We start from the raw sequence: 283119 nt of genomic DNA, 5'->3' as shown, positions 1-283119 counted from the left end.
GGGCTGAATAGCCAATGAGCTGGAGGAATCCACCTTTCCCCGCCCCCGAGAGCTGGGATTATAGAGGTATGCTGCTGGGTTTGGCTTTTCACGTGAGTGATGGTCCTCATGCTTGCATGGCAAACACATCACCGACTGAGCCATCCCCCCAGCTCTGCCTCTTTTCTGTCATTCCCATGCCCACTGCTCTTCCCAGCTGTTTGAACCAGGTGTCTTGGTGCCACATCCTGCTGGGCAATCTGCAGTCACTTACTGGGTAGGCTCTACAGAGGAAAAGCTTAAATACCTGACCACAAAGGACAGATGAGGGGCCAAACCTCTTCAGAAGACAAGGGCCACCTGCCACACTAGGCAGCCTTCCCGGAGCAGCTGAAGGGGGCTGCTCATTACAACACTTTTTGGTCTGAAACAGTATTCTCAATGGGTTATAACCTATTGGTGGGCTCTGAAGTTAGTTTAGTACTTTAAAGCTGATATGTGAGTGAGCACTTGTGTGTGTGTGTGTGTGTGTGTGTGTGTGTGTGTGTGTGTGTGTGTGTATTAGGAAGGCACTTTATGCGATAAAGGTCAGCATTCTTGGTAGCATTTTTGTATATTCACATACACACAGATATATGAGTTTGTGTAGTGAGGTGAGTCATAAAACACATTTCTGTTGATTTTTCAGCCTTTACTTTTATTGTGAAATATATTAAATTCCCAGCAGTACACATATGATTGATGTATTATGGAGACTAAGAAAGCAGAAACTTAGGTCCCCATCATTTCAGTTCAGAATCAGAATACAGTCGGTACCCTGGACTCTAGCTATGGATTCTCTTCCCCTTTCTCTTCTAATTCTGGTGTTTAAAAAAGATTTATTGAGTTTTATTTTATTAGCATGAGTGATTTGCCTGCATGTCTGCAAGCTTGATGTGTGTGCCTGGTGTCCATGATACCCAAAAGAGAGTACTAGATTCCCTGGAACTGGAGTGACGGGCAGCTGTAAGTGTCATGCAGGCACTGGGAACTGAACCCAGGTCCTTTGCAAGAGCAACTCTTAAGTGGTTAAGAGTGCTCTTAACCACTAAGCCATCTCCCCAGATCCCTGGCTTAGTTAGAGTTACTATTGCTGTGAAGAGATGCCATGACCACAGCAATGTTTATAAAGGAAAAACATTTGATTAAGTGGCTTACAGTTTCAGAGGTTTAGTCCATTATCATCATGGTTGGGCATAGTGGTGTGCAGGCAGACATGGTGTTAGAGAAGGAGCTGAGAGTACATCTTGATTCACAGGCAACAGGAAATGGTCTGAGTGTCACACTGAGTGAAGCTTGAGCAAAGGAACCTGAAAGCCCATCCCCACAGTGACACACTTCCTCCAACAAGGCCACACCTGCTCCAACAAAGCCACAACTCATTATAATGTCACTCCCTATGAGCTTATGGGGGCCAATTAAATTCAAACCACCAAACTCACCTGATGGGGAAAGTCCTTCTGTGTATATGTTTGTTTTTTTGGTTGTTAAATAAAGTACTGTTGGCCAATAGGGAAGCAAGATAGGTGAGACTAGGAGTCAAGGAGGATTCTGGGAAATGTGGTAAAGAGAAGTCTTGTGATCCAGGCAGGAAGTAACATAGCAGGCAGACTCAGAATATAAGCAGGGACAAGCAGGAATTGCTCTCTTCCTCTTCCTCCTCCTCTCTTCTCTGTGGAGTTGCCATGTGAGCCTGAGAAGACAGGACACTTGTCACTGGCATCCTCAATAAGATAAGTCTTATAAGATATATAGATTAATAATTATGGTTGATAATTAAGACTGAGCTAGCAAATAAGAAATCCTAGTCATTGGCCAGCAGCATTGTACCTAATATAAGTCTCTGTATGTTTTTTTGAATGCCCACATGGTTGCGGGGCTCTGGCGGCTTGGTGGAAAGAGTTATTGTTACACCCACCATCCATATTTTTATGATTATAGCCCCATTATCTCTCTAATCGTATTGCCTGTGTATATACAGCAGGGAAGGTGGAATGTTTCCCAAACTTGAATTCTTTATAACTTAGTCTGAGATACTCACAAAGAGATCACTTATACTCAGCACTCTGTGTGTGTGTGTGTGTGTGTGTGTGTGTGTGTGTGTGTGTGTGGCTTATCCCCTTCCTGTAACTACTCAGTGATCCATTAATGACAGGCAAGAGTTTTCTTTGTTCCAGGCTGGGGTTGACAACCAGTACTGCTCTGTTTCCTTGGCATGGCTGGTGTTTCTCGGTACACACACATGAGAGAGCTTCTCCAGGGTTAGCCCTTGCATGGACATGGTAATGCAGAAGAGCCTAATGTTTTGATCCACTTTCCTCCACAAAGCTTGCAATTTGGTAAAAATGTATGCAACAATTTGTCTTAACTGTTAATTTGGATTTAAAATTGACCTAGAAGACACACCTCTGCTTGTGCTTGGGAGGACATTTCCAGAGAGGATTGACAGAAGGGGAAAGATTCACCCTCAGACTGAGTCACAGCTCCCAACCTGCAGACCAGGAATAAAGGGGTCTAAGGAAAACACTGTGTGCTGCTTCTCTTGCTTCTTCCTGAGTGAGTCACTGCTTCTGTCACTGCTGTCGCCATTTCCCCTGACATCGGACTCCAGATTCTTTGGCCTTCCACATGGGCTGAATGTCCACAGCTCCTAGGAGGGCTCCAGAGCTCCAGCAGTGGAATGGGAGGCACCCAGCTTTGAGGACTGAGCAGATTCTGGGGTCTCAGCCTCTCAGTGTGCAGATGGCTCCTGTTGCATGTTCCAACCCTACTGTGTGACCCAACATAAGAGATTCCCTGTCATAACATATTCAGTCTATCAGTTCTGTTCCTCTAGATCACCTGCCTAATGCAATGCATTGCTTATAAAGACTTGTTTAAAAAATAAGGTAGAGGATAAGAGACCACGTCTGCTCTCTGCATTGGATCTATGTGTGAAGAGAGTTGGAGCAGAAGGAAGGATCCTAGCAATTTCCACTTGGAGAATAGCTGTTACCCATCATGCACCAAACTTAGAACATTACAGTCTTAGAATGTTTAAAAGCCTTAAGTGCCCTTGGAATAACCAATATACTTAGATTAGTAATTTACTAGCAAGACCCTCGATGTCTGTAGCATTGCTGCAGGCAAAGACTCGAAGTGGTTAGCAGAGTTAATTAGTCAAAATTAAGGTCATTTATAAAGCCAGTGGACCAAATACAGTCCCAGGAAGCACTGACCATCAAAGACAGAGAAAATGCTTCATCTGAGGAAACAGGATAAGCCTCCACTTACCAGATGGTGTTCATCCCTAGGGGACTTACAGGCACCATCCCCACGAGCACTGTAGTCTCTGAGAGCCACTGTCACTTTGATATGCTGAGTCTCTTACCTCAACTGGAAACAGGGGCAACAAGTTTCCCCTTTTCTCCATCATAAGGCTCTGAGAGAAATGCTTAGTATATATCAGCTGACTGTGCACTAATCTGACACACAGATGTATTTGTTTTTTGTTTTGTGTTCAGAGTCTGGATGTCAGGACCACCACCATGCAGTACCCACTCTTCTCTGCACAAAGACAGTGAAGATGAAAGATTATAAGAGGGAAATGATCCAACATACCTAAGCAGCTTATGTGATCTGTTTACTGTTCATCAGCAGCCCCCAGGATAAATGGTTTATCTCCATTTAACACATAAGGGCCTCATGGGTGGGAGAGATTAGGAGACAAAAATCACACAGCTAGAAATAAATTCCATGTTCAAACGCATGTGAAACCTATCATGGTGTATCTCCCGGGAGGACAAGAACTTGATGAAAACAGAACTCCATAAGATCATCAAGAATTAAGAGCTGGCCTCCCTGGCCAGGTGCTGATGGAGCCATTGAGCCTGCTCTGAACAGTACTTACAGGACTCTTGCTGGCCAGGCTGCCTTCTTAGAGAGAAACTGCTCTCAAGGCTGTAGATCTTGCCCACTGCCATGGGAGGCTGAGTAGATACTAAGGGCACTTTGACCATCTTGCACCCCTGCTCCAGGAGGCGCCCTAAGCCTCAGGCAGTTTCTTGACATGCGTCTCAAATTAGCATGCCCACTCTTTTTCAGGACAGACTTTCTTAACCAACCACCTCCAAGTAGTGAGATGTGTCTCTGACTGTTTAAAAAACGCCCCCAGGAGTTGCCATGGTAACCTCTGTCCATAGGTGGTAAGATCAAATGCTTAAGAGAGACTTCCAAATTGCTGTGGTCACTTGTAGCCACCGGCTCTACTCAGTTTTTGCTTGATGTCCTTATCTTCAGGAACCATGAGGGAAACTCAAAGGTGACAAGGACATCAGAAGCGTGTCCCCAGCCTCAGGAGCAGGTTTAGAGCATCTTCCTCTGGCTCTGCTTATTTTTCTCTGTCCTTCCATCTTCTGGGCTCAAGGTCAGACACATAAAAGCAGATTTACTTTTTCACAGAAAAGCATTGATGTGCAAGCTAGTGGCAACATAGCTGGCTCAACAAAGCTAGATTTTTTTTAAAAAGATAGAGACATTTGAAGGCTTGAAAGCAGCAATTTGGTTCTGATAAAAGGTTAAAAGAATTTCAAGAAAACTTGGTGGCTGGTTTCCTTGTTTTCCCTAGGAGCAGCACAGAAGTACCAACAACCAAAAGATTTGAATTAAATAATGTGATGTAAGAATGGCCTAAAGTTACATTAACTCCTCAAGTCAATACCTTGGAAGTGTTTGGCCAGGACCATGGTCCATCTCTAAGAGACAAATGGCAAGGCTTGTGTTGGGAGATGTGCTAGCTTGGGTGTGTGTGCTCTCTGGGGGTTGTGACTGTGAACAGAAAATACCTGTGAATTCTGCTGCAGCTCTGTGATTTTCCAGTGCCTCTGTCTGGACTCCCTGATCATGCGGTTTGCTCATGGGCTATAGCCAGTTTGGGAAGGGACATGTTTGAAAGGCAAGGAATCCTTATGGGGGCCTGGGAAGGAAAAGATACCCCCCACCCCTGGAGTCTGGTAAAAGCCTCTTGGAGGCTGAACATCAAGACTCCCAACACAATTAACATTTGCTAAGTCCTTGCTGGCTTCCCAGCTATAAACCTACAGTTTTCTGGGAATCTCACCAAAACCCCTTTGCTGTAAATGGGCATGTTCCCAATGCTTGTGCCATTCCATTAGCTCCAGGGCTTATCTTGTGAGACCCTGAGTCCACCCAAGACATCTTTAGAACCATTTTATAACTTGATTTCATTTTTTAAAGGAGACAAGGGAGGGGGAAGGTTCTTAGCCCAGTGAGATGTAACTGAGAGTCACAACAGGTCTATCTGGTGACAGCTAAGACACTTGAGATTCTCAGCTTATTAGTAGTGCTCAACCACACCTGGGGAGGGGGCGATGTGCTTTCCTCTTTCCAGGGAACTTTTACTTCTATTTTAAAAACAGTCTACCTCTGATTCATTCTTCCTCATTCTGAAGTTCCGTTCTCCATGGAAGAACCCAGATTTACCTGAGTCAAGGTCCCAAAGTATTCACAGAACCCCTTGGGCTGCTGTGGGTGACAACGTGGATGTGGGCTTCTCTCCTTGCTCCTGCTGACAGGAGGGTTCTAGAACAGTCCATTAGCCTCCTTTGTCTGTTCTGTCCAGACACGACAACCTGAAGGATGCAGACTAGCACCAAGGAAAGCACCAGCCCAGGAGGCCCCTTCCTCGGCTCTGGAAACATTCAGAAGATAGACATCTGGGTATCAGTCTCCTGGGAGTGTCGTAACGAAACATCACACACTGGAAGATCCAGAGGAATAAAACATAACTCTGAAGTATAGAAGTTCAAAGCCTGTCTCAATACTGGTAGCTCATTTGGAAAGCTTTGAGGAGTGCCCTTCCCATGGGTGTCTCCTAGTGTCTGCCCTGGTGGCTCCTGGCTTTGTGTGTAGATACGCCCCTCACTCTCTCCATTTCACAGGGTGGTCTTCACTGTGGGTTTCTGTCTTCTCTTCTCAGAAGGATGTCATTCAGAGTGGACTAGGGGCCACCCAGATACAGAATGACTTCATCTCGATTACAGTGTAAAGATCCCATTTACAGATTAAGGCAGGCAGGGAAGGAGGGGTTGGGCTCTAGATGTTTGTAGAAGATATCCCAGGTGACTGGGGTCAGGCTCAAGTAGTCAGGGTCTGTTGATGCGTGGAGATTTCTGGTTTTGCTTTCTTCCTTTTGTCTCAATATACTCCTGAAAGAGATCCTGACTCACAGATTTGGATGCAAGTAATTTATTTTTGACATAATCCCCAGAGATACTGGGAAGTTAGTGGAGAAAGAGAAAAGAAGAGAAAGAAGCTGGGCAGGTGGGTAGCCATGAACTGTGGACAGTTAGTCCCTCATCTCACTGGGGCTTCTGGGAGCCCATGCAGAATGGATCTTAGAGTCCTCACCTGGACAGGTCTGTGTGCTTCTCCTGTGCTAGCTGAGGGCGGCCCACATTTGCAACCTGCACCAGGAGGCTGAGCTGAGCCACAAGTGAAGAGAAGACAGCAGAAATTTTCTGCCCAAGAGCATTGCCAGGGCTGCCATGGACCAACAGCATCTGCTACAACTTCAGACAAATGAAACTTGCTTTCTTTCTGTTGAGAATAAGGGGAATATATCATGAATCATCTTGATTCCTTTTCTACATTGCCGGATAATTGTTTGATCAATTTTGAGAGAAAAGACATTTTACTCCAAAATAATTTTCTTCTAGGATTGCCTAGCTATATGGCACCATAAATATTTTAAATGGATCATTATATTATTTGAGCTTTAAGTAGCTTTGTCCCCGTGCCTTAATCTTTTTCCTTTCTCTGGTTTGGTTCTCAGTCTTATGCCTAACCCTCCCCCATCCACATCATCCTGGAAATTCCTGTTCACTCTTTCAGATCAAAGTGCATCTTCCCATAGACTCTGAGCTTCTCTTAGGCACAAAACTGTGGCACATGGTCTTGAACTTCACATGTGTGATGAGTAAATAAGAACATGAAGGGATGAATTGGATCATGGCAGTGGTAATCCAACGACAGGCCTGTGAGATTTGTTATGCTTCCAACTGTGTCATAAAACATAAACACCTTGTTAGGGTGTCAGTAAAATGGCCCTGGTGTGACCAATTCTCTTCCTGTAGTATGATTGTTCTTGGAGATGCCACCTGTCACACTTTCCCTGGGCCTGTCACTATTCTGTTCATGTCTTCTGTTTGACTTCAAGTTAGCTCAATGCCTCCTCCCAAAGAGTCAATTTAACACCCATCATCTCTCCCTTCCTCCCTCCCTTTCTTACTTTAAAAAATGTATGACTTGGTAGCTGCCAGGCAGGTTGACAAGGGGAGAGAGAGATATAACCACAAATAAGATGCAGCGGCTGCTGGCCCTCCAATCCACAAAGTGAACAGCTGCTGACCACCATGTGCCCCCCCTGCCATGGTACTCGGCTTAGGGACAGGTGGCCAAGCACCTGTGGGCTGAACCCCCAGAAACCACGAGCCAAAACAAGTTACCCCACTCTATGCTATTTCTGTGAGGTATTTTGGACATAATAAAAATCGGTTAACACAAGGCCCAGAAGATTGTCACAGCCAGCAAGCAATGGAATCAGGCTTTGAACCAAGCCATCTTGACTTGCTATGGGGTGTAAATTTGAAATAGGATGAAATCTCCAACTGAAATGTCCATGTCAAGATGAAATATGCTAAGGAACAGCAGAACAAGATGTTGCACACCATGGGGCGTGACCTTCCCATCGGGACTAAGGGCAGCTTCCTCTGGATCTCCACTCTATCACTTCCAGAAATATAGCATCCAGGTCAAGAAATGGTGAGTCAAGGATTGGCAGGGACAATAGGGGGAGGGCAAACTCAGCCACACTCGTGCCTATGTGACTTTCCCCATGTCCTCTTTTTATGGAAAATGTTAAGAGTTGAGACCAACATTTACGACTCGGGAGATTTCTCTTAAGACACAAATGGCTACCTTCCCTTGCCTAGCACACTGGGCCTGCATTCCTCAACCACTCCCACTCTGGGTGGCAGCAAGACTCTAGCACTCATAGGAACATCCTGGTCCACAGAAGCAACTGTGGCCCCGACCAGTGCCAGACCCATGTCCTCAGCACATAGGTGAGGCACCCGAGGTGTTTGTTGAAGAAGGAGCGAATCGTATTCAGAGCTGAGTTACACGCTGAAGAATGGAGGGCAGAATTGGCATTTTAAAAATTCATCGTAGTCTAGTGATGAAACTCTGTGTTTACAGAGGCCGGTGCCTCTAAGGGCAGCCGGCTTTGAGCAAACATCATTCTGGAATGCTCACAGTAGAGACCCCGGTGGCGGGCGGCAGATGATTGGAACTGCCACCTCCACCGGTAAAAGGAAGAGGCGCAGAGGGAAAGCAGCCCTTCCCTGTAGGGCTCAGAGCAGACGATGTGACATGATGTGAATCAAGAACACGCTGGGCGGCGCACAGGCAGCGTGGCCCGTGACTGTGAGCGTCTCCGTCTGCTCACACACTCAGTTCTTCCTCTTCCACACAAGCAGCGATGGAGACGGAGAAGGCTGACCTCCGGAGACCCAGGAGAACAGATGTCCCCTTGGTCACTCTCTGCACAACACCTCCCTCTTGAGCTGGCCTCTGGAGAACAGGCCTTTAGAGCTCTGGCTGATTCATCTACAGTTTGCCTAGCCGCTGGGTGGATGCTGAGACCACCTTCCTTGTCAATTGGCTTTATGTTTCCTGTGCTCGCTTAGCTGCCTCTTCCCTACTGAACGGTCCTCTCCTTGAGAGGTCAAAGCATGTTTGTTAAGGGCAGCCTTGTTCACCTGGAGTGACTTTAGCCAGAATCGCATTCCTGTTTCTGCATCATCCATACTGATTTCTTCTCTACATTTCAATAACAGTTTATCTAAGTCAAGCTGACATTAACAGAGGACCCAGTGCCTTTCCTCCCTCAGATCTGCCTATCCGTCCATCAGCCTATGCATGCCTCGCCATCTTTCCCATCCTGGAAAGCTGCCTAACATGCTCTGCCCTTTGCAGTCTGCTGCAGTGGTCCAGCTCTGCAGTAATGGGTTGGACAGGTGTGAGGTAACCGGGGGCTGAGCATCTAAAGCATGTTCTTTATCCAGTTTCTACCAATAGCCAAACTTGTCATTTTAATTTCTACCTTCCGGATTCCCAAATCTACCCCTCCATTGGTTTTTATGCTTAAAGAATAGACACTAGAGTCGGGTTCATTTCTTCCCTGGGATCCTCCCAGGGTCTCTGTTTCTAGGCCCATGATTAACACAGAGCTTGGTATACAGAAGGTGCTCTCACTGGGGATGATGAATTAGTCCAAGTCTATGGTGGGAAACTCCTCCATCCTTCCCTGTTAGAGGCAAAATGCAAAGCCCCATCCTTAGCCCTGTGGGTAAAGGCACTTTCTAGGTGCGAATAGAATGGGTATTGAGCTTGAGGAGAAAATGTCTCCCATAGACTCTGTGTCTGAATCTTGCCCCGCAGCTAGGGAGGTTCTAGGACCTACAGAAGGGAGGCAGTCCCACTGGAGCAGCTTGCTCACACTCCCACCACCATGCCTTCCCTGCCGTGATGGACCCCCTGAAACTCTCAATCAATACAAACCAGTTCCCTCTCCCTTAGTGACTTGGTCAGGTATTTTTCCAGGGGATGATAACCCATGTTTGATAGGCTAAGGATCTCTTAACTTTAATAAGGTTATCTATGAAATGAAATTATTCTAGCTTGCAATGTCCATGGGCAAAGAAGCTTTATATTGGAGGGATAAAAACAATGTGATTTTTATGGAGTTTAATTCTTATTTCAGGATTGGAAATAACTTTGTGGGATTAAAATTTTTTAGTGTGTGTGTGCGTGTGTATGCAAACATACATGCCATAGCTTGTGTGTGGAGGTCAGAAGACAACTTGTGGGAGTTGGTTCTGTCCTCCTATCATGAGGGACCCAGGGAAGCATCAGGCTGGGTGACAAGTACCTTTACTGGAGCCATCTCACCAGTCCCAACTTTATATTTTTGTTTGATGAGATGCCAGGCAGTGAATACTAGACACGGGGCTGGACTTGCAAGGCTCCCCTTTGAACAAGAGTGTTGGGAAAGAGAAACGAAGGGAGTCCTGGCTGTAGGGAGATGAGAAGCCCCACAGCAGATGTCAGCTGATGGTCGGATCTCAGCTATAATTTTTTTTCTGCCCACAGAGAGACGATAATTGGGGCTGTACACTTATACAACTTATTACAAGCTCCAGGGAATGATAAAGTAAAAAGATGGTTTTTGAAAGCATAAAGATGAAATTAATAAGGGAAACACAATCAATATCTGAAGACATCTGCCCGTGGGGCAGAGGAGCAGAAAGTGAAATTTTCCCAAAGAAAGTGAGAAGCAAATACTGAGAAATTAACAATCAGTTGATAAAATAAGTGTCCTATAGCTGTGTCTCTCTGATGTCATGGTACTGAGGCAGGATAAAGTTCTCAACTTCAAATTTGCAGGCCACATGAAGGATATTTTCTTCCCTCACCAGGCATCCCCCACCCCATGCTGTGAACTGACATAGAAGAAGGTTACTGGTGAGGTGGGCAGAGTGGGAGCTCAGCTGGCATCAGAGCTGCCACAGCCAGGAATTAGGGGCAGCAGGTCTGCTCACTGGATAAAACCCTACAAAGACAGGGGTCCCATAGAATATTCACAGGCTCCTTTGGGATACATCTGTCTCTATCATTGCTACTCACTATGCTTGCAGGAAAGGCTGCTACCCACTAGACGCCCAGCTGTGAACACAGGCTTGCTCCTTGCCCAGCTCTGATGGGAGGCAATTGACTGTTTTCTTAGCCTCTTCTGGCTAAGAAATTGTTGTGCAAATTATGTGAACACTATGTATTACAACATATAAATGTCTAAATATTGTTTTGCTGTGGGTCTGGAAATGTCACCCTTCACCACCTGTCAAAGACTTTGGGAGGAAGAATTTGTGATATTCCAGTCAAGGTAGCTGCATAAACTGTTCCCCAGAGTTCCTGCTGCTCCAGGAGGCAAGACTCCTAAGATGGCCACAGGCAGCCCTGATGTGGAAATGATGGCGTGATATAAAAGCCACACTCACAATGTAATTGGTCTGATTTCTGTTCCAGGCACAAGTTAATCCTCCCCTCAACATTTGAGGTAGATCTTTTATTCTCCATTTGCACACGGGGAAACTGAGGTATGGAGAGGCAATTTGGTTTGGTTTATATCACGTAGTCAGTAAATTTCATCACATCCAACCCTGCAAGTGTGTGTCTGTCTAGCCTTTGCTCTCTGTGCCTTCCTTCCCTGACTCCACTTCATTCTTGCCAGGTGGAGAGAAGAGTCCAGCAGACCAGAGGAGGAGCCCATGCAAGGTCAAAGGCCCTTGGGGTGACCTTCCTGGGTCACATGCTTTTACCAGTGCTGTGACATTGACAAGGGGCAGAAACACTCTGCTTTCAAGTCTGAGCCTCTAAAGTGAAGACAGGGATGGTGCCGTTGTGCAGGCTTGCCAGGGGTAAGTGAGTAATTCTGGGACACGCTTCCACACACGCCTGGCGTGTATTAAGTGTTCGATTGGTACTGGCTCCACTGATCACTGTGGGATTCATTGCTCAATCAGAGACTTCTTGAAAAGGGATAGAGAAGAAGACCAGGAGGGAGATGGAGGAAACAGAATGTGGTCATTAGCACTGGGCAATCCTCTGATCCACTGTCTTCTCTGAGACACACAGGGGCAGTTACTTGACTCTGCTAAAAGAAATAAATAGTCCTGTGGTCACTGAACTGAACAGCCAATTATGACAGTCTGCCTGTGATCGCCAAGCAAAGGATGCTGGGGAGAGAGCTGGTTGGGTAAAACAAGAAGGAACATTCACCACTTCCAAAGACGACATTTACAATGAGCATCAGAAACCACCTTGTCTTAGGCGAACACCACCACATCTCTGGAGCTTTGGAGCTTCTGTTCCCAGTATCCAAGGCCAAACCTCAAATGCCTTAGAAGGACCCAGGGTTGACTGTGACCCCGAGGACTCTGTGCGAGGTACTAATGAAGTATGGAGATGATCACCATGTTCAGAAGCCTGGGGCCTCCGCTGCGAATTGGTGGTTAAATCTCTCTCCTCTTCAATCTTCTTCATCTCCTTGAACCCCCCTCCCCAAATCACTCCCCTTTGGGCATGCTTTCAGTTTTTACTTCCTATATGTCTTAGTTTGTTTCTGCTGCTGTAACAAGATGCCATATGCTGGGTAATCTCTAGGCTATAAGAATTTCTAGGCTCTGAGCTGGAGGTAGAAGCTGGTGCAGACCCAGTCTCTGGTCAGAGCTCATTCCCAGTGGGTCCTTCTGTGTGTTCTCTCATGGCACAGGGGACCAGCAGGCCACCTCTGTAAGGCTTTATCACTATTCATGGCACTCCCACCCTCATGAACTAGTCACCTACCGTAGGCCTCACCTCCGAAGTCATCACACTGGGGATTAGATTTCAACTGAGAGATTCTAGAGAGACATGTACTTTCAGACCATGGCACCCATAAATCTGGGGGTCCTTGAAGTTAATTCACCCCCTTTCCATGCTCATCTGCAATGTGTCAGAGGTTGGATATTCACAGAAATTAGCTGTCACTAAGCATTCCCATCGTCTGACTAGGGGGTGGGGAGGTTCTTCTTAAGCCAAGAGGTCATGGACATGGTATCAGATATGTCCCTTGTGGTGCATCTTACACTCCAGTGGCAAGTACCTGTGCCTCTGGTCTCTGCTGACTGGACCAAGGAAGTGACCAGACCAAATTCACATAGATTACACAGAGAAGGTCTGTGGGTCCAGTTCTGTTACTCAGAAATCCTAATTTAGAGATGCTGGCAAGTAACCCAGTTAGTAAAATTCTTGCTTACCATTCATGAAGCAACAAGTTCAATCTCCTGAACTGCATAAAACCAGACAGAGTGGTGCAGGCCTGTAATCCCAGAACTTGTAGAGGGTAGAGGCCTCAACTCCATGGTGAATTTGAGGACAGACTGGGTTATAGGAGACCTTTGTCTTAAAAGAAAATCCTCAGGGGCTAATTGAATTACCTTCTGACAACCGTGATACAGCTGCAAGGCTATGCTGTAAGCAGTGGTGGGGACTGTCAACTGGGCTGCAGAAGCCTTAGCCACAGAAACTCTTACAAAAGAAAGTACTTAATATTGGGGCTTGGTTATAGTTCCAGAGGGTGAGTTCATTCTCACCATGGCAGGGGGTGGGATGCAGGAAGACACAGCGCTGGAGAAGTAGCTGAGAGTTCTACATTGGGATCCAATGCAACAGGAAGAGAATGGCCACTGGGTCTGGCTTGGGCTTTTGAAACCTCAAAGCCCATCCCCAGTCATGCACTTCCTCCAACAAGGCCACACCTCCTAATCTTTTCCAAATGGTGCCACTACCTGGCGACTAAGCATTCAAATATAGAAGAGCCATTCTTACTCAAACTTTCACATGGCCTGGTGAAAAGAAGGAGATGTGAGTTGTGCAGCCATGACTGAGCAGAGCTGCTTCAGCCGCAGTGCAGATCACCCTGTCCCCACTCATGGTGAGTTCCAGGGAACTTGTCCTGATTATAGGTCTCCATGGTTCCAGTGCTGAGGTGACAGAGCGGGCTGAGCCAGTCTGCTTTCCCTCAGCTGAGAAGCCAGCCCTCATCTCCTTTACAGCACAGAGAAAGCATTCCTGCTGCCAGGAAACTCCGGGGATGAGGAAGACGTCAACCCACTTTAGATTCTTCTACTGTCTCCAGGGCCTCTTCTCTAAGACACCTTCCAAGTGCAGAGTCTTAAATGTCCCATCGCTGCTCCCAAATAACCACACAAAGGCTTTTTATTAATTATAAATGCTTGGTTGATAGCTTAGGTTTGTTGTGCCCAAATTCTGAATCCCCAAATCACCAAGAGGCCCATTTCCATGCAAAAGCAATGAGTCTTTTATTGCAGTTGTTTAACGAGCTGACCACATGTTAGCCTGGGCCTTTCATCCATCCACCATGGCAGATGGCTAGGAAAGACACTGCGAAGTCACAGCACAGAGATCTTGTAGGGCAGTGTAAGGGGAGTGTCTAGGGGTACACACAGGCTCAGGATTGGTGTGCCTCTAGGCTTGTAGGGCTTGCCCTGTGTTGATTGGTCAACTGGTTGTTATGGCCCATAGGCCCTCCCAGGGCAATTGCTATGCTCTGAGCGTCATTGCTGTGCACTTGTCCGTAAAGCACACCCAGAGCCGTAAAGCATAGCACCACCAGCTAACTTCTGATTGGTTCCTTGCCACGAGGCAGGCATCCAACCTCCTAGTGACCAAGGCAAGGTCAGGCAAACGTGTGTAGGCTGTTATGGCTGCCGAAATGGGCAGCTGGTCCCTTCAGGTTTATTATTAACTATCGCTTACAACTTAAATTAGCCTGTATTTCTTATCTATGCTCTACCTCATAGTGGCACTGTTTTTTGTTTGTTTGTTTGTTTGTTTGTTTTGTTTTGTTTTTTAAGCAGGGCATATTCATCTTCTGCTTCCTCTGCATCTGGCTGGCAACTCCTGTAACTCCACCTTTCTTCTTCCCAGTGTCCTCTTGGCTTGACTCCTTGCCTAATATCTTCATGCCTAGCTATTGTCGAGTAAGCCTTTTATTAAACCATCAGAATGTGCCTTGGCAAAGACAAATCTTCACAGCATACAAAATGATTATTCCATAACACTTAACAGCAAAGCAAGTCAACTTGGTGTGGTTCTGAACCTGAGGCAAGTCTGAGCAATGGAACCATGATCCTGGTAATGGACAGGACTACCCTTGGGTGGGGAGATGAGAAGCTATATTACTGGGAACAGTCTCTAAAGCAGTCCCTGGCCTTTTGAGTCTTTTTATTTTGACGTAGGATTTATTTGGCACACTTCTTGCTTAGGCTGGCCTTGAACTCATCCTGTAGTCCAGGCAGGACTTGATCTTATAATCTTCCTGACTCAGCCCCTTGAGTATGTAGAAATAGAGGCCTGAGCCATGAAGATAGCTCATGAAATGGTTTCTTTTTCTTTCTTTTCTTTTTAAGCATGTGATTTACTTATTCAACATACACTTACAAGATCACCATTATGGCAATATATTTTTTAGCATATATAATACCTGTGCCACATATTACACACATTCCCCAATGTGTGTAGACTCTAGTGTGTACTGCTGGCTCAACAGATAACTTTTAGAGGTGTAATATCACCCTATATTATATATAGGATATATGCTAGAGTACATTGTCTATACCATTTAGCATGTAGCATCTAGCAGCAGTGCCTGGCATGTAGTAAGCTCTCAGTGAAGGCTCAGCAGTGGATGAGGAGTTTCTGGCAGTGAGTCAGCTTATTTAACTCATCACAGCTCAGGCTGAAGAGGGTCCAGTTTAGGGTAGAGGCTCCGGTGGCTGGCACTAGTGTAGTTAGTTCATAAGGCAGAAGAGACGCTTTTGAGGGCAAGACCAGGATCCCCCTCCTTCTCGTACTGAGCCTGGAATCAGCTCCCACCCCAGGGCCTGGGCTGGGAGCTTTTTGAGAGAACAATGGTGACAATGAGCCTTTAGAAAAACATTTAAAATTGTGTGTAAGGGCTGATGATGTAGTTTGGCGGTAGAGTACTTGCCTAGAGAGATCAAAGCCTTGGATTCAATTCCCTCCAAGATGAAGGAGCAGGGACACCCTCGGGAAGCAATGAGAAACGTTCCAGCTCACCTGTGTGAGGGGAGGCTTTCAAGTTTCCCCACCCTGAGGCACCTCGGGGTGCAGTCTTCCCTAGGGTCCGGTCCCGCTAGTTTTTCCCGGGCTGACAAATTCCTATTCTCCTGCCTTTCCTCCTCTGTAAAACATTACCAAATGGATTGGATTTAAATTCTAGGTAATAAAAACATAGAGTAAGGCAAAATAAATGGGACTGCTTTAAGTAATGTGCTCCGTCATCTCATAAAAGCGTCTGAAATTGATTACCTCAGAGCGCATGGTGTAGACTCCAGAAGACTGTCTGGTGTGGGGACCCTGGCAGACCCCCAACTGGAGCCGGGCTGCAGTTGCTGCAGTCATAACTCTTCCTCAAGCCTTGTGCTTGGAGTGCGGGGCTTTGCATGATGAGTTCTCCTTCCTCTACCAGGGCATTTTCTGAAAATCAAAACTGCATTATTAAAGTAAGTCCAGACTGCTCTGTCCAGATTCATTGCAGCAGATATCTTGGTTGCAAAAAATTCAATGTTTGCTTTTTCAATGATACTGGTTTTCCAAAACCCAGGAGTCACCCAATGTTGAGAAAGACCTGTTTTGCACAAGTCTGGCAGCGCTTTTGTTGAGCTGATTGGACGAAGGTCTAGTAGACAATGATTCTGAGCCCTTGTCCTAGTACTGAGAGGAAAACAGTGACACTGCTATATTGCAGAGCACTCCCAAGAGGGGGTCAATTTTTTTCCATCCTGTTCTAGAATCTTCCCTTATCTGTCTTTTCCTGTTCTCTGGTGGCTGATCCAGGCTTAGGGATAGACTGAACAATGGAACCAGAAGGTGGTTCTACAAAGTGGAAGGACCACATGAATCACTTGAAAGTGAGAGCCTGGGGGGGCTAGGCCTGGGAGCCATCATGGCCTATGGGAACCATCATAGCCTATGGGAGGCATTTTAAGTCTGTTGTGAGACAGCCACAGAAGGTAGCAGGTCCAATGAAGGAGGCTGAATGATGTGTCTTCCTGGGCTGATTCAGACTTTGTGATGGCTAATTTTATCAAGTTGGTGAGTGTTACAATTAATATGCAGACAAATTTCTGGGCATGGATTATTTGAATGGAGATAGGCAGGCCCATCCTAAATGTGGGCAGCACCATTCCCTAGGCTGAGGTTCCAGACAGAATAAAAAGAAGAAAGGGAGCTGAATACAAGCATCTATCATCACTGTGGACACGTGTGATCCACCAGCCACTTGCTCCCTCTCCTCCTGTAGCAAAGCTTCTCTACCAGGACTGTTACCATCCAAGCAAACAAAAGCCTGGCCCTGCCCCTTGGGGACCTGGTAGGCATGGCAGGAAGTACCTTGGCTCTGTACACAGGTGTGAAGTTGGCTTTAAGAGGCAGACTCTGCTCACTTCCCCTCTCCACCATTTCTCTGAGGAGGCAGACAGATATCTTTCTTTCTGTCTCTGTCTCTGTCTCTGTCTCTCCTCTCTCTCTCCCTTCCCTTCCCCAATAAAATGTCCTTCCCAGGTAAGTTCCTCCTGATGGCATATTTGTTTTCATGAGGCTGGGATCCTTCCAGAAAGGCTTGAACGCCCAACTCCGTCTTGCTCTTGTTTTTATTTCTCTCATTCCTCCCCTTCCTCTCTTCCCCCTCCCGTCTTCCATCTCTCCCTTTTGCCCCTTCTTTCTTCACTCCCTGTACCCTTTTGCTCCTTTCTCTCCTTTTCCCTCCCACATCAACTAGGTGTCTACCAAATGCCACTCTGCTGAGGTCAAGTGGTCGGAAATGAACAAGGTCCAGTTTATCACGAGAGTTCTTGACCAGGTCCACGCAGCTAGCCAACCTCTCCCCAGCATTTACATATAAAAGAATCTCAGGCCCACCCAGGCCCACCACACTAGAATTCTCAAGGGCACAGACTAAGAAAGGGGTCTTGAAAAATCTTCTCTGTGACTTTGTTATGCTACAACTACCCTGAGGGAGGACAATAGTCAGATACTCCGAGGTAAGTGCTGGGAAAGAGGTAATAACAAGAAGCTGTGTTGCAGGAAGAAGCCATGAATGGGAATACAGTTGTTGAAGAGGTTTGGTGGTCAGGGGAAATGCCATAGGGTTAGACTGGGCTTTAAATGATGAATGGGAGTCTTACTGAGTTTTAAGGGCAGATGAAAGCCCAAAAGACAGGAGAGGTCATTAGACAGATCTGTAGGTCACTTCAGGGACTCTCTCCAGTTTGGCACAGCTGGGATAACATACGCAAATAAGGAGAGCATTCAGGTGTGACGAGGGTGGCAGCTAGGGGCCAAGTGGTGCCAGTGTTAGCCGTCTGCCAACTTGTTTGTATTTTTGCCTGAAATCCGTGGCAAAACCTTGAGAGTTATAAGGAGGACATAATAGAATCGCATTTGTATTTGAGATGAGTAAACCCATGGTGGTGCTATGAGACCAAGGCAAGGAAGACCAACAAGGGCGTTCTTGCTGTCATGTAGAACCCAGGATCAGCACCATGGTAATCTAAACATGAGATCAAGATGGCTCTGTGAGTTACACAGGCAGAATTCACCAGTCAGTTTCCAAACATGTCCATCGGTTCCTGTGCAGGCAGAGTGGGCAGTACTTCTCCTGCCATGCCATAACCTACCACTTTAACTTTATTGTACAGGATGGCATAAGGCCATTGTCATGACGTACTTTGAGCATATCCCTCCTCATACCCTTCTCGCCCCCTTTCTATGAGTCTTTTTTATTCCTCAGTTTCACTTCTACTCTGTCATCTTTAATATACGATTTGTGTGTCTATAAAGTCTAGAACCCACAAACGAGAGGAGGTGTGAGATTTGCATATCTGAGACTGACTTCTCATAATGTGATTATTTTACCTGACACCAAGCAATTCAAAGGAAGAAAGGTCTGCTTTGGGGCACAGGTCTAGGGGAACGTTCTGTCATTGTTGTAATCCAGGCACACCTTGCACGTGCGCGCCTCCCCCCAGGAACCTGGCAGAATGCCCACCCCTGTGCATATGGCAGGCAGTACCCTGGCTCTGTACACAGGTGGAAAGGTCCCTTTAAGAGGCAAACCCTGCCTACTTCTGCTCTCTTTCTGCCATTTCTCTGAGGAGACATCTCTCTCTCTCTCTCTCTCTCTCTCTCTCTCTCTCTCTCTCTCTCTCCTCTCTTCCCCCAATAAACTTCCCACATAAGTTATGTCTGCAGGTCTCTGCCTGTTTCTCCCTTGCCGTTTGTCCCTCACCCACCATGGGACTCTTCCAAGGCCACTTTGTCATATCATAACAGACAGTACAGACAGTACTCCTATCATGCCATAGAGTCACTAACCACACACTCTTGGCATGGAAGAGTGGTTTTTTGTTTTGTTTTGTTTTTTGTTTGTTTGTTTGTTTTTGTTTGTTTTAGGCTCAATGAGCCTTGGCTGCTTGTGGAGCCTGAGTCTTAAAGACGGGGAATGGAATGGGCCACACCCAGCCAGCTGCCACCCTATGACCCTATGCCCTTCTTCTCATGCCCAAAGGTCCACCATTAAACTGACAGGTGAGAGCAATGCAGCAACAGGCACCTCTTCATGCAAAAGATGTTCTCCAGGAATCACGAGCGTCTGTTTCCTGATTAAATACACGATGGACGGTCTGGAGACGACAGTCTCATGACACATCCTCCATTACATACTCGCTACCCAAACTGCAGAGCTGACCCAGACAACATAAGAAAAACGGAGACTCCCCTTCCCCTCCACCGCCCCCCACCCCCGGTCAGAACCGTCTGCCCTGTTGCTAAGTATAATTATTAAATAGCTCGGATATATCTTAAAGTCAAATGCTTACCTAGAGCTCAGAAGTGCACTTGAGTGGTTGACCAAACACACGCAGCCTAAGAAGCAAGCAGGTATAAAAAGCACAGGTTAGAAACATATGTGAATGAGGTCAAACAATGTCAGGAAAAGACTGGAAGGGCAAAGCAGGTTTGAGAACCAAGTGGTAAGCAGAGTGGTGGGTTCCATGCTGTGGTTGAATTTTACTAATGAGTGTTCTAAAGAACAAGAGACAGTGGTATTCATGACTCACACTGGGCTTAGCATTTGATATATTATTTATGTTCTAAAGATTTACTTTGTTTTTAATTACGTATACACGTGTATGTCTTTGTGTGGCTATATGTATGTGTGAATGCAGGTGCCCACAGACTCCAAAAGATGGCGCTGGATACTCTGGTACTTGAGTTCCAGATGGCGGTGAGCCCCACAATGTGGGTGCTGAGAACCAACAGCCGGGTCTTCTGGAACAGCAGGAAGCACTTGATACGACTGAGCCAGCTCTACAATCTCCTGTGTCTGTTGGTTTGTATTCAGTTTGGTTACTGTTAACTTTTCTTTTAACTTTGGGGAAAAGAAGTAATGAAACTGGACTGAACACTGCCTGGAGACTTAAATTAAGCTAATCAGCTTAAGTGTGATCTTTCCATGGCTAAACAGTGATGGCAGCATTAGAGGTCAGATAAAGTCATGAAACCCTGGAGGAGCTAGTAACAGTTTAGCAGTTTAATTCCCTTTACCAAAGATACATTCAGAAATGGCTTTCATGATGATTGGGCCCCATGCCTGTTAGGCTGTGAAATGCAGAGCATCGCTAAATGAGTTGTGTAAAACGCAAACCTCCCAGCTGTGTGGGTTGGCGGTGGAGGTCCCAGTTGGATTCCTGCCTGAGCTCATTACCATTCCAGTTCAACATGGGCACTGATTTTTGGTTGTTTTTTTCCTTCCCCAAATGGCTGCATGTTGTTCTTAAGTAGCTTCTCTGATTATCTTCTGAGCATTGTGATGGCCTCTCCAAACGGGAACAGCTGTGCAAGGCAAACACATAAGCAGAAAGTATGGTAATTTGGGGGAGGGGGTAAATTAGGCCAGTTTCATATGTTCTTATGGCTATAAAACAGCACATCCAAGTTTCAGCAAATTGTCCTATGCTATCTGGAAGGCAGGAGGGGTGAGAAACGCTAAGGTCACGTGTTCATAGAAGGTTGGATGAAGCATGGGGACCTGTGAGGTGAGGGAAAGTAGACCTAGAGAAAATAAAGACGGAGAGGTTGGCAAGCAAAGGAAGGAGATTGTGTATGTGTGAGTGTCCCCTACCTAAAAGGAGTCCAGGAGACGGCAACATTGCTGTAGTCCCTTCTCTGATAACCTTATAATTCAGCAGAGAGATTTCACAGTGTGGTGGTAGCACAAATCACTAGCCACCGTCATCATTAATGATGACAGTGTAAACCTGTGGCAGCACCCATTGCCAGTCATGGCTTTACTAAAGGGAGAGGAATAAGGACATTGCTTCTATCATTTATCATTATTTTTATGACTTTTTAACAGTGTTTTGTTTCCCCCAACATAATAGTTGCATGGATTCTTTGGGATTTCACATCATACACCCCTATCACGTTTGCTTCCCCGTCCTCCCCTGCCCACCCTCCACAGCCCCTGTACCCACCCCAGCAGAAAAACTGGGGAGGGAGTCCCTCCCTCCCTCACCCCTGTTGGAAGCCATCTATTGTGGAGAAGTACACTTCTGCATTCTGTCACAGTTTTTAAGAGTTCTCCTAACGGCTTCCTGTTGAAGTTGTTACTATTTTGGGAGGGGTGGGGACAGAGGTAGCAGCTGTCACAGACATCTTCCATGCCGCTCTTTCCCAACTGTGCTTCTGCAGGCATTGGCATCCCTGCCAAAGTAGCTCATTTGCTTTTTACCATCTGAGGAAGCATGGATCACGGGCTTCCATGCATCAGTTCAGACCACGGACAGAGCACCCAACTGCTATAGGGCCACTGACCCAGACAAAGCCCTCACAGCACATCAGGCTGTGAGATCGTGGATATCAACATGGCTTCAGGCTGCAGCATAGACCACAGACATTCACGTGGCCTTTGGTGGCAATGTGGGCCACAGACATCAACTCAGACCCAGCCTCAGTAAGACCACAGACCCACACATGGCCCTCTGTGGCAGCACAGACTTGGACATCACCATATTCTTAGGTGTCAAGGCAGGCATCACAGGTCTGGATATCACCAGGGACCCAGGTGGAAGTGCAGGCTACCCACATTAATGTGGCCCCCAGCAGGAGCATTGCCCACAGACATTAACATGGCTTCAGGCTGCAGCACAGACCACGGACATTCGTGTGGCCTTTGGTGGTAGCACAACCACAGACATCAACTCAGACCCCAGCTGTAGCAGGACCCAGGACCCAGACGTGACCCTCGGTGGTAGCAACGAGGACCCAGATACCACCACAGTCTCTGTTGTCAGCACAGGCCACTCACATCAGTAGGGTCCCCGGGAGCAGCACAGCCCACGGACATTAGCATGGATTCAGGCCACAGCACATCAGGCATGAACATGCCCTTAGGTGACATGATCCTCAGACATCAACCTGGGCCCTGGCCACATCAGGACCACTGACCCCACACATGGCCCTCAGCCTCATCATGGGACAGGATGATCCTTCAAGGAGTTCTAATCTAGAAATCTAGAAAGTGAACCATTCCTCATTTCAAGCCTCTGTCAGTGCTCAGGTCTAGGGTGATCCCATAGCCCGGCAGCTTGTTCAGGGGCTGAGTCTGCATCTGCTTAAGCTACACACCTTCCTATGCACCCCACTGGACAACAACATGACCCACCACCGACCTCAGTGCTCTATCACACCTGTCAGCTCACCATTCTGCCTCTCCATAGCACACACACACTGCTCCCATCACTCCATCACCTGTTCCCTCCCCACAGTGGCACCTGCCAGGGCCCACAGGGTGTTTCTGCCTGACCAGTTTCTGCCATGTCCCACCACAACTGAGAGTGTACCTTAAAAATTATTTTTTACTTACGTGTGTGTCTGTCTGTGTGTATCTGTGTATAAGTATGTTCACATGGGTGAGGGTACCTACAGAAGCCAGATGGGAAGTAGGGGATCCCCTGGAGCTGGAGTTTTAGGTGGTTGTGAGCTGCCTTACAATGAGTTTTGGAAACAAAACTCAGGTCCTCTGCAAGAGAAGCAAACATTCTTAACTGCTGAGCTGTCTCTATCTGTCCACCCAGTCCCACATCATTAAATTAAAAGAAAATAGAATGTGGTCCCTTCTTTTGTTAAAAAAAGTGCATTACGTACTTGACATTTATGACTAAAAGAACGAAAAGTGGGCTGGGGGTGTTTATTTGGCTTTAAGATGGAGGCTTAGGTCATGTTTAGGCAAGAGGCAAAAAGAGAACAGAGACAGACCTGCCTTCCATGCCTGCCCCAGCAGTCTGACACTTGATGTTTCCTCTAAGAGGCCCACCACCCCTCTAGTGAAAACAGCATTTTCACATACCAATAGTTTGATGACTTCTCTGTTGCTGTGATAACATACCTTGACAAAACCAAAATATGGGAGAAAGGGCTCATTTTGGCTCACAATTCAAGAGAACAGTCATCATGGAAGTCAGGACAGTTGGAGCTTGAAAATCTGGCTGGGCAGGATGTGTCCCTATCAGGAAGTGAAACAGGAAGTCAGGCTGGGCTATAAAACCTTAATGTCCACCCTGTAGTGGCTTACTTCCTCTAGCAAGACTCCACCTCCTAAAGGTTCTACAACCTTTCCAAATAGAGCTACCAACTAGAGACCAAGCATTCTGGTGTGGGAGCCTGTGTATGTGGGTGTGGGTGTGGGGGTTGCACATTCAGATACAACCATCCAAAACAAAGATGTGAACCCCAACCTAGATCGCTGATATGATTTGAATCTGAAATGTGGTTCTATTTGAAGGCTGTAAAGCATTAACAGGTGGGAACAGAGTATGAGAAGTGGACCTTTAAAGATTAGCCTCATCTTTGGTTCCAGCCATTGGAATCACATCCCGTTCAACGTGGTGCAAACTACTCTTTCCCCTCATCTGTTGCCATGGGAACACCTTCAGCTGAACATTCCTGTCACCACAGGTTGAGACTCTCTCTCTGACATACCTTCCCTGCCAGCTAGGCTGAAATTACCCTGACACCAGGAGCTAAGATAAAGCCTTCTTCTCTCAAATTGCTTCTGCCATATATTTTGCCATGACAGATAAGAAATTGTGGTAGTTTGAGGCCGGGCATTGGTAGTGCATGTCTTTAATCCCAGCACTCGGGAGGCAGAGGTAGGCAGATCTCTGTGAGTTCGAGGCCAGCCTGGTCTCCAGAGCAAGTGCCAGGATAGGCTCCAAAGATACACAAAGAAGCCCTGTCTCAAAAAAAACCAAAATAAGAAAAAAAAAGAAAAAAACAAAGAAATTGTGGTAGTTTGAATGAAATTCCCTTCCATAAGCTCATAGGGAGTGGCACTATTAGGAGGTGTGGCTTTGTTGGAGGAAGTATGTCACTGTGGCAGGCTTTGAGGTCATCTATACTCAAACTACACCTATGTCAGTTCACTTCCTGTTGCCTGTGGATCAAGATGTAGGACTCTCTCAGCTTCTTCTCCAGCACCATGTCTGGCTGCACGCCACCATGTCTGCCATGATGATAACAGACTAAACCTCTGAACTGTAAGCCACCCCAATTAAATGTTTTCCTTTATAAGAGTTATTGTGGTCATGGTGTCTCTTCACAGCAATAGAAACCCTAACTAAAACAGTATTACTATGATCTACTTATGTGAGAAAATAGGTACTATATTGTCACAAAAACATGAAATCTAAACTGATATGAAGACAATTTCTCAACATATCCTCCTGGAATTGAATTGTACTCTAAGATAACACTCTGGAGGCCCCATCAGCAACAGCTAATGGAGATGGTATTCATTTATTCTTACTTTAAAATTCTTCATGTACCCCAACTCTACCCCACCTATCCCAAAGATGTCCCAATGGGGGTCATAGTGTCTTCTTCCCCAGAGGGTCTCTGGTGGGTTACTCTTCATTGACTTAGAATAGAGACCTCAGAAAAGGCAAGAAAAGTTTTTGGACCCCAGAAGTAGCCATCCATATCTTCATTCAATTATTGAGGATGTACTCTGCATTTAGCAAGCCTCACAATGCTAGGAGACAAAGGGACATCATTTATGGGCCCCTGAAGAGCTTAAATCTGTAATACTTGGGGTTTTCACTAAATAAGTGGGCAAAGATTTTATGGACTTAAATTCTAGCAGGAGATACAGAGTGAACTGCTTACGTAATAAATATGTAGTGTAGAATGTAGTATAGGCCCAAAGTGATAAACAGGATAGAGGAAAGTTGTGCAGGTGAATGAGATTGAGGGTGGCACAAGGGGAGATTTGGGTTGCAGGAGTTGAATAGACTGGGGTAGTGGTAGACCTCATTGAGAAAGTATCATCTCGTTCTGAAGTTATCTCATTTGACTGGTCCATATTCAGTGACACGGCCACGATTTCCATCTCCAATTGTAATAATCATACAGGTCCCTGGGGGATGTTGTTAAACTGAGGTCCTGATGCAGGTAGTCTCTGAGGCCCTGTATTTGTAATAAGCTCCCAGGGGATGCAGAAGCCACTGGTTGTCACACAGTTGGACTGGTGAGGCTCGATGGAGCTGTGGTCACACCTGGTTGCTTCCATCTCCATCCTTTAAACAACCATCCTGTGTGTTCGAGGAAGCTCTCCATAAATATGCTGCCTACATGAACCGAGAAAAGCCACATAATGTAGAAGATGTCAAATAATGCTAATGAATAGCTGGGCTATGATGATTGACTGACTTAATGGGTCCCATTCAGAAGCAGGGCCTCATCACAATTACGTCCGTTTGCACTTTACTGTAATAACATTTAAACCATACAGAATTAATTTAGTCTTAAATAGGGATGTCATTAGTGTCCCTGAAAGATTTCTTGTCCTGGAATTTTTAATGAATTCATCATGAATTTGAATTTGTTCTATCTATAGCCCCAGGGCTGGTCCCATGCTTAGAAAATGACCCATCTAGTCTAATTTGATGGGTGCCCGGAATGGGCCATCTGCTCAAAAAATAATTCTTACTCTGATTCCAGAAAAATTCACCATCAGAGTTTAACTTAACAAATCAACAAATAATTTGATGGATAATTAAAGTCAGTAAATATTTACAAAATACTTACGACTTGCCAAGAACTGTAGATTGCAGAAAGATGGATGGCACTGTTTCTGCCTGCAAGGACCTTCAACAGACTGTGAAGATTAAAAATACATACTCGGAGAAGCGTAGGTGACATGAAGCTTCCTCCGTGGCTTTTCTGCAATCTCGAGGCAGTTTCACTGGGGAGGGAATATAACAATGTCCCCCATGTTTGCAGGCCTTTGGAGTTTGGCAGGGGCTGTTGCTCAGTGTGCCCCTTCTGATGAGCTCTCTCCCTCTGAACCTGTATCCTTATCTAGGAGACTATTAATATCCCCCTGCTCTGCCTCCTCTCCGTGTAGCCCCGAGACCGAAGGAAATAACATCGCAAAAGCACGGCAGACACCGTATCATGCTTACAGCAGACAGCAGACTTAAGACAAGGGCAAACTCCCACTTCCTTGAGTGGAATATGCTGAAAGTGTCACTCTTCCAGCATCAGATGTGAGGGGGTATATGACAAATGGCACCGTGGCCCTCTCTTCTCGGCATTCTGCATGTCACCCAGACATGTAAATACTTGCAAACTGTTCAGGCAGGACAAAGGTCAGGGCAAGACTCCAGGGGACTTGCTGAAAACAAGCAAGAGGGTCGGGGATTCTCCGGGACAGGGACACTGGAGTCTGGAGGGAGAGGTAGGTCGTTTGCAGAGGGGAAAACGTCACGGTCACAGAGAAGCTGAAGGGAATGGAGGAGAGGAGAGCAGGTGAAGCAGGAGAGCTGACAGGGATTTTTGTCGTTCCTTCCTTACGGGGATGATTACAACCAAGGCCACCAGCTGTGAGGAGGTGGAAATAGAGATGCCATAGGAGCCATTGAATAAGGTTGAAGGATGCCTGCGGGAGGGTCAAAAGCACTAGACACAAGGCTCTCAGCCCTGGGAGATCAGTGCCTTTGTTTGCTGTCTCAGTGACAAGAATCGGTCCTAACCACCCCGCCCCCCAGCTTTCTAGGCAAGCTCTACCTCTGAGCTATATCTTCCCAGCCCTCTTGATGGGGAATGTCCTTCTGTATATATGTTTCTCTTATTGGTTAATGAATAAAACACTGATTTGTCCATAGCCAGGCAGGAAGATAGGCAGGGCTACCAGACCAGGGGAAGGCTGGGGAGAGAGAGCAGAGACAGCAGGGAAGAGATGCCATGCTGCCGAAGGAGTAACATGCTGTATTATGGGTAAGCCACAATCTCGTGGCAATATCCAAATTAATAGAAATGGGTTGATAATTAAGACAGAGATAGGCAATAAGAAGTCTGAGCCATCAACTGAACATTTTATACTTAATATAAGTCTTTGTGTGTTTATTTGAGGCAAAGCAGCTATGGGACCAGGCAGGACAGAAACTTCCATCTACACCCTCTTTTGACTTCTCTGATTTTAAGACAGAATCTAAGTTTCCTGGGCTAGCCTTGAATTTCACTCTGTAGCACAGGAAAGCCTTCTTGATCTTTTGCTCTTCCCACCTCAGCCTTCCAAGTAGCTGGGATTACCATCCACCAAACTGCTAGCAAACCAGTGCCACCAGCAGAAGAGAAACTAGGAAGAAAAGAAGTACCATTCTTCCAGGGTTCACCCAGAGCCACAGGCAGGGCACCTAGGCCTGGAGCCAATCACGTTCCGTGTCCTTGTGTCTCACATGACAGTGTTGCAAGGAAAAAGAGGCCAGAGCTAGTAGCTGGAAGGTGTTCTCATGAGGAGGCAGGAAAGGTCCTGGCCCTTTTGAATACAGACAGTACCAGCAAAGGAGGCCCCTCATCTTGCCAGGAGTGCCAAGGCCACCTACCTGGGCTCTGCACCTGAGTGGGGCCAGGTCATGTGATCATGTGAGCACACTTCTTGCTTTGCTCCCTTCCTCCCCAGGGCCTGGGAACACACCAGGAAAGTAGAGTTTGTTTTCTCAAAAAACAAACAAACAAACAAACAAACAACAACAACAACAAAAACAGTCTCCTCACACTGCTGATTGGGTTTCCCAGGTCCCTTGGATTCCTTGTCATTTCCATTCATTTTTCTGCTTTGAGTGTGGGGCTTCTTATTGTATTCTCTGCCTAAAAGCATGTGATATTGTGCTGTGCCTTTAAAGCTAACCCTAAAGCAAGCCTTCCTGGACTTGCCGTCCTTGGTTGACCACTCTTTCTCCTCCACCCTTCTATTAAACTTCTTGAAAGACAATCTTTGGGGCTGGAGAGATGGCTTTGTGGTTAAGAGCCCTTGCTGTTATTGCAGAGTTCAGTTCCCAGCACCCACATTGGGCAGTTCACAGGCTCTGTAACTCTAGTTCCAGGGGATCTGGTATCCTCTTCTGGCCCCTGCCCTGGTATGGTGAACATACATACACTCAGATGCACACACAGGTACCCATAGAAAAGTCTTATTTCCTGTTTCTCCTTTCTCACCACCAGCTCATTCCATTTTAAAAGCAACGTTGAGTCTATAATGGTAGATGATGTCTGTGACCCCAGCATCCCTGTCAGGGTGGAAGATGCCTGTGACTCCAGCAAGCCTGTCAGGGTGGTGGGATGCATGTGGCCCCAGAATCGGAGAGGCTGAGGCAGGAAGACCAAGGGTTCCAAACCAGCGTGAGTTACATATTGAGATTCCATGTCAAAAAGATAAAAAATAACATTTAAAAGTTTGTTTCCTTGATTATAAGCTTGATTCATAATTGCTACAGAAATTTGGAGAACACAGAGAAATATTTTTAAGTAATGCATAAGCCCACAGTAAAGACATAACTACTAACTGCTCACATTTTAGCAGGCATTCCTCTGAATCTCCTTATCTATGGGGTTGGATGAATAGATGGCAGGTAGATGGATACAGGTATAGATAGACATACAAGCAGCTAGGGTCATTCTAATTTTTGATTTAACAAGTTTAACTCACTCTGAATATAGTTCATAGCTCCAATTTGATTTAAAATAATATTGGAATCCCAGGGGTTTAAATGTTCTCCAAAATGTTAATGGTTAAGTCAAATTTCATGTTTGAGAACTGTATTTAACATTGACGTAGGTTCCCCCCACACACAATTATAGTGTTATAAACAGCTTTCTGTCAAAATCTTTGTCTATACGACAACCTAGAAATGACATCTTGGGCTAAGGTCTGTGCATTTTGAAAGCTCTTGATATGTGGTGACACTAGTCTATTCAGTTGTCTCTGGGTATCCTTGGAAGTGTGGTCGGGAGGGGGGCTGTCTCAGTTGGTAGAATGTTGCTTGCCTGCCAAGTTTCATAAACAGGGCATGGTGGTATATACCTGATGGGGAATGTACTTCTGTGTATGTTCATCTTATTGATTGTTGAATAAAGTACTGTTTGGTCAATGAGGCAGCAAGTTAGATGGGACTAGGAGTCAAAGAGGATTCTGGGAAATGTAGTAAAGAAATGGTGATCCAGGCAGGAAGTGACATAGCAGGGAGACTCATATTTAAGGAAGGACAAGCAGGAAGATTTATGATAATTAAGACTGAACTAACAGATGAGAATCCTAGTCATTGGCCAAGCAGCATTTGTACATAATAGAAGTCTCTGTATAGTATTTGGGGCCCTAACTCGGTGGGCAGAACTCGGGTGGCTGGCATAAAGCGCACATGTGGCTGTGGGGCTCGGGTGGCTTTTGGCAGAAAGATTTATCATAACATATACCCATAATCCCAATACTCAGAGGTGAAGTTTGGAGGATCAGAAGTTCAAGATCATCCTTAGATACACAGGGAGTTTGGAGCCAGTCTGGAATACAGGAGACCCTGTTTCATTAATTAATTAACTTAAAAAGTTTAAAAAGATACGCTTGAGAGGTTGGTCCCAGGACCCTCCAATCCCAAAACCCATAGATTCTCAAGTGTCCTGTGTAAAAGGACATTGTGATGGCTAACCTTAGCGATCATCTTGATCGTATGTGAAATCAACTAACATTGTGTAACCAATGTAATAAACTCCCTTTGTAATATATATCATCCTATCCATTCTGTTCTTTTAGAACCCTGATTGGCACAGACAGCATTTGATATAACGTAGGCAAATTTCCCACACTTAAAATCACCAGTAGATTACATGCACCACCTACCACAATGCAATGCTAAGTAAATAGTTATTACAATGAATTGTTTAGCAAATCATGGCAAGAAAAAAGGTCTGTACTTGTCCATTCCATACCCAATTTATTATCAAATATTGTGGTTGAGTTCAGAAATGTGGGAGCCACACAAGCAGAGATCCAGCTGCGTCTGTGAGCCATGTTTTAAGACATACTCTACCAACACTGGCTTCCACCTCCCTCATCACTTTTCAGCCTAGCTCTGCTCTTTTTAACTCTGCCCAAATCAAAATCTCTTCTCTCACCATCTCTAATCTCCCAGTTCTTAATCCCAACATCCCCGGTCAGTGCCCTCTTTGTCTCTGCAGTGTGAGTTAGCCATATCATCCCTTACTCCTCCTTTGGCATTCTGGTTCTTCACCTCTCTGCTTCCTCCATGAACTCTTATCATTTCTCTCCCACGCTGTCTCATCACTGACTCCCTGGGTCCTTGTTCTTTACTGAATATGTAAGTGGGTCATGAAGAAGAAAGACCACTGTGAGTGGTGCCACCTCTGGGCAGTAAACCTGGACCATTTACAAAAGCAAGCTGAGAAAGCCATGGGGAGCAAACCAGGATGCAGGGTGTCTTCATGGTCTTTGCTTTAATTCCTGCCTCCAGGTTCCTGCCCTGACTTCCCTCAGCAATGAGTTGTGACCTGGAAGTTACAGATGAATGAATCTTTTCCTCCCCTGTTTTGGTTTTGGTTAGTATTTCATCATAGCAACAGAGAGCAAACTACACTAATCACCTAGGAAAATGGTGACCTACACTGGAAAGAGACAGAGAAACACACAGAGAGAAGGATATGGACACACACACAGAGAGAGAGAGAGAGAGAGAGAGACAGAGACAGAGACAGAGACACAGAGAGAAAGGAAGGATTAATTATTAATTTGAAGGGGGTCCACTTTGGAGGCTGATATGGACTTGGCCAAGGAACAAAGAGACAATGGACACACCTTCCTGATCCTGTCTTAGAGGTCATCTTGGTAAGATGCCCTTGTAGCCACACCCTGGGCCTGGGCCTGCCCACCAACTCTCTCAGGGCTGAGTCACTTTCTCTGGCCTAAATCCTTCTAGATTTCCTGTCTCTGCAACAAAGGGGGAAAGGTCACAGGCAATTCCTTCCCGGGGCATGACTAGTGGCCTTACCTTCTTGTTCCAATCCCAGAGTTGGTGAAATTCTGGTCCAGGATCAGGTCTCATTTTCCTCTGTTCAGTTGCAATAGAAGCACAAATAACAAAACGGCATGCCCCATGCCTGGCAAGTCCCTGAGTCCATGGCAGGCTCCTATTAGAACATTAGAACAGTGCATCAATGTCATCTGGAGCCAGAGAGGCCAGGCTCCTCTGCTCTGCCTGTCCCCCTGCCCCATCACCCCCAGCAGTTTTTACACCAAAAGACACAATTGTTTAGAAATCATCACTGTCATCCTGAGAACATCCAACAGCCTTCAACATCTTAATGGAAAGACAATTATCGGCATGATCACAGTTCAAGACCTCAGCTCCCTTATGGGATGTCAACTCCTTGATGTTTATCATGGGTCTGCAGAAACAGCAGAGACATACCATTTGAGAGCTACTGATTGTGCTGTGGTCTCTCTGTGAGGACTGAGGAACTAGAGTGAGTCATTCATCAGGTGAAGTGTGGTTGTTTATTTTTATTGGGAAGACTATATATTTGGAAGGACCTCGAGGTTCTTGGAGTCACTCCTTTGTAGACATGAGAACTATATATCTATTTTTGTAGGCATTTATGCTTCAGTCGTTCCGGCCCACAGACAGTTATGGATGCTGGATGAACCCTGACCTCAGCAAACAAGGTGCCTGCCCTCACATCTACTTACCAGGGATAAAATGCACAAGAGGGAAAATGTAAAGGGTGTGCGTGCATGTCTGTGTGTGTTTGCGTGCTCACGTACGTGTGTACAGGAGAGGACTTTGGGTGTCCTGCTAGAGTTCTCCTCTTAATCCTTTGAGTCAGTCTCTCAATGGACTTGAAACTAGGCTGGTGGTCAGCAAACCCAGTGAACACTGATAGACTCTGCCTCCCACAGCAGAGACTGAGGTTGTAGGCATAAATCCACACCCAGATGTTTGCATGAGTTCCAGAGATCCAGATTCAGGCCCCAAGTGTAAAATGCTATAAAAATAGATTTAATGTACTATTAGCCTGTGCTTAAATGTTACACAATTATAAACTATTAACCATTTGCAGCTAGATGTTGTGGTTCACTCCTGTAATCCAAGTCCAGGAGAACCATCCTTGGCTACATAGTGAGCTCCAGGCTAGCCTGGGTGGTAGAATGAAACTGTCTTGAAATATTAAAAATAAATTATTATTTGTGCCACTCAAAGGTAGAAATACACAAAAGCATTTTATAAGTAACTTGATTTGTTCCATTCCAATATTTTCTAATCTGAGTAGAATTATGCCAGGAATGTGCCAAGATTCCAAATTTTAGCGTGCCTTCAATACACATATCATATTTTCATTAATACCTGTTCTAGGTTGTCATCTTTGTTTATCTTCTTGCTTCCTGCTGAAGATGAAAGCATTGCACTCTCATAAATACTGACTTCTTTACTAGCTTTTTAGAATGATATATTTTATTAATTCTGAGAGAATTTCATATGTCATACAATGCATTGTGATCACATTTACCCTCACTACTCCTCTTTAACTCTTTACGGATTCACCACTCCCCTCACCACCTGCTCCAAACTTCTTGTATCTTCTTTCTTTCTTCCCTTATTTATATAATTGTCCTAGTCCAGTTTGTGTTGCCCATGTACTCATGGCGTGGGGCCATCAACTGGAGAATGGCCAACCTACTAAGAGCCTTAGAGGAAACTGACACTTCTCCCAGAGGTTGTTAACTGTCAATAGCTCCTCATGTAGAGGAGGGGACGCATGAGCTCCCTCATCCCCCATGCTGTAACGTTGATGGCTTGGTCTTGTGCAGGTTTTGTACAGACAACCACTGCTGAGAGTTCATGAGTGCAGAGGTCCTGTTATGTCCAGAAGACGCCGTTTCACTCCTGGTCTCCCTAATCCTTGGCTTTTACAATCTTCTTCCCCTCTTTCAAGATATTCTCTGAGTCTTGTGAGAAGGGAATGCAATATAGATGTCCCATTCATGACTGAGCACTTTCCAGATACCTATTCTCTGTACTCTGATCAGTGGTGAGCTTCTGCACACAGTGAGGTCTGAGAGCTACACTAATCTGTAGGTATAGAGGTATGAATTTAGAGGGCTGTTTGATACTATGTCTATTCAGAAAAAAAGAAGAGCGTATCAGCTCCCCAACCATGAGTTCTCAGCCAGATTTACAGTAGTAAGCATACATTTCTTCATGTTAGGCAGGTCTTAGATCTAATCAGAAAGTAGTTTGTTACTTCCAAACCATTTGTACCACTATTGCACCCATGAGCATCTCTTGCCATGCTAGTCTTTATTGGAGCTTGTAAGGTTCATAGCTGGGTACGACTGCTCATAATCCTTTCACCCCAACAGCCTGAACAACACCCTCTAATACTATGGAAGCCTGGCCAATAGGGAGGAAGCTTCCTGGTCAGAACCTATTTGATTTCTCCAAATCTTGTGACCAAATTGTGTAGTATCATCAGCAATAGGGTCTTGCTGTCAAGTTCTGATAGGCAAACAATAGAATGACAATAGCTTGTGCAATAGTAAGTTTTAAAGGCTGTGGATGACAGATGAAGCAGTGAGAAGAATGCTTTGAGATGTTAATTAAGAGGTTACTTAAAGTAGATTGGATGGCTTGTTGGAGCAGTAAGAATCATGCCAGAGTTATAGGAATGCACCAGGCTCATAGGCAGCCTCCTAACCCAAGGTACAACTGCTATCTCCAGACGAGATACCAGAGCCTGTTGGAAAAGAAGACAGAGTCTTCTACTTTGGAAGGGCCTGGGGAGGGCAGGAGGGTGAAGTACATTAAGCTTTTGCCAAATCCTCTGTCACTCAGGGGTACAACCAGAAAATAACCATCTGGAACCCTCTGTCACTTCTGGTGCCCAACATGGGTAGATATGAATTCAGTTAGCCACTCAACCCAGAAAGTGTGCAAGGATATGAAACAGAAGCAGACCACCCCCAGGAGTCCCATGTAAATAACTAGACAAAAAGAAAATGGCTGAGAAGAGGCAGCTTGGCACTCTGGAGTCTGGGTTCTAGCTGTGGCAGTGGACAGCACACTCATGTCTGGAGTTGTGGAAAGCCTGGGTGCTTTTCTAATGAGTACCTTGGCTTTGTTTTGTCTTGAGTTTATGTTGGTTGCTCTGTTGGCTTTTAAATGAGTTTCTTTGAAGATAAGGATGTGAGTTCTCCTTCCGTATTAATAAAATTGTCCCCTATGGGTTGCCCTTCCGTCACTCATTAAGATTGACTTCATGGGTCACACTTTTCTGGAGGAAACTAAAAAGAGGGTCCCAGTAAGCAGAGCTTTCAGTGGAAGGCTCAAAGGTTACTGGCCATAGAAGCACTTAAGCTTATGCCAGCTTGATGGTACATTCCTTTAATCTCAGTACTTGGGAGGCAGAGGTAGGTAAATCACTCAGTTTGAGGCCAGTTTGGTCCAGGATGGTCAGGGCTACAGAGATACCCTGTCTTGAAAAACCCCAAACAAAAAGCAAAAACAAACAGAAGAAAAATCCATGCTCTAGGGGAGTTTGGACTTCAGAAGACACCATCACCCTCTGATGCCTGTGAGGTGGAGACAACATACCCAAATTGGTAGTCCTGACTTTAGCTAAGTGGCCAGTCACATGCTAAAATAGTGCCTCACTCAGGTATTAACAATGTGCTTGGGCTGGATTGCTTATGGGTGGAGCAGTTCCAGACTCTCCACTCCCCCAGTGCTTCAACGGCAGCTTTTCATTTACCTCTCCAGTACACAGACCTCCAAAGACAGGCGTGCACCAGGCTCATTGGATACATTAGTGAAAAAGAGACACACCCCCTCCAGGAGCTTCTGGATAGCAAAGGGTTCTGACTCCAAAGAACTGTACATATGCCATGTGCTCCATCAGGGAACACAGCTGAAAAACAACTGTTCTAGGGACTCCAGATCCTATATAGGCCCAACTACCTGGATTTTCTCCTTTGGCTTTGTTCCAAATTCCAAACCCCTCTCCCTAATCTCTCATGTCACATCTGCGACTGCAATGGTTGTTGCCACCTGTACCTCAGGGATGGAGAAGTGGGTAAAGTGATGTCATATACCTGGACCCAAGCTGTCCATCAATTTAATTCTCCAACTACATATGAAATAGAATTAGCTCATCAGAGGGTCTGAACTCTCCATTTAATTTTTCTATATAAGTTTAAAAACCAAGCAGTAGAAAATATTTCTCATCTCACAGAACCTTGTTTTGTTCAGAACATATTTTACTCCATCTGCTGATGGAGTCCAGCTTAGTATTGGGACTGAGGTGTGCTGAGTGGACAGATGTTGCGTTTCAAATGAAATGCCACGAGGAATGTAAAAACAGATCATTCCTTGCTTTTTCCATTGCTTGTAGGGTGATATGATAATATTTTGAATATGTTTGGTTAAATATATTATTAAACTCTATTAGCAAAATTAAGTTCACCTTTTTAATATGGTGCCAGAAAATGTAAAATTGTAACTGTGGTTCTAATTGCACTCCTACTGAACAGCACTGTTTTCAGGCCTGCCCGTGATGGGAGTCAGTGACCTTCCAGAATCTTCATCACTCAGAAAAGGCCAGTTTGTGTCCGTGAGATGGCTCAGCAAGTAAAAATGTGTGTGTGTGTGTGTGTGTGTGTGTGTGTGTGGTGTGTGTGTGTGTGTGTGTGTGTGTGTGTGTGTGTGTGTGTGTGTGTGTGTGTGTGTGCCACTCAAATCTGACAACCTGAGTTCAATCTCCTGAACCATACATACTGTGGAGTGTTCACACCTTCTCTCTCTCTCTCTCTCTCTCTCTCTCTCTCTCTCTCTCTCTCTCTCTCTCTCTCTCTCATCATTATCATCATCATAACAGAAAGGTAAGGGCTCCATTTCTTACCGCCTTCTCCTGTCTTCCCCAAACCCCATGCTTACAGACTTGCTGGGTGCTTTTGAGCCTTGCCAGTGGCTGGCCAAGTCATACAGTGTTCTCAGAAATCAATGGATTAGGTGGCTGGAGAGATGGCTCAGAGATTAAGAACACTGACTGCTCTTCCAGAGGTCCTGAGTCCAATTCTCAGCAACCACATGGTGGCTCACAACCATCTGTAATGAGATCTGGTGCCCTCTTCTGGCATGTAGATATACATGCTGGAGGAAACTGTAGACATAATAAATAAATACATCTTTAAAAAGAAAAAGAGGGGGGCTGGAGAGATGGCTCAGAGGTTAAGAGCACTGGCTGCTCTTCCAGAGGTCCTGAGTTCAATTCCCAGCAACCACATGATGGCTCACAACCATCTGTAATGAAATCTGGTGCCCTCTTCTGACCTGCAGGGATACATGCAGACAGAACACTGTATACATAATAAATAAATAAATCTTAAAAAAAAAAAGAGGTGCTACAGGAAGATACCATGCAAAACACAGCTTCTAAGGACTTGTCACCTACAAATAGATCCTGTCTCCTACCTTTCCTCACCTCCCTATAATGCTATCATATTAGGAATCCATCAAAGGACTGATCTGTTGATTAGGCTGACCTCCCAAGACCTAAATATCCTGGAATAGCTCACAGTAGTCCCAGAGATGTGGAGCATTAATGTCCTAAATACTTGTCAATGCAGTCACACTGGCAGGATAAGCTCCTTCTGGGATGGCTGACCAGTGCCTCATTTTCTGGACTTGGACCCGAAGGTTGTTCCAACCTGATAGAACGAGAATAGAGTATGCAATGGGATTATTCCTCTGGAAAGTCAAACAGTGGGAGTTAAGGGTCCCCTTCTAGGGGACTGGCCTCACATATCCCATTCTTACTAAGTTGGCCTGCCATGTCATGGAGCTACTGGAGCCTGGGCCTGTGGTTAGCATCTCAGAGCTCTGGGGTCCTACATGATGGTCACTCAGGAAATAGTACAGAAGGAAAAACTGGAAAAGGGAGGGGAAGCTGATTAGCCATCTACCTCTGGGTTATGTTACTGATTTGTTACATGTTTTCTGAACTCAAGGCCATACTCAGGGTCATATTCTAACTAATGCCTTCAGCTGTGAACCTTCAAGCCTGGTGGCAAAGAATAAGATCTGAGACAGGGACACCTTTCAGCATCTTTCACGTCGCAAAGAGTCTTCAAACTTCTCTTTTACATGAGGAAGTCTCTACCAAAAGACATTTACGATCCCAAAAGACCCATTTAGTGGCTGGAGATTATCTAGTGCAGATAAATGTCTAAATGGGGTTAAATCAGAAAAGCAGACAAGCCAGGGACATGTGCATGACATATTAATTTCCAGCCTGCTTCTGCTCCTCATTGAGCCTATGAGGTTTGTGACATGCTTGTGTTACATCTGTCACCTGGCTGCAATTTACAGTGTTGCCTGGAATCCTGCTTTGGGTTGACTGGGGCAGAAAGAGATTCATGATGACAGCCTTTGTGACTGTGGACATCTCTAGCCCACTGATGATGTTATTGGTGTGAAAATGAATTGGAAGGAAAACAAAAAACAAAGAATATCTCTTTTCTGGGATGAAGAGAAACGCCAACAGTTGGAGTATGGAAGGCAAAACATTGCTGCCAATGTAGAGACTGTCACAGGCCTGACCCTGTGACATTTCAGCATTCTGACCATCTACCCCCTCCAGAGCTGGAGGGACGGTGCCTGAATGCAGAGCGGTCAAGCCTATCTAACCTCCAGCCCTGGGTGACCAGGCTAACTAGTGTGCTCGCAAGAGAGGCTACATGTCCGGTGGACAAGTGGAGATAAGAATGGCCACCTTATATCCTCACCCCTTAATAGGATGGGTGTTCATGGTCTTGTGTCTCCCTCCTAGAGACCACAGCTGTCACTCCTATTGACCCCCACTTTTACCAAACGCCAGACACAAGTCTCAACACGGCTACCTGGACTGTGAGTGTGCTCATGGTCACATCCTGTCCCAAAGCTCTATAGGAGCTGGGACTTGACACTCCAAGCCAAGACCCTGCCCCATTCTGTACCTGTTGCCTGGGTTGTTGTTGTTGTTGTTTTAATGTGGAGAAAACACCAGATCTGAATGTTGAAGAAGCCCAAGACCTCTGAGGTGGGAAGAGTCTCTTTCCTGTTTCCAGAAAGACAAGAGAAGCTTTTAGAAAAAGAAAGTCAGGGAGGGCCTGTGTGGTGTGCTGGCCAGCATCCTGCCAGAAGTACCAGGACAGAGCTTTTACAGGGTCCGATGGTGTTCATGCTTCCCGGCCTTGGCTGATGAGCCTACAGCAGCTCAGTAGAAAGTGAGCAGGCTGTGAGTGAGCTAGAGCATTACAGTCACAGCCAACAGACAGCAGAGACAGGAGGAAGCCCCTGGCCCCGCACTGCCTCCTGCCTGCTTCATTCTGCCTCTCATCACTGTGCTATGCCACCTAGATCTGCTTCCTCTTCCAGTTTCAGGTGGGGGGAGCAAGGGCGCGTTCACGGGGTTCCATGGATTGAACTGTATGTGTTTTATTAATTGCTTTCATCTTAGCAAAACCTCGTTTCTAGATGCTGACCTGTACAGAGCTAGGGTGATGTGGTTTGAATACTGAGAGCTCTCCAAGGTTCTCATGCTGAAACCTTGGTTCCTAGGGTGGTGCTATGGGGGGGGGTTCAACCTCAAAGAGATGGGGTGACTAGGAGTTCTCCCAGTCATTGGGGACAAGACTTCAAAGGGAAATATGGTCTCCCAGGCATGTTCTCCTTGCCCCAGGCTCTCTTTGTTTCTTTTCATTTTCTCTCTTTTCTTTCCTCTCCCCTCTTGACTTTTTCTTCTTTCTCCTCCCCTCCCTTTCTTTTCTCCCCTCCCCCTCTTCTCTCCTCTCCTCTCCTCTTCTCTTCTCCTCTCCTTTCCTCTCTTTTCTTTTTTTCTAACTGCAGCCCTTGTAGATATCATGCCTTTGAGCTTCCGAAGCTATGAGCAACATAAGCCTTTTTTCTCCTTACAAGGTAATTGCGTCAAGCATTTTACCATAGTAACACTAGTCAACTCATAAAAGTAACTTGTTCCCGGTCACAGAGTGCGAGGTAAGAAGGGGACCCACACATGGACAGTCTGCAGACAAAGTAAACTTTCTTAAACTTGTTCTATGGTCTAAGTTCTAACCTGTGACCCTGGAGCCAGAGCATTAGGAATTTGCTAGACACAGAAACTCCTGAGCCACATCTGGTGGTGTACACCTGGAATTCCAACGCAGGAGGCTCAGGATTCAAGGTCATCCTCCAGTGCTTAGCAAGTTCAAAGTTGTCCTGGGCTACATGAGACCTGGCCACAAAACAAAACAACAATCACAACAAAATGGCTTTAACCCCAGCAGTCAAGAGGCAGAGGTAGGTGGATCTCCTCAAGTTCCAGGTCAGCCTGGTCTACAAAGCAAGTTTCAGGCCAGTCTGGTCTACAAAGTGAGTTCCAGGACAGCCAGGACTGTTAAACAGCAAAACCCCATCTTGGAAAACAAACAAACAAACAAAAAACCCCTAGCCATAGAGATTCTGGGGGTTGGGATATCAGTGTGTTTTCAAGTCCTCTGGGGTCTGAGTCCACTGAGGTTTGGGAAGCACGACCTGCGTGATTTCCAGTAAACCTGGGGTCTCATTTCCTTACCTGTCTATAGGAAATTGACTACAGCTGATAGCATCTTGTTTGGGAGGGAGGGTATTGGAAGGAAATTGATGGAGAATATTGATGTGGAGATGAAGCCAGGCTGGATGGGAACACGGGGGCCTCCTGGTTCCTCCTTCCAGTTAGAGAAGAGAACCACAGGCGCCAGGGAAAACTCGGCCTCAAACTGGCCTCTTCCCTGCCCCTTGCCTTTGACCTGCTTATGCAAAATGCGTTCTTAAAGCTTCTATTAGATCTCTGGCTCCAAGGCAGGGCCTCAGCCATTAATAATGCAGGCCTGCACAAAATGCCTGGGTGCTTATCTTACTTTTATTCTGCTTTTTTTCATACACACACACACACACACACACACACACACACACACACACACACACACACACGTCTCATACTTGAATTAGCCTTTCATTTTCCAGGTCTATTTCTGGAACGGTTTAAGCCAAACGAGTACTTCTCAGAGCCGCTCTGTGAGTCAGCACAGGCTGTGCCCTGCACAATTCAGGAGGACACTCATAGGCACAGCCTTACCTGGCTCCTGGAGTTGTGTGACACTGTGACCCTGATGCTGGTGGGTGTTCCTGCCTCTCAGGACCTGACTCCTGCTGGCAGTTTCCCTGTCTTCCTTCCAAGTTGGCATCACTTCATCCAGATCATTCATTCATTCGTTCATTCCAAGGCTGACCTACTTCATATTTTGCCCAGGTCATAGGGCTGCCTGTTCTCCCTTCCTGTTCTCCTTTCTCCAAGGAGCCTTCAGGGTACACAATCCTATACTTTCCTGCTTGGAGATCCAAGGACACTAGGTTTTCAAGGTTGGGAGCAGAGTCCCCTGTGAGCTGTCCCACCCTTAACTGCCCTAAACTCCCTCAAGTGAGTGAGGAAAGGGAGAGCCTTCTGGATGAAGCCCATATAGTCACTAAATGGGTTCTCATGAGAAGCCAAAGCCTTGTGTCTTTGTTTAAACAGTTGAATTTGAGAATAGCCTGGAAGGGGCACTTCTGGCTCTAGACAGGAGGTGGAGGGGGCACCCAATGACCTTTGCTGACTGTGTCAGCACACTGTGAACCTAGTGGGGGGCTGAATAGGTGGGAGGAAGCAACCCGATGGGCTGAAAGCCACACCCTAAAAACTGTCTCCCTAACAGAAGACTCCATGCTTCCTGCTCACAGTACCTTTCGGTCTTTAATTCTTGCGTATGTACAGCTGGTGACATTCTGATTGCCATTGGAATGAGATCAAAATCCCCACCTTGAATGAAATTCAGCTTTCATCCTGTACCCCAAACTCTACAGCCCATGCTTGGTCATGATGGGGAGGTCCTTCTGTGAATATATTTGTCTTATTGGTTGATAAATAAAGTACTGTTGGTCAATAGGGAAGCAAGTTAGGTGGGACAAGGAGTCGAGGAGGATTCTGGGAAATGTAGTAAAGAGAAGTCTTGTGATCCATCCAGGAAGTGACATAGCAGGCATACACAGAATATAAACAGGGACAAGCAGGAAATCGCTCTCTTCCTCCTACTCTCTTCTCTGTGGAGGTGCCATGTGATCCCAGCAAGAGAAGACACCTGCCACCAGCGTCCCTGATAAGTCTTTATAAAATACATAGATTAATAGTTATGGTTGATAATTAAGACTTAAGTAGCAAGTAAGAAATCCTAGTCATTGGCCAGAAGCATTGTAACTAATATAAGTCTTTGTGTGTTATTTGGGGCCCTAACAGAGCAGGAGGAACTCAGGTGGTTGGCAGAAAGACTTATCCTTACATGGTCAAGAGTCCGATTCATGAGCCTAGTACAGGCTGTTTGTTTCCAGTTCTTAGGGACAGGTTCCTCCCCTCATTGAATCCTCTAAGACAGGGTCATTGAGCCCAAAAAGCACTTTCAGAGAACACACCTCCCGTGGCTACCCCTCCCTCCCTGAGAGGAAAAGCATCCACTACAGCACTGTGTTCTATGTTTGGCTGTTCTAAGCCACTAAGATTCAACACACACACACACACACACACACACACACACACACACACACACACACACACACACACCACTGTTACCCCCCACCCTCCTTTGAAGTAAGAAGCTTAAGATTTTAAAGAAATGAGGCACTAGGCTCATTGGGTAGTGAGTCCCCAACTATGAGGGGCTCAGAATCCTCTAGAGTGCTTAGGGAAACATGAATGTGTTCTTAGAGTTTCAGATTGCAGAGGTATGGGATAGGACCAAGGGTTAGTCTTTCCTCCAAAGCCCCAAGTCATACTGACTAAATGTATGGGTCCAGGCCACACTGAAACTGTCAAAACTACTACAATAGAAAGCTTGCAAAAACTGGCCTTTGCTCCAGACTGCAGCTGTGAATGCCCACCCCTCTCCTTACTCCCATGGCCTGGAGTGGGATAGCTGCATTAGTTGGTGGACTGTGTGTTCCTGCCATGTGGGTTATGCAATGTAAAAATAATGATGATAACTGCATCTGCCCTGAGGGACTTCCTGTGACTGGCCAGCTTTTCTAGGAAGCACCAGACAGTGCATTTTCTTGGCTCTGAGGGCCTGAACTATCTCCATAGCAGCCACTCAATGGCGCCACCTTAGGAAAGCGGCCATGGTCCTGGGAAGTGCAGGGCTGGCCATGCTCCAGGGGCAAAAATAGACACAAAGCAGGATTTAGACCTTGACAGGGGGTTGCCAACTCCTGATTTAGCAGAGACTAGAAATGTCTGTGAAAGTCAGCTTGCTACTAAGAGCTGTCTGGAGAGTGGAGTGGCCACTGCCCAGGCTGTGTGGTGTCAACACAATGCCTGGCTCTCAGCTCAAAGAGAGTAAGAGGGATTTTCAGTCTAGAGCCAAATATGTGTGACCATGGCCCAAGAACAGAGCCTCAGGTTAACTCAAATCCCATGGTCCAACATGGTGATAGCTTTGTGGAGACATCAGGTAGGGGGGTTACCCCAGAGTGGGCTAACCTCTGCTATAGGTCATAGACACTATCAGATGACATATTTAGCCTTTAGGCTGGCAGAATCCAGGGGTCTGTTAATACATTCTAAAAGGACTGCATGAGACTGTAGGGCTCACACTGCAGCATGAACACTTTGGGGTGGGGAAATAGATGAGTGACTGGATGAAGGAAGAAATGGACATTGCAGAAGAGGTAGCATCCTCTGGCCAGATCCCGCACTCAGCCAGCATTGCATTTCAGTCGCATTTCACTCTGCAACTCAGGAAGAGCCAACGTTTAGTGGGCACCCAGAGTGATTCATTTTATGAGCTTCTTTGACTGGGACATGGGGCAAAGGACAAAACATTTAACCCTTCTGGGTGTTTCTCTGAAGGTGGTTTTCTGAGAGTTTAGCATTTAAATTGATACACTGAGTGAAGCAGAGGGAGGCTCCTGAGTGGGTGGGCCTTGTATTATCAGTTGAAGGCCTAAATAGAATACTGACCCTCACTGGAGTCCAAGGGAATGTCACTTGCCCTTGGGCCTTGAGCTGAGATAGCAGAGGTTTTCTTTGCCTTCAAACATGGAGAGCCTAATTCATAAACCAAATGTTTATGTGTTTCATAGAACGAGGAAACGAGGCAAGCTCCTACTTCAGCTTAAGAGTTGGTGTCCAGGCAAGATCCCCCTGGAAATGACTGCTAGGTTGGAACTTAAGAGGCATGGTGTAAGGTACATGAATTATCTTAGGCAAAGGGAGAGCACAGACTTCAGGGGCATGTCTCTGAATAAGGGGCTCAGCCTGCGTGGGGTGATGGTTAGCTAGGGAAAGTGCCCGCAGTATGATGAAGGGGCTACATTTTGAGTTATGAGGAGACAAGGTAAGGAAGGTGGGACACTGTGGGGGACCGAATATCTTTGTTATGGAATATTTTGGGTCCCAGGCTCTGGCTGCCATTGATGCCAGGAAGCTCCCGGTCACCATTGTATTGTTAATTAACACTAGGCTGTTACAGTTTACCATAGCCTCAGGGTAATATGCCGCTTATTTGTATCTGTACGTGCCTAAGCATCTGAATAGGCCCTCACCTGGGCAGAGGGAGATCAGAGGTATGATTAACTTGGGAGGACAGAAAGTGAGGAGTCAAGAGGCTCGCTGCTCTGGCATCGAGGAAATAAAGAGAGGAATGGTTGCCTCGTGGTGTTGTCAGGGTGGTTAAGAAATGCCAGAAAAGATGGCTAATAAAGAAATGACTCTAGTTCCACAACATGGAACTGAGAGCTCTCTAAAGATGACAAGATGCCTGTGTTTGATCTTTATCGCCGTTGGGTTGCTGGGAGCTTCCAGGTCCACACACCCCCACTCAGGCCGGACCTCATGGCTGTCGTGGGTTAAAGCTGAGACAAGCCGGGCCACGACAGGGCACCAGCCTGGGCCTCAGAGAAGACCATGCAGGGGCTTAGACAGTTAGTGGGAGAAGCACATGTGGACTTAGAGAGATAAATCGCACTACTTCCAAATGCACAGCTACAGGAGAAGTCAGGGAGCAAAGACCTCCATCTTGTACGTGTGTACATGTGTGCACACCTGTTGTGTGCACAGGCCAGGGAGCAGCAGCCTATGTCTTCCTGGATCACTCTCCACTATACCTTCTGTGTAAGAATCACTCACTTAATATGGAGCTCACCCGTTTGGCTAGGCTGGCTTGTGATAGAGGCCCAGGGAAGATCCTATCTCAGCTTCCTTGGATCTGAACTGGGGTCTCTGTGCATGATAGCAAGAACTTTACCAACTGAGCCATCCCTTAGCCCTAGGACCTTTTCTCACTCTCCCAGGCCTGGCTCTCATTCCCATCACCATCCCCCCATACCTTTCCTCCCACACTCCACCAAACACAGTCCTGACACCTTAAAGTTCAGGGGTAATACATTCACTCACTCCCCAACCCAGCACACAGCGGTGAGCTAGGCGGGTGATACTGATGAGCTGATGCTATTCACAGGGGTGAAAGGGATGCAGGAAGGAGTCACATAGGAATTAAAGGACACTCTGTACGAGTGGGAATTCTCTGCCAAGACTTGACACCTGGGACTCATTCTCAATGATGCTTGATGCCTCTCTCCAGGTTGCCCTTCATTGTTGGAGTTTCCTGTCCCGACCACTCTCAAATAATCACTTAGAGGCTTAATTGCAAATGCTCGCCCGATAGCTCAGGCTTGTCACTACATAACTCTTACATTTGAATTCACCCATATTTCTTACCTATGCTTTGCCTTGTGGCTCATGGTTTGTTACCTCATTTTCTACATATCCTGCTTCCTTGGCGGCTGGCTGGCATCTCCTCTGACTCCACCCTTCCTGCTCCCAGAGTTCTCTATGTCTGGCTGTGTGCCTATACTTCCTACCTGGCTGCCAGCCTGTCAGCTTTTTATTCTCCTACGAGAGTATACAGATTCACAGTGTACCAAAGGATTACTCCATAGCACTTCATCTTCTTGGACAAGTAGTTTCTGTTTACTTGCAGAAGGTCCAAAGACCTTCTCAAATTTTGTGCTCTCTTTGTGCCAATAAATCCCACTGTGTCAGTCAGCATAACTCCCAAAGACCTTTGAGTCTGGCAACTCTGCTTCCATCTGCATTTGGTTGCTTACTCATGAAGCAATCAGAGAACAGAATAAAGACCCTGATGTGCATGTGTGTATGTAGAGACATGCTCTGGGCAAGGGGCGAAGGCTGTGTTGTGTGTATTCATGTGATGCACGTGTGCATATGTATCCATAAGTATATGTTTATGTTTGTGACTATGTGTGTAGGTGCATGTATACATATAAATATGTGTATGTGTATATGTATATGAGTTCTTGAATGTGTGTGTGTGTGTGTGTGTGTGTGTGTGTGTGTGTGTGTGTGTGTGTCTGTCTGTCTGTCTGTCTGTCTGTCTGTCTGTCTCCTACCCACTTGGTGTCTTTCTTTCAGGGAAGAAGCTGTGCACAGGCAGGCACAGTTGTAAGATAATGAAAGAGGGAAGTACAAAGCACGGGGAAGCATTTCCACAGGTTCCGTTATAGACAGTGTGTGAGTCTGTGAGCAGCAACAGGCTGCAATTCGAGCTCATGAGCAGGACCTTTGCTGTAGAAACACGAACATCTTGTGAGAACTCTTTTCCATCAGAAAGTTTCGTACAGCCTGGGCTACATAACAAGTTCTAGGCAAGCCTGGGTACATATAGAGATGTCTCAAAATGAAGAAATAACATTTTTCAGTAGTATAATCTACATATGTATATAATTTAAAAACCAACATAAAGTCTCAACTGAAATTAAGGACAAATGGTTCATATAAAATGCTGTGTCAACGTGTTCACTCATAGCTGCACTGGAAGACACGATGAATGAGAGAATGCGCCCTTGGCGGGGTTGCAAATGTGACAGCCATGTGTTATGCTGGCAACTCAAACAGCAGTGTGGCCAGCAGTGCTAAGAATTTCTAAAACCTCGGGAATATTTCAGACAAAATAAATTGCAGACCATTCCTTGATTTCCAGAACTGTGATCTTAAAGTTTATGAAAAACAAAAAAGGAAAAAAACTTTGTGTTTATATAAAACAGAATACGGTTGAGATTTAGTTAATTAATGGCCAAAGATATGGTTTGAAGGTTAAAAGCACTCTCTGCTCTTGCAGAGGACCAAGTTTGGTTCCTAGCACCCACATCAGAAGGCTCACAACCACCTGCAACTCTGGCTCTAATACCCTCTTCTGGCCTTTGTAAGTACCTGCACACACACACACACACACACACACACACACACACACACACACACACATACACACACACACACACACACACACATCCATACATATAATAAAATTTTTAAAATTTCTAAAACAATTTAGTTAATTATGACCAATTTTCCACCTTCCATTTGGTCTGTTAGGACATTCAAAATGATACAGGTTGTGGGCTAATTCTACTGTGACTTCTAGAGCTGCCAACATTTCCTCATGCCCAATCCATGCCAAAGCAGTAGCCCCTCCCCTGATTCATATGTTCCCATATGAATCTCCTAAAGTTCCAAATGGTTCCCTGGGGGCGATAGAAGACTCCCAGGCCCAGGCCCTACCCCACAACCAAATAGAGAACTACCACACAATGATGTCTAATGGGAACCATGTGGCTTGTAGTTCAGTTGATAGAGTGCATACCTTATATTCATGGAGCTTCCACCACTGCACACAACAATGAGTTGTGGCATGCACAAGTGTATAGTCCCAGCACAACAGAGACCCTGCTTCAAAAAACAAAGTCTGAGAGGCACAAATGCAACTTAAAATACTCCAGGCACTACACTGCAGAAGTAAAATGAAGCCATTAAAAGTGACTTTAATAACATCTCTTATATAACCCAGTTTGCTAAAAATGGTATCATTTCACCACCATAATAAATATCAAATTGTTAGGGATTTTTACACTTCTTATCCAAGTAAGTCCTTGAAATCCATGGTGCTGTGTCTGCCTATGCATTTCAGCTCAGGGGAGCCACACTGTGTGCTATCTGCCACAGGAGGCTGGTATCTGACTTTCACATTGGATTGCATGGTTCTCCAGCATCTCAAGTCCCCTTCTTTGGCACAAAGACATTGTTTTGAACTCTTTGTCCTAGAATTTTTTTTAAACTTAGAAAACATTGAGTAAGGCTTCTAGCCTGGCGTGTGGGCCTAGCAATGCAGGTGATGCACTGTTCAGAGGAGCTACAAGGGTGAGAGCTGGACCGTGTCACACCATCCAGCTCTCATGGAGAACCAAAAGTCGCAATTAACACACGGCTGAGAACAGGCTGCAAACTGAAGCCCCCTTGGAAATGATGGAAACAGATGTTCTGAAGATGGTGACCTCTCATCATTAATCTCAGAATATAAATGCCTGTTAATTTCCCCCTTTTTATTGCGGAGCTCCATATAGCAGCATATTCAATGTCAATGGGAATATCCTTGGGGGATACTCAATATATCAAATCTGAAGGTCACAGGAAGTCAGGACACCGAGAGGAAGGGAGGGGGAACAAGAGAGCAGGGTGAGGGGGCACCTTGGGGCCCAGGGAGCAGCTGCTTTTGCCTCTGGTTGTGGTTGAGGTCTGAAAAAGCACCAGCCTGCGGCACAGACAAAATAAGAACTCTGAGGAGGGAATCAAGAGCCTGAGGAAGATGGACAGTGGGATTTCCAGGAACATGACTCGCTCTGCACATCTCATGACCTAACAACACTGGCCATCACACACTAGCCACCAGAGGGCATGCCATGGAGACTTCAGTCGGGCAAGCAGGTTCAGTTTCTTTGCACAGTGCTGGACAAACTGTGGGGACTTCATAAACTCAATTTTCTTCCCATTTATGACCTACTCCCACAGACTTGATTGAGAGAATTTATAGTGACTGGTGACTTCAGGGACTTCCCAGAACTATCTGGGAAACGGAGAATGTAGTCCACCAGGGGAAGAATCAAGGTGACTTTCTACACAGAGCGGAGGCTCCAGAAAAGCACCATGGCTTAAGATTGCCCGCTCCTCATATGCCCACGCGTCAGTGTCATCGATGACAAATATGAGCAACCGAGGGAAGGAGATGAGCAAACACAGAGGTGACTCTGTGGATTCTCTGTTGTCACCCTAGCATGACTGCAGAGGACAGCAGCAGCAGTAGCACATGCTGGCTGGGCCCTGGGGGAGAGGTGCACCTGCTACCACTTGTTACCTCAGACACCCAAGGACATGTACTCACCCCTTCTCTTTGAACATTTGCTGAAACCCTGGCTGAGGACCATCTTCATGCAAAACCATGATTTATAGTCGGTACTCCTATAGAAGAGAGCTCAGTTTCCTTCACAAAGGGAGCTCTCATGGGCTTTTAACTTTCCTTCTTTACAAAGGAAATAAAATGTCCTCAGCAACCTGCAGGGGCTCAAACAAAGCTTTGGAGAATGCCCCAGTCCTCCTGCTGTCACTTTTATCCTTGTCTCCTGGCCTACTCCCTGGAAAGGACAATAAGGAGAAGAAAGACCCTCACCCAGAGACCCAGTGTAGACTCACTCTACCTGGGAGCTGCTCCCCAGTGGGGTGGGGCTGCTGCTTATAAAGTAGGAAGCTGCCCTCAACACATGAGCCTTGGGTTACCTTTCTTGACTTTGCTAATATAGATGACATCATTTTACCAAACTGGAGCCAAGAGACTAGCAGCGACCCCGCCAAAAAAATTATGGTCTTGCTTTTGATATTTGTGTCAATTTTATAGCCACACCTAGCCTAGAAAGGGGCGGTGAGACCAGCATCTCTCAGGATGTGTAGAAAATAATCCATGTCCCTCAATCATCAAATAGTAATTCCCCTGTTGCTTTGTTAGCCTCATGGGACTTGTGGCCTTCTTGGGGAGGGTGACTGGATTTCATTAGAATGGGTAAAGTGTGCTGAGAATCCTGAAGACTCTTCCAAGCCTGCATGTGGTACAGAGTCAAGCACACCTAAGGGCATTGCTGGGTATTCTGTATGATCTGGAAAAAGATCTATGATAGACATACTTTGAGTTCTGAATGAGTGAGTTTACTAACTATATAAGAAGCAAAAGTAAAAATAAAAATTAACAAGAGATAGGTAGATGAGGATGATGATAGATAGATAAATAGATGATAGATAGATAGATAGATAGATAGATAGATAGATAGATAGACCAACAGACATATAGCAATGCATCATCACATTGGGCACTCAAAACAGCCAGTAGACACCCACAGGGGACGTCCACACCCTTAAGGCCTCCAGCTGCAGTTCCCAGTAGACAGAGCCCCAATGCAGAGCTGAGTGTCAACTAAGGAGAAAGGTTCTCAAGAAAAAAAAAAAACAAATAACAGAGACAACATTAAATCAGGGGTTCACAGCACCCAGCAGAAATGGCGGGAAATTGAGGCAGTCAGCTGGAATTCCCAACAGAGTTGTTGCTCCACAGAGACACCTCCGGAGGCTGAACTTGCAGCCTCTTGTTCTCACACAGGCTCTTTTATGGAGAAGCAACAGTAACATCTGTTGGAAACCGTTACCTTTCATCTGTTCTCAAGGGCACAGTGCTTTCACTCTTAGACTGTCTTGTTCTTTTTCCTCCTTGTCACAGATTTGTCTCATGACAATGGGCCTTGAGGGCACTTTGAGACAACATGCCTGAAGCTGGAATGTCCAGGGAAACCCCACTTTCAATCCCAGCTCCTCCGTGAACTCAGATGGCCCACAGCAGCTTACCAATATAATGCTCATTAACGCCCAGTAGCTCCTGAACACTGCGGGAGTTCCTGGACCCAATGTGACAGAACTTTCCAGGTTATAAAAGCAGGGATACTGCTTCCTCAGAAATCCACCTAAAGCAGCACAAAGGCCATGGATGGTCTAGCCCCTCTTCTCCCCAGTTTCCCAAAGTGAACTTGAGCCCCTCCTGCACTGCTCACTTGTACTTGACCACCTCAGGGGCACACAGCAGCTGTATTTGTACTCAAAACAATATGGCAGCCATTGTGGGCTGTGATGTACCACGTGTGACTCGTCAGCTGACTGGGGCTGCCCTGCTTTTCCTGGACAGAAGTCATGGGTCAGCAGAGAGGTTTTCCCTCTACTGGTGTTTGATGGCTTTTATCTCTCAGCATTGGACAGCAGGAAGAGATGGCACTGGCAGGCGGTGTCCTCTGGCATTCTAACTGTTCTGCAAACCAGGCCCAGGAAGTCAAGATTCCAGAGCCCTCAGCAGAAGCTTGACATTGCAACTTGCAGGTGAACCTTGAGGTATCAGGGATTCCTCAGACCTTGACAGTGGCCAATAATACAACTTGTGGACATAAAGTGTCTGAGACTTTTTATCCTAAAGGTTGCTCGGTTTGCCATCCTCTTTATTCTCCATTCTCCTTGTTCTTACCCTGGTCACTGTCTCCCCTTTCAGCTGCCTCTTGTGATGACCGCTAGTGCAGGTTCTTTTATTAAGCAGTTTGGGGCACCTTTGCTCTGCGCTCCTCCTGCTAAAGGCCTCCAGTCTGGTGGTTCTGCCTCTTTCGGAGCTGTCCATGGTGCTGGTCACGCTGCTGCTTTTGCAGCTCAGCCTGTGATTGGTTAGTTCTGCTTCATCCTCAGTTGCCAAGCAACCATTCCAGTGCTTCTGTGGCTCTGCCGCCTGCGCCACCATCACGGCCATTCTACATCTTCTGCACAGACCCAGTCTCTGACTCATCTTTCTTCAAGTTCCCAGCTTAGCCTGACCTAGTAAGGGCAGGCAAGAAAAGACCACAGAAGAGAACCTAATGTCACCTTACCAAGAAGGGCAGGACAGAAGGTTGTCTCTCAGCCTCCTCACTCGGTGAGCGTATACAAGAGGAGAAGGGATGGGTGACTGACCCAATCATGTAATGAAGGCTTCTGCTTGTACCAGCCATGACAGTGTCTCTTTTAGATCTGCTGTATTGGTCCCCGCCCCTACTAGGCCACCAGGGGAAGTGTTTCCTCCTGTGACTCAGATGGAAAGGTCATCTAGAGTTGACTTATGATCTCAAACACGTGCTCTGACATGTTACAAACATGTTTTCAGGGTGGCTATGTACCCTTGGGGGGCAAACAAGATACTTTCATAGTTTTCTCAGGGCTTCTGTGGGGTGTCCAGCTGATGCTGGTATCCAGATAGTCTGTTCTTGGTCATCCTCTGCTCAAGCAGCCAGAACAGAGGGGATTCAACATCCACCAATCCAGTCCAGTTATCCCATCGCTCCACACTATCACCTGTTTACAGGAAAATGGACAAGAGGAGGAATGCTTACAATAAAAACTTAAAGAATTTATCACTAACATTCACAGTGATTAAGAGTGCTTTCACTGCCAGGCAGTGGTGGCACATGCTTTTAATCCCAGCAGTTGGGAGGCAGAGGCAGGCAAAGCTCTGTAAGTTCCAGGACAGTCAGGTCTACAAAGTGAATTCCAGGACAGCCAAAGCTACACACAGAGAAATCCCATCTTTAAAAGGGGCTTTCATAGCCTAATTCATGTGCTCAGGACCCTAAGGAGAGGTGAGTCTCCTGTCAAGTTTCTCCCAAATACCCCTCTTCCGGCTGATTGAAAAATAGATCTTCCCTAGCTTGTAACGAAGTGATATGAGGTAGAGGTAGAGGTAGGAAGAACACAGTTCAAGGTCATCCTTAGCTACACAGTGAGCTCAAGATCAGTTTGGGCCACATGAGGCTTCGTCTCAAAAACCACACAAGCAGGGCTGGCAAGATGGCTTAGTGGGTAAAGCACTTGATTCAGAAGCCTGACAGCTCGGGGAGTTCAATCCTAGACCCCACGTGAAGGTAGAAGGAAAGAACTGTCTCCACACAGCTGTCCTTTGACCCCCACAAACACCATGTGCAAGCATTCCTTCCCAACACATACACGTCACACGCATGCACACACACGCCAGAGAGAGAGAGAAAGAGTAACCCGCCAACACAGCCGAGACCTCACCCACAGACCCCCTTGTGCTTCACCGGTTGCTCATTCTCACACGGAAGCGAAACATGTCAGAAATGTCACAAATTCGCTAATGGGACAGAAAACTGGAATAAGATAAGCAGACAGGGGTAGTGATTCCAGAAGGCTTCTTGGCTGCCACACAGCTTGAAGAATGAGGATTAACAGGGGAAGGGTGCCAAGTAAGGGTGGTGTGTAGAAAAATAGAGAGAGGCAGAGGAAAGCAGTTAGGAACATGGGAGGGTGGGCTGCAGGAGGGAAGTCTGTCCAGGAAAAAGAGACAGGGAGACCAGAGCACAGGACCTCATGTACCGTGAGGGGAAGTCTTGGAGAGGAGAAAATGCCACAGTCAGAAGCGTAAATAAAAAAACCTCACATGGGCAGTGGGTGTGCTGTCGGGAGAACCAGGGACCAGGAATAACGATGGCTTTTGGAAAGCAGAGGTGGGGTCTGGCAGGCATTGATGTCTTCCCATCTTCATCTCACCCATGCTTTCTCATCTTAATCCCTTGAGACAGGGTCGCTCACTGAGCTGGAAGCTTGCCATATTGGCTAGGCTGCCTGGCCAGGAGCTCCCAGGATCCACCTGGGTATGATGACCAGATGTGATGGCTGTTGTTGGTTGTCAACTTGACTATAACTGGAATTAACTAAAAACCCAAGCTGCTAAGAACACCTGTGGGGAAGTTTTACTTAAGTGGACCTTCTGAGGTGGGAGGAGCACCTTTATCTGGGCCACACCTTCTGATGGCAGCCTATATAAGGGCAATGGAGGAAGAGGCTTCTGCTCTTTGCCTCCTCGCCCTCGCTCTTCAGCAAGTCCATACCTTCATGGCATTTGAGTCTACTTCTTGCAGATTCTGGCACAGACTGAAGGTCAGCCAAGACATCCAGCTTCATGGATTGTACATCAGTTGGCTTCTTGGACTTCCTGTTGGGAGACAGTCACTGTTGGATGAGCTGGACCACAGCCTGTAAGCCACTGTAATAAATCCCATATATAACATGTGTAGAGCTTCTGAGGCACGTAGGTATGTTCCTCTCACTTGGCTCTCAGTGTCTTGTATTTCTTCTTAATCAATAAACTTTCAACTGTGTTTCATTCTCCCTGGCCCTGGAACTCTTTTCTGTGGCATCAGGTCAAAACTCTGAATATCCTCTGGTGGAAACCCCCTCGAACTCTGAGAACCGCTCAGGCTGCAAAGCTCCAAGTCCCTGGAACATGACGGCACTTCCTGGACTGGTGGTAAGATGGGACTCTTTAGGGAGCCTGGGTCTTACTTTCACCAGCATTTGGGGAGCCACACAAAGCCAATGGCTCTCCCTCGAGCCAGAGAGGGCTGATATCCAGTGGCTGCAGAGGGATATTTTAGGCTGTGGGTTTTCCTGATTTTCAGCCTAAAAGGAAGTTGGCCAGACTTTTTCCTGGCTCTCCACTGCTTTGCTCACTCCACTTTATTCTTTCAGTTTCCACTTGAAAAAGTCAGGAGTCTAAACATATAAGGTTTCCACACAGAAATATCTGACATTTAGAAATAAATACAATGAAGATGGAAGGCTGCCTCTCCTATCTAGTCAGTCCAGGCTAGGATGACAAAATGTTGTCATTTGGGCAGTGTAAGCAATAGATGTCTATCCCTCATGATTCTAGAAGCTGGAAATCCAGGACAATGCATCGGCATTGTCAGCGTCTGGGGAAGGCTCTGCCCATGTCCTCACGTGGCCTTTCCTGGTGGATACACAGTGGGAGGCAGGGCTGCTTCATTTCCTTCTGAGCCCTGCTCCCATTCATGAGAATTCCTATTTATCTCCAACCCCCATCACTTTGGGGATGAGAGATGGGAAAATTTGCAGCTCTGATTCTGACATGTTGCCTAGTTGCAGCAGAGCTGGGAGATGGGCTGGCCTGGTCATGTGGAGACTAGCTGCCTCAGCTCCGCAGCCCAAACCGTTTCCCCGACTGCCCACTCAAGAGCAGAGGTTTCACTTGTCTTCCCTGAACTGAGGCAGCCTCCAGAGGGAGAGCGAGTGACTTTATGATTCCATAAACTAGACAAGAGCTGGAGAAGAAGGGAAATGCCCAAGTCATGGTTGTTCTGGAAGAGAAGGAGATGATTTGTCACCCAGGGGAAAGAGGAAAACTGAAGGGTGCCCTGTCCCCTCTCATCTGTGATGACAAGATCATTCCTGGGTCATTTCCTGTCAGGAGTCCCATTTGATAAATGAAACCCTGATGAACTCTGTAACACAGGGCTAAAAATAACAGAGGAGATCCAAGAGAGCCCATGATTTTTCTCTGTGGGAGACTGAAGAAGGGAGGCCCTGGGACGGGGAGGGGTGTGACAGTGCAGGCTCACATGCTAAAGGCTGTCTTTTCCTCGTGATGGATTCAATCATGGACAGGTGCAGTCATCAGGCTGGGACCTCCTCAGTGGATTAATTCGCTGATGAATTCCTAATGTGACATCATTATAGGCAGACGCTGAGAGGCAGAACCTGGTTGGAGGAAACAGGCCTCTGGGAGAGTACCTTTCAGAAGTATCTTGTGCCTGGTTCCATCTTGTGACTCTTTGATTCCCAGCTGCTGTGATGTAAGCAGACTCCTCTCCCACAATTCTGCCACCACAAATGTTTTGTTTCAAAACAGGATAACTAAGCAGGAGAGCTTAGCCAATAGCATAGGCTATTTTTAGCTAGCTCTTATAACTTAAATGAATCCATTTCTACTAATCTATGTGTCTACCTTGTTTATTTATGGACTTCCCATGACTCCCTAGACTCTGCCCTTCTTCCCAGCATTCTCTCTGCCTTGGCCAGTCAGCATTTTATTAACAATGAGAGCAACATGTTTTCAGTGTACAGAAGGATTATTCCACAGCACAGTGGGGCTGGACACAGGGTTGGTGATATGTGTAAAAAGAGTGTTGTGGGCTGGAGAGATGGCTCAGGGGTTAAGAGCACTGCCCGTTCTACCAGAGGTCCTGAGTTCAATTCCCAGCCACCACAAGGTGGCTCCCAACCATCTGTAATGAGATCTGGTGCCCTCTTCTGGACTGCAGGGATACATGCAGGCAGAATACTGTGCACATAATAAATTAAATAAATAAATAAATAAATAAATAAATAAATAATTTTAAGAGTGCTGTATATATCCTGCACATGCTGTAAAATGCAGAACGTAAGGCCGACCTGAGGGTCTAGATATAGATTCTCTGGTCGTTGAACATATCCAGGTGAACATCTAAGATGTGCTGTCAAGCTTACAGTTTGTGGTTGGATTAATCCATATATAAATTCCCCCTGCCGCTTTGAGATGATCCTCACTGAAAATAGAAAAACAAAACAAAACAAAACAAACAAACAAAAATTATCCCTAAGCCAGAGGAGGAAGCTGCATAGAAGAAAAGATATCACCGAAGAAACAAAAACTTAAGGCATGGGAAAAAATCCAGGATAAAATAAATGAAATTAAAAGTAAAAACAGAAAAAAAAGTAAAAACAGTGACAAAAAAATGGACACTCAGACAAAAGTATAAACCTTTTTTTTTTAAAACAAGATCTATTTTATTATTTATGTATATATGAGTGTGCTTGTGAGTGCAGTGCACACGGGGGCCAGAAGAAGGCATCAGATGCGCCAGAGCTGGAGTTCATCAGTGTTAGGATAGGAACTTGGTTCCTCTGGAGAGCAGCTGTTGAAGGCAAGGCCAAGCCAGGACTTTCCCTGAGGCTCTGATGTATATAGAAGGAACACAGCTCCTTGTCTAGACCCAGAAATATGGTTGGCAAGGCCACTAATGGCCTGGGGGTGGGGTATTGAGGGAGCTATGGCTCTGGATCCTGAGAACCCCAGGCTTCTCCACTGAAGGGATATGATTGTCAGTCCCAGGACCACTGTGTGCTGGATCTGTGATTTACCGTGTTTCTTTGCGCTGTTGCTTGTTTAGCTTCCTGCTGACTTCTGTCCATCGTGGGATAACTCTGTGGACTCTGTCCCATTTTCCCTGGCAAACTGTATATAAGATGCTGCGTTTAATAAACTTGAGTGGCATAAGACAGCTTGTGCAAGGCCTCCTGACCCCAGCTTTCTCATCTTCTTTATTTTTTCATCCCCTGGTACTTTCAGGAACCTGTCACTGAAGAATGACCTGCTGGTTCAGGTCAAGCATCAAGTGCTCTTAACCACTGAGCCTTCTCTCTAGCCCAGAAATACAAACCTTTTAACCACAGAAGACGTATCTGAGAGAACACATAAATCAGGAGCCACAGTAAAAGAGTGAGGTGGAATATATGAACCATAATCACTAAAAATAAGTGCGCTTACCTACCCTATAAAACTAAATAGCACCTCAGATTGTCTAGTCAAGCAAAAAATAAGCTCCATTCCAAACATCTTATAAAACAAAGCAATTTGGATATGTTCTAAAAATTTCAAACCATTTTTAGTAATACGGGCATGCCAGATTGATATATTATTCTATGTTTGTGTTGCTATCTCAAGAAGAGGAAAGTATGCGGTTCTGATGCTACTGGGAAACAGAATTTGTGTGTTTGTGTGTGTATGCATGACAATGTGTGTGAACACACATGTGGAAGCCAGAGGTACTGTCAGGTCTTGTCAATCTCTCTCCACCTTATTTTTTTTTTCTTTGGTTTTTCGAGACAGGGTTTCTCGTAGCTTTAGAGCCTATCCTGGCACTCGCTCTGTAGACCAGGCTGGCCTCGAACTCACAGAGATCTGCCTGCCTCTGCCTCCCAAGTGCTGGGATTAAAGGAGTGAGCCACTAACGCCTGGCTCCACCTTATTTTTTGAGACACGTTTCTCACTGAACCCGGAGCTCACTGATTGGCTAGATCTCCTCTTAGCAAGCCCCAGGGATCCTTCTGTTACCATCTCCCCAGCACTGGGATTGAAGGACACACTGCAACTCCCAGCTTTATATTATGGGTGCTGGGGCTTGAACTCAGGTCATCAGGCTTGCATAGCAAACACCTTACAGACTGAATCATCTCCCCAGAGGTGAGAAGCAGAATTTTTAATGTACGAGAGAGAAGATGTGAGACTGGAGAGAATAACTGAAAATTTTGTGGTTCTGAATTGACGTGTGCTTGTCTTGATATGAACTCTTAGCATTTTATCTCTATGGGGAAATAAAATATATATAATTTTTGTTCTGTTCATTTAAAGGGCCTAGAATCAAAATTGTTATCTCTAAATATCATTTCCCACTGTGATGGTTTAGATTAGCATGGTCCCCATAGGCTCATACATTTGAATGTTTGGTCTCCAGTTTACCGACCTGTTTGGAAAGGATTAGGAGGCGAGCCCTTGTTGGTGTGTCACTGTGGGTGAAATTGGAGTTTTCATAGGCCTATGCCATTCCCACTTGGCCAGATACAAACACTTAGCTACTGCTCCAGCATTATGCATGACCACCTGCTGCCATGCTCCCTGCCATGATGAGCATGGACTCTATCCCCTGGAAACCATGAGCCCCAATAAATGTTTTCTCTTTATAAGAGTTGCCTAGGTCATGGTGTCTCCTCAGAACAAGATACCCACTGAAAGCAATAAGGAGTTTTGGAAAGATGGCTGAGTAGGTCCTGGGGAAGAGGTGCATATAAGATTCTCAAACATTTTAAAAGATAGGAAGCTGTTTTGTTTTTGTTTTAATGATGAGTTGTATCAAAGATACAAAAAAGCTTAGAAGTAAGTCTGAAAAGATTCCAGTCAGGTGAGACTTTTACTAAGTTTTCTAATTTTGTTATATTATAACCTCAATTCCTCAGAGAGACCCCTGCTTCCTTCAAATCCAAACCTCTGTTCTTTTAAACAGCCTCAGCTGTCTTCATAGTGCTTACTAACCAAAAGAAACACCCATGAGTCTCTAATTGACTTGTTTTCTGTCTGTTGACACAGACTTTAAGTTGTTCATGGAAAGGGAGCTCATCTTCATCACTTTATACTCAGCATCTGGAATACCATTCAGTGCATATGGACATGAGGTATTGCTGGGAAAAGAAGAATCTCAGTGACACAAAAACAAAGCCGAAGGAATTTGTCAGGTGATTTCTTTCTGTAGAAAGGCTATGCCGGAGCCAAAACCAGGCCAGCACACTTGACCCAGACCCATCTTCTGTCCCTGAAGTAGGTAGTGACCACATCTTTCGTCACCGGTGGATGCTGAGGTGGACTATCTAGCTCTCAAGTAGGAGTTTTAACTAAGTGCATCTACTTAGGTGCCTGGCCCAGCCCCAGGGAGGGGATGGGGAAGTGAGTTACTTCCTTGACTTGAGGAAGCACAGATTCATGAGGTGAAATCCCCAAATGCATGATGTGTGTTCAGAGATACTACTAAGTCAAAAGTGGCAAAGTCACAACCATTTACTTTTCACTTTCTGCACTCCTGAAGTAGAGCATTTACTGTCAATGGATACCACAGAGCGTTCTGGCCAGACTCCTTCCCATTCCATATCTCCTCAAGTTCCCATAAGAGAGACGTTTCCAGCTTTTATCTTGCCACATGGCAAGGGAATGAGAAGAGGCAGGGGGGATCCTGTGCCTAAGAAGCAATGGATCCTCTACCTAGCATCATTTCCCTCACCTCTAGAAGGACTCCCACAGTCCCTCTGGAGAACACGGACATGGAGATGATGCTTTAAACCCTAAACTAATGGCAGGAGATTGCTCAGCAGGAAAAGACATCTGATGACTGGAGTCCAGTGCTTGGAAGCCACATGGGTGGAAGGAGAGAGCTGACTTCAACAACTTCCCCTCTCCTCTGACTCCCACACACATGCCATGGAACACTTGCCATTACATATGCATGAATGCTCAATAAGATACTAAAATCTTTAAAAAATAAAAACCGTAAACTGTTGAAAATAGTTCATGGTGAAGATTGTAAAGAGAGACTCCACTCCTTACTTACGTGCAGTAAGGAGAGAGACTGCAGTAGGGGCAAGGGGCTGACCATAGATCTGCACGTACTTTGAAGGCCCTGCAGAAGGGCTTTTTTTTTTTTTTATAGGATGAAAAGGACCAACCAGTGTGGGGACTGAGCCAACAGGTAATGGGATGGGGCAGTTGAGCAAAGGATTTACCCTGCAGTTCTGCTAGTTCTGCTAGTTCTCAGGGGAGACTGTTCCAGAAAGGGATGCTCTAGGTTGTTCTGCTTATGGGTGAGTTAAGATCAAGGGTGTGGGGGAAGTCTGAAGTTTAGTCAAGGTAAGTCAGTGGCTGTTTAGTTTGATTGGTCAGTAGGGACTGTGGAACCCACTAATTGGGGGTGCACAGGGCTGAGGCTGCTCCACCCCCTTGGGTTCCCACACAAGCTCTCACTCTGTTTAATGGACTAGAACTCAAGCTTGACCAGACAGAAGCCACCAACTAACCTCTATCTAGGGATGCTCTGATGCATTTAACCAATCATATGTTCCCCAGTTGCTATGAGGTATTTTAGGAACCCGTTGTTAAGAGTCTTTAAAATCAATTATGACTTGCACTCAGCAGGTTTATTTAGATTCTCAGTATTTAAGCTGTTCCCACAGTGAAAATACCAAAAAGGCTTACTCAACATTGTGCACCAACAGCAGGGTAAAAGCATTTTCAGAATTGAAGTGACTTCAAGTTTATGTGTTCAAAACACATTCAGGATCAAGAAAATGCCTCCTACCCACCCTTCATATCATAAGCAAACATTTCCTCTTCCCACGTAGAAAGGCAAAGAGGAAAGAATGAAGCCTCCACACAGATGGGTTTCAGAGTGTGGGTACACAAGAAAGGAAAGTGGTGTTAATGGCCAGAAATTATCAGTCTCCCACAAATAGAAGCCTTTGTCCTTCCTGTCCACAGCAATGAAAAGAACTGGAGACATGTTTCCCAAAGAGATGAAAATTCACTCTTCATTTTCAAGCAACACATTGAAATTTCTGCATGTGTAGCCTAGATGAGTCAATAGAAACCTGTACATATTTGTTCCATTTTAAATTCACAAGGGAAAAGAAACAGCAAAATAGTCCTGGAACACACTGTATAACTAGTGTAACCTGAAGTTTCTAGAAGAAACCACACTTGTGTTAAGGATTCTACTAGGCTGACTAATAAGTGTCATGACTGTGGTCTAAGGCTATCCCACACCCAATGCATCTGACCTGAACGTGGAAGCTAAGCAGAGTTGGTACTGGTTAGGACCTGGATGGGAAAACTTCGGATTGTAGAGCATAGGGTTATCCAGATCCTTAGCCCTTAGTGGCATTCCACACCCACATCGTCTGACCTAACAGTCTTTTATTAGGTAGCTGGCCTACAAGTCATTGAGTGTGGACACTCCACCTTGGACCACATCTCTCATGTCTCTGGTAACACATTACTTTTAAGGACAAGAAAGTCCCACAAATGCCCTCCTTGAAATACCGTATGAAAGGAGGGAAGACATCATAATTGACTTGCCCTAAGATTTAAAGTACCAAGCAAGTGGAGGAGGGCAGGGCTTTTAAGAGAAGACCACTTCCTCTTGCTAAACTGTCTATTGTTTCATAGAGTTATTTGATTTTTTGAATTTTTTTTTTTGTCTTTTCTGCAAGTGTTACAGCTCTGGAGGGAAAGGTATCCTGACTTGCTGGGAAGTCAGGCTATACCTGAAGCTGGGGTACAGTGGGGGATGGTCTCCCCGCAGGATGTAGCAATCTTGCTCCTTTCAGAGAAAGAGAGAGAGAGAGAGAGAGAGAGAGAGAGAGAGAGAGAGAGAGAGAGAGAGAGAGAGAGAGAGAGCTGTTAACAGCTGAGCTCTGCTGTTCCCCTAAGGGAACATCCTAGCAGAGCTAACTGCTGCTGTCTCTTCTTCAGCCACCCTCCAACTCCCCTAAGGGAATGTCCTAGCAGAGCTATCCATTTCTTCTTTTGCTCCAGCCCAAGATGTTACTTCTGCTTGACTCTTCTAAAGGGTAAACCCCTGCCGAAAGGTAGCAATCTCCTCCGACTCTGGCAACAATTTGTCACTTTTTTCTGCTCAGCTTCCCTAAGGGAATTTCTCAGCAAAGGTTATTATAGTGATATATTATGATTTATTAAAGCTTGCCTAAGGATTCAGAAAGCAAAGTCAGCCACGAGCCACACAAGCCAGGCACACACCTTTAATCTCTGCAGCCAGAAGCTAGGAGGTGGTGGTACACACCTTTCATACTAGGACTCAGGATTAAGAGGTAGATGGATCTCTTGGAGTTCTTGGCCACCCAGGGATATACAAGATTGAGTAAGTCTAAAAGAGTAACAGATCACACACGCCTTTAATCCCAGCACTCGAGGGGTATAAAAGATAGAAGCAGGGTCTTCAGGATTCAGTAGAAGACATTCATTCTCCAGCCATGCTGAGGAGAGAGGTTACAGTATGAGGTTTGGTGAGAGCTCATGGAGACAGGATCGGCTCATTCAGCCTAAGGCAGAGTAAGAAGCTAGTGGCCAGCTGCTTTTCTGATATTCAGCTTGAAGTGTGAACCCCAATATCAATCTCTGGGTCTGTTATTAATTAGTGTCAGGTTGTTATTTTCTGCTCAGCACCCCCCAAGGGAATCTCAGCAAAGATACTTCTGCTCCATGCTGGCAAAAGAAGATCTTCACCCAAAACTCTTAAGAAAGAGATTTATTTGGGAAGGAGGAGTCTAGGAGAGTGGCTGACTCTGTCATGGTGGGAAAAGACATCTGACAACTGAACAGACTGAGGGGCTTATGTAGGGCTTCTTATGGGTAGAGTTTTCTAGGGAGATTTTTCTGTCTAGGGATTGGTTTTCCTGCCCAGAAATTGGTTGGTTTGGTTGATCAGGGGCAGAGTTGGCTCTGGTTTCAGGACCAAACTGTGTTTCTTTTACCGGCTCTGGTTCTAGGGCCAAAGTGTGTTTCTTTGGATCTGGTTTCAGGGTCAGGGTGTGTTACTTAAGTTCTCGGTTCAGGGCTGAAGTGTTTCTTTCACTGGCTTTGGGTTTAGGGCCAGGGCACTAGATTTTATGCTCAGGGATTAGTTGGTTTTCCTGCTCATGGATTGGCTGGTTTTATGTTCAGTTGATCATGGGGGGATTTGGCTCTGGTTTCAGGGCCAAACTGTGTTTTGGTTGTATTTTCAAGGCCAGGGTATATTACTTTCACTGGCTGTTTCCATGGCCGAAGTGTGTTACTTTGGCTCTGGTTTAAGGGTCAGGGCAGGTTTCTTTGGCTGGCCATTTTACCCTACATGCTCTATTAGGTAGTTTTTGATTAGAAGAATGAGGTCTGAGTCATACCCCTGCCCTGGTGACATTCTAAATTGTTCAAAAGATTGTAAGATTGAAAACATAATATTGTCCCTTCACAAGTTAGTTAAAATGGACCTGTCAATGACTTAGGCAGGAAACCACCCTTTAGGAATGCTGTCTGGTTTGGAAACTTCAAAAAACATGACACACTGAAAACAGGCTAAGCTGGTAGGAGGAATAATTATCCCCTTACTGAGGTACCCTTGAAGTGCCTCCCTTGATGTGGCTGTTTAGAGATCCTCTTGGCTAAGCCTGTCCCCTTCTTGCAGTCAACCAGAAAACTCTTTTTCTTTTTCCTCTTTCTGCCTCACCTGTTGGATACTGACCAGTCCTTAACTTGCTTGCCCAGACACTCGGGGCATTATCACTGCCCTGAAGGCTGGCCCCTAACCTAAGTCAGCAGCTCACAGGCTTGCCAAGCCTGCCTGCTTTCCTGAACGCAAAACTCAGAGAGCATGACTCTCCTCTGTCTCCCTACTCTGGCAGCTGCTGGATGGAGTCTCTATCTTTCTTGTGCTGCTGATTTTCTCTCAAACCCTAACAAAATTGTCTTCGAGTCTCCTTTTGAGTGAGTTCATTTTAAAAGTCTTTTGTCTTTGAAACTAACTGGCAAAAATGACCCTGCTTTCCCTGGGAGCACTTTCAACTATCAAGTAAAACCTTCGCAAGGGATTAGCTAAGTGGTAATTGACTTCTACCAACCCTAAAGCTAACAATACCATCCGAGACTCCCCGTTAGTGTTACCTTCCTACCTGGCGTTACCGCCAATGTATCTAGTGCCTTGTTTTGAAATTTCCTTTGGCTCTGTGTCTATAAAACCTCCAAGCGTTTTACTTTCTCAGTGGAACCTGAGCATCAGACAAGTGAGTACAAAAGCCAGAAGCCCCGACTCTTCTGACGTCGTGGAGAGCAAGATAAGAGAGACTATAATAGAGGGAGACATTATAGGTTTAAAGAGAAATCAGGTACTAGGGAAATGTCTGGAGAGCTACAAAGATGACACCAACTAACAATCTAAGCAACAGGAGAGGCTACCTTAAATGCCCTCTCCTGATAATGAGATTGATGACTAACTTATATGCCATCCTAGAGCCTTCATCCAGCAGCTGGTAGCAGTAGAAGCAGACACCTGTAAGACCCTCGGAAAGCTGAGGCTTCCAGAATCTTAGCCCAGGACCGCGGCCACCCCAATCACAGAATGGAGGCGAAAGCTTGATGCAAATTGCATGAGGCTTTATTGTAATTTAACGAGCTAACCTCATGTTAGCTCGGGTCTTTCACGCACCCGCCATGGCGGATGGCCAGAAAAGATGGCTCCTAGGGCCTCCCAAGGATCTTATAGGACAGCGTAAGGGGAGTGTCTAGGGGTATGCACAGGCTCACGATTGGTGTGCCTCCAGGATTGGAGGGCTTGCCCTGTGTTGATTGGTTAACTGGTTGTTATGGCCCATAGGCCCTCCCAGGGTGGTTGCTATGCTCTCTACGTCATTGCTGTGCGCTTGTCCGTAAAGCACACCCAGAGCCATAAAGCATAGTGCCACCAGCTAACTTCTGATTGGCTCCTTGTCATGAGACAGGCATCTGACTTTCTAGTGTCTGTGACAAGGTCATAGAAGCACGTGTTCGGCCGTTATGGCTGCCAAAAGGAAAGCTGGTTCCTTCACACCCACAACTAAACCTTGAACTTAACTGGAATCCAGTTGCAGAGAAGAACTGATGAGCAAAGGGGTCCAGACCAGGCTGGTGAAACCCACAAAAACAGCTGACCTGAACAAGGGAGAGCTCTTGGTTTCCAGACTGATAGCTGGGATACCAGCATGGGACTGATCCAGACCCCCTGAGGATACCTCGGAAATCTATGGGGCCCCTTGTAGTGGATCAGTACTTATCCCTAGCATAGGAATGGACTTTGGGAGCCCATCCCACATGGAGGAATACTTCCTGAGCCTAGACACAAGGGGGTGGGCCTAGGCCCTATCCCAAAGGATATGATTGACTCTGAAGACCACCTTTGGAAGGCCTCACTCACCCTGGAGAGCAGAAAGGGTATGGGATAGGTAGGGTGTTAGTTGGGGGGGGGCAGGGGAGGAGGGGGAGGGAGAGGGAACTGGGATTGACATGTAAAATAATCTTTCTAATTCAAATAAAAATATTTAAAAATAATAATAAAAAAAGACAGCAATTGTGGTTCATGTTGTTTCTGACATAGTTTGCTATGGCAACAATGCTTTGCACTGACATTAGTTAACAGTATCCATGAAATACTTGACCAGCTAAGGTCTGGGTTATCATCTCTCCACAAAGCCCATGAGAGCCAATACAGGATAAATTGAATGTTCCCTTCCTCTCTCTCTCTCCACCCTTGCCACTGTCTGCTTCCGAGAGATGAATGTTTTAATTTATGCTGCACCTATGGAGTCCTGATGGGAAATAAAAGCTAGTATCTACTTAAAAATTGTAATGTAAGAAGACTCTGTTCCAAATGAACCAGTCAAAGAGCTTTGGGAGATCTCTGTATTAACATCTCATGTGTGCCCACTAGAAATGCCATCATGCTATTTCACTATTATTTGTTAACCTTTTACACTTCAAAAATAACTAAAAGGCTCCTTGGTCAAGTGGGTAAGTTTAAGAGAAAACCTGGCTATGTTTGCCCTTTAGGGGAATTCACATTGTCTGTGAACAATCAGATTCAAGGTTGAAGCCATTTAGCATTGTCATTAGCACAGTATGAAGATTAATTAGGCAATAATCTCTTTACCAGCTGCCCAGAGGTGGATGACAGGTTTGCTACTTTAAGCTACATCTTTGCATTTAAGCTCTATCTGTGATGGGGAAGGTTCTAGACAGTTGGCTGACTGTGGCAGCAATTTTGACAAAGCTGATTACTGCTTCAAATGGCTCTTGATGACTTGTGACAGTTGAAATTCTTCATAAGGACTGCACAGGACACAGCAGTATCTGGCTCCTCCAATCTCTGTCACATAAGCTAGCCCAGACAAATCACGTGGTGTGGAACTTCCCATTACCCACTGAAAGTATATAAAAGCCAGATATTCTTTCCTTTGTTTTAATGCAGTGGTTCTCAATCTTCCTGATGCTGCAATACAGTTCCTCATGTTGTGGTGACCCTCAACCATAAAATCATTTTCCTTATGACTTCAAAACTATAATTTTGCCCCTATTATGAACTATAGTGTAAATATCTGTTTTTTCCAAAGGTCTTTGGGAGGCATAGCCCACAGGTTGAGAACCTCCATTTTAGAGGCTTTCTCTGAAGGCTCTCTTTGCCCCTCCCGCATCGCCTTGCCCCTGACAGGTCTTTCATTACTGCTATTTTAAGCTAAGCCTCTCCAGGCTTCAGGGAAAGCCTGCTTATTCTGTCATACAAATGTATCGTGTTTCATGTTGCACCGGCTCCTTTCCCATCTCAAGGCCCAGTCACAGGCTTGAGCCCCTTCTCCCTAATGAGGCTAATTCAGAAGGGTGATTATGTGTCTGTGTCTTTTCAGGAGCCCACTCATCACAGTTCTCTTTTTCTCTACACAATAGCTCTTATCTACACACCAAAATGGAATCCAAAATTGAAAGCAAACCAGACTTCAGCTCACTCAAGTGGCTCACACAAGCGGCCACCTGGGCAACTGAACTGCCATAGGGGCAGTCCAAACAAGGTGCTGTCTCCAACTTGAACCAGCAAATTCCTTTGCTGTGCTCAGAAGTTGCTTGTCTTGGGCAATTTTCCCTCAACCCCTTCTTGTGGGGTTCTCAGCTATTTCCCCACAGGAGCTGCTCAATTCATGACTTGCTGATTGGTCAAACCGATGCTTTGATGGTTCAAATTTTGAGGTTTGGGATATTGCTCATTTTGTAGAATGCTTGTTTAGCACACTGGAAGCCCTAGGCTCAATTCCCCCAGCACATACCTTTGATCTCAACACTTGGGAGATAGAGGCAGGAGTGGAAGGCCATCCTCAACTACCTATCTAGTTTGAGGTCAGCTTGGGATACAGCAGACCCTGTTTCTAAAAACAAGCAAACAAAACCAAGCAAAGTTGATATTTTAACAATAGTTTGGAAAATAAGCACCTAGTGTCTAAATATAGAAACATGTTACGGCAGATGACAGATATATAATGTACTGCTAAAGATGTGCTATTCTAAAAAAAAGTGTGGGGAGAGACCTAGGATGAACAAAGTCATCTTGCAGAATTGACTTTTGATGGAGCTGAAGAACAAGTATAAACAGGGAAAGGAGGTTTGGGAGAATTGTGAGCAGGAGACGGTCAGTGTTCAAGGTAGAGGAAGCAGTGGCTGGCACTCACACAAAACCTGCTGCTGTACTGTCGTCACTGCACCTTTGTGGCCATGGCAACGCTGAGAATGTTCAGGGCAAACAGACGGTCAGACCCCGAGTCAGGAAGATACAGACAGTGCAAGAAGAATGAGAGCATGACGGGAAGGGGATGTGGGGGAAAGGCCCATTTAGGAGCAGGGCAAGACTGTGAGACTGGACAGTGTCCAATGGAAAATATGAAGCATCCACAGACATTTTAACTAGAAGGGAAAGTCCTGGGAGCCTAAAACACTACAGCCAAAGTCCCTTTCTCTGGAGGTAAGTGATGCTCTGAGGGACAGTTTGCACAGTGTTCCTGTGGCAATACTGAGAATAGAGGAAGATGATAGGACTGAGACTTGCCCAGGTATCACATAGCAGCCAGTGGCTATGGAACGGTCCACAGGAAATGACATCAGGAGCAGGTATTGTCAAACACACTCAGTTGAGTCTACATCCAAAACATGGGTATTTAGAGAAAACAAGTAGCCACAGTAATGCATTATTAACTGTAAAACAGAAATCCATGAGTTCATACTGGTAAGAATGAAGAAACAAACGGGTAAGGAGAGCTGCTAAAGGACAGAATTCTGGCAAAAGTGGGAACTAGAAACCAGCACTTAGCAACCATCACAGCAATAAATATGAAATACACAATTAATATTAGCATAGTTTCCTTTTATGTCTATATATCCTTTCATCTCCAGTTAGTTTCAAACATTTGTTCTCCCCTGTCTTATAAGTAACATGGAGTTACTTTTCTGCCTTTATTAATTGCTGTCTTTAACTGGAATACTTAAATTATTATGCAATGTAACTTATGGATATACTTGTTCTAGTTTATTAGAAAATTTTGTTTTCAGACACGGTGTCTTGGAACTTGCTATGTAGACCAAGTTGGCCTAGAACTCACAGAGATTAGCCTGCTTCCTGAGTGCTGGGAATAAAGGTGTGCACCACCATGCCTAGCTACCCATGCCTTAGACTCATCCTACCTGGCCACGATCCCATTTCTCTTCTGCTTGCCTTTTAGAACATGCTCGAGTATCTCTTATCACTCCATTATCCCACGCTGTGCTTCCCAGCTTCACAGTCCACATGCCGTAAGACCAGTTATCTTTACAGCAGTGTTTTGTCCTATTTCAATAACACCAGGCCTAAATTTAGTAACACTTATTCTAAAAGCCTTGCTGCGGTAAATTCACAGTATCACTTGCCGTAACGGACAATCACTCAAACATTAATAAGGTTACAGCAAGGGCTTTGGGGAAAATGTCCACATTCTGTTCCAGATAGCAGCACAGAGCTAGCTATATGTAACTATTTTATGTCAAACAAGAAGGCAAAAATTCAGTTCCGGTTTCAAGTGTTGACCACACTCACATGAGGCTACTACATCAGGCAGCACACATACTACCATGGTAGAAAATCCCAGAACAGCACTGTTTCAGATCTCCTCTCTAAGTATCACTCCCCATCCTGGTGCTGAGCAATACATGATATCTCAGCCATATACCAAAGGAAGCCATTCTAGTCCAGACAGCACACTCCAGTCTCTCTAGTCCTTCAGCCCAAATGCTTCTTCCCGTCTGTGCCCTGCTGGCGTTCCAGGTAGCTGTGAGTCCCATATGTGGGTGCTGAGAGGAACAAGTAGTTTATAAAGGCTTGAGCCATCTCTCCAACCCCATCTACCTTTAAAATAAGCAGCACGGGTTCTGAGGTTCTAAAGCATCATCTCAATGGTCAATGTATACCAATTGCTTCACTTGACTGGACAGTAAGGAACAAAGTGGGATGTTCTGCAGACCTAATGTTTCGTATACAAGGACAAGTCAAAAGTTCCTAATGTGGCTGAGGTAGGAATGGGGATCTTCTGTGTTTGGTGGCCAGGATGGGGATCTTCTGTGTTCAGTGGCCAGGATGGGGATCTTCTGTGTTCAGTGGCCAGGATGGGGATCTTCTGTGTTCGGTGGCCAGGATGGGGATCTTCTGTGTTCAGTGGCCAGGATGGGGAACTTCTAAGTTCAGTGGCCAGGATGGGAATCTTTTGTGTTTGGTGGCCTCAATGGTATCATCTGGATTCAGTGGCCAGGCCTCTCAGCATGTTACTACTTAGGCATACTTACCAATTTTGTCAAATAAAAATTTGTGTCACTCCTCAATGGTGTGGATAGGTGCCCCATTGGAACAGCTGGTTTAGTTATTGAACCACACAGCTGTCACTTATCTTCACTGCAGATACACTTCTGTCCTTTCTAACTAGCAGCTGGACTTGGGAATCAGCTTTTAGGAGCTTTAAGTACAATGGCCTAGACTACTTGGACTAGAAACTGTTTTCCATGATTTTAGGTCCAGAACTTGAGAGACCCAACCAGACTTGGGCAGTTATCAGTTTAACACTGAGTTTGGAAACAAGATTTAATAGTGTTCTCCAACTGGGAATGTAAGGCTATGGAAATGGTTATCTCATGCAAAGTAGATTGTTCTAAAGCTTTCCTCCACAGGCTAAAAGAAAGACCGGAAGATTCAGCCCTATAGTTTCCGTGCGTGCGTGCGTGCGTGCGTGTGCGTGTGTGTGTGTGTGTGTGTGTGTGTGTGTGTGTGTGTGTGTGTCCACATTCGAGCGTGCACACACATGTCTATGTATAAGAGAGGGAGGGAAGGAGGGAGGGAGGGAGGGAGGAAGGGAGGGAGGGAGTCTTTGTAGCCCTGGCTGTCCTGAAACTTGCTATGTAGACCAGGCTGGCCTCGACCTCACAGAAACCCATGCCTTTGCCTCCCAAGCAATAGGTTTAAAGGCATGCACCATGACACCTAACATAAATAGGTAATTTTACATATTCTCAGCATTAGTGGACAGATGAAAAGTCCTAATTTTTGTCATGTTTTATAATTCTGGTAGCTATTAGTTCTAGGACTTGAAAAGTCTATTTTTAACTTTAAATCTTGATCCCAGAAAACAATGTTACCCACTGCAATCAGGAAGTGGCTTCCTGCTAGTGCTCACTCTGAGGTCATAACTTTCTGTTTTTTGGGTTTGTTTGTTTTTAAGAGCATTTAGAAAGAGAAAATGACAGCAAGAAATTTGCTTATTTTCTCCATGTTCTTCTGGTGATTTTTCTTGGAAACATTTTCAAAGCTATTTGAAAATGAGATTATTTCCTGTGCTAGGTAGATATCCTATATAACAAGTGTCTCTTGAGATTGAAACTCAAAAGTAATAGAATTGATGCTATGAAGGATTAACCAATATATCTGCTCAGGACATATTAAGTCACACAAAGTAGAATTTGACTAAGGGAGCTAAATTTCCCAAAGACAGCCCAAAGATAAGTATGCTAGTCAGCCTGTGAAAGACAAGCAAAATTTAGGATGCTAGGAGGTAAACGTTTGTTCATCAGGATGGACCAGCCATCAAACCCTTCTCCAAAGAACATGCTTCTAACAGGCAGTCCAAGGAGACAGTGTGGGGTCACAATGTTAAGTCCTGGCCTTCCATAGGAAATCATAATTCTGCCAGATGGGCAAGAAGACCCTGGGTAACAATTATTCAAAAGAACAACACTGGTGCACTTAATAATTCTGGCAATATCTTTGCTGTGTAAAACTCACAGTCTCCTGTCCCTGTTCAATCTGTGCAAAGTGTAACCTGGGCCCAGGACCTGAGATTTAAGGATGAATGTGAATAAAATACACAAGCCTAAGGTATGTACAGGCTAGCAAAACCTTCTATTCCAGGCTGACTCTTACCTGGGCTCCAGCTTTAGTAAAAAGCTCTTCCTTTACCTCAAGGTGTGCAGAGTGACTTCTCACTGGGAACCGTGTTATTCCTAGAACACCCCAGTGTCCTTATGCAATCTTCAGAAAAGGGAATATGAAACCAGAGACAGTCAACACAGGCTCATAGTTTTAACAAAACCCCATGAAAAGCCATGACCAAACTATAACATTTCTTTTATTATCACCTCAGTATCACTGTCTGCCCAAAGTCTTTAACTTGCAGTCCACTCCAAGTCTTCTTAAGAATCTACTTCATGAGTTAAAGATATACAGGGAACAAAATAGTTTCGAATTTTAAAAAAAGTAAATTTTACATAGCAAGGAGGGACGGAGGCAGCTCAGCATGTGAGGTGGTGGTCAGCCCTTCATCCTCAGATGACAGCTTGCTTCCAGAAGTTCAGAGCTGGATGGGAAGCACACGCTCCACTCCCCTCACACACATGCAGCTGTCCAATGCTGAGTACAAAGTAGGAAAACACAGGAAACATGGGACTATAATGCTGGTGGTACATGCTTCTAGGTGTCTGGAGTCTGATTAATAAAGAGCCAGGGAAATCTACAACAAGGAAAGGGAACGTACATTTATTAAAAATAAAATAGCACAGTCTCTGATAATGAACAATTAAACCCCACTCAAAAGTCCAAAGACTTCCAATATACAATGTAGCAATGTACATGGGTAAAAAAATCCCATGGAGTCATTTATTTTAGAATTTTCAAAAGCAGAAACGAACCCCCCCCTCAGGCTTCCTCATGGTGGAGACTGCCTTCAGGTGCACACCTTAGCCCTGCACTCCCTCAGGGTTCTGTACATGGCGCTGCAGCATGTGCAGCGGCTCCCATCACCGCTGCCCTCTGGACTAGTCAGTTCTGTGTGATGATCCAGAATAAAAACCAGCGCTTTTATCTCATACAAAGTATTCACAGGCTAGAGGAACAGGGATGAGTTGGTTTCCTAAAATCTTCAATTTTAATGAAGACACAGATGAAATTACTAAATCTAGATGCTTTCACATTATTTTGGCTGAATGTCCAGTACTGTATAAAAATTAATGTAAAATTTTAAATGAACCAAAACTGATGTCTCGGAAGTTCAAAGTTCTTCACTCCTGGTGTGGCTGATGAATCTTCTGTCTCTGTATTAGCAATGCTTTCAAACCGAAGAACTTCAAGAAAGATTCTGCACTGTTGAAGACAGAACCAAAAGGCCGCCCAAACTTTTGCCTAGGATACACACAGCTCCTGCTGGATACTGGATGGTGCTAGTTTACTGTCTTCAGTCTTTTCTTGTCCAGGGGCTTGACAAGTGGTCTTCTTCTTAAATAACCGAAGACTCAGCCGAAGTAGCTCATTGTCTACCATTGGAGTGTTTGTGTATGCCTGCTTCACAGTTCCCTATTTGGAGAAAAGAAAAGCAACAAGCTGTACATCACTGGGCCACAGTGGGAAAGACGGGCAGGGTAGCTCCACCCCAACCCCAATGTTAGCTGAGCACTGACTCTGAACTCTGCTGATGTTAAAGCAAAATTAGCACTCTGTTTAAGACCAAGCAAGCAAGCTTCAGAGGGTACCCTATCTAGCTCTTACTAGAGTGGGGCTCCTCAACAGTTCCCAACAAGTAATTAACTGCATTTACTCCACCATTTCTAATGAGAAAACAAACACTGGAGTGAAGCAGAGGCAGTGTGCTCCGAGCCTCTGCTTCTCCCAAGGGATCCCTACTGAGCAGCTCTAGTATTCAATCTTGCTATGGCCTGACAAAGTGAAAATTCAGAAAGAAGAATCACGACTTCTCCCTCATTTTTCCTTCACAAGCCAAACATTCTTCGCTCCTTACTGGTCTCATAGCACTTAGACCATAGTACTGAACACATTTTTTAGAAGATGGTTTGTCATCACTATGCTAAGGAGCTACTGCCTAATACAGAAATGTGTGTCTGTTCCTGTAGCCTAAAGGTACACTGGATGGGGCAATTAGTGTCAAGCAGTTTGTTCTGCAACCCTAACTACATATAATGAAAAGGGCATTACACTATTACTCTTATTTTCTAGGACCCCAAATACAAATGACTGTGGATGGTTTCTGAACCACATTTGCATTCTTTCAAAAAGTATTTCATTTCCTAAGATAAGGTGGAGTAAAAGTAACTTTTTATGTGTATTTCTATAAGGTTTACTACAGATTCATGCAAACACGACAACAGTCAGGGTAGACAGGGTCTTTACTTAATGGGGCATTCACACCATACTCTCAACCCTAATGCTGACAATCACTGATGTCTCCCATATTTACAGAAACACAGGCCAGGTCTAACCTACTAATGTTAGTTCCTCTCTCCAGTATAACACCTTTAAGGTTCATGCATGCTGTCCAGGTGCCAATAGTCTGGTTATGCTTTGTTGATAATAACTATCTACTGTCAGGGTTGTGTTACTAAAGTTCACCTACTGGCTAATGAAGCACACTGGAGGTGGTTTTCAGTTTGGAGGGAGTGTGGTCAAGTTTTAATAGGTTAGTTCTTTTTGGTAACTAATATAGGTAATTAATAAGATTTCACTGCAGTCTTAATTTACATTCCATTCATGTGCTTAATGCTATCCACGCTGGCATAATGTCTGTTTAAATATTTCACCATTTTGAAAAACTGAGTTGTCTTCTTATTAATTCTAAAGGGTATCTTCATATATTTAGGATATTTAAGAAGTGTATTCTGTAAGTACTGTCTCCCACTATTTGTCTTTTCATTTTCTTCTAGTCTCTTAACTTATAATGAGGATGATTAGTTCATAATAAAAAATAATTTTAAAAATCAAAACTATTTTATACTCTCCCCTGCCCCTTCTTAACTGGTCACATCTGTGCCTATCTACTTGTGAAATTTGCTCACTTCCATTTAACTGAAATGATACTCTTTCACCAATACATTATTTTAAATATGTCTCACAGCAAGTGTTGAATGAGTAGGTAAAGTCTCCCATTTATTTTTTAAGTGGTTTTGTTTTGTGTAAAAGTGATATGACCAGACTCCATGTAAATTCTAGAATCAGCTTGTTCATCTCCACAAAGAGATCTTGGCTGAATTTTTATTAGAATTCTGCTGAATCTGCAGACCAGCCTTGGGGAGAACAATAATCTTAACTATCATTTGATATAATCATGTATTTTTCTTTTTAGTCTGATATGTAGATCACACTGAGTTATTTAAAAAAAAAACAAAAAAACAAACTAGTCAGTAACTCATTCCCAAGGTAACCCATATTTGATGGTGGTACAGGGTTCATTTCATAATATTACTGGATTGACTTCCCAGCATTTTTGAGTATCTTAAATGACCATTTTCATGAGAGAGGATGAACAGCAGTTTTCTTGCTGTGCCTGCAATGCTGGAGCTGTGACATAAGCACCTGCTTCTTCAGCTTTTTGGAAACACTGTGTGGAATCAATGTTTGTTTTGTAGTTAATTTTTAAAAAAGTTATTTAGCAGATTTGCAAGTGTGACTGGTCTCGATCTAAAAATCCTGAGCAGAATCCACAAGCCTGGACTTCCAGGCCCTGCTAGTGCTGCTGTCTTCATCACTGAGAAATCTAATACTCATAATTCTTTCTGCAGATGGGTTAATTAAGACATTTATGAGTAATTAAAACTTCACAATGTGTCCTACAGTCTGCTAATTATGTGCACTCTCTATTACAAATATAAGTCTCTTAAGTAATTCTCCATGAGATTTTTAGGGGGTGTTTGAGTTGCTATAGTTTTTGAGGGACACAATGGTATATCAACCAACAAGTACCATAAAAATATTTTTTATACAAAGTGGGTAATATCCTGAAGTTACTGGCACTCCTTATTGGAACTAGCTTCAACATGACACAAGTGATCATTTACAACTAAATAAGGATGATGGTGACTGTTGTTAGTGCCCAGCTGCAAAAAGGACTCACTACATACATGTTTAGGGATGGGGGGTGGTAATACTCTCAAGAGAAATGCTGAGTTGAGAAAGGCTGCCAGGAGAGATGGCCACCTAGGCAGAAGAATGAGGAAATATTAAGTACATGCAAAACAGAAATTACAAAGGAGAATGATTAACTTTGTCAAAAGTCATTTTGAACCAGTCATGAGGAAGACGACAGACAGACAGACTGGAAGGCAAACACACAGAGGGGGGAGGGGAGAAGAGACAGAGAGAGGTAGATGGACAGACAGGAGGTGGGAGAGACAGACAGAGGTGTGGAGGAAACAGGAACACACATATTCTCTCTCTCGCTCCAGAAGAGAGTGCTGGATCCCCTGGAGCTGGAGTTCTATAGGTGGCTATGAGCCACTGACATGGGTCCTAGGAAGTGGACTCTGGTCCACTGGAAAGCAGCAAGTGCTCTTAACTGCTGAGCCATCTCTCCAGCTCCACAGATCTGACTTTCTACACTGTCTCCCACTCCTCACATATATGTCCATTCTAGTCTCCAGAGAAGACTTCATATATTTTCAGTTTATAGACTTAATCCTCCCAAATCTGCCTGTTTTTCTTTATAGCAATGTTAAAAAAAGAAAATTCAATGTTTTCCTGCCCACCAACTCCTGGAAAATTTTAGCAAGTTAATGCTTTTCTAACTTTACAGAACCAATTTTTTTTTTTTTGTCATACTGCCATGTCCACCACACCCAACTATAGACCCAGTTCCCCAACTTTAAAAAGCCTAAGTCTCTATATACTCTGATAAGTCTGCCTATCCCAAGAAGCTTTTATCACACTAAGACATTTCACACAACGAATACACTTTTTATGCATAAGGTTTGGAATGACAATTATCATTCACAAAAACCACATATTAATACTACTGAGGGTGAAATGTAAAATCTTCCTTTACGTGTCTGGCAGACTAGGAAAGCAAGTTCACAAAAACAGTTAAGATGAAAAATGTACTATTCCTTCCACCTACTGCGTGGTACCTTTTCGTTCTTCACAAGCTGCTTCCGGATTGCAGAATCCCGTCTGAAACATAATGCTTTACAACATGGTCCCAGGTCACTAAGAAGACTCGCTCGTTCTTCTTTTCGCAGTAAAGCAGCCATGTTGAGAGCCCCTAGTTCATGTTCGAAAAGGCTATCTGCATCTTTCAATCAAAACAAGCAGCGTTAAGTCTCCCTTAAAGAGGGAAGTGTCAGTACTGACTTTACTGAATACTCCAAGAATCTCCGACTTACTGAAGTTAGCAACCTTAGGCTAGCAGCAATGGTTCCCTCGTGAAGGACCTTCAGCAGGTAGTTACATTGCTAGTCTTACATGAAAGCAATAGTGTGATGCTATTTTAAATTTAAGATGTATCAAAAGCAGACTTCACAGGGAGAATGAGGCCACTGGTTCTTGGCTTGAAAGAAAGGTCAAATGGGAACACTCTCTTGTATTGTTTAGGCCTGAGCCAACAACCTCTATGCATTCTTACACATGAACTCATCTGTTAAAAAGCATTTTCTCATTTCCACAGGAGTTCATCCCAGTGGCTGTGCTTATGCTCTGCATCGAGTTAAAGCTTCATCCCTCAAAAATATTTGATAGAGGAAGTTCATTTTATTACTTTCCCAACTTTTTTTCAAGAAAATTAAGCCTTTCTTGAATCTAAGAACCAATATAACTCCTTAAACTAGTTCCTAGAGCTCAGGTTCTACTAGACAACCAAATGGAATCTTTCCCGAGAGCACACACATAGTTATACAGGTAAAGCAAAATGAAGTTACCTTTGGGCTTTTCTAGAAGTCGCTGACACGTTTCTTTCACTTTAGTGAACAGCTCAGACCCTGCCAACTTTTTAGAAATTCCAACTCGCAGTAGAACAGCTCCAGGTGTGAACTTTAAGAGTGCGGCCCCAGGCTCTCTTGGTTCTTTTGGATGCTTTGGCATAAGTCCAGACCAATCCACATCTATCACATCTAATGGATCTGTAAAAGTTAAAGAAGTAAAGACCAGGACTTTATTTTACACCAAGAAGCTGCAGTCCTGAGGCTGTCGAGATGACTCAGCAGGTAAATGTGGCTAAAGTCAAAGCTGTTACCCTTAGTCTGATTCCTGGAACCCACATGGAGGAACTGACTCTCAAGAGCTGTCGCTCTGAGTCCCACCCCCAGGAAATAAAATGAATGAATGTAAAAGAGTCATACAGTGGATATTCACACACAGCAAATAATCTATTGAAAATGATGTGACAAATTGTACCTATAAGTTAGGAAATAAGGACAAATGAAGTATATTTTACATACTCAGTCCAATCAAAATAACTCCATGTGATAAAACAACAACAAAATAAACAAGTGTGGCAGCAAAGGCCTATAACTCCAGGACTTGGGGAGGTAGAGGCAGGAAAATCAGAAGTTCAAGACCATCCTCAGTTACATAGGGGGTTTGAAGTCAGCCTGAGCTACATGACATCCTGTCTCAAAAGTTAAAATTAAAAAAAAAAAAGAATAAAGAAAAAATCAAATAAGAAGTTGCACAATGAGCCCCTGACTGAGGCAGATGGCTCCTTGAGTGTCAGGGTGCTGCTTCACAGCACTCTCAAGTGAGCCAGGCAATACACAGACCATAGTAAGGACAAAGTCACAGAATGCATACATTTCAGAAAAGGAACTTTATCAACTGTGTTCAAACAGACAAACTATCTCTACTTTGAAAGTTGGCTCAGGCCACCACACTCGTGAAATCCTGTACCACATACCTGCCGTGTTGGACACTGGCAAGCAGCTGGCATTTGGTGAGGTTCTGGGTGAGTTAATAAGAATCTTAAGCTCTGGAAAAGAAATGTTCCAATTCTGCTTTTCCCCAGGTCATGTTTTCACAGGCAGTGTCAATTAAAGAATACTGAAGCATGCATTACAGTATTCTTTCTTTAATGGCTTCCCTTAATTAAGACCTGAAGGGAGGAGTCTAGGTGCCCCTCACCACTTCTTAGAGCATGGAAGAGAGCAAAGGACATGTTCACCCCACACTCCAGGTGTTCTGTGAGCTCTGAAATGTATTAATTACCTGGCATCTTCTCCTCTTCCTGAGGGTCCTCTCTCTTTTCTGCATCCCCGGCCAGAATTTCATCTAGTTCATCATCACTGATGGGCTCGTATCCTTCCCCAGCACCAGATCCTAATGAATGTGCATCATCTAACTTGGACTCATCATCTCCTGCTAAACAGACAAATTAAGTTCATGTAAAAAGAAAAAATACTAAAGGGCAGCAATAGTGAAACTGAAAGGCAGAGACTACTGGGCACAATAAAAGAATGTAAAAAAATCAATTTTTTTAAACCAGAAAACTACACTTCTTTGCCAAGCACTTGATAATTTTAACCTGAAAAGTAAAACTTAACTAGTGATATTTTTAATATTAAAAATACAGTAGCAACATCCAAACACACTATAAGTTCACATTTAAAGTATCAGATTTAATGTTGAGTATGTACACTATATTAACTGACAGTTTCATACATGTATATGCTGAATTTTTGCCATTTTCACCCTTGCTTCCCACCCCCACTTCCCTTTCTGTTGGAGCCCTTTTGAACAAGTTCCCTACCTATTTCATGTCCTCTTTTTGTGTGTCAATTTTCAATGATAACTCTTGAACATTCAGAAAAGTCTAGCTTCAAAAAGTTACAGTATTTTTTTAACCTAAATAAACTCATTTTAAAAATGAGCAATTCACAACAATGAGTGGAGAAAAAAATGAAAAAACAAAAACAAAAAACAAAACTTACAAACCTATTTCAAGCTGCATTTTAAGCTCAAATCTTAAGTCTATGATATTTAGCTCATAATGCAAACTCTCTAACAGTGAGGCACAAATGTGAAAGTGTTGTTAATTTCTCCTACCTCTCAATCCCACTTCTCTACCTCGGTGCTTTCATTTCCTTACTAAATGAAATTTTTGGAAGAATGCGGTAATAATACACTAGAAAGTAAGTGCTTTTGTTGGCATCAGTAGTATAAATTCTATTTTGCTATTTTATTGATTTTTCCCCTCAACTATTCCTAGGCTAAGCTTTTATTTCCTGCTGAGCAAGTTGTTAACCTGGTCCCCAAACTATAAATATGCTTAATTATTTCTAAGCTACATATTTTATGGATCTATAACCCTTGTTTTCAAACTGTAACAACAGGCTCATGGGTATGCATATGAAGCATAAAAAGTATAAGGCTATGAAATATTTCTAGCCACTCTAATAGTTTTTTCTACTTTTCAGAAGAAAATCCCTTTTTGTACTCTATTATTCTCAGTCATAACACCACACTGATGGTTTATGACACCACTGAACACCACCTTGATGGGCTTGCATACAATGAGAATGCTTTCTTCTTTGGCTATGCTGAGCAATGAAGCTGCTACTGATAAGAGAAGTGTAACCCAGGGTTTTACACCTTCTTGGCCAGTTACATTTTTATGCAGTGTAACTTGGTTGGTCATCAGAGCTGATTTTATATTTTTTTCAGTTTGGAAATCTTGACTAGATTAACCCATTTGGTCACCCTAATTCTGGGCACCCAACAACTGTTTTGTTTCTTAAATCAATGGCCCCCAGACTGCTACTGACCCAACTGGTCTCTGAGCCCCTGGTATATGGTGAAAGCCTTCTGAAGACTCGGTGTTCTGACCTCCACCGAAGCCTCCATTGATGGTGATACTCAGCATGTGCCCTGTGGCACAGGCCATAGGCCTGTGCTGGTCTCGGTACTGCTCTCGGCTGAGTACTCCACAGAAGCACTGGTGGGGTCTCACACATGTGCATCATGGAAAAAGCCCATGCCAGCATGGGTAACAACTTAGGAAAGCTGCATCATTGTGGCCCCTGTACAAATCTTCCACAGGACAGTCTCCTCCCACAGCAACAGTGTACTGATTATTCTTGACTATAAAATTCTATACTTTCCCAATATCCCCACCAACTCATCTCTAATGCAGCAACTCTAATATTATCATACAAACATATTCCTAAAACTAAATGTACATAATAGAGTTTAAGTTTTCAAGTTTATGTAACTCACTTTTTTTCTACCCTTAGTGAAATATTTACATGGTACAGCAAGTGATTCACTTCTAAATATTTATATCATATTATCTGTGGTCACAATAAAGAAATGATATATTTAGGATGAAGACAGTGACTCCAGTTCTAAAGGGCCTATTATAATGATTAGTTCAATTATATTCAGTTACACCCCAAAGTTGTACTTCCATTAGAACCATAACTTGTGACCTGATGCTACTGATACTCAAAATTGAGATGAAAATGTAATGTGATGAAAGCTGAGATAGATGTTTTTGCTAAATGAGCAAACAGGCATACTGGGAGTTAGACTTAACAACAACCTTTCTACAAACAACAACAACAACAAAAAAACCCCAAACAAAACAAAACAGGGATTTGAAAAGAAAGGTTAAGTCAGAAAAATAATGTAAATTCTGACTGTGAAACTGGGGAGTCCCAGGGAGACAGAATTTCCAAAGAATTCTCAGAGAAGCCACCTGTTAACCTATACAGAATCCACCCAGGAATACCATGTGGAGTTGCACACAGGCAGAGTTTCGGCAACCCAGTATGTCCTGATACAGTTCTGATGACAAAGGAGGATATGGGAAGGAAGACATTGGAAAGACATTCTATACAGAGCAAGGGTGCTTACACAGACACACACACAGCACAGCAAAAACTCAAAGAGCAGTTGTTTGTAGAGAAAACTCCAGAAAGAAAGTAATGCATTAAGGTTTTGATTTGAGTAAGAAGGAGATGATAACAGGGAAAAGGAAGGATGAAGAAAGGGGAGAGAATGGAAACAACTGTGTCAGTTTCTCTATGGCCTGGGGATGAGTACATAAACAACATTTTATTGTTTCTGAATTGCTGCATGACAACATTTAGCCTATAGTAAAATCCACTGATTTAAAAGGAAAACAAAAGTGACTGTTTACATTTCTTGGCTATCTGATTAGATAGCTCAATAACACCTGGTTTATACATCCACCCCTACATACCATTTGACTTAACGACATTTCCACCTTAGCTTTCTTCTCACTACATTTCACTTCAATTTGAGTATAACAAGAAATCGTGAGTCATGGTTTTAAAGGAGGTTTAGACTTTCCCCATAACTAAATTGGATTTAATTGAATTGTAACAAACTGAACTGATTGTAATCACTTTCTTTTTACTGAAATCACTATTCCTACTACTTAAAAGAGTCAGTTTGTCTGGCACAATGGAATGAAAGGAAGAGAAGAGAGGACTCAAGGCTGGCTCTGACTGGGCCAAATGGCTGATAAGGCCCTATGTTCTTACTGGAAGATAGGGAGCACCATCAGGCTTCTATAGTCAATCCACCATCAAGTAGTTTTAGGGGTGGTGTTACAACATGTTCATTTTCAACTGTCTTAGCAAACAGGGACCACTAAAAGCTATTTAATTCCTCACTTCAATTTTTGTCACAAGTTGAGACAAGGCTGACCTTGAACCTGATTCTCCTGCCTCAGCCTCCCTGAAGACAGGATTATAGACAGGTGTGAGTCATCACGCTCAGCTGATTTTTTTTTCTTTTACATGTAAGAAAAAGATGTTATTAAAAGCTACAGGTAATGCACCTAAGGGAGCTAGCTATCAGTTCAACTTTTAGGCAGCAACAGAAGTGACTGTTCTATCTTTTAATGTTTTGCTCCCTACCTTTTACTTCAATCATCACTGAAATGAATACACTTCTACTCTCACAGACATTCCTTACTCGTCCACTTCCACTGGAACAGAATGGAGTCAATTCATCTATTTATTCATAAGAAAACACGGTCCTGCAGGGACCTGGGAAAGGAAACGGTCAATACAAGACAGACAGCGATGCTCTCACCTTCCAGACTCTCTGTTCTCTCAGCTTTGCTCACATCTTCAAATCCCTGCACAGACCCCAGGTCTCTATCCACTCTTTCTTTGTCCATGGCTATTGAGTCCCGGGAACTGCCATCCAGGTCTCTTTCGTGCTCACTCTCCAGTTTGGCTTCACTGCGTTTCACAGATTCTGACTGAGAAGTCTCAAAAGTTCTATCTCGGTCTCTGTCCCTGTCCACAGGGTCGGCAGTTAGTCTCTCTCTCTCTCTGTCCAAGTCTCTCCTTTTGTCTCGTTCTCTGTCTCGTTCCCGAAGTCGATCTCGGTCTCTGGTTCGTGGCCACTCTTTATCCGGTTCCCGGTCCCATTCCCTCTGCCTCGGGTCTCTCCGGTCCCTCTCCCGGTCATGCTCATACCTATCTCGCTCTTGAAGTCTGTCTCGACTGTCAAATGACCCAGACCGTGAATGGACCTGCCGATCCGACTCAGGGGAGCTTCTTCTTGAGCTGTGGCTTCTGGAATCCTGACGATCTAAAGTAAGTGTGCATATGAAAGTTAACACAAAAAAACAGAAACAGAATGCTTCATTTTACAGTCCCTTACAATTTATAACTTCCCTATTTTCTATATTTTAATGTTGTTTATATACTTTATTTCTAGATTCTGTAACCCCACTCACCCAAGGTCTCAATTAAAGTACTAATTAAGTTCCACAAGCATCCTTGTTTATTCCCACTATAGACCAAAGAATCAAAGCACAAATACAGAAGACCAGGCATTAGTACCGCTGATTGCTCTAGTCTTTGATCTTGTCCCTATCTTATTTTCTATGGTCAAAAGGTAGCTCTGGCTGCAGGAGGTAAGCTCAATCTGTAAAACCCATCACGAAGATCCTGTCGTGACTAGCACTCCACTGCACATGCTTCTTCACAGTGGTGCTGTTACAGGGGCAACACAAAATTTTAATGAAATGATTACGCTCTTGTTTTGTTTTGAACTTGCATGCAATTTCAGGCAGCATGTAAAATAACCAGCTTGGCACTGCTTTAGGGTTAGGATTTGGATGCAATATACCACCACAGAAAACACTAACTGGATCACAATTCAACTTTACTACCTGAAGAAGTACTTCGACTGGGCTCTCCACGCTTTAACTGATCAATCCTAGATTTTCTTTCTCCTGTGATTTCAAGGCTTTTTGTTTTTTCTCTGTCTCTAGAGCCACTATGCAGCACTCTCTTTCTACTACCCTGGTCGTCCCCACTTCGATGGGCAGAATCATTAGATGGGGAGCGTAGGCGACCAGAGGTGTGGCTGCGGTGACTTCGATTGCTCCCAAGGCTGCTGCTCCTCTTTTGATCCACCAGCTTGCGATGTGGTGTATCTTCTAGGGTCACATGAGATGCCTCGACTTTCTCCACTCGTGTCCTGTGGCATTTTCTATGTGAGTCTTCAGGGGCATTGGCATTGGAGGAGGTAGCAGAGCTGGAAATGCTGGCAGAGGCGGTAGCAGCAGTGGCTGAGGAGGAGGAGGAAGTGGAGGAGGAGGAGGAGGAGGCAAGAGCAGTGGTTGCAGTATTGGCAGCAGCCACAGGAGGCGGAGGAGGGAGAAGAGAAGACAGAGGGGAAGGGGTGCTGCCAGGAGTGGCAGTGGCTACAGTATGCTCAGGGTCCATGCCCTCTGTGCGGTCGGGCACATCCTCATCCGACCAGTCACTAAAGGCTGTATCTTCTTTCTTCAATGGATCCTCGAGCATGCCATCCTTATCGGTGGAAATGTCAATCAGTTCCTCCTTGACGGCCAGAGGGGGCGTGCGTGGACCTCTCTTCTTCTTGCTCTGAGGGGCCACCTCTTCATCAGAGACATCAGAATCACCTTTGGATCTTTTACGCTTTTTCTCAATGTTTTTCTTCTTCTGCCCTTTTTTTGGTGAAAACACTTGAGCATCTTCAGATGTCTCCAGGTTGCCCCTTTCTAGTCCATCATCCTCCTTTTTTTTCTTAATAGGTTTCTTCGGAGCCTTCGCTTTTTTCTTTTCATCATGAGCTCGATCAGACCCATCTCGGTCTCTGTCTCGGTCTTCAGGCTGGCGGTGGCTAATCAGGTCTTGCGTGCGAGCTCTTGAGCTATCCATGTTTTCGGCTTGCTCTCTTTGCCTATCGCCAGAAGAAATCCTCTCTTTGAGTTCTTGCTCTTCATAGCGCCTTGAACTCTCTTTTCTTTCTGATTTACGATCCTCCTCTTTCCATCTACTCTGCCTGTCTTCTGAGAGGTGAGATGGGCTGAGAGAACGAGAGTCTTGTGGTCGTACAACCTGGCTCAAGAGTCTATGTTTTTCATCTATACAAAAAAATAAAAGCAGTCACATCTCCATTAGGTCAGTAAACAGAACATCACATTTAAACTATAAACTCCCTTTCATTTCAAAACCTTCAAAAAAGCCATAAAAATAAAACCGTATCTCTAACAACCCAAAGTAGAAGATAGTGGCCTTGTGTAAAACAGGTTCCTGACACACTTTACTCACACCAGGAAACATGTAGCAGCATAGGAAAGGGGTAATTTCAAGAGTCTGACTCATCAGTTGCAATTAATGTCAAAGGATGGGCTCACAGCTACAATGAGCATGCACAGACAGAAAACAGACTACTCACTTTTGTCATCCCCACTGTGGTAGGTGTCACTGTCAGGAGAATGCTCCCGCCGGCGCTTGGGGGACTGCCGGGGGCTGGGACTCCCTTCGTTTCTATAGCGTTTCCTAAATTTGGACAAATACACATTATAAAGTTCTACATGGAAGTCTGCTCTTTACCGGCATTTCTTCACTCAAGTAGAAGTACAACCTCAGGAAAGCATCTGTCAGAGCTGTACACACAAAGGGCGTGTTAGGCTTTTAAAATTTCTTTACTTCATTTGCTAAAACGTAAAATTGAGTTAAAATCCACAGGGACATTTTTCTCATCACACATATGAAACACTCAAGGGAAACTTGCCAGATCTAAATACTACAAGCTGGTAACAGACAAGCAGGAAAATCAACACAATAATGTAGTCTATAATAAAACTTGTCAAATTTACATACCTCATGCTGAGAAGAGGGATAAGAAAAATCTAGAATTATTTTGGGAGTTAAAAAAGCTGTGAGTTTGACTTATAGCCACTTAACTTTCATGTAACCTAAGTAAGTTCCTTGAGGTCCCTAAATCTTAGTTCTTTCATTTGAAATTGGGAGAAAAAGCAAAAGCCCTTCTCATGAGACTACAATGAGTTAAATTAGTTATAAAAGTCCAATACCATATGGGCACACTGTAGGTACACTATAAAATTCCCTTTATTTTCATATAACTAAATACTTGCTTAATGACAAGTCAAGAGATAATTAATGTACTTACTGTATTTGATTTTGTAACTAAACTTTGAGTTTAGGAACTTCAACACCTTGGGTAAATTATCCTAGTGTTTTCTTATATGCTCATAAATTCTTAACTTTCTTCCATTACATTCTAACTTGTTAAGAGTGAATACTTAGATACTAGGGTCAAAAGCTGAGAAAGAAGAACACCTCCTTACACAGATTAGTGAACATGTGAAACGGGTGGGGGTGGGGGAGGCCCTCAGGAATAGTATGACTACTCACAGGACCCAACTCAGGCAATTCACTGTGCAAAGCTTTTTCTACTGGGAGTTGGCCTATTTCCCTAATGTTTAAATCTGGGTTGGCTCAGACTACATTATACACAAGAAGATGGAATATAAGTCATACTAGATGAATATGGAGAAGACTCAAGGGCTTTGGAGTTTCATCCTGGACTACTGCAGGCTAAAGGGCCATGTGGAGAAGGAAGCCACTGGGATTGCTAGACCTGCTAGACTTTGGGCCTCCAGGTCTCGCTGAACTTTCAAGTCAACTGCAGATGCATCAGCAGCAGTGCTGAGTGACACCAGCAGATCACACAGCCCACCTACAGAACCAAGTACCTGCTCACTTGGTACTTGTTAACACAAGCAAGGGGTAGCTGATGTGTTAGGATACAGCAGGATTTACAACACAAGGAAAACCATCTAAATTACTTTTAAGAAAACCTGAAATTAGAATAATAAAACAAAAACTATGGTAGGTAGGTAATTCAGCAAACCTACATAAAATAATGATGGCTTTTTGTTTACGTTCTAGACAAGTTCAGCACATTGAAATGAGAGAGCAATGAAAAAACAAAGTGATTAGTCTCATTTAACTATTTTTAGTTACAGGTAGCATCATTTCTAACGTTCTACATTCAATATTTGGGTTGGTTAGATATGAAAAAAATTAGAAAAAATTGCTACTGTAAGACAGTAGTCACATGAAAAGATAGTAATCAAAGCATGAAACGTAAGGAAGATAAAGACCTAAAATTTTTAATCTTAGGAGACAGAATTCAAGAAAAATGTACATTTGCCTACAATGTCTGGTTTGCATTCATTATTCTTAATGTGGAGAGAGGGATAGAGAACAGAAATAGACATATGTGGAAAAATATAGCCCTGAAATCCATAGAGCTCAGAACTACTTAAACACCAAATAAATTCAAGTATGCGCAGTGACTTTGCAGTACAGCAAGTGGAGCAGGAAGCACGGGCAGACCACGGGACTCTACTGACACCGAAGGTCCCGCCCTCCTTACTTGGACTTCCTCTCCTCGTGGCTGTCTCTGAGGTTCCGGTCCTCTCGGATGTCCTCGCGCTTCTCCCTGCGGTCATCGCGTCCCTTGTCTTTTTCTTCCCATTCTCTTTGTCGTTCCCGTTCTTTCTCTCTTTCTCTTGCCCGTTCTCGTTCCCGCTCTCGTTCTCGTTCTCTCTCTCGCTCCCGTTCCCGTTCTCTTTCTCTCTCTCTCTCTTCTCTCTCCCGCTCCCGTTCTTTTTCCCTCTCCCGCTCCCTCTCTCTTTCTCGCTCTCGATCGTGGTCACGATCCCTCTGATCTCTCTCTCGTTCTCGCTCCCTCTCCCTCTCTTTTTCTCTCTCTCTCTCCCGCTCTCTAGCTCGCTCTCTTTCTAGTTCTCGTTCTCTTTCTTTTTCTCGCTCCCGATCTCGTTCCCGCTCTCTCTCTCGCTCCCGTTCTCGCTCTCGGTCCCTGTCTCTGTCTCTAACCCGTTCGTCTCTTCTCTCATCCACTCTGTCTACTCTTCTCTCCTCTCTTCTTTCATCGCGCTCAAGCTCCTCACTCCTTCCCTGATGTCGAATAGGTGAGCTTGGTCTTTGATCTACAATAAAAATCAAGTTTGTCAGTGATTGACTTGTCAGATAACCTATAGGTAAGTCTTAAATTTTATGAGTACAGAGTGCCATGTCACAGTAGCATCAAATTATAGATCAGGTACTGAACTTGTAATTTTATAAACTGAACCTCTGAACACATTTCCTCAGATTTGCACTTGCCCTCTAGCGACCCTGCTTTCTGCTTCCCACCAACTCCCCCCCCCCCAACCTGTACTGATCCAACTTTGACTTTACTCCATGCTCCCTGCCCTATCTGCAGCCTACTACTTCACCCCCACTTTCTGCCATCTCTACCCTTCACCACGTATCTTCTCTGTCCCCGAGCAGGACCTGAGAACACCGGTGGCAAATGATAGGGGCAGCAGAAGGTGCAGAACATAGGAGCTGAAAGGAAAATAAATTTCCCTTGTAAGTCACGGACACCTTTAATTTCAGCCCCAAATATACACACACCAAAATACAGGTATCATGTGAGAAAATAAAGAACTAACCGATGTTTAAAACTTGTCGTTGCAATATTTATTTCTAATAAGCTAGAATTAAGGGTACTGATGCCTCCAAACCTCAAAATAATCAAATTTACAATATTCCATATTATTGATGTATTAAAAATGACTGACTCGTTGCCTCTTATGTATTTCTCCCTCCTTGCCCCAGGTCCAGTCTTCACACAAACCCCATAAACAGAGAAACTGAATACACGATGCTCAAATGCCTAGTCTGGGGCATGGCTCCAAAGAGACAGCCACTTTTAACAGCAAATATGGTGATGTGATCCAGGATACTGTAATCTAAAGGACTGCTCTCATATAATTATGTCTACTGGCTGGCTAATCAATAAATCATGCTACAGTATGTTCAACAGGCTAGCATGTCTATTAAGCAGATAATTTTAGAATACAGAAATGTGAATTCGCCTTATCCCTGACTGCAAGAAATTAAAAAATAAATAAGCAAGTAAATAAATAAATAAGGTTTGTCTACATTTACTCCTTAAGAGTTTCTGGGTTCCTTTCAAAAGTTCATAAACTTTTTAAGTTCAAACACAATGAAATACTACTCGGTCTTTACTGTTCTTTCTGTAGAAACTCAGCAACTTTGATGTGGAAGTGATTCTGGTACCTTTGCCAGAGTTAATCAGAAATATCAAAACCAAAAGTCTGCTTTTCTCACTCCTTTTTACTTCTGCTGAAATTCATTACAACTTTAAGAGGATCTACTGTATCACAACTTTTTTTCCAGCAGACCCGTGTTTAGGGGGAATTTCTAGTTTGGTGAATATAACCAAAATCACCATTATGAAATAACCCGAAAAACAACAACAAAACACCCAATATGGCAATTCCCCAGCAGTTCCTATCTGTGACCTCTGATGCAGCAACACTGGAGTGTCCAGTCACTTTCCTGGCAGATGAAACCTTTACGATCCCAGCCAAAACTTCCCATCTGAGAAAATTACAAGTGCCACAGTACCCTGCCAAATTGTCACCCTTCTATTCTCTCCCCTAAAGTATATTTTTCAAAGATGTGCTTCTTCACGTGTTTCCCAATCCCATTCTACACAGGCACACTCATTTATTCTAACACTTCCTTCTTTTCCGGCCCCATCTCTACAGTTGCTATATTAATGGGGACCGTGTTGGATCAGATGATGACATCATCAACAGTCTAAGTGGCCGTATCTTTGCCTTCAGTTCCCCGATCAGAGGCACCATATGCTTCTCATGAACACCCAGACCCATATGCTTAAAGGCAGTAACAAGCAATGGAATCAGACCATTCCATTCTGGCCTAGTGGTTGTGTATGGTGTACTACAGTCCCCTTTTAGTCTTTTCCTCCAGTTGCTCTGCTACCAATTACAGGAGCCCACACTGCAGCCCCATAACTTAATACCCTGACAATACCCTTTACTTAAGGGAGCTTTCTTGACATTCTACAGACTGTTACTTTGCCTAACAGAACTTTACATAGTCCTGGTGACCACCCCATCTCAGCTGTCTGTGTGTATTGCACTCAGACTGTGAAAGTGAGAAAAAGATATGCCTGGGCATACGCCCACCCTCAGCCTCTCTCGTTCTTCCTCCTGCTCACCATACTATAGCCATACCAGCTTTCTTTCATACACCCGGGCATGGCAAATTAGTATTTCCCATCTCAGGGAATTTGTACCTACTCTTTATTTTCAATAGAATCTGTTCATCATTTTGCAAAACTAGGTGCTTCTCTTGCCTTTACACCTCTGCCTAAATATCTTTCCTTGATGTTTAATAGAGGGTCTCACAGACTCTGTTCTACATCCAATTCTTATGTACTTCCTAATAACCCTGCTTTAAACCTGATCATCTAAACCCTGTTTTAAAGAACATCTCATAGAGCATCAGGAAATTTCTATAAGATGCACAACAGAAGTTAGCCGCAGCAAGTGTAGATTCTCAGGACAGGATAGGAACATCATGTCCTTCTGGATGATCCTCAGCCCTATCATCACCATACCACCCCTTTTCTCAATTACCCACCCCTTCCTTCCATTCTTCCCCCCTTTTGCTGATCTCTGAAACTCTTTGTAAAATTACTGACAACAGCTAATTATTGAGTAGTCAGAACCTTTGGCTACAGGGGTTTAACTGATAATGATACATAATAATCTACATTCTTTACAGAGCGACCTACCACATGCAATAAGGCAACCCAGCTCTTCAGATCTGTTTACTAGGTGCTGGTAGCTAGTTACATAATCATTCTTGTACCACACAAATATTATACGAATAACTTCAAATATGTTATCAAATATAGATTCTGAACCATATTTCTGTTAACAGTGACTTGATACCAATTTGATGAACAATCCCCCCAGCTGTTGAGTGCTAAAGGCTACCTCGCCCTTTGACCAACCTCGTTCTCGGTTGTCCCGACGGTCTCTTTCTCCATGCCTTCTCTCAAAGGAAGAATCCCTGACTTGATCTCGGGTGTCTCTCTCAGGATATCTGTCTCTCTCAGGGTAGCTGCTGCGAGTTTCCCAGCTGTCATGGTAGTTGCTGCTGCTGCTGTGGCTATCCATTTGGGAACTTCTTGTGCCTCGACTTCCTACACAAAGGATGTTCAGAAATATTTAACAGACACATTTTAATGCAACAAGTTTATCTGTCACAATCTTTCCTTAAAGCAGTATAAAGTTTTAAATTTTTCTTAAATTCTAAACTATTATAAACACTGTTGAAGAAACCAAAACAACAACAACAACAACAAACCCTATGTGGGCCAGAGAACCCAAGCTACCTAAGGACTGACTACACCACAGTAAGCTAAGCCATAGTTTGTCCTATCTGTAAGAAGTCATCTGATAGGAACATAAAGCTATAAGACTGACTTAAACTAATGCCCCAAACAGTAAAACAAAACAAAAACCCCTTTTTCATACTTAATATAGATGCAGCAGAAAAAACTGAAAATATGGGGATATATATTATTACTTTAACTGTTTATGGTGAAAATATTCTAATATAGAACAAAGGTAATCTGACAACATTAAGTGGTATCTGAAATTTATTAAAAGATATTGGAAGTAGGGATATAGGAAGTAGTTGAACAATCCTACCTACAATCCCAGCACCTGAGAGGACAAGGCAGGAGGAACAGGAGATCAAAGCCAGGCTACAGTGAGACCCACGTCTCAAAACAAAACAAAATCCAACAAAGAAAGATGTGAAAAAAAATAAGTGTTCATTCTTCATAGTAATGTAACTCTTAACAGTCACCAAACTGGAAGGTATCTGACTTTCTCTGAGCAGCGAAGGGTTAAACAAACAATATAAATCTACCATACAATCACACTTGGCCAGAAGAAAAGAGTGGCAACAAATTGGGTGTACCCCAGGAAGACTGTGCTAGGTGAAGAAAAAAGCCAGTGTCGACAAAATGCATACAGCATGACTTCATTATAAAGCATTCACGAAACAAGAGATTTGTTAGAGGTTACCAGGAGTCCAGCATGGGTAATGAATGGGTGTGGTTACAAAGGAGCAACACATGGAACTCTGTCAGAGGGATAATGTCTAACCTGCTTAGAAGGCAGTATGACTGACCACTCACATGACAGTATGTGCACACTCGCACATGCACACAGGCTTTGTGGCTGTGTTAGTTTCTTCTTTTGATGCTGTGTTAAGACGTGAACACTGGTAAAGCCAGTGCACAGAAGCTTCCCTTTCATTTCAGTGTAATATCCTATGAATCCTTGATTTCTTCAAAATAGATTTTTGATATTTATTTATTCAGGTTTTTCCAGGCAGAGTTTCTCTGTATAGCCCTAGCAGTTCTGGAACTTGCTCTGTAGGCCAGGCTGGTCTCAAACTTAAAAGATCCACCTGCTTCTGGCCTCCCAAGTGCTGGGATAAAAGGTGTGCAGTACTACTGCCCAGATGTGATTTAAATTTAAATATGCATAAAATCTTCAAGGGAAAAGTATAAATTGACATGCTAAATATATTTTACATAAAAGTTCAACAGCTTTTCATGAAGTTGCAAAGTTTTCTAATATTTATACAAAACAAGTAAAGGATGAAGAAAAGCCTAGAGGCTATGCATACTAGTACATGTCTATACTTCCAATACTGCAGACAGAGGGGCAAGGAGGATCTCAAGTTCAAGGCCAGCCTAGGCTATGCATCAAGACAAAAACAAACAAACCGAAAATTAAAACAACAGCCAAGACAATCATAAAGAAGCCAAAAGACCTTCACACTTAAATGTGAGTCTATCCAACAGGGCTAGAGCAGCAAGCCAGTAGGAGGCACAAGAGAGATGGGAGTTTGCAGTGCTTGGGAAGAGATTAGAGGAACAAACTGATTAAATCTCAGTACTTTAAGACAGTCAAAAATATTTTACTATTATTTGCTGGGCATTGGTGGTGCACACCTTTAATCCCAGCACTTGGGCAGAGGCAGGTAGATCTCTATGAGTTTGAGTCCAGCCCAGTTTAAAGAGCAAATTCCAGCATAGGCTCCGAAGCTATAGAGAAACCCTGTGTCAAAACAAAAACTAAAACTAAAACAAAAACAAAACAAAAATATTTTGATATCAATTTTGAAAATATACCATTTTAACTCTATTTGAATGATCACTTGATCACATAAACACTAGTTTATTAGAATTGACCTTCTTGTGATTCTGTTGTATTTGTATCAATTTTCATAGTATTCTACATTAGCAGGTAGAGTGGGCTTGACTCACCCAACTCCACTTAAGTTAGTAATTAGGTTTTTTCCACTCAAGTTAGTAATTCCAATATGGAATTCAAATGTAACACAAGAAATAAAAACCCCAGAGACTGGTATGGGGTTCAAGATTAAAGGTGAAAATCAGAAAAGCAAAGCAGCCAGCCACTAGTTCTTATCTCTGCCTCTGCTCAGACCAAAGGGGCTATCCTCAAACTGCTCCCGACTTCACTGCTCCCCAGATTCACTCAGACTGTTATGCTCTCCTTAATGTGGCTAGAGACTCTCAGACTGAATGCCAGCTCTGAACCCTGCTCCTGTCTTATATACCTTCCTAGTGCTCGGATTAAAGGTGTGTGATCCCAGGTGCTGAGATCACCTTTGTGTGAGCTGTTTCTTTTAGGGCTCGATCAATTTTTTTGTAGTCAGTGTGGCCTTGAACTAACAGAGATTCATCTACCTCTTAATCCTGAGTCCTGGGGCTAAAGGTGTGTGTCACCACTGCCTGATTTCTATAGCTTGAGGCTGGCTTTGGTTTCTGAATCCCTCAGGCAAGCTTTAATAAATCATAAATAATATATCACAACATTCAACTGACTGCAAATTACTCTCAGAAAACACTAACAATAAATATACATACTAAGGCATTTAGAAAAGCAATCTTAGATATTTAATGCTTTCTAAATGAATATTTCAAGATACAATTCATTAACATGCCAAAAACCTTACCCTTTTCAGGCAATTCTGGACCTCTCCCCCTACTTCTGCCCATCCGGTCATTTCTAATTTCACTTCGAGACTCATTTCTAGAATCATTCCTTAGCTCAACTCGAGAACTCTCCTCTCTCAAGTGGTTTCTGCCATAACTGCGGGCTTCTTCCTGGTATAGATCATCCTTCCGGTGACCATCCCGAACATCGCGTGCATCGCGGACATCACGAGCATCCCGAGCATCGCGAACATCGCGTGCTTCCCGAGCATCCCGCGCTTCCCGAACTTCCCGAACATCCCGGACATCTCGAACATCCCGGACATCCCGGACATCACGGACATCACGGACATCTCGGACATCCCGGACATCTCGGACATCCCGAACATCCCGGACATCCCGGACATCCCGGACATCCCGAGCCTCACGGACATCCCGAGCCTCACGGTCTCTGTAGTCATGCACATCCCGAGCTGACCGGGAATCTCTGGGATCACGGCTCTCCTTGGCATCTCTGCCGTAGTCCCTTAACTCTCTGGAGTCCCGGATGTCTCTGGAGTCTCTCAGTTCCCTGCGGTCTCTAGTATCTCTCCGGTCTCGGCTGTCTCGAGGTTCTCTGTCATCCCTGTGGTCGTGCTCAGACTCTCGGTCTTCTCTGGTGTCCTTTTCTCTATCCCTTTTGCCTCGAGTTTCTGTAACAGTTTGGGAAACAACTCTAATTCTGTTTACTGTTTCAGGGAATTAGATAATACATTTCACACACAGCTTTTAAGATTTCATTACAAGAAGAGATTTGTGTTTTAAACAGAAAAAGAGAGAATAAGGGTAAATGTCAAAATTAAACCAGATGTGGTGACACATGCCTGTAATCTTGGTGATGGGTAGGTTAAAGACAAGAGGATCCCTGGGGCTGTCTAGACTACTCGGTGAGAGAGGGTCTCAAAAATAAGATGGAGGGTAATAAGGGAGATACCCACAGACATGCACTCTGGCCTCCATGTGCACACATGTATACGCACACACAGGTGAAGATGTGTGCATGCAGACAGCACAATACACAAAGCACACAAACAGATGACGGGTATTACTCTACACAGCATCCAGCCTGAACTGGTAGAGCACATTAGCCTAAATTTAAATTTCAGGGATCCAGAAAGAAAACTTTTTTTACCAGCTGCTGGGGAATCAAGCTTAGGACTGGCACATAGGAAGAGCTCTTACCCCTGGCTATACTCCCAACCCTTCTTCATTATGACCTATATCTAGAAATTCCAGGACTTAACTACACTGACCTTCTGGGAGCTTCCCCAGCCTCCCTCCTTTATCACACCTTCCCAGAGCTACTAAACTTGGATCAGTTATCTGCTACTTTCCTTCCTTTGACCTTGCTTGGGGTTATCTGTCTTGTCTGTCAGCTCTGTGGTGCTGAGGACTAAACCTTTGATCTCACAAATAGTAGGTAAGAGTTCTACCACTGAACCAAGTCCCCAGCTCACTTTTCTCCTTGTTTAAAAAAACAAACAAACACCATTATGTAGAAAGTGACACATTAACACTCAGATGGCCAAAGGTACTCATTAAACCAGCCTAGGAGGCACCAGCTTACATACCCCTAAGTGCCTTATTTACACATCTGTGCCGCCTAAGCACTGGCTACTGACCCAGTCTGCATGTTATAGAAGGCTCAACACAACAAACCCACCTCTATTCCTTATGTGATGATGAATATGGGGTGCAATTTTAAAATAAATTATAAGAGCTCTTTGAAAAACAAAAGGCTCAAATACAGAGTATACCTTCCCTCCTGTCATGACGCCGATCATGTGACTGTGAAGTCCGTTCATGATCATGCCTCCCTTTCTCTCGCATCGGAGAACGATGTCTTGGAGGACTCTGCTTTCTCTGAGGAGACGACAGACAATGTGCTGGATAAGGAGAGGCGGAACGTCGTAAAGAAGGAGTTAAAGTCCGCTGGTAGGATGGGGAAGGAGTTCTTTTCCGACGAGGAGAAGGAGAATGTCTCTGAATGGACGACCCTGACTGTGAGGAGGATGAATGATGTCTAGAAGACAGAGGAGAATGGTGCTGTCCTGGGGAGGAAGACCTAGGAGTAAAAACAAGAAATCTGTTTAAAGTTTTCAACTCTGGCCAGGAAAGTCCTCAAAAATAAGACGGGATATAAAGTTAAAGCTGGAAGTATAGGTAATGACCCAGGATAAATTTTAAATCACAATGATAAAAAATTACAAGGGCATTGCCTTTTAAAGATATAAGTGATTTACAAGTCAAGTGGAAACAAAAGCTCTAGAAGAAATCTTGGAGATGAACCTATAACCGTCACTTTACTTAACCAAAATTACTCCCAACTATGTTCTAAATATTTGTCCTTATACCCTCAAGTGTAACAGACAGAGCCACGGTCTATAATGACAGAAGACCACAACCAATCAAAATGAGAGTTGTGGAGCCCAGGCCCAACAAATACATTAACAACACAACTCCTGTACCTAAGGCTCAAGGATCAGTGCAGAAGGAGTGAAAAAAATTTAAAAGCCAGAAGATCAGGGAGTTTGCTGTGAGACTGTACCCCCTAGAAATGTTGGAAGTTATGCCCATAAAGTCTCACCAACATGACTGTCTAAATATGAGATGAACAAGGATGACACCAAGAGACATGCTAACATGGACAGGGGTGTAGTGGCATCTTGTCAGCATAACAAAGGACATCCCCTATCACAGGAGTAAGCTCATGAAGCCTCAAACCTAACAAAGAACTACAGGCAACTAACAAATACTTGAAGCAGGAGAAACAGTCTTCCCTAAGAACACATCATCTAATTCCATCTAATTCCAAATGATCAGCCCTGAAAATACATACACAAGTAACATTATACAGACTAAGAAGGTTGTATTGCATGTACACACACAAGCATCAAAGAAAAAGAGGCTATGAATTTGAAAGAGCAGGGAAAAGTACATGGGAGGGTTTGGAGAATGAAAATAGGGAGAAATGATGTAATTATATTATGATCCCCAAAATACTATATATATATATATATATATATATATATATATAATATATATATTGACTGCCGCTGAACCTCAGTTCTTAATTTCTTTCTTAGTTATACTTAAAATTGATTTAAGACATCCTCCCAGACTTGGGATTAAATTCTGACAACATGGCTAAATGCACCAAGAAGTTCGACATCGTTAGGAAATGTGGGACCCGCTGCGGTGCCTCCCTCCAGAAAATGGTAAAGAAAACTGAAATCAACCAGCACCCCAAGTCCACTTGCTCTTTTTGTGGCAAGCCCAAGATGAAGAGATGAGTTGTTGGTATCTGGCACTGTGTTCCTACATGAAAACAGTGGCTGATGGAGCCACTGCGTCACAGTCAGGTCTGCCATCAGAAGACTGAAGGAATAGAAAGACCGGTAGAAGTACTATGATTTGAGACATGCCTAGTCTGCAATAAACTGTTTAAATTACATTTAAACAACGATTCAAGAGTATCATCATATTCTTTGATGACTGGCTCAAAGAACATACACACAAAAGCCCCAGTCAATCCACAGACTCTTTTAAAAATACCATGTAGTTCATTTTTATTAGATCTTGATGCCTAAAAGGAAAACTAGAGTTAAACCTAAACTAATCAAAATAAAACATTAAAGCCAGAATACTAATCTATCACCAAATAATGGTTTATCATCTTAACCATATTTTCTTCTCATATATTATTTATGTTTCAGAAAGGTGTTGACTTAAAAGATTCTTACATTTTTCTCTCTTCTACTGCTTTAAAAATCCAATCAACAGCCAGGCATGGTAGCCCTTACCTTTAATTTCAGCACTCAGGAAGCAGAGACAGGTGAGTCTGTGTGAATTCAAGATCAACTGTGGATAAAGAGTGAGTTCCAGGACAGTCAGAGCTATATAATAGAGAAATACTCTTTCTCTCACTCTTAAAAAAAGTCAATGACCAAGAATAGTTAAAACAAAAAGGACTGCAGATCATGACAGGAAGTGGCAGCTATGTTAAGAGCCTGACTGAACCCTAATCTCCACAAGTATTGTTTATATAAAAGGTGTGCACTAAGTAATGAAGCTGGCTTGCTCTAAAATATAGTAGAAATACATAATCATTCCCACTGAAAATAGGAGGTAAGAACTACCCAATTCTATAGCATAATCCAAATAGCAAATCCAAAGTTTCTGTCACTCTGGTAGAAAAATGGAGTGTTTACATTTTTTTTTTGAACATTTTGGCTTAGTTTTAAGAAATATGCCTTCATTTAGTCCTGACTTAAATCTAATGAAGTGTATTATGGATATATACTTGCCAGAGACCAAGTGACTTGTTTAGGATTTTGTATCAAAGCAGAGCCAAGTAAAATGTTTGCCTTGATTGTGCAACTTCAAACTTTTGATTCCATTAAAACTCAAAAAGAGTGGCCACTCTTGAGAAACCCACATCTGTCACTGAAAATGAGAGCTGCATCCTTTCCTTGTGCCTTCCTTTCCTTTAGTTTCTGTTTTAAACTACTTCTTTAGAGGGGAGGGATGCATAAGAAGGCCAGAGCAGGGTGGTGAATAACTTCCTCTATCAATCCCTGCCTTATTGCCTTAAGCAGGGTCTCTCACTGAGCCAGAAGGTCAGGACATCAGCTAGGCTGGCTGACCAGCTAGCTCTCAGGACCCATCTGTTTCCACCACACAATGGTAGGGCTACAGACATGTGTGGCCATGCTTAGCTTCTTGTTGGCACGTGAGAATTGAACTCAATTCTTCTGCTTGCAGGCCACCAAGCCATCTCCCTACTTCCTTAAAATCTTTACAGATTCTAACTGTCTGAGAGAGAAAGAAGAAGGAAGAAGGAAAGAGATGAGATCCTTATAAAGAATTACACTTTTTCAAGGGAAGCATTAAATTTAAAAATGAATTCATCTGAAAACTGATCAAGAATGAATGTGGCTCTCATCAAAGCTGTATTTCACAAATCTTATAAACAAGGAAGTCCTTCTGTGTATGTTTGTCTTATTGGTTGATAAATAAAGCACTGTTGGCCTATAGGAAAGCAAGATAGGTGGGGTTGGGAGTTTCGGGGAATGTAGGAAAGACAGGAAGTCGCCACGTGATCCCCGGGAAGACAGGACGCATAAGGCTGGCGTCCTCGATAAGGTAAGTCCTTATAAGGTATATAGATTAATGATTATGGTTGATACTTAAGACAGAGCAAGCATATAAGAAATCCTAGTCATTGGCCAGCAGCATTGTAACTAACATAAGACTCTGTGTTAGTTGGGGCCCTAATGTGGTGATGGAACTCAGGCGGTTGCAAAGAGTTTATCGTTACAAGGAAGAAAACCAATACATATACAAAAATCTTCAACACACTTCTAGCAAAGTAATTTGAACAGCATATTAAAGGTACATATACACCATGACCATTTGGATTGAATGCAAGGGTGGTGGAACATTTTGAAAAATGACTAACGAAATATACCACATTAATTAAAAGAAGGAAATAATCACTCAAGCATACTAATTTATAAAAACAACTGTCAAAATTCAACAGCATTTAATACTAGTCAGTAGAGCTGAGCAGGGTAGCACATGCCTTTAATCCCAGAACTCAGGAGACAGAGTTGAAGGCCTCTGTAAATTCCAGGCCACCCTATCTACATAGCAAGTTCCAAGCCAGCAAGAGTTACACAGTGTGACCCTGTTTGAAATGATAATAATCAATAAGTCATTTATGAAAAGCCCACAGTTAAGATGCCACTTAATAAAGGCAGAAACTTTTCCTCTCAGACAAGAACCACAGCAAGGATGCTCTTTCTATTCAACACAGTTTGCAAAACCTTAGGCAGAGCAATTAGGCCGGAAAAATAAATATCTTCAAAATGGGAAAGAAAAAGAGGAAAAATATTTGTAGGCAACAGTATCTTCCATGTAGGAAACCTAGATTCTACAAGAACAAAATCCTTAGAAAGAATGAGTTCGATAAAGTTACAGGAGAAATAACAGAAAATGTCAGCTATATTTCTACACATTACAATGAACAAACTAAAAAGGAAATTAAAAAATATATTTACAGTGCATCAAAATAATATACTTAGGAGTATCTAAGCAAGGTGGCAAAAGGCTGCTAAAAGAAAACTAAGAAAAATCAGAAACAAGCAGGAAACAATTGTGTGTATGGAATAGATTTTTTATTTTTATTTTCATAATTATAATTAGACCAATTTTAAATTAGAAACAAGCTTCTTTTACATGTCAATCCTAGTTCCCCCTCCCTCCCTCCCTCCCTCCCTCCCTCCCTCCCTCCTCCCTCCCTCCCTCCCTCCTTCCAACCCCTTTCTGCTTCCCCAGGGAGGGTGAGGCCTTCCATGGGGGATCTTCAAAGTCTGTCATATCATTTGGAGCAAGGCCTAGGCACTCCCCCGTGTATCTAGGCTGAGAGAGCATCCCTCTTTGTGGAATGGGCTCCCAAAGTCATTCGTATACTAGGAATAAATACTGATCCACTACAAGAGGCCCCATAGATTGGCCAGACCTCCAAACTGACATCCTCTTTCAGGGGGACGGGGAGGTCTGGAACAGTCCTATGCTGGTATCCCAGCTATCAGTCTGAACAAGCAACCCCTTGTTCAGGTTAGATGTTTCTGTGGGTATTCCTAGATTGGTCTTGACCCCTTTGCTCATCACTCCTCCCTCTCTGCAACTGGATTCCAGAGTTCAGCTCAGTGTTTAGCTGTGGGTGTCTGCTTCTGCTTCCATCAGCCACTGAATGATTTTAAGCTACCCACACTATGAAAGTAATCTACAACCAATGCCTTTCATAATGACAATACCTTTTTTATTTTTACAAAAGAAAAACTTTTTTATCCTAAACGTTGTATGGAAACCTAGGGAAGCTCAAATAGCCAAAATAATTTTTGAAAAGATTGAAGCTGGAGGTTTCACTCTTTCAGAATTCAAAACATAGTACAGAGACATATTTAAAAAGCACAACGTTGTATTTATAATGACCATCCTAATGAATTTGAATGTTATCTCATACACATGCATTTGCATGTGGGAGCACATACAAAACCATGCAGTCGAATGACCCTCCACAAAGATGTCCGAGTTAGTCAGAGGGGAAAGAACAAATTCAACAAATGTGATGGCAAACTAAATCTCCACATGACCTTTCAAATGCACACATCAAAACAATATAACCCTCAAAAGAAAACAGTATAAAACTTTTTATGTACTGGACTTGGCAGGGATTTCCTGAAGAGATATTTATAGGCCCATTGTTAAAACAGTACTATTTAAAAACAACCAAAAGGTGAAAGCTAACATTTTCCACAAAGGAATGAATAAACAAAGTATGATTTGCGCCATATGAAATATTATTCAGCCTTATGAAGAAAATTCTGCCATGTGCTACAATGTGGATGAGCTCTTCAGACATTATACTAAATGAAATTCTTGTCAAATATTGCATGATTCCAGTTCTGAGGAACTGAAAACCATTAAATTCACAGAAACACTAGAATGGTGTGTGGGAGAGTACGTTGTGACGAATGCAGTTTCAGATGTACAGAATGACATTCTGGAGATCTGTCTCACACTGCCATCCATATATGCAACTGTATATATCTAATATGGTTATCATTTTCAACTTTCACTGAAAGTAAATACACTAAAATAATTTAATGTTAAATCATAACTCATGACTCATTGTAAAAACTACTAAATGTAATATACATGATTGAAAACAATAATAATTTTAAAAGCCATCCACCTATGCCCCACAGCTTCTGTACAGTCAGGAGTCTTGTTTCACATAAATATTGACTACACAACACTACTTACCTTGGCTTGTCTCTTTTTTCTCTTTGCCTTTCAAAATCCCGTCCTCTGTCCTTTCCATCTCTTGGTTTTTCATCTATCCTGTCTTTCACTTTGTACTTTTCTTTATATTTTTTTCCCAGAATAATATCTTCTAGTATAGGAGGAGGTGGACTAGGAGTACGTGGTCCTTTCTTTTTACTTTGGTTGCTTTTTGAAGTCCTGAAAGTACACAGAGCTATAGTTAGAGGTCTCAGTATTTCTGGAACACCATCTGGGTGATTTTAAAAGCAGCAACATTCTTTTCAATTACTTGCCTTTTTACCATGCTGTATAGTAATAACCAATATCCAGGGAAAAAGTGAGAAGGAGCAAAGAATTTACTTACTGTTTATATTTTAAAACAATGCTTGTTAGTTATATCATTCCAAACAGTTTCTAAGAGAAGTTAAGGACAGTGGAAGAGTTTCAGGAAAAGACAACATTATAAGAGCAACTGCTAAAGTTGCATTTTTTATAGCTCCTATAGAAATGTAGATGAAAAAGATAAGCATCACTAGTTGTGGTGATGCATGCCTGTACCTGGGTGCCATGGTGATGCATGCCTGCAACCCCAGCACTTGGGTGACTAAGGAAAGACTGCTATGAACTCAAGGCCACCCTGTGCTTCACAGAATACTGAGGTCAGTCATGACTATAGAGCAAGACCCTGTCTCAAAACACTCTTCCTATAAGAAACCAAATACAAAAGGAAAAACACTACACCAACAAAACTATTATAAAAACCTTTAACACACTTCAGTACTTCTGTGAATTTTCTTTTTTACAGCTAGTCATTTAAATCAGATATCCATGTACAAAAAATGGAGCTCAACTTTTATCTTGTATCATATACAGAAATTAATTCAAATTGTATCAAAGAATGAAACATACAATCCAAAATTTAAAATTCCTAGAAGAAAACATGAAGGATAAACACTTTACTTGGCAATGATTTCTTGGCCGTATGTCTGCATTGCAGAAAAGCAACAGATGTGACTATAGCAAGCAACCTCCAGTTGCTTCTACCAGAATCTCAAATTTGTTTCTGAGTTGAATATTTTTAAGTCACAACCATTCTACTAATTTCATATTTAACAATCTCAGGGCACATGAAAATCTTTTCTCCCAAAAATGTCTTTACATGGATTTTTTCCAGTTATATATTAAAAAAAAAGCCTGTCAATGCAATATTCTTATGAATGTATCTAAATTTACTACTGTTTTCTGTGTGGACACTTTTGAATACGCCATCTGCTCTTAGTGTCCAATATTGACTTAGGATTTTAAGGAGCCCTTTGTCTTATACTTCTAGTGAGGTTTTACTGGAACTTATTTTATATTACCTTGAGCTTTCTGCAGTCCAAGATTCACTGAATATATTATTATAATGGAAAGCATAGTTCTCAGAATTGCTGGTAAGATTTTTAAGAAAATTAAAAGCATAAAAGCATTTGACTCGTGGTTTAGCCTTTAGAAAATTGGGTTCTCTTAATCCATATCCCTCTGTTATTAGTGTAGAGAGGAACAGCTGCTTACATAAAGAGATTGTTAAAATCTGACCACTGAATCTTTGCATCCTTGTCTTCCACCAACAACCATAATAGCCATACACTTCAATACATTATTTATGAGATTATAGAAATCCTTTGTGTACAATATGGTAATAAATATCTCTATTTTTAAACTTTTGCCCACTTTAAAGAGTAACTAGAAAATACTTGTCATTCATGCTAAGATTTTTAAAGATGAATATATGGGGGAATACTCAAAATTTATTTCCACATTACTCCACATAATAGGGACAAGCTGGATGTTTACCAATGTTCCTCCTGGCCCAGAACTGAACTGTACTCTCTATAGTACAGTTCTCTGAAATGACACTTCAAGGATTTCCATATACCAGGCTACTGTACACCACAGAACTAAATAAGTACAACATCCAGTTATTTCCCTTATACATTGCATTCTCTCAATTTCTTTGAAAGTCCAAGAAAATTTCAACACGGTCAGTGGGTGCATGTTTGCCCACATGTGTCACCCCTGTGAAGGCTGCCCACCTCCTTTGCAACGGGGTCCCTCATTTGCCTGTAGCTCACTGATTAGGCTAGACTGGCTGGCCAGTTAGCTCCAGGGATCCTTCCTATCCCTGACTCCACAGTCAGGGACTTACAAGTGCACACCACTACGCCTGTCTTCTTCTGTGGGTTCTGGAGATCAAACTCAAGTCTTCATGCTTGCAGGCCAGCACTTCAGTAACTGGGCCATCTCTCCAGCCCAGAAACATGCATTTTGGTTCTATATGCCCGAGAAACTGCTGTTGTGTTAAATCATCAACATCTTAGGATTTAGCTATTACCAGAACCAGAAATGTCATGAAAAACTGAATAAAATAAGGGCAGCACTAATGTGTATGTGTGGAGTGCATGTGTATATGAAATTACTATAGAAGAGGTCATGGAATTGGGAGAGGATGGTTGGGAGAGGATGGGAGGACACAGAAATTGGAGAGGGGAGAAGGAGATGTGGTATAAATACAGTATACTCACGTATGAATTTCTCAAATTTAAAATTAATAAAGTTAGAATTTCTTCATATTACCTTTAAAAACACAGGGTTGGAAAACAAAATTCTATTATACTGCATTATTTTCCAAATGAAGGGACTGAGCTCAGCAAGACCTTTTACCATTTTAAAGTCTACTGGTTATTCTTTTAACAACATTAAATCAATATACTTTCTACCCATGGCATAGAGCCCACTGTCTACTTTTACCATTTTTACATCACTCTGTAACTATTTTTAAACAACTTTAAACACATTTCATATTTCTCTTTATAAAAATATCTATACAGAAAACTTCTCTTAGGTTAAAAAAGCAAATGATCAAAACAAAGAATGCATTTGATTCTAAATCACATTGTAATGCACATCTCCAGGTATTATCATACTAGACCTTAGAATGAGCATCAAAGAAAGAAGTCAGCTTTCAGAGAAAAGTATGACTTAGTTTGCCAGTAATTACATCTGTCCATTATGCTAAACTAAAAATACCAACAACTCTGCCTGTCATTCAGTTGATTTACTAGCATTGACTGAAATAGCCTATTCCATTTTAACAGAAAGTCCAATCCTTGAGTTTAAGATGTCTTCCAACAGTGATAGCAATGGAATTAAAAGTTACCAACAGGTTACAGATGCAGCTCAGAGATACAATGATTACATAGCACATCCAAGGCCCTCCAATTAATTGTTAGCAGCACACACACATGCACATATACACAGTGACCATCTGACAGAGTCAAGGCAATGTAATACTACACAAAGGCTGACAAGGTAACTCAGCAGGTAAAAGTACTTGCTGCATAAGCATAATGAACTGAGTTTGATCCCAGGGACCCATGTGATGGGAGAAGACAAATGACTACCAAAAGTCGAAAGCGGTCCTCTGACCACCAAATGCTTGGTGTGCTGTGGTATGAGCATGCCCACTCTCCCAAACACAATAATAATAAAAATTAAACACTATACTTGTGCAGGGTGTGTTGCTATACATCCATGTGACCCCGACTATCTCAATTAAAAAAAATCTATACTTAATTTAGTATTTTCCTTCTAATTTCATAATGTATTGTTTTACAGGACCTTCTGCTCTATATTTTAAAGGTACATCTTAAGGGCAACAACATACTGGAATATAGGAAATATAGTACTTATATCAATGTGATGAAATTCAAATCAGTAAATCAAAGGATGAGTTAATAATAAACAGTAAAAGATTATTAAAACAGGATAAAATCAACCCTTTATATCTAAATAGCTATTAAAATTTCTATGAGGAGAATAAACTTCAAAGAATACATAAACAGAAAGGTAAGAAAATAAAGGCTGCTTGGGTGATATAATCTGTTGGACAAATGGATAAACTGAGGGTAAGCTGTGTAACTAACAGTCAAGGGAAGAAGAGCAAGTCAGGATGGCTCATACCCCTTCACAGTATCACTCATCCCCAGGAACAAAGAGAGGATCCAAGAGCACTTGTTACAAAGCCAAAACTCCAAGCAAAGGAGGAGCAGTGAGAAAATGGAATAATGAACCATCAAGAGAAAACTTTCAAGAAGCTTAAATTTAACAAAGGTTGTAAAACACATATGCCATAGATGAAATATAATGCAAACATCAAATAAGATGAAAAGGAATCTATATAAATTCTGGTAGGGTAAAGAAATTATGTAGAGGAAGGAAAAATGGGGAGACCTAACAGAAAATTTAGAATTTGAGCTAAAGCCTGCAGGATTAAGTACTGATTACTAGGCAGACAGGATAAATTAAATAAAAATACTGACAACGCAAAAAAAGGTCAAAGCATAAATGTCATTCTTAAGGAACTTGAGTTTCATTTTGAGAAGAGAAAACCAGTTTTCAACAGCATAAAATTTAATTGGAATTGTTCTTTTAAGATTTCTCTTACAGCATCTACAAAGCAGGTGGTTTGAGGTATCTGAGTGAAAATATGTATGCCCTGTTCAGAGGTGGGCACCACATTACATAGGCAAATAAAGTCTGAGTTATAGTCTGAAAGGAGATAAAATGAGCTTTATTGTGGGTTCAGCTAAACAGAATTTGCAAATAGTCAATATCAGGGCATGATTTTAGTTAAAAAAATTAGTATATGTATCTTAATTCAAACTTATATAGCAGAGGGATATTTACATGTCTCCTGTCTTGTTCTCAGTCCTTAATATAACTATATTTCATTATTACTACTTTTCTTTCTTTAGCTGACTGCTATATCAGATAATATAGATACATCTATATTATCTAACTAATTATACATCTAACTAATGCACATACCACTGAGTGCATACTTTAAAACTTCTAATCTTCTGACATGTAAACAAACGAGAAGAACACTACTTGCATATAATTTATAAGGCTTAAAAACTGAAAGCAAAAATGTTAAACAGAAAGATAAATAACATGTACTACAAATAGTAAAAGCTAAAAAATGTTTAAAAAAAGCAATCTGAACAATACAAAGAAAGTTGCAGGATATATTTGTGTTCCAATTCAATACACAAAAATAGTACTTACTCTGCAAAATGATACATAGTGGTTAAAGCATAAAAAACATAGGCATACATACATATCACACACACAAAATCCCAGAGTTAGGAAGCTCTAGTATATGGATGTGACATGGATATTTATTTCAGGGTCTCTACAACCCTAAGAAGAAAAGGAGTGAGACTAATGCATCAGAATCACCTTCTACAACCAGGTTAAGCAGTTTTGTTGGCAACACTGCAGAACCATCCTATTCTCCAGTACTGCTATCACCCTACTGACCTTTGCTGGTCCAACAGTGGGGAAGCCACCACAGCAGCCTTCCGCTCTTTCTTGCCAGCTGAAGATGCCTTGGGGCTTGACTTCCGCTTTGGCGATTTACTGGACTTTCTCAGAGAAGGCGATGGAGACAATTTTGATCTAACCACTTCTGGGGAAACCTGTCAACGTAATTTAGTAAGTCAGTTCAGAAGTTTATGGAACAAAAACCAAAAAACAAACAAACAATAAAAACACATATTTTAAAGTAGTCAAGGCTAAAAAAAAATAAAAGTAATATCTGAGTAAAAATTAAAAACCAGAGCAGTCCCATCCATTGATGTGAGTCCAGCTCCAGAATCCATGCTTTTAACTTATATCTTAGCTAAATAGCCCTAACACATACAGATAGCAAGAAAAGACACTTTAAAGTTAAAATTTCTCAAATTTTCCTCAGGAAAACCAGATATTATTCCCAAATGAATTCTATTTCCATATTTTAGAAAAGTGGGCAGGGCCATCTAGAAACAGTATGGGCCAGACATGTATAGAACTCACTTTGTATCAGGCTGATAGGTACAGGCAGTGGACTGTCAGTTTGGTTCAACAGCAAATACATTTCTAACTTAAAAAGTCATGTAAAGATTGAATGATTCATCTTTTATGGTGTAGCTGATATGTCTGATATGTGGGGAGCTGAACAATTTATCACTGTGTTAGTGTAAGTTAAGCTACAGCATGGAGCTCATCTATGCTCAATATCCATGTCTATGTTAATAACACATTCACTTCAATACACATACCTCCTTTTGAATGATAATTTCTTCCCTCTTATCCATATTTTCCTGTTCCAACTTCATTAATTCTCTCTGTATTTTCTGACGCTTCATTTCCAATGACAACTCATGAACATAATCATAATTAATATCTCCATTGTCAGAATCTTCAAAATACAAATTCCATAATTTATTAGACACTATTATAATTACGTGTAGGAAATTAAGACTTTTCAGTTAACTTTTATAGAACATTTAACAGTGTACTCTTTCATTAGAATAATACTTCTATGAAGAACTTAATTCCTTCTGAAAATCTAATACTAAGGTTTCTATATTTTCTGAAAGTGACTTACGGTTATCAGATGCTTGGGATTTTGTTACAAGAGATTTTTAACAGCTAGAATTCAAGCTGGGATCTAGCAGTGGTATTTGTACTGTTTATGGCCATGGCCCTGAGCCCCAGCATTGAAAAAATGGATAAAAGAAAACAAAAGTCACAATTAAAGTACTCAGCCTCCCCCTCTGGCCCCCACCAAAGTCTTCCATAATTCATACATGATAAGAGGACCTCTGCCCTTGCTAGACTCTTTTACTAAGGTAAGGTTAAGCCAGGTGTTTGGAACATTAATTCTCCATTTATGTCCTTTTATTGTGAGACAACTGATTTGTATCTAACACTATTGTGTGCTAATTTTGTTTAGTTTTTCTGTGTAAGAGCACTGGCTATCCTGGAACTTGCTTTGTAGACCAGGCTAGCCTTGAATTTACAGAGAGATCCTCTGCCTCCCAAATGCTGCGATTAAAGGTCAGCCACCATGCCTGGCCCAGTCCCTGTGTGCTAATTTTTAAGTTCTAGCATTTTCATTTCAGCTGACTTAAATTATTTCTTTATATAAGAACCGACCATTCATGCAAAAGATTTGGTCTTTCCTGTCCAGTCTTTTCTGACGAAAAGGATGAGAACTGTTTTTGTTTGTTTTTAAAAAGAGGAGAGGAGGGAGAGAGAGTCTATTACAAAGACTTCTATTGCAATATTATACAGCAGTTCTCAGAAGTTACTGGCACTCAGCCCCTCACCCAGGAAACCTGGAAGAAGGAATCCATTGACTTCCAGGCTAACCCTTGACCATATTTGGCTTGGCTACAAGCCAATGTGCTTCTCTATACCTTTAGCACTTTAGAACATTTGTCACCCAGAGGGAAATAAATAAAATGAAGAATTAAAAAAAAAATCACTAAACGCAGACCTACTTGATTACTTTAAACACAAGAAATTAAATACCATTTCTGCGCATAGTTCAAATGCATTACAATACCAACTGTCCATCCTAGCCTGGTGTGGGGCTAGTAAATGTATGTTCATTACCTGAGTGACTAATTACACAGCATATGTATGCAGTATAATTCTAAGTCAGTGGGAAAATACTGTGTATGATAGCAATAGTATATTTAACACAGCAGAAAAAGTTAAAATATGCCACTATAATAAAGGAAGGTTGACATTATTTAAATAGATTCTTATTAATTAATGGAAAAGAAGATTGAGGACATGGATAAAATAATCCACACAAACAAAAAGACATAAATGACATGTAAATAAGTCTTCTATGTGTTACTGAACATTTTAATTCCAACACTGTTTGGTAAGACACAGTAGGCATCTAGTGGTAGGATGTAAGTTAGTATATCTAGCCCATACAATGATTTACTAATATGGGTACAAGTCTTAAGAACACTCATATTCTTTAGTACATCAAAAATTGTTTCTATTTATTATCTCAAAATAGGTCTTAAAAACTATAAGAAGGATTAAAGACTAAATTTCAGATTTCCTTTTGTTTTTAAGACACATTTTCACTTAAAGTCTTCAGCAAATCTGAGTACAAAGCAAAATATGAAATTCCTTTTGGACCCCTCAATGGCCATCCTCATACTGTCACCATTGCTGACAGCTTAATGTTATGTACATAAAATTCTCTTTGCAGCAACGGAACTGCCAGGCATACTGGCTCACACCTCTCAATCCAGCACTGGGAAGACTGAGGTGGAAGTGTTATGAGTTTGAGGCCAGGTTGTACCACACAAGATTTTGTATCAAAATGAAGAAAAGAACAAAACCCCTAATAGAACTACAAACATTGCCATATACACAAGATCTCTCCATGTCACACACACAACTCAACTATCTTCATTTTATTATCTGCAAAGCATTTCATAAGCTAAGTACACTATGGCTTACAAGCTCAGTTTCCTCCTAAGGAATGCCATGTCTTGTTGCTGTACACAGGGCTACAACAGTAATTGCTTTGATTCAGGAATGCAAGTATTTCTCTATGAAGTTTCTCAAACTAGGTTTGCTAGAATCAACATGATTTGTTTTTACTATGGGCAAAATGGACTCACAAACAACTTTACCAATGGAAACTACCACTTAAAAACATTAGTATTTTTCATTTCTGTGAAACTGGTAGGTAGACAATTCTGCCTTTGCTTTTATGAGCCTTACCCTGCAGTAAAAGCTAAACACTTATTAACCATTTCTAGTCCTCAGGCATTATCCATTTAAAATTTCATTGAGTTTTCTTAAGTGGAGCTATCTTCCTTAATATCTGTGACAGTTCATTATGTGTTTATGTATCTTTATCAATGCTTACATATGTCAAATATTTTCTTCTGGTACAACATTTACTTTTAATTTCTTCATTTAGTTCTAAAACCACTTTTAATTTTTATGTATTGAAGTCTTTTGTGGCTTTGGGGTTTTACAGTTTTATTTTAGGATAATGAATCTCTCTCCAAGATTACCAAAAGTACTTTCATGTATTTTCCTCTCCTTTAATGATATGTTTGTTTGTTTTTTATGTTGCTCTACATGATGAGTAAATAAGGGAAGAATTAGAAAACAAGAAGGAAAAACACAACCATCATGGGGTAGGGAACAAGGCAGCAGGCAGGCATGGTGCTGGAGCAGTGGCTGAGAGCTTACATCCTTATCCACAAGGTGGAGGGAGAGAAAGTTAATTGAGAATGGCCTTGGGCTTTTGAAATCTCAAAGCCCACACCCAGTGATACCTCCTCCAACAAGGCCACATCTTCTAATCCTTCCCAAGTAGTTCCACCAACTGGAGACCAAGCATTCAAATATATGAGCGTATGGGTAATTCTCATTCAATACCCTTTTCCATACTCCCAGGAGAGAGCACATATAAATATATGCAGTAAATTGATGAGAAAGGAAGAAATCAGATTCAATGGAATATATTGACTTTATATAGTAATAGGAAGACCTCTTACATAGAATGAAAGAGAAATAAATTCTTCAATATATTAAATAATTTGTCAACTAGCAACAGAGTATTTTACCTTTCCAGTTATTTTATAGAAGAGGTATTATAAAATGTCAATGAATTAATCACAAACAAGATACCTATATGTTTTTCGAAACAACTTTTTAATAGACAGCACTGGTGATTTCAACAGTAAGTACTGATTTTTCTAATCACGGAAGGGTATTACAGTACTTTCTTATCTTAGTCTACTTTTCTATCTTAGTCAATACAGCATTCTGAAATATAGTCATAAGTAGTTTAGTCTTGCAAATTCTTGGTCCCTGTCACAGGACTCCACTCAGCCACTGTAACTCAAAAGCAGTGTGTAACCAAATGGGCAGGGCCTATGCACTGATGCAAGCTTCCCTGCAGTCACAGGCAACAGTCTACATATTGTAGTGTCTAGCACTGGTCTGCTTTCAGCTTACACTGCAAAGGTACTGAAGTTCTTAAAGCCAAAACTCTTATGTGAAGATATAAGTCATATTAAAATGAATCCAGCAAATGTTGATTCCTTGGTTAGAGTGCTCACTCACCAGAACATGAAAGAGGTGGAGAAGACAGATTTTTATGGTGCTTATTTGGCAAGACAATGAGTCAAAGATGACTTTTCTAATTTTCATAAATAAATATCAGGATTCAATTATTATGTAACTCCACTTACTTCTGAAAATTTAAATCCATCAATTTCTTGAAAATAACTATCTATCTGATTTAAATTATATTATGTAAAAATTTAGAGTAGATTTAAACTTTTAAAACTTATTATTGTGGAATTTTAAAGTTTACAAATAGAAGAAAATCCCAATGGATACAATAAAGTTCTGGAAGTGGAAGAGAAAGAATGAGCAAGTTGAAGTAGGTAGTATTTTTTGCCCCTGAACTACTACTAAATACCTGTTTCTGCCTGATAACTCAGTTCTAATCAACAGGACAATCTGAAGCAATGTAAAGATCACAGCTGAAAGGTATCTTAAAGCCCACAACAGGCCAGTGAATAATGAAGATTCTATAAGCCAAGCAAAGACTTTCAGACTCACCATCTCTGTTAGTCTCCCATTCTACATTTTCTTCTTCACTTTCTGGAGTTCTCTCCTTAACAATTTTTATGTCTTCCTTGTCTCTATGTCTCCCTCTTGAGGATTCTTTCTAAAAAGGACATAGGTACACACTCAGGTTACCACATGTTTAAGATGCTATCAGGTCATTACTGAGTACACAGCACTTCATTTCACTCAGCTTTGCTTCTGGGGGAGGAGGGTTTCTAAGTGTCATTATCTGCAAACTCTAGTGCGGCCACATGAAGAGAATTTATTTACTAAATAACAGCAATATGATAAATGTAAAAAGTATCTCAGACATTTTAAAAATGCAAAGAAACCCAATACCTTGATATTCTGCTCCATACTAAGCTTCTATGTGAAAGTCCACAGGCAAAAACCAGTTTAAAATGGATAAAATACAATGGAAAGATTAGCTAAGTAACCACATATAAAATCCAACCTTAAAAGACTAAACCATTGAGCAGACTCTTAAAATAACCATCTAAAACAAATGCCCTATATTACTACTTTCCTATATACCAAATGATGCATTCAAATTCATTTTAATAATTTTATAAAAGCTTTTTTAAAGGGCTTTTAAAACTTATTTTGGTTAAAGTAAATGATAACATAATTAATGTACTAACCCTTAGTAAAGATAAGGGGCAAATCTGATGGAAAATATCTAAATAATTTCAAGTAAGGGATATTAATAACCAAGAATACAGTCCATTAAAGAAATAATTCATTAAATGGCCTTCATTAAAATAAAAAAGTGTCATACTAGGGAACATACAGTCAAGAGAATGAGAAGGAAATATAGAAAGAACACTTAAAGAGTCAACAACACAAAAACCTATTAAAAGAAAAGTGTATCAACAAAATGAAGACATCCACATGACAGAGAAGTATATGAAAAGATGTTTAACATGGAAGGTCCCTGTGGAATTTACAGGGAATAAAAAAAGTTCATACTTTTCATTTCTGAAAAGACAAAATTCCATATAATGACACTACTAAATTCCAGTATGCTGTGGCAGCAGGAATCATTCACTATCAGTGGGCATGCAAGATGAAAATCTGGAGGACTGTTTGGCAACGGCAGGTTTTTTTGGGAGGAGGTCTATTTTCTCCCTGCTGTGTGTGTGTGTGTGTGTGTGTGTGTGTGTGTGTGTGTGTGTGTGTGTGTGTGTTTTATTGAGGACTGTATTGGGTAGCACATAGGCTCGGCTAGGCAAGTGCTATGCCACAACAGAGATATCCACCCTATTCTTTTGTTTTCTTAAAGAGGGTCTCACTAAGTTACCTAGACAGGACCTGAACTTGCCACCCTCCTGCCTTAGCCTTCCCAAGAAGTTTGTGTTAAAATCCTATGTTGTCAGGCTGGGCTAAACTACTTTCTTCCACAACCATCACCAAGAGCGCTTCCTTCCTTTCTTTTCTTTTAATTCTTTTCCACACAAATCCAGCATCAACCCTCCCTGGTACTTAACCAAAACTGTGTCCACATAAAAATCAGCACAAAATGTCTACAGAGGACTATTTATAATTCCCAAAACTGTGAGACAATCAGTATACCTCCACTAGACAAATGACTAGACTATGGACATCAGTAATGATGGTTCACAGATAGTCACAGCTGTCGCTCTGGTGGGATACTGACAGTAAAGGCCACACAGCTCAAGTGAGACACAGCACTCAGGTAGTATCTGTACTTCCTATTCAGTTTTGCTGTGCACCTAAACTGCTCTAAAAAAACATTAAGTTTTGAAAAGAAAAATGAAAATTATTATACTTGCTATCATAAACAAAATGTTATTGCAGGCTGGGCATCCCTAATTCAAAACTCCAAAATCTGAAATGCTCCGAATCTGAGCCTGTAATCACTAGCACAGGCCATGAGGGAACCTACAACTGTCTTCACAAAGGTTTCACTAAAAACATAAGTGTACAAAACCCAGCAAAATTACCTTCAAGTTTCATGTACACATTACATGAAATACAAATAAATTTCATATTGAGACAAAGCTGTCATCCCCCAAGATGGCTCATTATGTATAAGCAACTATCCTAAAATCTGGGGAGGGAAACCTAATATTTGAGACACTTCTGGTCCCCAGCACTTTCAGAAAAATCATATTCAACTTTTATTCCTAAAATGTGGAGACTGAGAAAAAGAGAAGATACTGACAAGGGGTAGGGGTGATGGAAGAGGAAGAGATGTGTATAGAGTTCACAGAAAAATCACATTTAAGGTGCATAAGGATGCCTAAACTTCACAAGCGAAATATAAAAACTAACCCAACACACCATCAGCTCCCCTATCTTGCTAGAGAAACAACTATGGCAATACACACCAAAGAAGCAAAGGAAAACAAATAGGTTCCGCACACACAAGCAACAACACAAGACTGCCTAGCCTCATTGGCCTTTACCCTCTGGCACAGACACAGTAAAAAACATAACAAGTACACAGTCATTTACAAATCTACAGCAGGAGCAACACTGAAATAACCTAAATCCCAATGCACAGAAGACATGGTCTAGTCAAACAATGAAACACCACGCAACTAGGAAAAAGCCTAAGAAATCTCTCCATATATCGCTATGGAGTAATGACCTGTAAGAAAAAGCTTAAAAAATCATGTGAAATATAAGGTCACCCTTTAAGTATGAAAAACATTATACAAATTTATGTGCATATACATGTGTCTACAACATATGCACTTAACATATGTTTTTAACATATGTAAATACACAAATGCACATATATACAGACAAAAGCAGAAGGAAAAATAAATGTGGTCTATGAGGAACAAGGCAGAACAATCAAAAGATGGAAGCCATACATTTTTAATGTAAATTGTTTTGAAATCACATTTTGTATATTTACAAAATCAAAAAGAAATCCCAATACTTAAATTAAAATGACACAGATTAATTAATGCATGTATTAATTTGGTGTTTAAAATACAGTAACTAGATAAATCCCTATCAATGAAATTTAACAGATATATTCCAAATAAGGTATATCCTAAGAACTGTTACAAAGAACTTCAACTCTCCCATTTCTATGAAAAAGTCTAGAGAAAAAAAACAGAACACTGAAGTTTATTCTGGCTCACAGTTCGAAGGTACAACTCACAATGGCAAGGAAGGAACAGAGATCCGACCAGAGACCAGAAACGGAGAGCAGACAGGAAGCAGGGATGGGCTTGAATCCACTAGGCCCACCCTCAGTGACCCACTTCCTCCCGTGAAGCGCTACTGCCCAGCTCCCCATCCGGGGCGTGTCCAACTTGCCGGATACAGGTACAACACAAAATCATAGTAAACATATCCGAGAGTAGTGCCGCATGCTCGTAATGGCAGCGCTGCATAGGCTGAGACAGGCTGAGGAAGAGTTCAAGGTAGCCTGGCCTATTCAAGAACAGGCTTCGCCCCCACCCGCATCATAAACTTAATTAAAACATTGTAAAAGTTTGTTTTTTTTTTTGTTAGTTTGCCTGCTTGTTGTTTGTTTTTTAATTCAATTGCCTGGCTCTGGAATGAACTTTGTAAATGTTCAAGTGAGCTTGCAATGTCAAAAGGCCAAACACCCTACAATCCAAAACTGCTCCCAGCTGAGGACCAAGTTTCCAAACAAATGAGCCTGTACAGTACATTTTACATACAACTGTAACACCTTGCTAGTAATAATATTATCTAAATATAATATAAAATATGTAATAATGTAAGGAGGGACTAGAATTTTGTGCACAAGAAAGCAATATAATTGTAAAAGCCCTGAAACCCCAAATGTGAATGACTAGAACTTGTCTGTTTTTAACAGAAAATACATACACACTTCCTGATCATGTTTAGTGAATGGAGACCTTAAAAACCATGACTAATCTAACAGTATTAAGCCTCTAAGTACATGTATGCAATGTGCTGACACATTAACGAAAACAAAGATTACTGAGGAGGGAGGTGTCAACAACAAGGAGAGCCACACACTGGGAAAACACATTTGCAATACAATACACATATTTCACAAAGGTCTGGTATCCAGAATCTAAGAATTACAAATGTGTACTAATTTGTGAAGAAAATACACCACAAAAACAAAGGGCTAATAAAAGGGGTGTGTGTGTGTGTGTGTGTGTATGTGAGAGAGAGAGAAACAAATAGCGCCCCCCAACAAAATTAAAAGATGTACAACGTCATTAACCTTCAATAAATCTAAGCACTACATGCCACCTGCAAAGCTAAAAATGAAAAGGTTCAACAATGCCATATGGTGGAAAGAACAGAAACAGAAACTCACCAACTTACTTGGAGATGAAAATGTAACAACTACTCTGAAAATCTATTCAGCCTTTTCTATGAAGCTACACTGTGTGTATGGCCCAGCAACTCTACAGCTAGGTACTTAGTCAAAGAAAACATGTCCATGTGAAGACTTAGACCCTCGTTCCTCAGCTCTGTTTAAATAACTGAAACCTGGAAACCACAAAGCCATTTACTGTTACATGAACAAATTCTGCTGTATCACAGACTACTAAGCAAGAAGAGGAACAAAATATGGACACAACAATATGGTTTAAGTAGCTATTACACTGAAAGAATAGAGACATACACACACACACACACACACACACACACACACACACACACACACACACACACACACACATATATATATATATATATATAATATATATATATATATATATCAGGATTCCAATCAAAGGACAGGAACACTTCAAGACTGGGCTTAGGATGGGGAATGGAGACATATTTTGAGCTGACAGAAATATTTTGTTTCTTGATTGCAGTGTGACACCCTGTTAAGAATAATATGTACATGTATCAAAAATCAGACTGTATATTTAGAATGGGTACATTTTATTGTTTGCAAATTGTATCTCTACAAAGTAAGCTTAAAAAAAAGACTTCTGTGTCCAATATAAAGATGGACCACAAGCTAAGGATTCTGAACATGTGGACTTAGAAAAGTTAACGATAATGGTGGCAAACTGAAGTTGAAGATATCAGGAAGAAGTCAGAGTTAGCTCAACATACAGACAGGTGGTCACCAGAAATATATATAGTACTAGTTAACATAACACATATTTCTGTAGCCTGTTAGCTGAGACATCCTAACAACACTCAGAGTTTAGCTTCTGATACCATTTTATAGTAACAGGAACCAGGCCACATGCACACTTGCCCTTTCTTGCTATGCACTGGTAGAGGTGTATGAGTGTGTGTGTGTGTGTGTGTGTGTGTGTGTGTGTGTGTGTGTGTGAGAGAGAGAGAGAGAGAGAGAGAGAGAGAGAGAGTAAATGTGTGTGTGTCTGTGTGAGACAAGTTAACTCTTGGTATCCAGCCTTCAAGTGAGAGAAAGCCCAAGCTATCCACATGAAGAGATGTGAAAAACTGAGGCTCCCAAATGCCTAATGTCAACTTTGAGACATGTAAATAGACAGCCTTCAAAGGATTTCAAGCCACATTCTTTCAGTCCTCTGCTAAGGTTCATACACCAGGAAGACAAGATGTCCATTCTTGACCTTTCTGAATCTGGACAGCATTCCCTAGTACAGCAAATGCTTGATACTATGTAACCATGTGAGATTTCTTATGAAAGGAAACTATGTATGATGAAAACAATGTCATAATTATCCCTGTACTGTTTGCTATAAAATTTCTACCAAGTAATATGTTTATATCTCTGCTTACACTCTTGCTCCTAGCCTCCTCTTCTGTCTTATCATTTTCAGTAAGCAGTTATTTGATCAATTTACCCCACAGCAATCAGCTTCCTGTTACTTTAGTCCCTTTCCATTCTATTTTGCACGTGCATTGTTTCACTCTCTCTAAAGCCTTCTTACTTGCACTTGCCCACTTGGATTTTATACAGCTTGTGGCATGTGGGAAAGCAAGGTCACAAGGCTTACTGGGGGATATGGCCCATAACTGTTAACCTTCTACCTTAAAGCTTTCCACTGCAAGAGTCCTTCTTACTGCAGCAGCTATGGGACCATCCCCTCCCTTCTCAAGCCAGGTCACTCCTACCTGAGTCAGAAATATAAAGATGTAGATAGAAGAGGAACAGAATACATGGCGGCTAGGGGGAGGAGGGAAGGAAGACAGTTAAGGAGAAGACGGTAAAACAAAATTAGTAGTGAAGAGTGCATTCTCGAAGAAAGCTCTCCCAGACACAATGCACTCCATGTTAGGACAGAACATGGCAATTAAGAGTGGGAAAAGATGTAGGGTATTATGTGTGTGATGTCAGAATGATGCACCTAGAATAGGCTAGATGGTGGCCAATCATCTTGAGCTCTACGCCCACAGTGAAATCTGAGAGAGTAATTGAAATAATAGCCAAATTAAACTGACCCATGAAAATATCAAGTCTAAAGCAGATTCTCTAGCTCAAGATAAGTAATCACATTAAGAACAGAGAATTAAAGCAACTGACAGCTTTGGAGAGTGGAAAGGAAATATCACTTTAAATTTCAGAAGAAAAATCTCTGAACTGTTCATTGCAGGAACTTGAAATGGTCATATAAATGATGGAATTAATAAACATGGTGGCATTTGAGGAGTTGAGGCTAAAGCAGGACTATAAGTTTGAGGTCACTGTGATTTACAGTATCAGAGTCCATCTCAAAACAAAAGCAACTAAGAAACCCCACAAAATAAAACAAGCCTCAAATGGCGAATTTTGTATTTTACCACAATAAAAAATAAAGAAAAAACAATCAACATGTTGAAGAAAAGCTAAACCACTGCTTTTGTTCATCTGTCCCGAGGAACAGGTCTATGTAAACAAAGGGAACACCCAGAGAGGGTCTCTAAACTCTAACATACTTTCCTATTGTGATGAAGTAGTTAACCTACTCTGAAATGTGGCTACACAGCTTCTCTTAAGGGACAGCTCCCAGGGCACATTTATACCTTTAACATTAACAAATCTTTGACTAATCTCATTGACTATAGTCAGGGGTCAGTTCTGCTCGCAGTGATAACTTATTTGCTGTGTTCAAATTCTGTAAAAAGCATGCCTCTATTAGAAAACAGAACACAATTAAATTAGTGTATTTGAAAGGTTCTATGGATTCATTAAAGTATGAACTTCAGGTCAACTGCATTACATTCAGTTCAGATCAAGAAGGCGCCCTCTCTAACAGAAACATGCAAGCGCCCAGGCAACCTTGCAATTCTTCACTGCTGTATCAGGGAAAGAAAAATAAAACAGGTAAAATAAAAATATTAACATATTTCATTTAACTCAATTCATCCAAACCTGTCATTTCAATAGGTAATCCAGTAGAAACTGAGATTTATTTACCTTTCATACTGAGTATCTGAAACTCAGTACACATTTTATACTTACAGTACATTTCAATTGAGACAAGGTCACCGGTACCTACTCAACCCTCATCTTATGTACCAATGCTATAGCAGGACACAGCATCAAGCTCCCCGAGCACAGCAGTAGTCCTTTAAAACTCCCCACAGTTAACTGCATCATTCCCCCACCCTCCTTCTTGTCTTCTCACCCGTAAGCCTATCCTACCCCATGCCATGCTCTCTGGTTATTTACTTTATCCACTGTATACTTTGCTTGCATCTCTGACACCCTATCACATACTATGGAATTACACTTTGTTTATTTATGAAGTTGTCTCCCCACAAAATCTGTATAATGTAATGCAGAAACTTTATAATTTAGACTTAGTGAAGTAAATATCAGTGGCAAAGGAGTCAATCTGTTACACCCTGAAAAAATCACATGCCTATCTCATGTGTTATCCATATGATGCTGCCCTTCGTTAAAACCAATCTGATCTCTGACAGGAAGCCACTACATGAAGATCAGTACCACATGCTGAATATATCAGAGATGAAACAATCTGTTCATCTGTGCAAAACACCCAAATGAGCACAAACCTGAAATTCTACCAAATCAAAAGTTTACTTAAACAGTGAATTCTCCCAAGCCTGACCACTCTTGAAATATTTAATTCATCCCTTAGGTAAATATGAAGCTTGATGCCTTTGAGGACATCCTCATCTGTGGAAAGCAAGAATCAAGCTTTATTTGTTTTTTGGTTAAGGTTTACTCATTTTATGTGAATAAGTGTTTTGCCTGGATGTATATCTGTACATCACTTGCATGCCTGGTGTTCTCACAGGCCAGAAGAGGGCACCCAACCCCTTGAGACTGGAGTTATAAACAGTAGTGAGCATCATGAGGGTGCTGGGAATTGTAGTGAGGTACTCTGGAAGAGGAGCCAGTACTTTCAGCGGCCAAACCATCTCTCCCACTCCACACTTTAAATTTCTTAACAGCCAAGTTTGCTATCTAAAAGCGTATAAGCCTTTTTATCAATATATATACATATGTGTGTGTATTTATCTATATCTCTATCTATCCATCTACATATATATATATATGGATATGTGTTAAGAAAATCAATGCTCACATTCAATTTCTGATAAGAGACTAAAGTCAATTTAGAGAACAGAAAAGCCATTTTAGCCATTATATTATTATATTAGTAAGAGTTAGTATAAAATGGCCAATCCTACCCCTTTATCATAACATACCAACAAAACCAATTCCTAATTAATAGATGAGGAAACTAGTAGAGTTTAGCTAACACTACCTAGAGGTACTGTATTCACACTGTAATCCTTGTGCCTGTCCTCATACTAATTACAGTCCATCTAGCCAATGCATGTCATGTGAAGTCATAAGAGCTGACTTAAGTTTTAAGGACTCAGATGCACATATGCAGGCGTACATGGACACACACATAACCGCAGACACACATACACAGAGGAGGAGGTTGTTCAGAATTCATTTCTTTAATATTTTAGGATATTTTATTCTTGATATTATTTACATTTTATATGAAATATATACAACAGTCATAAATCTTCACGACCCTGTATAATCAAAGTTTGTCAAATGACTCCCAAAGAGAAAGCAACATTAAACAAACAAAACAGGTAAGCTGAATTTCACAAAAATCAAAAACTTTTGATTTTTAAAAACATGATCAAGAATTTGAAGACAAGGGGCGAGGGAGATGTTTTATACAGTGCTTGGTGGATAAGCATAAAAACATGAGTTCTGATCTCTAGCAGCCAAGAAAACACTGGGCACAGAAACAGGTGGATCCCAGGGGCTCAGTGGCCAGCCAGTCAAGCTAAAATCATGAGCTCTGGGTTCAGTGAGAAACCATGTCTCAAAAACAGGGTGTAGAAATGCCATGCAGCACTAAGTGGACTCAGAGTTATGATAAAGACCACATGAGGTTGGGAAGGAAAGGTTATGTGGAAAGAGGGGTAGATATAGAAGAGGAAGTGGTGGAAGAGATCTGATTAAAACATAAATGTGTGAAAGAACGTCTTCAACAATGTTTCAAACTGTTTCTGTTTGTTGTTTTTTAAATATAGTGGAGAATGACAGAGGAAGAAACCCAATTTCAATCTCGGCTTCCACACATGCCCTCATGAGCAAGTACACAGTTATGTGTACACACACACACACACACACACACACACACACACACACACACACACACACACACACACACACACACACACACACACACACACACACACACACACACACACACACACACACTGACAGCTGTGTCTGACACTGACAGCCTATGTAGTTAGTACCAGCTGCTAGAGAGGCTCAGGCAAGAAGATCACCATAGCCAAGGAGCCTGGTGTAAGCACAGGCTAGATGACATAATAAGATACTGCCCCAATTTAAAGGGGAAAAAAAAAGGTAATTACAATGCACAGAATGGTAGAAAATTTGTTTTAGGCACCTTAAAAATGAAAGCAAACATACGAATTGTATGCTAATTCTGGTAAGTTTTCTTAAACTTCAACTTATTTCAGAATAAAAATAGCTAAAGAAATAAAAAAAAATTTAGGATCAGTGATCTTATTTCTTGCTATTTTTAACTTAAAAAGAAATTACCCAGATTTGTATTAAACCCTGGTAAAGCAAAATAATTCACCCTAGAAATTTGATGGTATATAAATATAATTATTTCACATTATTACTAACTAGAAAAACAGGGAAACTAGAAACTTCAAAGAATATATTTTACCTGTACTCAGAATATAAAGAACTCTTACAACTCAATAAAGACAGTCCAATTTTAAAAATGGGCAGAGTATCTCCAAATATCATGAACACAATGCTTAACATCCTTAACTATTAGGGAGACACAAAGTAAAAGCACAATTACATTAGGAGATGGGAAAACCAGAGCCTTCATATCCTACTGTCTAGAAATAAAAAGGATGCAACCTCTACATGACAGTCTAGCATAGCAGTTCTCAATCTGAGGGTTGATCCTATTATTTACATTACAACTCTAACAGTAGCAAAATTACAGTTATGAAGGAGCAACAAAATAATTGAATGGTTGTGGGGGTCAGCACAGCACGAGGAACTGTGTTAAAGGACCACAGCATTAGGAAGGCTGAGAAAGCCTTTTTCACACTGGCTGCTAATACTGACTCTCAATGTGACAAGACCTGGAATCACCTGGAGACAAGTCTCTGGGCTTTCTGTGAGGGAGTTTCTAAGCTGGCCAGCTGAAGTGGGTGGGGAACTCCATCCTATGGACTGGGGTCCTGAACGGAATGACAAGAAAGGGGGCGTAGCACAGCACTCACTGTTCTCTGCTTGCTGGCTGTGGATGCAAATAGCCTGTGTGCCTCCATACGCCCCTGCCACAATGCACACTGCACCCTCAAACTCTGAGCCAAAATAAACCCTTCCTTAAGTTGTTTCTGTCAGTTATTTTGTCTCACAAACACGAAAGTAACAACAGACCACATATTCAGCAATTCTGTTCCACAGGATTAAGTTAAGAAAAATGAACTCACATGCTAACCAAAAACTTGTGCATGATATGTTCTCACTCACATTCCCAGGGGGAAGGGAGTAGAAAGAGCCCAAATATCCATCAATGATAAGTGAAGAAACAATATATGGAATATCAATACACTGGAATATTGTTTGACAAAACAGACAAGAGAGTGATGCATCTTATAACTTTCCCTAAATGTTAAAAACTAGGTGAAAGAAACTAGTCACAAGAGGTGACACATTCTATAAAGCACAAAGGGTGATTGGTCAGTTTACAAAATAAGAAGTGATTCCATGACTGCCCAGGGCTCATGGTCGGTGGACAACAGGAGTGACAGAGGATATGAAGTTTCCTTACAGAGGGATGAAAACTGACCACAGGAATAGCTACACAATTGTATATATCCTTAAAAACTAAGGCAGCTACTTGAACTCTGAAACTGTATACTGCATTTAGGTACTCATTAGTTCCAGGAGTGTACAAAACCTTGTAAGTTCAGCCTGAACTCTGCTGGTCAATCCTGTTCCTTTTAAGTACACAGAAGAACGAACACTTTTCCCTGCCCCCTAAATTACATTTATTCTGAGACCAGCCTGGTCTATACAGCAAGTTCCAGGACAGCCAGAACTATAGAGAGAAACCCTGTCTGGAAAAAATAAATAAAACAAAACAAACCCCCCAAATTTGCATTTATTCACACAAGACATTGTAATATTTAATTATAGATTTACCATATATTTAGCATACCACTTAATATTTAAAAGGAAAACTGTCGACTAAATGACTATGGGAATTTAAGTGGGTTTGTAAATTTCACGCCTACCCTAACAGGTGAGGAGGACTCCTCTGTGTTCCGTTTCTGGGACTCAGTGTCCACATCCTGACGCTTATTCTTCATTCTTTCTCTGAGGTCACCTGTAGGTCTTTCCGGTGACCTTTGATACAAAACAATAAATATGATGTTTTATAAGAATAATATAAATAACTTCATAAATGCTAATGTAACTTAGCAGCTTGAGCTACTTCCTGTTCACCACATAAATATAGCAGTCACATTATAGATGAAGGATAATAGAGAAATGTTAAGTTATAAAGTAGCAAAATTATTCCAGAGGCAATAGCATTCCCATCCACATATATATGTAGTTGGATATATTACCAACTAAGAAAATATTTCATGAACCTAAAAATGAAAAACAACAGTCATCAAGATGGCTCAGTGGGTAAAAGTGATTGTCATTCAGGCCTGAAGGAACAGACTCCCAAATACTGTCCTCTGACCTTCACATTAAACTATGGTGTGCTCTCACGAACAAACTAACAAGAACACACACACACACACACACACACACACACACACACACACACACACACACTTAAAAAAAATCTCCAATGGCTAACTTTCAGTTTTCTACTAATGCTGTAGGCAAAGCAATCAGCGTGCACACACAATTTCAGGACTAGGTAAATTCTGTTTATCAATTAAATTATTTCTGTAAGAAATATTGTATCTATTGTTGTTAAGAGTATTACAAAAATCATCATAAAGGAACAAAAGGAATACTAAAAAGATCTTTGTTATACAAATTTAGTTTAGCCAAGATTCTATCAAAGGCAAAATTATGTTCTGTTTACCCACATATAAACACACTTAAAATTATTTGTTTGCTTTATGTGTTATGTGTGTTTTGTCTGCAAGTATATCTGTACACCATGTGTGTGCCTGGTGCCTGGATCCCCTGAGACAGAGCTACAGATGGTTGGTAGGTACCATGTGGGTGATGGGAACTAAACCCAGGACTTCTAGAAAAGCAGCCAGGGCTCTTAACCACTGACCTATAATTCCAGCCTCTAAACACATTTATATTAACACACTGGACTAACAGGTTTGGCAAGCAGATTCTACAACAAAGCTTGCAGAAGATACAAATTTAAAAGGCCTTTAAAAAATTACAATCAAACCTTATTTCAATTTTATTGCATTAAGAATGAATGGTCTAACTTTACTAAAAGTAAATCCTCACACCTCCAAGTTCTGCTTAAGCAAATATTTAATACAAAATTGGGGCTGTATAAAATAGGGAACATTTTAGGGGCTGCTCATCCCAGACTCAGTCTCCACACAGGTGTGCACTGATTTGAATATACATTTTGAAAAAAAATCTTTTATCAAGGCATGCAAACATGTACAGTTTAAAGCTAACATTTTATTAATCTTAAAAGTAACAAACAAGGGGCTGGAGAGATGGCTCAGAAGTTAAGAGCACTGACTGCTCTTCCAGAGGTCCTGAGTTCAATTCCCAGCAACCACGTGGTGGCTCACAACCATCCGTTATGAGATCTGGTGCCCTCTTCTGGTGTGCAGATATACATGGAAGCAGAATGTTGTATACATAATAAATAAATAAAATCTTTTTAAAAAAGTAACAAATAAAAGATCTTGCTAATCTATGATTGTTAAGAATAACCCAAAACAGAAAATCTAACCAAATATATGATTCAATTTCAGATTTTTACACTAAATTGCAAGAGTTGATTTTTAATACTATAGAAAATGTTTGAATTCTCAGTTTACCTTCTGTAATTGCTGCTGTAACCTTTCCCACGAGGTGAAGGGCCATGTATGAACCTACAAGTGTTTCCATAGAGGCAGCTGCCAGTCTTCAGCCAGTTACGGCACTGTGTCTAGGAGGCAGATATTACTACGTGAATGTCTGAAGAAAAGATGCTACCAGGAAAAATCAAATCAGAGCAACCCAAATGCCAGCTAAGCACATGCTACTCCAATAATAATAATAATAATAATAATAATAATAATAATGATGATGATGATGATGATGCCATAATGGAAGGATAAACCACAGGAAAGTATGGGGGGTATTACTGGTAGGGTCAAAACACATTGTCTATATAGAACAAACAAAAACATTCCACAACAATGAGAAGTTTGTAAACCTTAACCCCTTTCATTTCTAAGTAAAATTTGCTAAACCAAACCCAAGTCAAAACAACCCATTTTCCTTTATAATAGCACTTAGTATTTCAATAACGGTATTTTAGGCCCAGCATTGATGGCACATGCCTTTAATTTCAGCACTGGGGAGAAAGAGGCAGGCAGATCTCTGTGAGTTCAAGGCCAGCCTGGTCTACAGAGTGAGTTCCAGGACAGGCTCCAAAACAATACAGAGAAACCCTGTCTTGAAACTAACCCCCCACCCCAAAAATAGTATTTTAAATGTTTCCCCAGTGCACAGGATCAAGGGTCAGACACCTTCGTATAGGTTAGATAAGGGCTTTGCCAGTGAGTCACACTATTAGTCCCTTCCAATAAGCTCCCTGTATCCACAGTAGTGACAACTCACCTCTGCAGTGCTGCCAGTGCTGGGTCCAAGCCTCTCAAATACACTAGGTCTTCTGGATGTACTCTCAGATATAGTCTTGGTGTTTTCCACTGTGACCTTCCTCCTAATTTTTGACATTTTGAACTACTTTAACCAAAAAAGAGAGAGTTAAAACTATAAAATCTTGCAATTTTACATACCTGAGTCTAAAACTTACAACCAGACAAAGCTATGGATAACACTCTAAACTTAACGAGTGTTTTCTTGAGGCCAGAGCATGGACAGAAGGGTACAAAAAAGGACAGCAGTGAATATGTTGCCTGCTATAGCACAGCCTGCTAAGTCTAACAATTCTGGAATCTGTGGGCTGGGTCTGTATCTCCTCTGTACTGGACACTGTACAATTGTTACTTTGTGAATTACAAAAACTGTTGTAAAATTTGGTACTCTATCCTTTAGGGGAACATTGCTAGCCTAACAATCGGTTAACTAAAAACATATGTAAGTCAAAGAATGTGGGAAATAAAATCAGATGAAATCTGAACTGCAAGTAGAAACAGCTGTTCATACTATGTAAGCGGCCTCAGAAGTACTGCTTCAAATGAGTATGGAAATGTCTGGGTGTGGTGCTGCATGTCAGTAATCCCATCCTCGGGAAGCTGAGGCAGGAGGATGTCCGGAAGAAAATCAAAAGTAAAACAAACAAACAACAGTATGGAAAAAAAGTGGCTGCTATTTAAATATTCTTTGCTGCGGAGGTCACAGAAAGGCAGTTTGATCAAGAATGTTAATTTTTCAGTAATACCAAAAACAAAACTCTTCATGCAACACACACCATGAAAGACAAAGGTGCTAAAAGTAAGGGTCCGTATTAACAATAAGAAAGAAAAATTGCAAAAGTCTATAAAAAGCTAAACAAAGCATTAAGAACTAATACTATAATAGGAAAGCTAATCTAATTATTTAATTGAAAATAAAAATTCAGATGATAGCACGTTAGGAAACAAATTCCAGATCAAGTAATAACTGATACTGATCTACTAAAAGAAGAAAACTGTCTCATGAACAAAAGCAAAAAAAAAACAAAACAAACAAACAAACAAAAACTAAACTACACGACACTTTACATCACCTAAGCATGAGCAGAAATCTTGTCAAATCATTAGAGCCATGACAACTAAAAAAAAGTAAGTTCATGCCGGGTGTTGGTGGCGCATGCCTTTAATCCCTGCACTCGGGAGGCAGAGGCAGGTGGATCTCTGTGAGTTCGAGACCAGCCTGGTCTACAAGAGCTAGTTCCAGGACAGCCTCCAAAGCCACAGAGAAACCCTGTCTCAAAAAACAAAACAAACAAACAAACAAAAAAAAAGTGAGTTCTACATGGTATACAACTAGTCTCTCTCTCTCTCTCTCTCTCTCTCTCTCTCTCTCTCTCTCTCTCTCTCCTCTCTCTCCTCTCTGGGTGGGGTGGGTGTGGGGGAGTGGGTATGTGTGTGTGTGGGTGTGTGTGTGTGAGCCTCAAATTCAATATACAGTAGAGGACAACATTTACCTTCTAATCCTCCTGCCTCTGTTCTGCCATCTCCAATGTACCACCATGCCTGCCTGGTTCCTATGCAGTGCCCAGAGACTGAATACAGGGCTCCCCTACATTCTCTACTAACTGAACTACATCCCTAGCAACTTGAACCAGTCTTTATAAAAATCACAGGTTTTCTTTAAAATAGTTTCAAATAAAGATATATTACTGGACATGAAATCACATCAGCACCAGCTGGGTATGTGACAGGGCATGCCTGCCATCCTAGCACTCAAAGGCTAAGGCAAGAGCACTGCTTTGAGTTCAAGGCGACCCTGAAATAAATAGTAAAATATTGTTTTGAAAACAACAACAAAAAAGGAAAAATATCCCAGAATAGAAAAATCAAAGCCAAAAATTCAGTAGTGATTATAAAAATATTCCATTTAACTAGTTCATTCAGGTCATATTCTGACAAAAATTCAAAAAGTGAGAACAAAGTTTGGCAAGTGAAAAAAGATGGCAAATCAAGAGGAAACCATAAAATGATACATCAAGGGTGGAATTAACTGGGAAGTTTATATTAACTCCTTAACATAAAATGTAACCATTCTTTTACTACAACAGAAGTTGGGAAGAAACTCGGAAGTGGTAAGATGCTTTACAACAGTGTAGAATACCACATAGGTGAGCAAAGTCAATTGTATCAGACATTCTCCAAGAAAAGAGAACAAATGAGCCAAACATATATTAGCATCAACATATTGTGTATCTTTAATTTTTCTTGAATTCATTCTCAGCCCAAGAATAAATATGCAAAGCCATATTGTGTATCCAGTTGATCACAGAAAGGAAAAGAAAAGAACAGAAAACTTAGAAAAGTGGTGCAGAAAAAGATCTAGGAAACAAGAGCTTTGATTAACTGAGAAAAACACCCAGAAATATACAATTTCTATCTATGTAGAAGGTAATAAGAAGTAAATGTATGTTAGCCAGGTGTGGTGGCTCACACCTTTAACTCTAGCACTTGGGAAGGCAGAAGTAGGTGGATCCGAGTCCAGCTGGTCTACAGAGTGAGTTCTGGAACAGCCAGGGTTATACAGAGAAACCCTGACTTGAGAAACTGGAGTGGGGTGGGGGAGAGATGGATGGAAAAGTCTGAAGATAAGAATGCATCTTAAAGTGCTATTATATTATTATTAATCAATATATGAATACACATTATGATCCTCAACCATTAAGAAAACTGGACAGATTCTGAGTTCCCTGATGAACTTGCTATTCAGAACCTAAAGAATGCAAATCTTTTTCCTCTTAAGTAGATGGCCCCACCCTACAATACTACCTCCAGAAAACTCACATTTTCCCCTCCATCATCACTATCAGTGCAACGGTCCTGTCCCCAACATTCTTACCCTCAATGTGACTCTACTTTCAATACCCCTTTCTGCCAAAGAAATAGTAACATTCCACCAATACAAGAAGGTATTTGTGATGGCTATTCTTGGTTGTCAACTGGATTACTCTGGAATTAACTAAACCTAGGAGGCTTAGTACATCTGTGATGGTCTTTTCTTGATTGGATTATATGAGGTTGGAAAACCCGTCCTAAATCCAGATGTTTTGAAGCGGGAAGATCCACCTTACATGTGGACCACAAATTCTGTTGGCAGTTATACAAAGGACAAGAAGAAAGTGCTTGTTCTTTTCCTGCTTGCTCTCACTATTACTGCTACTACTAAGTAGTAACAGATCCTACTTCTTCAGGATTCAGACGTATACTGAAGACCATCTGAGACATCCAGCCTTGTGGTCTGAACTGGATTCTCAGACTTTCTGCTGGGAGACAGCCATTGTTGGTTAAGCTGGATACAGCCTGTGAACCACTCTAATAAATCACACACACACACACACACACACACACACACACGCACGCACGCACGCACGCACGCACGCACGCACGCACGCACACCACACACACACCACACACACACACACACACACACTCACACACACACACACACACACACACACACACACACACACACACACACACACACACACACACACCACACACACACACACACACACACACACACACACACACTCACACACACACACACACACGCACGCACGCACGCACGCACGCACGCACGCACACACACACACACACACACACACACAAACACACACGAGATACACATACATATACAATATATATTCATTCTATCAGTTGTTCGTCTAGAGCAGTGGTTCACAAGTTGTGGGTAGCGGCCCTCACAGGGGTCACCTATCAGATATTTATGTTATGATTCATAATAGTAGCAAAATTATAGTTATGAAGTAGCAATGAAATAATTGAATGGGTGGGGGTCACCACACATGAGAAAATGCCATCTCCTTTCTTGGTCTTTTAACGGATCCCAATATTCCTTTGCTCTACTACTTCTTTACATGATGTCACCTCCATTTAGTTCAGCTACTCTCCTCCCCTGACCTGTTGCTGGAATGAATGGCTTCACAGCTTCTCTACAATCCTAGATCCCATTGGAACGTTACATCAAATGAAGTTAAGAACTACAGATCCCAATTTATAAGACACATTCCAGTCTGGGACTCTAACCAGTAAAAAGCTGCTCCCCATACAAACAGAAATTAATTGCTTTTACAGAGAGCATAAAGAATGACTCAAGATTCATCATTCACCTGTAGGGCTTGTCAGTTAAAAGAACATGTCGCTTTTGCAGAGAACCATGGTTCAACTCCCAGCACACACATGGTAGCTCACAACCACCCATAACTCCAGTTCCACAGGATCTAACACCCTCTTCTGGCCTCCTAAGTAACCAGGCACACAGGAAGTGCACATACACACATCTGGACAAAACACTCCTATACGTAAATCAAAAAATAAAATAAACAAATTTTAAAAAAAGATTCACCTACAGGGTAATTTCCAGGATTTTATTTCCAGCAACTACTTAGCCTTCCAAATGAAGAAGGAAATACAACGAAGTAAAATATGTGTTCTCCCTTTGCCTCAGAATCCTACAATGCCATATTTTGTCCTACAATAACACTGTATTTTCATAACAAGTCTACATTACAGAGAGAACTAAAACATGAGACACGAAAAGTAAAAACCAAAATTAAAGATATCTGTCTGGAATGAATTTTCCTGCATCAGCTTCTCAGTTTCTGGTAATACAGGCACATGTTACCATATGGTTCTGGAATGAACACCTCTGATCATCTGCTAAGGTTTGAATGAGTGCCCCCCACCCACCCTCCAAAAGGCTGTCAATAAAGGCTTGATCCTCAGGGTGGTAGAAGCAGGAGATGCTGTGGACCTTCTAAGGGGTAAGGCATACTAGGAAATCCTTGCATCATGAGGCAAAGGAATGCTTTCAAAGGGATTGTAGAACCAGTCTGTCCATCTCTCCTTATAACTTCACTTCCTGGCTTGTACCACCCACCCAAGAGGCCCAAAGCAATGAATTCAACCCTGGACATAAGTCTCTAAAACAATAGGTTGAAATTGGCTTTCCTTTCTTCATAATATCCTACATCAGGAATTGCATCACAGTAACACAGATGATTAATACATTGTCCACCTAAGAACTCCTGCTAGCAGTCCACAGTACAACATTGTCCTCAACACAAGAAGGCACACAGTTATGATTCTGCATGAATAAATACTTTGTTTGCACAGAAAATAATATACCTTAAAATCTCATTTGTCAGAAAATACTTCATCTACAATATATCAGAAAAACATTTCTTTTTCATATTAAACCATGTAACTCAAAACCATGTAATCAACTGATGTGAAGGCTCAAAAACTTCAAAGACAGATGAATACCACAAAGGAGTAGAGTACAGATTTGATTAAAGGACAAAACTATTAATGAGATAGCTATGAATGCTTCAAGGTGGGGGAGAAATATTAGACACAAAGAACCAGAATTGTAGATGCCAATGTCTTTCCAATCAGAGACTATAAACCAGTAACTTATTAGTAAACTGACTCTTGTCTGAAGATGTCCCTTCATTTGGTATTCAAATTATTCTTTGGTTTAAGCTGTCATCACCTATCTCAACGTGTCTTTCTCAAATACAAGAGTAACCAAAGCCAAATGACCACACAGTTATTATTTTCCTTTACCTATTCTCCTTTGGAATGCAATAAGTATAGCTCTCATGATCTCCTTTCAATTAATTTCAATTTCAAAAAATAAATAAATAAAATTCTGGGGCATTAAGCTGAGCCCCAGAGAAATTTATCTCAAATATGAGAACTGTTCCCCTTCTTCAGGAACAATGTGCCCCAAGTTCCACACCATAAACACAGCTGAGAAAGAAGGATCTGAGAGCCGGCTCTTCTTGAATTAGTAATTACTTCCAAGGCCTGGTAAAATGCTGACAGTAAAACATGCTAATTGCGACTCCCCCTAACCTAAATATTTGAGACCAGGCATATTTTGGACTCAAATTTTGGAAAGTTAAATATCTCGAGGATGTGATCTAAGTTTAAGCTCAAAATTCATATGTAACACTAATGACTGAATAAAATGTATTGGCATATGTTGTTTTTCAGACTTTTTTATTTGAATTAGAAACAAGATTGTTTTACATGACAATCCCAGTTCCCTTCTCCCTCCTGTCCTCCCCTACAACCCCCCCCCAACTAAAACCCTACCTATCACATATGCTTTCTTCTATTCTTCCCATGACTCATCCTTTCTGCTCCTCATGACCTCTGTATCCCTCCTCTTCTTCCCTTCTCATTCTCGTAGCTCCCTCCCACCTCTTCCTGTGCTCTCAATTTGCTCAGGGGATTTGACCCTTTCCCCTTCTCCAGGGGAACATGTATGTCTCTCTTAGGGTCCTCCTTGTTTACTAGCTTCTTTGGCAGTGTGGATTGTAGGCTGGTAATCCTTTACTCTATGTCTAAAATCCACATATGAGTGAGCACATATCATGTGTGTCATTTTGTGATTGGGTTACCTCACTCAGAATGGTTTCTTCTAGTTCCATCCATCTGCCTGCAAATTTCAAGATTCCATTGTTTTTTTCCCGCTGAGTAGTACTCCATTGTGTAAATGTACCACATTTTCTCTATCCATTCTTTGGTTGAGGGGCATCTAGGCTGCTTCCAGTTTCGGCTATTACAAATAGTGCTGCTATGAACATTGTTGAACAGATGTCTGTTGTATGAAAGTGCTTCTTTTGGGTATATGCCTAAGAGTGGAATTGCTGGATCTTGTGGTAGACTCATTCCCATTTTCTTGAGGAGTCGCCATACTGATTTCCAAAGAGGCTGTACAAATTGGCACTCCCACCAGCAGTGGAGAAGTGTTCCCCTTTCTCCACATCCTCTCCAGCATAAACTGTCATTGGTGTTTTTGATTTTGGCCATTCTGACAGGAGTAAGATGGTATCTCAGAGTTGTTTTGATTTGCATTTCCCTGATGGCTAAGGATGTTGAACACTTTCTTATGTGTCTTTCAGCCCTCTATTGGGAATCATCTATTTAGTTCTGTACCCCACTTTTTAATTGGATTGTTTGGTGTTTTGGAGACTAGCTTCTTGAGGTATTCAAAATATACTTGAGTATATTTTGGAGATCAGTCCTCTGTCAGATGTGGGGTTGGTGAATATCTTTTCCCAGTCTGTGGGCTGCCGTTTTGTCTTATTGTGTCCTTTGCCTTACAGAAACTTCGCAGTTTCAGGAGGTCCCATTTATTAATTGTTGACCTCCGTGTCTGTGCTACTGAAGCGGTCTCCTGTACCAATTAATTCAAGGGTATTTCCCACTTTGTCTTCTAATAGGGTTAGTGTGGCTGGGTTTATGTTGAGATCTTTGATCCATTTTGACTTAAGTTTTGTGCATGGTGATAGGCTTGGGTCTATCTGTGGTCTTCTACATGTTTGCATCCAGTTATGCCAGCACCATTTGTTGAAGATGACCTCTTTGTTCCTGTGTAAATTTGGATTGTTTGTCAAAAGTCAGGAGTTTGTAGGTGTGTGGGTTAATAGCAGGGTTTTCAACTCTATTCCACTGGTCTACCTGTCTATTTTTGTGCCAATACCAAACTGTTTTCAGAACTATAGCTCTGTAATAGAGCTTGAAGTCTGGCATGGTGATGCCTCCAGAAGTTCCTTTATTGTACAGGGTTGTTTTGGCTACCCTGGGTCTTTTGTTTCTCCATATAAAGTTGAGAATTGTTCTTTCAAGGTCTGGGAAGCATTGTGTTGGGATTTTGATGGGGATTGCATTGAATCTGTAGATTGCTTTTGGCAAGATTGCCATTTTTACTATGTTGAACCTACCTATCAAAGAGCATGGGAGATCTTTTCATTTTCTGGTATCTTCTTTAATTTCTTTCTTTAGAAACTCAAAATTCTTACGGTACAGGTCTTTCACTTTTTTGGTTAGTGTTACCCTAAGGCATTTTATGTTGTTTGTGGCAATTGTAAAGGGTGATGTTTCTCTGGTTTTTTTCGCCACCAATGTGTCATCGGTATATAGTAGGGCTACTGATTTTTTTTTTTTTTGAGTTAATCTTGTATCCTGCCACTTTGCTGAAGGTGTTTATCAGCTGTAGGAGTTCCCTGGTAGAGTTTTTCTGGTCACATATGTAGACTATCACATTATCTGCAAATAGTGAGAGTTTGACTTCTTCCTTTCCAATTTGTATTCCCTTGATCTCCTTTTGTTATTGCTCTAGCTAGAACTTCAAGGACAATTTTGAAGAGGTATGGAGACAGTGGACATCCTTTTCTTGTCCCTGATTTTAGAGGAATTGCATTGAGTTTCACTCCATTTAATTTGATGTTGGCTGTCGGCTTGCTGTATATTGCTTTTATTATGATGAGGTAGGTTCTTGTTATCCCTGATGTCTCCAAGACTTTTATCATGAAGGGGTGTTGGATTTTGTCAAAGGCTTTTTTCGGCATCTAGTGAGATGATCATGTGGGGTTTTTTTCCTCAGTCTGTTTATATAGTGGATTACATGATGGATTTGTGTATGTTGAACCATCCTTGCATCCCTGGGATGAAGCCTACTTGATCATGGTAGATGATTTCTCTGATGTGTTCTTGGATTCGATTTGCCAGTATTTTATTGAGAATTTTTGCATCAATGTTCATGAGGGATATTGGTCTATAGTTCTCTTTCTTAGTTGTGTCTTTGTGTGACTTGGGTATCAAGGTTATTGAAGCCTCATAAAAAGAGTTTGGCAATGACCCATTTGCTTCTCTTGTGTGGAATACTTTGAGGAGAACTGGTATTAGCTGTACCTTGAATTTCTGGTAGAATTCTGCACCGAAGCCATCTGGCCCTGGGACTTTTTTGGTTGGGAGACTTCTGATGACTGCTTCAATTTCATTAGGGTTATAGGTCATTGAAGTTGCTTATCTGTTCTTGATTTAATTTTGGTAAGTGAAATCTGTCCAGAAAATTGTCCATTTCCTTTAGATTTTCGAATTTTGAGGAATATAGGTTTTTGAAGTATGACCTGATGATTCTCTGGATTTCCTCTGTGTCTGTTGTTATGTCGCCCTATTCATTCCTGATTTTATTAATTTGCATGTTCACTCCCTGCTGTTTAGTAAGTTTGGATAAAGGTTTGTCTATCTTGTTGATTTTCTCGAAGAACCAACTCTTTGTATTGACATATGTTACACTGTACTTTAGTATTTTAAATTTATAGTAGAGACATCAAATTGAGGTAGGTAAGTGTATACATCTCCAATCCAAGCATTAAGCAAGCCAGACCCTGCTTAGCTTCTGAGGGCAGGTGCATTCAGAATGGTGTGGCTGTGGACAGAGTATATACTCAAAATAATAAGTTAATGTTCACTGTGAATCAACAGTAAACAGAAAGCAATAAAATGCCTGTATCCCTGGATTGAAATATTCAGGGGAAAAAAAACTACTTTAAAGTGTAAAAACCTTTATTTACATTATTCCTAAGCAATCAAGTATAAAACTACTTATATAGTATGTACATAATACTATTCATTAGAAGTATAGAGATGATTGAAAGCACATAAGATGTGGACATATTCAAAGACTGCATCATTTTCTAGAAGGGTTTGAGTTTCTGCACATTTGGGTATCTGTGTTTCGTACAACAACTGCATCCTACCAGACAATCACACTAAAACTCAAGTTTCAGAGCAAAACTGTTTTCACACAAACTGCTACATATCTACATCAACTTGCTAAGTCTGCAGTTGAAACTGTCATCTGATACAATGAAGCCATTTCAAAGCTGGAAGTTGTTTGGAAATCTATACATTGTATTGCAAAATATTGTTGCTTGGATGCCAGTAATGTCAAAATTACAGAGCAAAACTGAACACAAAGGCAGAAACAGAGTCATTTAGACTTAACTGCGCAACTACACCACAGACTTTTCTAAGGAGTTTTTGGTTGTTTCATTGTTGTCGTTTGTTTTTTGAGATAAGGTTTCTCTGTGTAGCTCTGGCTGTCCTGGAACTCACTCTGTAGACCAGGCTGAACTCGAACTCACAGATACTCACCTGCCTCTACCTCTAGAATGCTGGGACTAAGGGTGTGCGCCACCAGTGCCCAATATCACAGACTTTTAAAACCTTAAATGCCAGACTATAAATTCCAAACTTCTCAAATAACTTCCCCAAAACCCCCCAAACCAGAAGAGATTCCACACGTCCACAATAACCAAAGTTCAAACTCTCTGAAGACTCGGAATAAAACTAATTAACTTAACTTACTGCCCTTCACAAACAAGACCCTACCAATACCATCCAAAACTTCTCAACTCTGAATACTTTTCCAACCACATAAAGTTAACCTACTTAGAAAATGATACTGTCAGATGTACATTCTCTTTTCATTCTACCCTCCCCCTGCTTTTGATAAATAGTTACCAAAAGTGACTGAGGAGTGTAAAGACAAAAGTAGCGCTCCTACACTCCATTTACTGTAGCCGGGAAATGAGCAAGACCAGAAACAATCAAAAGTTAGACTCTCCCTTCTCCGACAGGTCTGGAACGCGTGAAGAAAGGTAACTCTACATCCAAGACCACACCGCTGCATGCACCCTTTCATCACACACCAATGAGACCACCGCGCCAGGGCACCCCAAGTCCGCCGGCCCCCTGACACGGCCTCCAGAACCACAACTAGAGCAACAGACACAGGGAAGCACTGGGAGCTACTGCAGAGTTAAGAGCGGGGTGCTCAAGCCGAGCTCAGAATAGCAAGGAGCATACGCCGCGAGAGGATGCAGGGCACCGCGTCAACCTCCCTCCTGAGCCCGGCCCAACGCCTCTCCCCGTCAGCTCCCAGGACGCTTACCTCCTCTCCGAGCACCCTTAGTAAGCTCAGTCCTCAGGCGTCCCTGCTGCCTCCGCTCCAAGGAGCTGGGGAGCCGACTGTCCCCGCGCCCGGCCCCGGGAGGACGACGAAGAGGACGTGCACGCGCGGCTCCCAGGAACCGGCCCTCCGCAGGCGGGCGGACGCCGACAACAGGGAGCAGCGGAGCCGCCCGGATCCTCGTCAGGCTCCAGAGAGCTCGGGACGCGAGACGAGACGCACAGAGGCCGCAGCAGGGCTACGCGCTAACACCACAATCCTGCCAGGCCGCGGGACAGGCGGCGCCTACACACTGCCGGAAGTCGCTACTTTGTCCCGCTCCGCCACAGGCCAAGCGGCTTCCGGCCTCCAGATTAGACGTCAGCGAGTAAGTCCCGCCCCTCCCACACACCCCCAGGGGGCAGGGGGACGGTGCGGAGTGAGGGCACCTGCCACCTACCGACCTACATTTGGGGAAGGGACCTGGGAGCTAGCTAGGGAGAGCTGAGAGTCTCAGTTAACTGAGAGGTTCTCGGTTTAACGGTTTTCCAGTGGGTAAAGTGCCACTTTGTTACTTACTGGCGGCAACCACGGCCTGGCATGTTTCTGAGCTGCAGAATTTGACATCCGCCCTTCCCCCGCCCGGGCCTATCGCAGGAGCAAAACCTGGGCACGGATTGTGCTTTCAAGAACACGAGCAGAAACCGACTGAAATTTTGGAGTGGAAATCCTTAAGGTGCTTCCAACTGCCTTTGCTTTGCTGCTTGGATCCAACGATCTGCATAAAATTAGGATCAGCGTCGCTTAAGAGGGGCTAGAGAAACGTCTCCAGCCCTTAAGAACCACGGCTGCTCTTGCAGAGACCAGGTTTGGTTCCCAGCACCCACGTGGCTGCTAATAACCTGTAACTTCAGTTTCAGTGGAGCCAGCGCTTTTTGGGGGGTCCAGCCCGAACCAGGTGCTTAAGCTCGCGCAGGGGCACACATGCACACATACAAATAATAAATCTTAAAACTGCTTGAGATACGTGGCCATCATAAATCAAGGAATGAGGGTGTTGAGGATCAGTACCTAGCCCCTTAGACATGAACCATTGGCACCCTTAAGCTCAAAGTGTTATGTATTTTATTCTTTGACAAAACCAAGGTAACTGATTAAACTTAGAAAGCTAGTTCACAATTGGGTGTTGCTGAGATTAGTAAAATAAAAACACCCCGAGCAGAGGCAAGGGCATTAAACGTTCCTGACGACATGCCAAACTATTTTGGAGACTGCAGCCAGAGCTTCTGAACAAGTAGGTTTAATGTATCTCTCGGGTAGCAAGAATCCGTATCTGCCTTTGTCTCGCAGTTCAATCGTAAATGAGTATTTGATGCCCAAATCATAGATCCAATCATCGGAACCTCCAGGAGCTAGGTCTAAAAGAAGACGAAAGAGAAGATTTTGAAATACATTTATTTCAACTCAACAACAACAAAACTTTTTTTTTTTTTAGAAATTAAAATAACTTTGCTTTCTTCTGATTAAGTTACCTAAATTTCTTATCCGAGAAAGTTGGGAACACTGGAAAGAAAACACGTTAAGAAAGAACACAAATGTTGCCCAGAACTCAACAATAGCCGGATCAAGAAATGATAAGTGTGTTTTATAATGCATGAATTTTCTGGCTTAATTTTTATTCCATAAAGTCAAACAGTGCCTACCTGCTATTTTGTAACATTTCTAGAGGTAATTATTATTGTTACATTTCCAAATGTATCGTTACTGAGTTTGAATCTACATCAGTAATTATTTTTTCATTTGTAATGATTTTATAGGACTGCGTTGTAAAGCCACATGAGAGAAATTTGAATAATTTTGTTGATGAGTAACTTAGTTTCTTTAGAATAAGCACCTTTGCTTATAAATCAACACTTATTATTTCAGAATGTTTGCTAGAGGTGTAATTATGTGTCTAAGGTTGTGTACCTTTAACAGTTACCACACTTGTTACCAAGTACTACTCAAAAGGATGGAACCTATTTCTCCTACCATAGTGCGAGTACACTTACTGCCAGCTCCTGCAATCATTGGCAAGAATCATGCATCCTGGCAATTTTCTGAGAAAAAAAATATGCAACTGGATTTCTTTATCAGAGAATTGCATGCTTTTATATATTTATTGGTCATCTTCACATTTTTCTGTCAATTTCCTTGCTTACTTTTTTACACATTTCATTTTATATATTGTTTATAAGAACGGCAATTAAAGTTACTACATCCATGTAACGTGTGAAGTTTTTCTCACTTAAGTTTCTAGCTTACGGTGGGGTTTTGTACTTTAATATTTGATCAATTTGGCATTTATTTCAGTGAAATATGTATTAATAATTCAGTTTAGTTTTGTGTTTGGTTGGTTGGTTTTTGTTTGTTTGTTTGTTTGAGACAGGGTTTCTCTGTGTAACACCTCTGGCTGTTCTGGAACTTACTTTGTAGACCAGTCTGGCCTCAGATTCACAGAGATTCCCCCTGTCTCTGCTACTCGGGTGCTGGGATTAAAGGTGTGTACCACCACCACCACCACCACCTAGCTTAATTAAATAATTCAACTGGCTTGAGTGTCTCCTTTATGAAATACCAGGTCTCCCTATATATTTGAATATCTTTCTGTGCCTATTATTTCCTTCTAATATCTGTCTCTTCCAGGCTGTTCTACACTATCCTAGTTATCCTATGCTTATAACATGCTTCAATGCCTCAGTAGGGCAAATTGTTCCTTATTACCCTTATTATTAGCATTTTACATATTATTTTAGCAAATGCCAAATTAACCAAGGTTCAGGCAGAAGCCTTACAGGCAGGTAGAGGTTAGCTAAAAAGGTCTGATGGTGACCAAACCAGTTCATACACATATCGTTTTCCTCATGGCTCTTTATTTTTCAAAAAAAAGTTCTTCCCCTTAAGTTCTCTTGAAAAGTTTCTCTTCAAAACTTCAAAGCTCTCTTTAAGATTTCTCCTCAAAAGTTCTCTCTAAAAGTTTTCCCTCTAAAAGCTCTGTCTTAAAGTTCCCTTTAGAAGTTCTCCTTAAAAATTCTTTAAATTTCTTCTTAAAAATTCTCATAGATTCCCATAAAGTTTCCAGTTTATATACCCACAGGCACAATTAGCAATTCTCTGACAATAGCAAGGATACCAAGCATGCATGTCTCTCAGAGTCAGAGGGCAGATAAAGTCTTAACAAAAACAAGGAGACGTGACTTGAAAAATGTCAAGACAAACTGAAGTCTCAGAGTGGACATGATTTGTAAAACATTCAGGCAGACTTAAGAGGTGGGGAAGAGTTAAATGGAGTAAGGAGCTACTTGAAATGATCCTGCATTTGATCAATCCTGTCCTTCTATATCATGCATGTGGCACTGTGTAGCTTGGCCAATGTGTAGGGCTCCGAACAATGGGATCAGGGGATGTCCCTAATGCTTTGTCTAGCACTTGAGAGCCTATTCCTCATACAGAATTGCCTTGCCCAGCCTTAATACAAGTTTAGGAGCTTAGCCTTACAACAGCTTGAGGCCTGCTGCTTTCTGAACAGAAACAGAGGACAAGTGGATTGGGGGTGGGAGCAGAGCAGAGGGGAAGTCAGGGAAGGGAATGAGAGTTGAGAAGGGAGGGATGTAAAATAAAGATAATGATAATAGTATAATAATAAACAATAATAATAAAGGTATGTGCTGAGATGGTGGAGGCTGCAGCTCTTATTGCTGACACCCCGGTGAGAAGGAATTTCCTTTCACTGGGATCTTTTTGAAAATATAAAGCACCCAGTATATATTCTATATATCAAGAGTATACGGCCAAATTTATAGCAACAGGTATTCTGGAGTCTGTATTTCTTGCAGACTTTGCAAGGCAAGTTTTCTCTATCAGAAGTCAATTCTGGTGAGTTGATACCTAGAATATTAATTGCTACTTCTGTAATAAATGATAAAAGCTCTCAGCACCAAATGTACTTCAAAATCATATTCATAAAATTAATCAAATATACAAATCAATTTAGGAAAATGTTATGGTATATTATTTTAAGGTGTGTTACATTTGTTTATGCTAAGGAACATTTGTTTCATGATGCAAAGATATGCTGCATTCTTTTTTGTTGTATTTGTTTAACTCTGTGAAGCTGTGTTACTTTGCCTGTCTAAAACACCTGATTGGTCTAATAAAGAGCTGAATGGCCAATAGCAATGCAGGAGAAAATAGGTGGGGCTGGAAGACAGAGAGAATAAATAGAAGGAGAAACCTGAGAGGAGAGGTCAAGGAATGAGAAAAGGAGGAGAGAAGGACATCAGGGGCCAGCTATCCAGCTAGCCACGGAGAAAGAAGTAAAGAAAGGTATACAGAAATAGAGAAAGATAAAAAGCCCAGAGGCAAAAGATAGATGGGATAGTTTTTAAAAAGCTAGCTAAAAACAATCCAAGCTAAAGCCAGGCATTTATATGTAATAATTATGTCTCATGTTTATTTATTTGGAAGCTGGGTGGTGGATCTCCCAAAAGAGCAAAAAGCAAAACAGAAAAAAAAAAAAAAAATCAACAGGAAAGTTTCAATATTCGTTCCCCATCACAAAGCATGTAGGCTTCTTTCAAAATTTTTTAAGTGTTCACAGAATTGCATCAACTATACAAATCAATTTAGGTAAATTTTAATAGTATTTTCCTATTGCCAAAAACATGAAGAATTCTCCTGTTATTCGTCTTCCAGTAAAAGTTTTAGATTTTCTTGTAGGTGCCACAGATTTATTGTGTGTTTATATATACACGAATACATACACACATTTAACAACCCATATGTATGTGTATGAAAACACACATACATATTCATAAAGGTTGTGGCAGGTAGTCGGATCTATTCTCTCTCTCTCTCTCTCTCTCTCTCTCTCTCTCTCTCTCTCTCTCTCTCTGTGTGTGTGTGTGTGTGTGTGTGTGTGTGTGTGTGTGTGTGTGTTTGAGACAGGTCTAACTATATAGCCCAGGCTGGCTGAAACTCACTCTATAATTCAAGTTCAACTCAAGCTAGTGATCTTCCTGACTTAGCCCCCACCCACAAGTGTTGAGATTGCAGGGGTATGCCTCCATGCCTTCTTTTATTTTCTGCCTGGTTACTTCTACATATATGCAATGTACTCTGAATGTATTTAGTGCCTCATGAACCACCTTACAACTATGTTACTAATAGTTTTGACTGATTTCCTAAAGTTTTCCAATTAAGAAATTATATAATGTGCCTCTGTCTGTCTGTGCTTGGATTGCTTGTGAGGTGTGTTTACTGAAGCATTACTTATACTTTTGAGACACAGTTTCATGTAGCCCAGGCTGGCTTCCAACTCTCCATATAACCCAGGATGTCCCTGAACTCTTGGTCTTCCTGCTTCACCTCCTGAGTGCTGGTATTAAACATGGTTTGTGCACAATTTTCAGTATTTTTAAATACCCACGTGCAGTGGATTTTTCAGTCATCCATAAGTATTTCTGATAATTATGATCAACAAATACCTAACATTTATGGTTCCAGCTTTTATCTTGTGCTTACACACGAGAGAGAGAGAGAGAGAGAGAGAGAGAGAGAGAGAGAGAGAGAGAGAGATGCATCCTGAGTGAATGAGTGTGTGAAGATGGTCTATGTCAGAAAAGGCATCCATGGTCCAATGACTCCAAAGGACAGAGGTTTGTCAGACAACCCCAGAGATGACTGAAGACAAAGGAAAAGCTTGGACTTCCTGCTAATGATACCTAAGGGGGTATTGAAAAGAATTTGGATGTAACTTGTTATAGCCTTGTGTCAATCATGTTTATTAAGTAAGATCCTGGGCTTTCATAATATTGTCTCAAAATCTTTTTCATGCCTTTATACAACGTATTACACTATCAGCTACTTAATAGTTCTCCAAGGACTGCCTTGCCAGGCCACATTAGCCAAGTAACTCCTCTCAGCTACAATAATTCTCAAATCTAAAAGTCCATTTTATTTTCTTGAAATCACAAAGGGAAATTGTGTCCATTTGTTTCCATCAGGAGTTGGCAAGACATTTTTTTTTTCTGAAAAAGATAGGATAGGAAATAGTTTGTTTTGTGAACCATCTGGTCTCTGCTGCAATTATCTTGGCTGTCATAAAAGCTGCCATAGATAATATGCAAATGAATGAACACGACTGTGTTCCATAAAACTATTCACAGAAACAAATATGAATTTCATATAATTTTGATGTGTCAAAATTTAATTATTTTCATGTTTTTTTCAAACATTTAAAAAAATAGGAAAACCATTCTTAGTCCCAAGGCTATGAAAAATGTTGTGACCTAACAAAAAAAAAATATATGTGACCTAGGCTTGGTCATTGAGTTATAGTTGGCTGACATTTGTTTACATGTTTGTTTTTCATACTCCTAGATACAACATTCCAGCAGTGTGCTCCAGGGTTTCAGCTTCCCTGACCAATCACCCATGCTGGAATGGGCTTTCTGTGATGTTTCCTTTGGGTCATTTATGCCCCTATTAGTAACCCCTCATCCATATTTCTGTAAGCAATCCGCAAACTCTTTGGTTCCCCAGACTTTGGTGTGTTGTCAGTTCCCCTGTCTAGAGTGAGTAGACTTCTGTTCCTATCTCCCCAGGAATTGTGCCACATGACACCATCTATCCTTCAGACTCAGAAGAACAGAATCAATATTTTGCTGCCCGTGCAAGGATTTCTCAATAAGTATCTCTCAGTAGAAGTGGGTCAGAAACATTTGTTGAATTTGCCACACTCAGGCTCTCACTAGGAGCAGGAAATAGGCTGTCACTTAAAAGGCATGCATGGTAAATGGTTATCTTTTGATTTACATCCCACACAATAGCTGTGGGCATCTTACACTTTTTTTTTTTTTTTGACCCTGTAGGCCTTTTCTTCTTCTTTACATAATTAGTGTGATTACTAGTTAGATAACCTCTGCTCTGTAGTGCTAAGCTTCATGTCTTAAATACCACTTTGGCTTCTTTTGTTGTCTAAACTAAATGGATGCCTCTGTTGTGCCTCATGGTTTAAGCTCTCAAGAAGGAACACTGTACTGCGTTTGGCCCTCAGGACCTGTATGCTTGTCCAGAGCACCTAAGGCCATGGGTGTCATTCCCAACACTGCAAATAGAATGCAGAGGGGGAATAGAAAGAAGTGGAGGAGAAGGAAGAAAAGAAGGGGTGAAGAGAAGAGGAGGAATACTTACATAAACTTTCTGAGCCACTGCCATATGTATACCTGCTGTTTTTATTAATAATTTCAATCGCATGAGCTGCTTCACTGGCCACTAGAGACTAGAAGCAATAGGAGAGAGGTGTTGGTCAATTTGAAGCTTTGAAACAGGAGAGATTGAACTTTCTAAACAAACATAATCATAATCACATGAATTGAATATATATATATATATATATATATATATATATATATATATATATATGCATATATGCATCCTGGGTTTATCGTAAATTAAAAAGAATACATTAACTTAAAAAAAGTTTTGCCCCCATGGCAATCACAACTCAGTGGCTTAAGGAAAAAATATCTCTGCCTGCCAATATATGGAATGCTTTCTTTAATTTGCATTTTAAAAACCTGCCATAGCTTTTCAGGAATTAATTTATTATGTAAAATGAACTAGATATTTATAATACTGGGAACTATCCCATTCCTAGACAAAATTTTCACCAGACTTTAAATTCCACTTCTCTAAAGTACACACATGTTCCTACTTATATGCACAATTTGCTTCTCACAAACTCGATTGTGTGTTTGTCTAACAACTTCTAAAGACTCATCAAATGAAGGACCACACCCCTGATATGAAGCAGTTTCCACTACATGTGATTCCCAACTCTTAGAAATAGTTTCTGGGACCTAGCGGGATGGCTCAGTGGTTAAGAGCATTGGCTGCTCTTCCAGAGGTCCTGAGTTTCAATTCCCAGCAACCACATGGTGGCTCACAACCATCTGTAATGAGATCTGGTGCCCTTTTCTGGCCTTCAGGTAGAACACTGTACATATAATAAGTAAATAAATCTTAAAAAAAGCAAAGAAAAGATTTCTGAAATTCCCACTTAACACTTATTTTTTCTAAAATTGGAGCTAGCATCATGGTACTATCAGTTGCTTGAGGACCCAGAGAAATATCTGGGGTTGTTTTGTTATGCCAGTATTTTTTGTGCCCCCCCCCCGCAAAATATGGTTTTAGGAGCCAATGGGATGGCTCTATGGGAAAGTAAAGGTGCTTGTTGCCAAGCCTGACAACCTGAGTTCAGTCCCTGGGGCCCACCATCTCCTCTGCATAGAAGTCCTCCCTTGCCCATAGAAATTCCTCTGTACCTGGTTGCAATGGTGTCTTGATATCAGTAAACTTTATTATTCTTGTTTCTTTACCCCTTAATGAACAATGCATTCGTCAAGAATGGGGCTCATTTTGTCCTCTTATTTTCTTGGCATTCCAGGCAGCAGTGACTTCTGTCATTGTTGAGCTCGTGTTGTAATGGAGATGCGTCATCTATGAATACAGCTGTCTGTGACACTCCCTATGGACTAGCTCTCTAACCATATGGAGTTATCCTTAATTGCAGGACTTACCTAATGCTTCTTTGAATGTTGACAGAATATAGAGTTTTACCCATAATAAGTAGTTGTTCTGATAACAACCACCAAATAAGGCAAAATCAAACCAGCTGTATATCTAAATCATGGTAAATATCCTTTGATTTCCCTATACACAGTGCTAATAAGTAAACTAACAAAAATAAATAATAAAATGATAGACATTTCTTTAAAATGTTTCCTTTGAGAATTAAAAAAAAAACAAATAGCAAGCATGTTTTTGTTTCAAACAAGATATTTTCAGAAAATGCAAAAAAAAAAAAAGTATTTGTCATAAGTCCTACCTACCCAGGCATATAAACATGGCCTACCTAATGCAGGTAGACTTTACTCTATTAAGAGAGCCAGGGAACAAAATGCAACAAGCACAGTCTACTAAAGAGAGATTGGCCTTTGCCCATGCCAGGCACCTCCTCTGTCTGCAAAGCACCCGGGACAAGGGCTTGCCTGAGTCTGGGTATAAGTCACTGAGACTCCTTCATGCTTTACTGTCAATCCCAACAGAGCACCTGGGACTGAAAAGTCGTAAGAAAGTAGCAGACTATGTGGGCCTTCATTGAATGTCCTGTTTTGTCCACTACATTCCAAACAGGTCTGCCTGGGTGTAGACACTGCTGGTTCTTGGATAGCACCAACCCTTGGGAGTTGAAAAGGGCAGTATGTAAATAGTTCTCACTGCTGGCACCCCAATGAGTGAGGGGCTAGGAGTTAACTAGAGGCAAGTTGTCCTTCTGGCGTCCAAGTTAGTGACCACCAAGTAAGTCAAGGGCAACAGCTCCCTCCCGGCCTCTGCACAGTTTATCTAACATAGGGAAGCCATTCCCTGGGAATGAAGCTCCTGTCCCCAGCTTAACAGCAATTCTTGGAATTCTCCTAGTGACCCAAGCTGATTCCTGGCAGAGTTAGGGGATAGAGAAAAACACCTACCTATTCTTCCCTGAAGGAAAACGGTTTTCCTTCCATTTTGATTCTTGGACAGAATATTGTTTTATTTCTAAATGCTTATACTACAGTCAATAAGTAGTGCTTACCAGTTCCTCATGGTCCCTGCTTTTGCTTCTGTTATAGGAATAGGGGAACAGAATTTGCTGGGAGTATGAGTGCATGCTGATGTAAGCTTTGATGTGGTTGATATTGCTTCTCAGGAAGTTGGCCACTGCCTTCACCTCCGGCTCTGACTCCGGATAGAGTCCACAGTAGGTTTCAGAGCAGGAGAAACTCGATGCACCTTCCTCTGTAGTCAAATGGTTAGGGTGAGTTATTAGAAGTTGTGTGTCCCTCTGTGCCTTGCGCCTCACCTCAGATCTATAGTCTATCAATGCGGAAAAATGACAAAGGAAGGCCCTTTGTATAAAGAATGCATTCCTGATGTTCAGTAAATGCCATCTGGGTTTCTTTTGAAGTCAAACATTTACAGCAGGCTTGCTAAGGCCGTCCTAGGTGGGTCTCCCTTACCAGGAAGGTTCCAGCTGTTACTTGTTCCCAAACTTTTGGTTAAATGAAGAAAAATAAACTAAATTTTCTTAGTTGCTATATATGAACTTTTCTGATCTTAACAGCTCAAAAATCAATATAATTCATCAAAAAGTCTCCAGATCTGTTTACAGTTAGATATGTGGGTTATGACTGTTGTTTTTGGTACCAGACTAAGATTTATTAATTCATTTAAGAGGTCATAGTATGTGTCCCTTTGTATGGTAGCCTGCTATGATGGCTATCCTTGGTTGTCAACTTGACTACAGCTAAAACCCAAGGGGCAGGTGAGGGACTGCTTGTGAGGGACTTTTCTTAATTGAATTATTTGAAGTGGTATATATATATATATATATATATATATATATATATATATATCTTCTTTTTTTCATTCTATCAGTTACATGCCTTTAGAGAATCCTGACTAATACATCCATCTTTCAGTATTTCTCCTTATGTCCCTAATTCACAGGAGTGGAACTTCAGAGAGCCACATTTTACCCAAGGCATGTGTATATACTTTCAATATGGCAGAGGATTGAAGCTCTTTGTATAATTTAGGGGCATGTTTGTAGTTTCTTACAGGGTCATGCTGTGTGGTCCAGTCTGGCCTTGAACCCTGTCACTGCCTGCCTCAGCTCAGAAGTGCTGGAACAACAGATGGACACCATCATTCCTGGCCCATAGCTGTTTTTTAACTCTAGCATTATGAACTGTAACATTGGGTACATTGGGAAGAAAGGGTGAACTTGTATCTGCCTCCCTGGGAGCATACTGTTTTCATGACCCAAGTCCATGTTCACTGAGCACCTCAGTTCATTCAAACCAAAGGATGGCAAATTCCCACTGTGTCTGTCTTTGTATCATTTTTTATATTTTTATTATTTATTAGTATTTCATGTTATTCATGAAATGATGAACTTGTTAAGAAAGGCAATATCTGAACACAAAGGTAAAAATTTAAAACACTACAAAAATAAACATTTACCCGGACAATTTAAAATGAGAGGGTATCCCATACCCTAGTCTTTGGTGTCCTGATGATGAACATGACATGTTAAAGCAAGACCTCTGGTAAATTCTTTGTTAGTCTGAGATGGTATTTTTTTTTTAAATTTAGAAACTAAGAAGAGACCTTTAAAAACTGAAGCTTGTTGAGTCCTCAGCCTTAAGTGGACCATTTATGTCAATTCCTGCAAGGAATGGGAAGTACTGCAAAAGAGGCAGGAGAAAGAATTTAAGAGCCAAAGGATTCTGAGGAGAGCTCTGAAACACTGCCTTTTGAACATGACAGGAACTCACAGCAACCATGGTTGGCTGTACATACTTGAACAAGATCAAACCAGTCACAACTATCATGGATGCATCCAGAACTCACCGGTCCCATTTCCTAACTGAAGAGCCATTTGCAATTGACAGTTGCAGGGAAAGGTTGCCATTTTTCTTTGTGGGTGTGGTCAGTGGTAGGTTCCCTATCCTCGTGCAGGAGGCACTAATTGGACCAGTGAACTAGGAGGAGGAAGAGGAAAGGAGAAGAAGCAGGGAGGGAAGGGGAGAGGCAGGGATAACTAAAACAGGAGAAGCACATGTTTAGGGCAGTTTGGGGAGAGTGAGAAGAGGAGTTTAAGATAGAGATAGTCAAGATACATTGTCTATATGTGGAAGGTTATCAAAGAAGAAATAAAAATTAACTGGCTCGATTTCCTTATTTAAAGATGAGCCAACAGTAGGAGGGAGTGGTTTGCTGGCTCCAGTCAGCAGTCATAGCACTACATTTACTTCAGATGCTCGCTATTAGACTCTTCCTAATTCAGACACACCTCCCTGACGTTACTTTGAATTCATGAACGTCTCTCACCATTTTCATGAAGAAATGCATGAAGCAAATGCTTACCACACCAGTGTTTGGAAGCGAAGTTCCTGTTCAGGTCTGTGCCCACACATCGGTTGTTCTTGTAGACAGAACGGTTCTTTCTCCACATTCGGTTCTAAAGGAAGCAGATGGGGACAGGTTATCAAGCTGGACCATCCTGTCTTGGCCATGGTCCTCTCACACAGCCCCACCTCCATCCAAGTCCCAGTCACAGTCACTTGAACTGCTGGCTTGAGCCAAGTAAAAATGATATCTCATGGATTTTGACAGCTACAAGTATGGAAACTCATTGGTTTCCACTAAGCTGCTCACTGCCCTTCTTTTTTAGCCCCACCTCCTTTAAATTAATTTCACAGGCAATTTTGAACTCTTCAAAGAAAAGTAAAATAGCTTATATCTCAGCTCAAAACTATGAGCTCTGCATTTCAGTGATCTCTCTGCACTGTGCCTTTTTGGTTTGGATATATTGGCTGGTTGGTTGTTTGGTTGGTTGGTTGGCTGGCTGGTTCGGTTGGTTGGTTGGTTGGTTGGTTGGTTGGGGCAGGGTCTTGCACTACAGCCCAGGCTGTCCTACAGAGCATGATTTAGTTGAAGCTGACCTAAAACTCCCAGCAATACTCCTGCCTCAGATTCCTAGCTGCTGGGATTACAGACATAAGTCACCACTACAACAATGAGTTTTTATTTTTCAAGAGTTTCTTTCTTTTTGAGATACACAATGAAGTGTTTATTAATAAAACGATGGCACAGTGTCTTGGATTCTCTTTAAAACAGTAAAGTAGAAGGCAGAAGAGGACATAAATGAAACACAGTGGTCCTTGAGCTGGGGGGTGGTTTGATCTGAAACATTCCCCATCTGTTGCAGGCTTGGCTGTCAGCTTACAGCATGATTGGGAGGGAGCGGAAGTGGATTCTATCAGAAGAAACTGAGCTCACTGCAGAATGTGTCCTTGTAGGAGACATTGGCTCACCATCCTACCTCACCCTCCCCACCAGCCCAGTCTCACTCCTGGCTTCCCATCCTTCATTACAGAAACGGTTTTGTTTCACCATGCGCCCCTGTCATGACCTCCTGTCTCAGTATCATTGGCTGAAGTTTCTGATGCTCTGGATCAAACCAACCTTTCTTCCTTCTGAGCTCTTACTCTCGGACATTTTGTCAGAGCATCAGAAAGCCGATAGTCACCACTGAGGCTGTAGACAGATGTCTAGGGGGTATGCAATCACATCTGTTGTTATGGATGTTTGACATTTCTTTAATTGAATACTTTTTTCATAACAAAACTGTGTCACCAAGGTCCAGGATTGCATGAACAATTCACCCTGAATCTCTGTATACCCCAAACGGGTATATTTGCTTCCATGGCTTTCACTCACCGTTTTCCATGTGTAGTCGTAGCCATCCACATTCATCACTGGCATAATGTAGAAATCCACGTGCCTCAGAAGACTGGTATACATCTTTTCCTTCCCATAGAACTGGGTTACCTGCACATTAAACCAGGTATGTTTACTGTCTCATTTCAGGTCCTTCTAAGCTTGGCCTTGGTCTTAAATGAGTTTTCCTTTCTTCCTAAGAAGTTGTTTTGAGCCGGGCGTTGGTGGCCCGCGCCTTTAATCCCAGCCCTCTGGAGGCAGAGGCAGGTGGATCTCTGTGAGTTCGAGGCCAGCCTGGTCTCCAGAGGAAGTGCCAGGATAGGCTCCAAAGCTACACAGAGAAACCCTGTCTCGAAAAACAACAGCAAAAAGAAGTTGTTTTGATATGCATACTTAGTTTGCAAGAAGAGTAACAGTTTCTTTTCCTTTTTTTTTAAAAAAAATCATTATGTCTTAGGTAAACTTATCTTCAAGTACTAATGAAACTGTAAACAAATACAAATAATTGTAACGCGCATCTCCAGCTGTAGCAAGTCCCGCCACCCCTTTATTGTTTTCAAAGGACTTGAAACTTTTTCATTGGGATTTGCCTGCTTTCCCTTTGTTTTTCTGCTCTTGCCCTCATATTCTGCTCTTTACACTGTGATGTGCCTTTGTATTCTGTGTATTGCAGACGATTTCTCCTTGCCTCACTGACACATTACCCCCGCATAGTATCTGCTGCCTGCCTTCGTCTCCCTCAATAACTAAGATCTGTATGGCAATCACAACTCCTGAAATTTCAAAGCACCTTGTTGTGAATACCAGTTCCTTAAAGTGGCTGAATTTAGGGTACTCTGATGCCACATGGGTCAACAAAAACCTTCCTATTTAACAATGATAGAAATATAGAACCACCCATTTCTTAGTTCTCCTTCAAACAGCAAGAAAGGACACTCTTTAAAGTCATAAAGCTTACAACAAAGATTTTTTTTAAAACCCAGTATAGTTCAGTTTTTTTTTCAATAATCCACAGTAACTAGAGTTCTTCCTAATCTTGTTTTAGACCAGTGGTTCTCAATACATGGGTTGCAACCCCTTTGGGGTGGGGGTGGGGGTGGTGTCAAACAACCCTTTCAGAAGAGTTGCTTGAGACCATCAGAAAACACAAATATTTGCATTATGATTCATAACAGTAGCAAGTTACAGTTATGAAGTAGCAACAAAAAATTTTATGGAGATGTACTAAAGGGTCGCAGCATTAGGAAGGTTGAGAGCCACTGTTTTAGACCCGAACTTAGTTAAATGATTATCCAATAGCCCTTAGAACTTGCCATAGAATTTGTTTCCAGTTCCTTTCCCTCGCATGTTGTCCCATGGCTTTAAGATCACTGGCAGTCTGAGTAGGTATCTGCTCTGCATTGCTGAGACTCATCTTCTGGCCCTCACTCCCCCCTTTGCTGTCTCACAGCCAGCTTAGAAGTACAGCTTTCGGCACAGTCCAAGGACATCCACAGAGTTCACTCCAAAATGATCAAAAATACAGCCAGAATGTTCTTTGAAGTCCTCTAGCTGGTTAAATCACTCGCCTAGAAAGCTTTGGTTTAAAATTTTCATACAGCAGTAGTATTGATACATTTTAGTTTGGATATTAGCTTAGAATTGGTTATTGTCTTAAAGACACATCAAAAGCTATTGATAAGAAACAGGCTTTTCTCATTATTAACTTTTACAAGTTTCTTTTAAATCCTACTAAAGGGCTGGAAGGATGGCTCAGTGCTTCAGACCATATACCAGCATCTGATGCCAGCATCCACATTAGGTGGGTCACAGCTACCACAACTCCAGCCTCCGGAGGATCCGGCGCTTCTGACCTCCATGGGCGCCTGTGCACATGTTAATACACACACACACACACACACACACACACACACACACACACACAGAGAGAGAGAGAGAGAGAGAGAGAGCTACCAGCATTTAATAAAAGGCAGTCAAGTGAGAACACTGATAACTTATCTAGTCCCAAGTTGTCATTCCTAAACATATGCACATATGTGCAACACTAAATGAACTCAGCAGGTTGTGTGTGTATGTGTGAGACAATAATGATTAAAGAACAAAAGCCTGTGAAGTTGAGGAGGAGTAGGGGAGGAGACACAGAAGGAGTTGGAAAATGATGCCAATACAACTCATATATGAAAACTTATAAACACAGTAGATCTACATAATTGTGCTGAGCAATTACATCAACACCCTCACACACACACTTCCTATGCGTTTATCTCTGTAGGAAGGAGAATTCAGAAGCATAATAGTTGTCAGAAGTAAAACACTTATATATTAATCACTGCTGCCAGGTTGATTTCTATGGAAGAGTCAACGAGTACAGGAGTGAGTTGCTGGAGAAAGCACCGAGTGAAGTGTGGTGCTCAGTGTGTATTTACTGGGCTACTGTGATGACCAGACCATGAGCTGGGGCTCAGCTGTGCTGATGCAGACATGAACACACCAGTCTCAGCTTCTGCAGAAATAGAAGGGATCCCGTGGGGCCTCCCGAGAATTAGTGAGAAGCAAAGAGACGGGCATGACTGCTCCTGGGCTTCTCAAAGTGAATTAATACCTTTACTGGACTGTATGGGTTTTACAATATTTATTAAGGCCTAGGAGAAAGCAAAAGTCTTAAGAGCTAAGGTGTCGATTCCCCTTTGACTCTAGTGACTTTTAAAAGTGGAATCTGCCCAGGCAAAACATGTTTTGAACCTAGGGCTATTGGAATATTTAACCACTGAGTTACAGCCTCAACCCCACTCAAACTATTTGAAAGTACTCAAACTGACTTTTCCTCCTGCAGAGGTTTGAAGTATTTCAAGAGTCAGTGACCTGGGTTTGTTTTAGGCAGACCAGGTTGGAATGTCCCACTCACTCAGTGGGAATCACTGATATGATTATTGACTCAAGTAAAAAAGTATCAAATACTCTTAAGATGAAATACTTGATGGTAAAATCATCAAGCCACAGTTTGTTCCCCATCTTTCCAGAGTCTAGGTTCTCATGGACAACTTATGAATATTTCTGAGCTGGAACCAGTCTCATTTGGTTCAGATAGGTTCAATGGTCAGTGGAAACTGTTCAGTAGGCTCAGGGATGCTGCAGTGCTGCTGGGTAACAGTATCCTTAGAAGCTCTTTGAAATCCAGGAAGTTCTAAAAGGAGAGTTATTGTGAAGACTCAAGTAGGGCTGGAGAGATGGCTCAGAGGTTAGAAGCAATGATCTTCCAGAGGTCCTGAGTTCAATTCCCAGCAACCATATGGTGGCCCACAACCATCTATAATGAGATCTGGTGCCCTCTTCTGGCCTGCAGGTGTACATGCAGCAGAACTCTGTATAAATAATAAATCTTTAAAAAAAAGAAGAGAGGAAGAGGAAGAAGATGAGGGAGGAGGAGGAGGAGGAGGAGGAGGAGGAGGAGGAGGAGGAGGAGGAGGAGGACTCAGGAAGCTGAGTGATGGTGGCACACACCTTTAATCCTAGCATTTTGATAACTCAGGCGTCTCAGGAAAAGCCTGAAACTGATCAGACACACAAGGTCCCTTGGAATCTTGATTCCAAGAATCAAGGATTTCTGGAGAGACAGAAAACAGATGAACTACCTGGATGACGATCAGACTAGACAAACTGCCCACAAGAAACACTCTTCAACCTGCAGAGCTGCACAGTGAGAACTATGGTTCCAGCTTGCATGAGCTGTCAGCTGTGCTGGGGTGGGCTTTCAGTGCTAACAGTTGCCTTTGTGTCATTCCTGTTTCTGGAAGTAACCCTTTACCCACAGTCCCATAAGTAGCCCCACTGAACTCACTGGTTCTTGAGCAGTGTCCGTACATTGGTCTGTGGTTGCTTCGATTTCTGGATTGTATAGACATTTATTCACATCTCCCCAGGAACAGTTGTCCCTGAGATGCCTAACAAACTCAAATTTATTGGAGAAGGGAACATGTATTGCAGGTGACAGTGGTTAGGAGTGTCACATTTGTTAGGACCCAGTGCAGGTAGAAATAGCTTTACATTTGATGAGTTCCATTTGTTTAGAGAGATCTAATCAGTGATGCCTTAATGTGTTGACTGATCTATTTCATGTTACAGTCTTTGTGAAATAATGTTATCAGAAGGGTATGCATTTTGAATTTTCTAGTACATGGCTCCTTGTATTAATCAAAATGGACAGTACACATGCCCATTTTGTAGGACTTGAAGCATGATCTTACTGTTTTTATTCATTGTGGAGGCTTATAGCCTTCCTACTTATCATTTTTATGGCATACTCTTTGTCTTATATATGGCTTTTTCTTAATGCCAATCCCTTCTTCAAGGACAGACTTCTTTATTATGACACATGCAAAAGCATTATCTGACCTGTAAGTGTGGGCCCCATGTTCAGTTCCCAAGGGTGGGATGTGGCAAAAGATGTCCAGAAAGTTCAAACCAAAATGATGATTGATGATGATGATGAGGGCCAAACAGATAATTGCTTCAAGTATTTTTTTCTACTTTAGGAAGCTTATTGCGTAATAGAATATTGTTTCTTAATCATCATTCAGGGTGAACACTGAATTTTTACAAGCTTCACTTGTGAAACTTGAACCAAGAATTCTAGAATGTGACGTGGGAAAATGCAGCTGAATCATAACACAGTTGAAACACTGGCCTATGCGAAGTACTTACGTAGCCTATGAACCACAAGCAGAAAGCAGGTGAGATCCACTCTCTGGCATGAATTCCACAGTCGATCCATATGGTATTTTTGGTTGTTTTTTTCTCTCCTGAAACCTGCACAACACAAATAAATAAATAATAAACAAACACTCTATCCCCACCCTGTCTTTTCTTTTACTCCATCCTTTCAATGGACTTTTGTTCTCTGTGTTACTCGGAAAGTTCTCAGAGCAAATTCAAAAGCTGGCGAGATGAAGGGTGGTTGCTTAGGTTTGATGCATGTGTGAATTGGGAATGAAGATGAAGCCAGGATTCCTGCCCCTGCACAACTTAGGCATGAGATGGAAAGAGGAGAGGAGACTGTTCTTTTAAGTATGTCTTTACTTCTCAGGGGCAAGTGCTACTTGCTGTGGGCAGTAGCACTTGCTACTGCAGTAAGGATAGAGACTTTGGGAATACAAACGCTCTCAAAATTTCCCTATGGAGTACACTTTTTAAGCATATACTCTTTCACCCCCCAAAGGATAAGCATATTACCAGTTGGTTCATAAAACTGATCCTATTAGACTGGGGACAGGGCCTTTCATGTGACATACAGGGGTGGAGGGCTAGTGCAATGTGTCAACTCTGTGGAGCAAGGAGAATCAGTTTTTACACAGTGACAACCTTTGACATTTTTAGACCGATTCTCAAGGTCAATCCCAGCACGGATGGAGGCAACTGATGGATGTTGAGGGCGAGAGAATAGGTTTTCTTCAGGAATGAGGCCCCTGAAAATCTATCATTCTCCAGTAGTTGGTCCTGTGTCCACGCACATATAGGCAGCACTAAGTGACACACACACACACACACACACACACACAGAGAGAGAGAGAGAGAGAGAGAGAGAGAGAGAGAATGAAGCTAAGAGGGAAGGGAGAAATATAGGGAGAATTGAAAGAGAGGGAGGGGTGGATTTGACCAAAACATGTTATATGCATGCATGAAATAATCAATGAAAAAGAATTCTCAAGAACATTTCCAAAATCAGTCATAACTTATTTGATCTAAAATGTTTTTCCTTATTTTTCTTTTATGTGTGTGGGTTTTTCCTGCATGCATGTCTGTTCCATGTGTGTGTGTGTGGTACTATCAGAGGCCACAAGAGGATCTTGAATCCCCTGGGTTGGGAGTTGCAGATGGATGTGAGCCACTGTGTGGGTGCTGTGAACCCAATCTGGGTCCTCTGAGTCAACAACACAGACCCACACATTTATTTGAGTCCTTAAAATTAGTTACAAAAATAAATTCAGGACAGAGAAAAAGGGAGAAGAAATATAAATTCAAACAAATATGTAGAGTAACCAAAAAACAAGAAGAAAAGCGAGTGAATATTGTCATTTGCTGGGAAGGTTTCTGTGCTGCCTGGTCTTTTGTCAACTTGACACACAAACTAAAGTTATCCGAAAGGAGGGAACATAGATTGAGAAAATGTCGCCATAAGATCCAGCTGTAGGGCACTTTCTTAATTAGTGATTGATGGAGGAGGTGCCATCCCTGGGCTGGGGTCCTGGGTTCTATAAGAAAGCAGGTTGAGAAAGACAAAGGAAACAAGCCAGTAAGCAGCTCCCCCCATGGCCTCTGCATCAGCTCCTGCCTCCAGGTTCCTGTCCTGTTTGAGTTCCTGTCCTGACTTCCTTCAATGATGAACAGCAACATGAAGTGTAAGTCCAATAAACCCTTTCCTCCCCACCTTACTTTTTGGACATGGTGTTTCATCACAGCAATAGAAACCGTAACTAAGGTGCCTTTCCTAATACAATATCTTAATAAAGGAAAAAAGATAAATGGCCACTGATACTCAAATCATCTTACCAAACAGCTGTGGATGATTCCATCTAGTCTGTTGAAAATCCTTACTTGTTCAGGTTAGTTGCCTTATTTGATCATTCATTCATTCATTCATTCATTCATTCATTCATATTTGCACACTGCAGCTTTAGGGATAAATTGTTGGCTCAGCACTGACACAGCCACATCTTAACCCCACCGACTTCCCAGCTGAAAAGGCGCAAGCCTTTTGGGTCTGCAGACACTTACATTGGGTGCACATTCTCAGTTAAGTAAAACATGATGTAACCAACCAGGATGGATGATTTCCCCATGTGTCCACTCAGCTCCAGACACTGGTTGCAAGATGCACACAAAGCAAGAAAATGTCATGGGTGGGCATGCCAGGACGGTTCCCATGGAACTAACCTATTAACTAACCGAATCACTAAAGAAACCCATATGCCTCATCTCTGTCTCGAGTGTGCACCGGAAGATCCTGGGCAGGACAGATGGAACCCGAGCTATCCTGACTCAAAGTCTTGCCTGAGAGCCAGTGTAAACGCTTACCTATTACAAGTGATTATGTGCCAATTCCTCACCACCAAAGCAAGTGTATTTTTCTATTAATTACATTTCTGCAGAGCATTTTCTTAATTTTTTTTAAGGGAGAGAGTGTGGGAGAAAACAGAACTACGTAATTGGAAAGTGTGCCCAGTAAAAGTTGTCATGGTCGTGATGCCTATGACTTTTCTAGTATTCACATTCACTGATCTCCCCTTCACAGAGTTTATTCAAAGAAGATACCTCAACCAGGGACATTTTACTCTCCTTTATTTGGATATTGGTGACTACAGGGTTGAAAAGAAGCCCTCCTAGAATGGTATAGATGGCAATATTTAACCCTCTTTTCCTCTTGTTTTGGTTACTCTAAGTATTTGTTAATTTTTATAACTTTTCTCCCTTATTTACATATCCTGAATGGTGATATTTTGTTTGTGCTCTAACAAATAAAGCTTGTCTGGAGATCAGAGTGCGGAGCGAAACCCTAGTTAACCATAGAGGCCAGGCAGTGGTGGCACACACTTTTAATCCCAGCACCTGGGAGGAGGAAACAGGAAATGATATGGCTGGGTAGAGAGAGGAAGTGATAAAGCAGGGTGGAGACAGGAGCTTTCGCCTTTTCAGCTGGGAAGTCGGTGGGGTTAAGATGTGGCTGTGTCTTGCTCCTTTGTCTCTCTGAGGTTTCAGCCTTTACCCTGATATCTGATTCATTATTAAGACCAACTAGAATTTTCACTACAATCCTGAAATTATTTTTGTAGTTAACTAATTTTTAAAAATCAAATGCTCTTCCACAAGATTCTGCAACTGGAAGTACATAGCCACATGGGTGCTGACCAAGGCAGTCACTGAAGTATTGCCCTGTTCCCTGCATTTACCTGGATGGTGGTTAAGCTCCCACTTTGGTTTCAAGAGCTGGGCTACTGTTTGTCCAAGAAAAACTCAAGATACACAATCTCTCCTAGCCAATCTGAGACAGTACTGATGTAAATAAAACAAGGACTTGAGGAGTAATCCAGATTACCTCCATCATTTTATCAGTGTGACCACTGAAAGCCACAAAAAGTGGCTTATCTGGTTGTCTAATGTAACATGAACACAGGGGAGTTTGATTCTAGAGGTGTTTTTCACTCATAAACTCAGTACTCAAGAAAAAAATAAAGGCTATTTATTCCTAAGAAGTTGGATATTAAAGTTAAGATTCACCCGAAATAAAAATATTTCCAGAACTCAAAGAACAGTAGAACTAAGCTATAGCAAACACCATTGCATACTTAATATCCCCCTCTAAGCAACTCCCCTTACATACCTTTAAAACATAAAGTGGGTACTTCTCATATGATGAGCCAATGTAGATTTTTTGGAGCATGTCAGGATACCGTTCGGTTATAACGTCTATCCAGGAATAGATCTATGAGCAGAGAAACCACAGGTTAGTCACAGGACAAGTTCACAGGATATCCCTGATCATAGGGGGTAGGCAGCTTCCTTGCAGACAGGAGATTCCTCTCCATTTTCTTTATATGGGAGAACTGAAAACACTTGGGATGGGATATTTCCTCTGCTGAGAAGAAATAAAACCAGACTTTTGCTGAGTTCTAAGTATTAGGGGAAAAGTGAAATGGCTCTAAGAAGCATAGAACAAAGAGTTAATCTTTAAAATGTTGTCTTGGAAATTATTGGCTGAATTTTATGTTCTGGCTATGGGTGTATGTCTGTGCACCACTTGGGTGCTGGTGGAGGCCAAAAGAGGGCATTGGATCCTCTGAAATGAGTTTCAGAACCACTATGTGGGTGCCAGAATTGAAGCCAGGTCCAATGGAAGAGCAGTTAGTACTCTTAACTGCTGAGCCACCTCTCCAGCCCAGATATTATTGTTTATTCATTTTCTAGTGCTGGTGATCAAATGCAGGCCCTTGTATGTGATAGACAAGCACTCCACCACTGGGCTATGCCTTGGGCTTTTTGTTGTTTGTTTTTTGAGACAGGGTCTTATTATGTAACCTAGGCTGGGCTTGAACTTGATCTCCCCACCTCAGCCTTCTGAGTACTTGAACTACCATGCCCCATTCTAGAGGCTTATCACATTGGACTTTGTGTGGAGTCTTCCTACCAGGTCTAGCATTGAGGCTTAAAAAAAAAAAAAAAGAAATTCAGGGCTGGGGATTTTTGTTGTATAGTGGTTACTGTGAAAGCTTGAGGACCTGAGTTCAGATCCCCAGCACTTGTGTAAAACCTGGTCACTACAGTATGCATGTGAAATTCTAACACTGGAGAAGGAGGATATGTTGGGAGGGACAGAGTCAGGCAGATCCTTGGAGCTCGCTGGCCAGCCAGTTTAGCTGAGGCAGTGGGCTATAGGTTCAGAGATTATGTCTCAAAAAATAATGTGAAAAGCAATGGAAGATGATAACAAATGTAGACCTCTGGCCTCAACATACATGCATATGCATGGGAATACACACACACACACACACACACACACACACACACACACACACACACACACACACGACCAGGTTAGCACAGTGGGGGCTAGTGCTACCCCAAGGTAGGTGAACGGATCTTGGTGGCATAAGAAAGCAGACTAAGCAAGCCATAGAGAATAAGCCAGAAAGCAGCATCCATCCATGGCTCAGTTCCTGCCTCCAGGTTCCTGCCTTGTGTTCTTGCCCTGACTTCCCTACCTGATGGACCGAGACCCAGGACACACAAACCAAATAAACCCTTTTCTCTCTGAGATGTCTTTTCTCTCATGGTGCTTATCACAGCAGTAGAAAGAAAACTAGAACACCATTTGAGTGATGGGGATGTCACTCTGTATATATGTTTCTCTTGTTGGTTGATGAATAAAACACTATTTGGCCAATAGAGGCAGGAAGATAGACAGGACTAGGAGGTGAGGAGAATTCTGGGAAAGACAGGCAGATGGAGCCCGCCAAAAAGAGACACCATGTAGCAGAGGAAGGAGTAAGAGGTCTGGACCATTCTCTGATAAGATAAGACTATGTGGAAATAGTTACATTAGTAGAAATGAGTTAATAATTAAGACAGAGATAGCCAATAAGAAGCCCTAGTATTTGGTTCACAGTTTAATAATTAATATAGCATATCTGTGTGTTTATTTGGGGGCTGAAGCGGCAGTGGGACCTGGCAGAACAAGAAAACTACAGCAACATTTGAGGATGAGGAAACAACTGTCTATAAACCAAAGAAAGAGGCCTCAGAAGCAAACCAAAGACTGTCAACACTTTGATCTCCGGCTTCTTGCCTCCAGAAATATGATCAAACAAACTTCTGCAGTCTGTGTCATTCTGCTATGGAATCTCTAGCAAATGAATGCAGTCACGGAGTTTGTTTGCCATTCCAAGTCTTTCATGGGAATATGGTAAGACAACATAACTTTCTGGAACAAAATACTTAAACAGTGTATTTTGACATCCTCCTGGTTAAGGCATTTTCCATTTGCCCATCAAACTCAGCACAGTGGTGTCCCTTCGTCGAGTTCATCTTCTGTTTTTTGAGCCACTGCTACCTAGCCTCTCTGCATCAAGTTTGTCACATATTGCTGGTATAGGTGCTAGAAAGAAGTGGCCTAAGTATAATAGATATATTTAAGATCTAAAGAGAAATAATGTGGGGTGTAAAAATCCAATGCCCACATCAATTGGCCAGGTAAATAGGATCTAGAAGCAGACTGAGTTCTGGATTAACCACCTGGAAAGAACCAGATGATTTCAAAGATGAAATATAAAATTGATTCTTATTACCTGAGCTTAGATGTGGTCCCTGCCAATTTTTAGGCACCCAGTCAAAGACATGGCTTAAAGATTGCTATTCAGAAGGATAAAATGTATTCATTTGCAGCATAATCAATATAAGTGAACATATCACATTAATTCTGTGAGGTAATCGGGTGATTATTCATTAAGAATAAATTTCAGGTAATGGTCCAAAGAGACATGAGCAATTGTAATTTTTGTGGCAGTTTCAGTGTAGCAGTCCTATTCTTTATTTTCTGTTATTCTTAGCATTCAATATTTGATGGGGAATGTACTGTGTATGTTTATCTTATTGATTGTTAAATAAAATACTGTTTGGCCAATGAGACAGCAAGTTAGACCGGACTAGGAGTCAAAGAGGATTCTGGGAAATGTAGTAGATAAGTGGTGATCCAGGCAGGAAGTGACATAGCAAGGAGACTCATATTTAAAGAAGGAGAAACAGGAAGCGTGTCTTTTTTCCTCTCCGCTCCTGCTCCAGCGGCACAATGTGATCCACCAGCAAGGAGGGACACCAATAAGGCATCCGATAAGATAAGTCTTATAAAATATATAGATGTATGATAATTAAGACTGAGCTAGCAGATGAGAATCCTAGTCATTGGCCAAGCAGCTTTGTACCTAATATGTCTCTGTCTTTTGTCCATCCATGTGGCAGGCAGAACCTCGGGCAGCTGGTGGAGACCACCCACGTGGCAATAGGGCTCGGATGGCTTTGGTGGAAAGATTTATCGTAACAAATATTTTCTTCAGTATTATCTCTAAAAGTGTGAGATACTCTTAGCCATAGATAAGCATGCTGTTGTAAAGCCAGTTTATCAACTAGAGGGGGCAACCTTCCCAGGGAGACATCAACAAAAGGGATGAATTGCCACCATTAATCAACCTAAGTGTGATTTAAAAAAACAAACAAAACCCCTCCTCTGTTGGTTATGATTCTTTGATAATTCTTCGTGGTTGAAATGGCAATGCTGGTTAATGAAAACAGAACCTTTGAGGAATGGCATGGTGACTTACTTCATTTAGAGAGTGATATTGCTCATAGTATGATGAGGAGGCTCGGGGGCTGATGGTGTCATTGGCGGTCTGCTGCTGAATTAGGTCCTCCACATCCTTCATCAGGACGCTGTTGAGGAAGCAGAAGGTGAGTGGTTTCCAGGCACAGTGATGGCTTTCCCACATGGCCTACTGCAGGCACAGTATGTGAGCTTGGCAGAAAGTTGCCAGTGGGTCTCATGAGCACTTCATCAAGTAAAACAACACAGCCATATATGGAGTCAAGATGACTCCACAAACCTCTTTAGCAGAGTCCTGTGGACCCTGGGGAGAGGGCATGAGGACTGCCCGATCTTACCCTACTCTACCAAAATCTGTATTTCTTGACTGTGATTCTTCAGTGTGTTTTCTAAGAAATCCATGATGGCTGATCTTGGTTGTCAACTAGATACACCTGGGAAGAGGGAGCTTCCACTGAAGAACTTCCTTCACCAGACAGGTTTCTGGGCAAGTCTGTGGAACATTTTCTGGATTCCTGGTTGAGGCAGGAAGGCCCAGCCCACCATGGGTGGCACTATCCCCTAGGCAGATGGTCCAGCGCTGTTTAAGAAAGGTATCTGAATGTGAGCCTAAGAGTAAGCCAGCAAGCAGCACTCTCCTGTGGTTTCTGCTTGAAACTCCCATCTTGAGTTCTTGCCTTAATGTCCCTCAATGATGAACTAGAATATGTAAGATTAAATAAGCGTTTTCCTTCCCAAGTTGCCTTTGGTCTTGGTGTTTTTCACAAAACAGAAATCTGACTAGGATATAGAGATTGATGGACACCCACTTCGATCCAGAACAATATCTCAGTTTTCAGTGAAGAACAGGAGAGGAAGACTGCCTTTCTTTCTTGTGTTTCACTGATATATCCCAGATGTTCTGCAGGATGAAAGATGATCAAATATTTTGCAAATCAAAATGTGGGGAAAGATAAAATTGAGGCTCTTAGTTTGCTTACTCTACTAACTAGGCAAGTACTTTGCCAGAATTATCAATCAGCTGGGATGAATAATTTGGAATTAGTTCTCATATTGGTAAAAGTTTCTTTATCTAGGCCAATGGCTAAAAGCTGAAACTTTGATGTCTGAATGTTTTGAGTTTGACTTCTGCCTCCACCATGTTTCAACTGGCTGACTTTGGGAAGTTTCCTTGTAAGCTTTAAAAACAATCCAGGGCTGGAGAGACGGTGCAGAGCACTGGCTGCTCCTGCACCACACTGAGTTTCAGCTCCCAGTACCCAAATGGTGGCTCACAATCAACTCTAACTCCAGTCCATGGGATTTGATGCCCTCGTCTAGCCTCTGTGGGCACTGTACACAGGTGGAGCGCAGACATACACATACATGCTGTCAAAATACCCATGCACATCAAATAAAATCAAAATAAAATGAGTCCCTAAATGCTTTTCCATCTGTATCTGGGAAAAGCATGTATCTTGCACAGTTCTATAATGATAAGTGAAACCATGTGTGGGGTGGCTCAGCTGAGTTCCCAGAGGAGGCAGTAAATATCTCTTATAAATCATCAATAATTCTCCCAGCATATTATAGAGGATATTCATCGGCACACATAAGACCCTGGTCTCAAGAAATACAAAAGGACAGCAGTGGGGACCTGGTTCCAGGCAGAGGATCAGGAGAGGAAAAAGTTAGAGAAACTAAAAGAGGAAATGGACATTGAACAACACTCAGTACACAGCCTTTAAAACCCCATTGAAATCACTTAGGATACACGGTTAGTGTACATTTGTATTTATCTCCAGTGTACATTTGTAATTTGTACAAAATCACAGAGGTGACTAACTGCAAAGTCAGGCCAGCTTTCATGTTGAGGGCTGGATCTTCAGAAACATTCACTAACCTTGAGAAGAAAGAATTGGTGACAAATTAGTCTCCTTTTCCAAGACATAGCCTAAAGTCTATCACAGTGTGAGGGTTCATATCGGCAACCTGACAGCCTCTAGAATAGCAGTTCTCAACGTGAGGTTGCGACCCCCTGTGGGGTTGCCTGTCAGATACCATTTACATGACGATTCATAACTAGCAAAATGACAGTTAAGACATAGCAATGAAAATTATGACTGGGGTCACCACAACATGATGAGCTGTATTAAAGGGTTGCAGTGTCAAGAAGGTTGAGAACCTCTGCTCTAGAATCACTGAAGATAAGGGTTTTGGGGCATGTGAGGGATTTTCTAGATTAGGTTAACCCAGGGAAGAAGACACATTTTAAATGTAGGTGGCAGTATTCATGGACGGGGATGCAGTACTGAATACAAAGGAGAGAGGGAGCCAGAGGCCGCGCTCATTGTCCTGCTTCCCTACCGTGGATGCAGTGTGACCGCACAGTAGGACCTTGGATGCAGTGTGACTGCACATGACTGCACAGTAGAACCCTGGATGCAGTGTGACTGCACAGCAGGACCCTGGCTACAGTATGACTGGTCCCTGCCATCATGCTTTCCCTGCCATGATGGACTATGTGCAATAACGAACCCTCCTGTGATGTCTATCCTTGCTGGTCCACTTGACTGCATCTGGAATTAACTAAAAACCAAAGCAGCTGGGCATATCTGTGAGGAAGTTTTGGTTAATTGGATCAGGTGAGACAGGAAGACTAATCCTAAATCTGGATCATTTGAGAGCACAAGACTACCCTAAATCTGGGCTATACTTTCTGGCGGCAGCCTATATAAAGGGCATGGGAGAAAGTAGCTTTTGCTTTTTGCCTCCTTGTTCACACTCTCACTGGCAAGTTCATTTGTCCTGCTGCTGAGGCATTTCTTCACAGGTATTAGAGCCTACTTCTTCAGGATTCCCAACTATACCGAGGACATGTCAGTTCTAGGGGCTCTGATATCCTCTTCTAACTCTGTGGGCACCAGGGACACACATGGCACACAGATAAGCATTTAAGAAAAACTCCTATGCATATAAAAGTAAATAAAAAATCCTTTTCATGTATGACCACCATTGTATGTCTGTCTGTCTGTATGTATGTATGTATGTATGTATGTATGTATGTATTTATGTATTTATTTATTTATTCTATCAGTTCTGTTCCTCTAGAGAACCCTGACTAATACACCTTCCTTCTTTCCTTGGGTTTCATTAGTCAACTTTTTCTTTTTCTTTTTTTAGTGAAACAAGGAGACAAATTCCCACAGTGAATGAGTTTTGTCCCTTAGGTCTAGGCCTGGAGAATGAAGGGGAGGTTCTGAAGACCACTGAGTCCCAGTACAAACAAAGGACTGAAGTGATAAATGGTTAAACCACTTGTCACTGAGTTGGGCCTTAGGTCTTGTCCCCAGTCTCTCAGAGACTACCATACCACCACATTTTTAGTATACTCAATTTTCCCACAAAGCAATTATACCATTTCTTGGCCAAACACACAGTAGGTGTTTATCACAGCTGTTGAATGGACATAGCAAAGGACACCCACCTAAATGGAATTCTGCTCACGTTTAAATGGGCTTTCACACTGTCCACATCAGACGCATTCACAAAAAAATGGACTTCTTTTTTCTTTTCGATGAATTCGGCGGTCACTGGCTGCCAGAGAACGACCTGCAGTTTCCAGGGGGAAGTTGGTAAATTGAATGCAGAGTTGTTCACACCATTTGCATCTGTAGCTAGGCCCTTGAAAGCCGTATCCCTAAAAGGGCTGTGGCAAGGACACCTCTCAGCCACAGTCTGCACCCCACAAACAGTACTAGAAACACTCATCTGGCCGGAAGTGCTTTTTATTCGCAGTTATTCTAGTGGCCAAATAGGCCCTGGAACACCCCAGACACTTAATATTGATGAGAAGATGAGTACATTTATGACTCTACTGAGGAGCTGGATATGTATTTCAGGTGTTTAAAAGAAAAATGGAATTCTCTCTAGGAAGGAAGTTTGATTACACATTGATTTTGCTTAGTAAAGATTCCACATGTTTCAGTTGGGCGGTGGTGGCACACACCTTTAATCCCATCACTCAGGAGGCAGAGGCAGGTGGGTCCCTGTGAGTGTGAGGTCAGCCTGGTCTACAAAGCCACACAGAGAAAACTCTGTCTTTAAAAAAAAATCAAAAAAAAAAAAAAGAAAGAAAAGAAAGAAAGATTCCATGTGTTTGATATTATTATCACACTAATGTCTCTTTCTTTCATCTAATGCCTCTGAATATGTACATTTTTCTCATTTTACAGCACTTCTCCAAAGTGCTTTCAGACTCATTTCCTTTGTTCATTAGAATACCACTTTGATATCAACCAGGCAGATGTTATTATTTTCTTTGTAAATATGAGCCAATTAAGGATCATAGCTAGTTTCTCTAAAATGAGATCATGGTACTGTGAACTATGTATGAAAATGTCACAACAAAACTCGGCTTTTTTGTAAGCTAACTAAACGGTGAAATTAAAGGATAAGTGAACAGAATAAAGTGAAATAAATTTTGAGTTTTTTTTTTTTTTTGATCCTTTCTTTGGAGTTGTTTCATTTTTATCTTGTGAAAAAGCCATGAACATGTACCACTCAGTTCTGCTCCTGCCAGAGGCACAGGTGACTCCTGGTGGCCACCCGTGTGACACCTGCCAGGTTGCCCATGTTACTCATGCCACCTGCACACCGTGAGTGTGTTCTTGCAGAACCATTCCTCACAGAGGATTCTTGTAAAAAAGGATTTTGTTAAAGAAGTACTCACAGCTGCCCCTGCCTGACTTGGGAACTGCTTTGAAGTCTGAGAGCCGCCATCAGGACCTGCCTTCCTGCAGAGTCATCCTCTCCCCCACCCCACCCCTACCCCAGTTGAAGGTACCTCCACCACCTCCAGCTCTCTCCCTCCCTTTTTCTTTAGCAAGCACTCCCTTACCACTTGCACCTCCAAACTGATCTGACCTCTATTCCTTAGAGAACACTAACAAACACAGGTTCCTTCATTCTCAGCTGCCTGCCAGGCTTCCACACCTCCGACTTCCTGGGGAGATGGAATCCAGGAACAAGGCAATTTAATAAATGTTCCCTTGTGGCTTATGTGCCTACTCATGGCTAAGAACCACTGTTCTGCAACCAAAACACTGCCAAACTTCTGATACAGTAACAGCTTTGTGCTTACATGCTTACAGCTTTGAGACCTACCATGAAAGTGGCTGAAAAGCTAATCACACAGATAAAGGTTTGATTCTGGAAACAAAAGGTCACGTGGTTACGGCTAGCTACGTATAGATAGACTGGAGGGAGAACACACTTTACAATGCACACAGACCCCCTCCCCCAATAAAGCTAATGTAAATGTAAGTAAGGTTATTACCTCATAGGTTGTAGTAACATTCTGAAGAACTTGAACTTGCCTAGAGGTTCTGGGAAGAGCAGATAAAACCTGGCCACTGGGGAGAAAAACAGGGTTTGGGTTAAATAGCAATGTGAAAATGGCATGACGTTTTGCTGAAGGAGCTTTGAGGTCATTATAAGACAGAAGCACTTGAGTATTGATTAGCACAAAGGCAGACCCCATGTGAAAGGCCAACAGCATCTCTCATGGTCTGTACTCCCAGCCAACCACAAAACCACTGCTCTCATGTTCACAGAGCACTGGCCTCTCTCCTCTCCTTTCTGCACATGAAGAAGGCAGAACTCTACTTTGCTGTCCCTGGGAGTATGAACTAGTAGAGCCATTATGGCAAGCAGCACAAAGTTTGCTCAAAAAATTACAGACAGAGCTAGAATATGATCTGACAATCCTGCTGGGCATGGGGAAATGATGTCAGAGAGACGAGCACATTCTCATTTTTTGTTGCAATACTCCACTGCTGTGGAGTCAATCTGAGTGTCCATCGGTGGATAAGTCAATAAAGAAAACTGATAAATACACAGACACACCCAATGGAATAATATCCAGTCATTAAAAAGAATGAGATCCTTGGGGCTGGAGAGATGGCTCAGTGGCTAATCACATTTGTTGCTCTTGTTGAGGACCTTGAACCTCTTGCTGAGGTTCAATTCTCAGCACACATATGTCAGCCCACAACCATCTGTCACTGTAGTTCTAGGGCATCTGTCATCTTCTGACCTCTTCAGATACCAGCCATGAACACAGTGCACATGCATACAGGGCAGGAAAAACATTGATACACATAAAATAAAATAAGCAAGTCTTTTAAAAGGGAGATGATCTGAGGGCCATACAGATGGCTCAGTGGTTAAGAGCACCATCTTGCAGAGGATCCAGCACCCACACATCTCACAACCATCTTTAACTCCAGATCTGGAAGATAAAATGCCCACTTCCAATCTCCTTAAGCATCAGGTATGTACATGGTACACATACATACATACAGGCAAAGCATTCATATAATAAATGAAAAGCCTAAAGGCAAACAGTTTTAAAAAGAATGAATCCTGTCGTGTATGATAACAGATTATGTTACGTGAAATAAGCCAGGCACAGAGGGGCATGTGATATCCACATGTGTGTGAGGATGCCCCCTGTAATCCCAAGCAGCCTTAAGGCTGAGGGTAAATGATCCTGAGACCAGTCTGGGCTACAGAGAAAGTTCCAAGACAGCCAAAGCTATATAGTGAGATTTTGTCTAAAGCACCTCAAGTCCCACCCATACCCACACAGGAAGAGAAAGACACAGAGAGACTTTACTGACATCCCTTGGAGGTCACTGTGTGCTGTTCCCTCCTCTCTCAAAGACATCCAATACCTTTGCTTTTCACCTTTTCTTTTCTTATTCTTTCTTTTTTTACCTCTTGGGGGCCCAGCACCCAGCTCCTAAATAAACATGCCGAGACTCATTCTTACTTATGAATGCCTGGTCTTAGCTTGGCTTGTTTGTAGCCAGCTTTTCTAACTTAAATTAACCTGTTTCTCTTCTTCTATGTTTTGCCTCTGGGCTTTTTACCTTTCTTTATTCTATATGTCTTTCTTTCTTCTTCCCCTCCCCCTTTCCCTCCCTCCCTTCCTTGTACAAACTGGGAAATATTTAGTGTGATTCAATATCAAGTTTCTTTATGTTTGTAAACCATTTTCTCAGAGAGGGAGGATTTCTTAGTAGATTCATTTCTGCAGCTCACTATCCAATTTTTCTGTAGGAAAAAATTATATAAAGAGAAAAAGAAAGCAGGAGTTGGGGAATTGTACATGTATAGGGCATATGTTACCTACAATAGGGTTATCAAGTTTATAGTATCCTCTGGGTAACATTGAAAGAACTGTGATATTTAAATTAAAATCAAGCTATGTCAGGGACATTTTCCAGAGGAGAGGCGTTTATCATTGAAATACAAAAATATATGCTTTTTAAATTAGAAAAATATTTTCCTCCTTGCTTTATTTAAAACTAATCTTTAGAGCTGGGTGTGCTAGTATAAGCCAGCAATCTAGCATCAAGGAGGCTGAGACAGTAGGATTGCAGGTTCTCAGCAAGCCTGGCCTTCATGAGTTCAAGGCCAGTCTGAAGTAACAGGAAAACACTACCTCAAAATAGCAGTAACAATAATGAAACAATTTTGAAAAAACTTAGACTTTGGTTTCAGTTGGAGAAATAAGCAACAGATATACCCTCTGCATGAGATAACTAAAAACCTGGGCAAAGTGGATGAAGCAATGATACCAAAGACAGTGGACATCATTAGTGTAATCAAAGAGCCTGGAACACAAGGAGGATGTTGACAGAAAAGGTCACAATTGTTTCTTAAACCCTGGAGTTTAGTGAGCAATGGCCAACCAGCGCTGGCTTCTGGGTTTTGACAAATGTGGAAAGAGGATGTAAGATACGTAAGCACTAGGAGGGACTGGGTGAGGGGTAAGCAAGAACTCCTCTGTGTTTGCTTTGCAAGTTTCCTGTCAGTACTTATTTTTTAAGAGTTATTTTCTGTGTCTCCATCTCTTCATCTCTCTCTCTCTCTCTCTCTCTCTCTCTCTCTCTCTCTCTCTCTCTCTCTGTGTGTGTGTGTGTGTGTGTAAATATGTGCATGCATGTGTGTCTGTGTATGTGCATGCATGTATATGTGTATAAATGTATACCTAACAGAGGCTAGAAGAGGGCCCTGAATTTCCTCTAACTGGAGTAGGAGGTGGCTGTGAACTGCCCCCAATAGGTTCTGGGAACCAAACTCCAGTCCTCTGCAAGAGCAGCAAGTTTTCTTAAGCTCGGTACCATTCTCCAGCTCCCTAAAAATATGTTGAATAAAAGATTTTATTAAAGAACCGTACCAAGAACTATGTAAGTATACAGGAGGTTACAATAGCTTTGGGGAGGGGGGGGGTCACTAGCAAAGTCTCCATAGAGAATGTTCTGGATAGTTTTATGTCACCTTGACACAGCTATAGTCATCTGAGGGAGGGAACAACCTCAAATGAGAAAATGCCTCTCTAAGATGGGGCTGTAGGCAAGCATATAGGGCATTTATTTAATTGGTGATTGATAGCAGAAGGCTCAGCCCATTGTGGTGGGGTCACCCCTGAATTTGGGGCCCCGGGTTCTACAAGAAAGCAGGCTGAGCAAGCCCAGGGAAGCAAGCCAGTTAGCAGCACCCCTCCATGGCCTCTGCATCAGGTTTCTTCCCCAGTTTGAGGTCCTGCCTTTGCTTTCCTCGTTGGATGGTGACTCGGGATATGAAAGCTAAATAAACCCTTTCCCCTGTAGGTTACTTTGGGTCCTAGTGTTTCATCACAGCAATAATAACCCTAACTAAGACAGAAGGGATGCTGGGCTAAGATAGACTGAGGCTGAACACAGGAGGTCATGGGGCTCTGCTGGAGAAATGGCAACCTGCTCCTTCTTCCAAGTTTAATACATGGGTGTTCAGAGAAGGGGAAGGATGGTAACTAAATAGAAACAAGTTTATGTTAATCCTCTCCTGAATCTCTACCTCTTAGTCCATGGGTGAATCTGAGGCCCTGTAACTTGTGGAGCTCCTAAAACTCTGGCAACAGTAAAAAGGTTTCTGAATGCATGAAGACCAAAAATTAATTTACAACCAAACACCAGATGAATCCAGGGTGTTGGTGGTAGCACTGTCCCGTGTGGCATGACATGACTTCACTGCAGCTGTGGCTCTGAACACACAACACTGAACTCTGCCACGCAATTCCAATGAATCCTAAACATTCAACTCAGATTCCAGATTTTATTTTCACCAACTGCAGTGCACGCAGGGGTTTCTGCTCGTTAAAAACCCATGGTTTAATGACTGAAAATTAAGAATTTGTAGTACGTCTTTTAACTCTCTCCCCCAGCATTCACATGCTAGTGTCACCTGTGGATTGTATGGTGTTAGAATATCTGACTTTAAAACTTGCTGTTTGAGTCACACTGAGTTGAGTTTCACAAAATACCATTAAATGAATTTTTGCTTGGAGTTAGGACAGAATTCTCAACAATTTCTGAAATGGTTCTAACATACGTCTCCCATTTTGCAGGGAGTATTTATGTGAAGCAGAGTTCTCAGCATTGACTGCAAAAACATCAAAATATTGATTAACATGGAGAAAGTTGAAAATGCTCTGTATCCTGTAGTATCAATGTTTCAGCAGCATTTACTCCTTCATGTAAAAGTAAACACCTCCATCTCATTAGTTTGCAATTTTTTCATCTTTTTTAAACAATAAGATTATAATATATATATATATATATACATATATACATATATATATTGAAAATTATTTTAAAACAAATTTCTTTATGTCTCATTTTTGCTTTATTTACCTATTTTATAGACCTATATACCAAGGGCCACATAAAATTTTCTCACGTAAAAGGCATCGAGGATGGAAAAATCTCAGGAAGTCCTTCCATAGAGAAGATTTTGAAAGCATTTGAACTTCATCTCATAGTAACTAGGAGTAAGGAGAGAAGCATGATTGACAATGGAGAACTGATAAAGTGATTCTGAATTCTGGACATCACTGAGAAGAAGGCAAGGTGGCTCATAGAACAATAGCCTGGGGAATTTGATACCAATCCCCAGGAGAGGTTTAGCATAATCCATTCAACCACTGCTTAAGGGCATATGTTTAAGGCTATGTATTGAATCATTATTCAAAGTGTCAATGACTGGAAACATGTTTGCAGATATCCTGGGGTGTTTTCCAGTTATAAAGAATGAGTTTGACTTACAACAGTTAATGGGGGGGGCGTGATTTATAAGGGAGTGAAACAAGATGATACAAACTGAAATATGGTCTTATTTTTGAAATAATAACTTAGAAAAAGAAAAGAAAACCATCATGTATTAAAGCAGGAGGAAGTTATGAATAAACAAGGAACATGTTGTGAATTCCAGCTTGCATGACTGAGAAAAAGAGAGGGCAAATATGATTTGTTTTTCATTGCAGCTATCAAATCTTGGGCCTTGTACATATTACAAGTGTTTTTCTTTTTTCTTTTTGAGTCAGGGTCTCACTATGTAGCTCTGGCTGTTGTGGAACTCACTATGTAGACCAGGTTGGCCTCAAACTTGCAAAAATCTGCCTGCCTCTGCCTCCCTAGTGCTGGATTTAAGTATTCACCACTATGCCCAAATAATTACAGTTGTTTTAAGAAGAAAGGTCTAGTTGGTTATGATGGCTCAAGCCTTTAATCCCAGCACTTGAGAGGCAGAAGGAGGCAGATCCCTGTGAGTTCCTGGCCAGCCAGGGCTATATAGAAAGGCAAAACAAACAACAAAGAATGGAAGGAAGGAAGGAAAATAGGAAGGAAGGAAGGAAGCAAGGAAGGAGAAAGAAAGGAAGAAAGAAAGGAAGAAAGAAAGTTATAAAAAGACATTCTGCCACAAAGTGGAGCTTCCTGATAGCAACAGAGCTGATGAGACTCCTCTACTGTTGGCTTCAGAGTGGCACGGCTCACATCTCAGCCACAAGCTGGGCATAATTGCCCTAATGAGTAGCAAAGCTGGAGCAGTAGCTAGAGAAACATGACCTTCAGTGAGCTCCGAGGTGAAGAGAACACAACATTCCCAGGGCCGGGACAGACAAATAGCCAATAAAACTATTTCTCAATCTTCACAATCAAGATAAGTCAAAGATGAACAGTGAGAGGGACTGAAGACAAGCTACCACAATCAAAAGTCATAATCCGTTGTCTAGTTTCCAGACTTTCCTGCCAGAAGGAGGATTCACATACTCCCAAAAGACACTCCAGCACTGTCAGAAGTGGTTAAAGCAGCAGTTCTCAACGTATGGGTCGAGACCCCCTTGGGGTCTCATATCAGATGCTTATATTATGATTCACAACAGTAGCAAAATTACTATTATGAAGTAGCAATGAAATAATTTTATGGTTGGGGGTCACTACAACCTGAAGAACTGTGTTAAACCACGGCAGCATAAGGAAGGTTAGAGCCACTGGTCTAAAGGAATCTGTCTGCTTTCAGCAAGAGTTAACTCAAGCTACTCTGAACACTGCACAAAGGAGACCTGCAAGCATTCTGAGGGCTATTGGCTGCAGGGTCCACACTGGGTATCTGGAATCCTAGACTAAGTCCAAATCAAAGTGGGTGCATTAGACCCCCAAATCTAGTAAGGATTTTCCCAGTCTCCAAAAGTGTAATTACAATGATCACACTGGGAGTTGGCATAGCCCCCACATGGCTCCTTCCTCCTAAAGTAAAAGCTATCATAATGTGTGTATTGGGGGAAGGGTCTGAAACTTCCTTCTCACCAGCCCTGATGGGAAAATTAAAAAGTGCACTAATGTGTCAGGGGACAGGGAGAAGTGGTGGTGGCCCATCTTAGCGGCACATCTGTGGTGACAACATCACAGTTCAACACCCCTCCACTCCCACCCCAAACTCACTTCCCTTTTCCTCCACAGATCTGGATGATATCTCTTTCCAGGAAACTGCCTGCATGTCAATCTCCATCTCACAGTCTACTTCCTGGAGAGTTTGGCCAGAAACAGATACAATTCTTTGTGATCTATGGATAAATCACAAAGAAGCATGCAGAGTCTTATGAGAGAGTTGGCAACAAAAATGCAAATTGGTTGCGTATGCAGGCCAACAAGCAAACAAAATCTAACTTAGGAGTTTTCTTGTTTGCTTTTGGTTCTGCGTTTTCAGTGGCTGAGGTTGAGCCAGCTTCAAACAGCAGCTGAGGTTGAGCCAGTCACAGGCTGCTTCCTGGTTCGACCAGCTGACATAGCACGCAGTCAACAAACCACACTCTTCCGTTCCTGCAAGTCCGTTTTCTGTATCTAATAGGATGGTGTTCTCTGAGCACGTTTCCAGTGCTGAGGAATTGGCAAGGTGCTCTCTTCACTCCGATTAACAATTCATTGAATAAAACTGAAGTTTTTCTTTTAACAAGAAAGACTGAAAATTTTGAGCAGTGCCCTTACTGGCGATGGTATTCTAACTTCTGAATGAAGACATTTTGAATTTTCATATAACCCAAGGTCTGTTGGTTACTTCACAGTGGGCTGAAAAGTCCTTCCTGACCCCACTATGCAGAATGTCCGGGGGCAATGTAGATGGAAACTAAAGGTGTATTTTGTTGCATCTCTTTAGTTATAATTACAGCATTTGTGCAGGAAATATTTGAGAAAAAATTTACACTAAAAAATAGAATAAAAAAATAAGCACAGAGGATGAATAGATGGATGATTGATACCTGGGTACATAGGTGGATAGACACATTGATAGCAGAAGGAGATAGTTAACAGAGAAGTGATAGATAAATGGATGGATGGATAGCTGATAAAGACAAATGATAGATTAAAGATGCATAGATAGACATATTGATAGCTGATAGAGATTGATGGTAGATAGACATTAGATGGGTAGATGGTAGATAAATAGATGGGTAGTCCCAGGATGTGATGTTATATGTTTTGCAGTGTTTGGGGACCACTGGTGTTTTGTACTTTGAGATGCAAATAATGTTATCAGTGGAACTAATACCTGAAAGAGAATAACTGATATTGGGTACCCAGCCAGAACATGATGGCAACAAAAAGAGCACGTGCTGTGGTCTGTGATGCCCTCCATATGTCCTCTCTAGACCCTTCTCTTTTCCATCCATATTTCTCCTTTTTCTTTTCTCAGTGGCCCTGGGGTTAACCAGCTGCACTCTGATAATCATTGCACAATACAATTAATTACTTTGTTTTCAAGATTCTTGCTAGTATTTTATTTTTACCATTTCTAGTATTTGGCCTCATAAAATCAACTGAATATGGAAATGTGGACTTCAGCTGTCTTCCTCTGCGGCATATGGTATTTATGCCTTCTAAAAAGCTGCTTTGCTGTCGCGGTTCCAGGGCATTTCACTGATGAGAGTTATCAAAATGCACCTACAAATCAGCCACGAGGAGATTGCTCAAACACAAACTGTTATTAGGAAAATGGTCACGGAAAACAGCAACAAAGAGCGGCTTCTGGGAAATGCCAGCTAGTTACTGCTTTCCAGAAAAGATCTAAATTCTCATCCCCAGAAATAAGGACTTATCAAAGGCTGTCACTCTGAGTGAAATCAGATCTCTCTTTTAGATGTAGTAGTATGTTACTCCTGGAAAAAGCAGAGCTCAGAAACATTGGGGTGCAGCTCATATAATTTCTAATGCAAGGGTGAGAGTTCAGAGCCAAAGCTGCTTCTGTCTCCCAGGAGGCTGCTTATTCTTCCTGCTCTCACATGTGGTCCTCCAGGTAAGTACAGGTGCTAATCATTTTTCAGGTAGTCTTATTTGGTTAAAGTGCCTGGTATATGAGTCAAACACAGTCCTAAACAACAACAGAATTTCTCCATTTCCCCTCATAGTCATGCTACCTCTACAAAAAGCAACTTGGAGATGGTGTTATTGGATTTGTTCCTTCAACCTGCCTTTCTTTTAACGAAAGATAATCACCAAGTTATGGAATATTAGAACCAAAAAAAGATCTTAAAATCATACTTATTTGACTACTAGTAAAATATAGATACACGCACACAAATTGTTCTAGCAATTCTGACCCTTAAATCAACTCACTGGCAGCCACTCTTCACAAAGAAATTTGTTGTTGGTATTTGACAATCACACTGAACAAAACAGAATCAACCAGCTATTATAAACACAGCTCCAGACAAACAATATTCCCTGAATGATTGATTATTCTATGGGTTTTATGGCACAGAAAATGGTTATATGGGTAGAATTTTCCCCACCTATGCTATGTTCAGGTGTCATTTCTCACTGAGATTCAGTAAGAGGAGACAAGGACCTATCTCAAAAACATCTAGAAAAGGGTTATAGAAGCAAAGAAAAAGCAAGACAATTTCAAGATTATATATGTAGATTTTAAAGCTTAGATTTAACTAGTTAATTATAAAATGACATGTATGCTGCAACTGCTACTCCATGTATTATGTATGCTCTAACATGCATTCATTTGTGTTCTAAAAAGTTTACGGTCAAATATCCATAGAAAATGACTGTACTAAGCAAATGAGGAAATAGCTAAGATCCCCTATATGTCCACTGTAACTCACTTTCCTTTCATATTCTATGCTCATTGACTGTGCATGATCCAGATCCATTTTATATTTCTACCCTCCTTTCCTTCCTGTGCCCTATGTACAAGATGAAAATAAACAGTACATTTACTTAGTTGCTGTATCTATGTGTTCAGACAGGAAGAATATAAATCATGTGATATGGGAAGGTCCCAGTAATTCATCAAGATTCCATTTACTTATTTAATCTCCATAGCCACTGAATAGACTCATCACACTGGGAAAAATGAGAGCAGAAAATGAAAACAAATCTAGGGCTACCCCATCATCCCGAAATTAATGTTCAGTCTCTGAAAAAACTGGCCTTCACCCTTTGCTCTCCAGCCCAGGACGCTGCTTCTGCTCTAGGACCCTGGTGTTACCTCTGAAAGGCGAAGCCATACTGCTCACAGAGGAGGATGGCTACCAGGACTCCAAGGCCATAAAGCTTCATCCCAACAGTGACTTGCTGAGCAACAAAATTCCCCAAGGGAGAAAGTCCCAGATAACCGATTGCATAAGAGTCTTCTTTACATATTGGTTAAAGGATAACACAGAGTTCCCTCTGGTTTCTGTAGCTCAGTGGACTTAGTGTCTGTTTCCACAGTCTAAACAAAAACATACACATATAATTAGGTTGTTTGATAGCTAAACTCTCAAAAAAATATGATGAGCACCACCATTGTATTTAGTTTAGACAATTTCAACCCCAACATTGTGACATCATACACAAGGTTCAGGCAACTGAGTTACAAAACAAACTCAAAACATTATGAATAATGCTCCAAGTAAATTTGTGATTTTGTATTGGGCCTTGTTCATAGCTATTCTTGGCCTCTTATAGCAGCAAATAGCCTGTGGATAGAATGATTAATCCCTCAGAGAAGAAGGCCTGGAAAGTTGTGTGGCAGGGCGTGGTCTGAAGACTCACAGCCATGAAGAATGATGGAATCATAGCCCATGTCAAGGGAAGGCCTCCAGGGCCTCCTTTTCAACATTTTCAATTTAGGTGAAGATACAAGGGTACGAGAGAGGAGGAGTTCAAAGTTGTGGCTTTAGAACGCTGAGTAGCAGAGTCTGTGTAGGGGATTCAGAGTCTCCATTAAAAATATGCTCCCTTAACCATACAGAACGACAGGCCCACCTATCAGGGCTGTCATAGGGGCTGGTACAAGCAGTAAGGAGTTTAGGCAGCCATGAATTATGTTTGTTCAGAGAAAGTCCTCACAGTGGCTGCCATTTCCAGCAAGGACCCACCACCCATCATTTTGGAGGTGGCACCATCTAACAGTCTGTCTGGTGTGAGGCCACATCCACACCCTGTAAGCGGACACAGTCCTGGCAGCTCTCCCCATGTTCTACCTGGTAAATACCTTTAAATGTTCCTGAGGTTAGGGCAGGAACATTTGCAAAACTAGTCCACAGCAAACACTTGAAAGGGAAAAAAGAAATGATGTCATGTTTCAGACTTCTGAGATTTAGAACCCCCCCCCCCCACCGCCCAGAACAAAGTCAGTGGGTTAAGGTGACCTCCACTGAAAATGGTTTTGTTTTGTTTTTGTAAAGCAAAAGAGAAATAAGAAAATATGTGCATATTTGCTCATTTGTGGAGGAAGAAACACAGAGAGGATAGGTTATAATTTGATGGGTTTGCTCTCCCACAGACATATGTGGAAAGATAACACAGTACTAACTGCTAGACAGTTATTTCAATAAACCTTTTGAATAGGGTCATGCTATGTTTTCACATCCCCTAAATAAAGGAACATAAATTTAAATGATGAACACAAACAAGAGCAAACAAATAATAGACACAGTGGAGAGGAGCAGAAACTAGCCCAAGTAACTCTCTTTCATTGAAAATAGACTTTTTCATGCAACATATTCTGGTCATGGTTTCCCCTCCCTCATCTCCTCCCAGATCCTCCCACCTACCCACCCTTCCAACTCTTCCTCTGTCTCTAGAAAACAAAAAGGCAATTAAAAAAAAAAAACACAGAGTAAAATAAAACAAAACAAAGAAAAAGCGCAAAAACACATACATACACTAAAACCATAAAAAACAAAACCAGAAACCATAATATGCAAGTGAAAAACCAGTAATGGTAAAAATATCCAAACCGCTGAGCTGTGCTGGCACACGCCTTTAATCCCAGTACTTGGGAAGCAGAGGCAGGTTGATCTCTGTGAGTTCAAGTCCAGCCTGGTCTATAGACAACAGCCAGGGCTACACAACAACAACAAAACAACAATCTGCCAAAATACCATTGAGTTTGTTTAGAGTTGGCCATCTACTGCTGGACATAGAATCTGCCATTCAGTGTGATTTGTATACTCAGTGAGACTCCATTGGAGAAAACGAATTTTTCATTTTTGAGCTGTTATCAATTGGTGATGGCTTCTTGCCTATGGGAGTTCCTGTCCACTTTGCTCTGGGACCCCATCTAGCCCAAGCTCTGCAGGGCCTGTGCATGCTGCCACAGTCTCAGAGAATACATTTGTGCTGGTTTTTAATGCTTATATATGTGGATGTGTGTTCGTGTGTATACACATGGATACAAGTGTGTGCTCATATACATGCGTGCCTAAGCTTTTCCTTTTGTTAGCGCAAGAAGTAATTAGTTAAGAGTTAAGATATTCTGAGAAATGTAATAAACCTTGTCCTATATATTTTGTGTTCTGTGTTTCCTAGAGAGAGTATGAAAATCATTGCCATGTGAATTACATCTCTATCTTCTGAAGTAGAAATTTCTTTTAGCAAAAATCTACAGAGTGGCATGATCTTTTGTTTTGTTTTGTTTTGTTTTCTTGTTTTTCCAGACAGGGTTTCTCTGTGTAGCTTTGGCGCCTGTCCTGGCACTCGCTCTGGAGACTGGGCTGGCCTGGAACTCACAGAGATCCACCTGCCTCTGCCTCCTGAGGAGTGGCATGATCTCTTATGTTCTTTGTGTCTAACTGTATTAGTTAGGGTTCCTATTTCTGCAATGAAACATCATGACCCAAAGTACCCTGCAGGGGAAAGGGTTTATTTAGCTTATATGCATGGAATCACAGTATACCAAGGGAAACCAAGGCAGGAACTCAAACTGAGCAGGATCCTGGAGGCAGGAGCTGATGTAGAGGCCATGGAGGGGAGCTGATTTCTGGCTTGCTCGGCATGCTTTCTTACAGAACCCAGGACCACCCGCTGAGCGGTGGTACCACCCACAATGTGCTGGCCCCTGCCCCATCAATTACTAATGAAGACAATGCCACAGGCTTGTCTACAGCCTGATCTCACAGAGGCATTTTCTCAATCCAGGTTCCCTTCTCTCAGATGACTCTGGGTTGTGTCAAGATGGCATAAAACCACCTAGAATGCTGACCTTAACTTCCTTCTTCCCTTAGCCCCAACACTAGTCTAGCTGCACGAAGCATGTATGACAGAGGCATCTCTTGCTGTGTGGGGACTCTGCTGACAGGATCCCTGCTGCTCCTGGGCAGGCTAGTTCTCCTTTCTTCTTGCTGCTTCTCAGATCTGTCCCTCTGGTCTAGATGTAGTTTTACTTTTTATTATCTTTTGATTTGAGGATTTAGGTGTTTTTTTTTTTTTTTCAAATTTAGATAAACCACTCATCATTCTTCAGCCGTTACATCTTTGCTAGTCCTAGGCTGGGGCTTCCACTGGAGTTTGTCACTCACTCCTTCACGTCTTACATCTGCCTTTTCCCATTTTAGAAAATAGTATTTCCTATCCATGTACGTTCCTTCCTGGGTGTATTTCTCTGCACTACCTTCAGATTCACTATTCTAGCAGCAAGCGACCACAGAGTCACTAGAAAATTATTTCAGCAACTATAAACCTTTCATGGGGAGTTTATCAATTGTGTTTTAATATCAGTATTTAAAAATACCACGTAAAACTACTTTATTGCTCAATCTTTTACAGTAAGATTGCTTAAGGTGTCCCTCCCTTCCTCTCCCCCTTTCCCCACGCCTTCCTCTCTCCTCTCCATTCTCTTTCTGCAGTGCTGGAAATAAACTCCAGGGCCTTGCCTATGTTTGGCAAGAGCCTCACCCCCTGAGTTCTAAGCCAGCTTCTCTTTCAGATCACGGAGAGTACTCGGAACTTTTCTTTAAAGTCAGTGCCACACTGCTTTGCCAGGTCAATTACATTCAGAGTGAATCTGTGCTGATTTTGTTGCGTGAAAACTGTTCCTAGTGATTATTTTGTTGCTGCCCTCATTAGCATGTGTGTTTTCAGGGATAGAGTCCTGATTTGCAGGCTCATTTTGAGCAGGGTGACTTTCACTTAGGAACTTTCTGCTTCTCTCTTTCTACTCTCACTTCTCGCTGTTCTGTACTCCCCACTACCAGCCCCAAGTAACCGCCCCCAACACACACAGGGTTTCTCTGTGTACCCCTGACTGCTATAGAACTCATTGTGTAGAGCAGGCTGGCCTGGAATTCAGAGATTCACCTGCCTCTGCAAGTAACTCCTCAATGGCTGGCTTATGCCAGATTTTGGATTTCCTACCTCAGAATAATGCTAATGGCTTTCGAAACGCAGGCACCAGTCAAAGGCAAAGGGGCACCTTTACTGATTTATTTGCTCTTTTATTGCCTGCAAACCATTGGCTATTTGTAAACTACTCTGGGTAGCAGTGAGCAGCCCTCTGATATTCTTTTGATTGTGGCATGTGCAGAAAAAACATACAGATAAGTGAAGTCGATTCACCTTACAAAACGTGTGTGCTGGAGTACCACACACCCCATCAAGGTACAGCAGTGTCGCCCTATCTGCCTCAGCCAGTTTCTCCTACTGCAGCAGCCTCTGCTATGATTCTTCCTCTATAGTGTAGCTTTACCTGCTCCGGAACATCAAGTGATCGTACAGTGAGCTGTCTTTTGTCTCAGGCTCCATTGGTTAGTGTATGTGAAAGGATCTTCCACATCATTCTGTGCACTAGTAACTGATTCTTTCTGACTGACAACTGTAACAATGTCTATTCAGTTCCTCTGTGAAAGGACATTGGGGATACCCTGGGTTTGGGGCTATTATGCATATAGTTGCTATGGAGAGTCATCTACCAGGCTTTTTGCATGAGTGCCTTGCTAGGGAACAAGCATGTGTCGTTGTTAAAGTCCTAACTGCTACACATTCTTCTCACTGCAGTCGGGCTTCTCACTGGAAAGCTATTCTAGTAATTTTCTTTTTTTAAGATAATTTATTTATTATGTATACAGTGTTCTGTTTGCATGTGTGCCTGCAGGCCAGAAGAGGGCACCAGATTTCATTACAGGTGGCTGCGAGCCACCATATGGTTGTGGGAAATTGAACTCAGGACCTATGGAAGAGCAGTCAGTGCTCTCAACCTCTGAGCCATCTCTCCAGCCCAGTGTGTGGCGTTTCTTGGTTTGGTTTTAGTTTATATTTTCATGGTGATATGTTTGAAAACACTTTTCTGTTCCTGTCGACCACATGTGTATGCATATAGATACATGGAGAGTGATATGAGTGCTAAGAATGAAATATAGAATGTAGCATACATCTGATGTATTGTATATTTAGAGTGTATATGTACTCATGTAGCCAAAGGCAGGGAGAAGTGTTGATTCCAATCATGATTCTGATTTTGTTTGGGATTTTGTATGGGTAGTACACATACCACTGTAAAGATGTGGAGGTCGGTGTGCAAGAACAACTTGTAGGAGTTAGCTCTCTGTTTCCACCATGTTGGTCTCAGGGATAAAATTCAAGTTGTTAGACTTAGCAGCAAGTACTTTGCTTGGCCTGCTGAGCCATCTTGCTGGCCCCTATTTCTTATTTTTAGTCACATGCTTGTCTTACTACTGATGGATAGGAATTATTACTACTAGAACTCAGTACTTTGTCTGATATACAGACACATATACACAAACATACACTCGGGGACACAGACAGACAGACAGACTCACACACACACACACAACCTTTTGGTCTCTATGACGTGCATCTTCTGAAAACATAAGGTTAGTAAGAGCCTGTATCAGAGAGAGTTGTGGTAAAGGCTGAATGGGTGACATTTGAAAGTGATTGCAAAACAGGCATTCAGCACAGCTCATTCATATTGAAGGGGTACGTGAAAAAGTGTGAGCATAGGCCAGTGTACGCTCCACTCAGAACCTCATCTGGCCCATCATGACCCCAGAACAGCTAATCCTCTTTCTGTGCTATTTTAGGCAGTAAACTATCATGCAAAGAAATAGCCTAGCCGATACTACAGCAAATTGGATCATGGCCCCTCTGTGGACCAGTTTCATTCATAGATGGGTTCTCCAGCTAATTTGGAATATTAGGTGGCAAAAATCACCTAACAAGGACTTTTGGAAGCCTCACAATCCTTTGTCTTTATTAAGGAGAAGCTTCTGCAGCGATGGCTGCCTTGGAGTTTCTCCCGACTTCAAGCAGCATGAGAACAAGGGCCAGGGCCATGGTGGCCTCCGCCAGCTCATTTCAGACAATGTACTTCAGACCCACTGTTAGGGATGCGTTGAAAGCTAATTAATTTGATGCCTTTTTAAAAAAAATTATGAGTTCAGGTGCAGCTGGATTTCCAAGGTTTCCTTTCAAAATTACTCAGCCATTAAAGCTGCATAATCTTGGGAGGCTTTGAAAACATAATTGAGAGCTCTTTTTCTGCTTCACACATTTTCTCTCATGTTTATTCATAGAATATGAATCTGTGTTATAATTTACACCAAGTCTTAGGGTGTTTGGCCTCCTCTATCTCTAAAGGGGAGGAAAGATGACATTTTAAAAGACATTTAGAGAGCTGGAAGCAGACATCTCAGTCCTGGGTTCCAATTCCTTGTTCTGGTGAGAAAAGACAGGAGCCTGAGCTCTGGAGCACCACGAATGGTGCCTGGCACCCACACAGGAGAGTGCTCATTGGCTGGCTGGTTCAAGTTGTGGAGAGAGCAAGGCTTATCTTGGGGGATTCTGTGAATTCTACTCACTTTGACACTCTGCTCACCTGCTGAGATGCTCCAGCCAGACCTGCCCTTTGAAGCAATACTCCAGACATAAAACAGTAGTTCTCAAATGTCCCCATGCATTCAGTCACACAAGGGTCATTTCAGTATCCATGCTTAAACCAGCCGCATCCAGGCGTTGGGGCAGTGGTTATAGGCACAGACTTCACTAAAGTTCCTATGGTGATTCCAAGGAGCAGCCAGGGTGCTGGCAGCCGACCTGAGTCAGCCAAGCCCCCTCCAAGTGTGGTGCATGAACCACAAGCTGTAGAATCACCTGGGGCAAATTACAGGTCCAGGCAGCCCTGTAGGAACTGAGTCTCAAAGTAGGATATGGGGCATTTAGCTTTTCCCTTGTCTACCTGTTTCCCAGAGATAGGTTCCCACGGCTAGACACACTGGTCTTTCATATATATATATATTTGTGTGTGTGTGTATGTGTGTGTGTGTGTGTGTGTGTGTGTGTGTGTGTGTGTGTGTGTGTGTGTGTGCGTGCATAGAATAGAGGTACACCTGAGTGTGTGCTTATGCACAAGGATGTCAGAAGTCAAACTCCTCTAGTGTCGTTTCTTGGGTATCATTCCTCAGGCACCTTCCTCTTAATTTGAAATGGTCTCTCATTGGCTTGGGATTTTTCCAAGCAGGCTAGGTTGGCTGGCCAGTGAGCTCCAAGAATCTGCCAGTCTCAACCTCCCCGCTGCTGGCATGACAATTACATACCACTACACCGGCTTTGGGCTTTTTACATAGGTTTTAGAGATCAAACTTCTGTCCCCATACTTTACTGAATGAGCTTCCCTCCTAGCGCCAAACTGATCTTTTAGTTCCTCAAGGACATTAAACCCCTTCCCTCTCCCGTGCTGTTTGTATTACACTGCTTACACCTCCTCCTTCCCCTTCTGTCAGTGATTTGGCAGAAGTTATAACTCCAGGAAGTCACTGTAAACTGCATATTTGGGGGAAAGAAGAGAGATGATGGAAGCTTTGCAACAGGTTGTTTATCAAGTTACTTAGCTGCCACTGGGCAAGATAGACAGACCATCCCAGAAGTGGCCGAAGAAAAACATCTGGAGTTGATGTGAGCTGTGGAGAGACAGGAAAGATTTGTGGGATTAGGCACAGAGTAGGTCGGATCCATTAATGAGGCAGCCACCAGGAGAAGCTAGTGCCCAGCCACTGGGAGAAGGCAGTGAGCACCCTTAGCGAACTTGGGATGACTGGAAGACACAGCTCTTGGGACCTGTGCCAAAGAGAGGATGCTTAAGATAGGGAGTGCGGGGGAGGACACTGAAAGGCAATGTTGTGTGTGGAGGATGTAGAAATGGAGGGAAGAGGCACATGTGGGGAAGTGTAATGCAATCCTGCCTGAGTTCCTTTTCTACCAGCTGTACATCTTTAATAAGCCCTCTGTTCCTCTTAGTGTTTCTCCAGCTTTGATGTGAACATGAAGCATCTCAGCCCATCCTCCATGCTTGTACTTGAACATCACTGCCTTAGCAACTCATAAATAATATACTTTTATTTTTTATAATTATGGGTTCTGGGAAGTCCAAGGGCAAGGGGCTCCTCTGCTGAGGGTCTTCTCTGTAGAGTACCAAGGTGACACAAGACACTTTGGTGAGACGAGCAAACATGAGCAAGAGAGCTTGCTTGTTGGTTTTTTTTTTTTTTTTAATAGTAAAGCTATTCCCATGATACCCCAGTAATCTCTGAGTCAATTGATCTGTATACGAGAGTAGACCCCTTATTGTAAAAATAACCTCCTGTCGTAGAGTTTTATTGCTGTGAAAAGACACCCACAACCACAACAACTCTTACAAAGGAAAACATTCAATTAGGACTGGCTTACAGTTCAGAGGTTTAGTTCATGATCATCATGGCAGGAAGCATCACAGCATGCAGGCAGACATGGTGCTGGAGGAGCTGAAATTCTACATCTGGATCAGCAGACGGCAGGAAGTGAATGCCACACTAGCCCTGGCTTGAGCATTTGAGACCTCAAAGCCCACCACTAGTGACACACTTCCCCCAACAAAACCACACCTACTCCATCAAGGCTACACCTCTTAACAGTGCTACTCCCTATGAGCCTGTGGGGATCATTTTTATTCAAACCACTACAATTTCCAAAGATCCACCTCCAGATAGCCTTGGGATTACATTTGTAGCAAGTGAATCTTTTGGAGAAACGTTCAAACCAAAGCATGAATCAAATGGGGATCTTCGGAAATGTAGATCTAATTCAGTATGGTTGGGGATGGCTGAGACCCAAATTTCTAAACAGGTTCCAGTGCACTTTGTCCATGTACCATAACTGAATAAAAAGGATTGAATACTTGGGACTTATGACAAACTGTGCCTTTGTTGTAACTGTCTATAGAGTCATTCAATTTTATGTCAGATCCCATAGAACATTAGAATGAAATATTGCCTCGCATTGCAGTTTTCTAAAGATTTCTGTTCCAAAATAATCTGTGACAGCTCTCTATTAACCAAGCGACTTATTTAAATGGAATTCTTCATTTTCCAAATGTCATATAATATAAAATTTACCATCATCTTGTCCTCTTGTCTCTGTGTTGTTGACAGCAAGTATGCATTAACTAAATTGCCTATGATTTGTGTCTGTCATGATTTTTTGTTTCATTAAAATCTTTTCCCTCTTTTATTAAAAATATATTTTTTCACATAATATATCCTGATTAAATCCCTTTACTCCTTTCTGTTTCTCCCCATCTCCCCTCCCATCTGGATCCACCCCTTCTGTCTCTCATTAGAAAGCAAACAGGCTTCTAAGGTAGTAACAAAATAAAATATAGTATAATAAGATAAAAACAAAAACTAATACACCCAAATAAGACAAAGCAAACAAACAGAAAGAGTCCAAGAAATAAGAAACAAATATAGACACAGTGAGCCAATCATTTGAATACATAAGAATCCCACAAAAACACTGAACTGGAAACCATAATATACACCCAAAGGACCTGTGCAGGCCTTATGAGTGTTGCTTGAATAGAGTGAGTTCATATGTACATTGACCCTGTTGGTTTAGAGAACCTTGTTTTTTTGGTGTTCCTCATCCCCTCTTTCTAACACTCTTTCAGCCCCTTCTTATGTAGGGCTCCCTGAACCCCAAAGGGAAACATTTAATTGAGACATCCCATTTAGGGCTGAGTGTCCAAAATCTTTCACTCTCTGTCTATTGTCTGGCTGTTGGCTGCTGTATTTGTTCCCATCTGCTGCAGGCGGAAGCTTCTCTGATGATGGCTGAGAAAGGCACTGATCTACAAGTATAGCAGAATATCATTAGGAGTCATTTTATTGCTATGTTCTTTTAGTAGAACAGTAGTATTTTGTTTACCATAGGTCCCTGGGCTATCTAGTCTCCGGGTTATTTAGTCACTCAAGCAGTATCAGGTATGGTTTCTATCTTGTCAAGTGGGCCTTCAGTCAGCTCAGATATTGGTTGGTTACTCCCACAAGCTTTGTGTTAGCATATGTTGCAGGCAGGACACCATTGTAGATCCAAGAGTTTGTAGCTAGGTCGGTGTTTACATTTCTTCTTTCTTAGCATACAGAGTACCTTTCTGTACAGAAGATGCTAGCACAGAGGGGGAAGGCTTTATGTAGGCACTAATTCGACCTCTTCCTGTTCAATGAATTGTGTGAATGTTGTCTTCAGCAACAGGACCTTGTCATCAGTTTGTGGACAGCAACCTCTAGTCCTGGCAACAGGCTGTGTTGTTTGGGGATTCCCATTGCCATAGGTTTTCTTTCTTTTGGTTTTTCAAGACAGAGTTTCTCTGTGTAGCTTTGGAGGCTGTCCTGAAACTAGCTCTTGTAGACCAAGCTGGTCTCAAACTCACAGAGATCCACCTGCCTCTGCCTCCCAAGTTCTGGGATTAAAGGTATGCGCCATCACCATCCGGCAAGGTTTTTAAGTATATGTAGATATAAGGGGCCAGCAGGATGGCTTGGGGGTAAGGATGTTTGCTTCCAAGCTTGAAAACCTGAGTTCAAGCTCCACAATCCACATAGTGGAAGTAAAGAGTCAACCACAAGTTGCCTTGTGATTTCTATAAGCATGGCATGGCACACACTCACACATACACACACAAATAAATCAATTAAAAAAAAACCCTAAAAATATATTTACATAGACTTAAAACATAAGGAAACACAAACTCTGTCTTTCAGAAATAGGGAGAGAGGATGCTGAGTAAGAGAGCCATCGTGACCAGGAAGGGTAGAGCAGTGATTTCCATGACCAGAATTTTAACAGGAAACTCTCAAGAGTGACTGATTTCGCAAGAGGATCAGTCAGCATTGCCCGTTCTGATCATCCAGCTGTCTTTCTAGATTTGGAGACTGCAGACCTTCACAGGGTAAAACAATGTCAGGTTTACAAGAGAATACTAGAGGCCTTTACTTCAAGGCTGTGTGCCTTCTACTGATGTGGATGAAGACGAAAGGTTGAGGCGGCAGAGGCAGTGACTAGACGGAGGTGGCCGCAAAGACTGTCCCAGGGACACTGGAGGCACAAGGACATGCATATCATTCACAAAACACCAGTGTGTCATAGGCTGGTCTAGGGGACCGAAGGGTCCACACAGTCTATGAAAGAGACTGATGGTGTGCCCCTGGGACACCCTTGATGAGCATGTGTGTATGGCATATGCATGGCTAAGTGGATACAGTCGATAGGTTGGCTGGAACTTTGCAAGTCACCTGATCCAACCATTGCATCATGCAGGCTCCAGAGTCCTAATTTCCAGGCAGATAGCAGTCCACTCTATGCTGAGACCTTTCCAGGTAGGTCCATTTCATAACTTTCCTTGTAATCACGTCCGTCTGTGCAGTGTTTCCCATAATCAGTAAACATTGCTTGTAACTAGTATAAATCACATTGGAAATAGTTTCCTTGCTCTTACTGAAAACTGGGGAATGTGCATGACTTTGTAGGGAACACCAACACATGTAAGTCACTGATCCTGCCTACTTCTCATTCACCAGATCCAAGCTCCCGCATAAATGTTTGTGGATCCTTCATTCAGAATTGGGTTTTGAGTTCCCACAGTACGTCATTAAGAGCTTTGCTACACTTTTATTGACGTCTATACTTTATCTTTGCCTTGTGCACATGCGTGTGTGTGCAGAATCTCTTTGCTGTATTAACATCTTTAGATATAAAATGGAGAAATTGTATTAATTCAACTATTCATCCTATGTAATATAGTGAGGAAACAAAAGAATCTCTGTTGTACTTCCCCAGCACATGATGAAATGGATAGGTCTGAAATTGATAGGTTTATGTTCAATTAAAATTAAGTCTATGTTCAAGAAGTGGGTATACTATTATTCACTTTGGTCTTATTTGCTTGGTTAAAAAGATCAAGAAAATATAAGCATCTATAAGCTACAAATCAAATCCAGCTTGGACACTGACACAATGCAAGGTACCTATTGAAAGGATTCAGTCAGATCTCTATGTAAAGATATGGCTCCATATCTAAGAATAGCGTGTTAAGTGGAAAAGAGTAAATAAAGAATAGAGCATTTTAGGATGTATGTGTGGCATGTACACAGATATTCCTGGGATGAAAATAAGTGGTAAGAGTGTTGATAACTGGATGGAAAATTGAAGGATTCAGACAGAGGCAGAAGATGGTGGATGCAAGAGCACTTTGAGGACCGCACGCCCTAAAGGTAGAACTCAATAATTCCTGTATTGTAAATATCCCTCTGGGCCATTTTTAAGCTGACACTGTTTTAATAATATTGAACAAAATTTGGTTGCCTCCAGTGAACGGATATGAGATAGCTTCAGAGCATAACCCTAGCATGGAGTGTGGGTAGAAAAGTGGCTGCTGCTTACTACAGGTCTTTAGGTGCAGTTTATGTAGGGAAGAGAGTGGCTTTTGTCTAGTGCACATTTTTGGGTGCACTTTAATTCCTCATGCCTCACTTGGCTTGCCCAAGTGAAATATAACCATAAAAAGCTAAATTTAGAAAATCATGAATCCTTTCAGCTACTGAGTACCTTGTCTTGCAATCATGATGGTTCTCCCTTCTTGGTAGATCTTGCATGCTATCCTGTCCTTGTTCTGTACTTATGTATAAGACCTATAGATGCAGTCTGGTCCCAACCAATACTATCAGTAGCTTCTTCATGTGTATGGGACACAGATACTATGCTCACACAGGAGCTGAAAACATATCCATTCTAGGAAAGAGCCACTTTTACATAAGCCACTGGGAAAGGCTGGGCACACATTTTACATGCAAAAGATCAGTTCCTTAGCCACTGTAAAGCAGTGTGGCTTTTCTATGGGTCAAGGTAACACCATGTCACATTGATGGCAAATTTCTGTTGTCTCAGCAGTCCAGCCTAGAAGCAGCTGGCTACTACAGACTCTCTTCACATTTCCCTGCCAAATTGAGATCCAGCCCAGAGGGAGAGGAGGCCCCAGATGTTACTGACTCAAAGCACATTTTCTCAATTCTTCCTAGAAGTCACTCCCCAATCTCCAAGCCCAAGCTTCATGATTGGTTCCAAGAGTTTTGAATTATTCTTGTTTCAACTTCCTTCATGTAACTAATGGCAATGCATCCCCTGGTTACAGCCGAAACATTTCTCATCATTACACCACTCAGCACACACTCAGAGTTTTGTGTGGTGTCTGTTTTTGCCAGTCACTTGAGTACAATGACTATCTCTTGTATAGATACCTTTCTCAGCCCTTAAACATTTCTCGTAGACATTAAAAGCACTCTGGGCTTGTGAGGGACAAGCAACTGTTAACATATCCAGAAACAGCCAGAATTGAGAACATTTTATTTGGAAAGATTGTTAACATGATTTGTCTTCATTTTCCATTAAGGCAATACCACCCTTCCTTTATGGAGGCAGATGGGGAAACACCATTTGAGGAGACATAGAGTTCAGACTAAGGTCACAACCAAACACTTTGCATTCAGATTCAGCAGAGATACTGGTTGGGAGCTGGAAAGAGTCATTTATTGGCTTCCTGAGACCACTGCCAAGGAATGAAGTCAAGAGCCTGCATCTGCACTGCTTTGGAAGATGATGGGTTCCATCACTCCCTGCTATCCCCAAGGAAGATAGACACCTTGGGAATAAGTCTTTCACTAATGCATAGGGAGTTTAGCATTAGTTCACAATGCTCTGTGGTTTTTTAGCTTTTGGTAAGTTTTCATGGAAATTGCTTATCTAGTGGATCTATTCAAATTCATATTGTTCTTTTTGTTTTATTTTGAAACCCAGGCAGTTCCTAGTAATCATTCTACTCTTGACATCCAGCTACAGATGTATGTGTGCCTGTGAAAGCATTTGGGTGAGGAAGGGACATATATTATTGGCACATATCGACCCCTTAGGAACTTGAAGGTGGTGAAAAGCTTTTGTAGTACCAACAAAGTAAGAACTGGTGATATGGCCTGGCAGCAATCAAATATGATGTCTAAAAGCAAACGAAGCTGAGCAGGATTGCTTCCGGATGTCACCAGACATTTTGCCAAGACCACAATAAGAGACATTCACTAAGGAAGGAGAAAAGTGTGGAGATGCAGCGCCCAGAAAGGTAGCTGCTTCATGGTCCCCTCCATACCTGCCCTGAGTGGTTTTACTCTTTATCACACTTTCCTTGACCCACCCCTCAGTTTTGCAGGTTCCCAGGGACTCTTGGGATGCCTGGAGCTTGATTGACTGGTCAGATGCTCCAGTGGCTTAGAGACAAACTTGGCAAGAAAGGGGACCGGAGCAAACTCACAGGCTGAGAGAGGGGATGCAAGGAGAGGCTGTGACCATCCAGTGTGGGCCTCTAGCGACAGACTTTATTTAAGGCAGTTTGATATCCCGTCCAGGTCCTCATTCTGAACAAGGAAAAAGCAGCTAGATAAAACTGGCTTGAAAGATCAAGTGACAGGAACACCATAGTTTTCTCTTTGACTACCAGCGAAAGCAGGGAGGGCGTCTGGAAAGAACTTCTTTTTAATTTTTTTTTCTGGCAGAATTTCAAAGAATGAAAACATCTGTAGAAGAGTGGATCTTCTGAAGAAAAAAATAAAAGAGTGATGCACATATTGCTAAGGATAGTAGAAGCTACTTGGCCGAACAAATATGCTCTTTCCGGAATCACATATAACGTCTCCATGGTTCCGGGGCTTTGGAATGGCTTGTATGTCCTTTTTATCGTGGGAGCACCCTGTGCTGATTCTCAGGGTTGACTGTGTCACCTTCTGGCTTGCTGTCCTGGGCCTTACACCCTCTTCATTCCTCTCCCCATAAGGCAGGCAAACACCGTCATGACCATTTTGGGATTCACTTCAACCAGGTCTTCAGGAAGGGCATACACTCTTGCACCAATTTTTCGGGCCATGGAGATGGCATACCTGGAAGGGAGAGCAAATACGAACCCTGAGCAGCTGGACCTTTAGGAGCATGCGCACAGCATCTCTACTTAGGCCAGAGGCTGATCACCCCCTTCTGCGCACATGCGCAGATGAATCTTGGCTCAACATGCTCCCACAAAAGCCTCTGTCCTGCTCTCTAGTCACAGAGATGACTGTGGAACATGTTTTGCCCTTGAAGGCCTTCCCAACTTTTACCTTTTAATGTATATATGCATCTATAAATGTGCTCATGTGTGTAGAGGTCACAGGTCTACACTGTTTTTCTCTATCACACTTGACCTTATTTTTTGAGATAGGGTCTTTCACTGAACCTCAGTGAGCCAGCTCTCTGATTTGGCTGGGCTGACTGGCCTCCACCCCAGCACTGGCACTATAGTGTGCAGGACCACATGTGGGTTTTCTAGCATGGGTCCTGGGCATGCCCACGCAGATCCTGTGTTTGGGTGGCAGGCACTTTCCCGATTAAGCCATCTCTCCAGGCTCCCTCCAGCCATTTTAAAGACCCATATGAAGAATATCCTCTTGGGGTACACAGTGTGGCAGAAAAAGTTCAAGGATGAAGTAAGAATTGCTAGGAACAAACACTCCATGGACTGTATTTCAACTACAGAAACACAACAAGAAAATTGCATGTATAATATCTTGTCACACATAATACCTGGCTGTATCGTTTCGTGTTCCATATACAGATGTTTTATTTATAGTGTGCTGCTGTTAAAATAGTCAGGGTTCTGTGCTCTGTGTTTTTCAGATGGAATCATCCCAGCTACACAGAGCTTCGGTGCTCTGATAGATTAGGTAATCCCTGATAGCTGTAGTCATTTTGAAATGAGCCCACACTGCTGGCTGGCAGATCTTTTGTCCCTCATTTGTTGTACCCTCCTACTGTAGCTGCTCCTCAGTTTCTGCCCCACCCACCGGGGCCTCACCACAACCGCCTGCTCTCCAAAAGAACTTCTTACTTTAGTGACCAAATTAACTTAAGAGCACCACCCATTCCTCCTCCTTGATCCCCTCTCAATAACCTCCTCCATGTTAATTATTCCAGAAGCAAAGTGAATGCTTCCATCAAAAAACTCACAGGGAAAGTTGCAAGAGAATCTGTGAGTGCAAAATAAAAACAAACAAAATACCCAAACCACTGACATAGCCTTGTCTCAAAAACATAGCCATTCTTAGCCTTTTGTGGACTTTTTTCTTTCATTTCACAGTGTGTGTGTCTGTGTGTATGTGTGTTGTATGTGTGTGTCTGCATGTGTGTCTCTGTGTGTGTGTTGCATGTGTGTGTGTGTCTGTGTGAGTGTTGCCTGTGTGTGTGTTGTATGTGTGTATGTTTGCATGTGTGTATGAGTGTGTGTGTCTGTGTGTGTTATACGTGTGTGTGCCAATGTGTGTCTGTGTGTGTTGTATGTATGTGTGTGTTGCATGTGTGTATGTTTGCATGTGTGTATGAGTGTGTGTGTGTGTGTGTGTGTGTGTAAACCAGAGGACAGCTTTAGCTGTTGTTCCTCAGGCTCTGTCCACATTATTTTATTATTTAGTTTAGTTCTTTGGGTAGTGACTCTCACTGCCCTGGAACTCACCATGTTGACTAGAGTGACAAAGACAAAGCTGTGTCTTTGCCTTTCTGGCAGGGAGATTACAGCCCAGGCCACCATGCCCAGATCTGCTTGTAAGGCAGACAGACACTCTATTCCCCAACTCTGTAAACTCTTTTCTATAACAAGAGGCTAGTTTGTTTTGTTTGTTTCTCAATGCTAGAGGTCAACCCTGGGCTTCTTGCATATTCAGGATGTTCTGCTGTTGGCTCTGTCCCCAGCCCTGAGTGATTTCTAAAGAATTTGTATCTTGTGTTTGAAGGGCCATGTACAGGAGCCTGGTCTCTGAAGTCACCCGACTCTGTCTCTTACCTGTGCAGCTGAAAAATTGTGTGTCCTTGGCAAGTCCTTTAAACTGAACCACAGAGCCCAGGACTGGTTTGTTTTAAGCCTTTGTGGGGTTTTTGGTTTCTGGTTTGTTTTGTTTGTTTTGTTTTCTTTCTGTTTTCATGGTGTTCTTCTATCTAGAATTTCCTCCCCCTCCACCTGTTTCCTGCCAGCTTACCTATCCTTGCAGATGAGCTTAGCTTAGAAATCATTTGCTTTAAAGAGCTACAGCCCCTTCCTGCCCCGTCCCTGGCCTTGGACTTCCGTTTGTATATCCTACCACACTCCATATAACCACAGCTTAACTCTTTCCCCAGTAGACTGTACAGAGCATCATCATATGGGGAACGCAGGTCTCTATTTCCAAAGCTGACCACAGAGAAGAGGGCACTGCTGGGATTTTAAGCACTGGTATTATGAATTCCAGATTTGGAAGGGACTCTGATGTGTCCCTTCTCCCAGAAAGATATGGGGAATTCCTCAATCCCATAATCTTTGGCTGTGACCTTATTTGGAAATACAGTTGCTATAGATGTCCCAAGACAAGGTCATGCTGCAATGAGTCTAACATGGCCTGTGTGGCCTCATAAGGGAGAAGACACAGGGGAAGGCAGCCTCATGAAGTCACACACACAATGAGTGGACACAGAAATTAGGATTATGCTTTACCAGCCAATGAATCCAAAGGTTTGCTGGCTATTGCTGAAGCCAGGAGAGAGCATGGGAGAGTCTGCCTCAGAGCTCTTGGGATCAGTCAGCTCTGATGTCAGCTTGATTTTTAGCTTCTATGATTATGAAAGAATATGTTTCTGTTGCCTTAATCCACCCAGCTAGTGTGGTACTTTATCATGGCATCCCTGGGGAGTTAACTTGAATTCATCTAAGAAAGGTCCCTCTGTAGAGCAACAGTTAGTACACTTTTTCTAAGAGGCCAGACAGTGCCATGACTTGACCTTTTAGCTAAGATCAAGTGAAGCCCAGACAGTAACTACTTTGGTTTTGCAGGATCTGCTGTAACTTCTGAACTCTGCTGTTGGAGCAGAAAAGATCCTGTGTAAATGAATGGACTGTGGTTCAATATATCTTTATTTAACGATACATACAATGGGCCAGATTTGGAGACTGTAGTCCTCTGGCTGCCATCATAGAGGGTTCATTTGGCAGGACACACAGTAAAGCACAGTGACTCTGCTGGTGACATTTCTGACACTGAACTGCCTACTCACATCTGTGGATATTCATGAGTGAAGTGCTCGTATTTGGACTTTCCACATCAAACTTTCACCTTGAAATCTATAGATTAGGATTAAGAAACCAGTTTTATAAGACTGTAGCCTTGCTTATTACTTAGGAGAATATTCTAGACTTTGTTTTGCTCCATTCTAACTCAAGCAATCTTAAATAGCTATGGTACCACACCTAAATTGATGAGACCTTTCATAAATCTTGAGAGGAAAAAATCATATCTCATAGAGAAAGTATTTACAGAGAGCACCAACATCAGATTCCACAACCACCCAGTTGACAGCCGCATCCCTCTCTCCCATCCCCCAAGTTAATTTACATACTTAGCATTGTTGAGTTTCTCTTCCTCATCCAGGTTTTCTGTCTTTATAAGGTCATAGTTTATGGAGCCAGGTTGAATGGCATCAATGAGATCCAGAACTGGGAGGCTGGTACTGATCTTCGGGTCCTAAGTAGAGAGAAAGGGTAGCAGGGAGGTTATCAACACATGCTAGAGTTACTTCTGTCTGCCTCAAGGGAAGAGAGTAGGTCTTTTTTCTTAAATATAGAATAGACATACAAAGAAGATACTAAAATGTTAGAAAAACCCTGCTTTGTGTAAGAGGAGAATCCTAAAGTGAGTGGCAGGAGGCAGGCAAGGGCACAGGTAGACTGAGAGCACAGGTAGGCTTGTTAGCAGTAGATGCTCTTTCTCTGCAGACCATGCAAAACTCAAGGTTTCCATGGAGACAGCACCAGCAACAGTGTGATTAAACAGTGACAGTAATCTCCACACTTTTTCCAGCCTTGTCTTGTCACCCCAAGCCTCAGGAATAGGCATCTACTCTTTTGTTTTCCTTTTTTTAAAGCTTAAACTTCTGAAGTTTATTTTTTTTAAAGCTTAAACTTCTGAAGTTTATTTTGTAATAGACACATGGCATTGTATACAATCATTATAATTTGAAGTAAATAGACATTATGAGATGGCTACATTCAGCTGGCAAATATATAACCTTACAGAGTGGTCATTTTTGTGTGGGGGGGTATTTAACATTCACACTTCATCTATGTTAGTTTGTTCAGTGCCGGTGTCTGAACTCAGAGCCTCACACATGTCAGTACATGTGTACCGCTGACCTAGGCCTTCAGATTCCACAGTTAATCTTCATTTACAGAGAAGAGGGAATTCCTGGGGTTAAGTGAGTTGCTAGGAATTGGTAGCACTAGGGTTTGCATCTGCAATTCTGGACATTTGTAAACGTTTGGATGTTCACATCTAGTGTTGAGAATGCCTCTCAGATGCCCATGCACAGAGCTCTGCATGTGTGCTTTCTTTAGTCATGTCCTGGGCAGGAGGAGTGTGCCCATTGTCTAAGCATGCAGAGTCTGGGCAGTGGACAAGAGGAGTGTGTCCATGCCATCATCTAAAAACATGCTAAGTCCAAGCAGTGCATGCTTGGATGGTGTGAGTCAGGTCAAATTCTAAGGCTCATAAGAGATGCCAGTCCTCTCGCCCAATTTTCCTATATAGGTAACAACAACCATTTGCATGAACCGAATGAGTCTATTTTAGTATTTTCTCTCGGTTGGCAACAGAACTGATGTGGCTAAAAACAAAGATGGATTGGCACTGAGATTTCTTCCTTTAGCACCCATTGCCACCTCCACAGGATTTTTTGTTGACAAAACACCATTAAAGGGAAACGGAGAGATCCAAGTCCCACCTCCCTCCCTGCATTCTGCCCTGGGTGTGGAGCTGACAATGAGTGAGGGATGGTGGGCATCTAGTAGATGACAAGGGACTGAGCTTATTTCCAAAATGCTTAATTATGAATGGGCTGCATTCATTGTTGGAGAGTCTCACTGAAAAGGGACTCGCTAGTCTGATTTTTCCTTTCGAGTCATCAATGTGGCCCTTTTTAATCAGTGCTGCAATGACTTAGTGAGGAGGCGGAGAAAATTAGACCACGATGACTCATGGAATAAGAATCATTAAGCATTCCTAAGAGTGAGGGTCAGCATGGCTTATCAAACCTTGTCCCCACAAAGTCACACAGGACACCACCATGGAACTAGTGTCTGGGGCAGCAGCTGCTTCCCAAGGAGAAGCACCTGCAACTGGCCAGTTCATCTCATCGATATGGTTAAGGGAGTCGTGGCCATGCTGCCCCAGGGAAAGGTGTCCCCCCCACCCCGCCCCCACACTTAGAGAACAGCACCTGCGACGACACCACACATTTCCTAAGCTTTAGTTTCCTTACCTACAAAATAATGAAAACAGTGAAGACAAACGCAGAGTCAAGAGCCCCTGGAATTCAGAATGTAGCAGTAGCTTTGATGTCTTTGACAGTTCCCCACTGCCCTTCCAAATCTCTTTCGGGAAGGATCTGCTCCCTTCAGTCTCTAGCCTCCATGCTTACCTGTGCTCAGCAACCCAGGCAGAGTGGAGGGCTTGAAGTGGGCTGGAGCTCATCCAGGATGAGCTCACAGCAGATAGAGCTCTTGCCACTGCCCTACCCAGCTCTGTCCTGGCATGAAGAGACTTTGACTTCTCTCCTCTTTCCTGCAGGGTATGAGGGGTTCCTCCCCACAAATCCTGACCTTTAAGTCAGAGCACTGAAGTTACCATGCATGGGCATTATTGCAATATGGATCAAGTGTCCAGGTCCTTGAGAAAGACTTTCGAACAGGCATTCAATTTAATAAATCTCATAATATATAATGATATTATCAATGAAAATAGAATTGGGATGAAGTACACCTCCGAAAAAATAGCACACAAGATAATTTTTGGCTTCTCCATTATAATGTAAAAAACTCTGAAATATATTACTGTGTTTTATACCACTTCTGAAGAACAGAGCCTAAAATGAGATGCTTAAAAAATAGGTTTTTAAAATTAACCATTAAAGGAAAAGTGATGAGAAGTATGTCAGTGAAATGGCCATGAACATGAAAACAAAAATGGATCATTGAAGAAAAATCAAAGGGATCATCAACTCTCTAGCACTGAAGGTCACTTAACATGTCATGAAAACCAAGGGGAGAACCGAAGATGGCAATGTTACCTTGAAGCTAGAGATGGATGAGCTTTTCTGAGCATCCTTCAATGTTTCATTCACCCAGTTGACAATAATGTCATCATTGACCTTCTGCCCATCACCAATGTCTTCCATCATAATCAGTGTGTACCTGAATCAAAGAAAAGTAGCTAAGATGATCTTTTCTTTCTAGATGCATCATGGAAGAAAGTCTGCACACAGAAGAGGGAAGAGAGTATTTAACAACACTGATCCCTTCTGCTCATCCTAGTTCATTGCCTCTCTCTTCATAACAACTAGGAACTGGAAACAGCCTAGAAACCCACCAACTGATGAATGGGTAATGAAAATACGATACATTTATACAATGGAGTGTCATTTGAGTGTTAGGAAAAATGAGTTATGAAATTCCAGGATAAATGAGAGCAGTCATTCTGAGTGAGGTAACCTAGGCTAAGAAAGACAAACATACATTTTCTATCATTTGTGGATACTAGTCTTGAATCTTCAGATAATGTGTGTTCCATGTGGAACACCCACAGAGGTCAGGGAATTAGTAATGGGCTGTCAGGATGATTTCAAGTGAAGGCAGAGAGAACACAGTGCTATTAAGTGTTAAACAAGGAATGATGGCACAGGAAGGGTTTAATGGGAAGGGTGATGGGAGGTCAAAATAGATGGGGGATATGACCAAGGATAATTAAAGATAAAGACCCTTTGAAAACAGTCCTATGGAAACCTATGACAGCAGAAGCTTTGTAACATACACACATGCACACACAACACACACACACACACACACACACACCACACACACAGAGAGAGAGAGAGAGAGAGAGAGAGAGAGAGAGAGAGAGAGAGAGAGAGGGAGATGCATAATTAAATAGAATCACCCTAGACTAATTTAACACCTAAGCATTACAGCTTTTATAGTAAACTACGAAGCAAATGCTTTCTTGTACCTGTTGCCATTGCTCTGGGAAAGAAGGGCAAGCAGGAGAACAGAGATGCCTGAGAAGGAGAATGAGCAAAGGGCTCCTGTAACCTTCAATGTTGTTCTTAAAGAGACCACACAAATTAAGGAGCAAGGGCAAGTGAGATTGCTTAGCAGATAAAAGTGATTGCCACATAGACCAGAGAACAAGAGTCAGATCTCCAGAATTCATGTAGAGGAGGAAGGAGAGAACCAACCTCCCAGAGTTGCCCTCTGTCTTCCACACTGGAGCTGTGGTATGTACACATACAATACCCACAAACACACATCAGCCACCCAACCCACACTACCTCCCAAAATGTAACAACTAATGTTTTTAAATTTTAAATGTTTGGAAAGTTACATCGGTGAACAGAATAAAGGGAAAATACTGGTAAGTCATTGGGAATACAGTAAGACAGATGGCCTCAGACTGAGGGTCAGAATCCCTCAGTATATGGTGGCTTTAGCATTTGGTGTTTTTTTTTTACAGGGAGAACATTTGTTATACGATCTATCCAGCCCTTAAATTCTCTGGCAAGGAATAGGCAACCTGTTTCCTCCTGAACTGGAGGAGAGCCAGGCAGGTGAGCCACAGGCAGGCTTGCTGACATCATGGATCAAGTGAGCAGGAGTGGGTCATATTACCCCATCTTCTCAAATTGAAACCAAGGAATCTGGTGACTGACTCTCACCTCAGGGGGCCTGCCTGAATGAGGGCACCATCCCCTCTGGTGCCTCGGACTTAATCTGTCCTCCATCTTGCTCTGGTTACACAAAGCACGACACTCACACAAATGTCCACAGAGATTTCAAGTTTAAGCCCTGGAATTAGAGTGATGCCTAGGTTGCTCTGGGCTAAAACAGCTTCTGTCGCTGAAAAAGGGAGAACTGGACTTCGAAGCTTTTATCATTTAAAATCTTTTTGAATTAAAACAAATTTAGATTTATTTTATGTGTATGAATGTTTGACTATAAGTATGTATGTGCACCACATGTGTACCTAGTGCCTGTAGAGGTCAAAAGAGGGAGTCGAGGACCCTGGAATTGGAGGATGATTGTGAGCCACCTGTGGGTACAGAGAACCGAACCTGGGTCCTCTGCAAGAAGAGCAAGTACTGTTTAAGTGCTGAGCCATCTCTCCAGCTTCTATTTTATTTTTAATAGGAGTGTGTGTGTGTGTGTGTGTGTGTGTGTGTGTGTGTGTGTGTGTGTGTGTGTGTGTGTGTGTGTATGTGTGTGTGTGTGTATTCAGTTACATGCTCATGAAGACCAAAGGTTGACATGAAGTGTCTGCCTCAGTCAGCTACTGAACTGGGAGTCTACGTATCTAGCTAGACTAGCCATTGAGCTCCAAGGATCCACCTGCCTCAGTCCCACCAGTGCTCAACTTTTATAAAGGTGATGGGGATCCAAACTCAGGTCCCCATGACTGCATAGAGGACACTTTACCCAATGAGCCAACATGTCCCAGCCCCATCTGAAGTTTTCTTTGTTTAAAAAAAATCACATTCACTGAATTGGCAGTTAGATCCCCCAGTGGTGCCTTCCATTCCTCTCCCAGATCAGCTCTGCACTCCCCCCAATCACACACACACACACACACACACACACACACACACACACTCTTCGACTGAACAGAATCATCTCATTGGTGCCACTCTAACCCACACCTTCCATCCTCTTGCTTTAGGGAGTCACCTATGCTTGCCGGCTTAGATGTCCTTTGCTTCCCATGTATTTCTGATCCTTTAAACCCCTTTAAGCTCAAGCATCCCTTCCCCAAGCCATGCTGTACATTAATTATCACACCCAATTTAAGCCTTTTTCTTTGAATTTTTGATGGAGATGATACCACCATGTTACCATGGAGACAGTCCACGTCTGTTCATTATAATTGTGGTGGTTTGAATGAAAATTGCCCCCATAGGCTCACAAGGAGGTCTACATTGGAAGGTGTGGCCTTGTTGAAGGAAGTATGTCATTGGGGGTGGGCTCTGGGTTTTCAGAAGCCCAAGCCAGGCCCAGTGCCATGCTCTTCCTGTTGCCTGCTGATCCAGATGAAGAATTCTTGCTGCTCTCCAGCACCATGTAGACTTAGATGCCACCATGCTTCTCACAATGATGATAATGGACTAAACCTCTGAACTGTAAGCCAGGCCCAGTTAAATGTTTCATTATGAGAGTTGCCATGGAGCTGGATGGTGGTGGTGCACGCTTTAATCCCAGCACATGGGAGCCAGAGGCAGGTAGGTCTCTGTGAGTTCAAGGCCAGCCTGGTCTACAGATCAAGTTCCAGAACAGCCAGGGCTACTACTCAGAGAAACCCTGTCTCAAAAAAACAAGAAAAAAGAGTTGCTATGGTCATGGTGTCTGTTCACAGCAATAGAAACCCTAATTAAGACAATAATGTTTTCAAGGAATAAGCAGGGACCCTAGTACATGCTGAGCCTCCAGTAAATGAAAGTATAGATTGGTGGGTAAACTATGTGGAATGAAAGCAAGGAGAGGAATGATATATTTAGTTTGGACTGGAAAAATGGGACCAAATTGCTAGGATATAATGAGCACCCAGGATTAAGTATAAGGTGGGTTTAAAAAATACTCCTAGCTTGAAAAAGATCCTGCCTTTTGTAGGTTCATAAAGATTTTATGTTACAGCGAAATGGGCCTCTTATTTTCTGTCAGCTAGTATATGCACTATTTGCATTAAGACAATGTTTAAGAATTTCTGCCAGTGACCATTGCAGTAAGGAATGGTGGTCAGTAATTACCTCATTAAGTCTTTCCTGCATATAAGCTGATGGAACAAGCTAAACACAACCTTCCAAGAGGTCCCTTCATTCCAGGTGTGCATCTCCCCTTGCCAGAAGTCCGGCTCTGCAGAAGCTCAGTGTGCCTCCATTCCCTTGACCTTGGGAACTACAGAGGAGAAGCCAACCTCTACACAAAGGCCTGTCTTTTAAAATAAAACCCACCAATGAACAGAGACCCTCCTCACAGGGTCATGGGGCAATTTTGAGGTGGCTTCTGGCATAGGTTGTTTTAAGAACAACCCTTCATGGTGGCATAGAGTTCTGGTGAGTAGAAAGCAGTCTCATGCACCCCCAGTAGGCTACAGAAGCTGAATGGAACCAGACACTGATTTGTTAGTGAGAAAGTCAAAGGGAAGAAAGGCTAGACTTGGGATGTAATCTCAAGCAGGCAGTGCAATCAGCAATTGCTCATCCAGAGACAGAATCAAAATGTGAAGCAAGGGGCCAGAGAGACAGACAGCCCCATGGATGAGAGCCCACACAGCTTCCACAGAGGATCTGGGTTTGGATTTCAGCACCCACACGAGGAGGCTTACAACCACTGTACTTTCAAGGTACAAGGGATTCAATGCCCTCTTCTGGATTCCACAGGTATGAGCATCAGGTCTACATACTCAACACCAACACACACACACACACACACACACACACACACACACACACACACACACACAAATGCACACACATTTTTTTAAAAATAAAACCAAATAATGATCCATGCCTACCTAGATTTTCCCCTTTGGAGGTCATTACCCCTTAATATCACACAAGTTTGGGGTGACTGTGATTTTAGCTATAATGTTGCTGACAAGATCTTAATATGGCTGGTACTTGCAAAACACACTGGGCTGAAAAGCCTTTTGTCCAGATGAAAGCAATGTGAGCTCCAGGTCTAACCAGTTCCTCACTCAACAAAGAGGACAGATATGGTGTGGAGATGAGAGGCCATGCTTGCTCTCCTGCCTTCCCATGCTCAACACTCATTTATTCAGCATTTGATAAGAGGGACAAAGCTTGGTGTTCTGTGTGTTGAGGACCTAGTCCAGAGTCACTGTCCACAGCCTGTGTGACTGCAGAGAATGCTCTCCTTAGTGTCTGTTCTCATGCCTCACTCTATCATTGCCATCTGCTGGCAGTTTACTGGTTTTTAGCTTTTGTCCCCTAATTTATACCTTATTTGCCAGCTGTCCAATCTTAGAATGATTTCCATGCTGCTGAAGGGGGAAAAGGAAGGCTTAAGCATACAACCCTCATTTGTTCTTGGAGGGAAAATGACATGCCATTTGTTGTCCTGATAAATGGCCAAATTAGCATATCTGGGCAATCCAAGTGAAATAAATTCTACCTAGAACTAGATGCAAATTGAATAGATCTGTTACTATGTGGCAGGCTGAGGGAAAAAAGGAAGCAAAACAAAGCAAAACCAAATTCCTTCTGGTACTGTTTACATAATCACCAGTCATTTCTCCTCCTTCAGCGGTAATGTGCTTCTCTGTCCACTTGCTTGTATGTGGAAATCTTACATAATAAACATTTGTGAGAACTGTCACTGGTCATCTGGGTGAGGTCAGCGGCAGCTGCAGAAAGGCCTTTCCTGGTCTACACACCAGCCCTATAGAAAGGCCACATGTGACTGACACTTCTGAAGCAGGTAAGCATGGAGAATAATTTAGCAACCTGGAGTACAGCTTGGTCTGGGCCATGAACACAGCCCTCTCCTAATAATGCACTTGGCAGTCTGAGACCCTTACCTGTGCGTATTACACACACACACACACACACACACACACACACACAGTCTTCCCCAAATAATGTGGCTAGCAGTCTGTTAGTGATCCATCCAGGACCCCACCTGTACTGAGCTGAGTGTACACTCATCTCTGAACAATGGATAGGTTTCCTCTTCTTTTGATGGTTGAAAACAGATGAACCCTTTATTCATACCCCCTTATGTCTGGGTAAGACACTGTGCCTAGATTGGATCTGGGTATACCTGCAATAACTATCCTCCAGTGAACGTCTTGGGAGGCTCTCCTATTTGCCTTCTTATGCCTATCTGTAACTGGCAATGCATATGATTAAAATAAGAAGCAGAAGGGAAGGGGCCTGGCATGTGCAGTAACAAACAAACAAGCACCTTATGTAAGTTAAACCTGTCAATTAAAATAGAGAACTACTCAAACTATGCCCCTAGTAAGCACACTCTTCCTCCTGTGCCCCCCCCCAGGAGGCCCCTTTGAGTACTCTCACTCATGTGCCCTGCTGCCACTCTTTCTGATCTGCTCTTGTGTCCGTTTTTAAATAGATTTCCTCGCTATTCTAGCAATCTGTGTAAGCCTTTCTGTCAGTTCCATGAACCATGAATAGCACTGTCAGAACAAATCACAATACAGGGTTGTTTTTAGATAGTATAAAATATGCAACAGAATAGGGCTTGCTTAAGTTCTCTTATCATTAAATTAGAACATATAATTACTAACTTATATTGTAACCCATGGGAAAATGTAGTTATAACAATGAAAAGGACTTTTGCCATAAAGCCATCAGTACCCCATCCCCCCAAAATATGTGAAAGACAATGAAGCTCATTTAGAAATAGTTCATGGAACTATATATTGGGGAGACTAGTACTTGGGAGCTTTCAGTCAAGTGTGTCCAACCCATGGCCTGTGGGCCCTGTGTGACTGAGGACAGCCATGAATGGGCCCGACACAAAATCCACAAACCCACTTAAAATGTTAGAGATGTTTTGTGGGTGGTACAACCCCATGGTGGTTCTTGAGCGCAAACTTTGAGGTTGACTGTGTGGTGTAGCAATGTCAAAGGTTAGATATTCCTATCGTGATTTGAATGTCAAATGTTCCCCATGGGCTCATGCATTTGAACACTTGGTGTCAGCCGGAAGTGCTATTTGGGAAGGTCCTGGGGCTTTGGGGAGGTGGAGGAAGTGACTCAAGATTGGCCTCGAGGCTTTACAGTCCTTCGAAGTTCCCATTCTACACGGATGACCAGCCAGCTTGCTGACACTATCATCATGTCTTCCCCAACTGTCTTCTCTGCTACCAGGAGCTCTATCCCTGTAGAACTGAGCAAAAATAAACCCCATCCCCCTTGAGTTGCTTCTGTCAGGTTATTTTGATTGAAGCAGTGAAAAAGGAACTAAGAGAATGTCTGCCTATGACATACAGTAAAGCAGGGTTCACATTTCTTTAGCTCTGGAGTTTTGCATACAGTATGACATCATCCATTTCAACATCTGCTTCCCATCAGTTACAAGACCCTGATTTAGGGAATGGGTAAAGGCACCACGATCACTGCCAATCATTCCCCAGCAAGTAGAAGCATTGGCACAGTTACATCAAGGACCAATCATGAAAACTGGGATCTGCAGATTCGAGACTAAGGCTGGGGGCTGAGGGACACAATCACCTTGTTTTTGTCATGACCCTGTTTGACAGAATATAATCTGACATGCGATTTATAGCGCTTTCCTGAAGGTACAAAATAAATTATGTCACATGGATACAGGATCTCTAATGGAAGAATGTAAGATTCGGCCTGGTTAGAGCTATCAGTAGAGAGGGGGAAGAATGCAATATTTTAAGAGAAACAAGCTTATTTTTATTTAATCAATTTTCTCTTTGTATTATTTTTACCTAACTAATATCACTAGGTAGCAATTCATTAATCAAGTTTACATCTGGGTCTCAAACATATCTAACATTCTTCACTAAAGTACTTTCATAGAGATTAATGGGACAGGGTGAGGTCCAAGTGACCAGTCATAAGCACCTAGCACACAATGCTACTCAGAAGTGGACAACATAAAGGACAGGATAGTGGCCTCTGAAAGGAAAACAAGGGAGGTGAAGAAGCCCTAAGACTGCCTATCACAGAGGGGTCTCCAGGCTGCAGGCAGAGAAAATCTAAACAGAACATCTGCACAAACTGAGGTGATATGGCTAGAACTCAGGGAAACTAAGGAGCCCAGAATTTGCAGTGCAGAGTTTTAGAGTCACTAGTATTTGCATGAAGAGGGAAGTACGATCTATAAAGAAAGCCCCAGGGGTCCTCAGGGGGCTCTTCAAATGTCAGCCGAATTTTGCCCAGGGATGCACGTGAGGCTGGGGAAAGAGCAGCCTGAAATGATGGGAGAGCTTGTAGGTTCAAGATCCTTTTATTGAGATAAATACCAGCCAAGCGCAAGCCAGAGCGTGCCAGGGGCAGCCGAGCAGCGAGGCCAGGGAGAAGGTGAAAGAGAAGGGGCTTCCATGCGCTCTGCGGCCCTTTAAGAGCCCATGCCTTGTCATCCTGACCTCACCTTGACCACGCCTTGACAGGCATGGTCTGGCACACCTGTAGCCAGCCTCTAACAGGCGTGGCTTACTGTCCCCTATACTGAACAGCCCTTGAAGCTCACCTGGGCATGAAACAATTTGGTTCCCACGAGCTGAAGAGGAAAGAAACCATAACGCATGGGTTCTCAACTATCATGCTCATTTAGCTTCTCATTACTATGCAGCAAATGAGCTCTGGAGGCAGCTTACAGCAAGCCTCAAAAGACTGAGACTGGGATTAGCCTAATTCCAACCCAGAACAAAAGGGACACATTGTTAAAGGAATGGAGAAATATCCAGTATCAAGCAAGGTAAACCTTATGATGTATGGCACGTGATCAGAAAAATGAGCAACATGGAAAGAAGAAAGAAACTATGGCTAGTGTGGAAGATGAAAGTGAACTAGTAGAAACAGACTAGAAGTCATCACAGCTTATCCCTATGCTCAAGAAGGCAAGCAGAAGATGAGAGTTTGGAAATAGAAAGAAAGATTCAACACTTTTGGGTGTAGACACTATAATATAAAGGTAAATATATGTATTTATATTTATAGATGTATGTATACTAAATGGAGTTTAAAAAACATGGCAGTATACAAGAGAGAAAAAAAGAGAGATTAACTTAGAGACACATTGGCCTATCTCTTCCAAAATGAAACAAAAAATAAAGGAAGTAGGTAGACAGAGAATCTTCAAATGATTACACATACACTCAGGGTTTCCCAAACAGGGGTGGTAGTGAATTCAGAACAAATAATTAAGGAAATTAAAAACTAAACGTTTGATATGAAGTTTAAACCAGTACCATCAAAGAATTCAAGAACCCTCAAGTATAAAAAAAAATTTGCACAACATACATAATCAAATTATTTCAAAGTGATTATAAAGGGAAATCTTAAAAGAGCCCCATGGAAAAAACCAGCATATTACATACAGAGGGCCAAAGATGAGGCTCACACAGGTTTTCTGCTGTTAACAATTTAAGCAAGAAGACAGTGAACATTATTTTCAACATAGTTGAAGAAAAGTACCATACCAGAATTCTACACTCAGAGAAAATACATTTCAAGAATAAAGAAGAAACTAAGGCTGTTTCTGGCATATAGAAACTGAAACAATTCATTGTTAACAGACCTGTACTATTAGGAAGATTCGGGATATAAGTAAAGAGATATAAGGTAGAGACTTAAATCTATAGCAAAGTAATTCACTATTATTGCCACAAATTAGTTGAAGGTAAAAGGATGGGAAAATGTAGGCCAGCCAAGAGGAAGTAGTAGTGACTATATTAACGTCAGGAAGAAAATGTTCAGAACAAAGAACATGACCAGGCACACGGGAGGTCACTCTATAATGAGATAAAAAGTATGATTCTGGCTGGAGAGACGGTTCAGTGGTTAAGAGCATTAGTTGCTCTTCCAGAGGTCCTGAGTTTAATTCCCAGCAACCACGTGGTGGCTCACAACTACCTGTAATGAGATCTGGTACCCTCTTCTGGCCCATAGAACACTATTTATGTAATAAATAAATAAATCTTTATTTTAAAAAGTATGATTCATTCAGATGAAACAAAAATCTAAAATGCTAATGAACCTAACAATAGGTTTTCATGAGAACTCAAACAAAAAACCAAAACATGAAAGAAAAAAAAAAGTAGCAGAAAAACAAAAGGCACTTCCTTGGTTACTTACAGTTTTACTGAATGAAATCACTTTCCTGAGACTTTCCAACAATGTTTCTAGATTAATAACCCATTCATTAAAATCTTACTCCTCCCTATGGACCATATTACCTTCTCATAAGCTGCCAAAGTAGTGCCAATGTGAGAGTGCGATTTCCTTCATTGAGATCTTGTCCAGCGATGCCAACCAGGGAAAATTTAGCTTGATTCTTCCCCAGATCCACTGCATAGTTACAGTTCTCAAGCTGTTAGTGAGGCCGAAAGAAAACAGCTTATGGCATCATCTTTGGTTATGATAAATATCAGGAAAATGATACGAAAGATAGAAAACAAATAATATCAGACCTGTGCCATCTCAAATACCAACTGGGTTCTGCACTACTGTGATCTACATTAACCAGAGAGATTTCCAACTGTAAATGTAATTCCTCAGCTCCAGGAAAAAATTCAATGTGCTAGTGTGAAACTAGAAGAAATTTGTTATCATGAGCATACTCATGTGTATGCACACCACATAGCCAGCCACTCTCAGCTATCAGTCTGTGGTATTTCTAAAACAGTTGGATTTTTGGAGATAGATGGACAGGAAAAATTTATATTCTTCTCCATCTTACGTATGCATAGTGGATAGACATGGAGGACAGATACTCCAGTGGCTACTCATAGATCATTAAGGATCACAGAAAGCAAGTGAGATGGCTCAGTGGGTAAATGAGCTTGCCACTAAGTCTGACAACCTGAGTTCAGTGCTCAGAACCCTCATGGGAGAAGGAGAGAACTGATTCCTGGAAATTGTCCCCTCACCCCCACAAGCGTGCTGTAGGACACATGCATGTGAGTGGCATGCGTGCTGTAGGACATGTTCATGTGTGCGTGCTCCCCACACACAGGCACGCATGCACACACACACACTTGAGCACACAATAAATAAACAAACAAATAAATAAACAAATAAATATAAAAAAGAATCACAGAGATAAGGAGTGGTGAGTAGTGGCTGTGTCAACCCTATAATTACAAAACAATGCTCCCACCCTGTTGACAGTAGACAAACTGGACCAGCCAAGTTGTGAGTACAAAGCTCCAATTCTTCCGAAAATTGGAATGACGATCTTACTGGGGGCAAAAAGAGAGTCCTGTGGCTTTGCTACCTCTAATTACCTTAATTGGAGAATTGTCATAATAATGTATAGAGAAATGCAACATGAATTATAAATGAGTAATCAACTGTAATGACAGGTTCAGTGTAATGGAAGTATTCATGGGGTCTCTGGTGCACTATTATTTAAACCCTGCTAAAGACTCAGCGAAGCTTGGCCACCTGGTAGAGTGTTCACAAAGAGCTTTTGCTGGCTAATGCCACTGCCTGTCTCATGGCCCATCAGAAAAATCATTGTTTACCTTTTTCATGTTGCCCCCCAGCTTAGGGTATGGAGGTTTGTTTACTCTGTTCCAGTCAACAGGGACTTTGATCTTTTCATAGAGCTGGAAGATGATCAGGGCATCCGCTAAGTCACTGAACAAAACAAGCACAAAGAATTCTCAGAGATCCAACATTTTACTTAGGGACTACAGTACATTAGGCACCTAGTTCCTACAATATCACCAGGAACCCTGGAAGCTTGGTAGGAGTAGCTCCATCTTTAAAGATGTAGAAATTGTGATTCAGAGAAACTGAATTTACTGGTTTACTCTCCCAGTGACTATGTCCCTTCCATGGACATAAAATGCCTTTAGGCAGAAAAAGAAACAGCTATAGCAATAGCACAGGGAACAAGTAACTGCAAACTTAATATGATTTTGCATGATCCTGAGCTTATGACATGCAGCAAGTTTGTCACTTGTACAATTTTTGTATTAAATACAGTGATAACTGATGCATGGGGTGAGTTTCTCCGTGGAGCGGGCCACTGGGGCACTCCTGGATCCCATCAATGTACACATTTGGGGAAACACACACATACACACTATAGTGGTAATGTGTAGGATCCTGTGCTCTTTCAGCGTCTGTGTGTCACATATCAAGGATGAGTCCCCAAATCTTCCTACCTGTACAAATGATTGACTCGAGGGTTAACTCCCAAGGAGTTCATCCAGTTCCTGAATGTCCGCTCTTCCCTTGTCTCACCTAGGTGAGTGAAGACTAGTTAATAAATACCCTACAACAAGTCTTGTTTATGATCTAAGTTTATCTACAGTGGATAAAATACAGATGAAAGGTATAGAAGAACTCAGATACTATTAGAGGAGGACTGATAATTCTATTTTTTTCCATTTAATTTCTATAAGCATTTCTACAGCATCTAACAAGATTTGGTGTCATCAAGCAGGGTTCCATAGAGCCAGCTGGATGAACAGAGGGAGGGGAAAGATACATTTGCTGTTCTAGGTGAGACAGGAGAAAGAACACATAGCCCAGAATTTGAAGCACAGCATTGAAACGTCACTTTCTGGGGTCTGTAAAAGCTGAATAGGGATAAGGAGCAAGAAGAGCATTTGGGAAAACAGATTAAGAGTAGTAAGAGTGTAAATATGAGCACAAAGGCAGCAATAGGCCAGCTCTCCATTCCCAACTCTGGAAAGTGATGTGTTAGGGATCCATGCAGTGTAGCTAAAGAGCTAAGACCATCTAGAGGCTGCAGCCAGGACTGGCAATCTCAGCAGGCAAAGTAGCAGATTTACGCTGATATATTATACAGTGCCAGGCATTGTGGGTTCTTCTGTTGGATTGCTGTAATAAATTCTTGAGCAAGGCAGAGATATAATGAAAGCTACGCCAGATGTGCCTGGCAGCGGTGTGCAGAATTACTGAAGGGTGATATGCATTTAGATTAAACATGCAGAAGGGATCGTATTTGGTATTGGTGGTGGTGGGGCACATTTAACTGTTTGATGAATGGAAGAACAGGCCCTTAAGATCTACTAAGATAATTGGTGTATGACACAGTATGAATCCAGAAGAGCAGAAAGGGAGAATAAGCCATCCAGGAGACATTCCAAATGAAGAATTATTGGTAGTTTCTTACATAATAGATTAAAAGGGAATGGCAGAAAGATACCTTAGCAAAGCTCAAGACTGTTAGTTTTGGTGACCAAAATAACAACAAAATGGGATGCTGAATTGAAATGAGAATCACTAAAGTGGAGCAGATGAGACAGGAAGTGGAAAAGGCAATACGGATGAGGAGAAGTGTTCAGTTCTGCTTTGGATGCACTTTATTGGGAAAGACACAAATCGTGGTGCCAAAGCAGCAGCTAGAAATGCATGACTAGTCAGCTTGATACACAGATTTGAAACGAGGAGACAAAAACAGCATCCAAATGGCAGGGTTGGATGTGAGTGATACTTTACTAGAGTAAAGCACCATTGAAAAGGACTTAGACAAAAACAACCTGGACTTCCTTGAGTTAACAACATCCATTTCATACTAATTTTTACTTTATTTTTATATCAATATAGAGATTAGTTTATGTTTTTTAAAAAAGGATCAGTAAATATCTCTGGTATCATTAGCTGGTAGAAGCTGAGCTGACTGAAATTACATGCCATATTATATAAGAACTTTAATCTGTAAAACACTACTGCCAGGATTCTGCTTCAAAATACTGTCTTATGTCCTAATGACCTCCTAAAGAACAAAATAGAAGTGAAAACTTGAGCAACATGTCCCAGTATAATTTACATATCACATCAGATGGTGAGTAGTGGCCATTCCTTGCCTCTAGGAATTAACACAGTCCATTAAGTGTATACATCAAGATTTTGGAGCTTACAACTTATCTCATCCAATAACTAAATACACTGTCTTCCCTAAAACAGTTAATTCTGATAATGGAAGATGCTTGTGTTTGGTGAATGTGATATAATTATATTCGATTATTGCTACTTGGCTATAATTGACTTGATTAATTCATTCTATTTGTTGTATACTGGAAAACTAATGGCCTGCTTGTGTTCGTGATGGGTTTGCATTTGCTTCTTCGGGCTGATTTTGAATTACCATTGGACCAGAGCTTTTTTTTTTCTTGAATACCTTAAGAAGCTAACATTATGGTTACCTTCCAGAGCCCCCCAGTCGATGTCCTGGTTCTCTGGCTTGTGCAAGGCAGGGTATTTGTTAAAGAGGTTGGCAATGAAAGCCAGGTTCAACTTGGGGTTCCCTCGGACAACATCGGTGGCTGTGACAAACTGCCGGCAGCCTAGCCTCTCCGCCTGCTGCAGCATGCATTCTGCCCTCTGGATGTCATCCTTCTCCTGCAATGAAAAGGATGTCAAGAGGCTGGGTCAAGGATCCATACACATTTGGGCATTCGTAACATGAAGGAGAAGCAGGGTCTCATTAATGTGCCAAGTGGCTAACACAGGCAGATACCTAATTACAGCTGCTCATTACACATACTACATGCACGCAAATCACAAACTCGCAGGTTCCGTACTAGGCCAAGATTCCCCCATCACTTAACAAATTCAAATGAACAGCTGACTGCACTTTAAAAGGAACTTCAGGAAAATCTGACATCTTTTACATTGACCTAAATTGTTTTCAGTCATTAAGCTTCCTTTTGTTGTAGCTTTTTTTTTTTTTTGCACAGACTTTACGAGAATTTGCTCTGATAAAAGTTTATTAAGTAATAATTTATATTCCTACTTGTAATTCACAGAAGACATTTACAGTCATAAGTTAAGAACATCTGATTCATACAACTACTTTTCCCACACTGGGTTGGTTAAAACCCAAAGTAAGGGTCAGCCTCCCTACCATTATTGGAAAATGTAGCATAATAACTTGGCTTTGGCAAGTTTCCAGTTGAGGACTGCAGCAATGCTCAGGAGAGTGAGGACAATCCCCAGTCATCTGTAATCAGACTCCTAAACAAGACTAAGCTGTCTTAGATGATGATCCAGTCTTTGTAAAGTCTATGACATTGCCTAGCTTTCTCTTAACACAAGACTAAGCTGTCTTAGATGATGAGCCAGTCTTTGTAAAGTCTATGACATTGCCTAGCTTTCTCTTAACACAAGACTAAGCTGTCTTAGATGATGAGCCAGCCTTTGTAAAGTCTATGGATCTCCTACTTCCACAGAGCAAAGCCTCGCATTAGAATGATTCCTTAGGCTGCTATTTCATGCTCACTTCATGACCATCACTTCTTGTTTGCTCTCACTTCATTTCTCCTTCAGAGATGAGCTCACTTCAAGATTAACTCATTGGCTTTAAACCCAATGACATTAGATAAGTCATGTTAACAGACAATGTGCGGGGATCAGAATTGTAAGTGGTGATAAAACCCCAGGGCATGAGCTCTAAGTCAGTGGTAGAGTTTGCCTACATGTGTGAAGCCTGGGGTTCTCTCCCAAGCACTGTGAACCACAAACAAATAAAAACAAAACAACAACAACAACAACAAAAAACACAACATCATCAAGAGAATTTTCTTTTGATTGGATTATCACCCAAGACATATGTCCAGGTCAGTTTTCTGTTAGTTTAACACAAGCTAAAGTTACCTGAGAAGAGGAATCTCACCTGAGGAGATGCCTCCATCAGATTAGCCTGCAGGCAAGTGTGTAAAGCGTTTTCGAGATTTGATTCATGTGGCACTTCCCTATCCAGTGTATCCCAGTCACTAGAGGAAGTGCCACCCCTGGGCGGCTGGTTCTGATAGTTTGTCTAAGAAAGCAGGCTGAGCAAGCCGGAAGCAGCATTCCTCCATGCCCTCTGCTTCAGTTCCTGCCCTGACTTTTCCTCTATGATGACTGTGATTGGGAAGTGTCAGCCAAATAAAATAAACCCTTTCCTCCCCAAGTTGCTTTTTGTCACAGTGTATATCGTCATAGCCCAAAAATCAATGTTTGTTATGTATCAATTCAAAATAAAACAATACATAATAAAAAGAACATTTTAATAGTTAGACCTAGGTTGGTGTTGCTGTGCCTTTGAAATGCTGGGCATACAAAGAAGTGCTCTGTGTGGCACATGGCACTTCATTGGTATCCATTTCTTATCCTGGTGTTTTATGTCCAGATTCAATTTTCCATAATTATTATCAAAAATTACTGACAGTGTTCAATGGTTTAACAGGCACTTAAGCAGAGCTGGGGACAAGGTGGCACAAAAGACCAGTTAGCACCAAGAGCACGGTGTTCTTTGAAGACAGTGGGCACAGCCTTACCCTCAGTCCTGACATGTCAATCACGACAGCGGGGATTCCTTCTTCATCGCCTTTTGGAGCCACCTGCTCAAGCAGGTGGTAATAAGCTTTTGAATCCTGAGAAAAAAATTAAGAATTACAATTTCAAAACAGTGGAGCTAATTGCATACTTAACATGACAATCATCTACTAAAAACAAGCAATGTATTTCTTATCCCTGTTATTCAGGAATATAGCAATTAACTGAGCTAGAAACATTCACTCACTAGAATGTCCACACTGTCCAGTTACATTTATATTTGTTTTCTCTTTAAAGGAGTCTAACAACTAAAAAAAAAAAAAATACAGGACCAACATAAAAGGCAACACAAAGGTTTTGTCATCTTCAGCGGGAGAAAAACATCTTATTTATATGAATTAAATTGTATACAGGAAAATATGTATATACCTTTATACTGCTGTAGAAGTCAGTCAGCTAAGGTTTAATTAAAAAGAGTGACAGAGAAAAAAGGAAGCAGAAGTTTAAAGCAGAGTTTTAAAATACATTCAAATGGACAATCAGCAAAAGAAACAATTTCAAAGACAGATGACTGAGACATTAGCAAACAGTCTTGTGTTGTTGTTTTTCAAACTACAACTTACTGATGTGTGTGTGTGTGTGTGTGTGTGTGTGTGTGTGTGTGTGTGTGTGTGTGTAGCTCATGCATGTGGAGGTCAGAGGACAACTTTCAGTGTGTTCTCTCCTTCCATCATGTGGGTCCTGAGAATTGTGCTCAGGTCCTCAGGCTTAACAGAAAATATTTATCTGTTGAGCCATCTTGATGGCTTATTTTATTTTATTTTTTGAGACAAGGTTTCATCATGAATCCTGGGCTGGCTGGCCTTGAACTTATGGTTCTCCTCCTGCAGCCTCCCAAGTGTTGGGATTATAGGCACTAAGTAGTCTTTTAGTAACAGGAGAAATATCACCAGGGTAAATGCTTTTCCTATTTCTCCAGAAACTAAAAAACACAGCTAACCTGGGTTATAATGAATTGGGCAGAGGCTGAATTCTTAAGTTTTATTGAATTCTTTAAGATTCTTATTGACAAGTAGAATTTTCAGCATCATGATCTTAAAAATACAAATTTATGCTCGGTCAATGGAAGCATACAGAATTTCACTTCATCTGTTAAGATAGTTTAAAGCCTTTTGATTTAGTTTAAATGCTGAAAACTCAGGAGTTGCACTGTTTTTAATTTGGGTACACACCTCAAACACATGTGTTATGGCAGCTCTTCCTACATACACACAGTCACAAGCACTGTGTAAATGTCCCATTGACCTTCCCAAAGTCCAGAATGGTTGGTTAAGAGCATACATAGCCTTTTGGCGAGAGTAAATCAGGCCCATTTATGACTGAGATCATAATTTTGGGCACATAGTTTTCCAAGAATGACAGGACAGAACTATTGAACACAAATGGGGTATGTGGTCTGACTCCTGTTAGTGCCACTTTGGCTGGTGCTGCCAGAAGAACGTTGATCACCGTGAAAAGTGTGCCTAGAGGAGCTCCTTGGGAATGGGGGAGGGACAACCGGCTACATGCTTCACTCTGATTGGCCCTGTGCCTGACGAAAGCTGATTTCTGAACACACCAGGAGAGTCCACGTGGCACAGCAGCCAGACGCTGGTGTTACTGAATTATAAGCCTGGAGGACTCTTAGCAGGTCATGTGACCTTTCCTCTGGCTTGTTCTCTTTGGAGAGCATTTCCTTCTAGTTTAGGAGAGTGGACAGTGAAGTCTTTCCTGACATTGGTATCCCTGTATGTCACCCTGTTCCTCAGAGGACTGGTATCTAATGCTCCTTAGCAGCTCCTTAGGTGCTTTTCACCCTGATCTGTCTGTCACCAGTTACAGCTGCTTCCTCTCACCTCAATATAGAATTTTTCGTAATATGAAGACCACACATCTGCCTCCCTGGGGATTCTTTTATGGATCTCTTTTTTCTTTGTTTCCTCATTTGTGAAATCCTTACCTTAGGGGTGTGGTAAGGATTCAGTGAGTCAATCATTAAAGTACCTAGCAGTGCCTGGCATGTAGCAAACACTGCTTACATACTATTATTAGTAATCAGAAAGACATGGTCATCGAACATTGTAAAAGGAAACCCTCTGAGATGGCACCATCTATAAAGAGCAACATCAAAGTCTTCCATACACTTTCTCAAGAGTTATTTATTTGCACGTGTGTGCAGACACGTGCATGCGTATGTATCTGCATGGGTGAATGCTCATGTGTCTGTGTGCCTGCAGGTGCACTTGCATAGAAGTCAAAAGAGGGCATTAGCTCTCTTGTAGCTGGAGTTACAAAGGTTCATGGGATGTCAGGTTTGTCATGGAGTGCTGGGATCGAAACTCTGATCCTTATGACGAGAGCCATCTCTCCAGCCACTACACATACTCTCTTCACCTTAAAAGTAGCATTGCCCTTGAACCACCATGCACTCTTGCTGATCGACTTCCTGCTATGAAACTCCAAGGGAGACTCCTCTCCCTGTGAGGCTGCACAATGGCTCCAGGCAGATGTGTGTGTGTGGCCCAGAACTAGAGCTGCAGATTGGCCCCAGGGAGACGGGGAGTGGCTCCAAACAGAACCACACTAAGCCTAGGCTGCTAAGACACAAGGCCCAGCCTCTGTCCTTTCTCTACTAATCCACAAATACTCCCCATGGCAGTAGGCGTGCTCAATGTCGTTCCCCTACCTTGATGTCAGTGCTGAAGTTGGTGATTTTGTTGCAACCTGCATTTTCCAAGTGGTAGTTAGCCCACCGCAGCAGCAGTTCTTCAGGAGACAGCTTCATCAAGTCCTCCAGGCTCTCTCCTTCTCTCAAAAGAGCAATCAGAGCTGCAGAGGCACAACAAACCAACAAAGAAATAAATATGACCCCAAATAAATACAAAGAGATTTGGGGGCATTTGTTACGCCTGACATGGATCTCTGTTGGAAGAGCAAAGAGCACACTATCCCTTTAGATGTAATATCTAATAGCCTTTACCATGAAATAAACAACTCACTTATACTTCCTAAAAGGGGTACATTATTATGAGCTAATTTATTATCCTGTTTTCAGCTAGAAAAAACAAGGACCAAGGACTCTCAAGCCTTTGCTTATGAACGCTAGTTACAGCATAAAGGTAACTTAGGAGACTTGCTGGAAGTACTGTGTTGGGTCTATTGGACCACACTTCATATCACAATGACATTTCTGCTTTTAAGAGATCGATTTTGCAATCATGGCAATGTTCTCTTTTCTATTCCCGTTGGTGTTTTATAGTCCAAATGCTAACCTGTATAATTATAGCAACTCAACAATGCAACCAGCTTGCCTCTGTGTTTCCCCAGATGAATAAACATTTTTTTTTTGCTTGGTTGGATTTAAATTTAGTTGATTTGATTTTGCAAATCAATATTCTTTCTCTTGGGTTTTAAGATTCTTATTTGATATTTCTTTGTTTTTGCTTTTTAAATATAATGCTTAGTATTTGGGTTTCAAAGTGATATCTCAACATTTTCACTATTTTTTATAATTTGAACACATAGTTTTGAAACATATGCATAGTTGGGGCTGAAGAGATGGCTCAGCAGTTAAGAACCTGGCTGCTCTTCCACAGGATTCAGGTTCAATTCCCAGCACACATATAATGACTCACAACCATATATAACTTCAGTCCCAGGAGACCCAACACCCTCTTCTGGTCTCCAGAGGCACCAGACATGCTTGTAGTATACATATATACAAACTACTGACATGCATAAAATAAATTTAAAAATTAAATATGTATAACTGAAGATTATAATTTAGCTACAGATTTACCTGAAATTTTGCAAAAGATAATCTTTGATTTGTGTAACACTTTAAGGCACATGTCCATCAACTCAACTGGGCCATCACTGTTTATATGAATTGTTCAAAATGTCTCCCTTTCTTTTCTTTTTCCCCAGTGCTGGGTGGTTGAACCTCTGGCCTTGTGCAAATAATCAGGGTCTCATTTAGTTGCCCAGGTTGGCCTTGAATTCATTCTAAAATCAAGGCAGGAGTTGAGTTTGCAATCTTCCTGCCTTAGCCTCCCAAGTAGCTGGGACTGCATGTAGGTCAGTTCTATCAGACCTGGCTTGAGTTCAGAATTTCAGAATTCTAATATGGGTTTGTATCATTTTCTAAATGTATTGTATATATTTAAGGTACATAATATGGTGGTGTCATGTACTGATCACATTAGACACAGTGATGTGATTAATCAAACAAATTAATGACCCATCAATTTGCATAGTTACTTTGTTCTATTTTCTTTGAGTGATAACAGTATCTAAAAATCCACTTTTGGCAAGTTACCAGGGTGTACTACAGTGTGACGGACTTAGCCCTCCTGTTTGCATTAGGTCTCTAGACTCATCTACCCAGTATAAATGCAACCTACAGCTTCCTTGGCAGTCAATAAAAAGGAGACCAATCTCTCCCAATCTGGTACATTTGCTAAAGTGTTTGAATGTGATTCATCTTACAAAATATGCATTAAAACTCATCCCGTTTACTGAAGCCCTGTAGACCATTTGAGCAGTGAAGCAGCTACTGGGGGTTGGGATTCCAGTCAGGCTAAGCTGTATATTCTAACCAAAGTATTATTGCCAGTCTGTGGTCTCTAAGAGCCTTTGCACTGTCACTGTAAAAGCCTGGCTTGCATGAATAGAGTCTGTTACTTTAATTCCATGGACTCAATATAACTGAGTGGTTTTCTCAGATGGAGAAAGCCTGATATCTTCCCCCAGTCACCAACACAGGCAGTGTTAGAAAGCCATGCATTTACAGCACTCAAGACTTTATCTTACCTTCATTTCTGCTGAGTTCAATGTCAGCAAACAACCCAATCTTGATGACTTGCCACAAAAGTCCCAGGACCAAATATGGCTTCCCCTCCTTCAGGTCCTCGGCCCCTATATTAACCACATGGCACCCAATGGCTGAGGCAGAGTTCAGAGCCAAGTTCAAGTTTTCCTGAAAGAGAAAAAGTATGCAAGCGTGGTACCTTCATTTTGCCAATGCCAAATGGTTCCTGATTAGCAACAGCGGTAGCATTGTCCTTCTGGAATGTTCACATACCCAGAGACAAGGTCTTCACTAGTTTAACACTTAGAAAAAGCAGTAAAATAATAATGAAGAAAGGCTCAATAATCGGCACACTGAGCTTATCTACTGGTCTACTCAATCAAACCAGTACCCGGTGGAGAAGACCCATTCTGGCATGAGAGTCCTGTATTTGTCTGTTTTGCACTCTGATGAAGCCTACACATTCAGAGCCTCCATTAGCCTGAGGAAATCATTGTCCTGTCACTGTCTGTGGCTAAGAAGATAATTGTTGATGTAAATTAGGGTCATAAATAAGGACAAGAGAATAGCCTTTCGATTTGGAAATTTATTGTCATGGAAAGAAAGTGATATAAATCAAATTCCTGGAAAAGACCAAGGGGCTTTTAACAGAACAAGTTACTCAGCATCTATGACAAGCAGAAAACTTGCATATGCACCCATGTATACAGGTTCCAGGTATATATTCTAACCATGCATGCATCTACTATAACTCATACACAGCTGGGATAGATGGAGTGTTCCATCTCTTGGGTCCTATTTTTGGGCCTATGAAGGAAGAGATCAGTGTCAGGGAAGTAGAACAGCTTTTTGGTATGTATGACAAACTAAAATAAACTCCACCAGAAAGTCCTTCCCAACTATTCCAAATAGTGAATAAAAACTACTGTTTCTATTATAGCCAAGATTATGAATAAATCTAACATTAAGTGCATTCTCATATGTTCAATTCTTGTTCCCAACTTGGTTAGATTTCCATTTTAAAAGTACACAGGGTTGCTTAAGTCCAAATAGGCGATAATCCATTTTTCATGATTTAAGGTATTAGACATGGTCCCTGAGCTAGAGAATTACAATAATGTTAAAATATTGGAACATAAGATAGAAACACAGCTTATTTGCTCCTGGTGACTATTTCGGCTAATCAACAAGCTGAGGATAGAAGCAGGTTGTATTCATTCCACTCTTGGCTGTGTCAGCAGCTCTATGGAGGCCTCCAGAGCATTTCCCATTTTTTCATCCCTTCCCTGCTTAGAAAGGCTTGTCTTTTCAGCTAATGCTGTAAATTCAGCATCAATTTAAAAATGGCTTGGTAAGGAAAGCTTGAGTCACAACTACAGCCAATATGAAGTTTTTTCTTTAGTGATCCAAACAAACCCAGCTACTAACACACCCCCAGCTTCCTTTCTTGACTGCTCCAACAATAAACATGAGCCAGAAATGTGTCCTTCTACCCACCAGGTTGTAAGAATGGGCAGCCAAGGCCTATGGTGGGGAAGGAAGTCTGAGCACTTCCGGGAAGCTGACTCAGCAGTGATGACTCAGCAGTGATGACTCAGCAGTGATGGGCACATTCATACCAAGCCACCACCCGCTTGCATAGCAATGGCAGACAAACCTGAATGGTGAAGGGCGTGAGCTTCTTTTTGTTGATTGTTCTCTCATCAATCGTGTCTGGCACTGACAGGTTGACCATTTTACTGAAAGAGAAACAGTAAAATAAAATTTGCTACTATTATGAGTCATAATGGAATAATCTGATATGCAATCCCCAAAGAGGTCTTGACCTACCAGTTGAGAACTGCAGCCTTAGACCATCATTGAATTCTAGGTAGGTAGTAAAAACAAATCCCCCATGACTTTCTTAGACTTGTAAATTGTCCCCACTATGAAAGAGACTGTTGATCTATTTCTGGGCTTATATTAAGCCTACATTTCCATTTGACCTTTGATCAATACATGTAACTAAATATATAATAGCTTGTTCTATCATTCTGCAGTTATTTGATCAATGTGTGATAAATTTTCCTCATTTAAGTGTCCAATACATTGATCTGATATCTAAGCAAGGGTTTATGAAAAACTGATTTTTTCCAAGTTATTGTTTGTTTTACTCTTCAACAGGGTGTTAAAAAAAATCAATGATCTTAGTGACCTCTGTTTTATTTAAAGAAAGGAAATGAAAATCCAATCTCCAAAAGGAAGCTAGACTTGATGGTACAGGCTGGTAATCTCAGCTACTCAGGAGGCTGAGGTAGGAGGATCACAAGTTCAAGGCATGTCTGGCCCAGGGAATGGGTTCAAGGCCACCCTAGCCACCTTACTGAGACACTGTCTTGACATAGACAAAAAAAGAGCAAAAGGAAGGCTGGAAATGTGGCTCTGTGGGTCCTTGCCCAATACGTGGGAAGCCCTGAGTTTGACCCCCTAGAGAAATACATCCAGAAAGAACAAAAAGGGACAAATGTAAACACTTTCACTTATTTATGTGCACATGTATGAGCATGTGTGTGAGCATGCAGATGTCACTGTGCCTTTGTGGAAGTCAGAGGACAATGTGCAGGAGTCAGTTCTCTCCTCCTGGGGGTTAAATTCAGGTCGTTGGCCTTAGTGGAAGGTGTCTTGACCCATTGGCCAGGCTCACAGTCCCCCAAAAAGCAAATAAAAAAATTGGAAAATGTGAGTGACTATTTCCTCTTAGTGACAAATCAATTTTTAATAAACTATTTTTATAGTTACTTTTAAACATATTTTCATAACTTTGTCATGTGTGCACATGCTTATGAGTCTCTAAGTGTACATTCATGTATATTTAAAACAAACTTCCACTGCTCTGTCTCCTTCTCCAGTCTATCTGGGGTAGGCCATGCTCAGATGAAGCAGAGTAACATATACTCCTCCCCCCCCCAAATAACTGCTCTGGCCTGGCATCACTGTGTCTTGGTTTATGTACAAGCTCATCTTTATACTTCATGTCTCTTCTCTCCATGAAAACAACAGCAGTTTTATGGACTGTACTACAATTAACTCCCCTGTATCCTGTCAAGTAGAGTCCATAAAATTACCACATACGTGCAAGCATCAAAAGAAATGGCCTACAGTAAACACACTCAGCTGCTGATACTCCAAAATAAAAAGGGGGAGGGTGAGTCTTTGGAAATCAAGACGGAATCTTCATTTACCAAAGAACTATGCCATCCCCCACAGCATTGAAGAGATCGTCGGTATTCGGGTTCATGGGGATGACATGCCGGCAGTCGGGGTCACTCTCCAGTGCTTTGTTTATCCAGTTGACGAAGGCGTACTTTTCTTCCTCTACAAATAAAGAATTGAAGTGACTTACATGCAATACGAAAACTAGATAAAGACATTGTCCACATGGACTTCACATTTTCACACCCAAGAGTAAAACTGCCAGGTTACCTGGCCATCATCTCATCATCTTGGATTTACTAGTTTAAAAATCAGAGGTCCCTTAAGAAGCAGGCACGAAGTCTAGTAATAAAGATACAATTAAAGATTTCAAGCAGAAGAAAAAATGCACATCGTCATATTTGGATAATTATAAATAATAAAATATTTTGCGTGGGTATAATTTAAATACAAATGTGGTTTGATATTTAGAGGATAAAACTCAAGATCTTGCCTTTTAGTCCCCCAATTTAAGTATTGTATGTCATGGATGATCACTGAGCTATCATTGGCTATTTTTTTTTACAGTTATAATAAAATGGCTAGGGAATGAAATCACCTGTGATAGAATTCTTCCTTTCTACAAGCAAAGCTATAATGAGTTTGAAGGAACCGGCTTCCTTTTGGCAGCCATTACAGCCGAACACATGCTTGCCATAAACCTGCCTTGGTCACGTAGAGGTCAGATGCCTGTCTCGTGACAAGGAACCCATCAGAAGTTAGTCACTAGAAAGTCAGGTGCCTGTCTCGTGACAAGGAACCAATCGGAAGTTAGCTGGTGGCGCTATGCTTTACGACCCTGGGTGTGCTTTACGGACAAGCGCACGACAATGACGTAGAGAGCATAGCAACCACCCTGGGAGGGCCTATGAGCCATAACAACCAGTTGACCAATCAACACAGGGCAAGCCCTCCAAGCCTGGAGGCACACCAATCATGAGCCTGTGCGTAAGCCTGTGCGTACCCCTAGACACTCCCCTTACGCTGCCCTATAAGATCTTTGGGGAGACCTTAGGAGCCGTCTTTTTCTAGCCGTCTGCCATGGCGGGTGGGTGAAAGACCCGAGCTAACATGGGGTTAGTTCGTTAAATTACAATAAAGCCTCGTGCAGTTTGCAGCAAGCTCTCGAATCCGCCTGGTGATTGTGGTGACCGCGAACCTGGCCTGAGACCCCGGATACTTGAGTTTTCGGGGGTCTAACAAGTTGATCTTAAAGTCTTAGTAAAACCTGAGGCTCTGCCTTCTCCCTGAGTACCATGTTTTTCAAATTCTGTTACTGAAAACAAATGTCTCTCAAAGGAATTCTGAATTGTTGAAACATTCAGAAGGTCCACTGGGGCAACAGTGGCACAAATATTATGGGAGTAACCAACCACTTTTTAAAAATTGGGTCTAAGCTGGGCGTTGATGGTGCATGCCTTTAATCCCAGCACTTGGGAGGCAGAGACAGGTGGATCTCTGTGAGTTCAAGGCCAGCCTGGTCTCCAGAGTGAGTGCCAGGATAGGCTCCAAAGCTACACAGAGAAAACCTATCTTGAAAAAAAAAAAAAAGAAAAGAAAAGAAAGAAAAAAGAAAAGAAAAAAAATTGGGTCTAAGACACACTTCATGAGATGGAACCCACTCCTGGCACTGTTCAAGAGGCCAAGAACCTGTGGCTGGTTAAGCCACAGGCTCTAGGAGAGAATGCATTATTATTTTGCTAAATGGACATAGTATGAAAGTGATTCTTAGGACATATTGCTACACCCATGGATTAGAGCATCTCTCAGTCCTCATAAGAGAAGCTTTCAGTAGATAACAGTTAACGCAGAGACCCCTAACTAGTCAACTTGCAGAGAACCTGAGACTGTAGAGTGCACAGCCCTAAATGGGACATACATATCACACCCCTACCCTCAAGGCTCTGGACCTTCTCAGAAGAGGGGCTGGAAAGACTTCGAGAGCCAGAGGAGGTTGCTACCATCAAGGAAACACTGTTTACCAGACACAACTGGGCAGTTGCACATATGAACACACAATGCTTTTGACAGCATGCACAAAACTTGAGCAAGCTTCAGCCAGACGAATTCCCAGCATAGAGGGGGGAATGTGGCCATGAAATCCTACCACTGTCTGAGGAAAGGGAGAGTCCATTTTCTATAATGAGGTGACCACACACCAAGGCAGGGCCCACTCCCAAAACTAACTGGGCAGCACAAATTGGACTCAATGGAGAAAGAAAAAAAGGAATGAATCTCAAAATAGATTGGGAAGGGATTAGAGAGTAGAGAGGATGGCTATGGGAGGAGTTGGGGGAGGTGTGTGTATGTTCAAAATACATCATATAAAATTCCCAAAGACTAAAAATATATTTTTAATAAAAGCTAAACTTTGTCTCGTTAACCACAAGCAATGCTTATCTATCAACATATCTTTAAAACTGAATCATCTTTTAGAAAACTAAAGTTTGGGAAATGTTGAGTAACTGCAGCCTTTGGCATCTTAGACACTTCCATTAAGGTTGCTTTGTGTCAGCCTTTGGAATAAATATAAAATTTCTCTTCCCAATCAATATTTTTTGACCACTCAGCAGGCGTTAAGAATAATCATTATACCGAAGACAGTGACTCAAAGGGCTAATTTTGTCCATGAGATGTTTAAATCACTCAGTACAGGAAGGTCGGTGAAGCTCAGGGCTCCTGCATCCTGTGCCTGGCACTGGCCCACTCCCACATGGAAAGACAGGTTTCCATCCACACAGGCGTGCTTGCTTCTTCAATTTTACTTCTCTGGTTTGGATACCAAATTTTGACTCTGTGACCCTAGCAAACCTGGGTCCTCTCTCCTCATTTTATCCTCCTCCAATTCTCACCCCTTGCAACTCTCACCTGCTCTGGCTCTGCTCCTCACCCATCAGCACAGCTTACCTGAGTAGGAATGCTGGGTACCAACACTGGACTGCTCAGAGGTGCCGCCAATGGCACAGATCCCTTCCTTTTTGTTAATAGCTTTCCGGAAGGTTTTGGCAACCTCTGTGCTTTTCAGGCCATGGAAGACCTGTAAAAACATAATATTTTTTGGTTCATTTAGTTTAAAAACTTTTCGTTGACAGGGTCTTGTATGCAGTTTAGGCAGCTGGTACTCACTATGTAACCCAGGCTAGGATTTGAACTCAAAGCAAATCCTCCTGCCTTAGGTTCCCAAATTCAGGGATTACAGAGGTGGGCTGCCACATCCAGCTAGATTAAGGCATTTTTAGAAACCCAAGATATAGTCAAGAAAACCACAAAGGTAAGACTGTAACAATAAACCAGGAAGGAAAGGATTTTCTCTCTGGGTATTTGTTGACACTGAGTTCAAGTTTCAAATGTATCACCTTGAATTCAATATCATGCTCACCTTGATAAACTCATCAAAGCTGATCTTTCCATCCTTGTCCAGATCACCGGTGGCCATCAGGTTTTCTGTGATTTCTCTCACTCGGTATCCAGGCAGAGGCAGGCAGGCAGCCTTGAACAAGTCGTTCAGCTCATTGCAGCTGATGTATCCGTTGCCATCTGTGTCTGTAACACAAAGGATGCAGTGAAGCTTTGGGGTAACTCAGGCACAGTCTTTACAAAGGCCAGAGAATACTAAATGGCAGGTGGGGCTGGAGGGAGACGACCAGTCCTGGGTTTCAGCCTGACCCAGATAGAGGCAAAAATCTGCCAGGTGGCCTGTTGCTGTTGGATCCAGACAGTCACATCACTTCCAACATCCACAGTAAAAGATTCATAATTTCAAAGCAGAGGTTTCAGTAACATGTTATTTAGGAACTCACGCATGCCTGCACATATAAAAGGGCTTGTATGCAAGTTCATGTGTGTGAGAGCACACACACACATGTGGAGGTCAGAGGAAAACCTTGCCTATTGTTCCTCAGAATTCTCACACTGAAGCTGGAACTCACCAATTAGCTAGAGCTGGCCAGTGAGTCCCAGAGAGTCACTTGTCTCTGCCTTCCCAGGGCTAGGATTACAAGACCTGTCACCTGCCCAGCATTTTCTGTGGGAGCTGGGAATCGAACTCAGGTCCTCACGTTTGAGTAGCAACACTTTACCAATTGAGCCGTCTCTCTAGGCCCTTCTACAATCCTTAGGAATTCTTATAGAAACTAAAAAGTGAGCCACTGACTTACCATAAAGAGTAAAACAATATTAAAATAAAAGAACCCAGATAAAAGCAGGCAAGACATAAACAATGAGGCATAGGGAAGATCTGTGGGAAACACAAAAGTCCAGGTCCCTGTTTGAACCAGGAAGGAAGTGTTTTTTCTCAAGCACATCTTTCAGAAATCAACTCTCCTGAGTCGTTGGCCTTCCAGCCGCTGGGGTCCTTTAATATAGTTCCTCATGCTGTGGTGACCCCCAACCATAAAATTATTTTCGTTGCTGCTTCATAACTGTAATTTTGCTATTATTATGTTATTAATTGTAATATCAATATCTGTGTTTTCTGATGGTCTTGGGTGACTGATGTAAAAGGGTCTTTCTATGCCCAAAGGGTTGGGACACACAGAGCCTGTGCTTAAACTTGTTCATTAGGCAACTTGGTAGAGAATGGTGCAAGGGGGTTCTGAGTCCACTCACCAACTTTGGCAAAAGCCTCTCTGAGCTCCATCATTTCCTCATCAGACACTGATCCTCTGGCCATTTTCACTGCTTAGGTGACAACCTAGGAGGAAGAGGACATAGGAGTGAACACTGTCCATCTCAACCCTTACAACATCTTCATGACAAATCCTGCTTATTAGAGGAAGACATGTTCTTCCTCATCCTCCATGACTTGTAGCCATTGTTCAAAATGTCCCAGCCTCCAATGTGGGGTCGTCAAAGACAGCTGCCTACGATTTCTCCCCTCCCTGCATGGAGACTCAGCTTCTCACATGAGGAGGTCCTGGAGTGTAAGTGACGCCAAGGACTGGGAATTCCCACCTCTTCTACTTTGAAATGTTCGTTTTTGGGCTACTCATCCTTCATCAAATCCCAGTGTTCTCACAAAGAAGCCAGCGAAGGAGAGCTACACAGCATCCGCACCCTCACCCCCACCCATGAACTCTGAGCTATGGGTTCATCGGGCAGTTGCCTGAGGAGGTCACTGTGGACCTTTTGACCCATTTGAACACTGAGCCGACATTACAAGGGACAGAGAATGAGGTGACAAGGTTACTACATTTTGGAGTAATTTACCACATAGAGATATAGAATTAAAACATTTAACATTTACATAAGTATCTTTTCAAATGCCATAGTTATCTTAATGCTTGGCCAAGCTGATAGATACTCTCCATAAATTCAATGAGTTCTATGCACAGTCTGACCATACATAGTCAAGGATGAAGGAAGGAGGTGACCTTTTAAGAATTCATATGTGAAAATCTGAAGCACTTTTCACGTGTTTTCTCAGAAAAACTTGCTGAGCAACCTGCTAGCCCTGTGCATCACTGCTTCCCTCTAGTGGGCAGAAAGAGAACGAAATAGAAAATAATATCTTTCCCGGGCCACTTGCTAATCCACACATGTCAACATCCTTCAATAAGAGTCCATGGAAGTCAGCTGGATTTCCTGTTGGGGAAGTTGTAAGTGGTATGAGAACACTGCAGATGGGATGTTTCTAACTATAATTTCCTTTTGACCATTGTAAAAAAAAAAAAAACCAGTATCTGTGTTAAAATGCCTTAAATTTGTGGAAGGATACTTTAAACTGACTTCTTTTTAAAAATATTTTTATTTTCACATCATTCTGTGGTGCTGTGTTCTTCTCAATGATAACTGACAGTGTTGTCTGAGATTGGACTGTCCCCTACCCGACATGTTCGTATCTCCTTGTCACCGTACGCATCCATAGGGACATACTACCCTTCTCCATCCCCACCCCTCCTCTTACAATCACTGTTCCCAAAACTCATTTGAACCAAGTTACAAAGGACCCTCCAAGTCAATGAGAGTAAACACAGCAAGAGGATTCCGTGAGGAACTTGGGTAGTTGATGGATGCCTAAAACCTGTCTCCTTTTGCTAGCAGTGGCTGAAAACTAAACTCTAGTTCTCTAAAGGAACTGCTGGCTTGTGGCAAAATCCTTATCAGGTATTAAGAAGAGGGAATTTATGGCATGCAGTAAATACCACATTTTATTGTCCCTTGGTGACACTCAGTGTAGGCCAATGGCTACATTAGCATAATGATTTCCATTTTATAGAGGACACAAGGAATCTCAGCAACTTTCCTACTGTCAATTCTCTCCCCTCTTCCAGCTGCCTACCTGGGCACCATACCTTCACACTCCCAGTAGACACTCCTCCTCTCCACTTGCTCATTGCTCAGCAATCACTGTCAAGTATCTCAACTACCTAGCTGGAGGGAGATTTGAACTTCAACATTGTGAGCTTGTCTGGGAATTGCAGAAGAGGAAGCTCACATTTCTTTGTGTTATGCAATCAAGGCTTCTGTTACAGGAAAGTTGTTGCAACTTTATAAATTATTGTGACTGCGTTGGCTCCACTCTCCTCTATACCAGCACTACACACACACACACACACACACACACACACACACACACACACACACACACACACACACGTTCATAGCAGGGTTCCTCCATCACACTATTCCTGGATGTCACAGCCAGTTTGGTTCTACAGCTACCAGGCCACACTTGTTAGACATCTTCTCCTTGGTTCATGGGCATCCATGGGATGATGTAAGTTCTTACATTCAATGCATATTTTACAAACGCCTACTATGAGCCTGACCCTGCTTTTTATTTCAAGTGAACTGTGACTCAGTTAGTTAAGTGAAAATAGGAATGAGATTACATTGTGTCAAAACAGAACCAAGGAAAATGGAGAGATGGCTCAGCAGTTAAGAGCATTGCTACTCTTACAGAGGACCTGGATTCAGTTCCTGGCACCCACATCAGGTAGCTCACCAATACCTATAACTCCAACTCCAGGACACCCTCTGGCCTTACCTGCACAAATATAGTACACACCAACTCATGCAGGAAAAATATGCATAAATAAAAATATAAGGATTTTTTTTTTTGGTTTCAAGATGGGGTTTTTCTGTGTAATAGCCCTAGCTGTCCTGGAACTAGCTCTGTAGAGCAGGCTGGCCTCGAACTCACAGAGATCTGCCTGTCTCTGCCTCCCGAGCGCTGGGATCAAAGTTATGTGCCACCACTGTCAGGAAATATAAGTAAAATTTAAAGAACAGAGCCATAGAAACAACCAGAAGAATCATAGCATTGGGTTAAAAAAGAAAATCTAAAAAAACCTCCAAAGATCATGGTATAGCAGAGTAAAAATATTTTAGCATAAATACCGCATGTCTTCCCAGATTGCATGGCTCATCCAAACTAGGACCTTAAAGGGACATATTGGTTATCTTAAAACACAGTATGTTGGTCAGGAACAAACACCTACTATAACATCTAATAATGTTGTCTTGGGTGGCTTATAAGCGGGAGGATAAACTTGAAGGTGCAAACAGTGAGAACAACTTCATTTAAAAAATCCCCTAGTCTTCAGTAGTTCAATGGCTTCAAAAAAAAAAAAAAGTGAGTATATGTGGTGTAAAAAGTGGATTGAGAGGGGAGGTTAATGTTGACAGCTGAAGCTGCTGTGACCACTGTGGGCTGTTGTAGGGCCCCGCCTCGAGCAGATTGTCTTGTTTCTTTTACCTTCACACTGAGCAGTAGGACCTAGAAACACAACTCCACGTTCAGAGGCAGGGGAGCATCAGGAACAGATTGCAGTGTTCTGACGTATACATGAGGAAACCGACATATGACCACATGAAACGCTTTGTCCGTGCACATACTAAAGGCCATGCCTGGCTGGTGTTCCCAATGCAGATAAGAAGAGGGAGGGTGAAGCTGCCACTAGAAGGATCAGTAAAGTCCTTGACTGAGAGGAGACCCTAACTAACTGAACTGAGTGGAGTGTGCAAAAGAGTGCTTCCGCACAGTGGGGCAGGCCATGATTAATGTAAGACGCTGCAGACCAGACACATCTAAGAAGGCCATCGCGGCAGTAGCGTCTAATTTTACATGTGTTACATAGCTTGCGTGTTTGCCTGAGGGGAGGATGCCTATTTTTGTTCACGCAGGTTTATTCACACTGTCTTATCATTTATTGGGCAGGTTCCTAGGGAAGTTGTCACTTTGCAATCCTAGCGCCACATAGGTAGCAGGAATGGGTCAAGCTCTGGCATCGGGAGCCCAAAAGGGGGACTGAAGGAATAATGCATGGGTCTTCCAGGCCGGGGATGACTACTTTCAACTCAGCTTTCCAGAGCCTGCAGAGTATGATCCACGTTTTTAATTTCTTTTTGGTGCTAGGGCCTATGCATGTCAGTCATGCACTCTACTACTGAGCTGCATCCCCAGCCCCCACCCATACCGTCCCTTTAGGTCAAACATTTAATTGCATTTTATTTAGTATGGCAAGGTGTTTGTGTGCGGGTGTAGAGGTGCCACATTGAACATGTAGGAGTCAGCAGACAACTTGAAGGCGTCATTGCTCTCCTTTTGCCATGTGGGACCCAAGGAACAAGCTCAGGTAGCAACTGAGCCTAAAGCCCATTTACCCACTGAGGCATCTCAGCAGCCCACGTGTCCCTTTCTAAGGACTTCGTCATCTAACAGTGCTCTGCCAGGAACCATTTTAATCAGCAGTCAGTTCAGGAACTTCATTTATGAATCATTACCCAAATCAGATCTAAAAGGACGAGTCTCAAGTCATTTACCTGGGTCCCATCTGGCTGCTTGGTTTCCTGGGAGTGCTTCTTCTCTTCAGAACAGTCACTGCAGAATCCCAAGACATTTGGCTAAAGGGATCACTAGCTTTTCTTTGTTCTTTAAATGTTTAAGAATATCCTTTAGCTCAAGTAGCTCCCAAGCTGCAAAAGTGCATGGTTTGTGTCTCTGCTTACAGATAGTCAGTGTTCCTCAGATGGGTCACAGCCAGTGATTCTGAGAACGAGTTATTACCAAAGTACTTGACTCAAGTTTCCTAAAGCCTGAATGTGGAGGCCATTTGTGGGATTTACCACAGAACACAGTGCTGAGGGTCTTACGGAAGAAAACAGTTCCTCTAAGGGAGTGTACACTTGGGAGCAGAACCTTCTCAGTTTCAGAACTGATCGTGGAAACAATAGGAAGAGGGGCAAGGGGGCCTGTCCTGATGTGATACACACAGGCTACTCTGGGTTCATTAGAATTGAGGTTAGGGACAGTGGCAGCCACTTATCAACCTGCTAGAGTCTGAGGGCATCTGTCACCCAGTATCACATGACCAAGGAATTCTTCCGACTGTGCCCCACTTCTCCTGCAACTTGACTCTTTAGTTACAGGAAAACTGGAGAGTTCTAACACTTAGTCCCAAATGTATCTCAGAACCTCAGGACATCCCCAGGGGAAATTACAAAACATCCAGACATCTCCCTGAGCCGTGGGTAATCAGAAACATGCTGTATGACTAACATGAACAGTACCGGACTCAGTATCAGCCTAAGATGACTAAGAAATGAAGAAAAATGTAGCGAAAGAAAACACTCTATAGTTTAAAATAGAAAAAAAAAGTTTGCTTTTTGCTTGGTGCTGCCCATTCTGTTTCACAGGGACACTTTTAGGGGAACTAACGAAGAATATACAGCAACTTACTCTACGTTCTTGGAAACCAATTCTCTATGCCTATCTTTGATGTAAAGAATGACTGAAAATACAGTTTTAAAAGACTTTGTTTTTTGTTTGTTTTTTTTTTTTAACAACTCAGTTATAGGCTTTGGAGAAATGTCTCAGTGGTTAAAGAGCACTGTCAGAGAACCTGGGTTTGATTTCCAGCACACACAACTGACCCCAGTTCCAGGGGTTGTAGCTCCCTTCTCTGACTCCCACTGGCACCATGCACACAATATGTGCACAGACATACATGCAGGCAAAATACCCAAACATCCTTTAAAAAACTGAATTCAGTTACAAATGGCCCCAAATATCAATGGGCACTTAGAGGGACTTTTCACGAATCCTTCTATCAAGGTAAACCTCGACTTTGACCATTTCTCTTTCTCTCTTTCTGCAAAAGCACCAGTTTCCCCACAGGCTGCTCCAGGGCACAGTATCCTTTCTCTGCAGCCTGTGACTTAAAGGCCTCGGGGCAGAAGACAAAGGAGGCCTGTGACAGCAAGTCTGGGCTGTGTAAACACTATTGGGAAACCAGCACATTTCCATACTCTAACTCGCTCCCAATGGTGGCGCTCTGAAAGCCTCCATAGGCCGGCAGTTCAATCGAGGGGCTTCTGACGCCCTACAGACAGAACCAGGCACACAGACCCAGCCCTGTCTCCAACTCAGGAGACCACATTGCCTCACCTAGCATATCCCCAGTACCTCTGCTCGATACCAAGGTACCCACGCCAAACTTGGGTAGCAAGGGTAAAACACCAGGCTGGAATTTGAGGAATACCTTAGTATCTCTGCAGCCCTCTCCTTCCCTAGGCTTTGTAGGCACTAGCCTCTTGGAAATCCCTACTAATTTTCTAACACAGGGACTTTTAAGGACCAAGCTTCTCCCCCTTGAAAGCTCAGGGCATGCCAAATACATTTATTCAAAGAAATGATACCTATCAACATACTGTTATTACCTGAGTATCAAGCACCATTCACCCCATCTAGATGTTTCTATAAAATGTTCTGCTCAGGTTTCTGGGAGGAGCAGGAAGAAGTACAGGAATGGGGGACCCAAAGACTAGGGTTTCATGGAGCCCATGGTTAAATGTTGAGTTTTGAATGCAGCCCATAGATGAGGGTAAATGTAACATACCATAGCTAACACAATGAGATTTTTGTGGAGCTCACGAACAAATGAGTGAAAAGGTTAAACATACACCACTGAGAATGAGGGAAAATCCCTAGATAGGTGTAATAAACATAGAGGCCTATCTAAAATTGAAATAGTGTGCCAGGTATTGTGACACAGGCCTATAAGCCTAGCACTTAAGATACAAGGCAAGAAGATCTCCATGAGTTTGAGGCCAGTCTTTGTTACATGGTAAGTTCCTGGCTAGCCAGAACAACCCTTTCTCAATATACAGAAATAGATATAAGTAGATAAAAATATCAAACACCCAAATCAGCCCATACAATTCACTACACGAATAAGTTCACCAAAGGAGACTCAACCGAAGTAAGGCCAAGGAGTGAGGGAAAGTTCTGCGTAGGCTTTCATGAGGAGACCCTACCCTCCTACTGGCTGTGTGGCATCAACCTCTGGCTTGTTCTCTGGACCTCGGTTACTTCACCCATGAATTGAGAAAGGAAGTCCCTTCCATGTTAAAAGGGTCAAGATCCCACTCAGTGGCTGGCCAGTGAAAGTGTAGATCAGAGGCAAGCTTGCACAGAATAATGCAGTTGGTATGGGTGCCCTCCCAAGCAGGCTGTGCCCCAAAGGAGTCTCTTAAGACTTGAGGGGTGGAGGGAGTGAGGGAGAGGGCGTGGCTCCCAGGGGCTAGTCACTGTCCATGCTCTTACCTCATCAGCACATAGAGACATCCGAGATGCATTTCCTCATGGACCCCAGGCAGATGCCCCTGCTCAGCTGCCCAGCGGAGCAGTTCAGAGCAGGAGAGCAGTCAAAGTGGCCTGTGGGACCTATTTTCTGGGATGGCATCACATGCTGTTAAAGACAAGCTGCTCCAGTTCATTTCTAGCTTCTAGGCAAGACAGTGCACAGACTGTCCCAGAAAGAGAGCCACCTCGTATTTTCTTTAAAAAGACCCAAATAAGGAAACTCTATAACCCTGCTGGTGTCTCATATCCCCACATTGTAACCTAAATCTTTTCTGATACCATTACAGCTGCTCCTCTCTTAGGCAAATCTCCGAGGGAAGGGGCTGTTGAATACATATTATTCTTTCTAGATGTTGGTTTAGGAATTTATTTCCCAACCTTTAAATTAATTTGTGATCTTCTGCGTTTGTACCAACTTCCTTAACCAGTGAACTCGAGAACACCAAAGTTGTAGGAGAGCCATTATAAAGAGCAGGGAGATTCCTGAAGGGGTTAAAAACAGAACTGTCTTGTGGTTCAGCTCCCCCACTATTGGGTATTTACCAAAGGACAAGAAACCATTATATTAAGAGATATGCACCCCAATGTTACAGCAACACTGTTCTTGATTGCCAAGAAATGCCAGTACCTTGGAGGCTGAGGCAGGAGGATGGTAAGTTGAAGGCCAGCCTGGGTTACATAGTTAGGTGCTGCCTCAAAGGGAAAAAATATGGCCAAAAAAATGGAAGCAATCTAAATGTCAATTAACTGATGACTGGATAAAGACAATGTTGTATACATGTGGTAAGTAGTATAAATACAATGAAATTCATACTCCTTAAAAAGATAGGAAGAAGAAAGTCTGCCAGTGCAAGAATATAGATGAACCTGAAGGCAGCCAGAGAAAAACAAATACCACCTCACTAATACGTAGAACATTTTTTAAATGATGATCTTATGGAAGTCGTGAGTAAAACAGTGGCTACCAGAGGCTGGAGTGGTTGGTTGGTGGGGGATCAACAAGTACACTGTTACAGTTGCATGGACTTATTCGTTCAGGAGAGCTGTTGTGCAGCATGGTGACATGGCTGATGACAGTATGACATGTTCTTGAAAATGCCAAGGAAGTAAACAGAAAGGGTTGACTACAATGAAAAGTAACTATGAGGTAACACACTCATATAACAATTTCTATATAATATATATGCATATATATTTCAAAACCAATGTTGCACAAGAGAAATAATAATGTTTCATATGTCAACTAAAAATCAATTTGGAGGAAAGCACTTAAAAAACAAAAAAAGCATTTAGAAAACAACAGTATATATAATATAATATGTATAAAGCAGTATATTTAAACAAAATATGAAAGAAAGCCCATTTATTTAAAGTCATGGACACTAAGTGATGGGCATAAGGGGAGTGCTTATACTATCTCTGCAATGTTTCAAAACTCTAAAAGTAGCCAAGACAGTTTATGTAAAGAATCTATCATAGAATCATAGAATGTAGTAGTGTTTACTTGAATGTAATTTGCGTATTATCAACTGGGCTATGAAACCCGTTCTCTGGCAATTCTAAATGTGTCTCACTAAGCAAACTCATAAATCAGTTATCCTTTCAACTGACATATCAAATATCTGCTGCACCCAGGGCCTGGGTTAGATGCTGAGAATACAAAAGTAGGCTATAGCTTGTTTAGTAAGGAAGACAGATACCACTCAATATAGAATCGAGGAGGATGCCTTAGATTCACAAGAAGAGTGTGTGTGTGTACACAGAGAGAAATAAAGACAGCCCTAGAAGAAGACACCTAGTGCTACAATCCAAATGTGTACTCCAAAGTCATGTGTTAGAAACGGAACTGTAATATAGCGCTGTTAAAGGGAAGGCTAAGGACAATGTTTAGCAGAGTCCTCGTCAGTCATTGAATGTCAATATGGCAGGAGTTTTGTTCTGGTAGAAACAAGTTAATCCACCCTTCCTTGCTTGTGCTTTCTCACCTTCTGCCTGTTTTCATGTAGAGGAATTAAATATAGCCCTTTAACCTTGAACTTCCCAGCCTCTGAAACAGAAACAAACAAATCTCTCTGCATTTATACACTGCTTAGCCTCAGGCATTTGGTCACTGTGGCACAAAATGAACTAAGGTGTGTAGACTCAACAGATAAGTGGGAGAGTTCTTGAGGGTCAGCCTTTTTCCGCCTTTATGTGTGCTCTTTGACCCAGAGCCTCTGGAGAGGCCTAGTCATTTCAAGTCAGAGCAAACAGAAGCTAAGGACAGTAGAAAGACCTGGACAATCACACAGCAGTTCATGGTTGCTGGATGCTTTATCTGTATCATGATGCTCAGGTCTGGCACTGTGCATTAAGAGGGGGATGAGGCTAAACCACCAGCTTAGGGTCATGTCGCCGTGAACTAGGGAAGGCTCCTCACTTTCCAAGTGCCCTGGCTACTGGATTCCTATACCTATTCTCTGCCCTTCTTCAGGGTGACCCAAAAGGAAACTCCAAAAGGTCAAAGCCCTCTTGTCATGTTGATTATACTCATACAAAGTTGGGGCTAGAACTCTCTGGAGGTAATTCTAGATGTCCCTTCTTTCAAGTTCCTCAACGTCTTAAAGGAAGTGTTAAGACAAGTGAACAAGGCTGCCACCAGGGTTGGTCTTTCCTGCCTTCCTCCCCATGGCTCCTGCGGAAAAAGGGTCCTGTATTTGAGAGACCTGCTTACTTTGGTCTATTGTGTCACTATTGTATTGTGAAGCAGATGTCTTGTCTTGGGTACTAAAAACAAAAGCTGCCTTCAGGGACTCACCGGCAAGTGAAGGAAGTCATCATGTACGTGAAAGGCTGCACTATCCTGAGTAGTTTAGACATGATGTCATCAAGGGTTTGAGAGAACACAGAGAAGGAAGGCCAGATTCTGCCTGTGAATAGGGGAAGAGTAGAGGAAGGGGATGGGAGGAGAAAGGGTGGTGAGAGGGAAACGAGAGGAAGGAGACAGGAAGGGCAGGGATGGGAAAGAGAGACGGGCCAAGGAAAGAAAGGGAAGGCTTTCCAGATAAGGCAGTATCGAACTAAGTCTTAGGGACTCACTATGGAGTTTTCCATGGAAACGGATCCTGTAAAATGAAAGATAAGCAAAAGCGTACAGACTGCTGCTGCTGCTGGCTTAGTGTCTGGTCAGGGATGTTGGATGCTGAACCCCTGCAAGAAGGAGGTATAGGAGTGTGGTTCTTTTCTTTCTAGAAGGGAAATGCCAGTGACCCAAGCTACACTGCAATGCTATACCCACTAGGGGCAGGTAATAAAATGCAAACAGAATGCTTGCACCTATAACTGTTTCCTTGGTTTGTATGTGTTTGCTTCCTCCTCAGAGCATGGTCTCTGAGAAAATACTGCAGTGAGAAGAGGGAACCGGAGACACCAGAATTGGGAAAATGGGGCCCTCCAGAGTAGAGAAGTGAATCAGTGACTAGTCTCAAAGAGAGAAGTAGAATGTCCCAAATTTAGTTTGTTCCAACCAAGCTGTGGGGAAACACATCAACGAGAATTTAAGAACCTAAAGATTTGGAGGGAAAAAAAAAACAAAACCCTCAAATCTTGAGATACACAGTAAATGAAACCAGGGAGGAGGGGGGAGGAAAGGGTAGCTGTTAAAAGAAAATGCAAAGATCAGAACTTTTACAAACTTAGGCAGTGGAGTTAATTTCTAGTCTACCTGTAAGATGTATTATAGTCAACACCCAGAAGTCACCCTTTGCTGTGTATGCACTGTGTGTGTGTGTGTGTGTGTGACTGTAAATCTAGGTTTCACACCACAGTCTATCTCTGAGAGAGCTTTACATGCCTTTGTTTTGGCTCCTATGCCAGTTTCCTGCTCACAATCTTAGGAGTCCTACGGATGGTGCAGACCTGGCAGGTGATACCAGAAGCCATCAGCATTGATATTAACTAACCTTATTTTAAGGGTCTCTGAGCTCTGACTTGCCTGAGATACTAACAGTGGAAAGTACCTTCTAACAGTTGAGGAAGTGTGGCCAGACTTGGAAAATACACAGTAATGTTAAGAAAAGCCCAACCACATCCACCATGACCCATGAGAAGTGAGAATACTTTGGGGCCTCTGGTGTTCCTCCCCTGAGGCACACCAAGTGTTAGGACAAGTTCTGTTGGCCTGCATTGTAGTTTCCCCTTGGTCATTCCTTAACCCTCCAGGTACTTTCTATATTCCAGTTTGAGCTGAAAACCAGTGCCCACATTTGTAGATTAGCAATAGCAACACAAACTTCTATATATTCTTAATAATGTGACCTGATTCTCAATCAGCTCAATAGAGCTGTTCCTTTAGAATCTCTGATGACAAGGTCAATCACACACACACACACACACACACACACACACACACACACACACACACACACAGAGAGAGAGAGAGAGAGAGAGAGAGAGAGAGAGAGAGAGAGAGATGGTATAGTCAGTTGGCAAATATTTACTAATACCAATTTATGATAGGACTTTCATCTAAATTTTAAGAGCCACGAGAGGTAAATTTCAGTGGCTATACAATGTAGTAAAATACTTTCAAAACTCAAAACTGTTAGACTTTGTGTCATAAACCCTCAAGCAGTTATTGGCTTGCTTTTCAGATATGTTAAACTAGCAGGCCCAACATAGAGCTGGGATCTCTTACTGATAGAAAATGTGGCACGAGGAACAATCATCTGATACTCAATCACAGACAGGAATGCTTAAGACTTATTATCAGGTGCCACCTTGGTCATGGTAGAGATCCAGAGTTTCAACGTGTAGACTAGGGTGGACCCTTGATTCTCCAACCTCAGGCTCTGAGTGTTGGGATGACAGGCATGTACCACTATGCCTGACTACAATGTAGTTTACTGAAGATTCTCCTATTTTTTACTTAATGTGTATGAGTACTTAAAGTGTATAAGCATGCATGTGTATACACCATCTGATGCTTGGTACCCAAGGAGGCCAGAAGAGGTCATCAGGTTTTCTGGAACTGAAGTTACAAAGGGTTTTGAGCTATCTTGGGTGCTAAAAACTGAATCCAGGTCCTTTGCAAGAGCATCAGGTACTCTTAACTCCTGATCCATCTCTCCAGTCCTCAACAACGTAGTTTAAATAGACACGGTTTGAACTTTTAAGAAATTATGCACTTTAAATGGAAGAGGCAACTTTGAATCTTGATTGTATCAGCTACTGTTGTGACCTGTGGATAAATCACCTACTAAACCCCCTAAGCCTTATGAAATAAGGAGACAGTAATAACAACTATACATAGCTACTTGGGGAAATAAAATAGCTAGTGTATTTCAAATGCTTGGAAATTTTGAAATGCCTATCATATGTAGTGGTGATCACAGTAGGTATTCCCATGGATGCAATACAGAAAAAAACGATAGAGCCCAATGGACTCAAGGGCATCTCAGAAAACAGACAGTCGCTTCTATCTACAGATAAGAAATTAGCCTCAGAAAGTCAAGAGGCTGCTCAGTGTCTGAAGTGGTCAAAGCCAGAACACAAATCCAGATCTGTGTGCACACTTTATACACACTGTTTGCACTGTACCTGTCTTTTCCAGGAACAGGGACTACAAGTTCTGCTTTTAAAACCTATAAAATACCTACAAGTTTCTAAAAAAACAGACATCTGTACAAAATTGGAGGGAGGATCACGGCCCCGAAAGCACCAGCAAAACCACTTGGTCATCAACAGAGAACTGCAGTGTGCCAACTGTCATTCTCAGTGGTCAGAGGAAACAGAACTGCTGATATCCTGATGAAAAATCTCCACATGAAAGACAGCGAGGTAGGGGGAAATCTGAGAAATTTCCATGGTGCTCACTACCTTCCCTCAATCCAAAGAGGAAATTAAAATAAAAATGTTTATAAGCCATTGGAAACGGCCTGGACAGCTCAATTCACAGTTTGAAGATGAAGAGTGGTGCTCATCAATGGAAAACTCTACACCCCCCCTTTCTTCCTCATCAATGGAAAACTATACACATCTCTCCCACCCCTTACTTTTTCTTGATACCTATTATCTCGATTTCTCCATAAGAAATTTATATCACCCTTGTCCTCCCTAGAATAAAAGCAACTGCTAGGATTTGAGTCTGAAATGTTTCCCACCGGCTCCCCATGTTTGAGCAATTCATCTCCAGATAATGATGTTGTTTTGGGAACTTGTACAAACTTTGGGTCTCTGGTCTAGCTAGATGAAGTGAGGCTCCTGGGGGTAGGCCTTGAAGGTGGTATTTGCCTTTGGCTTGGCCCAATCTAGATCTGGACGTGAATAAATCAATCTGTTCAATGTGAACAAATCAACCCACATGTTCCCACCTCCACTGGCACAGTGGTTCCTGTCGCCGAGCCTTCCCAGCCCAGATGAATGGTAAGCCCTGAAGGAAGAGTCAAAATAGACCTCTCTGCCCTTAAGTTGCCCTTGTCAATCATTTAGTCACAGCTGTGATAGAAGGACAGATTACACGTCCTTATCCAAAACACCTGGGACCAGGATTGTCTCAGAGCCCAGAGTTTTGTAGATCTGGGGATATTTTCTAGGCACTCATTCAAAACCCTGAAATCTGAAATATTCCACAGTCTGAAACTTCCCGAGAATTCCATCAGCAGTCAAAAAGCCTTGACTTTCAGAGCATTTGGATTTCAGGTGTTTTGATCAGGCAGCTCAGCTACTTCAAGAAGCTAAAAGGACCCAACTGTAGAGACTTCACTTGCAGTTAACAGGATTCATGTTAATATAAATTCTGTCTGAGCAATGGTACACAGCCATCACACAAACACTTCCGGGTAGCTCTTCACCTCGCTGATTCTGAGACACACTTGGATAAACTTTAATGCTGACTGCTACAATGAAGAACCAGAATGCTTATTAAATACCAGGGAGTTGTTTCATTAGGCCACATCCCTCTGAAAAGCGTAAGCAGAGAAAAATTGAAAACAAATCATTTGTGTGACTGCAATTCATGTGCATAGCTAACCTGGTGGCCGAAACTGGTGCCTCAGCTTTCTCACTATGGAGAACCTGACCTGTGATTTCCACACTTGTTCATCTACGAATGTGCATGTGTGTGAGAGAGAAAAGGGTGTGTGTGTATGGGGGTGGGGAATCCCTGTAACTTGTGCTAAACTAAAATAAGAATCAATGCTGCAACCACAGAGCCAATGGCTTTGCTGGTCCCTCAATTTAACATCTTAGCTTTCCCTAAGCTAAGGGGGTTGGGGAACTGACCATATTTGAGAAACCGCCTCTGTACAGCTTGTAAGTAGGACTGCCATAGACCTGACTCTGAGGCCAAGGAAAACGTATTTTCACTTCAACTTCTCTCCTGCCACTCACAGTTAAAATGATCTTTCCTTTGTAAACAGTCTTTAGAACACCTATATTGGCAATTACTGTGTAATTCTAGTATTTGCACTAGGGTATACTAATTACTTAATTTATTCATGATTATCAGTTTCAACACACTAGAAAATGTGAATGCCACTTGACTGATGTGATTCTTAACTTCTAAGGCTGAGAACATTCCCAGGATTTTAAAGGAAGAGATCATGTTTTGTGGCCTGTGCATGGCAAATGCCAATTACAGTCACACATAGGAATAAGCAGGAGGTGATGATGACGACAACAGAATAGTCTCTAATAAAAGCAACTATCCCACAGCTGCACTTCTTTGGGGGGACTTACAACCATCTGAGCTCAACTTTAGAGCTTCAGCACATGGACGCACTATAGTTTGTTGTTTGCTCTGCTACTGTCTCTGGAATCCAACAGTTGATACAGCACCCATCCAATCATAGAAAATTAAACAAAATGCATGTTGTCAAATATGAAGATGATGCCAGTACTCATTTCATGGGATTTCGGTGCTGACCAGTGCTTTCTTAGGGTCAAAGCCCTTGGAGCAATGCCCAGTTCTAAGTGACTAGGGTGCCATAGTTGTAGTTATTAGGGTGATGATTGAGATCCTCTTCGATGCCCCTCCCTCTGGTGCTTGCAATGTCTTACAAGACGGAGCTATTAAGCAACTGATGGGAAGACAGATGCAATGATGGAAATTGACAAACTGGAACAACAGGAAGAGTCAGTGCTGAAGACAGGAAGTTGAGTCAGAAGGAAGCTGAGGAAAACCACAGGGAAGCCATCTGGAAACAAGGTGGCTCCAGCAGCTGGAGCAAGATTCCCCTAGGAGACGGATATCTAGTCAGGAGGCAACTTCTCACCACTTCAGCGAGCCACTGTTTTGATGTCAGAAGGTCATTGTCATCTAGCAAAACAGGGACGCTTGAAACTCACCAAGCCAGCTGACAGATTATTTATGAACTTTGATGGGCTCTAACTTCAATTTTTATTTTTTCGTTAGTTAGCACACAAACTGAATAACGTCATTTCACTGGGTGTTTGTGAACTGGGAACCATCCAACCACCCCCAAGTAACAATCCTAGGGAGATTAATCTAAACAATGTCATTCTGCTGTATCATCTGTCATTAGTCTAGTCATAAAGTCCAATGACTTTACAATCTGACCTTAAAACTTTTAGCTCTTCTCAAACATGTGCAAAAGAAAAAAAAAACAAAACAGGAAATTCCTTAATTTTTATCTTACATGGCCTTAATGAGATTTTATCACTCTCTCCTCTGCGCTCCTTAGGTAAAAGAGAAAAGGTGAAGTGAGAATTTTCTAAGAATAATACGGACTGACTGAATAAAGTTCCTGGGATGTATCTTTGTCTTCATTGTCATAAACAAGACCTACCTTGGGAATATAGTTGTGTAAGGATAGCTGATAATACTTCTATGACTGTATTTAAAATAAAACGACCTACTGCTGTCGTTTATTTCTGAAGGCTAAGGTCATTGTATAATTCCCGAGTTTCTTGAAGTCAATGTCCATTTGGTACTGAAGAGTCAGACTTTGGAAAAGATGCAGGATGGCAGCTATGATGCAGTAATTACTGCTGCATCTTCCTGCATAGCAGGCACCACAAGAACTCAACAAGTCCTAAACTAGGAAGTGAAATTAGAGATTTTCATGTTCTGTAACAAATTCATTTAAAAACAAAAACCAAAAACCAAACATGTGTGACAAATGTTCATTTCAATCAGTATCATCAGCAGCTGTGTGTGCCAGGAGAGGCAGAGAAGGAACTGGGCTCTGTGAGTGTGGCCGGACAGAAAAGAAAAGAAAAAGATGCAGTCAATGTTATACTGACCCTAAGGCAAAGCATTAGGCAAACGTCAGGCCCAACAGTGGAGGAAGCAGCAGACAGGGAAACCTGCAGAAGACCTGGTTTTTCAAGTGGCCCTAGAAAAAAAGTCAGAAGAGGTACAGAGAAGAAACAGAGTGAAAAGGAGTGAAACGGCATGGGACTTCCTGGTGGCTTGCGGTCTAGTGCATGCAGAATGTGGGTAGGCAAGACGGGGAGGGGGAGGGTTCGAGTTGGAGGAAGTGGCATGAAAGAAGGCTGAGGAAGTGGGCTAAGGCAAATTCGTGAAGGTACAAAAATTCTTAGTAAAACTGTTAATGAATCATCCCACTGTTACATGAAGTCTGCCAAGGGGTGTCTTGAAAATTCTCTCTCTCCTCTCTCTCTCTCTCTCTCTCTCTCTCTCTCTCTCTCTCTCTCTCTCTCTCTCTCTCACACACACACACACACACACACACACACACACACACATGCATGCACATCACACACACACACCACACACACACACACACACACACACACACACACACACACACACACACACACACGTGTTAGGCTCCCTGATCTGCTCCAGTGATGGAAGCTGCTACACAAGCCAACATGCTTCCTGGCTACCACCACAGTCAGCCTAGCTCCAGAAACCCAGGCCACCTCCTGCCCCACCCTGACTCTTATGACCTGGGCCAGCAACTTCAACACCTAAACCCACTCCTGATAGCTCAAGGCACTTGAGAGGATTCCTAGAGATCACATGGCTACAGAAACCGAGCACTTAAAAAGTAACCAGGTAGGTTGCACTCAGCTCTCCATCCAGATCCACACAATTCATTATCCACAGACTCAACCAAATTCAGATGAAATGGCTTCTAAAAAAATTTGGGCTTTGCGCAGAACACCTACTGACTTCTTCCTTGTTATCATCCCCCAGTCCATACAATACAATGCCTTAGGCAGCTCTAAAGTATGCGGGACTAAGCATCTGCAGCATGGAGACTGCAGAGGTCTTCTTTCTGTTCTAGTTTAAATACACACGCGCACTGGAATGAAACATTACTCACTGGCCGCCCTTCTCCAAAAGGTTACAAGCTAGAAGCATCAATCAAGCTAAAGCACTGGAATTTTTTCCCACATTACTGACTGTTGCAAGGTATAACAAACAAAGGATATAAAATTTAAAACAGCCCTACCAGACAGAGATTGCTACTGAAATGGCTCCAGAAGCAGCCGCTGCAAACTGCCTCAACTGTATCTTGGTATCTTTGTCAGGGTTGAGGCCCAGAAGAGCCCTTCCTCATGCTTTTGGTGGCCTGGCAAGTGAATGCTTCAGCAATCCCAAGGCGGCAGGTAGTAACTCTGCCGTATTCATCTTTATTCCTTCCCAAACATAAGGGGAAAATATTGATATTCCTTCTTAGCTTCATTCATTTCATTCTCATTACTACCTCTGATTAAAATATTTGAAGTATGTTGTTTCAGTATTTCTGGGCCTTAAGTATTTCCTCTAGAAAGTCTACTTTTTGTTTTGTTTTTCTACTTTAAAACTAGCCAGGTAAGCACTACAAGTGAAGATTAATGGTCAATGCAACGTCCAGAAGTTCATATTTATAGAAAAATGGTGAATTCCATTTAGATTTGCCTACACATACATTCTTTTCAAAAGTTCATCTAATAGAAAGCAATTATGATAAGTTCTGTGTAAATTTGACACCAAGGTGTGGGTTGACAAGCCATCACATGCTTTGCTAATGAATAATTGTGTTTCTGCTCAAATAGTTTTCAACAGTAGGAGGCACTGGGCTTCAGCGTGTATGCTGGACAGTTTCTGTGCATCATCTATCTGTCCCGGGTTTGACTGATTGTGATAATCAAACAAAAGCTGATAGATGCCTCCATACTTCAAGGCTCTATGCTTCCGCAGTTTGAAAGAATTGCCTTTGCAGATGGAGGCATTCCTCCAGAATTTAAGGGGACATTCATATGCATGGCCTTCAGCTTTAGCAAATAATCCAGACAGCTCTACAAAGGCAGCACAAGCCACCCACACAAATTGCTTTTGCTTTTAGAGACTTGGATGGAAGAGAGGAGACCTCTAATTCTATGTAGTTAGAAAACACAGGCCTTAAACACCCCGTTGTCAAAAATTGCTCACAGAAGCAGCCCCACATTTGGTAACATGACCTAAGATATTAACATAGCCACTGAGGGAAGCCTTTTTTAAAAGAAGAAGAAGAAGAAGAAGAAGAAAAACAACCACAGAAGCTAAAATTAAACCACCCCATTAGTATAAGGAGAAGCAAAGTCTAAATGATCAATATGCACTTTCCCGAAACATTTTAAAGTTGACCAAATTAGAGTAAATAGCCTTCCTGAAATAGAGCAATCAGCAGGTATCAAAACATGGTTTGGCTTTAAAGATGGGGAAAAATAACTAACTTTCTTGGGGCAGGGGGTGCCGATAACTGCAGAGAACTCAGCAAGAACAAGCCAGAGAACACTCTCCCCATCCCCAGCCACCCTAGGTGGCTACAGGTCCCTGGTCTTTACAGGGAGGCAGGGCACATGGGGCTCAGAGAACAGGTGCTCAGTCTCTTCAAGGCAAAACCCACAGTCCCCAGCAGCAGAACCCCAGCTGTGTCCCAAACACTCCCAAGGAGCAAAGGCACAAGAAGCAACTTTTACCTTGTAGAGCAACTGTCCCTGGTGGCACTGCTGGATGATCAGAAACACTAGTCCTCCAGATCTGCAGAGCAGCCCTGTTAAGCCGGGGTGTGTGGTCACAAGGCAGGAAGTAGCTGCAGTGACAAATCACCAGCCAGGAAAGAAATAGATTTTGTCTTTATAAGGACATTTTACTCAACATTTTTTTCCCTGTGTCTCCTCCCCCCAAATCACCTGACAACAGGTCACAGTGAAATCCACTTCCTCCTCTCTATGAGCATTTTGCTGTTTCCCTGGGTCTCTCAGCAGGCCTTGGGCTACTTAAACCCTTCTGATCACAGATAGGGAGCGAAGGTCAGCTTGCTGGCTGAACTCTTTTGTCTGACTCTAATTGCTAAAAGCAAAACCCAGGAGCCTACCTACTTTCAGCAGGGATAAACAAATTATTCATTTCTAATGAAAGATCTGAGGGGAAAGGCGGCGTGTATCTGAGACAAACTGAAAGGGATTCCCATGGGAGAGCCTGCCCATCCAAACCCAACTGCCCTCACTCCCCGTCCCATTTAAACCCAACCCTTCCCACTTTGTTAATGATGATCTTATTGGTACAAAGGGAACAAAAATGATCTCTTTAGGCACAGGGCCCGTATAGGAAGGTTACTGACTATATTACTTTACTCATTCTTTTATTTATAGAACACCCATGTGCTAAGGATCTCTTTAACCCAATTAGAGAGTTCAATTATTTAGAAGTTTCCTATAAAGAACAGTGGTGTGTCATACAGGCAGCTATTGCTAGAAGCCTAGCTCCATTCCTTCATACAGACTAGATCCCGTCGTAGGGCCGGATCTGAGTTGGGCTGACTGAATATTGAGTACAATCATCTATACATTTCCTGGAGTCAGTGTCTTTCCAACCGTAACAGAGATGTTGTCATTTAGCCTTGGGGATTATTGCTGCGGCTAGGCCCCAGGGTCAGATGGTGAAGATGCCTGCAAGTGGCTGTGTTTTCCAGGAGCCATGCGGGCTATCAAGTCAGAGCACTATTCCACTCACTGAGCTGCGCCTTAGATTTCCCTGGCTTTTCAGGGTTCCTGAAAAAGTCCTTGCTTTTAACTTGCAGTGTTGAGATAAAGTCTCTCAGTTTATCTCAGTCATCAGCCTAGTGAGGCAACCTTGTACTCAGAAACCCACAGGGCTCCTATTGGGCAAGAGGGTCTGCTAAAGAATGGGAAGACATGAAGAAGGTTCAATTTTCTCTAGATATGGTCCTAAAGAACATTCTATAATGGTTCTGGTAAGAACTGACAACTCCCTTTTGATGTCCCAGGCAAGAGTGGGGTGGTGAGTAGGACCCCAATTAATACATGGCAGAGAGAGTGTTCAAGGGCACCTGACTTCCTTCAAAGAAACAGCCAGACATTGCCCATATAGGACTGACCACACGATACAGCAGCAAAATGCTGATGGCTTCCACTGCTGGGGACAGTCCTCACCCAGGGTCCTGTAGAAGACTCCACGGATTGTCTTAAGGGGTGTGTATGCTGACAGCGTATCTGCCGGTCTGCGTTTACATTCTTGTGGTTTCGGAATGGTGTAAAGGTCAACGGCCACACCTCACGAAAAGAAACCAACCCACATTTTGTTTACCTGGGGGACAGAAAGCAGGAACATTCTGTATGTGCTTTTGCCTGATTGCAGGAGATGGGGGGAATCTGTAAAAGAAAAACACACTCCTGCCTCAGTTCCTCTAGTGTGTGAGTGTCTGCCAGGACTGACGATAGAGACAGAAATAAAACATGAGCACTGCTCTTGGGGAGGAAGGACGAAGCATTTACAGAGAAACATGTAAGTAAATGCCCAAGGGAGGGCGGAGGAAAACAGCATGATGGAGAGTGGGCATTGATCCCATTCGAGGAGAGCTGAAGTGAAACATGCAGAGTTTCAGCTAGAATCCCGTTCCCGTCACAAAGACTTGGAGCCTGACCATCCTACACCAGTACGATGAAAGCCACTGAGCAGGACATTGCTTATTGCCAGCAGTTGACACAGCCCCTTCTCCCTGAGCATCACAGCCACATCCTGTGTTTCACCATTAAGTCCCTCCCTTGTGATCTCTCCACCTGCCTCTCTCCTGATGAAAATCTTCCCAGGAGAAGCAGTGGGGTCTTACAGTAGACTTTCCCGGGAAAGGCTTTTTTTCTTTTTTTTTTTCCTGTCGTCGTTTAAAATTTCTTGTGACAGTTACACAGGAGAGTAACTTTGGGTTTTGTTGTTTTTAGTTTCTCTGCAGACGGAATTCCCTTCTGCCCTGTGCCCAGTTAGATTTCCCACCTTGCTCTGTCTGCTCTATGTCTCTGCTGCTCCCTTTCCCACTGAGTCCAGCCTCTGCTTTGCTTTGTGTCTCTGCCTCCTGCCCTCCCTGAATCTATCTGACACTCAGGCCTGCTCTAGAGTCATGACCTCAATCTCAAAGACCAGATCACCTGCACAGGGGAGTGGCCGAGTAAAAGTTCTGGATCAGGTAACTGAGGTCAAAGGTCAGTTTTACTGATGAACTGGTCGTATGACTTTAGACAGATGATTTAATTTCATTGGCCTCCGGATCTTCATCTAGAAGATGGAATGACAGCAGTGTCTGTCTTGTGCATTTGTTAAGAGGATTAAATGCACGAGGTGTAGCAATCTGGGAAAACTGCCTGTCACAAAGTCAGTGTTGTGTGAGGTGCTCACTGCTTCTTTAATATTTATACCAGGCTGTGGACCAGACCCTTCACATATATTGTTTCATTTATTCTGCATTCAAAACACATAAATTGGGTATTTTTTTCTTCAGCTCAATAGTATCTTTATTGGCACCGGAGTCACATGGCATAACATCCACTCTTTCAAAGTAGTTTTATCAGAGGATCAGCTCCATGTACACATTATGCTATACAATTCAAGAATATTTTCATCACCCCCAAAAGAAAGCCAGTCCCAGTTAGCCGTTACTCCACACCTCCCACATCCTCAGCCATCCACAATGACTGTTTCCATCTCTATGGATTTGTCTGCTCTCTACATATCACACAAATGGAACCATGGCTTCTTGCAGCCTTTTGATTTGGTTAAGACAGTGTTTTGCTAGATGGGCCTTGAACTCTCAACCCCCTTGTCTCAGCCTACTGAGTGCAGCTGAGATCACAGGTGTGTTCCTTGATGACCCAACAATCCCATGTCTTTTTGTGTGTATTTGGTTGGTTTTCTCGATTAGCATGTTTTCAAGGTCCATCCATGTTAGACCATGTGCTGCTACTTTGTACCTTTTCATTTTTAATTACATTCTCTTTTATTTATTTGGGGGTTGCACATACCATGACACATAAGTGGGGGGGTCATATGGCAACTTTGGGGAGCCAGTTGTCCTCCTTCACCATCTGGGCACCAGGAACCAAACTCAAGTCAAGACTGGCACCACACGCCGGTATCTGCTGAGTCATTTCACCAGCCCTTTCTTCCTCTTCATAAAAGAATGGTGTCGCATGTTTGAGCCTATACCACATGGTATGACCCATTAGTCAGTTGGTGGCCATTTGGATGGTTCTACTGCTTTGATACTATGAGTGACACTGCTATGAATATTTGTACACGTGTTTGTGTGGCTATGCTTTTTAACCAAATGAACGTGTGAACGTCATTTTACAAGTTGCATATTACCCCAAGGCTAATTATAAAGCACCACTCTTGACAACTCTCCCGATTTCTCTTCCCTAGAGACAACCATTCCAACAGACACATCCCTTTCCTCCACTATTAACATCAAGCTTTCGGATGCTGGACTTAGATTATATCTTGATTGCTTAGATTCATGTGCATAGACATTAATGTATACGCTTGTCTCTACTTCCTATTTGGAAGTGAATTTGTCATCTGCCATTATCTAAAACAAGTTATAACAATGTTGTCATTAAATCAATATTCTGTTTTTATAACGACTATCAAAATAGTCATAGCTGGACTGGGGAGATGGTTCAGTGGGTAAGGTACTGGCCACACAGTGTGATGACTTGACTGCAAACCCCCAATGCAAAGCCAGGCAGAGTCATATATGTCTCTAATCCCAGCACTCCTACAGGGAGGCCAAAGGTATTGAAAGGAGAATTCCAGGAATCTTGAGGGCCTGGCTTATGAAATGAGGAATAACAAAAAGAGCTTGTCTCAAACAACGTGGATAGCCAGAAATGACATTTGTGGTTATCCTCTGACCACCTACATGCACCCAGAGGCACATACGTGCCCACACTCACACTCATGAATGCACACATAACTTTACACACAGATACACACATACAAAACAAACAACAGAAAAACAAAACATAAAACAAAAAACATTCCCAAGCAAGGGCATACGCCATGCTTTGTATGTTTTTAATTTGCTGGGTTCTACATACTTATGAATACCACATAGAACTAACAGAGCTAAAATAAGACAAAACAAAACCCAACAAAACAAAATGTGCACCCATCCCGCTCCTGTGCTCTTGGAGAGGACCTCTGAAGTCTTTGTCCTCCATCTGGTCTGTGCCCCACTGCATGAGAAGGTCATCTGTCTTAGCCTCATCCCGGAAGCTCTTTCTTCTCCTCTGGGCTGGAGGCCACACACCTTCCAGTTTCTGTGTCCACTTCCTTATTTACATGGGGGCACATCCTCTACCAGATTCCCAAGAATACTTGGGGCAATTTTTTCTTCAGACATTGAACAGCTGAAAACATATATGGCCTACTAGCATTCTCGGAAATTCACCCTGGGAATTTTTTTTTTTTTCAAAATTGTGAAGGGCTCTTCACTGTGTTCCAGATTACAACACTGCTGTTAAGAAAGCTGATGTCTTTCTGATTTAATGGTCCCTCCTATGTCATTTCCAATTTTCTTTTCCTGAAATGTAAGAATTTCTCCTTCAGACCCAGTGTCCTGAAGTGTTTGTATGATAGCTCTCTCTCTCTCTCTCTCTCTCTCTCTCTCTCTCTCTCTCTCTCTCTGTGTGTGTGTGTGTGTGTGTGTGTGTGTGTGTGTATGCACCTACTGTGTGAGGTTCTTCCAATCCCCTTCAGTCTAGAAATCCAAGTCTTTCCCTCACTGTACTTTTTTCCTTTCCTCCTCTCCTCCCTACCCTGGCTGTTTTTCCAGGTTACCTTTCCCAGGCATTGCATTTACTGAATGTTGTCCATCTTGGGTTGGTTTTCTAACATTCTACCCCGCCCCCTAGTCTCTGCTTCTTAGTCCTCATGCTCTACTGTCAAAATAGCCCACCCACCCCCAATTCCTTCTTAGCATGCTATTTCTGTTAGTGCTGCTTTTCATTTATATCCCTGTCCATTCTGTGAGGTTGTCACACAATTCCACAGACTGTATAATTTACAAGAACAGAAACATATCTGCTCCCAGTTTGGAGAACTGGAGTCCAGTCTAAGGTGTGGCTTGGCAGGGTCTTCTTACCACTCTGTCACTTGGTGGAGGTGAAGGGTGAAAACAAAAGGGAGCTGAACTCCCCTTTTATAGTGGCACTAGTCCCACCTCTACCAGGCTTTTTCTTTTGGGCCACCAATCAGTTCCCAAATCACGACACAGAGACTTATTAGTTTTGGATGCTCGACCTAGCTTAGACACGATTCTGACTAGCTCTTTTAACTTAAATTTTCCTGTTTCTCTTTATCTACCTTTTGCCTTGGGGATTTTTGCCTTAATTTCTTCTGTGTATTTTACTTTCACTGCTTCTCTGTGACTGTCTGTCTGGCATCTGCCTGGCTTCTTGCCCTGGGTGTGTCCCTCATTCTTTCTTCCATCTTCTCTCATTCTTCCCTTCTTTTCTCTGAGTCCAGAGTTCTCTTATTTATTCACTCTGCTTGCAAGCCTGGCCTATTCTATCTCCTGCCTAGCTATTGGCTGTTCAGTTCTTTATTAGACCAATCAGGTGCCTTAGGCAGATGAGGTGAAACAAATGCAACACATCTTAAACAAACACATAATTAAACAAATGCAGTATCGACAAATGTAACACACCTTTGCCTAGTTAACACAACATTCTACAACACCCACCCACAGGGGCAAAGCCCTGGAGACTAATAACTTCTTTAAAGTCTCACCTCCTTACACTGTCTCAATGGCAGGCAAACTGCAATAGGAACCTATAAGGAGACAAACACTCAACCCATAGCAACAGCTAAGAGCCTTTGCTTCCCCCCTGGATTCTTTTGTTATAGCAAAGTGGAACACAGGATGGGTGGGGAAGGTGTCTCTGCCCCCTATGTACACTCTGAAGCTTCCTGTGTATAGGGTCCATCTTGCTTCCCTGCCTTCAGAAGGATGCTGTAGCCCAGAGTCCTGAGTTCTGCTGAGTGCCCAGGTGTGATGGTGTGATATGTACTTTCTCACATCACAGACTTGGAGTTCAGCTAAATCACTTCCCACGGTCTGTGTATCTTGTGGCTTCTAACTCTCTGCTGGAGTCTAGTGCTTCGTTGTCTCCTTTGCTAACTGCTCTTCAACAAGATACGGATTCCAGGATGCTGATGGCTGAGTTGACTTTGTTGCCTTCTAAACATGGCACCAAGCATTTCATAGACATCTGTTTAAAATTAATAAAGAAGACTAAGCTGGCCTTGAAGGGTGGGACTGAAAGCACAGGGACATACATGAGAAAGATAACTGCTGAGAGAAAGCAAGGTACATGGCGAACCTGACCAAAGCCGAATCCTGTGACTGTCAAGAATGCAGATCAGGGGGTGGGCTAGGTGTGAGTGTGAGTGCATGTGTGAAGGAGACAGGTGGGGGATGAACAGAGTCCAGCTCATCATAGATCTTCAAAATGGGTTACAGATCTTAAATTTACCCTGAACCTTAGGGTTTTCCAGAGAGGCAGACTAGGGTGTGTGTGTGTGTGTGTGTGTGTGTGTGTGTGTGTGTGTGTGTGTGTGTCAGAGAGAGAGAGAGAGAGAGAGAGAGAGAGAGAGAGAGAGAGGTACAGATTATAATATGTCTGTGTCTGTGTGTGTCTATATTTGTCTATGTCTGTCTATGTATATATAGTGTATTGTGTGAATGTTTATATACATCCAAAGAGATTTATAAGACATGGGTTGTGTGATTACAGACACTGACAAATTTCAAGACCTTCAGAAAAGTCCCTAGTGTGAATTCTAGTAGGCTTGAGATCCAGGAAAAACCAGGGTTTCAATTTAGGTGCAAAGGGAAAAAGAAGTCAGTGTCCCATTCCAAGGCAAGAAGCCAGGGAAGTGTTTCTTTCACAGCATCTCGTGTGAGCAATTCACATCATCTTGGTGGGGGGCCAGTGGAGAGAACCTGCCTTTTCCTGCATCCAGACCTTTGGTGGCTTAGATGAAGGCCACCAATAGTAGGAAGGGCCACTTGCTTTATGATCAAAACTTCCAATCAAAACTCACCCAAAGGCACTGTCACCAAACCCTAGAATAGCGTTTGACTGAGTCTCTGAGCATGCTATGGCCTGGCCAAGTTAACCATCGCATTACCACCCTCTCCAAGCAATGGAGAGCTATTAATTTGGATTTGTATTAATTTCATTAATTAAAATGAAAGGGGTTGGCAGATTCACCTCCTTATGAATGTTGTGTATCATCTTGCTCCATGCCTGTCCTAGTTCCTGGTGGCTTCCAGGCATCCTTTTGTCATTCTCGCTTTGACATCACTCTGATTTCTGACTGAACCTACATTGCTATGCCCACATTTCTCCTTTTTAAAAGAAGACAGTAATATTGGGCTATGTTCCATCCTAATGATCTCATCTTGATCACCACCAAACACCCTAATTCCAAATAAGGTCATACTTGTAGGCACTTGAGCACAGGATTTCAGCACCTTCACTGGGATACAGTTCGATAAGGAGGCATGAATGGGAAGTGACAAAGTCATGTCTCTGTTTTAGAAAACCCACAAGGGCCGGAGCAGGGGAATATAATATAAAATAAAACCACCCGGAAGTGGGAGGTGGCCCTCAGCAGGGCACAAGGTGATGACAGCAGCCAGGAGACAGAGAGGAAGGAAACTGACAAATGCCTATAATAGAAGGAGGAGATTGGATGAAATAAAAGAGGGGGTCAAGAGTGGCCCCATTTCTGGCTGGGGAGCTGGGTGGTGGACAGCTGCACCATTCAGGGAGCGGGAGCAGTGTGAGGAGACTGTAAGTTTGGAAAAAAGCTGCCTTCTTCACCAGTTCCCACAGTCCTCACTGGACCACTTTAATCCGTCATTTGAAACTAGACCTGCCACAGTGTGCTTGATATCTTCGCCTGTCTACAACTTTCAGCGCTCCTAACTGTGCAGACCCCTTTCACGTGCTCTTCTCTGTGAACACTTACAGATGTTTACGTTTAAAATGTGTGATTGCATTTTGAAGCCTCCAAACACCCCGAGTATATAACGGTGAACTCAGCACTTCTCTGGGTGGCCCCCCTTTTGTCCTCATTGCCCACATGTGGCCAACATAGCTTTACGTTTCCCTGTCAGTCTTTCCCAGATCATTACCACATCAGAAGCAGCTTCTGGAGTTTTCTAGCTCCTGTTTCTCCCATGCTCAGGCCTACTTACAGATCACTGCTGTAAAGCTATACTCTGCTCCCATCACCCTTTGCCCACTGTACCTGAAATTGCTCATCAGGATGATTTTTGAATTCCGCCTCCAATCATTCCCCTAGTCTCACACAAACAAACGTGATCCCTCTGATCTGTCATTCATCTTCTGATATACCTATTTCCCATTTGCCAGTGAGACTCCACTCCCCACTGCCCCCACCACTCACTTGGAATTGTGTCCTAAAACATTAAGTTCTTAAATGCCTTCAAACCTTCATACCGACCCTGACTGACATACCTTCGCTCATCACCAACCTTTTCTTTCTTTTCCTCTTAGGTCCTAAAGCACTTGCCCATGAGCCATTGCTGATGTTTCTAGCACTCTGCCTTTCTTGTCAACCTAATCTTTACGATTCTATGCCTATGTGTATTTAAATGCCTTTATCTGTGGGAAGCAGATGAAGCTCTGAAGGAATGTGCATTGTTGACATGAACATGGCCATGTCAAAGACCCCAATGCCTCCGACTCGTGGTGAGCTATCCCAGTTCAGGCTATGAGAATGACAAGGCCTTTCCCTGGTCCAACTATGGATGTTAATGAATGATTGACCTTTACCTAAAGCCAGTATGTGTAGAAACAGCAACTATGTTTTCCTCCTATATATCCTATCCACTTTCATAATATATATTTTATATATATATATATATATATGAAGAATGTGCTATTTGTCTTTTAAAATTTGGCTTATTTTTCTTAATACGATAATATCCATTTTCCTAAAAAGTACCAGAATTTATTTCTTCTAATGATTGCAGCCTGAAACTATTCCACTAGGAAGACCTCCAGCCAAGACTCGCTAACCTGCCTCCTCTTTTGTGCTGTGTTTCTGGGATGCTACTGGTCTGCTCCTGCATGCACAGCCCATCTGATCCCAGGGTTTTTTCATTGGTATCTGTCATTTTCTCTTTCCCCATTACCCCAGTCAGGTCAAATCCAAAACTACCAAGGTTATGGCATTTACATAATCATTGGGCTTTTACTTCAAACATACTGTGTTCCACGGACTCCAAAAACAGAACTAAAAGACTGATTCATGAGTTCAAAGGTAAACTGAAGGTTGCCATACACACTAGAATTCTAATACCTCTTGTTAAACACCATGGTAGAGATACATGCAGAGCACTAAAAAGACATGGGTGGCAGGGGGCCAAGCAGTATGGCATATTAGAAGCTGTGCAACTGAAACCACACCAAGAGGTCATCACATGGCTGTTAGCATGACTATTTTAAAAGTATCAAAAGATGATGAGCACTGGGGAGGATGTGGAGAAAGGGGAACACTTGCACAGTCTTGGCGGGAATGTAAATTAGTTGGGCCATTATGGGAAACAGTTTGGAGGTTCCTTTAAAAAGTCAAAAACAGATCTACCATATGAACTACAATCATTTTTCTGGGTAGATGGCTAAAAGGAATGAAAATCAGAGTTTGGAAGTGAGATTTATACTTCCGTGCATATTGAAACACTATCACCAAGAACCAGGTTGGGTAGAGAGGGATTGAGGAAGACATTTGATGTCAACCTCTTACCTCCACATGCACCCCAACACATGCAGACATGCACATACACATGCACGCGCGTGCACGCACACACACACACACACACACACACACACACACACACACACACACACACACGCACTTAAGGAAAGGGGACAGAAGCTGGACATGGTGGCACATGCCCTTAATCCCAGCACTTGGGAGGCAGAGGCAGGTAGATCTCTGAGAGTTCAAAGGCAGCTTGGTCTATAGATTCAGGTTCCAGGACAGCCAGAGATGCTTATAGAGGGACTCTGTCTAAATAAATAAATGAATAAATAGAGAACAGACAAGCAGGATGGTGTGTGGCTGTGTTTGAGACATGTTTAGATACTGGCCAGAAAACGAGAGAACAGAGGGTGGACATCATTTCAGACACAAGGCCAGCACACCCAAACAGTACTGCAGACATCTCCCAGGGGAAATGGAGTGCTTGGCTTCTGGAGTGCAGGAACTGCACCCTCCCCAAGCACCTAATGTGCGTTTCATACAGACAAGATCAATCCCTATTTTGATTAGTTGAGAAGGCAAATTGATTCTATAAACAACATGACATTCACAAGCTAAACCAAAGAGCAAAAGTAATTAGATGTTTTAAATATCAAGCTAAACTTCTCTCTTGGAGTGTGATAGGCCTTTCACAGAATATATATAGGCAGTTACCACATAAAGGTTAACTTTACATCCTTGTAATGCTAATTTTACCATCTTTAACTGATAAGGGATGGTAATAAAAGCTAATTATAGTTGTTATTGTCAAGAAGATCATGGAAGGAAAAGGGCTATTCGCAGCTGCGGATTGGATTTTCATAAAATGTCAAACCCATAAAAGTGTTATCTCAACAGTATTCCTAAGCATTCAAAAATGAAACCCAGCATATGATGCAGGTTGCAGCTATTTCAAAAGCCAACAGTTCACATACCTGTGACTTATGACAAGTCCCGAGGCACTCACTGACATTTTCTGACCCATTGCCACTGACAGAGGCATGGGAACAGACGCAGCTGAAATGAATGTGTGCTACCCTCCTGCAGGTCTCACCCTGGGAATGCAAGACCTCCTCCTCTTTTGTAAGCAGATCTAATACTGCTGAGGTATTTGAGACTCTCCCAATCACCAACCAAGCATTTAAAGGCTTGAAAACAAAGCGACAGAAAATCAAAGTGTGACTCAGATATTTTAGTGGAAGAGTAAACATGTAAAGTCATGCTCCTTTTAGCAATATAAACCTAAAAGGTAAATAGACAGAAATGAAATAAACTGATGAAAGTATTTAGAAACACAGGCAAAGATCTGGAATTAGAAGATTTTAAAACACCAACACTGACTCTAGAGTGCACTAGATCTGGGCAAGGCAGTGTCCTTTTGTAATTAAACTTGCATGCATATGGGAGAGAGAGAGAAAAAAAGCCCACCTCTAATACAGGATTACTTGTTAAAATAAAAATTGGTTAACAGGTTTTACATGAAGTCTTTATTTCTGTTCAGTTTTAGCTACATGCGGGTTTTGTAGACTGACATTAAAACTTCAGTGTTTCATGCTGTCATCAAGTTCATCCAGTCTTTTCTTCTTATGACACAGGAGGCCCAGTGACATGTGCTTGCAATCCTAGCACTGGGGCAGGGAGGCAGGTGGATGAGCTTGCTGGCCAGCCAGCCAGACTACTTAGTGAGCTTCCTGCAAGTAAGAGAATATATCTCAAAAAAAAAAAAATGCAGATGATAACCTGAGGAATTACACTTGAGGTTGCCCTCTTCGCGAGTGCGTTCACACACGTGTATACACACATACACACATACATACATACACATACACATACACACACACACACACACACACACACACACACCCCGCCACCCCACACACACTCTTGAATCTCAAGTAGGATTTATTTTGCAATATTAGATGCCCACAACAGATACCTTAACAGATAACATTGTATTAAATCTCTGTCTTCTCTGGTTCCCTGCAGCTGGACTTTGGGGACATCTCTGGTCATGTTCTCCATTCTTTAAATAGAGATGTGAATCAGCTACCATCCCGCCACATATTAGGTCAAAAGATATCATTGCAGCTTCAACTGGTTCATATGACACTATTTCCTTATTTCAGTCAGTATCCTGCTTATTCAGTAAGCAAGTGTTTTTCAGTCCGAGGTAGTGGAAAGTGCTGGTGGCTGTCTGCTTTGCTTTTGTGATCTTCAGCTTGAACCCCAGTATTTGTCTCTGAGTCTTTCAATGTCACAAAACAAATACTAATTATCAATTAAAGGACAGATAGCTCCTAATGTAAGATGGATGACTTCATTACCCAGTCCCCATCAGCATATAGAACTTCCAGGCTAAAACCCAACAAAGATGCTTCAGAGTTAAACTACAACATGGAATAAATGGTCTTAATGGGCATCTGCAGAACATTCCACCCAAAAGATGCAAAAAGCATACTCTTCTCAGAAGTTCAAGAAATTTCCTTTATGATGAAGCATATCTTAGGCCAGAAAGCAAGCCTTAACAAATACAGAAGAATCAAAATAATTTCCTATATCTTACTTTATCACACTGAAATTAGACTAGAAGGCAAGAGAAAGAAAAACCAAGTAAGGTATTCAAATACATAGAGATTGAACAATATACTTTAAAAAACAGACTTATTTTATTTGTAATTATACACACCCATGAGCATCTGTGTAAATGGGTGCAGTGCCTACAGAGGCCAAAGTCATAGGGTCTCCCTGGAGCTCAAATTAAGGCTGGTGGTGATTTGTTGAACATGTCAGGAATTGAACTCAGCTCCTCTGAAAGAGCAGTACATGTGCCCAACCACTGAGCAATCTATCTCTTCAGCCCTGAAGGGAATTACAACTGTTTCAAGCAAAGGCAGTTCTAAAAGGAGTTTATATCCATGAGCTCTTATCTTAAAAGTCAGAGTAATCTCAAATAAATAACTCAATGATACACCTGAAGGCCCTAGAAAAACAACAGACAAGTGCAAAGCCTGAAAGAGACAATGAAGATTTGGGCGGAAGTTAATTAAATAGATACCAAAATGGATCAATGAAACAATGAGCTTGCTTTTTAAAAGAATAAGCAAACTCTACAAATTCTTAGGCAAAACAACCACAGAAGCAGAGAAAAGATTCGAAATTAATGATGAACAAAGGGAACTTCATAGCAGATACCAACAGGTTTCCAAAGATCGTTATGGAAGACTCAAAACATATTCTTAAAATGCTGAAAAACCTTGAAGAAATGGTTCAGTTCCTATGTACATGCGTATGGCTCACAAAAATTAAAACCAGAGAATGGAAATAACTTACACACATCTATAATGAACAATAAGGCTGAAAGAGTAATAAGGAGTCTAAGAAAAGGCCAGGACTGTCATATAGATTCATTGTCAAATCTGCCAGACACTCAAAGAAGAGCTTGCACCTGTGTGCCTTCAATTGCTTTATAAGCCGGGTGGTGGTGGCACATGCCTTTAATCCTGGCACTTGAGAGCAGAGGCAGGCGAATCTCTGTGAGTTCGAGGCCAGCCTGGTCTACAAGAGCTAGTTCCAGGACAGCCTCCAAAGCCACAGAGAAACCCTGCCTTGAATCACCCCCCAACCGCCTCCCCCCCAAAAAAACAAAAAAAATGTGCTTTATAAAACAAAAAGAGATGGAAGATTACCAAACGCAAGTCTATGAAACAAAAGCCAGATATGAGCACAATAACAAAAAGAACACCATAGCCCAATTTTGCTGGTGAATTTGGACACAACAATTCTTAAACACACACACACACACACACACACACGCACGCACGCACGCACGCACGCGCACACACGCACACATGCAAATTAAATCCAACAACATGTTACAAAGATCATTCACCATGACCAAATTTATTTCATTGCAGATATTCAAGAAAGGTAGGACAGAAATCACACTATTACTTCATTAGATGTAGAAACAGCATTTTACAAATTAAATATCCTTTCATAATAAAAACTCTAAAGAAACTAGGAATAAAAGGAACATACTACAGCAGAATTAAGGCTATATATATCAAACCTATAGCTAACATTATACTAAGTGGGGAAAATCGAAAGAATTTCTTTGAAAATCAAGAACTAGGCGAGGACATCTACTCTCTAGACCCTCATGAAATACAGCACTCGAAGTCTCAGCTAGATCAACAAGACAAGAGAAAGAAATAAAATGACACAAATGAGAAATGAAGGCGTTAGGGAGATGATTCCGTGGTATAAGCCTAGTGACCTGAATTTGGACCCTCAGAGTCCACATGATACTGGTGTAATAGCACAATTGTCTGGGTTTACACTGTGCTTCTGCCAGGAGACTAAAGGTGACACAGGAGAACTGCAGAAGCCCAGGGACCAACCAGCCTGGCATATGCAGCAGCAAACAACAGAGGTCCTGTCTCAAACAAGGTGGAAAGCTGGGACCCATACCTGAGGCTGTCTTCTGACCTCTGCTTGTGCCCAATGCACATGTGTAAACCCGACCCCCACATTCTCATACCTCTCTCTCAAATAAAAGAAACAGGAAAGAAGGCAAAATATCCGTGCTTGCAACTATATGATCCTTTGTTTAAAAGAGCCCATTAACTTCAACAGAAAACTCTTAAATATGATAGACACTTTCAGAAGAGTAACAGGGCTGAATAAAACCACCCCTACCAAAATACGTAGCTTTTCTACATACCATTAATAAGCTTTCCCAAAAAGAAATCAAGAAAAAGTCCATTCTTGAGTGCCTCAGAAAAATAAAAGCTTTAGTTGTAAGCCACTTAGGTAAATATCTCTCTCTCTCTCTCTCTCTCTCTCTCTCTCTCTCTCTCTCTCTCTCTCTCTCTCTCACACACACACACACACACACACACACACACACACACACACACACACACAGAGAGAGAGAGAGAATTACACACAGAGAGAGAATTATACACACACAGAGAGAATTATACACACACACACACACACACACACACACACACACACACACACACACACACACACACACACACACACACACACACACACACACACAGATTCCATATACATATATCAGTTCTGTTACCCTACAGAGGAACTAATACAGTTATTAAAGTTAATCTACAGGCTGAATGTAATCCCATCAAACCCCCAAAGGTACTCTTTACAGAGCTGGAAGAATAGTACTGAAACACACACGGAAGCACAAAAGACCCCAATAGTCAAATCAACCCTAATCAGGAAGAATAACACTGGAGCTGTCACAATACTTGATTTCAAATCATACCATGGGGCATAATAACAAAAATAACAAGGAAATGGCAGAAAACCCACACAGAATAGAAAAGGAGCTAGAAATAAATGCACACAGCTACATCTATCTAATTGTTGATAAAGCTGTCACAAGTATACACTGGAGATCAGGCAGCCTCTTTAATAAATGGCGCTGGAAAAAAGAATGAAATGAGATCCCCATCTCTCACTGTGTTAAAAAAAAAGTTTGAAATGGACTGGAGACTGTAGTGGAAGACCTGAAACCCCAAACATCTATAGGAAAGCATTTCAAGATATGAGCATACATAAGAACTTCCTGAAAAGGACTCCATTGGCTCAGACAGTAATTTTGACAGTTGGCAAACTAGATTGCATGAGAAAAAAACAAAACAAAACAAAAAAACTTCTGCAGAACAAAGAAAACGCCAGCAAAGTGAACAGACAGCATACAGAACAGAAGACAAACTTTTGTCAACTCTACATTTAACAGGGGATTAATATCTATAAAGAACTCAAAGAATTAAATCCTAGAAGAACAAGGCATCCAGCCAATAAATGGGCAAATGAACAGAACAGATGATTCTCAAAAAGAAGCATAAATGGAGGCCAGGCAGTGGTGGCATAGGCCTTTAATCTCAGCACTCTGGAAGCAGAGGCCCATGGATCTCTGTGAGTTCGAGGCCAGCCTGGTCTACATAGCTAGTTCCAGGACAGCCAGGACTACACAGAGAAATCTTGTCTTGAAAAACCAAAAAAAAAAAAAAAAAAAAAAAAAGAAAAGAAAGAAAAAAAAAAAGAAAAAGCACAAATGGCCAATAAAGATATGAAAAAATGTTCAGCTTCTTCAGCCATGCAAATGAAAGCTATACTGAGATTTCATCTCACTCCAGGTAGAATGGCTACCATCAAGAAAACAGATCACAGCAATACATAAGATATAAGAAAAGAGAAGTCCATATTCACTATTACCACAAATGTGAACAATGCTACCACTATAGGTATAAGCATGGAAACTTCTCAAAAACAACCAACAATAGCCCTAACGTATAACTGAGCTATGCTATTCCTGGATATATATTCAGAGGACTATACATCACCACACAGTGAAGATACTTGTGCCCCCATGCTAAGTACCACACTGTTCATAGCAGCCGAGATAAGAACCAACTTAGAGGTCCATCAATAGTTGACCAGATAAAGAAACTGCATCATTTTCAGAAAATGGATAAATGGATATTTGCATATTAAGTATAAAATAAGATAGATTAAAAAGACAAATAGCACATGCTTTCTCTATGTGGAATAAACACACACACACACACACACACACACAGAGTGATGCCTATTCCTAGTTGTCAACTTGACTATATCTAATACAGATCTTTGAGGTAGGAAAAGAAGCTTTTATTTAATCCACATCTTTAATCCAGATATAATCTAGGCCACACCTTCTACTAGAAGCCAATATATACAAGAATATAGAAGAGAGAAGCTTTTGCTCTTTGCCTGCTTGTTCTCCTCCCTAGCCTGCCCATTCCTTCACTGGCATTGGAGCCTACTTCTTCGGGATTCCAGTGTATCCTGAAGACCAATTGAGATATCCAGCCTTGTGGACCAAACAGTTACTGTGTGTGTGTGTGTGTGTGTGTGTGTGTGTGTGTGTGTGTGTGTGTGTGTAAAAATGACCCCCAAAGGGATTGTATTGTTCACTGTCAAGGCTTATGTGGTATGACAGCAGTGAAGGGTGGAGTTGAAGAGGATGAGGTCAGAAAGAGCCAATCAAAGGGGCTGGCTGACATCTACTCCACACAGATCTCACAGAGGGGAAGGAATCAGCCTCCAAAGAGCTGCTGACTGCTTATGCAAAGCAAGCACACACCTGACTAGCCACTGGCTGTATGGTATCTGAGGCTAGCTATTATAGGTTCATTTTTTTCTCTTTAAATTTTAATTTTGAGATCATTTCAAAATTACCAAAAGGGTGTAAAAGTAGTTAAAAGAACTCCTATACACCCTTCACCTGGCTTCACCAAACATTAATCTTTCAGACAGTATTAGAAAATTCTAGAGAGGGTGGCTTGGATGGATTGCATATGACCTCAAAGGGGAAAAGCAGACATACATTTTGAAGTTTCACAGGACTGATTCATACCCCTCTCTGGTGGACGTACTTCTGAGAGTCCACTTTAGTCACCAAGGGTCAATGGATGGCCTTGAAAATAGACTTCCCCAGTCAGACCTTCTCATAAGCAAAACAGATGTTCATTCACCCAGCAAGTACTTACCAGACCACTCTCTGGTCCCAAACCTGAGTGCCTGGCATGGGACAAGTGACACAGAACATAGACGGGCACCAAATATCTAATGACGATATCCCAGGGAGTCTATGAAAAGTTCAGCTTTCACACATGAAATGGTGAACATCCTGAGCTTTCTCATGTAAGATGTGCCTAATTACCTGCTTCCAGTGGGCTTTTAACATGTTCCTCAGTCACACACTTCCAAGGGAATGAAAGAGAATGAAGACTTGGGTGTGACAAGACCGCCTCAAACTAAATTGGTAAATTACAACCCATTCAACCAAGGCAAGCCGGTCTAGGAAACTGATGGACTGACAACGACCTGAGGTCCAACCCCATCCCTGAGTTTATTTACAGTTCTAGTGTCTTAGGGAAAACGCCCCCCAACCCTCCTTTGTTTTCAGTGGTTTTTGAGGCTGCTGTCAATTTGGCAATCCCTACTGCTTCGGGTTCCTGAGTGCTGGGATTCTAGGCATCGTCCTCCATGAGGCTGGATGATCTTAAGGCTTCTCAGGTCCAGTTTCCTTATCAGCAAAGGAGGAAATATGACCAGTATTTACGTCACAGCACAGCTGCAAGTGGTAAATGCGTAACTGCGGGAGAGTCCTCAGTGTGATGACTTGGCTACAGCACGTGGTCCTTGTGCTAGTAGTCACCCTTTACTATTTTTTTTTATTATAACAGCTTATCCAGGATTGTTCTCGAAAGACCTTGGACAGTGAGGTGGACCGTTAAGATTAAGGAGTTTATTAGAAGAGTTATTAACATCACTGACAGCATGGTGGGGGCTCTGAAGAGAGGAGGTCAGGACCCATGTAACAGAAGAGGGTCTCCTCTCATACCTTTCTGAGCATGGTGTGGTTTCACAGCAGAGTCTACACCCTGACTCTGATTCCTTGGCAGGAGGTAGGAACTAGGGAGCTGGGCTATGACTATGGGCAGCCCTTTGATATAAACTCACTTCCTTGGGTGAAAATCCTGGACACCTGGAAGTCCCTTAGCCATAGAGTCACAACGTCACAGGAAGGGCCTCTTAGGTCTATCTGAGAGGGGAGGGGCTGCTGCAGGGACTGTGGCCTGAACAGCTGGCCTCACACTGTGTTATCACAGTTCTGTGCTTTATTTATCTTCCGCAGGCCTCAGGCTGGGAGAATCAACTACACTCCAAAGAGTAAATCATCTCAGATATCCAGAGCCATCCTCCCCAGTTTCCCCTGCACAAGCAGATGCAGTGGGATAGGAACAGTAAATGCAAAATACATTTTAAAATGAAATTCCAAACATACACACAAACCAAACTAGGCATTTTAACGGTGATAGGATTGAGTCAAATTTTGCCCTGGAACCTGATGCTGATCTGAGGCCCAGGGGTCTGAACAGTCACCTAAGCTATCTGCTGCTCACTCTGTGTCCGTTCAGCTGCTGTCTCTGAACTTGGAATTTCAGTGATGTCACTGTGCCTTCACTTGGCATTAAGTTGTCATTTTCTTAGAAGCAGTGCTTTTCTTGTTAGCCCTTAAAAAGTATGACCAATCCATGACTGCCTCAGTTCAGAATACTTCCCAAGGCCAGACCCTACCAGCTAGTGCCCTGGCACGCCTTCTGCACTTACATCTCAGGTCCATTCTCTAGGAAAGCTGTTAGTACCTGTGTGAATGGGAACCCTGAAAAGACCTCGGCCTGATTGATTAGAACTTCAGTGATGTGGACGGGTTGAAATGTCACAGGTCCAGAACGTAGCTACAAGTCATCTTGGGCTAGCATCAGTCACCTAACTAGCCATTCCCTATAAATTCATCTATAAATCAGACTTTCCCTCCTGTAACTAATAGATAAAAAGCTTTTGTAATGCATTAACAAAGCCCTATTTATTATTATTATTATTATTATTATTATTTTACCAAAGGGCTAAGAATGATACAAGATAGCATCTGAGACTGAGAGCTGAGATTTCTCTAGTTGGCTGGAACACATATCTAATGTTTTCACCGCTGTATTTGCAAAGCATCTTGATTTATAACTTTGTTCTGTTACTATAAAAACTTCATAAACTGACTTCTACATTGGAAGAACTATGTTCCTGGGTCATGATTTCTCATATTTGGCTTCAGAATAAACTATCCCTATGCCCTTTGAGGTGAGACTTGTGTTTTCTCATCAACAGTTATAGCATCCAATGTGGGGCTCCAAGAATAATCCATTTCCCACAGAAGGAAACACCTGGATGGAAGTGAGGTACTGTCATAGGCCCACTGAGTCCAAGCCGTCCAGCGTTACATCCTCAGGTGGGCGGTGATGACTTCTTTCAGTGCTCTATCAGCTCACCTTTGCTTTGGTCAATGAACCCTTTGTTTCTTCTGAGCTAATTTTTTAAGAGTCCTGTTTGGTCGATACTTCCCTGTTTTGCTTTGTGCTTTTTCCAAGTATTTGGTTTAAGGTATCTATTTTGTTTGTTTGTTTCGGAAGCATTTTGGCCTAGACTTCTATTCTGGCTTTTTGTCTCTTTGCTTTCAGATCTCCAGAGGCATTCTGGATTCTGACTGTTGGGCTTGTTTTCAGCTTCTGCTCACTTTGAAGGCATTCTGGTTTCTGTTTTCCCTTGTCCTCATTTTCTTTGCTTTTGGAACATTTTGGCATACTATCATTTGGCTGTCTCCTGAGACTCCTCAGATAACAAATTCTCCATTTTTCTATGGCTTCTCTTGCTCGAAACTTTTTGCTAAGCCTTTGGCTTAGAAATTTTATGACTGCCTGATCATAAAGTCCCTGACAATAACTGGTACTTACTCCCTACACCCCAACATTACGGAGTTGCCAGGAGAAACTCCCCATAGTATGTAACCACCCAACAGACATACTCCATTCCTGAGTCAGGAATAACTTGATTGAGTCATCTGGGAAGATACACACAAAGGTATGATCTCCCGGTATCTTGGGCAACCCCACACTTCTGTAAACATGGAGGATCACACGGAGACCCAGTGGGAGAATCCAGGATCTGATGACTGCAGAGAAAGCCCACTGCAGAGCAGCACAAACACCCGATCCAAACCTACATCCCTAGCAGCCATATAGAGGCTTAGAAGTTTTCAGGAAAACAGAAAAAAAAAAGTGGGAAAGAAAGTTTAAAAAAAAAGTAGGGAGCTTTTGGAGATAAACCCTCATCCAGGGCTCCAGATGGTTTTGTGATAATTATAGACTTCCCACTTGCAAGTATTGGAAAAATGGGGAAATTGAATGAAAGATAACACTGCTTTATCTTTCCCTCAATGAGAAACGTTTGATGTTCCAAAACTGGTATTTTGTGCTCAAAATACCAAAAGTCTTAGGCAATAAAACAAAAGACAAGGAATGGGTAGCCTGCTTTAAATGGATCATCTTTAACGAGGGGGCAGATTATAAAATTTGGTAATTTATAAAAGTTAATAAGAGCTCTAAAAACCATGTGTGAGTTAAAATGAAATACTGAAAGTAGACAAATTTTAAAAATTTAGAGGTTGTATCAGAACTAGAGATAAATTCTGAGAATAACCCCCTAATGGAGACTCTTTCTGACCTTGCCTCTTCATTCTTTATCTCCTAGCAAGACAAAACTCAGTGTCAAAGGAAGACTATGACCTGTTTTGAGAGAGAGAGAGAGAGAGAGAGAGAGAGAGAGAGAGAGAGAGAGAAGGAGGAGGAGGAAGAGGAGGAAGAGGAAGAGGAGGAGAAGGAGGAGGAGGAAGAGGAGGAAGAGGAAGAGGAGGAGAAGGAGGAGGAGGAGGAAGAGGAAGAAGAGGAAGAAGAAGAGGTAGTTCCACGCTACATTAGAAAATTCCTATTTGTAACTTCCCTTGGGGAGCTGCACTCACACTCGGAGCTGTCTTATTTTCCCTTAAGTACCTCTATTCTTTCACATTGCATTATCTTTATTACATTGTTCTAAAATTCCTTTCAACATTGAAACCTCAAATCAGTCTGACCTCACTTGAGGTCCTTAAAGCTGGAAAGAATTCCTCAGGCTGCTAAGGATGGTGAGAAGCTATGTCTCCTTCCCCTAAGCCAGTGGTTCCCAACCATCGTAGTGCTGTGACCCTTTCCTACAGTTCCTCATGTTGTGGTGACCCCCAACCATAAAATCATTTTCCTCACTTCTTTTCCGTATGATATGCTGAAGATTGGGCTGACCTCTAACACTTTTAAGATCAAAACAGATCAGTTTAACTCTGTATGTTCTCACTTGATGAGAGGTTTACAAAAGGTGGCCACCTGAGCATCCATCATGACAAAATGTTGGGGGAATGGCTGTATGGAGCAGACCTGGAAGGTCTAGGAAGGGAGCTAAACTCCAGACCTACACTGGGCCAGAAGGTAATGCCTGGTCAAAACACAACGCAGCAACAGCAACAATAAAAAAAAAATCACAAAACATAGCTAACTACACTTCCTTTACACATACAAGCATAAGCATGGGGAATATGATTTATATTCACTATAATTCAAAAGAGTGGCGGGGGAAAGAAAACCTTTGGCCTAAAACAATGTTGAGAAAAAAACATTTTCATCAGTAACGGTATCTCCCCCTCAGGTATTTAGCTCTTAAAAAGAGGAAAAAAACATTACCTTAAGCCCGCATGACAAACTTCACCTTTCTATCTTTTGTGCTACTAAGGCTTTCTCACACCTTAAAGAGACAGAGATACAAACTTACTACTTAAAAAACAAAAACAAAAACAAAACAAAACAAAGCAACAACAACTGGATGCACCTAGATTTCATGTAATTGTGACATGCATGTCTATATATAATTATAATAGTTTTCATATGTTGTTTGCGTCAAAAAATTAAGAAACTGTGGCCACTTCAGTTTTTTATTCACTTTTACTGTGTACTAGAGTTATTATCTCAAACTTTTTTTGAAATGCCCCATTATAATGTACACTTTCAGATTTACAAATGTGAATATTTTGATGATTTACTAAAAGGCCTGATAAAGCCAAGTGGTGGTGGCACACACCTTTAATCCCAGCACTTGGGAGGCAGAGGCAAGCAGACCTCTGTGAGTTCAAGGCCAGCCTGGTCTGCAGAGTGAGTTCCAGGACGGCCAGGGCTGTTACACAGAGAAACCCTGCCTTGAAAAACGAAAACAAAAACCACAAAGGCCTGATAAATAAAGACTATATCACAAACCTGGGTACTCTGAACATCTTAAAACTGATTAAAATGATATCTTTGGGTTTATTGTTTCATAAAATCTTAAAACACTATTCATTTATATAAAAACATTCATTAGATCATAAAATAAAAATGTCATTCAGCTATAAAATTATATCCATAGATTTTGATAAGAATTCCTTCCAAAAAAGGTTCCAAGAAACATAAATTAATTAAAAATTTATTTCATTTGTATAATGGTCATGGGAAACAAAAATTGAGTAACTTCTTTTTCAAAATATCAATATAAAAAACTGGTAAATGTTTTTATTAAGGCTGGATTACATGTGAAATAATGGATACAGTGTTTGCTAAAAATCTTTGTGTCAGGTTTTCTATTTACAGTAAGGATCACAGGAGATACAATCCCAATAAACAATAATATTCAAAGTCTTGACTTTTAAAAATCTACATTCTGTATTATTACACGTATATGCACTGTCTACATGTGCTTAGCTTTTTCTATCACTCACTCCTTACCAAACTGGTTCATAAGTGTTCATGTCAACTAAAGTTGTTAAGCTAGCTCAGTTTCCTTTTGGCTCACAGTAAAACTAAGATTTTAAAGGGAAATGTCCCAACAAGCATTTCCAATCCACAAATTAAAGGGACAAAATATCAGCAAAAGACAAAGAGAGTGTATTCCATCAACACGACCACTTAAATGAAATAAGGAGAGATGAGTAATAGTCTTACACCTTTTCTTTCTTTAAAACAATTTCTATGAGTTAAAAAAAAATTAAGTCTTGATTTTAAACAGCAAGATACACATAATTATACAGTTCTGGCCAAGATGGTGTCTCCTTGATCTTTATCTTAGTTCTAGTTCTACAACATGTCCGCTATTGCTAAAGGATATAAATCAATTTTAAGAGATGATTGCTCCAGCACCAGGTGCAGTTATCCCCATCGGATAACTGCTGAAGTGCCAAACCCTGTATTTCAAGGATTAAAAGGATGATGCATTCTCTGCTTTTAGATTGCTTTATATGTATGTGTGCATGGATATAAATATAAATAAAAGAAAGAACCATGTTATTTCAAAGGTTCCATGCTGACTGGAGGAAGAAGACTGTATCCAGGTCCTTCTAACCCTCGCCTGACCTGCAGACAATGAGCTGCACACAAACACGCCAGCCTCACCTGGAGCACACTCAGGTGATTTTCAGAAATGCCGGATGATACTCATCTGTGACTCCACTGATAAACCAGTGCCACAAGTAACTGAACCTTTTCCTCATTTTTATGTGTTTCTTAAATCCTTTTATAACTAGATGCCTTAAAATTCAATTATATTTAATATTTTACTTGGTATGTCCCTACATGATAAAATATTGATAATCTTGGTTTTGATAAAGTTATAAATGAGAATATTAGAATATTATTTTTCTCTCATTAATTGTTTGTTTTTTATGAATGTTTGTTCCCCAGAACCCTCACTTTATTCAAAACTAGTTTTCATGTTTCAAAATTTCCACTATTTTCACCGTCTTAATAAAGAGATTTTTTTCTTATTATTTAATTTGGATTAATAAACCTAGCTTTTAAATTGACAAAATTTACATTTTAAATCTTCCAAATAAAACTCCACTTTGGGTTATTTGCATTTTAAATACAAATTCTTACAGCTAAAACAAATAAATTTTCTCATATATACATATGTATGGAAACATTTTAGAGTCAAAAATGTTAAGACAAAACAACTTCAGTCCTTTCTTCCTTTCTCTCTCTCTCTCTCTCTCTCTCTCTCTCTCTCTCTCTCTCTCTTTCATTTTTTCTTTTGTGTGTGTTTGGTTTTTGGAGACACTGTCTCTCTAATTAGCCCTAACTGTCCTGGAACTCACTTTGTAGACCAGGCTGGCTTAGAACTCATAGAGATCTGCCTGCCTTTAGCTTCCTAAGTGCTGCGATTAAAGGCACGTGCCACCACCACCTGGCAACTTGAGTCTTTTCAAGCATTCTATAACAAGCCCATCCTTAACAAACTATCTTTAACTCCATTTGCTTTAGCTAGATATAATGAAAATTTTAAGTTAAACCTTCTTACCTAAATTATGCAGAAGCCATCCATGGTGTTTATACCCTAAGTACTAATTTTTCTTGATTAATACTTAAGTTTCATACACTTCAGTTAACCAGGGTTTTAAAATGGATTAAATAATAGCTGTATTTTGCAAACACAAAGGAAGTGGGTAATACTATGTGTCTTAGAATTTTTATTGCTGTGATAAAACACTGATACCAAAATCAATTTGGGGAGGAAGGAGTTTATTCCATCCTCCAGCTCCCAGATCACAGGCCATCACTAAAAGAAGTCAAGGCGGAAATTCAGGCAGGGCAGTAACCTGGAGGCAAGAACTATTGTAGAGGCTGCGAAGGAGCGCTGTATAATGGCTTGTTCCCCAACCAGATTTCTTAGCCATCCAGGACCACTAGCCCAGAGGTGGCATTGCCACAGTGATCTGGGCCCGCCCACATCAATCATTAATCAGGATTTTGTTGCTTAACTGGGGGTGGGAGGATGTGAATGGAGGGTCAGGCCAGTAGGGGAGAAGGGAGACAGGGTTGAAGGAAGGAATGCAAGGGATATTTGAGAGGTGGTATGGAAAGCTGGTGCAGTGGAAACATCCTAAAATATATGAAAGTGATCTTAATGAAGTCTCCAAATAATGGAGGAGATGCAGTCCCAATTGGCCATCTCCTGTCACCAAAGAAAGCTTCTAGTACCAGGGCTGGGTTACATTCAATTGAGTTGTTGGCAAAGGAATCCCATGGAAATTCCCAAACAATCCAGGCTGCTGCCAACAGAATAGGTTGCTCTCCACAAACTGACAGCAAGGCCCCATTGCGGAGACAACACCTGCACAAATCATTGGACATCCAGAGGTCAATCTTGTGCTTACATCCAACCTTCACCCTGTGTTCCAGTATCTTTAACACAGGAAGGTACTTTACAGGTTACCAAAGGAGAAACATAAACACTAACCCAGCCACAAAACTTCAGATCTACAATCCGTGCTGCCTGCAAAATATGCTAGGGCAATGGTGGCACAGAGCTTGTGGGAATACCTAATCAATGTGTGATTTGACTTAAGGCCCACTCCACAAGATGGAACCCACACCCTACACTGCTTGGGTGTCCAAGAACCAGAGACTAGATACCCCAGAGACCTAAGGTAAAACCAAATACTACTAGTCTAAAAAAATAACAATAAAATGACCCTTAATGACATCCTGCTGTACTCACAGATTACCACCTTATTCAGCCATCACTAGAGAAGCTTCCTCCTGGAGCAGATGGGAACAAATACAGAGACCCACAGCCAGACATTATGCAGAGAGACCCTGGAACACACAGCTCTAAATGGGATGTCTCCATCACGTCCCACCTCTCAGAACTCTGGGAAACCCAAGGAAGAGGAGGCAGAAAGAGTAAGAGCCAGAGGGGTTGGAGGACACCAGGAAAACAAATTCCTATGAATGAATTGTGCAAAGGTCACACGAACTCACAGAGACTGAAGCAGCAAGCAAGGGTCTGTACCAGGTCCCCTGTATATATCATAACTTTCAGTGTAGTATTTTGTGGGACTCTTGAAGGGGTGAACAAAGCTGGCCTCTGATGCTAGTGCCTTCTCTTGGGCTTTTTCTTTTGTTGATTTTGCCTTGTCCAACTTTAATGTGAAGGTTTTTATTTTAGCTTATTGTATTTTATTTTATTTTATTTTATTTTATTTTTTACCTCTTAGAAGCCTGTTCTTTCTCATGAGAGACAGAAAGGGAGTGGATCCTGATTGGAGGGGAGGTGGGGAGGAACTGGGAGGAGTAGTGGGAAGGGAAACTGTAATCAGGACACATTGTATGAGAAAAGAATCTATTTTTACTAAAAGGGGAAAATGTCCTATAGACTTGCCCACAGGCCAATGCTGGTGGAGCATTTTTCTCAACTGAGGTTCCTTCTTCCAAAATGACTCTAGCTTGTGTCAAGTTGACATAAGACTGTTCAGCACACTATATGCCACATGTAAACGTTATGTCAGATACAGAGGACAAAAGCAAGGGAAAAACTCAGATCTGGATCATGATGGATTAGAGTTTTGATACAATCTAGATGTTTCTTTCTTAATGACTTTACCAGCTATTCCTCTCTCCTGAAGACTTCTGCCTTGCCTACTACTCAACCTCATCTACATCAGATCCTAGGAATGAGCCTTCCTAGCTATATCAGACATACTATAATTAACAAGCAACACATGTGCCTGTCCCCACATGCACAAAATGTGATACTTGTCTAACAGGGGGAACCATGAATGAGAACTCTAGAAGAAAGCAGCTGTGTCTGCAAAGGCTAGAGGACTGATTAGAACTTCAGTGACATGGAGAGGTTGGTACATCGTAGGTCCAGAGCTTAACTGCAGGTTATCTCCAAATGTCTTTAGACAGGTAGGCATTCCTTGCCCACTTCTGTGGTGGACCTAACAACATCCTGAGATTGACAGATAAAGTTGTACCTAACATCTTGTGGATAGCAGATTAAAAACCCTTTGGAATGTATTACCTTAGCAAATTCTAGATTCCCAACATCAAAGGGCTAAGAATACTGTCAGATAACATCTGGGGCCCACAGCTGAAATGTCTGTGCTTGGCTGTAACCTACCTCCCATGCTTCCACCAATGGATATGAAAAGTGTCTTGATTTGTAGCTATCTTTGTTCTGTTGCTATAAAACTTCATGACATTTTTTTCACATTGGAATGTGTAATTTAGGGAAACTGAAATCCATGCTCTTGGTGGGCTGTGATCACTCGTTTTGGCTACAAAGAAAACTCTCTCTTATACCCCTTAAATTAGAGCTTAGTTTTTTTGCATCGACAGGGATCGCAGAGCCCTCCTGCTTGCCAGTACACAAATGTACAAGTTCCTGCCACATTTTCACTTCCAGCTTCCTCCACCCAGACTCTTCCCCAGGAAATCTGGGTACTTGGTGAGTATCCTTTGGGATTCATAGAGAATAACTCCATGGCCAAGTGCTTATCCAGCTTGGTAAATATTTCATGCTTATTGAAGGGATGTGTGGTCACTATTTCGTGGACACGAGTATAAACATATGCCTTTTTAAATCAAGCCCATTAGCTGAGTTATTAAAAATTCTATTGCCCAGCAGTTCCCTATTCCTTTGATCTTTTATTTTCTGAGACATGTTTAGCAGCAGCAGTAGCAACAACAAAAAAATTCTCTTTTAGAGATGGACTTAGCAGTGTTTCCTTGTAATCAGGTTTTGCTGTATTTGGAAGTCATGCCCTTAGCTGCTGATGGTCTCATATGGGCATCTCTCCCACAGGAGTCTACTTTGTCCAGTGTTATGTTGTTTGTCCAGCTTAGCCTCCTTTGCAGCTGTCTTATCAATGTTGAGCATCATCTTGTTCCTATATTAGAATAAGAGCTTCAATTTGAGGACCCTCTGTGTTTCTGCAGGTGTTTCTTTTTCAATTCTCTGACTGTGGCAGACCACAGAGCTCACCTCTCCTTTCTATGGAAGTAGGACAGCACTAGGACCACCTCCTAAAAGTCCACATCCAAGTCAGACATCCTGTGGACTGCCGTGACTTCACCTCCAGTTATTGTGTGATTTAGCAACAAGGTCATCTGCATGTAATAATAACCATGATGGACGTGGTGCTTCCTTTTGACTTGTTGAGAAAAAAAAGAATTAACATTTACTGAGCGTTTTCATTCTTCTCTTGTTAGATTTTTTTTTCTATGTGGGGTGTGTGTGTGTGTGTGTGTGTGTGTGTGTGTGTGTGTGTGTGTGTGCCCACAGCCCGTGTATGTGGTGTGTGTGTGTGTGTGTGTGTGTGTGTGTGTGTGTGTGTGTGTGTGTGTGCCCACAGCCCGTGTATGTGGTGTGTGTGTGTGTGTGTGTGTGTGTGTGTGTGTGTGTGTGTGTGTGTGTGTGTGCCCACTGCCCACGCATGAGTATACAGAGGCAGGAAGTTGACTTCTTTCATCTTCCTCTATCATTTTGTTTGTTTGTTGTTCTTGTTTTTCAAGACAGGGTTTCTCTGTATTGCTTTGGAGCCTGTCCTGGAACTCCCTCTGTAGACGAGGCTGGCTTCAGGCTCACAGAGAGCCTCTACTTCCTCTATCAATCTTGATCTTAGTTTTTGAAACAGGATGTTTCACTGAACTGGGAGATTACTGGTTCAGTTAGGTTAGTGGGCAAACAAGCCCCCAGAATCTGCTTGTCTCTAACCTGTGAGCACTAAAGTAGTAGATGCACGCCCCAATAACCCCTCAAGCTGGGTAAGCCTCCCTTCCGGCACAGCCAGCTCTTTATGCCCTGAGCCATCTCTTCAGCCCCTAATGAGCATTTTCAATGCTCCAACCACTGTAGTAATTCATTCTGATAAAATCCCATTTACTTTTCACAGCTTCGTATAGAATAATTCCATTTTGTCACAGTTTTATAGATGTGAAAGACAAGGCTTACTGTGCTGAATAACTTAAATCAAGCCATACAATTAGTTAACAGTGGTGTCAGCTATTCAGACTTCAGCACCCACATATCTCATCTTAAAACACACAGGAATTGTGCGAGGTAGCAAAACCAGGCATTTTAGGTGCCCACAATGTGTGATATCTCTGACAATCTCCAGGAGATTTAATACTCACTATAATTAAAAAGTGGACAAGGCACCAGGATAAGCCATTTACAACAAAACACGTTCAGTAATGAACACAGTAGAGGATGCTTAAGTCTGTTTTCCATCAAGTACCATGTTAACTAAAATAAGGTGCTGCTGACAGTCTGTCCCAAGCCAAGGCTCATACAAGCTTCTTGTCATACAGTCAACACAGTGTTAATAAGCACTAAGAAAATGCGCTTATGAAACACAACATGTTGATGCTGGGTGTAAGATGAGTGACACACCAAGACGGCGTAGCACACGCCAGTGTTCTCATGGCGTGGAAGAAGAAAACACATCCTTGGTTCCATTACACCCTGGTTTTCCAAATGCTCTCCTAAGTGAAGTTAGCACTGAGAAACGCTAACAGATTCATGCTGTAGAATATTAGTTTAGGATGTGTTACATTTGTTTATGCTGTGGAACATTTGCTCAATGATGCAGAGATATGTTGCATTCTATTGTGTTGCATGCATTTAACTCTGTGAAGCGGTGTTACTTTGCCTGTCTAAACACCTGATTGGTCTAATAAAGAACTGAACAGCCAATCGCTAGGCAGGAGAGGGATTGGCAGGACTTTTAGACAGAATGAATAGGAGAAGAAGATAAAGGAGGAGTGAGAAAAGGAGGAGGAGACGACGCCAGGGGCCAGACACCCAGCCACACAACCAGCTACGGAGGAAGGAGGAGAGAAAGGTATATAGAATTGAGAATGGTTAAAAAAAAGTCCAGGGGCAAAAGGTAGATGGGATAATGTCAGAAAAGCTGGCTAGAAATAAGCCAAGTTAAGGCCGGGCATTCCTAAGAAAGAATAAATCTCTCTGTGTATATTTATTCGGGAGTGGGGTGGTGGCCCCCAAAAGAGTAAAAACAAAAAAACAAAATAAAAACAACTAGAGATGTGTGCTCATAAAACAGAACGTACTGTTGTTGGGTGGAGATGCTTCACACTAAGTCCTCTCAGAGTGGAGATGGAGGCTCATTTTTGGGCCTCTGACATTCTCTCTTATATTTTGGTTGTGAGTCTAGCCTTTAATGGCTGAGCTGTCCCTCCAGCCCCTGAAATTCTTTCTTACTCATATCAGAGTAATGAAAATTAAAATTTTGGTTAATTCCCAGCATCAGTTAGAGTAAAGGACAATGAGCACTCACTCCTACTCACAGCTAATAGGAGCTTAAATTGAGATTGGGGGCGGGGTCCATAAATGTGGAATATTTTATCAAAAAAGCTTTAAAATATTTATGCTACTTGGGAAAAAAATCCTATAATTTTAGAGGAATCACAGGTTATGGAATTATAACAGCATATTAAAAATGAAAATAGATAAGTGCACATACTTGAATATAAAATACCTTTTTACATTTGATTTTGGTAAGTGCCTTTTATTATAAGTATAGATGTGTGTGTGCATGTATGTATGTATATATTACTTGAAAATATCAAGTTATTTCTATATAATAGGATTATATGAAATTTTGCTTCTTTTAAGTCTGCATAACATTTTTTTCTACAATAAACATGTGTAAATCTCATAATCCTTCAGTGTTTCATTAATAATATCTGGCCAGACTGAGGATAGAGGCCAATAGTTCTCAACCTTCCTAATGCCGTGACCCTGTAATGCAGTTCCTCATGCTGTGGCGGCCCCCAACCTTGAAATTATTTCCGCTGCTACTTAATAACTGTAATTTTGCTATGATTATGGATCGTAATGTAAATATTGATATGGAGGATGTCTGACTCGAGACCCCCCACCTTGGTGGGTCAAGACCAAGAGGTTGAGACCCACCCACTGATCAAGGCGCAAAGCCTATAAAAATCAAAGCTGGAATTGTGTGGTGATATAATGTTTATGATCTAATTATGCTTGCCTGAAGATCAGAGAAGTGAAGCAGCCAGCCACTAGAGAGTTCTCACCTCTACAAAATCTTCAGACTGAAAGGAGAGATCCTGCCTCCATGGATTCTTAGACTGTCTCTTCCTGCCTTACATTCCTCTCTCCCATCCAGCCATATCACTCCTGTCTCCACCTCCCAAGTGCTGGGATTAAAGGTGCGAGCTCTGTCTCTGTTTTTGACTGATAGACTCTCATGTAGCCCAGGGTGGCCTTGAACTCACAGAGATCCATCTTCCACCGTTTCCTGATTCCTGGGATTAAAGGTGTAGCCACCACTGCCTAGCCTCTATGACTGTGGCTAGTTTAGCATTCTGATTTCCAGGCAAGCTTTATTAGATCATAAACAATATATCATCACAGTATTGAAAGCATAAGATGCCTGAGAAAACTTCAAGAGGAAACCGTGAATTGACAAAATGGTGATCTTATTACATCATTTATAAGGTATGCATATACATACACGTATATGTATATCTACGTATACCTATGTATCTCCTGGAGTGTTGTGTGCCAAACATTTTGGCTTGCAAAGAATATGAAGAAAATGCTTACTTTCTGCAGTGCAGATTCTTTTTTTTCCCCAACAACCAAAAATTAAGTAGCAATTAAAAATCAAGAAAGTTGGAGAAAGAAGCTAATCAAAGTCTACAAAACAAAAACCCGGCTTTGCCACTGAATCATGTCAATGCCAGCGTGAATGCTTCCATCCACCAAAATTCAATAGATACTATTTAATACATAAAACCACCCACCCAGTGGAGCCCTTGAAAATTGAGTGGAGATAAAGACATTTGTACTCCAACATCAGGAAATGGGAAAAATCCCAACAAATCCAACCATTATTCATCTACACTGTGAGTAGTTGATTAAGACTTGTTTGGGTGGAAATCACTGATAGAACCACAACACAAGAATAGGGAAAACCTCTTAGAGGCAAGGAAACGGGGTCACGGAGGTCAAGCAACTGCAGCTGCTTGGAGCTTTCTAGATAATGCAGGTGACGATTCCCACCTACTCCCCCACACCTTCCTACGGGGACGGACGGAAGGGAACACTGTGCTGTCACTGACTCTAGTATCTCTCACGTAAAGTTCAGGAGTGTACATGTGAGAAACACACCTTCTGTGTGGACTAACCACAAATCCACTTGTTTCTGCCACTTCAGGAGGCAAGATCTTGAGCCTGTACCTGGCTAGGTCAATGTGGTCTCCCCAGAGAGAACCAACTTCCCTTGCTTCATCCTGTCTTCAACAAAACCCTGTCCCTCCTACATTAGAGACATAAACAAGATACCTGGAATCAAAGCGTCGGTGGATGTCTGTGCATTTGTTTCCGACGGTGGAGGTCACTGGAGAGAAGTAAAGTGTTCACACAGGAGATGGGGCCTCCCGTCCATTTCCTCTGGAGCCCTTTCCTTTCAAGTTTCCTGATTCCTTGAGCCACAGCCTATTAACAGCTCCTTTACAAATCCCAGCCTCCACCACAGGAAACTCTTGAGGCTTTCAAAGCCCCATCAGGCTAATGTCTGTATGCATTACCCAAGACACCTCTCCTGGACAACTCTTTCCCCTATGGAAATAGATATAAATAAGGGAAATACCCTTTCTGAGAAGCACCCTGGGTCAAATCCCGTCCTTAGGAATGGCTTTAAGATCACAACAGCTCACAGTACAAGATTACCAAAACCGGTCCTTCCTGTCCCTAACTAAATAATTTCTACTAATGGAGCCAAGCTGGATATTAACCCTCTGGTTCTCCTTTCCATTGTTGCAGTACATTAGCACTTAGTGTTTTCCAAATGCCAGGGTTATCAATGCCCCACTACTTGCTATATTTTCTTCTTTATATAATTTTAGTCTTCACTAAACACATCAAGCACCTCATTAGCATGCACTGCAAACACCTATACAGAACAAATGTGGTGGAGAGGTCTTTCTTCTTCCCAATAATACCTGGGCAAAGTTATATGCCCCCAGGCCCCCAGACAAATGCCCTGAATATGATCTCTGTGATGTGCTGAGTCCAGGTATGGAGTTGGAGCTGAGTACGAGAACATTCCATCTGTCTTTCTGCACCTGTGGAGAGCAGTAGCACGTCACAGCTATTCTAATAGGATCTGACTCTGGGTGAGTTGAAAAGCAACGGTGTGGGTAGAGTTCTGGAATGTACCTGAGGGAGGTACCCCTTCAGCAATGGCCAGGCAAGGTTTCCATGACTCCAGTGTAAACTAGGGGCACAGACTAAGTCTCAAGGCACATGCAGTTTGATGGGTTGTAAGCAAATCTCGATAGCCATAGAGTCTACTCTTGGGAGCAGAGCCTAATGTGTTAAACTTAGAAGAGTGGAGCTGCTTTGCTTGGAAGTGCAGGGAAGGGAAGAACAAAACCCATCTCCTTTCTCCAAGCTCCTGGATACTATGGCTCTTCCTTTGCTGGGAACTACCTCACCTGGGATGATTGGCAATGGAAAAGAAAGAGCCTTCTTGTATCAGCAAGGAAGGTTGTCACATGAGATAGGTGGAGAAGCAGTGTCCTAGAACATTCATTAGTGTCAGTTCTGATAAAAAATTTCTGACATGAGTGCATTATAGAAGTGGAAATCCACCAGAACTGTGATGTCACTGTCAACTGTGTGGTTATGAGAGAGGCTATAGCTGCAGTTGTCCAGCTGAGGCAGAAGACCCGAAGGTCCTCAACACAAAATACCATGTGTCCCTGGATATCCACGCAACCTCTGCAACCTCCACCATTTTCACACTCTTTATACAATCTGCAGTCTTCATACACTTACAAATAAACAATCGCCCAATCCAGACAGCGAAAATAACACAATGATAGATTTGAGAAGCAGAGGACAAGCTGCCCATTGGCACTCTAATGGAGTCATTACAAAGCATTTCCAAACACCACAGGTACTTGCTTGGCGGAAGCAATGAAGTTCATGCACCTTCCAGGCATACAGATGTCTCAATTCTCGAAAGTCTCCCAGTTTTGCAGGTGAAGAAACTGCAGGGTCTCACAGACTCTGGACAATGAGTCTGAAAACCAAGCTAACAAATGGCACCAGGAGGATTCAAACCTAATAAAGCGGAGCTATGCTACACTGCCTTTGATTGACTGTGATGTCCATACTAGAATTCTCAGCCAGGAGGCATTGCAGAGAAAGATAAAACAGCAAACCAGCCAGTAGGGCTTTCCATGTAATAATGAGTCCGGTTCACACTTAAGGCCACTCCGTGTCATAACTCAGAGCATGCAGGACAGTGACCTCAGTCAACATAACAAAGCAAAGAAGGATTACTTAACTTTTTCTGGTACAAAAAACAATTCCTGATATTACCTAGTTGCAGACTATTTGTTAGTCTACAACGAAGAATGACCACTGCAGCTAGGAAACACAAATTCTTCCTGAGATTTGGGGAAGTCTGAGCAAGTAACACTATTCTATCCAAGCAACATGACACCAAACTGGAGAAAAGAGAAAGATTGGCTCAAGTAGTTAGATAAGTAGAGCTTTGGGAATAATCTAAAACTTTACTTACATAGTTGAAATTGTAAAGTCTCAAAGTAATATTTAATAAGGTTTATGACTAGCAAGGTGACATGTGCAGAGTGGGCATCTGGTGGATCATTCCAGAACAAATGGATGAATTCATAAACGCGATGTTAATGACAGATAGGCGTTGTTCTTTCATACACTTGAACTGTTTCTTAACTCCACAATGTAGATCCCATGACATTTCCTTGTTGGCAGTGTTTTCCTTTTGGTTTGAATCCCAGGATCTCTAACTCAAACAAAGGAAAGGAAGTCCCATCCATCTTGAGAGAGAAAAGGAAACAACTGGTCCCAAGTAAGGAAAAGCAGAGGTGAGGCTCTTGTCTTTGAACTGAGACAAGAGGTAAAGAACAGCAACCACTTCTTCCAAAAAGCTAAGCATCTGAGAAAACACGAACCCATTCTCTAGTAGAGCATGAGAACTTTTGACATACACATGTGTCTTTAAAGCCATACAGTGATGACAGGCAGAAATTAAAACATTTTCAGTATGAACAACTAACACCAACAGTTGTAAAATCAGGCCAAGGAAAACATCTTTCTTAAAAGCATTTCAGTGCCCTTAGGACTCCATACTGAACTGATATGCACTCGAAAATAACTATTCCTCCTCTAAAGGAACTTTTAAAATTAACCCAAGCAAAGGAACACAAGTATATCCAGTTATTGCTAAGATGTTAGCTGAGATCTATACCGGTTAAACTGTTTAGCAAATGTCTGTCCTGTTAGAAAGGAAAATCAATCAATCAATCCATCAAGACGGGTCTAAGCAAAATAATGAAGATTTCTAGAACACATTTTACACCATCCAACAATGACATCCTTTCACCAGTGGCCAATCCGAGGTTCTCTGAGCATGCTCTAATCTTAGGACAATCAATAGCATTATCTGTGGGGTGCTCAAGTCTCTGCCATAGTGCAAGGCTTTTAGCTCATTTTAGCAACATTAAAAAAAAATGATGCAGGGTGCCTATAACCTTGGTGCTCAACATGAACTTAGCCACCTTCACACAACACACTGACAAAGCAAAAGCACTGCAGTTTGTTTTGACAAGCAGAGTCTCTACCAAATGGCAAAGCCGAGGGGACAAGTAAAATGGCCAATAGAACTAACTACACACGTCAGGTGAAGTGGAGCCTTAGATCCAAGGAGGGAGCAGCCTCATTTCCAAGAGACAAAAACGGTAGCTTTTAAAAAGCGAGTAGGAAGAGTGAGTGAGGTAGCTGTACTTTCAAAAACTAACAAATTAAACACAAGAAGTATTAAAGTAATCCAGACTGAATGAAATGTGGGCTTTCAAAAATCTATCACCTCTATCTCTCTCTCTCTTCCTCCTTCCCTCCCCCCTCCCTCCCCACGAGAAAACATGTAAGATGTGGTAGAATAGCTGACATGGGCATAGAAGACCTATCAAACCAGGGATTTAACTTTCATTACTATCTCATTTCCCTAAGTGGTTGGCATTAAGTGGAAATAATAGTTACAAAGACAAAATATTTACAGCTGAGGAGGTTACATATTTAACTGCCCTAGGTTCCAGCCTGGTAGTTGCCAGAAGAAACCTGCAAGGAATGACAAAGCTTTTTTTTTAATTAACAAAATGCACTTGCCTTGGCTTTTGATGATGCAAAACTGAGCCCACATTTTAAAAGCAGAGCATCAGTCATCAAAACTGAATCCCAGCAGGTCTTAGCTTTTAAGAATACAGAACCGGCTTCAGAGATTGACCCATACATCTTTATCCTTAAGAATAGAAATATTTCTGAAGTTTACAAAATATGCACAATGTACACATTACTTGAGACAAACTTGGCCACCAGATTTGTCTTTCTGTCTGCTTCTTGTCCCTCTGGGGAAATAATGAATCTGATACAGATACAGGCAAAAGTGGAATACATCCATGGTTTGGGGATGGTGCCTCATTTGGAACAAAACAACCTGGATGACAAAAGCACATACTAACATGGAGCAGCAATTTGTACAGTATTACCCAGACCCTCTTTTTACATTACTGTTTTTTCATTGTTTCAAAATATACACTCACTCCTAAGGAGAAAAGGGAAGACTTGGGTTAGTAACTGAATCTGGAAGTCGCTGATTTCCCAGCGTACTATTAAAATCCCCACACCCTTACTTAAGAAGAGAAACATACAAGGGAGCTGCCTGGAAGTGCCCTTACTTTAATTCTCAGTTGGATTTCCCCATCTCCCCATCTCCACAACAGGTTCTTCCCAGTTTTCGTTTTCAAATCTCCAGAGAAGCATGCACATACAGGCAAACGAGCACCCTACATTTACCACCGACCACGCAGATTCACTGACACCATGATAAAGAGACAGCAACAACACCACAATCGCAGCTAGAGACCTGGGTATCCTTTAAAACACTCTGCCTAAAGCTCCTTTCCCACACAGTGTTCGACTTCCTCTAGGAACTTTAAAGGCCCAGAAAGACGAAACAGGTTGCACCCAAGAGACAAGAAGGAAACAGCATGTGCGCTTTGGAGATGAGGGCTTTACTGCAAAATGAGCAACGGTGGTCAGTTGCCCACAAGTGCAGCGTTATTAGAAAATGCCAGTCCAGACTCCAGACACCCGTGTCATGTCATGGAGAAAAGTAAGTAAATAATAGTGGCCACTGTTTTTAAGAGTAAGAATCGTAATTACAATTGTCACCACAGCCTTCCCGTACAGCAGCTTGCACGTGGAGCCGCTCCTCCAGCTCCACCGCCTCAGCCTCCACGCATCCTGCAGAAATAGGGTGCTCTGGCCTGGGGCCTGCAGAGTCAGTGGGTGGATCCGGTGGGCGGGGTTTGTGGGCGTGGCCTCCGGCCCCGCCCCTCGCTCCTGGCGCGCCTAGCCCTCGTGCGCCTGCGCTTCCCACCTGCCTAGCAGGCTCTTGGTTGGTGGCAGAGCTATGTATGCTCTGGGGACCAGGCTGTGGTAGCGCTTGGGATGCTGATAATGGAGCAGCATCCTACTGAAACCTTGAGATCTAACTGGAGACTCGCTAGACGGTCACTGGCAGTCAGAACCCGG

At 42.3% G+C, this 283119-nt stretch overlaps 3 protein-coding genes and 1 pseudogene across 7 annotated transcripts; 1 reads left to right on the top strand and 3 right to left on the bottom strand.

Annotated features, from left to right (window-relative positions):
* Positions 1-71171: 71171 nt before the first annotated feature.
* Zc3h13 (zinc finger CCCH-type containing 13) lies at positions 71172-136441 on the bottom strand. 4 transcript variants are annotated; one of them, XM_027390126.2, is made up of 19 exons: positions 136120-136441; positions 125272-125397; positions 124485-124594; positions 122733-122844; positions 111003-111111; positions 106658-106797; positions 105879-106036; positions 100515-100712; positions 94439-94746; positions 92663-93334; positions 89613-89804; positions 86127-86703; positions 84117-84220; positions 82579-83802; positions 81486-81992; positions 77631-77783; positions 76349-76549; positions 75563-75726; positions 71172-72005 (listed from the first exon to the last, which is right to left on the bottom strand). In XM_027390126.2, the coding sequence occupies exons 2-19, from the start codon at positions 125386-125388 to the stop codon at positions 71835-71837; spliced, it is 5217 nt and encodes a 1738-aa protein (XP_027245927.1). In that variant the 5' UTR covers positions 125389-125397; positions 136120-136441; the 3' UTR covers positions 71172-71834. The 4 variants fall into 4 exon arrangements, with proteins under 4 accessions (XP_027245927.1, XP_027245929.1, XP_027245928.1 ...); XM_027390128.2 differs by having other exon boundaries at positions 77631-77780; XM_027390127.2 differs by having other exon boundaries at positions 125272-125394.
* LOC107979238 lies at positions 95825-96083 on the top strand (annotated as a pseudogene).
* Positions 136442-137311: 870 nt separating the features above from the next.
* Cpb2 (carboxypeptidase B2) lies at positions 137312-176283 on the bottom strand. Of its 2 annotated transcripts, XM_027390130.2 has the most exons (11): positions 176213-176283; positions 166665-166740; positions 164814-164938; positions 161349-161457; positions 157859-157960; positions 154186-154290; positions 149485-149595; positions 148129-148222; positions 145793-145995; positions 143350-143437; positions 137312-137534 (listed from the first exon to the last, which is right to left on the bottom strand). In XM_027390130.2, exons 1-11 carry the CDS (start codon positions 176281-176283, stop codon positions 137350-137352), a joined length of 1269 nt encoding a protein of 422 aa, XP_027245931.1. In that variant the 3' UTR covers positions 137312-137349. The 2 variants fall into 2 exon arrangements, with proteins under 2 accessions (XP_027245931.1, XP_035308083.1); XM_035452192.1 differs by lacking the exon at positions 149485-149595.
* A 13360-nt stretch (positions 176284-189643) lies between these two features.
* Positions 189644-245127, bottom strand: Lcp1 (lymphocyte cytosolic protein 1). The gene is made up of 16 exons (XM_027390131.2): positions 245010-245127; positions 226115-226199; positions 224886-225049; positions 224414-224543; positions 221497-221629; positions 219933-220014; positions 218278-218443; positions 216152-216294; positions 213429-213524; positions 211314-211509; positions 209304-209382; positions 208656-208770; positions 207366-207499; positions 197476-197599; positions 194752-194876; positions 189644-191237 (listed from the first exon to the last, which is right to left on the bottom strand). Exons 2-16 carry the CDS (start codon positions 226176-226178, stop codon positions 191105-191107), a joined length of 1884 nt encoding a protein of 627 aa, XP_027245932.1. The 5' UTR covers positions 226179-226199; positions 245010-245127; the 3' UTR covers positions 189644-191104.
* Between the last annotated feature and the right edge of the window lie 37992 nt (positions 245128-283119).

Source organism: Cricetulus griseus (genome assembly GCF_003668045.3).
Source record: "Cricetulus griseus strain 17A/GY chromosome 1 unlocalized genomic scaffold, alternate assembly CriGri-PICRH-1.0 chr1_1, whole genome shotgun sequence".
NCBI lineage: Eukaryota > Metazoa > Chordata > Mammalia > Rodentia > Cricetidae > Cricetulus > Cricetulus griseus.
The sequence above is the reverse complement of the archived record's forward strand: the minus strand, read 5'-3'. Positions and strand labels throughout refer to the sequence as shown.

Coding starts and splice junctions, on each gene's coding strand:
- Zc3h13 (XM_027390126.2), bottom strand. CDS start 125,388: ATGTCAAAAATTAGGAGGAAGGTCACAGTGGAAAACACCAAGACTATA. Junction 81,993..82,578: donor CAGTCGAAGTACTTCTTCAG/GTAGTAAAGTTG, acceptor CACTTACTTTAG/ATCGTCAGGATTCCAGAAGC. Junction 77,784..81,485: donor GAGAACAGAGAGTCTGGAAG/GTGAGAGCATCG, acceptor TTGTCTGTTTAG/CAGGAGATGATGAGTCCAAG.
- Cpb2 (XM_027390130.2), bottom strand. CDS start 176,283: ATGAAGCTTTATGGCCTTGGAGTCCTGGTAGCCATCCTCCTCTGTGAG. Junction 157,961..161,348: donor AATATCACTCTCTAAATGAA/GTAAGTCACCAT, acceptor CTCTGCTCATAG/ATCTATTCCTGGATAGACGT. Junction 143,438..145,792: donor GCAGGGACCATGAGGAACTG/GTAAGCACTACT, acceptor TATTGCTTCTAG/TCTCTAGTGGCCAGTGAAGC.
- Lcp1 (XM_027390131.2), bottom strand. CDS start 226,178: ATGGCCAGAGGATCAGTGTCTGATGAGGAAATGATGGAGCTCAGAGAG. Junction 197,600..207,365: donor CTTTGGCAGCTTATGAGAAG/GTAATATGGTCC, acceptor TCTTTGATTCAG/GTACACACTGATTATGATGG. Junction 191,238..194,751: donor GAGAAACTCAACAATGCTAA/GTATGTAAATTA, acceptor TCTCCCTTCCAG/GTATGCCATCTCCATGGCCC.